Here is a 279,003-nt window from a genome sequence, read left to right as displayed (position 1 = left end):
GAGTCTAGCTGGAGCTGTGACATGAGGGGTCCCAGCGTGAGTGTGGGTGAGCCTGGGTCAGTGTGATCTTGCCGGGTGTCCTTGCCGGGTGTCCTTGCAGAGTGTCTCCTCCAGAGCTGCTCCCCAGTGCCATGTGTGACATGGAGCAGCAGCAGAGCCGCCTGTGCGACCCGAGGAACTTGGGGGGCTGACTGCAGGGTTCAGGGTGTTCATGGGCTCTGTGTGTGGAGCAGTAGGAGGGATCAGAGGTCACAGTGGCTCTTCCCTGCTGGTACCTGTCTGTACAATTAGTCTGGGCAGGCAGGTGTGTGCAGCTGTGCCCCCGGGAAGTTCTCTCCAGAGGCTGGAGGAGAATCTGGCCTGGAGCACTCTGCTTTCATGGGAGATCAGCTGTAGAAGTAGTTTCAGCCCTGGAGCCTTGCCAGTCCAAGGGTGGGGATGGCTCCATGTGAGGCAGCTGGATCAGGCACTTGCTGTGTCCCACAGACTCCAGTGTAGAGGATGGCATCTTTCCAGCTGCCCCAGGTCTGAGCTCTCAGAGCTGGGTTGGAATTTTCTGTGGATGGGAAGTTGCTCTCCTTGAGCTTGGACATCAGTGTCCAGGCCTGCAGGAAGGGCTTTAGGAGCATGTCTGTAATCATGGCAGGAGTGTGGCTCATGGGCATGTGTCCAGTGTCTTCCAGGCATGGGCGGGGCTGTGGAACGCACGTGCCATGGAAAACTCTCCATCAGCTTGTTGCCTACTGTCTGACTGTTGGCCTGTGTGATGGTACATGATCAAAGCTGGGCTGAGCAATTTCAGTCCTTGGATTGGGCATAACAGCCAGGGGAGGCCTGGGCCTGTTAGCTAATGGTCCTGCTGACCACAGCAGGGCCAAGGCATTGAGCACAGAGGGGAGTTTGGTCAGCGACCTCTAAAAGTGGACCCCTGGCTGGGCAGAAGGCAGAAGGGCAGCTATTCTCTCCTCTCTGGGAGAGGTGTCTGTTACCTGAGGGCTTACTGGGCACAGGGAGCTCGCCTGACCTACCTCAAGAGCCTTGCTGATGTTCCCGGGGTTGCCTTTTGCATTGTGGTGTTCTGCAGAACCAAGATACGAGTCCGGTGAGTCCCACAGTGCTGCCAGGTCCTTCCCAGCTTTGCTTTCAGGAAAGACTCATGGCTTTGTGGTGAAGTGATGAGGGTGGGGTGGGACAGGGTACCCTGTGCCAGTGATGGTAATTAACACCTTGGCTCCACACTGTCCTCAGGCTGACCAGAGCCACTGTGGCACTTCACTGTGTCAGGGAAAGGGCTTATCCTGGGAGGCACTGGGCTGGTGCCGTCCTGTAATTCCCTGAATGATTCACGAGCACATGAAGCCTTTTCCTGCTGCTGAGGCACTGGGGAAGCCTTGGTCAGCAGGATTGCTGTGTCCTCCAGGATGAGCTGCTGACAGACAAGTTGGCACTGGACTGAGCCACCCTGGGTTGTGAGCTTCCATCCCCTTATGTGCTGACATGGGAGGCTCTCTGGAAACCCGACTGGCTGTTGAAGGAAGCAGAAGCAAGCACCTGAGTGTGGCTGGTCATGGCACTGGGGGCAGGTGCAGGGCAGTGGTGTGGGCAAGCACTGTCTCCTCTCCTGGCACTAGAGACAGGAGTGTGATAGTTTAACAGTTATATTCCCAATGTTGGTAATTGTCGTTCCACCGAAGTCTCTAATTTTGCCGTTTCCATGGAAATAGAATGATCTTGTGATTAAGATATGAGGCTGAGGTGGCAGCTCTCTGGTCCTTTGGAGCTGCAGGCCCTTGTTTGCTCCCAGGATTGTGTCTCTCTGCAAGAGGAGACACGCACCTGCCCTAACACAGCATTCTGGGTTCCTGCCTTCAGAAAGGTGTCTAGAAGCCCTGCCTTGCCCCAAGAATCCTAGCAGAACCTCCTCAGGTGCACCAAGTGATGGTATTGCTTGTTCTGTGTCAGCTGAGTGGGTTGTCCTCTGTGGAAGCTGTGGGATCTGGAAGGGGGGGAGTTGGCTAATGTGGTGTCAGGGGTGGAGGTGACATCATCACCTGAGTCTGCTCCCCTAGGCTTCTCATCATCGGTCTCAGGCTGAAGTAGGAGTGATAAGTAGGTTGGGTGACTTGGGCACTAGAAGTGCTGATTTCTCTCCATGCTGTGGGAGGGCCGAGGGTGCTGGATCAGATCTGGAACTGTAAACCGCAGATGGCTGGAGTTCAGCTTGAGAGGAGGAGGAGGAAGAGTTGCAGTAGGACCCACTTTAATTTTGGCACCCTCCTGCACAGGGTGGTGGTTCTGAGGGAACATGGGGCTGATGGGGCTCAGCAGGGCCTCTCTCTGCAGAGCTGCCCGTGGAAACTGGACTCTGCAGAGCAGATCCATTCTTGGGAGGCTGGACCTCTCCTAGGTCCCCAAGCTCTCTTATCTGGCTGAGTGGCCTTGGCATTTCTCCTGCTTCCCTGTCTCAGGTAATGCCTTGGTGGGAAATCCTGCAGTCACCATTGTCATAGAACCCAGAATGGTCTGCATTGGAAAGAACCTTCAAGCTCATCTAGTCCCACCCTCTGCCATGACCAGGGACACCTTCCACTAGACCAGGTTGCTCCAAGCCTTATCCAGCCTGGCCTTGGACACTTCCAGGGATGGGGTAGCCACAGCTTCTCTGGGAAATATTTACATAGAGTTGTTGAGAATAACCCCAAGATCTCATCTGAGAAATGCCGGGACTGGAGATGCAGGAAACACTTGCTGGGCCCCAAGCAGAGCCCACTGTGGTTTGGCAGATGAATATCTAGAGTGCTGGGCTCCAAGCCTGGAGCTGGGAGGTTGATCAACTCTTCAATCCTTCACTCAAAGCTGGAAAAATGTACAGCTTTGGCCAAGCTGCTGTGTTTTTCCCCTGCCTCCTTTTGGGAAGTGTCTGAATTGCTTTTGCTGAAACTTCTATAAATACCATCCTGATGCAGTGAGCGAGCATGGAAAATGTCAGTGAGAATGTGGGTTTGGCAGCCCTGGGCCTCGCCACTGCGGGGACAGGGTGACAGCCCCAACCACGGCGCTGCCGGCAGCTTGGTGTGCACACAGGGGCGCAGGGAGAGGGGGGCTAGGGAGCCCCAACCTTGTGCTGCTGCCACAGGGGCTCCAGGGCCTCCCTTGCCCCTGCCTGGCCTGTGCTGCTGCCCCACAGTGCCTGGGCTGGGCTGTGCCCTTTGTGCTCCCAGCACAGAGCCATTCCTGAGCCCAAAGCTGTCTCATGTTTCTGTAGCCTCACGTGGAGCTTTGTCCTTGGATTTGACCAGTCGTCCTCTGAGTGCGTGTTTGCTGAGCATTGCTGCAGCCCTGATGAGACATTTCACAGTGATGCTTTATGTGAAAAGATCTCCTGTTTTGGACCTGCCTAATTGGATGTGATGTGCCCAAGTTTCTGCTTTGGAAGAAACAGTGAACAAATTGTTCCCTAGTGGCCTCCTTCTTTCTTCTTCTGGCATGGAAAACTTCACTCGCCCTCTGCCATCTTCCTTTTCAGACTCCCTGTACTGTAGGTGTTCTATCCTGTCAGTCATGTCCTGCCCCTCTTGGTACCTTTTTAAGTTCCCTTCCATTTATTTTTGAGACTCAGGTCAGAAGCACTGGGAAGGGTGACGACGGTGGGTCAGGATGAGAGCAATGGGATAGTCCCTGTCTTGTTCTCCATTCTTTACCTAATAAAGGCTGGTACCCTCTGTAGTCTTTGATTACTGCTGAGCAGCAAACTGATGTTCAGAGGATCATGGAACCATGGAATGGTTTGGATTCAGAGGGACCTTAAAGCCCATCTAGTTCCACCCCGCTGCCTTCCACTAGACCAGGTTGCTCCAAGCCCTGTCCAGCCTGGCCTTGAACACTTCCAGGGATTCAGGGGCAGCCACAGCTTCCCTGGGAACTGTTTTCATATAGTTGTTGAGAATAACTCCAGGATTTCATCTAAGTGGTGAGAACTTGCAGCTTCTTTTTACAGATGTACCATCAGAATTGCTTGTTTCTGATGATTCCACTTCTCATTGGTCACCTGCTGCTCTGGCAGCTGGACCTCCCTGGTAGCCCTCCTACTACAGTGGCTGCACGTGCTCCCTGGTAGCCCTCCCTCTTTGGTGGCCACATGTCCTCCCTGGTAGCCCTTCCTCTAGCCTCGATGGCTCAGTGTCATTGATTCCCACCTTCTCCGCAGCATAGCACAGAGCCAGCTGCATCTAAAGAGCCCAGTGGAGGTGTGAACCCCACGGCCTTGTCCGGGACTTCCTCCAGGCAATACACAGGTGCCCTGAATGTGTTGTGGATTTTGAGGTGAGCAGCAGTGCAGTGAATGTTGGAGTTACCAGGACTGGTGTCGTGGTGTTACCAGTGGTACCAGTCTGGTGCCAGCCCTGGGCATCCCTGAGGATGTTCCCAGCAGTGTTTCCTCTCCATCAAGGTCATCTCTTGGGACCCAGCCCAGCCCTTTCTTTGATACTGGATTGCCTGCAGATGGGGGAGGAGGGCAGAATATTCCCTGTCTCTCACAGCCCCCGTAATGCCCTGCAAATCTGGGGCAGCAATGCTGTTCCTGGGCAAGGTGGTTGGGTGATACTCACCCATTGCCATTCAGTTTTGGAGGTTGGTGTGACTAAAGCAAAAAAACCAATAAAATAATGAGCCACAGGACTTGGGAGAGAGAACACAAATAGCAAATGCAGTAATTCCAAAGAATGTCATGTTTGTGCCCAAATCACCCAAAGCCCCATTAATGAGGGAGGCTGTGCCAGCAGCCAGCCTGGCACATGGAGCGGGTGGCGCATCCAAACAGCAGGACTGGCACAGAATTGATCCTAAACAGAGGAAGAGTTGGTGTTGTGGAACACAGACTGAGAGTGGAAGTGAGCAAAAGAGATGGGACATGAGAGGCCATCGGCATCCAGCTGGTCAGTGCCTATCAGGAATTGGGAGGTTTATTTGGAACAGGGTTGTTTTTAGCTGTGATGTTTGTCTGTACTGTCTGAAACATGGGGTGTGGGGAGCCATGTAATATGAGCATCTCCATCCCTGCTTGGGGAGATGGAATCCTTTCCCTGGAATGGTTGTTCAGGCCTGAACAGCAGCTGCCAAAGTCAGGTGCTTTCAGATTCCCAGCTTTGGGCAGCTGGCACCCAGAGCCCTGAGAGCTGGCTGCAGAGCTCCCTGGGAGCTGGCTGTGAGAAGATGAGTGAGGCTGGAGTGGGCTGTTGCTGTGCCAGCCTTCAGCAGGATCCGGGGATGACTCAGGTATTTAGGATACAGTTAGGCTGATATCAATCCCTGGGAAAGCAGTGGAGTGCCTGACATAATCCGAATTAGTGGAGAATTAAAGAAGGGAAGTGGGTGCTGAGTGACGTAGTTTGATGGGATCTACTTTCCATGACACTGAGAACAGCACCTGAGCAGTGGGATTAGTGAAAGGTGTTAGTGATTAAATAATTCCTTGAGGCTTCTTTATGGTATTTGGGTTAGTCCACAGTGACCTCAGGAAGGAGCTGGAAGAGTCAATGGTCAACATGAGATGTGTGAAGTGGAGTAAGAACTGGAGCCCTCAGTGTGTAGTTGTGAATACAAACTGGGCTAAGGCAGGTTTGGGGGGGATTGCTGGGGATCCATTCTCTCCTGTTACCATTTAGTGTCTGTATTGGATCCTGGAAAAATTGTCAAGAATGGTTTTCCCTACCAAATCCAACGTAGTGAGAGGCACTCAAAGCCGTCCCCTTCTTCCCTGACCACACAGGAAGTTGGTGTTGCTGCCGGGGGGTGTTGAGGTCTCCCTTGTTGCTGTCTGTGGTCAGGTCAGGCAGGAGCCCCACTGTGACTCAGGCAGGCAGCCAGGGCCTGTCAGACCCTGCCAGGACTTGGCTTTGGTGGGGAGACACGAGGTGAGGGTCATGGAAGCCGAGGGTGTGAGGTGGGCAGAACAGTGCAGGGACTGGTCCCTCCTGGGGCCCTGGGGTGAGACATGGCACCCATTCCTACTTGGGAGGATGAGCCTGTGCAGGCTGAGGTGTTTCTGGCTGCAGCAGGGGAGCCTCAGGGGATGGTGGCAACAGAGAGCCAGGTGCAAGACCTGCACCTTCCGTCCCACCTTCCGGCTGCGGCTTGCGGCTTTCGGTTTCTGGGTTTTTTTGCTGTCTGTGGTTGGTGGTTGACCTCTGTGCAGAGACCTCGGGGAGGAACCTGAAACGCCTGGGTTAGACAGAGGTAGGGTCCCTGGGCCCCTGGGGTCTGATGGACATGGATGGTATGAGGAGGCTGTTCCCAGCTGGGGCTGCTCCAGGGGTTAGAGCTGGGACCCTTGTGTCAAAGTGGGAGCAGGAGCAGGGGGCAAACCCTCGGCCGGCCTGGAGCAGGGGCTTTGGCTCTGCTTCCCTCTGGCTGGCGCTGCCTGTGGCTCTCCCCAGGGCCCGGGGCAGCACCTGGGGTATGAGTGGGTTCATAGAAATGAATAGTCTCACCTACAATCTTGTGAAGGTGAGTTTCGTGTGCTGGGTGACATCTACATTCTTTAACATCTCAAGGGTGATACTTCCTTCCCTAAATTCATTGCTTGTGAGCATTGAAGTTCCACCATGGGGTCTGGGGCCTGTCCACTGGGAGGGAGCTGGTTTGGCTTTCCTGGAGAAGATTGTTGGGGGCTGGAGCACTGCAGTCCCCCTGCTCCAGGTGGGATACAGGGGTATCCCTAACACCATTCTTGCAACTGGCTCTTGTTTGAGGCAAAACAATCTCTGCCTGGGTGTGCAGATGCTGTTAGTCACCATGCTCACCTCAGAGGATGACGAGGTTGGAGCAGCAGTAACATGGCTTTTGTTAGGGTGCTCAGGCCCACGTGAGCATCCCATGTTGTTGTCAGCCTCGGTAGCTTTTAAGCTTGTGTTTTGAAAATACTTCCTGTGCCTGCTCAGTTGTTCCTGAGCAGTTGCCTTTGGGAACAGGGAGGAAGGACAGGATCTTTCTGTGGCTTTAATTGTTTTGCGTGTTTCCCAGGGAAGGACAGCTTTGGGAAGCACTGTTGGGAACATCTTTTTGGTATTCTGGGCTTCTTCCCTTTCTGTAGGGCTCAGTGCCTCTCCAGTCCTGCCTTTTGGTGGGGTCTGCTCTTCCCAAAATTCTTGTGTTGTTGGTGCCTGTGATGCTGTGTGTGTAGAGCCAGAGGGTGTGAGGACAGGTGGTTTGTCCACTTAACGCAGACCTGGCTTGGAGGCCCAGGCTCCATCTGGTGCTGGGGTGGGTGGGGGCTTTGCTTTTGGGTGCAGAAATGTCCTGTATCCACTGGTCATGTGAATGTCACTGCAGTGTGGTCACGTCTGAAGGAGCTCAATGGTCACAGCTAATGGACAGTTCTGTGACCTTCCTTTGCAGGCTGCTGTGGGGTCTCTGCCTTTCTGTCAAAGCAAGAGGAATTTTCCAGCCTCCTCTATCTCCTGCCATGTTCTCCTCCTGTCCTCCATGTGGATTTTCATGTCCTCTGAGTCCCATTACTGTACCATTCACTTCTTAGTTTCACCCCATTGCTATTTTTCCTGTAATTTCCTCTTTCCTTTGATGCTTTTGGAATAAACTGGAGAATTTTCACTGTTTAAGTGATGGTTATGGGAGAGATTTTAAAGTGAGGAGGTCTCCTTTAGTCCTCTAACCAAATTTTCACATGGGCATTTGTCTTTGGATTTCAAAATCCCAAAGAGATTTCACAATGTCTGGCCTAATGCTGATGCTACTCATATCTGCATCACCAGTGAGGAGCTTGGGAATTGGGAACATCCTGGTGCCTGGAGACAGCCCTGTTCCATGGGAACATCTCTGTACCTGGAAACAGCCCAAGTGCCTGGGGACAGCCCAGTGCATGGCTGGCAGCATGGCAGGGCTGCTCATGCCCCGGAGTGCAGGAACCGGACTACCTGCAGATTTAGTCAGGACACTTGTATGGGATTTTGTATGGATGTCTCTGTGCACAGAAGTGCCCGGAGATGGCTTAAGGAGCAGAAGTGATTGCTGCTGCCTTGATCTTGTATTACACCCTGTAGCTAAAATCCCAAAGCGTTATCTTCCAGGGCTTTCCTGAGGCACCAGGGTCTGAACCAGCTTAGGAAGCATCATCCATGCATCTGTCATCCCTACATCTGTCATCCCTGCATCTGTCTTGTAGTGTGTGGGTGCAGGATCTGTGGCATGGCCACCCCCATAGGGTCCATGGCAGGCTGCCCTCTTTGAAGGGCAGGAACTTGGACAGCAATTTGGTGCTCAGCTCCTCTCCTTGGTGGACAAGAGCGTGGCTGTGTCCTGTTTGGGTGACGTGGGCATGACCTCACATGTGCGGGAGGGAGGCATTTGCTTCAGTGCTGCATCCCAGGGCGGGGAGAAGGTGGCAATTTCCTCATCAGCAGTGCAGGGTTTGCGGCAGGACCTGAGCTGGGGGTGTGCAGTGTGGGAGGAGGGAGGGAGCTGGTGCTGGAGTCGGGCTCTCCTGTGACTGTTACTTACTTCCCGGCTGGTGTTAACTCTCTGCTGGCTGGGCCTGTTCCTCCTCTCCATGGAAACTGTAGGGAACTGTAGGGAACAACCTGCTCTGAGGCACCTTCCACGGCAAGAAGCCTTGCAAAGTCAGTCAGCCTGTCAGGTGTCAAACGCAGGGCTCTGTGCTGTGAAAGGGGCACGGGGACAGGGCAGGGCAGGGCACGAGGGTCCAGCTGGCAGTGAAGGTCTGTGCCACTGGTCTGACACTGGAGCAGTGCCTCATCTCTCTGTCCTGAGACCCTGGGGATGTGCATGGCCCGTGGGGCAAGTGGGTATTTGTCAGTGGAGAGCAGGAGGATATTGTCTCTTGGGCTCAGGGTGGTTGGGGTGACCAGAAGGGGCTGTTGGGATGCTTGGGATGACCAAAAAAGGTTACTGCAGTGGAGCTATGTGGTGTGCAGTGGTGCTGTGGGGGATGCTGAGCCTGTGGCAGGATTCAGTATGAACATGTCACTCTGCTCAGGGTCGGGGATGCCTCCGTCTCCTTCTCCCTCCTCCCGTTTGGGCTGAAGATGGCTCTGGCTCTGTTCCAGCCCTGTGGGGCCAGCAGGCAGGGCCTGGCCCCCACCACCGCCTGCAGGTGACGGTGCTGCTGACGCGCCGGCAGCGTGGGCTGTGACGTGGGGCTGTGGGGGCTGGGGCAATGCACCCCATGGCCAGGCCGCCGAGCCTGCGCCCCCGGATGCTCTGCTTTGGCAGAGCCTCATCAGTATTCCTGGTGCATGGCTGAGCCGGCTGGTGCTGGTCTGCGGAGCCCGGCAGCTCCAGCACAGTCCTGACACAGTGCTCAGGGTTCTCCTGCAGCTGTGGAGGGGGCTTGGCTGCTCCCCTGGCACTGCACAGAGCCTTCCTGCTTCGCTGTTCCAGCTGGGCAGCATGTGCTGCGGCCGTGGGTGCCCTGCAGCCTGGCCCAGGTGTGGTGTTGTCACCTGTCCTGACCTTGTCCCTGGCAGTGGTGCTTAGCCTAGTCCCCTGCCCGCAGTCCCACCGCCCGCACGGTCTGTGCAGGGCTGTCTGCCTCGGGCACTTGCAGCCCTGGTAGCACACAGGGCCTTGGGCCGGCTGGTGTCTTCATGTGCTCCTGGTCTGCTGCTGTACTCTGCCCTCTGTGTGGGCACGGGGGCATTAGGGCCATCCATGCTAGGAACCTCATCCCTCCCCCAGCTGCCGAGGCAATGCTGGTCCCTCATCCATGCTGGATGTGTGGGGCTGCAGGGGATTCAGGCTCCTCCACAGAGTGACAGCACCTTTGAACCCAGGAGGGATGGTGAGTGCAGGTGTCCCATCCTCCCAGCTGGGCCTCTTCCTGGCAACAAAATCACCCTATCTGCAGGTCTCTGGAGCAGCAATACTATTTGGGTCTGAGGGAGCACAGGGATACCAGTGCTGATGGGTCTGGAGGAGCAGTGATACCAGTGTCATGGGGTCTGGGGAGCACAGTGGAGCATTTGACCATGGTTTAGACTCCTCCTCCTTTTTGGAGCTCCACCCTGAATATCACACCAGGGCCAGCCAGCACTGGAAAGTTCCCTGGCCCTTGGACTTTTTCCATGCAGCTGTTGTTAAGCCTCTCATGGATTATATTAATTTCAGCCAGATGTTCATGACCATAATGTTTGTACCAAGCATGTGACTCACAGAAGTGCTGGTAAGGGACCAACTTGCTTCTATCCCATGGCACCTGCTCTGGGTCAGATTGCCAAAGCCTGATGTCTCTGTTACTTCCCAGCTCTCAGAGATGCTTCCAGAGCCCTGCATAACCCTGGGGACTCCGGCCAAGCTGCTGCAGGAGCAGGTGAGCTGTCACCTGTCATCTGCATTAGACATGGACACGGCTCCAGTCCAACCCAGTATGGTTGTGGTGTGAACTGCCAGAGAAGAGACACATTAAAGATGTGTAGGGAGTTTCAGTGATGGCTGTCCTCAAACTCTGGTGGTTTCTGGTCTCATTCTCAGATCGGTTCCTCCACTGGTGGAGGGCTGAGGCAGCTGGAGCCCCTGTGTTGCTGAGACCTGTGGGGTTTGAGCCTGTCCTGGGGTGCAGGTTCCCTACCTGTGTGCAGGTGCCCTGCAGATCTCAACCGTAGGACTTGAATCTGAGACTCCATTTTAGCCTATTTTAGATTTAGATTAGTCTTTTGTTCTCTCTGTAGGAATAACATCAAGGGGATCATATCAATGTACATATCAGTGCACACAGTGTATGGAGACCTTTGCCATGAAACAGCCTAATTAGGTAAAAAAATCAATGTTATGCTGTTACCGTGGTATACACCAGTATCTTACTGGGAGGCAGTAGGACAGATGTTGTACCTGTATTTCTTCTTGGGCTGCTGGAGGTCCCAGCTGAGTCTTGTGCCCAGGTTCTGGCTCTGTGTTTAAAAAAGGTGGAGACAAACTGCAGAGAATTGAGGGAATGCTTTAAAAACACAAAAGGCTTAAAAAATATGAGCCCTGGTGTGACAGGGAGGAGGACGTTGTCAGCTGAGGGGAACTGTCCATGCTTCTCAGTAGATTTAAGCGGACTTTGGATGAGGTCACAGGAGGAGGAAGAGCTGGATTAGGTGTGGAGGGGGCTTGAGGAGGTCGTAGTGCTGGAGGGGCATTGGGGAGGTTGCAGGGATGGGTCAGACAGACCCTGTTGGGGGGATCCAGCATGTTTGGTCCTGCCTCAGTGGGCAGCACATGGTGTAGCATCTCTCCAGCAGACAGGCCGTGATTCAGCGACACCTCACAGCCAGAACCTGCCAGAATATTTTAAAAAGCTGAGACTCATGTGGAAGGGGAACCATCTGGTGCTGTCGGAGTATGTGTTAAACCCAGGGTTTGGAAAGAGACGGATATAGACGGTCCTGGCTCCCTACAGGAAGAACTTTCCATCCATGGGAGCTGTGCCAGGTGTGGTGGAAAGGAGCTTGTGAGGGTCTTGACCTGGTTCCCTGCCAGAGGGTACCTGTGCCTGAGGTACCCCTTACAGGTTGGCTCTGACAGCCTGGTCCCTGCAGCCAGCCCTGTCTGGTGTTCAGCACTTTGGAAGACATTCCCTTGTAATTGCTTCCTGCAGAATTCCTCGTCCTCGCTGCAGTGCGGCTGCTCCGGGAGACGGGATGGCAGATGCTGTGCATGCGGGTCAGATCCAGTCTGGCAGTTTGCGTGTTCCTGTGACCTTGGCACAGATGGCAGAGCTGCAGCTCTGGTGGGTTGTCAGGTGCCTTCTGCTCAGTCCCGGGCACAGGTGCCCACTGGCTTGAGGGAGGGGAGAGGGACGAGTCCATCGTCTGCCCACGGAGCATGGCCGTGGGCTGAGGAGTGGCGGCTCTGAGCTGTTGCTCTGTGCATTTGGCATTGGGTACCAGGGAGGGGAACTGCTGGGGTAGGGCTGGTGCTGACAGGTGTGAACACCCGAGGGAAGAGCAGGATGTGAAGCGCCAGGAGAGGCTCTGTGTGGGGGCTCTATTCCTGTATGCCATGATGGGTGTCTGTGGTACTGACAGGGATGGGAGGGGAGGTGGATAGTGGAACCTGTGGGCTTAGGAGAGGAGGGAGAAGGGAAGGGGCTTGGCTGACGTACTGGCTGTGCTGTGGGGAGGGGAAGAGCTCTAGGTGGGGTTTGGCTGTGTCTGAGGCCAGGGTGCATCCAGAAAACTGGAGAGGTAGGATGAGTCCTGCTGTGGAGGAGGATGAGGGATCAAAGAGAAAGCAAAGTCCAACAAGGTGATGGGATTTTGGAAGAGTCAAGGCAGTGGAGTCAAAGACCTCTGTATAAGGAGGGGGAAAGGGAGGTGCTGATGTTAAGGTGTTCCTTGGAGAGGCCTGGAGAAGCAGAAGACCTGGACTGGATCAGCAGACAGGGCTTTCAGAAAGGTAAAAATAGTTTAAGGGGGAGTCAGGCATCTTTTTTTTCCTCTCCAGAGGGAGCACAGATCATGCTTGCACTGTGAAGGAGAAAAGCCAGGGATAGAGAAAAGGTGTTAGGAGAAAGGAGAAGGAGGAGGAGGAGAAGAAGGAAGGGGAGAAGGAGGAGGAGGTAGAGGAGGAGGAGGAGAAAAAGGAGGAGGGTCCTGGGGTGATGCTGGAGGTTGGGACTGTAGGCAGCAATGGGGAGTGCTGGGGAAGAGATGAAGGAGGTACCACAGTCAGGACTCCAACTGCCTGGAAGGAGGGTCGGAGCTTAGTGATGGTGGGTTTGGTCAAAGAAAATGACTTTGCCCTGGAACGAGACAGGAGTGAAGCTCTGGCTGCGGTGGTCACACTTATCCTGGTGCCCTGTGCTTCGGGCCCGGGGGAGATGTGGGGGTCTGTGCTCCAGGTTGTGGGTGCTCCGGGCTGCCCGGACTCCTGGGGGTCCCTGGTGAGGATTCTCAGGTGTCCTTGAGCATAGGGCGGCTGTTGGGCATGACGCAGCTGCTGAGGGGTTCGCCAGCCCGGCACAGGTTTGGGAAGGATGAGAAGGCAGGAGGTAGCAGCTGGATCTGGGTGCAGGGCCGGTGCGGTCGGGGCTGGGGGTCCGGGCGCCCTGAGCGGGGAGTCCTGACAGGAGAGGGGAAGCTCCGGGCCGGCTTAGGGACGTGTGGCGGCACTGCGGCCGGGGAGGGCAGCGGAGGACGCGGGGATGCCGCGAGGAGCGGCTCGGGCCGGGGCCGCCGAAGGGGCGCCTCTGCATGTTTGCAGGTACCGGAGTCACGGTGCCGCCCCCGGAGCCGGTCCCGCCGAGGTCCCGGGGCCACGCTCGGAGCTGCTAGCGCTGCCGGTCCCGCCGGCATGCCGGTTCCGCTCCCGGCGTCGCTCCCGGCCTCCGTCCCGCCGGGATCCCGGTGTCGCTGCCAATGTCACGGTGCGGCGAACGGGGGCGCAGCGCCCCCTGGCGGACATGGCCGGCCCCGCGCCGCACCGCGGTCTTCACTGCCGGCCCTGCCCGGCGGTCGGTACCTGGCGGGGTCCGGGCCGGTTCTGCTCCCGGTGAACGCCCCGGCGGCGTTCGGGCCGGTTCCAGTCCCGGTGAACGCCCCGGCGGGGCTTGGGCCCGTTCTGATCCCGGCGCTCGGCGCCGCCCCGGCGGGGTCCGGGCCGGTTCTGGTCCCGGTGAGCGCCGCGGCGGGGTCGAGGGGCCGAGCAGCGCCGCCGCTCCTTGGTGCGGGCTTCGCCCCGAGCACTGAGCGCGGCCGGGCGGTAACAGGGACCGGCCCTGCCCTGCCCCGGGGCCGCAGCCCCGCGCCGCTCCGGGACGGCGCCGCAGCCGCTGTCCGTCCCCCGGGCTCGGTGCCGTCGGTACCCGCGGAGGGCGCGGCGGGCGGGGCAGCCCCGGCCCCCGCCCCATCCCCATCGCGGCCCCGGCCCGTTCCGGGGCGGGCCGGCCCAGCCCCGCGCTGGCGGCGCCGAGCGCGGCCCGGACATGCGGGAGCGTCGTGGGAGCCCCGCGCCGGCGGCGGAGAGCGGCGGGCGCGGGGCCATGGGGCAGCCCCGCCGCTGACGATGGCCGAGGGCTGGCGCTGGGCCGGGCCGGGCCGGAGCGCCCCGCGGCCGAGCCCCCGCCGCGCCGTCAGCGTCTGCGAGTCGCTGGACTTGCAGGGCGTCCCCGCCGTCCAGGCCGCACTCGGCGCCGCGCAGCAGCAGCGCCGGCGGCCCAAGAGCTTCTGCGCGGCGGGGAACGGGCTGCCCGGGGCGCTGCTGCCGCCGCCGCCCCCCGCCCGCGCCCGCGGCCGCCTCCTGGAGCTGCTCCGGCTGCGCTCGCCCCGCAGGCAGAGCCCCGAGGGGGAGGGCGACGGCCCCGATGAGGCTCAGCGCCCGCGACCCAGCAGCATGACCTTCCTGCCCGCCGCCCAGCCGTCGCACCCCGCCGAGAGCCCCGGCTTCCTCCGGGGGGGCTCCCTGTGGGGCAGCCGCCGCTGGAACCTCTTTGGGAGCAGCGGCTGGAGCGGCTCCAGCCCCAGGAAGAACTTCAGCTCCCTGCGGAAAAGCTTCAGTTTCCGCCTGCGCCGGGGCCACGAGCTGCGGCGGTCAGAGTCTGGGGGGCTCCTGCGCCCCACGCGCCTCCGCACCAAGAGCGAGGGTGATGCCAGCTCCCTGCACACCTGCCCCAGCAAGCGGGACCTGCTCTACCCGGAGCTGACCAGGGTCGGGGGCCGGCTGCACACCGACCCCGTGCAGACAGGAGGACTCTGGAAAATCCTCACAAGCCGCTTTCGAAGGCGAGAACGTGGCAGCACCAGCAGCGTGTGCCCCAAGGATCCCCATGGCGGTGTTGAGCCTGTTCTCCTAGGTGGGGGTGTTCTGCGGGCTCTGGGTAAGTAAGCACAGGAGCAGTGCTGGGCTGGCGAGAGCCCCTTGTGCCTGCGGGGCCTGCAGGGATGGGTGGCTGTGGCCTGTCCCAGCTGAGGTCCTGGGCTGTGCACTGGCACCTGGTCCTGTCCTGGTGCTTTGCAGGGTTTGCACTGGGCTGCAGCGAGGTCCCTTGAGTGTTCACAGGGTCGTGTCATACACCGGTGCTCTGGGCACTGCCACAGTTAATGGTGCCGGAGCAGCTGTGGTGTGGCTGCTTAGGAGGACGTGCTGTGGAGTCTGGTTCCCTTGCTGGCCACACACCTGGGAGTCAAGCACATGTATCACATGTCCTGCTTGCTCTGCTGGCGTCTCAGCAAGGATGGAGTGGGATGAGCCTCTCTGCTCTTGCCCCACAACATTCACAGAATGGGGAAAGAAGTTGATGGACTCACAGGCAAGTAGGACTGTTTGGCAGGTTGCCAGAGCGAAAGGTGGAGCAGCGCAGGGGGTTGGGGAGCACAGAAATGTGCCTGCACCCCCCTGTTGTGAGCGGCTCCCTGGTACCAGGTGGTGTTTGGGCAAGCTCAGCCAGGGCTAGCCCTGCCAAGGTCCCCCACTGGGGCCAAGCGGAGGCCACGTGTTTGGGAGCACAGGGACCCTCACCGGGTGTGGGGCAGGCATGGCATTACCAGTGATGGGACAGGGGGACAGGACCCCCGTGGAGTTGGGCATTCAGTGGGCACTGGCAGCTGAAGCAGCTCTCGGGTGATCGACACTCTGATGTTGGTGGGGAGTTCTCTGGCACCGGGGCTGTGTGGGGCCTCAGCTGGGGCTGTGCTGGTTGTGCCTCTGTGCCCAGTCCTCTTCCCCACCCTGTGGAAGGAGCTGCGGGCGAGTCCTGTGGCCTGGCAGGGCCGGGAGGCGACAGCAGCATCCACAGCTTTTTAAGGCATGGAACGCATGGAACTGGGGGCTGGGCCAGGCCCTTCTGCCTGCTCCCGGGGGGCCTCGCTGGGTTCCATTGCTCTGCTCTGCATCTGGGTGTTGTGCAGGCAGTTCTCTGCTTGGCTCACATGCCAGAGGGATGTCTTAGGGCTGGCAGGCTCCCCAGGGAGCCCACATGATCCCGAGGAACCTGGTTGCTCCCGACGTAGTGACTGTCCAGGGCAGCGTCGAGCCCAAATGTTCCCCGGGAGGGCTGGGCCACAGGGATCAGCACGGGAGCAACTCTGCAGCTGGCCAGGGAGCTCAAGGGGCTCCATCCTCTAGCCCCCCTGTCCCTCAGGCTTGCTGTGTTCCAGGGAAGGGTTCTGGAGGCTCTGGTGCATGTGGGGGCTGTCCGTCTGCCACGAGGCAAAGGGCTGGGATGCTGCTGTGCTCTGGGGGTTCCGGTGCTGGCAGGGCAGGTGCTGGTGCCTGTGTGCTGGTGCCGGCAGGGTGGCGGGAGGTTCCCAGGAGAGGGGAGGCTGTGCTCATGGCTGGGGAATGTGGGTGTATGCGGGCAGGGAGGGCTGGGCCCTGCCCCTGCAGCGGGGGACCTGTTCCTGCTTGCTGCTTCCAGTGGGAGCTGCGCCAGCCGCAGCCGACCTGGCGGCCGCATTCCCAGAGAAACAGCTGGGGTTGAGCACTCGGTTGGTGTCCTTGCCTCTCACCTGGCTCCTCCATGAGACAGGTAGGAGCTCCCTTTGGATCCATCTTTGCAGAACCTGTGGAGGCTTCCATGGGAGTCGCGTGGCAGGCTTGGGGTCCTTGCAGTGGTGACCAGCCAGCTCGTGCAGGACCATTGCTTGTTGCAGGGATTAGTGTTTGCCACCGTGGCTCGTGCTGGAGGCAGAGGCTCAGCGACAATGTCCCCAGGCTGCCACTTGTACTGTGGCTCCTTGCAGAGCTCCTGGCCCTGCCAAACTCACATGGGGTTTAGTTGCACTGAGAACACCGTTCATTACCTGCTTGGTACCTGCACAGCCCCTGAACCCACCAGATCTGTGTCCTCCTGGGGACAGCAAGCTGTGAAGAGGTAGTGGTGAAGTCTGCACGTCAAAGAAGCTGCTGCTTGTCCTCTCTTGTGCCCTGTCTCCTTGTCCGTCTGCTTGGAATGTTGGTCCATGGCTTGCTCCAGTGGGAGCTGTGGGCCTCTGAGCCAGGGCTGGAGTGGCACAGCCTTAATGCTGCTCCGATGGGGCTGCTCAGGAGGTCTTTACCCCATCCCTGTTCCAGTCTTGCAGGCCGTTGGTGTTCCAAACACCCTCTTGATGTCTCACAAACTTTGATGCTCTGTGTGGGCGCTGCCCTACTTGCCCTGGGAAAGCTGCTGGTGCAGCCCCAACTTGCCCTCCTGGGGGGTGCAGCTGCAGTTATCAGCACTTGGAAAAGCTGGATGTAGGAGTCCCGGCAGAGAGCCAAGCCAACACTCTCCCTGTTTCCAGAACCTGGAGTGATTTGTTTACAGCACGCTGTGATACTCACCCAACACCACGCTCTGCATCCAGACATACCCACAAGAGGCAGGGGGATGCTCCAACCGCTGCTCCTAGCCCTGGAGGGGTTTGGCTGGGACTGAGCACACAGAGACAGGATGGGGGATTTCAGGGTTTGTTACCCAGAGGAGGCTGATCCTTATGTAATGGGCAAGGGAGGGCAACAGCCCTTGGGACTAGAGAGCAAAGTCAACACAGAGTCCGGCCAGCTTGGACTGGTGGTCATGGTCCGTGCTTCAGAGCATTTCTAGGTATCCAGGTGTGGGCTGGTGCCATTCCAAAGAGGCTCTCTAATAGGCATGGTCTTGGGAAAATTAGACTGTTTTGGAATTGGAGTTGTCTCTGTGCATGGAGGGACTGTGTGATGGGTGCAGCATCTCTGACGGCTCAGGAAGCATTCCTCACCTGAGGGAACAGCATGGAGCTCTGTCAGGGGAGGGTTAGGTTGGGTATAAGGAAAAGGTTCTTCCCCCCAGAGGGTGGTCAGGCAGCGAACAAGTTCCCCACAGAATGGTCATTGTCCCAAGGCTGCCAGAGCTCAGGGAGCATTTGGACAACACTCTCAGGCACAGGGTGGGATGGTTGGGGTGCCTGTGCAGGGCCAGGTGTGGGACTTAATAATCCTTGTGGTGGGTCTCTTCCAGCTCAGGATATTCTGTGATTCTGTGATTGCAGCCATGTCCCCTCTCCCAGAGAAATGCCTTACTTTTTGAGGTTCTTTAAGGTACCTCCCTTTACTCTTGTGTGTGGAGGACTGATGTGTAGGGCATGTGAGGAAAGGCTTCTGGGGGAAGACAGGGGCTGTTTTCTCATGGATCAGGTGAAGTTTGCATAGTGAGTTGGGTAGGTCATGATAAATATCACCTCGTGTTGGTACTTGCCTTGGGTTGAGCTGGGAATGTTAGTGAGAGGCAGAGGTGTCATGGTGGGGTTAGAGATGTCTCGGATGCTGAGGCCAGTCTGGTATCTGCACTTCAGGAAAGCTTGGGAGTTTTGGAAGGTGTCAGGAAGGGAGTTGTTGGGACAATACTCTGGAAGACTGAGTTCTCAGGATGAGGTCAGAGGGTGTGCGGTGGGTGCAGAGGTGTCTGACTGCAGTCATGGACAGCCTTAGGGAGAGGGAACTTCAACCCCTGTGCCTTCAGTGTTCACCTGCCAGTGCTTGTGGGGTTGCACAGCTAGAACTGAGGTCATGCACATTGGGAACAGGTTTTTGCTGGCGAGGTAGATCCCCATGGAGTGCTGGGATGGGAGGTTGTGAGTTACCTGTCTCTCCATGTCACTCTGTGCTGGATTTTCCCTTCCAGCAGACCCTGTCCCACCATCACAGCAGGGTTTGGTCTGGGTCTTTGACAGTGTTTGGATGGGCACTGGAGAGAAGCAGGTGCCAAGAGGTTGAAATGTCTGGATCTTCCAGAGTTTGCAATGACCTCAGAGCACAGTGACACCGGCTGCTGTCACCCATGGTGTAGCAGCGAAACAAGGGTGGCAGTTCCTAAGCATACCCTTTCCCGGAGAGACAGAATTGTCTCTTTATGTTGCTGCAGAGTGTTTAAAGCTCTGCTGAGATAATTCTTACCAAGATCATGTCCTGCAGTGGGTTCCCATGCTGGCTTAGTGCTGACTGGAACGCTGGCTGTGCCTGTGCTGGTCCTTGACCTGGAGAAATCCCTCTCCTGCCAGCACTGGCAGGGCTGAGGCTTTATCAGCCTGGCCCAGGAGGAGTGGCTGTGCCCAGGAAGGGTAGCTGTGCTCAGGCATGCTGCCTCTCCTCCCTTTGATCTGTGTGTTTGGTCAGGTGGGTCCGTTTGTGTGGCCACAGTGGTGGCCACGAGTGGCCTTGGTTTGTGTGGCCTCTGCTGTGTTCGCGCAGCCTCTGACCTGGGTTTCAAGGCTGGGTTTAGTGTCCAGGGTTGCAGTGTCCAAAGGAGTTCTGCCATGGCTTGGATAATGAGTTGGTTAATTATTAGTTGCTGTGTGGGGGGACCAGATGTGTCTGGCACTGGTGCTTCTGGAGCTCAGGGGAGATGAACCTGGTGCACATCATCCCAGGGAGGGAGTATCTTGGGTGAGGAGTTGAATTCAGCTGGCCAGCCCCTTTCTCTTCCTAGCTTCCCTGTGGGTCTGTGGCTGAACCCCCTCTGAGCTGTCTTCAGGGTACAGGGGGCCGTGGTGTCTGAGCTCTGCAATGGAGGGTGCTGATCCTGCCTCCTCAGTTCATGACACTGCTGTCCCACAGCTGGGGTCTGGTCCATAGGTCCTGAAGGTGTCCAGGATGACTGACCGACCGAGGGACATCAGCTACAGAGTGCCTCCTTTACGTCCCTGTCTGCTCTTCTGCAAGGCAGAGCTCTGCCCACCCCACCTCCCAAATATCCACCTTCTGCAGTATAGCTGCCTAGGGCAGGAAACTTCCATCAGCAGAAGCTTCTGGGGAGTAACAGAATTGGCCTGAATCTCCTTTTCTCAGGCCAGGCTGGACTGATCTCCTCTTGTGTGGTTGTGTCATGGAGCCAAGGACACTGTTGGGCTGTACTGAAGCTCTTGGTGTGACAGTGGTTTCCCGAGCCCACTGCTTCTGCTTTGGAGGTTGGGTACACCTGGGGAAGGTGCTGATCCGCAGCACAGACATTCTGGTCCCCTCTGTGTGATTAAATAACAAAGAGAAGATGCAGGAAGAGTGGCCAGGTGTATTTTCATCTGGAATTGTAAGTGGTGCAGCCAGTCCAGCAGTGAAACTGATCCAGCAAATCGTGGCTCCCTGATGCTATGTGAGCCCCAGTGCTCAGTGGGAGGTCAGTCCCTGGAGGTGTCTCCTGGTGGAGGCAATCCCTGCTGAACACACTGACACCAGGGCCCAGGTGCTGTGGGGAAGGTGCTCTGCTCACCTGCCTGCTGGGATTTCAGGTGGTGCCTCAGCCTCAGTCAGGTTGCCGGTGGCTCGTTGTGTGCTTCCACATGGTTACAGCTTCAGCCAGGAGAGGATGGGGATCTTGTGCTTGTTCCAGTGGGGAGCAGTGCCTTAGAGCTGGGCACCCCTACACCTCTCTGGCTCAGCACAGTGGGTGGGGAGGGTGTGGAGGCCTGGAGGGAAATGGGCAAGGTCTGGCAGCCCCAGAGGGAATGATGCAGTTTGAGGGGGGCTCCAAATCAGTCTCCTGCTGCTGCTGACTTGGACCTTTCCTGCTGCTCTGGTGTGTGACAGCTGCAGCGACACACGGAGTGTATAATGTCACACTGATGGGATTGGTAGCCTTGAGTGCAGGGATTTGCCACATTCTTCATTTTGACAACCAAGGATGAACATTGGTATGGACAGAGCTGACACTGCGGTCATGTCACAGCTTTTCAGCAGCGAGCTGCTTGGTTTGTAATTACTTTGGGTTGGGAAACTGCTCATGAGGTGCCCCTTGGCAGCTCTGTGGGTGCAATCTGTGCCCTCCTGCACACAGTGCTGTGGGAGCTGATGGTGGAGGAGGGAAGCAAGTGCCAGAAACCGGGCTGGGGGTGGGAGGCTCCATGCTGGTAGGCGTCTGAGACCTGGGTGGCAGAGCTGTCCCTGTGAGCACGTGTGCAGGTGGCTGCAGGACACATGGCCCAGGTGATGTGAGAGATGTCTTTGGGTCTGTGGTTGGCTCATTCACACAGCTGTGGGTCTCCCAGCTGTCGGGGTGATGTGGAAGTGTTGTGTGTGTCCCTTGTGTAGTGAGAGAAGGGTGATTGCATGTCCTGGGGCAGAGCAGGGGCTGTAAAAAGGACCAGGGGACACTTAGAGTGACAGACTGTAAATCATGCAGTTATGGCATGGACCCCAGCCTGACATGTGGAAGTGGATTGTTCTCCAAACCCTCACACCTTCCCAGACTGGCTGATAGTCGCAAAATGACAGAATCATTGTAGTTGGAAAAGGCCTCTCAGACCACTGAGTCCAGCCATTCCCTCCAGCAGTGTCAAGGCCACCACCAGCCCATGTCCCTAGTGGCACATCCACATGGCTTTTAAACCCCTTGATGAATGGTGACCCCATCACTGCTCTGGGCAGCCTGTGCCAGGGCTGGACAGCTGATTTAGGGAAGAATTTTTCCCAGTATCAAACCTAAACTTTCCCTGGTGCAACTTGAGGCCATCTCCTCTTGTCCTGTCAGGTCTTGATGGCCTAGAATACCTTGTCCAGGTGATAGGTGGGAAGCTTCCCCATGTGCTTCGGGGTGCAGGCACAGGACACATGCTTGCTGCAGACTGTGGATGTGCATGGCCTCTTTGCCTCCCAGGCACTGCCCTCTTCATCCTTAATTAATCTGTGCAGGAGGAATGTGCCTCTTGCTTGGCTAATGAGGCAGGAGAGAGGGTGGGGGCAGTGCGAGAGTGTTGTTCCAGACGCATTCAGGGGATGGTGGGATGTCCACCTGAACAAGAGGTGTGTCTGTTCACCAAGATGTTCCTCAGGTGAAGGGTTGGTTTGTGCAGGTCTGGCCCAGGGTGGCAGGGGAACACAGGGGTCTTCTGCTCCTGACACGTGTGACCTTGGCTCCAGAAGGGACCTCAGAGGGACCATGCCCCTCCAAGGTGTGCCTCTCAGTAACTTTTCCCGGTGACTGTGCAGGAATGGAGGCTCCATCTGCACCGTGTGAAGCGGTGCTGAGTGGGGACAGTGTGTGTGCAGGCAGTGTGCTGGGCTGTGCTGGGACCCGTGGGCTGTCAGTTCCAGCTGGGTCACTGAGACCAGCTGATGGCCTGGTCTGATGTTCAGGCCTGGCAGAAGCTGGAGAGGATGGATAGATGTGCTGGCTGTGCCTGGTGTTTGGGTAAGGTGTGCTAGTGGGAGTGAGGAGCTGGGTGTGATGTGTGGCTGAGCACAGTCCCATTGGCCTTGTGTTGTCAGTGTTCATCTGTGTTAAGGTTTACTCAGGAGCCTTCTCAACTAGTCAAAAATCAAAGTGTTGCAAACAAACTCTTGAACCTGGGTTAAAACCCAAGCAAGGATCTGTTGGGACAGTTGGTGCAGGAGGCAGCTGGCAGCTATTGGGGCAGCTTGTCCTGCTCATCCTTGAGCAGATCTGGAGAGAGCCCAGCCTGCCCTCTCCAGGGCTCTCTCTGCCTCTCCTTCTTCCCAAGGCCAATTGCCAAGTGTGTGTGCCTTGTACTCCACTCAGAACCCACAAAAAACCTGCTGTGTGTGTTGAAACAGTATGAGTGTGTGCTGTCTGCTCCCATCAGGGAATGCTGGGGACAGAGGAGGCCTGGATGATGCTTTATCTGCCACATTATCTGCCAAAGAGGCTGAGCGGGGCAGAAGTCCCAGATGGAGGTGACAGCTTTTTTTGGACTCAGTGATGCAGTTGGAAATACAGGTGTGCTGTTACCTTTTGGAAAGGGCTCAAGAATGTATAATTTTCCTCCTGACTGATGAATTGTTTTAATAAAAAAATTACCTCTGCCTAAAAAAGGAAAGGGCAGGTGAAAGACACCGCGGAGAAACGGTTGCTCAGGATGGCTATAAATAACCTGATGTTCCTGCAGCAGACTTGGAGATTATTTGTCTGTAGCTCCTGTAAAAGGAATGTTCCTAAATCAGCCATGGAAGGTAAACTCCAGGCAGGAGTTTTTACCAGTAGGTGCTCCTGGAGCAGCAGCAATGCTCAGGTCACCATGTTTGATTGCTGCCCATGTTTGGGTCTGGTGGATTTGCTGCTCCCCTTCTGACGGGAATCCCATCTGAGATTCCCATTCCTGTGATAGTCTGTGGCCACAGGTTTGGCAGGTTTATTACAGGCTCCTGAAGATGCAGTGCTCTCACAGGTTTCTGGTCTCCAAAAATCCTTTCTGTTTGTATGTGATAAACATGCAGGAGGTGCTGCTCCTGTGGGTCCTGCCCTGGAGCTGGTGTTGGATGGAGGCTCTGACCTCATCAAGGTGAACGAGGGGTTCAGGTTTGTCAAGAGGGGCTGCTGGATGCCTCTGGTACTCGAGGTGTCCTGCAGGGTCCTGCTCCTCCTCCAGATGCTCTGTGACAGGACAGGGGTGTTTCCTCAAGCCATGCTGGATTGCCACAGCCTCTGTAAGCCTATTGTAGCATGTTGCAAATTCCATGATATGCAATAATTAATTGTGTTTGCGTTCAGTCAGGAACGTGGCTGATATCCTGCCCCTGCCGCTGCACAGCCTGAGGCATGCAGGCTTGGAGCACTGGCATGTGCTCTCTGTTCTGGGGTCTTGTGCAGCCAGTGCTCCCCAAAAGGGTGTCTGGTCCCATGTGCTTCCCTTGTCCTCTGTGCCCCAGGGCAGGGGATGCTGAAGGGGTTTCTGTGCCCCTGTAGGGCAGAAGGGAGGGTTCCAGCCAGTGGTGCTCAGCCTCTTTGCTGCCATACTGCCCTTGGCTCAGCTGCTCCTCCCTACTTGGGGCTCTGGCTGCGTGTTGGGTCCTTGTGCACTTCTGTGTCTCTGGATGAGGTAGAAGGGAGTGAAGAGCCATAAATCTGCCTGGAGGGAGTAGCGAGAGTGTATCAGGATCCTTGCTGGGATCTTGAGGGTGACCTGATGATTTCTTCTCTCTGTCTGCAGATTCGTTTGTGAACAGCCAGGAATGGACCCTGAGTCGCTCGGTGCCTGAGCTGAAGGTGGTGAGTACTTGTGGCTTGTGCCTGGGATACCCCTGGTTCCCCGAATCCTCAAGAAAATTCCACATTTTCGTGTGGCCATGTGGAAATGCTCAGAGGCTTCAGCCTATGAAGAGAGAGAGGAGCTGGGGCTGCCGCTGTGCGAGGGAAGGACTGGGGCTTCTTGGCAGCTCATGCTGGTAGGTGTGAGCCAGAGGTTGTTGATCCAGGAGAGCACTTGGGTGTGAAGATGAAAAGGCACTGTTTAAGCAGTTCTGCCTCCCTGCTGGCCCTGGTAGAGCTGTGATGCCTGCCTGGGTGCTGCTGCTCGAGCTGGTGCAGCAGAAGTGGATGCAGATCCCACGTGGTTGTTCAGAGTGTCCCTGCCTGGGACAGGTGCTGGGGGGTGACATTCACCTCTGTTCTGCCAAACGGAGGGAATGAGGCTCCCCAGGACTGTCAGTGCAGGGTGGATTTCCCCAGGAAACACCATAGCGAGCCATCACCAGCTGCCTGTGGGCTGCGGTCTCTGTGGTCAGGATGCTGCCCCTGACCCCGTGGTCCCTGGCACAGCCCCTGCAAGTGGGACAGGGTCTGTTGCGGGCTCTGGAGTGGCCAGGAGGTGGTGCCAGGGTGGGCAGGGTGCTGCGGGTGCTTCAGCGATCTGTTCCTCCCTCTGCTCTTCCCGTGCTCTCCATGCCAGCCCTCAGCTCCCTTTGCAGGCTCCTGGTGTGTGCACCTCAGCTCTCTCTCCCTCCCTTCAGCTTTTGCAAGATTACCTTTTTTCAATATTAGTCCAAGAAACGAAAGAATAAAGTTATTCTTACAAAACATTCCAGCACCATCCTGTCACAGTGTCTCTTACCTGCAGTTAAATGAGAATCAAAACAAACTTTGAATATTCATTTGTTAGTTTACCTGTGAAATGCGTTTTTAAAAATGTTCTCACAGCTGTTTGGGTGTTGCCGCCTGATGCTGAGGCTCTGCAAGGCTGTGAAGCTGTGCTGCCAGCTAAACCATCTCAAAGCTTTTCTTCCTCAAGTAGCACAGCCCTTTTCCTAGGTTTTGCATGACCTCTGGGAATCTCTATTGCTCTGGGGTTTCATCCGGCCAATGCAGCTCTTCTAAAAGCCTGGAGACCTTTTGGAGTCCTAGTTTAGAGTGACAGAATCATTTGGGTTGGACAAGCCTTTGGAGATCATTGAGTCCAACTGCTTCCCCAGCACTGCCAAGGCCATCACTGACCGTGTCGCCAAGTGCCACATCCACACAGCTTTTAAATTCCTGCAGGGATGAGGACTCCACCCCTGCTGTGGGCAGCTGTGCCAGAGCTGGACAGCCCTTTCCAGGAAGAAAGTTTCCCAATATCCAACCTAAACCTCCCCTGGCACAGCTTGAGGCCATTCCCTCTCATCCTGTCCCTGTTCCCTGGGAGCAGAGCCCAACCCCTCTCCAACTGTCCACTCCTGTCAGGAGTTGTGCAGAGCCAGAAGGTCCCCCTGAGCTTCCTTTTCTCCAGGCTGAGCTCCTTTCCCAGCTCTCTCAGCCATTCCTGGTGCTCCAGACCCTTCCCCAGATCTGTTCTCTTCTCTGGACACACTTCAGCCCCTCAAGGTCTTTCTTGTGAGGGGCCCAGCACTGACCCCAGTGTGAAATGTTCCCAAGCTTCATTCCCCGTTTTCAAGGAGCTCTGCATCTTCTGTCTCTTCCACAGGAGCTGAGGGTCTCACTGCTCTCCCTACTTGTGTTCCCAAGCATTCAGGATACTTTCTTCAAGGTTTTTGAATAATTAGATAAATTTTAAGATACATTCAACAGTTTTCCCTCCCTCAGTTTTCTCCCAAAGCTCCCTCCCATTGCTGCAGGCTAAGAGGAGGCTGTAACTGAGCAGTTCCTGCAGAGGGACACTGATGGCTCCTTCTGGCAGGACTTGTCCCCGGGACCTGGCACTGGCCAGTGCCAGCACAGTGCTGACCATGTTCCTTCATTCTCCCAAAAATCATGGAGCAGAAGTTCCTGCAGTGCTTGCACACCTTGTCTGGCTCCAGTTTGCTGCCTCCCAGGGGCTGTGTTCCTCAGGGTTGTCAGTTCTGTGGCTGGTTTGAAACTCCAGGTGAGCTTGAGGACATGGCAGAGCAGCAGGATTTTCGTGAGATGCAGGTCAGAGTTTGGACTATGTGCAAACTAAGTGTAACTGCAGCCTCTGTCCAAGTTTAGAGCTAAATGTCAATGGAGTGTTTATCTTTGGCGTGGTATGCCGGCCTTGTTGCTGGGTAGCCTTGGGACCCTCTACATTGGCAGAGGAGCCATGGGCAACCTGGTGCTGAGCCCCTGAGCTGCCTGCCCAGAGCAGGGTTCTCCACAGTTTCTTCTGTGAGACCTTCTTTAGCACTCCCACCTGGAGTGCTGTGACCATGTCAGGGGCCCCCAGCAAAACAAAAGACACCTGTTGGAGTGACTCCAGAGGAGACCATGGAGGGGATCTGAGGGCTGGAGCCCCTCTGCTCTGGAGCCAGGCTGGGAGAGCTGGGAATATTCACCTGAAGAGAAGGTTCCAGGGAGACCTCAGAGCCCCTTCCAGTGCCTTAAGGGGCTCCAGGAAAGCTGGAGAAGGACTTTGGACAAGGACCTGGAGTGTCAGGACAGAGGGGAATGGCTTCCCACTGCCAGAGGGCATGGTTAGATGGGATATTGGGAAAGAATTGTTCCCTGTGGGAGTGGTGAGGTCCTGGCATAGGTTGTGCAGAGAAGCTGTGGCTCCCTCACCCCTGGAAGTGTCCAAGGCCAAGTTGGATGGGGCTTGGAGCAGCCTGGTGTAGTGGAAGGTGTCCCTGCCCATGGCAAGGGGGTGGACCTAGTTGGGCTTTAAAGTCCCTCTGAACCCAAACCATTCAGTGGTTCCATAATTCTGTTATTATCCTGGTCAGACCCCAGTGGTAGGGAGGGCTCAGCCAGGGGATGGGCTGTTCCCATTGTCCATAACATGGGCACAGCATTGGTGCAGCCCCTGGCTCTAAACAGCTCAAGTGGCTCCAGAGGTGTGCAGGATCAGGCAGGGCTGCAGCCCAGCCCATGTTCCCTGTGTTGTCACCTGTCTGAACGTGCTGTCAGCATCTGTAGTTGCTGTGATGGGTGACAGATGTGGCAGTGGTTTATACCACCTGGGTGTGCCTGTGGGAGCCCATTGCTCACTGCTCCCTGCTCCTACCCCATGCTGGCTCCACTGGCACAAGAGGAACTGGCAAACAGGGTGGTGTTCTGCACACCAGTAGCATAGTCTGTGCCACCAGAATGCTGTCAGACACAGGGCTGCTGCCTCTCTGCTTCTCACTGGCAGCACACAGATGGCCTAGGGCAGGAGCCATGGCAGGACCTGGAGCAGCGGGAGCATTCAAGCGCCTGGCTGAGAGCCTCGTGGTGACTCACCTGCCAAGTTCATTCCTGTGCCTGGAAAAGTTTGCCTGTAAACTTCTGTGCTGGCAGAGGCAGCTTTAGTGTTCCCAGCCGCTCCTCACCCCACGTCTTCTGGCCCTGGTGTGGCCATGTGAGTGCGGCTGTACAGAATTACAGAGCCATTAAGGCTGGAAAAGCCCACTAAGGTCATCAAGTCCAACCATCAACAAGCACCACCACCATCTTCACACTTGTATCCTCAAGTGCCACATCCACATTTTTTGAACACTTCCAAGTGACTGGGTTCACCTTCAGCTGAAGGTGGCCCCTTTCCTTTTTGTTGAAAAATTTACCTGATATCCTGTTACCTAAACCTCCTCTGACACAATTTGAGGGTGTTTCCTCTTGTCCTGTCATTGGGTACCTGAGAGCAGAGCTCAGTCCCCGTCTGGCTGCACCCTCCTGTCAGGGAGTTGTGGAGAGCAAGAAAGTCCCCCCTGAGCCTCCTTTTCTCCAGGCTGAGTGCCCCCAGCCAATCCTCATCAGACTTGTGCTTCAGACCCTTCAGTACAGAGCTGGTCCCACAATTAAGTGGCATTAAATGGTCGGGAAGATTCTGACATTGGGCAAAGTTGGGCTCTCTGACCCATCCTGGGACACCCACCTGCATTTTGTAGCTAATCTGAGGATGTTATAGTCAGATGTGCTTCTGCCCAGTTAAATTCGGTGCTCAGTAGCTTTATGCTTCAGTTTGGTTGAGCACTGGTGCTGGGTGTTTCCCACCCAGTGTGGTTGGCACTACCGGCTCTGCTGGGAGATGCACGTAGTGCTGCCGTGGTGCTGGTGCCTCAGGCATGAGCACATGAGGGGCCTCTAGCCAACGTGTGGCTGGTCTCTGCTCCCCTTCTACTGGCAGCTGCTGTCCAGAACTGCAACACCCCAAAACTGGGGATGTGTGGGCTGGGAGAAGAGGTTTTTCTCCTTCTGAGTTGACTTGGGATGACAGGTGTTCCCTGAGGAGCAGAAGAGCTGTGGGAAGACCTGATGTCGCTCTGACAGGGCTGTCCCTGTTCGGGGGAGGATTAGAGTCCTCACTGCCCTCTGTACAGGTGGCTGCGCCCCACTTTCAGCTGCTGTCTGCCCAGCTGAGCCCAGTCAGTGTCCCCTGGCCTCTCACCGTGTACTGGGCTGAGTCACACCATCTCTGTGTCCTCTCAGGGACATCTTGGCCTCTCATCAGCGTGTACCCAGGCACTGGTGGTTTCACATCATGGGGGTGGCCTCGTGTACAGGGGCACGTGCTGGGCACACAGGTGACATGTGCATCTGTTCCAGGGCATCGTGGGGAACCTGTCCAGTGGCAAGTCGGCCCTGGTGCACCGCTATCTGACCGGCACCTACGTGCAGGAGGAGTCTCCAGAGGGTAAGGTCTGGTTTTCAGGGTGCCTGGGGGTGGGCTGGGTCCTTGCTCCTGTCTCTTGTGGTGAGGATGATCCCAGTCCCTGCACCTCCTCCACCACTGCCGTGGGGCTCTGCAGCTCACCTGGCCCTCGTTTGGGGTGTCCCCTGCCCATACCCCCCTTGCTGACTGGCAGCTTTGCTCCCCCAAGGTGGCCGGTTTAAGAAAGAGATCGTGGTGGATGGTCAGAGCTACTTGCTGCTGATCCGAGATGAAGGGGGTCCCCCTGAACTCCAGGTAGGAGACCTGTCCTTCCTATGGTCTCTTCCCACCCATCCAGTTGGAGGGACTGGGGGGAGGTGTATGTTGGCTGAGCCCAGTGGCTGCCTTGCTGGCTGCTCCGGGCCTGGGTCTCCAGCTGCTCGCCTGGGCTGTAATCCTGCCGTGTCTCTTTAGTTCGCTGCCTGGGTCGACGCAGTGGTGTTTGTCTTCAGCCTGGAGGATGAGATCAGCTTCCAGACCGTCTACAACTACTACCTGCGGCTCTGCAGCTACCGGAACACAGCAGAGGTGCCGATGGTGCTGGTGGGCACACAGGGTGAGAATTTGGCCTGGGCTTTCCCCATGCCCCCAGCCTTGGCCAGGAGTGCTGCTGCTGTGTCCTGCTGGCCCAAGAGCGTGGGGCGCCAGCCCTGTGAGCACATCAGGGGATCCTGGTCTGTGAGCCCTACATGTAGCTGAGGGAGGATGCTGAGGCCCCAGCCCAGGGCCCTGAGCAGGGAGTTCCTGCTTAGACTGTTTCATCTTCCCCACAGAGAACTGCCTCACTCCATGGAGCCACTTTCCTGTTGGAAATGGCACCATATCCTGGTGCTGCTTCCCCCAGCTCTGCCAGCACAGGCAGGAGGGAGCCTGGGGCTGAGGAGTTTTCTGTGTGACAGCAGAGAGCAGGAGCAGGACATGGATGTGGGGAAAAACTGTCCTGGCAGGACAGTTCCTGAGCACTGTGACCTGTTCCTGGCCAAGAAGAAGCTCTGGGGCCAGGAAGACTGGCAGGAACAGTGGGAGGGAGTCAAAGGAGCTCTGCTCCAGACCCTGTATTAAAAGCAGAACAAAGTTGTTAAACTTTGGATATTTAAAGATTGTGGAATGAATTTTAGGACTGAGTGATCTCAGCTCAAGGATGGGGTGGCAGCATGTGGAGGCACAGGAGCGGGACAGGTGACAGGGTCAGTGGCCATTGTTGTCCCAGACACAGAACCAGGTGAGGTCCTAGCCTTGGTACAATCACACAACCGTCTGGAGAGCCCGAGGAGGGCTTCCTCACAGTGCAGGTCCCAGTTCTCTGACCCCTCCTGAGAGGGCTTGTTTGCAGCCCTCACTTGTCCCTGGCTTGTCTCTAAGGAGTTGGATTCCTCTTTGGAAGGAAGCTTTTCCAAAACAGGCAAGCACTGGGTGGCTGTCTGGGATACAAATTGAACCTGTATTTTAGAGCTGTCCAGAAAGGCCTTGGCTGTGGCGACATCCCAGCAGAGTTGACTTTCTTATGAAAGCAGGATTTCTCCCTTGGATTCTTTAACATGTAGGGCTTGGCCATGAGCCCTAGAATGGTGGAGACTGACAAATCCATTTTACTTGGCAGCTTGGGCTGCCTGGCCTTGCTCCCCACACCTCCCAGGGTGTTCTGCCTCTGTCTACTGAAATGTCTGTGGCTGGGTGGTTTGGGAAATTGAGTCAGGTTCATTTACAGAGATTCATCCATTTTTCTACAAATGTGGGACTTCGTGATCTCAGGCATTTATAGAGCAGTACTATTGAGGTGGTTCCTCTGTGTGAAGAGAGGGAGGGAGGCCAGAAGTGTCATGGGACCTGTGGTTAGGTGGGACGGGGTTCTTGCCTTTCAACCTCCTGTCCCTTTGGTTTGCAGATGCAATCAGCGCCACCAACCCCAGGGTCATCGACGACTCCCGGGCACGGAAGCTCTCCAACGATTTGAAGCGCTGCACTTACTACGAGACCTGTGCTACCTATGGCCTGAATGTGGAGAGGGTCTTCCAGGATGGTAACTGCAGCTGTGTCAGGGTGTCCGGGCAGGACAAGGCAGCAGTGCAGTCCCATGGAGGGGTTTGTGCTGCCCTGGGCCCACAGAATCAGGCACCCACTTGTGTGCGGTGCCTCTGCTTTACACACACATCTGGTGCAGGGAGCAGGACGTGCTCTGTGTACAGGGGGTGTAAGGACCCCACGTGTGTGTCACGTGGGTGTGTGTGAGGGGCTGCAGAATGGGGCTGGGTAGCACCTTCTGCTGCTCTGCAGGGGCTGCCCTGTGGGTAGGTGCTTGTTCCCGAGAGCAGAGAGGCTGCGGGGGACAGTTGCATCCCCACAGGGCAGCACAGCAGTCTTTGAGCCTTTGAGGGCTTGTGGGGCTACAGAGAGAGGCTTTGTGGCCTTGGTATGGTGGGGAGGAGGAGTCACAGCGAGATCTGGGGGTGCTGGAGTAAGGAAACAGCACTTGAACAGCTTGATGGGACAGCTGTTCCTCATGGGAACAGTGTGTGAGAGCATTCCTGCTTCGGCTTGGAAAGGAGTCTGCACAGTGATGCTGAGTGGCACAGGGAACCTGCACCATTTCCTGGGAGTTTGCAGTCTACTTAAATAAACTGTGACCCTGCTCTAAAGGGGATTGTTTGTGCCCTCTAGTGACTGGGCAAGGGGAAAAGGCCTGAAGCTGATGGGATGAGGTGTTTCTGGAGTGCATAAGTGATTCTTACTAGTGAGCACTGGTGGGCTGTGATACAGCTGGGTTGGCATCTGGTCAATCCTGGTGCAGCTGTTTTGGGATCTTACAGAGTCCTGGCAGTCACAGACTGTGTGAGGACCTTGCCTCACACAGTAATCCAGTTTCCATCAGACCTTGTCTTTATGTGACTTCTTCCACACAAGTCGCTCACTGCAGATCTCTCCAGACCTACCCCAGGCAGGCTGGGAAGGATGTCTGCTTCCCACAGCAGGAGCAGGAAGAGCTGCTTTCAGTGCCGAGGTTGCTTGCTTGCCCGTGCTGTGTGCAGTGTGTGCTGCACCTCTGTTCCCAGGGAGTACTTCCCTGCCACTGTCCTGCATCACAGGCAGCAGCCGCTGACCTTTTTGGGGAGCAGGTCAATGTGCTGGCATGAGAGCTTGAGGGAGTGACCACCCTGCCCCTTGGTGTTCACAGAGGGCTCTTCCCACACATGCACGTGGCACTGCAGTGTGGGGGATGCTCAAAGATGGAGAAACTGGCATCTCCATCTTCACCAACTGCTCGGGGATTGTCCAAGAACTAGGTGGCCCTGGCTGTTGCACCACCACAGCTCAGGCAGGAACAGCAGAGACCTTATTCCTCAGAGCAGGACCTGAGTGTCTGGTCTGTAGCCTGGAGCTGTGTGTGGTTTAGCTGCACCATGTCTGGACCGAGCACGTTGCAGCATGTACCTGATGGTATTGAGGCTGCTGTGGCCAGGGCTGTGTCTGGGCAGTCAGGTTGCTGAAGGTCACCATGAGAAGGACACGTGGCAGGAGAGCGGGGATCGCTTCCTCCTTGCTGGTTTCTTGTGTCCTGGCAGAATTCCTCCTGGAGATGCTGCTCGCTGTGTGGGAATTGCACTCCTCCATCCATCCCAAGTCCACAGGTGTCACAGTAACTACTGTGATGAGAGAGAGGATGGGACTTTGCTATTGCCAGGAGGTGTCCCTGGCACAAGCAGGGACCGTGCCTTAGGCCAGACTGTGTCCTGCAGTGTCCACTCAGGAGTCCCTGAGGCGAGCCTGCTCTGAGGGCTGGTTGGTGTGGTCCTTTCGTGGCAGAGCCCCACTGAGTTGGGGGCTGGTATGAAACGTGCCTTCTGCCCTCTTGGCTCTGAAGAGGTCTGGTTAAAGAACTTCTCAGAATCGCCCTCACAATTCCTGTGTGCAGAAATCTGTGGTTCAGCAGATGCCACAACAGTTTGCAAGGAGCCATCACTGTGCAGGGGGGCTCAGTTCTTGGGCTTCATTTTAAGGATGCTTCTGTAGCAAGCAAAGGTCAGAGAACAGGTTGTCAAGAGCCCCTTGGCCAAGATCACCTCAGTGATGTTCCTGAAGAGAAGGAGGAATGACCCAGTCCTGGTCCTGGAGGGCACAGGAGGAACAGCAGCTGTGCTGCCCCGTGCTGTGGGTGACTTCTTGAACTTCACTTGTGCTGCAGATCCCAAGTGCATGGTCCTCCCTTTCCTCTGCCCTGAGCACTGGAGAGGGCAGGAGAGGACAGCCAGTGGCTCTATGGCCCAGGACCCATGGCTGAGGTGCTGGTGGCACTGCTGCTCTCCATCCTCCCCCTCAAACATGGGGCTGCAGGCCCACCCTCCAGCATGAACTCCCAGGGAGGTTCTGGATCCGCTGTGCAGAGGTTGTTGGGGTTTCTGTGGCCTGAGAGGAACAGCAGATGTCCCTCCTGCTCAGGTGTGACACTGTTCCTCGCCGTCAGGGTGATGGGCAGCACTGATTGCCATGTCTTCTAGGACAGTGGGGGATGGACCTGAGGGAGAGTTTGGCTGGACCATGTCAACAGAGAGGCCAAGAGTTTGTGCACAAGGGTGTGCAGGGCCTTGTGGATCTGTAAGGTGACACTGTGAGGGGTTCTCTGCAGAATCCTTGGTGGGTCACTAGGGACCTTTGCATGCTCTTCCTCCGTCCACACTCAGAGTGCTGGGTTTGCCGTGAAACCCTGAGCAATGCTCTGGTGCTGGTGCTCACAGTGACATTGGGCAGTGGGGTTGCTCAGGCTTTGTGGATGGGGCACACCTCACTGGCTGTACAGCAGAGCTGTGCATGGCAACCAGAGAAGCCAGAATAAACAAACAGTCAGCAAGGCTATTGTAAGGGATGGCAGAAATTATCCCAGAAATGTCTGACCGATGTTCAGGAAGTAGAAGAGCCTGGGCCCGGCATGCAGAAGGTGAAGGTCACCTCAAGGTGCCTCATTTCGGGGCTGGGGAGATGTTATCCCTCCAGTGTGGTCTCACTGGCCTTGTGGTTAATTCCTCATTAGTGGCAGTGGTATGGATAAGTGATGGGCAGAGCCTCTGCCAGGCTCCCTGCCTACAACAGCAGTGACTGAGGGATCTTTCTGGATATTTCCTGGCCCCTGGGGTGCCTGAGCTCACAGTGTGCCCAGCCAGCACTGGGACGGGAGAGGTTCCCACAGAGACCATTGGATGCAGCTGGTTGGAGAGAAGGAAGAAGCTGGGGAGAGCAAGAAAGCAGTAGGTGAATATGGTTTTTTTGGGTGCAGGATGGATTCCTGCTGTTTCTGGAACTAATGTTTAGCTTGGGAGTCTGGACAGGCTCCCAGCTTTGTGAGAACCCAGCGGTGGCACCATGGACTTCTGGCTGTGCCTGAGTGGGATGTGGTACCTTGGCCACGAAGGTGCCAGGACTCTGCAAGTTGGCTGTTGCTTTCCAAACAGGTTCAGTCACACCACAGGTGCAACATCTTTTCTCCTGGAAAAGGAACGTGGCTCCATTATTGCACAGGTGCATGGCATGAGGCATGCTGGGGTGGGCATGGTATGTTCCCAGTGCCTACAGTTGCATTCATCTGGAAGATTCTTCCTTTTGTGATGGTAGGGGTACCTGGCCAGTGTGCAAGAGAAAACCAGGAATGACGATGTGTTCTTCCAAATTCCCAGCAGCCCAGCTCATTTGCTGTCGTGCTTTTGGTCAAGGTGTTTATTTCTAGAAGAGGCAGGAGATTGGGAAGGTTGAAATGCAATTGTGGGTTGTTGGCACCAGGCAGTGAGGTCACAGGAACTGGGAGAGTAGTTCCTCAGGTTAATTTTCTGAACACCTAGAGTCTGTGAGGGTCACAAGGGCCCAGACTGATGGAGGTGTCATTGCCCAGGCAGTTTAGCCCACTACCTGGTTCCTGGAGGTGCTGTGAGGGGTGACTGAGAAGTGACTGACTGTGCCAGGATTCTCCTGCAGCAGCCCAGGGCTCATAGTGTCTCTGTGGTGTCCACGTGAAGTCACTGTTGTGTGTGACACCCAAGAGGGCAGGTGGGCTCTGGGGGCTCTGTGTGAGCAGTGCAGGCAGTCTGCCCTGTGCCTGTCCTGTGGCTGGGCTGTGTCGCAGTGGGATTGCCGGCTGGGTGATCTGCTGAATCCTCCCTGTGAGGGGCTGGGTGATCTGCTGAATCCTCCCTGTGAGGGGTGGTGGTGGGGGGCACACTTTGGGTCCCCAGTGTTGGTATCAGTCAGAGGAAGGGCCTGGGTCTCCCTGAATCCCTCTGGAAATCTATGGGTGGTGGAAGCTGCTTTCTGGACTCTGATCCTGTCCCTTTCTCCCTTTTCCAGTGGCTCAGAAGGTGGTGGCTCTCCGGAAGAAGCACCAGCTATCCATCGGTCCCTGCAAGTCCCTGCCCAACTCACCCAGCCACTCATCTGTCTCCGCAGCCTCCATTCCTTCTGTACACATCAACCAGGTGGGGAATGGCAATGGGGAAAGCCAGGGACCTCTTGTGCTCTCTACAGCCTCAGCTCAGTACCCAACAGTTTGGCCTTAGGCTCATACTGCTGCCCTGGGCTGGCTCCTGGAAAGAGCAGAGTGGTGTCACTCTCTAGCTTCTTCCATAGCCCAGAGAAGCTGTGGCTGCCCCGGGATCCCTGGAAATGTCTGAGGCCAGGTTGGATGGTGTTTGGAGCAACTTGGTCTAGTGGAAGGTATCCCTGCCTATGGTAGGGGATGGAATGAGATGTATTTGAAGATCCCTTCCAACCCAAAGCACTCAGTGATTTCATGATTCTGTGACAGTTTGATGCTTGCTCCGAGGTCAAGTTTTGTGTCTAAACCTTTGGGTCTGGCTCATGGTCCCCAGATTGTGTCATGCTTTGGCAAACACACAGCAAAAACTGTGAGCAGTGTGTGGGGAGCTCTTGGGCAGCCCAGGGGGTGTGTGAGAGGGTTGTGCTCTGGGTAGGCACAGCTGGGTAGGCACAGCTGCTCACGGTCCTGCTTCCCCCAGACTCGGGAAGCGGATGGTCTAGATGCACATGCATTGGAGGGCTTCTGAGGGTTGAGTTCGGTGGGGAGCTGAAGGAGCAAAATGAGGAAGGAGGTTCCCTCCCCTCTGCCAGAGAAAGGGCTCTGTGCTTTCGGTAAGGGCTGCCAAGGTCTTGGTGCTGGGAGAATGGTGATGCTGTAGGTGTTTGTTCCGTGATCTGGAGCAGAGCTGAGGCAGGAGAGACAGGTCAGAAAGCAGGACAGGCTCCATGGTGACAGGCTGGGAAAGGACTTTGGGCAGCCACCTCACTGCATTCAGGCTTTCCTACATTCTCAGTGTCCACAGAAATGCTGGACAGGTGACTGGTGAGGAAGAAGGGAGAGATCCTGGGCTCCATTGCTCCTCAGGGCACTGAAGCCAACAGATTCCATCTCTGGAGCAACCGACATATAAAATCATGGGACCTGTGACAGGGACTGCAGGAAATCTGCCTGTGGCTGAGGGACAGCACGTGCAGCTGATGGGTTGTCCAAAAGGGGGTTGGCTTTGAAACTCTGGGCGTGAAACTCCCAGCCATGGGAGGACTCCTTGTCCCCCATCAGGGGACCCTGTCCCTGCACAGACCTGAACCATATCTGCAGCCACCAGCTGGACCAGTATGTGGGGAATTTTCAAATATCCCTGTGAAGTTTATGCCTGGTTATAGAGTCTTCTAAAGCTGGATTGCAAGTAGGTGGGTGCAGGATTTTGCAGAGACCTGTGCCAGCTTCTTGGTGCTCCAGGTCACCTGGACAGCAGCAAGGTCAGGTGATGTCTGTGTGCAGGTGGATGGGCTGCTGGGGGAGGCTGCCAAGCCAGATGCTCTCAGAGCTTGCTTGTGTCCAGAAAGCTGGGGACAAGTCCGATGGGAGACATCCAAGTTGGAGAACAAGGTCCCAGGGAAATACAGATTTGATTGTATCTGCTACTTTGAGGGTTTTATTAGCAAATTGTGTACAGTACGAGCCTGGTTGGGAAGGACAGGCCACCTGTGCTGGATGGGAAGCAAGAGGCTGATTGCTGAGGTCAGCATTCCTCAGGGGAGCTGGACACTTATTTACTGTTTTCTTCCATGTCCAAAGTATGAGAAGAGTCCCGGCTGTGCCCGGCAGTGTGTTTACAGTGAAGCTGAAAACGTGTTCCCTGTGCAAGGGATGGGGTTGCCACATCCCCCAGGTCCCATAATCTGAATCCAGTCACTCATGTGAGTGTGCATGGCACCTGAAGGAGTAGCAAAAATATATGGAAGCGACCATAACATAGGAGGAAAGTAAGCACTTGGCTGATTTAGCTGAGAATTGAGTGCAGAGACAGGGCAAACCTGACCTGAAATACACAGGTGTGACAGGAAAGAGCTTCTTAAGGAAAGGCAGCACTGGAACAAAAGGGGTGGATTTAGGGCTGGCCACGGGGAAGGAAATTTTGGAAGAATTTTCTAACTGCATGTCATGAGCTTTGTGAGGTGTTTGCTCAGAGCCGTCCCTGCTTTCCTCTCCTTTCCTTCCCACAGAGCACCTCTCAGCACGGCTTGCAGACGACGTCTGTGTAGAGGTGAATGCTGGCTGCCTGCTCGGGGACAGACCTTTGCTCTCTGTACCTTGCTGTGCTCCTGGCTTGGCTGGAGGGACGTAGGGAGCTGTGGTGGGAAGCAGAGCTGTGAAGGGAAGTAACGCAGCATGCAGCTCACAGGGATTGCGGCTTGATGGCCTGGTCATAGCCTTGTCTTCCTGAGTGTCCTTCCTGTGCCCCCTCCCCAGACCTGCTCTGTGCCTGTCCAATGCCGTGTCCCTCCTGCTCCCAGCAAACCTGGGCCCCACAAGGGTGATCAAAGTCAATTTGTGTTCCTGGGGTCTTTTGTGGCCCGACCACAAAACCTCACTGTGCCAGTGACCTGTGCAGCAATCTTTGCCCTGGTGTTTGCACGTCTCTCCCCCATTACTAAAGACATTTCTCCTAAAAACAGAGTGTTAAGCAATGGTGAGTGATCCTAAAATACCATGAAGTATTTCCCCGTTCTTGCATGGGCTTGGAAGTGGGGTTCTGGAGCTGCTCCCCACCGTCCTCAGGGAAAATCCAACTGGCTTTGGGAAACAAATTCACCCACAACTGGTGGTTCTGACAGGGAGCTGGGCAGAGCAGGGCACGATGCCCAGGTTGGTACTGGGGAGCAATGCCCAGGTGTGCCCTGCTCCTGGCATGGCAATACGTAGTGGGGCAGCTCTGGGAGGGGGTGGACAGTCTTGCCCTGCCAGGAAGGGCCAAGGGAAGAGTGGCAAGGTGAGGGACCTGGGGGACCTGAGGACTGGGGGTTCTCACCACAGTTTCTCACTTGCTTTTGCAAGTCAAAGAACAGTAACTGGTGCAGGGAAAACAAGAAAAAGGCTCTCGAGGAAGGGTTTGGGAGCACAGGACTTAACATGGAGATGAAGTGGAGAGAAGCTTGAAAAAAACCACAATTAGGAGCTTTCATTTGCCTTGTGCCGCAGGTATCAGTGTGCACTGGTGAGACACACTTGGGACAGAAGGATCCCTTCCCCTTCCAGTACTGCCTGGGAGGGCAGGAGGAGTCCCTGGAACAGTGGGACTGGCATTTGGGGGCAGGAGGAGACCCTGGAACAGTAGGAGTGGCATTTAGGGGGCAGGACTATTCTCTGGAACAGCCGGATTGGCATTTGGAGGCAGGAAGAGCACCTGAAACTAGGATTGGCAGTACTGCTCTGGGCCTCGTCTGGCCCATACTGCAGGGACAGCTCTGTCCTCTGGAGCTGCCAGTGGAGAAGGCACTTTTCTTGGAATGGGAACGAGGGGTCCCTGACAAAGGGCTTCTTGTGGTAGGCAGGAGCTGGGAGCCAGCCCTGCTCCTTCTCTTGTCCTGAGCACAGCTCTTCTGGAAGTAGCTTGATGTTACTGGCTGAGCCAAACTAACTTTTTTGGAAATAGCCGCTGCTTGTCTGGTCTCCCAGCTGGACCAGTGCAGCATGGTTACTGGGAGAGGAGGAACTCCAGAGGACCCTGGTGACTTTGTTACCCATCTGTCCAGAGGAGTCTCTTCTCCTGGGACAGTGACGCAGTGGATGTATCCTGGTGGTCTTGCACAGTGGATGATCCTCTTGGGAGACAGCCAAAGGCCCTGGTTTCATTTCTGCCTTTGGGAGTTTGGGATTTTTTTCTCTTATTCTGCAGTGGTGCCTGGAGCCTGGAGGACATTGCTCCATCCGTGGGGAGGGGAAGGGAGCTGTAAGAGCAGGTCAGCCCTGGTCAGGGTTTCCCACCAGCTCTCATGAGTCACTAGACATGCTCGGCGGGTCGCTGATGCTCAGCATCAGCCTGGTTCTCTGGTATGGCAGGAGCCAGGGCCAGCCCTGGAGTCCTGCACTCCCTTGGGGACACAGATCTGTCTCTTTGGCCTTCCCAGTGGCTTGAGGGGTGTGGGTCTGCACCTGCTGGAGCCTGCCTTGGGCTCTCCTCTCTGTATCTTGCCCACACCTGTTGCTGGGTGAGCAGGTTGGATGGGTTTGGGAATCCCACTCCTCACTTGGCCTTGACTCCCCCCTTGCTCCCTCCTGGCAGCTCCTGGCCCTTGCCTGCAGGGAGGGCATGGGAGTTTCTCGGGCCAGTGGGTGCTTGCAACTGTAGAGTTGTTCTACCTGATTTCCTCACTTTTGCTGCCCTATTCTCAGTCTTTCTTCAGGGCCTCTGGGATGCCTCTGGGAGTTCCCCAGGCTGTGGGTGAGTCACTATTGTGTTTGCTGTGGGATGGCAGTTTGTCTTTCTGCCTGGGAACTGGTTCCCAGCAGCTGGCAGGATGTGACACAGGTACCCCATGCAGGATGTGACACAGGAACCTGACAGGCTGGTGGAGGGAACTGGGTGCCCCCCTGGGCCTCGGGAGCCACTGCCATCCCCGCTGTGCTGCTGGCTGCTTGGTGTCATGGCTTTGCTTCAGTGGCCTTGGTTTGCCTTCCTGCACAGGCTCTTTGGGAGCATTGGGAGGGCCTTCATACAGACTTCAGTGAGAGATCAGATGAAAGGTGGAAAATGAAAATTTGCAAGTGAAATGAAGCCCCAAGGGCAGCTCACCTGAGCTGGTAACTGCTCGCTGGCCTGCTGCAACATGCTCCAACAGAGTTCAGGAGCTGCTGCATTGGCATTGGCATTTCTCTGTGGAAGCCTGTGTCCCGTTGCCTGCTCAGCTCACGGTGCCCACATTCCATAGTCCATGTGCTCCTGTGAATTCTCCCCTCTTCCCGCAGATGCCGGGTTGGTGTTTGCTGTTTGTGCTCTTCCACTCAGAGCCCTTCCCAAACTACTTGTTCAGTCTCAGGCCTTGTTATGCCAAGAATTATTGGTCCTGAACTCCAGCTGCATTCTGCCCTTCCCGGGCTCCCTGTGGCACTGTTGATGCTCTTCCATGCCTTACACACTACCAGGAAGGATTTGTCCCACAGGTGTTTTACCAAGTTTCCAGCTCCTGCTGTGTTCTCAGATTCCAGTGGTGACTACAGGTGGTTGTTTAGGTCCATCAGCAAAGTAGCTGCCAACAGCAGACACATGGTATGTGCCCAGACCTGTCATCTTGTTAGGGTTCTCCCATATCCTGGGATTTGTCCTTTGTCCCTGGATCCCACAGAAGTGCTGGAGCTCCCTGCTCCAGTGGAGTGGCAGTGGCTCAGGATTGCCTGTCTGAGCCACTCTGTCTTTGAGGGAATTTCACCTCTGCCCCCAAATTGATGGGGCCTCATGAAACTCAAACTCAGCTTGCCTTCATAGCCTGGTGTGAGCCATCCTCCAGAACTCTTCCTGAAGTTTGGCTGTCTGTGGGACATGGGAGCATCAAAGGCCAGTGTCCTTTGTCACTTGCAGCCAGTAACCTTGGCTCCAAGACCAGGGAGACTTACAGCCTAAGGAAAGTTATTCTGGCGAGACAGAAATGACACACAAGACTGCAGGGAGTAAGTAAAATATAAACCAGGGTGTAGCAAAATTTCTTCCTTGAAGCTTTAGTGTCCATCACCTGCATCCACAGGGTTTGTTCCAGTTGCTCTGGCAGGAGCTCAGGCTCTGCAGCCTCTTCTGATCTGGGTCCTTCCTGCAGTCACACCATCATGAACATGCTGCCAAGGTCACCAGGACATGCCAAGCGTGGAGCCAGGAGCTGATCTTGGAGGGGCACGGGGCTCTGGGCAGCCACACCCAGCTCACTGTTGCATGTGGCAGGTTGTCTCTGCTGCTGCATCCTCCTCTTCCTAACACTTGGAGTATTTTGCTTTCTTTGACCTAGCTCACACATGATGAATCAGTTAAACACAGACTGTGCATGTGTGCACTCGGTGGCCCTGGCTGTCTGCAGCTCTTCCTTCATCACAGCAGCTGCAGAGCTCCTATGTGGGTGTTGGAGTTCATAGGATCTCTCTCTGTTGAAGGCTCAGAAGTCACTGGCAGGTGACATGTTGCTTCACCCCTCTGTGTCCCTGGTGGTCCCTCCCTTCCCTGGGACTCAGCAGCAGAACCTGTTGTGTAGCACAGAGTTCCTCAGCCTGCAGAGGAGCTCCCATGTGACATTCCCTTCTCTGGACAGAGCTTCCAGCCTCTTCTACTTGTGGAAAAGCACAACCAGACCAGGTTCCCACTCATTCTGTGTTTCAGGACTACAGAAACATTCCTATTTCCAGACCGGCTGGGATGGTCTGAGCCACCCACCTGCTCACAGCACAGAATTCCTGTCCTTGCTCTGCCTCCACAGGGAGGAGGCTGAAATACTGCTTGGATGGCTTTTTCTTACGTTCTCATCATGTGTCTTCTCCCATTTCTCTTGTCAAAGATGAGGGGATCCATGGCTTGGGTGAAGGTTGCATCTCTCTCTGAGACCAGGCTGTGGGTCATGGTCACTGCTCTGCCTGTGCAGCCCCTTTCACACTTCCAACATTCCTGAACTGATTGTCTCAGCATAAGGCTTTGATCCCACTGGGGATGGGGGTGGTCTCTCACAGAGCCCCTCCAGCAGATCATCACCTGTGTGGGCTCCACTCCTGCTCAGAGTGTTGGTGGGATGGAATCCCTGGGTTGTTGATGTCACCACTCTGTGAGTATGGAGCTGGGAGGAGGTAGGCTGCCCGTTTTGGGCTGCTGGAGCTCACTTGCCCTTCTAGGGGCAGCCCTTCCATGTGTTTCTGAATATACTGTTCCAGAACTGCAGAGAGCTCGGACTGCCACGTGCCATGTCATAGTGAGGTGTCCTGAGCTGCAGATCTGAAATGCTTCCATGCAGGTGGTGTTTCTGGGATGTCCATAAGCCCCTGTCCAATGGCTGCCCTCATTGCTGGCATGGGCAGAGTGGGAGTGAGCAGCCTGGTCTGGAGGAGATGTGTTGGTGATGTGGGGACATGGCTACACGGTTGGATCTTCCCTTTGCCATGAAGTCCAACGAGGTGTTAGTGAAGCCTCATGTGTTCCCAGGCATAGGTCACCTCAGCCATGGCTATAGTGGTCTGCAGGCACGGGAGGTGTGTTCCAGCCTCGGGGTCTGCTCAGATCGACCTCCAAATCAGCAGCAGGGATGGATTTCACACACAGCTTGAGCTTAGGGTGTGGCGCTCTGTGCATCAAGACACCGCATAGGTGAAGGCTGGAGTCCTGGGGACACACATCCCCGCTGGCATCATGGCTGTCCTCATGGGACAGGCAATGGATGACTGGGAGTTGGAGCTGGGCAGGCTCTGGGTTGCTCGGCAGCCTAATGTCTGACGGGCTCAGTGGAGAGGAAGGGGATGACTGCCCAAGGAGAGTGACCCCGGTCCTGCGTTCTGGGAGCAGGCAGAGGTGCCCCAGCTGTGCCCCTCTGCTGGGCACAGCTACATGGGACCTCTCTGCCCCACGCCTTGTTCCACACCTGTGTTTCGAAGGGCTTCAGCTGCATTTCTCTGGCCATTTGCTACCCTTGTCTTTGATTTCAGAGCATTTTACTGGTGAAAAAACTAGAGAAAAAGAGAGGAAAGGCTTCCCAAGCCCCTCTGTTGCGCAGGAGCAGTGCCTGGCATGGGATATTTCTCTGGGTTGCCCAGAGAGTTTGTGAGATCCCCATCCCTGGAAGTGTTCAAGGCCGGGTTGAATGGGTCTTGGAGCAACCTGGTCTAGTGGAAGTTGTCCCTGCCCATGGCAGGATGTTGGAACTAAGTGGTCTTTAAGGTCCCTTCCAACCCAAACAATTCTGTGATTTTTTGGATGTCACCCCGTCCCAGTCCTGTGCAGCACTGCCTGCCCTGGCATGAGGCCATGTGGGCAGGTGGTGTTCCTGCAGTTGTGCCCCCAGACAGCCTGTCTGTGACCTCTCTGACCATCCTTCTCCTCCTGCAGGCCACCAACGGTGGAGGAGCCTTCAGTGACTACTCCTCCTCTGTGCCCTCCACCCCAAGCATCAGCCAGCGGGAGCTGCGGATTGAGACCATCGCTGCCTCCAACACCCCCACCCCCATCCGCAAGCAGTCCAAGCGGCGCTCCAACATCTTCACGGTAAGCAGCACAGGGAGCCCAGGAGCTCTGGGGTGGGTTTTCAGCAGAGGAGAGGGGAAGGGAGGGGGTCACAGCAGCCTGACCCCATGGGCTCTCCGGCACGGCGACCTGTGCTGTGCTGGCAGGAGAGCCGGGGATGCAGGAGCGTGCATGTGTGTGGGAGGGACCTCCTGTGTATGCAGGGACCGTGGTGCTGCGAGCTGCTTCAGGCAGAGTGTGCGTGCGTGGGGGAGCATCTGGGAGCAGGACATTCCTCACACACGCACGAGTGTGCAAGGGTGCACTCGTGTGTGTAGTGCGTGAGCTCCTGCTCGTTACAGGGAGTGCAGCTGTGCGTGCACAGCACCAGTGACTCTGCTCATCTTCTCCTTGGGGCCACATCCCCTGAGCGTGGCACAGAGCGCCTGGTCACTGGGCCTCCTGTTTGGTGCCGGTGATGCTGTGCCCAGTGGTGCTGTGCAGAGCTCAGCACCTGGCATGGGGCCGCACTTGCTCCTGTTCCCAAATCCTGTGTCCGTGTGACTTGAGCAGGGCACGTGGGAGCTGCTGCGGGTGTGGAGGGAGGGGAGTCAGAGGGGAGGCAGCGAAGCTGTGGGCCCCAGGTGGAGCAGGGTACATTTGCAGCCCTCAGCTGTGCTGGTTGCCTTGCAGCCTGCCTCTCTGCACGCTCTCACACCATGCACACACCGTCCACGCAGTGTGCACAATCCTGCCCTCACACTCACACTTGCTCTGAGCACAGCCATGAGTGTCCCCTCTCTGTAAGCACACACGTGTCCAAGTCCCATGTCTAGTGTAGGTGTAGCCTCTGTTCCCTGTGTTTGTGTGCAGGCTCCGGCCTTGCTCCTCTCCCCATCTCAATGTGCTTTCCAGCCACCATTGCTCAGCACACTGTGTCTGCTGTCTGTGGAACCAGCCACCACAGAGCCCTTGTACCTGTTGCACCGTGTCACTCTTTTGACCAGTCGCTATTGCTCTGAGCCCAGACCACACAAATTCAGTGTCCTGTGCCCCATTCCTCTCACTGCACCATTGGCATCCCAGATTCCCCACTCCTTGTGCCGGGAATGTGCTCGTCTCCCTTGGCTTCTGACATCCTGGAAGCTTCTGTGCTGACCTCTGAAATACTCTGCATTCCCTGGTTGCATCCCAAGCACCCCCAGCTCTCTGTGCACGCCCCTGCCCCATGCTCACCCCACCCGTGTGCTGTGAGCGGGTGGGCTGTGCTCCCCACTCCCTCCTGCCAGCACACACTGCCCCACGCAGCAGGTTCCTGCTCCCGGTGCATGGTTGTTCCCTCACTGCCTTCCCCTCCACGTGCTCACCCGCCCTGCAGATGCCCCGTAGCCCTCGTGTTGCCGTGGCTGTGCCTCCCGCTGCACGCAGGGCTGGCGGGCGCTCATCCCTCTCTGCTGCCATTCTCTCGCTCGTGCTTGCTGCCGTGCCCCGGTGCTCGGGCGCTCGCTCTGTGCCACCACCCATCCCACTCGCCGTGCGCCGACGCGTCTGGACTCGCCGCCGGCTCATGCTCACGCTCTGGAGCCCCACGCTCGCTCACTCGGGGTGGGCACACGCTTGGGGGAGGAGGAGGGCGGCTTGCCGCGGGGCTTACGCTTGTCGCTGTGGACGTCATCGTGCGTGTAGGGCTCTCACGTGCTCACTCATGCCGGGCTCACGCTTGCTCACTGCCGCGCGCTCACCTGTGCTCGGCTGGCGCGCGCTCGCTTGCCGCGGGGCTGGGGCTCACCTCACCTGCTTGCTCGTGTGCTGGTGTACGTCCATGGCTCACGTTTGACGTCTTCACCCATCTGGTCGTGGCAGCAGCAGCAGCTCCTGACACCTCCCGCAGTGGGACAGGACCAGGAAGGGCAGGGAAGGGAGGGAAAGTGCAGGCTGTTTTCTGCCGCTAGCTTTTCCCAGGCAGGCAGTGCAGATGTAGCCAGCAGCCTTCGTCCCTATGGGGTCCCCAGGTGGCCACAGGCCTCTCTGAGGTGCAGTGCTCAGTCCAGCTCTGGGAGCCACTGCAGCCCCAGTCCCAAGCTATGCCTGGCCCCTTTGCTCCTCTCCTCCTCCTTTCCCCCTCTTCCTCCCCCTTCTCCTCCTTTGTTCTCCTCCTCCTCTTCCTCCTCCTTCTCCTTCTCACTTCCTCTCCTACTCTTCTCCTCCTCCTCTCTTCTCTTCTTCTACTCCCCTCCTCCTCCTCTCTCCTGCTCTTTCTCCTCTCCTGCTACCCTCCCACCCCGCAATGGATCACGCCCCCCAGGGAGGTCCGTGTGCCCCAGAGCTCCAGGTGGAGACAAACTCTGCGCCCACCCACACCTCGAGGCGCCCACCCACTCCCAGCCCCCAGCCCCAGCCCTGACTGCTGCTGCCGCCGGCACCCACTCCGTGGCCTGTCCGTGCTGTCCGCTGGCACCCATCACTGACAGACTCGTGTCCGTGTTCTGAGTATAACTTGCCAAACTCTTTATTCTTTCGATATTTGCAGATATGTGCCACTGTTTCCAACTTTTCATCAACAAAAAGGCCTTTCCAACTCCTTCCAAATTAGAAGATCCAGGTGGTTACACACGGCACCTCTGTACAAATTCTCTCACTTTTCATTGCCTCTCCAGGGCCGGATAAGGGATGGGCACTGGGATTGATCTAAGATTAGAGGCTCGCCCGCCCTCCAGCCAGCATGGGTCCCCCCCTCGGAGACACGCAGGAGCCTTTTAAATCCCCCCAATGTAAAGTCTAGGAAGCGCTGAGACGGCCTGCGCCTGCACTTTAAGCTGGGACATTTCTGGGCCTGCTGGATGCTGTCTAGGCACTACCCTTTCTCGGGGATGCCAGGCGGACGACCCTCCTGGGACAGGAAGACCTGCAGACCCACCGGGACTGGGCGACAGCCGCGCATGGAGCTGGATGGGCCAAAAGACGCTTTGCTGCTGCCTGCGGGAGCCGCTGCAGCGCCTGCCGCTAGCGCTCCGCTCCTTCCTCCCTCCTGCACCTCTGCAGCCTGCATGGACTCCTGCTCCTTCTCCTCTTCTCCTCGCAGCCGAGCAGCCATCTGTGTCTCTTTAGTTTTCTTCTCTTTCAATCTCTTTGTTTGGTTCTGGGCCCAAAAGCCGGTGAATCGGTGTCCCAGGCGCGCGGGGCTCGTATCCCTTTCTGATCCAAAGCACATGGGGCCCTCCTGGACTGAGGGGGTGTGTAGGACGCTCCAGAGAGACGCTGCCGCTGCCTCCTACCATTGTTGTGATTCTGAATGTATTGGTTGTGCTCCATGCCGTGTATGACTTGGTATTTCCCTCTGTCCTAAGCACTTTGAATGAGTTCTGCTCAACAGACTGTAAATTTCATATTGTATTTATCAGAGTTTGCTCTCCCCGTGGCCCTCGGGCGCTGGTGGGTCCTGCTCTCGCCGCTCTAGACGTGTGGTAGATATTTATTGTCCATGCTCTTTTGTAAGGGCTGGTATCTCTGCCCGGTGACCTGTGCTACTTTGTATGGTGCAAGTGTGTTACCAGAATAAATCTGTTGGATTAGTAGAGGTGTGAGTTCCTTCACTGCCTGAGCCTCTCCTGCTTCCATTCATGCTCCACCTGCATCCCATGCCATTTCTGTCTGTCGCCATGTCCTGTGTGCCCCACGGGAGGGGGGGCCCAGATAGCCCCGCTCTGCCAGGAAGAGGACAGCTCTGCTTGCAGTGGGGGGAGAGGAGAGCTTGCTGGGGGGCTGGGCTGGAGTGTCCCGAGTGTCCCTAGAGGGGCTGTGCGAGGGCCCGGCTGCTCTGTGCGCTGGGAGAGCTGGCCTGGGGGAGAGCGGAGTGGTCTGGTCTGGTCTGGAGCCTGCTGGGGACAGGGGACCGTGCCTTTCGGTCTCCTGTGCCCACCTCTAACGCATCTGTGTCTCTTCTCTTCCAGTCTCGGAAGGGCGCGGATCCGGAGCGCGACAAGAAGGTGCCGGAGTGTAAAGCAGACAGTATTGGCAGCGGGAGGGCCATTCCCATGAAGCAGGTTCGATGCTCCCCCTTCGCCCCGCCGCGAGAGCAGGGTCCAGGGAGTGTGGGCTGGGGCGCCGCTGCTCAGGACGCGGCACGGGACTGCTGGGGGCTGATCGGTGCCTCTCTGTCCTGGGGGGCTGCACACCCACCAGCTCCAGCAGCCAGCATGGTGCTGGGGGTGCTGGTGTGGATGCTGTGCTGCGTGTGGGTCGGGGGCACGGGGCGGGGGGGCTGTGGTGGGGGCTGCAGTGGGGGCTGCAGTGGGGAGCAGCTGCCGTGGGGGGCTGTTGGGGGCTGTGGCAGGGCGCTGGTGGGGCTGCAGCAGCGGCTGCAGAGCGGTTCCAGCAGATGGCATCCATGCCCCATGCCCACTGCAGCCCCCGCCGCAGCCTCTCTCCGCTCCTTTCCTGCTCCTCTCCTCTCCTGTTGCTTTCCACTCCTGCTGCTGGCAGGACAGGAAGGGTATTCCTCTCTTCATGGGCTACTGCAAAAAGCTCTAAGCACTGTGCCCACACTGTGATCTGTCAGTAATCTAAGGGAGGCACTGCTTCCTCCAGCAGCAGTTTGTTCTGCTCCTCCTCTTGGCTTCCAGGGAAGGTTGAACTGCCTGGAGCCAGCCCAGAGTGTTGTTTGCCCCCATGTCCATCACTGATGAGCAGGGATGCGTAATGTCCAAATGAGCCAAGTGGTGTGGATTGGCTGGATGGTGTTTCCACCAGGATTTCCTTGCATTACAGGAAAGACTGATCCATACACTGCTTGGCAGTGCCTAGTTGTGCACCTGCCTTGCAAGTTGTGCCCCCATTGTGGACCCATTTTTTTCTCGCAGTCCCTGCTGGCCTCTCTGTACCCCATGTGTCCCCCAGTCCTGCCGGGGCTGAGTTGCACTGCATGGGGCCAGTTGTGTCTCCATATTGCTGGAGTGCTGGGACGTGAGACAGGAGAGTAGGGTCTACATTCCTACCAGGTTCTGGGCTGCCTGGTACCATTCCATGCTGAGATTCCATGGGGAAGGACTCAATGAGGCCAGGCTGGCTGAGGAGTGGAGTGGTGGGTCAGAAGAGAGAGACTCTGCTCACTGCTGGAGCTGCCAAAGCTCCTGCCCTTCCCTGCCCATGGAGTTATCCTGCAGCAGGTTTATGCAGGGCTGTTTGTCCCTGGGCAGGGGGGTGTGCTGAGCGGAGGGCAGTGGTGGGAAGGCAACACTGGGAGGATCGGCTCTAGGGCCAGAGGGAGCAGCGAGAGGAGAAGCAGTGCTGGGGTGGGGCTCTGCTGCTGAGGTGCCCAAGTTTGGCACAGCCCCAGCAGGAAGAGGCAGCCCGGCTGCATGCCAAGCCATGCCCTGCTCTGTGCCACACAGAACCTGTTGGTGTGCAGTGGCTCATTGGCACGGGTTGGGTTGATTGCAGTGCGTTGTTGTTTGGCAGTGGCAGTGCCCATGTGCTCTGGTTTGGGGTCAGCCCAACCAGGGTAGCAGGGGAAGCAGTGGGTGGCTGTTCTGTGGTGAGGTAGGTGAGGCTGAGAGTAGAGCAGCTGGAGCCCTCAGTGAAACCTGACTTGGTTCCCCAGAACCTGCTGCTGCCTGCCAGAGGGCTGATCCTGGGAGGCATCCCCCCCAGCCTCTCCTTTCCTCCCCAACAGCCTTTTGTGCCTGGACCTTTGGGTTAATTTTTCCAGGACCTCCTTCCACTTGGCAGGGCAGGATGATTGCTTTACCTGCCCTGTGCTGCTGACAGGGCCTGGCCTTGCCTGGTCTGCCAGAGGCTGTCGTGGTTTAGTGGGATTAAGTCATTCTATGCTGTAGGCTGGGCCATTCTGTTCCCATGTGAAATGGGGAGAACTGGGACCAAGAGAGGGCCAGGTCTGCAGACACAACCTGTACATCCTTTCTGAGCTTTGCAAGGAGGAGGAGATGACAAACTGCTGCCTGATTCAGGACTAAGTGGAGGGACTAGTTCACGGGAGCAGCAGCTCACAAGGAGAGCCTGAAGCAGAGAGTTCCCATGGGAGATCCAGGTCCATGGTGGGTTCAGAACTGGCACCTCCTGTAGCCAGAGTTACAAGAGGTGATTTCACAGAGACCAGAGATGCTGGCAGTGTTTTTACAGGAACATACATGGGGGGAGGTGGTGTTTGACAGGTGGACAGCAGCTTGTGCCAACAGATATCCACATGTGGGTTGTGGGGAAGGGGTTGTCAGGGGGTCCAGAGTGAGGTTAGCACTGCAGTTTGGCACATTCCTGCTGTGGCCCTATGCCACAAAGGGTGATGGCTTGGTACCATCGGTGGGGAGAGGAGCAAAGACTCCCAGGAGGTGTAGCTCTGTATCACAGAGATTTGGGACAGGGTGGTTGCTCTAGTCTCTGGTATGGACCTGCTCCTTCTGGAAGATGGTGGAGGTCTCATTGCTTGCTGTCTCTGCGGGACAGTGGAAGAGTGGGGCCTTTACTTAGTTTTCCTCTTAGACCACCCAGTGGTCTTGCCCAGCCATAAGAGCAGAGAAGCTGGTGGGTTTGGGGCTGTGAGTGGCAAATGTGCAGGATCTCCTGCCCGGGTTTGTGGCCAGCATTGGACTGTTTGCTTCCCTTGGTTTGGGCATCACTGGGCTGGCGTGTTTGATGCTGGGGCTGCTGGCAGGTCCCCTTGTGAGCAGTTGGGTTCCTGTGCTTGGGAGAACAAGGCTGGTCCATATTTACGTTGCCAACCGACCACTGAAGGCAGTGAATGCTGTGGGGCAGCAGACTCCCCCATGACAGCCATGGCTGCGACCACTGTGATCCATGATCCCTTCCTGCTCTCTGTGAGCACTGAACAAGCATCGGGAAGCACTGGCAGCCCTTCTCACCATGTGGGGCCTGGGGTTTGCATGGAGCCAAGAAGCAGGAGGCTGGGCTGGGTGCTGCAGGAATGAGAAACTGTGGGGTGACTTGGCTGAGAAGGGATGTGTGTTGCTACTATAGGGTGCTTGGTTGTTACTTGTCACTGCCTTCTCCAGCACAGCACCTCTGGGTGACCTGATCTGGCTCCCTTAACACACATCTGGAAAAGATGGAGTTCCCCAGTGGGACAGGTGAGACAGTGGGTGTTGGGGACCCCCCACACCTGGGACAGCACCTACACGCCCTCCAGGCTGCAGGGCCAGCTGGTGCCTGTGCCAGGGTTGCTCTGTGCCAGGGACTTGGGACCCCTTGCCACAGTGTCCTTTTGGTGATGGTCCTGCAAGGCTGAAAGAGTTCCCTCATGGCTGGACACTTATCTCCAAGAAGTGGGTTAATTAGGCCAGGAGACGAAGCTTCCCCAGCTGTTTGTTACCAGGAATGAGCTCCTAATTGCACCTCTACCAGATCATTGTGGGAAGCCTGCATGGAGCGTGCTGGCAGCCCGGGGGTCCCCTGGCCCCTGGCCTGGCTCTGCTCAGGCCATGCACTCCAGCAGGGCCCAAGGCGGGTGACTCCTCCTCCTTGGGAGCTGGGATCATGCTGGGAGCTTAGATTACATTTAAATTGCCATTTGCATTTTCCAATCAATACGCGACTTCACAATTAAGTTTGGTGTTAAAATTCTTAGCAAAAAGTGAGTGGAAGGGAGATTTGTGGAGTAAACGAGTCCTCTGGGGGCCATTGCTGCTCCCTGCTTCATTACGCTGCATATTGCTGCTGCTGCTTTTACTGTGCACCAGCACAGCCCAGCGCAGCGCAGAGCCGTGCGCGGCCCACGGAATGCCGGGAAAGGGAAGAAGAGTGCAGAGAGGAAGAGGGTCAGGCTTCCCTGCCGTTATCTCTGGCACCTCCTTCCCTTTGTGTGTGACACGGGAAGAAACTTGTGGAAGAGTTATTTCCTGTAAGTCTTCGCACAAGGTGCAGAGGGAGGTTGAGGAGCACTCAGGTGTGCTGGCCCGGGGCTCCTGGATCCATGAGGAACCTGGCTGGGAGGCATGTGAGGAGCATGCTCAGGACCATGGGCAGACAACCTCAGCTGTGGGTTGTGCCCAGTTTTGGACTCTAGTTCCTTCTGGCTTGCAAAAAGGGGCTGTAGTGCTGGGTCCTCCTTTCTGGCTCCGAGTTTGGTTGTGTTTGTTTGTCAGGTTGTAGGTTTGAGGGTCACCTAACTGCAGCCGAACTGTTCTCTGCAGGCAGCACGTGTTTGGAGGAGGCTGGAAGTGTTGAAGTAGGTGTTTTGTAGCATCAAGGTGCATCAGGCTGAAGACACATCAAGAGGAGAGGAGAGGAGAGGAGAGGAGAGGAGAGGAGAGGAGAGGAGAGGAGAGGAGAGGAGAGGAGAGGAGAGGAGAGGAGAGGAGAAGCCCATCACTCTTTGCCGTGGCTTTTCCATAGATTTGCTTGGTGTGAGCATCCAGATATGATTCCAAGGGTCATTGCTTGTCCCCTGGCAGATCTTGGCAGAGCAGGATCTGTTGGTCAGCTGCCACATTCCATGCCATGTTCTCATCAGCACCTTCTGACTAATACTGAGTTCTTCAGCTCATTTCCTTTGAGCTCTTGAGGGCAAGGTGTCAGATCCTGGCAAGGGATCCAATCCTGATGAGGGATCTGATCCTGTCCACACACAGCTTTGCCCTCCCCACTCTGTTTTGCTCTCTTGTCCCTGCATGAGCAGGAGGAAGTTCCTTTTCCCTCTGCTTGCTGCCTGAGCACTGAGCTGGAGTGCTCATGGGGCACTTCTGCCTGTTCTGCACCATTTATTGCTGATTTCACGGTCACGTCTGGCAGCATTGTCCCCCTCTGCATGCACCAAACCCCACCACTTTGTGCTGGGCCTCTGCACTGTGCAGGCACAGCAGCCCAGTCTCCAGGCACTGGGACAGGGCCCCAAAATATGCTGAGGCTGGCAGGGCTGAGACTTTCTGCCCACATTTTTGAGGAGGGACTGGCCGGGGGCCCAGATTTTTGGTACATTAGGAACAGGCAGTCTGGGTGTCTGTCCAGACAGCACTTTCAGAGGGCCCAGGCCCAACAGTTGGTAGATCCAGCTTTTTCCCAGACTCTGTTATTCATTTCTACTTTTGTCCCCCTGTGCTGTCCTTCCCTCCCTGCCGACAGAATGCTTGATGTCCTCTCCCTGCTCCAGAGCCCTTGCCCTAGCTTCCCTCTCCCTCTCCACCTCTGTCCTTACCTGGTACATGATGAATCGCTGCCCTGAGCCTTGGTTCAGATCAATGGAGTTAGTTCTGGGTTATTCTGGTGGGAAGAGGCAGTTCAGTGCATCTGAGAGCAATTGTTTCCTGGCCTTGGGAGCATGTTGTGCCAGAGACAACAGGGTGGGTATCATGTAAAACCCTGATGAGAAAAGGGGATTACCCTAATTCTCAACTGCCCAGGACCTGCACTCCCTCCTGGGATGTGTCCCTACTCTGTTTGAGAGCTCTCAGGATCACAAGCAGGTGAGAAAATGTGCATCCCTTGGGAGAACTGTATTTGGAGTGTTTCTCAGTCGGCGCCTGCCTGTCCCCAGTTTTCCCTGCCTTACCTATCCCTCTGTGCTTTGGGTGGTGGGAGAAGGTCTAGGAGCAATCTGTGTCTCTGGTAGTGAGGTTGGCTCCTGCCCTGGGTGGGCTCTGCCCTTTGGAATGGGAAGAGTTTCTCAGAGGGAGTGGTTTGGGACACCAGAGGATGTGATGGGTCCCTCAGAGGACCTGGACATTGGCACTGACATGTGGAGACTCTTGTCCCTGAGACAGAGGGGGCTGTCTGTGGGGATTGAGGGGCTGGTGAGGAAAGGGTGCAGCACAAGAAAATGCTGTGGGAAAGTTGACCTAGAAGATGTTTTCTTGAGTCTGCTTATTGTTTCTTTTCAAAGACCAGTCTCCAAGGGTCAGTGCTGGAACAGAGCATGAGGTGCCTGGACCAAACACCATCTGAGACTCTTGGCTCTTCCCTTTTAGGGCATTCTCCTCAAACGCAGCGGCAAGTCCCTCAACAAGGAGTGGAAGAAGAAGTATGTGACACTGTGTGACAATGGGGTTCTCACCTACCACCCCAGCCTGCATGTGAGTACTGGGCTGAGTAGAGGAGCAGGGTGGGACAGAACAGTGTCCTTCATGCTGTGGCTACTGCTGCAGGTGCTCTTGCAGCAGCCATCATGGCAGAGAGGGGCTGGGGAAGGGCTTGGTAATAGAAGTTCTGGGCTCTGCCCCGTGCAGTTCAGTGTTGGCCACCTCCAAGGCAGTATTTTCAGCAGAGCTGGTTTTTACCAGGATCTGGAGGAGACTACCTCTCCTGCAGGCTCTTTGTTCAGTACTAGGCTGGTGGAAACACACACTGTGCAGGATTACACTGGGGAGCTGCAGTTCTCCCCTGTTTGCCTCCTCAGTCCACTAAAGCAGGGCCTGCTGCCACCCTGCAGCTGGGTGAGGAGCAGGCAGAGAGCTCCTTGCAGCCATATCTGATGGTGCCATTTGGGTGTGGAATAATTTTCCTGGCTGCTAGGTCTTAGGTAATGGAGACAAGGTGCCTGTGCAGAGCCTGCCGAGCTGAGCTGCAGTCGGTGCAGCTCTGATCCTTGTCGCCGCTTGGCTCAGGCACGCAGCTGCCGCCCCATCCATCTCTGTCGCCTCCCCACTGTGGGGCTAATGGCTTCTTCCCTATTCCCTCTTGAGCACAGTTTGCTGCTGTGACAGCAGCCATGGACAGACACACCTGTGACACAGGCCCAGCACCTCTGCCAGTGATGTGCTGCCACAGGACAGACAGATGGGCGGCGGCTGGGGGACACAGGGTGGTTTAGGGGGCTGCAAGAAGGTGCTGCAGCTCTTGTGAATGCTCCCAGGCCCTCGGTCTGTCCCCAGTCTCCTCAGGTGTGTTGTACTGGAGTGCCCCAAGCCTCAGAGTCCTTCTCCTCATTGCTAGCCCTGCGCCCTCACTTCAGGGTTCACCATGCTCAGTCATCCAGCTTCTTAGCCCCTGGACCCTCCTGTCCTTGAACTGGAGACCCAACCATTGCTTTTCCTTTCTCTAATTTGTTGGAGCTTTTGCTTATAGTCCTCAATCCCCATACTATGCTGTGGTCTGCAGTTCCCTAACTTCACAACCCCAGTTTTTGGTCTTTGGAGCACCAAACCAGGAGGGAGTGGCTGCTGCTGCCATCTCTGTGTGTGCTCACATGTGCGTGTGGGTTTATTGTATTTCCACTGAGGACTGTTGTTTCCCTCAGCTGTAGAGGCAGAGCAATTTCTGGGCTGTTGTTTAGCCGCTCTCAGATGCTGCTCCTGATGCACACCAGGTTTCTCTCCTTTTTCCACCATTCCTTCCTCAGGGGGTGATCGAGATTGATGCCACTCACTTTCCTTCCTGCACTTCTTCAGCATTTCATTTCATGACTGTGTTGCCCTGAGAAAAATTCTGGTTTGCTTCCAGCTGGTGCCACTAGTGATCTACAGCCTGTTGCTGAGGGTGGTATGAGTTGGGCCTCTTGTGCCCAGTTTCCACGGGGAGCTCTGAACCTTGCACCTGAGATAGGTGTTGTATCGCCTGGTGTGTTTACCTACAGCGAGGGTGGATTACACATGGGCACAGAGCGTGGGGCTGCCCAGCCTGTGTGCTGCAAGGCTGGGCTTCTGCATGCTCCCCTGTGGCATCACCTGCCTGAGAACTGGGAAAGGACCCTGGCACCCACCGGCATGGTCCATTGTGTGCTGTGGTTTGGGCAGTGTGCTGTTGGCAGAGCCACTCTTCCTCTTCTTCCCTCTGGTACCTCCCAGTCCCTTCTGTACAACCTGCTTGGAAGGGACAGATGCAGGGACAAGCAGGAAGACGAGGTAGTCCAGAGGAGGATGTCCCATTGTATCTGCTCCTCTCCATCTTCCAGAGAGAATCAGGAGGTGCTGTGGTGGATTTGTACCCTGTGGCCCAAGGCAAAGCTCCCATGACCTTTCACAGGATGATATAAGCAGAGCACATTAGGGACGGAACAAAGCTGTGCTCCTGAGGCTGGGCAGGTACTCATATCATTTCAATGTGGCAGCAGATCCCAGGCTGGCTGGCACGTGGTGAGGGGAGCTATGGGCTAGAACAAACCGTGGAGCGTCAGCTAAGGGGACATGCAGCATCCAGTAGTTCCTGCCATGGGATGGGAAGTCCCAGCTTCTTCCCTGCCTGTGCTGCCACGTGTCTGGGGGACAGCAGAATTCTGGATGCAGTAAAGGGGTCCCTGACGGCAGGCTGAGCCTTGCAGGAAGAGAGTCTTCCCTGTCCATCAGAATGTTCAATGCCCCAGAACATTTTTGTGCCCTTTTTGTGTTCCCAGTGGCTGTTCCTTGGCATGAGTCAGGGCAGTTCCTGGCTTGACTTCTCTTCCATTTCTGTTACATTCTCTCCCTGTCCTTCCTGGGATGGGTGTCAGGATCCCAGAGATCAGCAACCTTAACTTCTTTCTCCTCCAGAGTGCATCTGGCCCGGATGTGTCCCATTGGATGGAGGTCAGGGCCTGGCTCTGGCAGTGCTGATGTTACCAGCCAAAGCTTCCTGGTGGAGCTCTTCATCTGCTTTTGGGAGTTCATCACTCAGCCAATTTCTGGGTCTGGATCATGGCACCTCCAACCCAACTTGAAAGTTTCCCCAACAGGAGTGAGGCATAAACTCTGGGTTTGCAGTCATGGGTTGACGAAGCATGTGCTGGTGAGCTGGCCCTGGCCCTGGAATTGCTTCCTTGATGGAAGCAAATCTGCCTTGACCACCAGCCCAGACTCATGCCTGGGAACTGTGGGGCAGTCAATGGGTTCCTGAGGTACTATCTCTGCCTCTGCACCAGAGCAGTTGGTGGTTTCAGGGACAAGCAGGATGCCTGGAGCTGGAGGCAGGAGTGCTGGAGGCAGGCCTGATCCCTGGATTCAGCAGGGCTTTCCTTGTTGCATCTTTATTTTTACTTTCTGTGAGTGTGTTCAGTGACAGGAAAAGAACAAGTTGTGTGAAGAGGCTGATGCAGTTTCCCATCACTTCCCCAAAGCCTTGGAGAGAATTCTGCTGCCGGGAAGGCGTGTGGCTGAGCCCAGCCTTGCTGGCCATGCTGCACAGAGCCAGGGAAGCAGCTCCCATTTTGCAGCCAGTGGAGCCATTCACACAATCACCTTCTGTTAATTCTATCTGCAACATCAATTAAATTGTTTGTAGAAACTAATTGAATGTGGCTTAATCACACATCTTAATAGCTTTCCACGCTTTGAACTCGTTGTTAATTCCAGTAATAAAATGAAATGAGAGAACTGGCTGGGTAATTAGCGAGGAGGCTTGGGAAGAAATTGCTGTTTTATGGTGGGTAATAAAAGCCGAGCGCCGGTGACCGCTCTCTCCGGCAGGCAGCCGGCGACCGCTGCAGTTGTGCTGAGTGAGGGAAAATCCTCTAGCCCCTCTGAGGGTCCCTGCCCAGGGCTGTCACCAGGTCCCCACCCAGCCAGGGGCAGCTTGGTGTGCTGTTTGCTTAGGCTGGTGGTCTGAGAGTCACCCAGGATACTGGATGGTGAGTGGCAAGGTTTGAGGCCAGGCTGTCTGGCCCCTGAGAGCATGGCAGGGTGTGCTGCCCCCTGCCCGGGGTGGGCTGTGAGGGTAGGATGCCTGCATGGGGGTCAGTGGAAAGAGAGGAGTTCAAACCAAGGCATGAAGGTGCCATTGGGAGACTATGACCCTTGCAAATAGTCACCTGAGAGCACAGACCATGGCCTGTGCAGCCCCGTCACTTGCTTTTGGGTCCAGGACAGGAGGACTGTTGCTCTTAAAGTGAGTGTGTTCATGTCTTTATCTTGGATGTGGAAGCAAACAGGGAGCATCTCTGAGTTAATCTTTTTGGTGACCTCCTTGTGAACTGGAGCAAACCCAAGCTTCCTGCAGCAGCCACAGGCTCACCCTGGACAGCTGTGGCTCCCCTCCTGATGGCAGCACGGGAGCCCAGGGATGGTGTCCCCACTTCCCTGTTCCTTCTTGGAGCCCTGAGCTCCAGTGCTGGTCCCTGCTCCCTCGGGATCTGACCGGCATCAGGGCACAGCAGTTCTCCTCTGTAACGTTGGTTGGGTCTCTCCCTTCTGAGAGTGCTAGCCTGAGGAGGAGCTGGTCCCATCAAGAGGGCTGGGGAAGAACCATGGTGCCCCATGGAGCCAGGAGGGGAGCGAGGCACAGGAATGGACACAGTGCTTGAGAGAGATTGGAGATCTGCACCTTCATTCTGACTGACAGCTGAGATGCTACTGGGAGACAGGGCAGAGTGAGAGTTACAGTCTGCACGGGGGATTTTGGTTGTATAACAAATTGTCTACGGAAGGACATTTTGGAAGCACCAAGTTTTGAATAATAGGAAGCTCTGCAGGTGAATGAGCAAGGGAGTTACCTGAGTTCTGTTGGTTTGGTTTTCTCTTACCCCAGCTGTTACCTGAGAGGGAATTTCTGGGTATCCCATTGCCTTTACTGTACTCATATCATATCATATCATATCATCATATCATATCATATCATATCATATCATCATATCATATCATATCATATCATATCATATCATATCATATCCTATCATCATAATATCTTTAGCTGTTACAATTGAGTGCTGAGATTAAACAAACAATAGGGAGGAGGAACTGCTGGCCACCTGTGTGGCCTTTGGCTCCATCTGATCTCTGATCCCCAGCCATGCTTTCCCAAACAGGCTTGTCCTAGACTCCCACAAGGCTTAGTGCTGGTTCTGGGGATGGTGGAGCTGAGTGTGTGTGGCTGAGGCAGGGCTGATCCTCAAGCATTCTGCCTCTCTGCTTCAGGACTACATGCAGAATGTCCATGGGAAGGAGATTGACCTGCTGAGAACTACGGTGAAGGTCCCAGGCAAGAGGCTCCCCAGGGCCACGACGGCAGCAGCGCCTGGCGCCAGCCCCAAAGCCAATGGGCTGGCCAAGGAGAGGAGCAGCTCACAGCTGGCAGGAGGCACAGGTAAGAGCTGCTGTGGGTGGCACAGAGCCAATGGCCATCCCTCCCACTGCCTCAGCAGTGCTTTGCTTTGCTGAGCTGAGAACAGAACCCCTTCTGAAGTGTCTTGCTTTCACCACCTTCGGGAGTCCCTTTGGCGGGCATTGGCATTTCTGTGCAGGTCCCGGGTAAGCTGCTGTCAGGATTTTGTGCTGGTTGGTGTGCAGGACAGAAGAATGTCAAAGGGTTTCACTGGCAGTGTGAACCCCTGGGGAATTTCCTCATCTTGAGGAGAGTGTTGAGGCTGGTGAGCTGCTATGTGCAGTGGAAGGTGCTGCTCCCTGAACCAAAGGAAATCCCAACCAGGGATGGCTCTTGGTCCCTGTCTTCTGTTTCTTTCTGGTTTTGGGGCCCTATTTCCTCCTCACTTTCCCCTGGAGAAATGGTGAAGATATGGTTTGGGATCATCACTCTGTGTGCCCATTGAAGAGGGGCAGTTGCCCCAGAGTGTGGTGAGGTGAGGCCAGGAGACTCTCTGACCTCTCACAGAGTTTCTGTCACACTCCTCTCACAGAGTCCCTGCCATGCTCCTCCTTGCTGCTCCTACCATGGGAGGTTCTCATCCTGCCTGGGGGAACTGTTGAACTTGAGGTCTTCCTGTCCATGTTTCCCAGAGCCTTTTGTGTGTCTTTGGGGCTGGTGTCCTTGGCCAGGGTGGGCAGTTTCCACCTGCCTTCTTCCCATCTAGCTGTTGGCACAGTCCGGTGCACAGGGTATGGAACCACTGTATTTGGGATGCTGAGGGAGTGCTGGTGGTGCTGCTGATCACAGAAATCCTTCAGAATCAAGTACTGCTGCTGAGGGTGAGCTTGGGTTACACATCCCCATCTTGTTCCTTCCTGCTCTGTGCCACAGCTCTGCCCTGTGGCCAGGGTGCTGTTGGCACAGTGCTTCAGAGCATCCCGGGTCTGAGGTGAGGTGGGATGCAGCTGGGGTGAGTGTCAGGAGCTGGTGGGGTCCTTGGCATCACACACACACACACACAGAGGGAATGGGGCACAGTAACATCTCTGCTCACATGGTGCCAAGAAGGACATAATGAGTCCTCCCAAACCCAAACTGCTGTTTCTGGTCAAGTCAGAAGTCGTCTGTGGATAAACTGTTCTGACCAGGGATGTGCAGCTCTGCCTGTTCTTGCCATGGCTCTCCACTGTACACTGACACTCTTTCAGCACCACCATGCACACTCAGCATGCCCCAGCATGGGGACAGTTCCTGGTTCTGGACAGGGTCACTTCTCTGCCTGCATGTCAGAGGTGCCTTGTGTGAGCCCTGAGTTAGCAGAGGAATTGGAGCTGGGGGAAGGATTCAAACCACAGAAGAGCTTATGCTGATGTCAAACCAACTGCTCATGTAACCCCATATCCTACTTCAGCAGTCCTCTGAGTCCTGTTGGGCTCACAGGAGCAGGTTGGGATGTGCCAGGATTGCTGATCACTGCTGCTGGAAAACCAGTGCCAAGGAGTGAGTGTGGCATGAGACTCTTCAGTCTGGGCAGCAGAACTGGAGCAGACATAGTGCAGGGGGGCTGCAGTTGGACCAGTTTACATGGGAGAGGAGATGCAGTTTCCTAGCAGGGAGGAAGTTAATGTTGGAATAATTTATCTGGAGAGCAGTTGGACTTAGACCTGCCTGAAACCTTTAGAATGACACCAGTTTTCTTTTCACGAGATGTACTTTAGTCCAGCCTGTGGGTGTTGCTGTGTGTGTGTGCAGGGGGTCAGACCCCATGGTATGATGGTTGTTCCCCTGTCAGCTCTGTGGATTTGGGATCCCCTGTTGGCTGTCTGCCCTCAGCCCCTTGAGCAGAGAAGTGCTGTGGGCTGCCCAGAGTGAGTGTGTCCATGAGGGGCTCAGCACTAGGACAGCAGCTTTAAGCACGTGTTGTGTGTCCTGCCCTGGCTTAGCCTGTGTCTGCAGTGTCAGAAAGGTTTTTCTCCTGGTACACAATCAGTAAAGGCTTTTCTGAGGAATTTTTTCATCTTGCTCTGATGTTTCCAAGCCCAATAGCAGTGGATGCAGTCACCAAGTGCACTAAGGGGACACAAATCCTCTGAGGTGATGTGCTTGTATCCCTGTGCAATGCCCAGGGCTGCATTTGGGGTTGATGGAGAGTCTGCCTGGCTTCAAATTAGCAGTGACCTCACAGTTTGGCCGCCTTTGGGACTGTGGGTGAGACTGCTACTGGATCCACTGGGCATCTCTCATCTGACATGTTTTAGGGACTGGAGAGGAAGCACCTCAAAGTTTGCAGTTCTTTGCCAGTTGCAAGTTAATCTTTGAACTTTGGAGACGTGAGGGATTTGCTGTCTTGCGCCAGCAGCCTATGGGCAAAACCAGGTGGCCTGTGGTTAGAGTTCAGAGCAAGTGTCTGTGGTTCCTCTGTGACCTGAGCTCTGCAAAGGTGAGTGTGCTGGCTGATGTCCCCCACACACAGTCCTTATCTGGGGTGAGGAAAGACCAAGGACATAGAGGGGAGAAGAAGAAAAAAAAGTCTCGTGTTGCCCTGTATATGGATGAAATACATGGATGCAGTGCTCTGATGAGGATTCAGAATAACTCCAAAGCAGGTATAGACAGCTTCAAGCTAAATACAGTAGGAATGAGGAAGGAACTTGTGCTTGTGAAACCCATGGGGACTCTGAGCTCAGTCATGATTGTGCCCCAGTATTTAAACCATTAAAGGAGGTGACTTTACTGTAGTTAAACTTGGGTTTATTTTAGATTGGATGAGTTCCCATTGTCCAGAGGAGGCCATGGAAATGCTTCAAGGGCTGGAGCCCCTCTCCTATGGAGATAGGCTGAGAGAGCTGGAGGAGTTAATCTGGAGAAGAGAAGGCTTTGGGGAAGACCTTAGAGCCCTTCCAGTTCCTAAAGCTGGAGAGGGACTTTGGACAAGGGCCTGGAGTGACAGGACAAGGGGGAATGATGTTATACTGAGGGAGGGGAGGTTTAGATTGGATATTAGGAAGTTCTTCCATGCTAGGGTGGTGAGGCCCTGGCACAGGGTGCCCAGAGAAGCTGTGGCTGCCACTGGATCCCTAGAAGTGTTCAAGGCCAGGTTGGACACTGGGGCTTGGAGCAACCTGGTCTGGTAGAAGGCATCCCTGCCAATGGCAGGGGATTGAACTACAGTGATTGGGCTGGAGAGGGCAGGAAGAGGGTGAGCAGATCTCCTCCCAGAGCTCACAGGTACTATGGCCTGAGGGCAGGTATTCACTTGAGGTGTGGCACTGCTGGGTCAGGTGTTTCCTTCAAATCTCTGCTGCTCCTCTTCCCACTGGAATGTCGCTGCTCTTGCCCTTTTCCTCACAGCCCCCAGGTGCATCCTTGCTATGGTTCATCAGCCTCACCTACCCTTGTGCTGTGCAGCATTGCATGTTTCTGGCTCGAGGAATGAGGGCAGCTTGTATCAAAATGTAGAAGGGATGAAAAGGGACTTCAGTGAGGGAGGACAGATGGTGGCACAACAGACAGTGTGTCAGTCAGCAAAAGAGCCTAACCTCAGCCCAGCTGAGCCCTGGGTTCTTGCTTCACAGAGGTCTGTAGGGACCTGCTGGACAGTGTTAGCTAAGGGGAGATGGGCAGGGAGCTACAGGAGCCATGGTCTGTGACACCTGTGCAGATTTGTGCGTGGCACATACCACAGGCATGTACTGAGCACACGAGCTGGCACTGCATCGCAGCTTAGTGATGTCAGAGGATGCCAAAGAGGGCTGAACACTAGCAAGCCTGCCTTAGAGTGGGAAGTGAAGTGAAGGAAGTCTGCAGCAATGCTGAGATGGTTGTGGTTGCAGGCAGTGATTGGAGGTGTTTGCAGCAGCAGCTGGAGATGGGACTGCAGGAAGCAAATGTGGGGGAGCCAGAGCACAGTGTGAAGGGAGCAGGCTGAAGGAGAAAGTTCTGCTCCACTCTGGGGGGCTCGTGGGGGATTCTCCAGCTTGCTGAGGACCATAGGATGTTCTGCTGAGTGGTGCAGGAGAGCAGACAGCAGCATCCTCAGCACAGGGGAGAGCGAGCAGGACGGGCCAGTCAGACTCAGCACGGGTGTGAGCTCAGGCTCTGGAGGGTTTTAGGTGGGGGCTGAGGCTGGTCAGTTCCCTTCAGCCTGAGGAGCAGACCGCATGGTCTGACACGTGCTGGGGCCAGTGTGAGTCCTCCTGCTTCTGTAGCATCACTCCTGCAGTCCAGGGAGAGCGTTTCCCAGAGTGTGTGGTGGTGAGAGGCACTGCTTGGGATGCAGGGCTTGGCTGATGCTCAGGTTTGCTCTATAGTGACGAGGGTGCAGCTGTCCCTGGGCCGAGTTCTGTGTGCTGGCACCATGCTTGGCTCCAGAGCTCAGGCCAGGGAGCCCTGGGTGCCCAGAGTGGCAGCGTGCCTGTCCCTGGGCTCTGTGCTGGCAGGGAGCTGCCTCAGCTGCTCCAAACGCCGGGATGGCAGGGGATGGGCTGGGTCTGCAGGCAGCTCGGGGTCTTTGCTGGGTTCGTGCTGACGCCTGCCAGCTCTGCCGCGGCTTCCGGAGCCGATGGCCGGCAGCGTTTGCAGCAGGCAGGAGGGAGCAGAGCGCGGTGCCGGTGCTGGTGCTGGTGCTGGGGGAGCACCGTGGGGATAGGGCCCCCCCTGCCAGCCCTGCCCCCCGATGCTCTGCCTCTGCAGAGTGAGGGATTGGCTCCCCCAGGCCGGGGTTGCTGAGCCTGCTGTGATCATGTCACGTCGGGCTCCGTCGATGTTAACATCTCATTATCTTTGTTACTGTAATTACATTATCCGCTGCTTTATGCAGAATTATTCTCCGAGGACTAATTGATGGATCCATGTTTAATTCATTAATCATTAGCATCAAATTCGACAATTACAGTGCACACTGATTGTGGAATTTCAAATGTAATGAGGGAAGAATTAACAAAGAAAAGGGAAAACCTGTTTCCCTGGCACACCGCTGCTCACCGTGGGGGACAATGACATTGAGGGAAGAAGAGCAGTGAGAGCAGGGTGGTGCAGGTCATGGCAGACAGGAGGCTGGTGGATCATCTCCTGCCTTTCTCTTGGTTGTGGCTGCACAGCAGATTCTTCAGGTCAGAGAAGGGTCATTAACTTCCTGTGAAAGAATGGAAGTCTGTGGACTCAGGAGGGAGAGCTCAGCTTTCACTTCTGAAACAAAGTTGTTTTTCCTTGCCCTGGGCCCACTGCCTGTGGTGCCGGAGCAGCTCCTGTCACCCTGCTCTGGCGTGTGTCCAGGAAGATCCCAAGTTACACATGTGCTCCACACTTTGCAGGGAAATGGATTTGTTGTCCCTGGGATTTGCCCGTAGTCCCATGGCTGCTCTGCTCTGTGCACAGTGTGGCTCCTGCTCTTAAATCCGTGGCTGCCACGTGTCATTCTGGTGTGCTTTGCTTGGAGGCAGGATCCTGTGCCACTGTGCTCTTTATTGTGGTCCCTATGAACTGGGCAGCAGAATGAAAGCCACAGCAGAGCCCCCAGTGCCTCCCCCTCAGCCTAAGGGGCTGCTTGGGACCAGGCTGGGGCCACAGCTGGTTCAGTGCCAGCTGTGGGGACATGCTGTCCCTCCCTCCAGCTGCAATTCCAGCTCACTCACTTGGCTTTCTGTAGAGTCTGACTGCAAAAGTCCAACATTAGTCAATGCTGTTCAGCCAAGAGCCAGGGCAGGGGGTGGAATTGGATGATCTTGGAGGTCACTTCTGACCCAAACCAGCCTGGGATTCTGTAACTCGGCCATGGGGATGCTGAGCTGAAAGGAAGAGGGTGAGGGTCTATCTATTCCTCTGTGTGGGACCTCTACCCTTCCCAATAAAATATTAAAGGGTTTTTTGTAGTCTGAAGATGAAGCTGAGATGAGAGATTTACTAAAATTTATCTGTAATTAATATTTTGCATCATGAATCATGTATAAAATACTGCAAATTCATATGTATATTATAAATATTATACATTCGCCATTGCAGTCATACAGTAACCTCTTACAAATGTTATCTATGTGTCTGAAGGTGGAGGATGAATCCAAATGTGAGGCTTGAGCTGTTGGTTTAAAGTTTTGCATTAAGTGGGAGCTAGAAATTGTCAGGACTCCATGGGAAGAGGAGGAGTGTGGTGGCAGCCAGGTGGGAAGACACAAGGCAGGACAGGACCAGCAATCCTTGGTGCCTGGTCCTAGTGCTGGACAGAAGGCTGGTGGGTCAATATTCTGCTGGGTCAGCTCAAGGTTTTATTCGCTAGGATATGCTATAGTTAGAATGAATTTCATATTTCCAAGCTGTTATCTCTTTCTAAAGAGGGAATACTGAGGCAAAGAGAAGATGAAGCCAAAAGTGTCAAAAGCATCTGCTAACTCTGTGCCCCTCAGTTTGGAGCCCAAGAATTGCTTTTTCTTACCAGCAAAGACCCCGAACAGGCAGCGCCAGAGCTGTGCAGGCAGGGAGAAGTTCATGGAAGGGATCAGAGCATGAAGAGAGCTGCCAGTGCTTCCTTCCTCCCCACCCCAGCTCTCCCTGCCCTCCCCAGTGGAAAAGCAGAGATTGATTTTCTCCAACCCAACAGTATAATCACTAACCCTAATTAGAGATAATTACTAGGAGCTGATATACTTATTCCTTACCAGATCACTAAGGAGCCGTGCAGTGCAGGGCTGAGCAGGGAAAAGGCCTTGGAAAAGGGAGGAGGAGAGGAGCAGGGAAAGAGAAGCACAAAGCAGCATAATGCCATGGTGATCAGAGGCCTGCCCAGGGCTGGCCAAGGTGTCCAGGGCAGCCAGGTAGGCACAGGGCAGCCAGGTGGGTATGGGGCAGGTAGCCAGGGCTGGGGGCTGCAGCTGTAGTTCTCAGCATCCTGCATTCTGGAACATCTGGCTCAGGGTGCCTTGCATGGGGCACCTGGAAAAGCTACAAGGGTGTAATTAGTGGCCACCTGTGAAAATCTCCATGTAAATAACTTGCCTGGTGCTGCCAGGGAGGGCTGGGCTAGGGGAATGGCCAATGTTCTCCAAAGTGGACTGAGAGCTTTCTCCAACAAACCCAAGCTTTCTCACCCCTACAGGCCAGGCTTGTGCTGGAGGAGGGGGAGGGGCTGGGGAGCAACTTGTTACAGGCCACAAAGTCCTACTCTTTGCTGTCACACAGCCCCAGCTCATCTCTGAACGCAGACAGCAGCTACAGTAGGGAGTCCATCTGGACCTGCCTCTGCCATCAGCACACAGGGCCTTTGCCTGGGATCTGCACTCTGCTGCTGGACAGGGAGGTGTCCCAGCGGAATGTGGGAAAACTCATCACTAGCAGGCAAGAGACAGAGCCATTCTCTTCTCCAAACAGAGCAGGGCTTGCTCCATCCCCTTGAGTTTGTGCACCCCAGAAGGTTGTGCTGCTGTACGCCAGGCAGCCTCTGTGGACAAAGCAGGCAGGGGTGGATAATGCATTGTTTGAGTGAATGGCTCTAGAAACCAGAGTTATGTGGGAAAATACAACAATTCCAGCATCCCCCAATGGCCCTTTCCCAGTTGCACCTGGGAGCTGGGAGCAGGGGCTGTTCTCCATCGGTCACTGCAGTGCTGGTCCAGATTCATACTCAGCCAGCCCAGAAAGTTCTGGCTCTGCGTCCTTCCCTCCTGCAGTTCTGTCTCAGACCCAGGTCATTGGTCCACCTGTGCATGCAGAAGGAGATCCATGTTGGTGCTGCCTGTTGCAAGCATCTGTCTCCCACCACCACCACAGGGATCTCACAGGGACTGCTGTATGGGATCTGTTCTGGGTTGTGTTTAAGACAGCATTACTTGTACATTTTGTGCAGCTTGTGATTCCAGGTTTCTGCAGGGGCTGTAAGTGACACCTCTGTTCACAGTAACAGACCAGGAGAGTGATCTGGAACACAGACCATGTCTCCTTCAACCACTCCTGCTGCTCATTCCCAGCGCCTCAGTTTTCTTAGGTGATTCTTTCTAACGTGATGGAGAGTAAATGACATTAAATGCGGGAAAGTCACTGAAGGACTTGATAAAGTTGCACTAAATCTTCTGTGGACTTTCTGAATTCTGGTTCCAAAGAGCAGAGCAGCCACCAAAGAGGACAGTGGTGTAACCCCCATTTCAGCCAATCACCAAACTAAATTCAGTAGTGCCTTAGGTGCAGGTAACCTGTGTGTGTTGTGCTGGTGTTCAGGCAGAATAAAGTTCAGATCAGAAATAGAGTGTTAAACACACACATGCACAGACACATGCACACAAAAATGTGAGCCAATTTCACTAGGCTGGAAGCAATTATGTGCCAGATCTTTTGGGAGAAGGAACTTAGACAGGAAACAAAAAAAAGTGAAGCATAATTAGGAGTTTTTAAAGAATATATTACTGGATAGCAGAAAGTTAAAAGGAAGGTTGTACCACTTAAAAATATGACAGTCTTGGTCGAGAGGAGATGTGAACTATTGACTCTGTGTCCCAATAGTGAAAGGGGCAGGGGCAGGCAGAGGGAGCTGCATGGTGCTGCTGTAGCTTGTGCAGCTGTATCTGTGTGTGTATAAAAAGTGATAAAAGTAGCGGTAACGTGATAAAGTAATGGATAAGTGCTGAGCAGGAGTTGGAAGCTGCAGCTGGTTGGAGGCTGGTGGCACTGGTGTGGTCTGGCACAGCCAGCTGGAGCTGCAGTGGAGCCTCCTGCTGCCATTCAGACCCATGCCAGCATTCCCAGCCCAACATCCGCCACGAGTGATTAATTGTGAGCAGCCCTCGAAGTGACCTTCCTGGCTTTATGGGAAGTATTCCAGCTCCTGGTGTTCCCAGACTCACTGTGGCTGCAGCCACACAAAGAGTTGTGTCACCATTTGCTCTGGGCTCCTGGCTCATGGGGGAGCTGGGGCCTTATGCTGTCCCAGATCATGGTCCATGCCCACTGAGCTAGGGAGGAAGTTAAATAACATTGGGCAAACAATGGTGGTGAGGAATTTAGGAACCAAAGTCACTGATGAAGTCAGAGCACCAGCACAGCACAGCTGCTGGGGACACCCCCCCATCTCCTTCTCTGTGGGAACAGAGGTGTCCCAGCTGATGGGGACACCAGCACTGCCCACCACATGGAGAGCCTCCCATTTTGGGGACATCTGTCCAAGTCTGTCACTTCACTTCTGCTATCTTCTCCCAGAGGAAAACCTGTCTTTGATTGCTCTCACAGCTGCTTTACTTGGCAAAAACTCAATTCCTATGTCTCTGTTCCTGCTCCAGGTGCTGAGCACAGGGCAGCTCCCATGTCCTCCCTGGTGCCCTTGCTGTCTTGGTTTCTGCAGCCTGGTGTGGATGTGCAGTGTGGTCTCACTCACCACCATTCCATGTCTAAGACTCATCTTTGCCTAGTGCTGGGTGAGCAGCTGCTTAATGGCTCCTTCATCCACAGTGTCTTTGTCACCCTGTGACAATTGTTCAGCCTGAGAGTCATGAGAACAGTCACTGCTCATATATCTCATCAAGTCCCTAATCCCCAACTTTTACAGCTTCCATGGAGTCTCCACATAACATACAAATAAAAGTGATGGATCTAGTAGTGGGAGCTCATTTCCCAGCTCACCTTCCACCTTGGCTGGCACAGGAGCCTGCACTGCCATGGCTGCACAAGGGAATGGAGAACGGGAGCCAGAGGAGTTACAGACAGTGAAAGGATTTTTTTCTAGTTTATTAGGAACTAATGAATCCTAACCCCAGCATTCCTTTATTCCTGTATGGGAATAATAGAATGGTTAATAAGGAAAAAAAGCAAAGTGTTCAGAAAACACTTGTATTGGTGTTTGGGAAGAGGCAAGATGATGTATCTCAGCACAGAATGATGAATTCTTCACACTACAGCTGTAATTAGGCGGCGAATTAAACAGCAGGTAGGAGATGTGGACATGTTGGAATCAGCAAGGTTGAATTATTTAATTTGGGAATTGTAGAAGATGTGGTCAAAGTCTTTTTCATGTGTGGATGGTAACAGTCAGTTTTGGGATAGAGAGGACTTCCACAGGGCTCAGATTAATGGATTCATGTGTACACGGGGTGAGAGGGAAAATGATGGACAGGGAGGGCTGTAAAAACCAGGAACTGCTCTTGGAATCACTTTGTAGGAATATTCGACAAGCTCAGTATATTTAGCTTGTTGGAGAAAAGGTTAAGAGGTAATTTCAACACCATCTGTAAAAAGCTGTATAGGAACAGAAATTTGGTGAGAGAGCTCTTTATCAGGTAAAACATACCGGGATCCAGTGACAGTGGCAGAAGGAAGACAACTCAGGCCAAAAATAAGGTGCAGATTTCATCAGTGAAGGCAATTAACCACTGGAACCACTTAGCCAGCATCACTGTGATCTCTCTGGCACCAGCAATATTCAAGTCAGAATCAGATTTTCTGACAGATCTGTCATTGTTCAGGCAAGAGTGACAGGGACAGACCTGTGATGTGACTGTGCTGCATAGCAAAGATCAGGTGGTCCGAGGGCTCCTTTGGCCACTCCCTGGCTCCAGGTCTGCCATTGCTCTTCCACAAATCTGCCTCTTCCTTGCAGAGCTCCCCTTCCTTGGCCATGGAGCTGCTTGGCGGGTAAACATGGGGTGCCTCAGCCAGCACCGTGGGCTCTGTGTGTGCACTTGGTGCAGGCAGAGCTCAGGCTGGAGACAGAGTAGCTGCAGCTGCCTGCAGTTCCCAGGCTGGCCATGTGCTCTCGGTGCAGGATTTTGGGGGGCAGCATCATGGAGGTACCTATTCCCAGGTTTCTCCAGTCTGTTGGGTCCTGTAATGCTATACATGGGTTGGTCGCCCTCTAAACCAGAGGTGAGTTGGTGTGTTGGCTGGAGAATCATTGGCTTATTTTGTGTGTCCTGGAGATTTGGCTGGGAGATGGGAAGTGTCATGGCCAGCCCTCCCCATCCTGCTGCCACAGCCAGCCTAGGCTCTCAGTTGTCCCAGAGACATTGGCAGCATGCAGTTTTTTGTCCTGATGGTTTGTACCCACCACAGGTCAGCTTTGCTAGGAGCTGGGGTGTCATGTCGTTGCTTAGCATGTGCAGATGTCCAAAACCATGCTCTGCAAGGGCAGTGCTGAGAGAGGAGGGAGATTCCCAGTGTCAGAGCATCTGCGAGGCCCAGTGCAAAGCAATGGCTCCTGCTGTGTGCAAGCTGGCAGATCCTGATGGCCCTGCTACAGAGCTGGGCTGGGAAACCGCGGTCACCCGCAGTTCAGATCAGTGATTCCTCACAGACACTCGCTGTCAGCAGAGCTGGGAAGAACACCTGTCCATCTGTCAGCCCAGAACGTGCCCCACTGTGCCTGGGAACTATATGGGTGCTCAGTGTGGTGGCCAGTTCCGAAGGAGAATGCAGAGGTTGATGTCTTTCAAATGACACGTGTCCACCCTGGGGTTCCTGGTTGAAAGGACCCAGGCCATATGTTTTGGACTCAGGGGAATTGTTCAGGAGGAAAGACCCAACATTTTCCAGGTCACAGCATGCAGTGCTTTGGTTAGAAACCCAACCTCCAGAGACTTCTGACTCTGGACCAGCTCTGGGGCACAGGTGGCTCTGGGAGCAGCAGCCACAGGACTTCCCAGGATGGTCACCTTTCTGCCATGGCAGCTGCCAGCTAGTTGACAAGGGGGGTGAGTTCTGTCCTCCCCAGCAGGGTTTTCACAGGCAGGCAGCTCTATCAGGCTCCTTGGCTCTCACCTTCCCCTGGTTGGTTTTTGGGAGTGGGGGAGTTCTGCACTAGCTGGAGTTGTGTTCCAGTCCAGCTCAGGGTCCTGAGTAGCCATAGCTTTTGGGGAGGCTTTGAGATGTGTTTGGCTGCAGGCTGCAGCCAGGCACTGGGGAGTCAGTACCCTAAGGTGACTCACAATAATCCTGGTTTTTATTTGGAATAGATGATGTGTTGGCAACAAGTGGTTGAGGGGCAGCAGTGACTGATGACTCCTTGGGACACTGTTTGACAGTCAGTCAATAGCATTAACCTGCACTGTGCTGTTGGCCTCCGCAGTACCAGAGAAAACAGGGTTTGCTGCATGCCAAGGTGTCCTCACCCATCCTGGAGCACCTCCATCACCACCTTATGCCATGCTCTGACAGTCCCTCTGCACTGTGGTACAGCAGCAGCATCCCTCTGCCTGTGGAGGAGCAGGGCCTGGCATTCCAGAGGAAAGACCTGTCCAGTACTTGGCCATTAACCCAGGGGCACCCCAAGAGTGCTTTTGTGCTGGTGCCTCTTTAAAATACAGCACAGCCCATTCCCTGTGCCAAAGTTGGTTTCCTCCACACTTAAAGGGCCTGGTAGCAGCATCCAGCATAATGTTACCAGGAAGTTTCACCAGACCCTGTGCATTACTTTGCCAAATTGCTCTTGAAAATATTAAAGAGATCCTAAAAAGATCCTCAAGTGACTCTGCAAATTATCTCCTTCCCAACTGATGGTGCCCTTTTGACTAACTTACCTTTATCCTGTTCCTGGGGCAGCCACACCTTAAATAAGAATTTCCAGTTTTCTCTGATCCAGGTGTTCCACTGAAGCATCCGGCCTGCCACATGTCATGCCTGAGAAAAGGCCATTCTGGTTTTAGGTAGTTTTCCATCCACTGCCACATGATCAGTTGGGCTCTACTGAAAAGGCATCACAGAGCCATGTGAGTCTCTTTTGGGGGGTTTGAGGAGACAGTGACTGGGAGAGAGACTTGGGGAACTATCAGCAGGCTAGGGGTTCAGTTCCTGGAGGTGTTGGCTCAGAGGCAGGTAGTATTTACATATGACCTGTCACTTTCCCAATTTACAGGGAACAAATCCAGCAGCTGCAAGCGTGTAACTTCCAAAGGGGTGCAATTCCTGAGAGCTCTGGCCTTGCTGGTACCACCCAGCAGCTCCCTCAGACAAGCCAGAGCTGCACAGTGAGCTGTGAGCTGAGTAAGTGGCTGGGCTGTGATGGGGTTCCCCCACAGCCGAGTGGCTCTAGGCAGCTGGAGTGAGGTGCAGGGAGCTTGGAGGGGCTGCAGAGGCTGATGGAAGCTGTTCCTTCTCTCACAATGAAACACTGAGCATTCGTGGCAGCCTGTGCTGCTCCTTGGAGGAGTGATGAAGGGGCATGTCCTGGTGGGCTGGGGCTCCTGGTGTGGCTGGTTGGGGGTGCAGGGGGCAGATCTACACTCCCTAGGGCCTTGCAGGACTTCCTCCTCTCACAGGCCCTCTGTTTCTGCTCTCCCTTCTTCACGTTCCTCTGCTCTGGCTGTGGCCGTAGCCATGGACTGGGGACTTTGGGGCTTGGGGCTGGCAGACACTGTCTGAGCTCTGAGCATCCCATCCCGTCCCATCCAGCAGCACCATTCCCAGGACCAAGCTCATCCCAGTCCCGGGAGAGCAGCGTTGTCCCTGCTTCAGCAGCAGCAGGCTCCCTCCCACGAGGAGGCAGAGAGGAGATGGATGCAGCAGTCAGGAGCGGAGCGCCAGCTAATTACCCTTCCGAGTGTGTCTTGTAAATTAAGGGCTAATTAGAGGCAAAGTCAGTGTCATGGTTTTACACGTGTTTCTGTGGTGCTGAACAAGGGGAGGGAGGGGGAACATGCAGCAGCCAGGCTTCAGGCAGGCGATGTGGGGGGGCACTGCAAGGTCCTGGCAACTTGGGGTCAGGGTCCTGGAAGCACAGGGTGCAGGGCACCAGGGTCCTGGCAGTTTGTGGTGCAGGGTCCTGGCAGCTCGGGGCACAGGGCGCTGTGTCCCAGCAAGCCCTCCATCAGCACTGCTGGCAGGTGGGATCTGCAGGCGAGGCTCACAGTGATCCCTGCACGCTGCAGGGAAAGGGGATTTTTGGTCCAGGGTGAGTATGGGGAAGAGGAGGGTGAGAGGTACCTGCCATGCTGGTAGTGAAGGAGTGGTGATGGTGATGGTGATGGTGATGGTGATGGTGATGGTGATGGTGATGGTGATGGTGATGGTGATGATGGTGATGGTGGGGGCAGGAATGCCTGATGCAGGGCTGGTGGCCACGTCGCCCCTCTGTTCAGCACTTGCCTTTGGAGGGGGTATTTGGGCTCTTGAACTGTCCTGTCAGGCACACAAGCAGCCCTGGCTATGCTTGGTCACATCTGAATAGTTTCCCTTGTGTTTTCATGGAAGCAGCAAGGACAGAAACATACATTTGTGTACAAACTCTGAGGCTTCATGTGAGATTTTGTGGGGCTCTGCTCTCTGTAGAGGGTGGCCCAGCACAAGGATAGGTTGCCCAGGGAGGTTGTGTCATCTCCTTCCTTGTAAACACTCCAAACCCATCAGAAACAGTCCAGAGCCACTGGCTCTGAGGGGCCCTGCTTGAGCCAGGGCTAGACAGGATGTTGCCAGAGCTCCCTCCCACTTCAGTCACGCCAGGATCCATGAGAGCCAAGTGAAGCTGGTTTCACAGAGGAAGACACAGGTGAGCTGTCCTGGCTGTAGCAGGTCCCGCTGGGGATCTGCTTCCACATGTGTCCATTTGCTTCTGTGGAAGGCTCCCACTTGTCCCAGTCCCTTAGGACCAACGGCTCGGTGCTCGCAGCCCAGCTTTGTCATGGCTGCAGAGGAGTCTGTTCAACAGGGCTGGAGCTATAGGTGTGTGGAGTCTGGAGCTGTTCTGTGGCCCTGCCCTGGGCCATGGCCAGGTGGGCTGCAGTGAGAGTCCCAGCTCAGTGTCTGTGCCTCGGGGCATGGAAGGAGATGTAGCACTGGAGTAGGGAAGGAGCCCCTTTGCTCCCAGAGCACTTACTCTGCAGTGGCTGGAGCTGAATGGCCTGAGGGGAGTATGAGAGAGGGCTGGTGGTGGGCAGGTGCAATGGAATCCCTCGGGCCAGTGTCCTCCTCCATGGCAGATTGACTGCAAACTGAACAGGAGGGTGTGTGCTCCCTGTTCAGAACCATTTTGTTTGCTGTTCTGGTCATTTTGGGTATTCCTGTAATCCAGAAACGCTTGACCCATTTTGCATCACTGAGTGATCTTGTCCTCTGTAACAGCCTCTAGCCCCAAAACACTCCTTTTTCGGGGTTCATGTTCCTGGGCTCAGCCACAGTGATTTTGAGCTAATGGGAAAAGGAACTTCCACCTGCCATCCCCACCTTGCAGACGTCTGTTCCCCTCCTTGTTCCTTTGACACCCTCCATGAGATTTCACACTCTCTTGCAGTGCCCCCAGCACAGCTGGATTTCCTTCTAGGGACACACAAGAAAGTGACGTTGAAAGATGAGAGTGGGTATGCTGGTTGTGGGTTGGGTTTGGGTTTGCCCAGGTGCCACAGGTTGTAGTGAAAATCGTGACTGTGAACTCCAGCTGTGGGGAAGCTGTGTGCCAGAATCTCCAGCTGTGCACCCTGGGGTGCTCCACTGAAACCCACTAAGCTGGGGGTCCCTCTGGGAAGTGAGATGTGCTGGGCTCTTCTGTCAGCACCTTTGGGGTAATGCACCAGCACCCCTTGGGAGAGGAGAGCCAGAGAGAGCCTGTCCTCATGTGGAGCCACCCAGGAAATGTGGCACCAGGTACAGGACAGCTCTGCCTTCTCGCACTGTGCTTGCAGGCAGCAGTCGGTGTGTGCTCAGCTCGTGTTTCTTGCAGGTGCTCCCCACTCGACCAGCAGCACCTCCCTGCACTCCGAGCGCTCCATCAGTGGCATCAACCTCGTGGGCTTCAGCTCCAAGCCAGACGGCATGTACCAGCGCTCCTACTCTGTCTCCAGTGCAGACCAGTGGAACGAGGCTGTGGCTATCCCCGGCAGCTGCCCCAACCCCTGTGAGTAGCCCTGCTGGCCCTTCTTCCCCCAGCCGCAGCAGGTGGGGGGGTTCATTTTGGCAATGGGGCAGTTCTGAGCTCTGCCCTATGGTTGTGAGCCCAGGGTTTGCTCCTGAGTGTTGAACACAGCCTCTGGGCCTCGTTGGGGCTATCCCTCTTAGTGAGGGTCAGCTGGCAGTGTCCCAGTCAGGGGAGAAGCTGTCCTGCCAGGCATGGAGAAGCTCCAGCGAAGGCACACTGCTCTGCAGCAGGATGGCTCCAAGCCCTGTGCTCTGACCTTGTCCTAAGCTCACCATGCTGTGGTACCACTCCTTTACCCCATCACTGTACCTTGTCGGCACCCCCATCTCCCAGATTTTGGGGCAGTTGAAGGAATAGGAGTGATTCTTGTCTCTGGAGCACACACTGAGCACGGCCCGCCCCCTCCCCCCACGCTCACTCGCTCTCTGTGATGTTTCAGGACAGTTGAGTGAATTAAAATAATTCATACATTTCCCAACGTAGCCACTTTGCCGAATTGGAAAATAAATGCTTTTGTGCTGCATTCATCACTCCTTCGTTCCTGGCTCTGCCGCCGCACTAAAAAAGCAGTTAAATGCACATCAAGAGTGGAGGAGCCATTTCCATGCCTGCTCGCCCCTTGTAGTTCTCATTAGCGCGGCAGCCGCCCCCCCGCCCGCTCCCAGGGGCTTTCGCAGTTTAAAGGAGCCTCTTTATGATCATTACCGGAGTCCGACTGTGCGGGCGCCATTTGCAGCTGAGGAGGCTCCTCATTTGTAACTGTGAAAAACTATCAATTTCAGCGCGCCTGATGCAGCGGCTCCATCATTGGCCCCATCAGCTCCCTGCTGGAAGCGAATTAATCAGACTGTTACTGCTGATGGGGCAGTGCGGGCGAGGGGAGCGGAAGGGCGCAGTGCTGAGCGGGGATGTGCCGGCAGCCCCCTCGCCTCGGACACGGGGGCAGCGCGGCAGCCCGGCCGGCGGAAGCACACTGCGAGTGGGCACTGGACAGGGCTGTGCCTGCTTGTCCCCGTGCCGGGAGAGGGTCCCCACCGCGGGTGGCACCTTGCCCAGCCCGCAGGAGCCGTGAGCGCAGGCAGCGGGAGCCTCCGTGCCCCGGTGTGCTCAGCAGCAGGTCTGGTGCCCTCATGCAGCACTGCACAGGGCACACGGTACCTTGGCACAGATGGGTTTTGTGGCACGGTCCCTCTGGAGAGCAGCTCCCTGCCCCAGTGCCCTCCTGCCCCAGGAGGTGTCAAGGAAGGTCTCATCCTTCTTTCCTTCCAGCTGGTGAGGCCATGCTGTGCATTGCTCTGCCCTGCCCTTGCCTGGGTTTCATAGGAGAGCAAGCCAGCTCATGCTTCCCATCCTTCTGCGCCCTGCTCCTCTGCCCCATGTTCCTCTGGCCCCCATCCCTCTGCTCCCTGTCCTTCTTCTCCTGTCCATGGAGGAGCTGTCCGTGCTCACAGCACCTGGACCAATCTGCCTCTTCTATGCACAGTAACTGAAGACTGTTAGACAGTCTGCAAGGTCTGTTGCAGCAGGAAAAGGAATAATGTTTTTAAACTAAAAGTGGGTAGGTTTAGACTAGATATAAGGAAGAGGTTTTTACTGAAAGGGCGGTGAGGCACAGGTTGCCATGAGCATCTGCGTTTGGCCCATCCATGGAAGAGCTCAAGGCCAGGTTGGATGGGGCTTGGAGCAGCCTGGTCTAGTGGAAAGTGTCCCTGCCCATGGCAGGGGGTGTAACTGGATGAGCTTTGGTCCCTTCCAACTCAAGCCATTCTCTGATTCTCTGCTTCTGCTCCTCCCAGTGATGTAGAGGGGTGAGATGCCAGCTCAGTGCTCACTGTGTGTTCTGAGTGCTGGTGGCTGTTCATCCACTCTCAGGTCCCACCACACTGTGCTGGACCACAAGCCCTGTGTTAGTGCTCCAAACTCATCACAGGGCTAGCTGTGCTGGAGGGCCTGCAGCACACCATGGGCCACCAGCCTGGGCGTCCCAGACATTTCCCAGGGCTGCATCCCTGCTCTGTATCCCCCACAGCCACAGCTGACACAAGTGCATTCTCAGTGTCATGAGGGAGGGGGCATTTGGTGGGTGGGCAGCACTTTTCCTCATGGCAGGGTGTGCTGAGCTGGGCAGCACAGCCACCCATCCCATGACTCTTCCATGTGCTCTCCAGGGCACAGCCAGAGCAGACAGCTTGTCCCCAGGATGCTGGGGTGGCAGCATACAGTGATGTAAATGTGCTCCAGCACATTCTGTATCTGTCCCTTATGCAGGAGCTCTGTGCCCCACCTGTGGGGTGCCAGGGCCACCCCTAAAGCTGGCTGGTTTGGAGAGGTGCCCAGGTGTGCCTGTGAAAGGTTCCCTTGGTGAGATGGGGCTCTGGAAGTCCTTGGGTGGGTCAGAGGGGCTCAGTTGTACTGCTGGGGAAGGAGAGAGTGAGCAATGCCTGATCTTGCTGAGGGAGTGTGTTCCATGTGCTGCCCCCACCCCATTGCCATCTTGTCCCCATCCCTTGGATGCCCTGGAAGTCCCCAGCTCTGGTGTTGGCTGCTGGGCAGTAAGAACAGGGACATGGATGATGATCCCTCGGGAGTTGCTGGACTCACAGCAGGCCACAGGAGTGTTGCTGGGAGTGTAGAAGTACACAACCCTTCTTGCTGAGCCTGGAGTGGGGCAGAGTGATGGCAGAGCAGGATTCAGCCCAGGGCGCATCTTGGTGAGCAGGTGAGCAGCAGAGAGAGGATGGAGGCACCACGTATAGCCACCAACAAGAAAGTTCAGGTCCCCTGTGACATAAGGCTGGGAGCTGAAGGTGCTTCACACCTGCTCTAAGCATGGTCCTGTAGCAGGATCAGTAATTCATATTTGTAAAACGAGTCTGATTTTAGTAGATTTATCTCTTTTGATTGTCAAGGGTGAGCTATTTCCCCATGGATAAATAGCAGTAGAAACACCCTACTGATGTATGTCAGTGCAGGAGGAACTGGAGTTGGGACAGTTCCAACGCTGAAACCTCTCCTAGCTGTGTGAGGGAGACACCAGCTGCACCTCGATCCCTGCCTGGGGCAGCTCCTGGCTTGTGCCCCTCTGTGTCCCTCTCCACCCCACTGTTGGTGTTTGCCGAGACAGACCAAGCCCCAGGGAGCCAGTCTGACTGAACCAGGATGAACCAGGGAGGCAGAGGATGGGCTGGGGTGGGAGAAAGCCTTGGCAGGTCCCCGCTGTCCCACTGCTGGAGCTGCTGCCCCCGTGCAATGCTTTCTTAATTCCAGGTGCCACAGAACATGGAAATGGGAGGTTAGGACTTGATGGGAGACACAGGACTGTGGCAGAGAGGATGGCAAGGTGCCTGGGGCAGAGGTCCTGGCCATGGAGCTGCCATCCATGCCCTGGGGGTGGGTGGACACTGGAGAGGCAGGAGTGGATTTAGGAGAGGGTTAACAGTGCAGCGAGGGCTCCTGCGCCTCGTTGCCTTCCCCGGAGTCTGCATTTTTATGCTGATTGGAAGCCTGCGCTGTGTGTGCTGCTGAAATTGAATGTCAGGCTTTTGATTTTGTTGCTGGTCTCTAATGAAATTTGACATTTAATGGTGAGTGCAGCGGCAGCGTGTGTGTGTGTGATCGGAGCTTGATTAGCGCACTCTAATTGACAGTAATTAGGCAGCTCCCTGATTGTTTCTAATTCTGCTATTAATTGTAAGGAACAGTATGATTGAGGATAAATTTGGTGCGTTGCTGCTGGGGATGCAGCTTCTTCAGCTCCGTATCGGAAGCCTATTGAGCCCATCATGCTCAGGTTCCTGAGTGTGGCAACCCCAGTCACCTCGTCTGACAGAGCAGCGCTGGGAGGGCAATGCTTCTGCAGATCCTGGGGCCTGGATCTGCCCCAGGGAGGCCAAGATCACCTTCTGGGCCTGTCCCTGTCCCAGGATCACCTTCTGGGTCTGTCCCTTTCTGAAACACCTGCACAACTCTGTGAGGGAACTGCTTCCCCAGGAACAGGCACTCGGGAGTGGGACATGGGGCTGCTCCAGAGGTGCTGCTGTGTGTCCTGGCTGTGTAATGCCAGCACTGCCTCTGTGTGATCATTCTGCATGGACCCCGGTGCAGAGCAGGTCCAGCCTGACTGTCCAAGGAACTGCCAGCCCTGAGCTGTAGTGGGTGTTGGAGCAGCCCTGTGCTATGGAGCTGAGCAGGTTCTGCCCTGTCTCATAGGGTCGTGCGGGTTGAGCCAGGAAAATACCAGGGCTGGCTCCAGAACACTTGGATGTCTCTGGAAAGAGGAGACTGTCACTGTCCCCCTGTACATGATTTGCCTTATCTTTGTCCCCAGCTAACGGTACTGCTGACTCACTCAGCTCCAGCCCAAACATTTCCAGTGCCGCCAGCCCAAAGCTGGAGCCGCCTCCGTCACCCCATGCCAACAGGAAAAAGCATCGCAGGAAAAAGAGCACAGGGACAACTCGGCTCGACGGCCCCAGCACGGCAGCAGAAGGTAGGAAGGCTCTGCCTGGGGGGCAGCTCTGCTGGCTCAGAGTGCCAAACACCCAGGGGTCCTGCGGTGCTCGGTGGGTACCTGGGGCTTGGAGAGCTTCTCATGCAGGGCTCTGTGGTGACCTGGGCTCAGAGCACTCCTTGTCTGAGCAGCTTGTGCTGAGGCAGGAAGGAGCAACCAGCCTCTGTGATCAGCCCTTCCCTCCATTTCTCACATGCAGTGTAGGATCATCATGCCTATGCCTGCACAGACAGTCAGTGGTAATTAAAATTACCAACTGTAATAGCAGAACTGAGAGCACACCACATGGTTAAAGCATGCTTTCACTTTCCACCACAAGGACCTACTTCTGTTGACTTGTAAATTGGCCAAACTTGCATAATTTAAAAGACCTGTGCTGGGCACTTGTCTCAAGCCGAGGGTCTTTTTGGAAAAACTTGTCTACTTCAGGGGAGCAGCTGAAGGCATGTGCATTGCTTTCCCAATGCTCAGAGGACTGATGGTTTTTGTGTTGAGAAATTCTGGTGCCTGGTTGCTGAAGAGGGACCCAAAGCTTGACAGGGAGGCCTCAAGGCATGGAAAAACATTCTGCTGGGAAAAGACACCAAATTTGTCCAGGTAGAGATGAGCCTGGGAGCCATCTTCTCCAAAGCCTGCATCTGTGGTTAGCCACTGGAAAAAGTGAGATTTGACTTCACTCTTGGTCATCCCTGTCCCGCAGCACTCAATAGGTTCTATAGTGAGCCAAAGGAAAGATGTAATTCAGAGGGGAGGAGGGTTCAGTACAAGTGTTTGAAGCTAACAATTGCTGCAAAACAAACCAGAAAAAATTAGTCTGTACCTGAAGATGCTACAGCTGTCCTGCCACCTTGCTCTAAATCACATGTCTGCCTGCAGTCCAGCAGCCCAGGTGTCCCATGGCAGAACAGCTCTTCTCAAGTTCTTGTTGGAATCATTGCATTGATGGTGTGCAAAGTTGGGCAGCTCTGTTGTTCCTTTTTTGCTGTTGTAGTTATGTGTATCTGAAATGCACCAAGTCTAAGACAGGCTTCCCTTCTGGTGGTTGATTCAGGAACCTTAAACATCGTTTGAGTCTGTGATACGCACCTGGTGTCTCATGGATAGGAAGAGGCATTGCTTGTAGTTGCACTTTCTTCTTATCACACTTCTGTGTGTATGGTGCCTTCTCAGACCCATTGTTGCCCTTCCCAAACTGGTTTGCAGTTCTCAGCCCAGAGCTTGGCAAAAGTGCTTGGCTCATTCTTTGTATGAATAGTGGGATAGTGAAGGATGGAATGATTTTGCACCCCCACATGTGAGACTGAGAAAGCATGTGCTGAAGTACCGTGTCCTATCCTGTAAGTAAAATTCTAAGAAAGGGTTGTAAAGAAGGTCCCAAAGATGACAATGTGATGATTGGGTTTGTAATGTGGACATGAGGGCTCTCAGCTGGCCACAACGAAGACTCAGAAGCACAGGACTGATGTGTCAGTGCTTGCAGAGGAAGTCTGGTCCTGCGGCTGCTCAGTGCAGCTGACTGAGTGTGAGAGGTGCAGATGCTGGGACCTCATGTTACACAGAATGAAGTGCAATTTCGTAGTGGAAAAGGTTATAGAATGTGGGAGCACCTTTATGAAGCAGTAACATGGACTAGCCACTGCCCAAAGTCTTAAAGTTGATTAGTTCCTTTTCAACAACACGTGTGCTTGGCAGAATTCCCCGCTTTCTGCTCCCAGATGCACGGACTGGAGGACCATCACCCTTCTCCTTGGGTGTCCAGTACAGGAGTCTTTGAGTTATCCCAGCTTTTCCATCATTTCATAGAGATATTTTTTCAGACACATGCTCACTCTTGCTGTCCTTCCTGGTTTGCAGCATGCCTGGAAGGTGGAGTGATGGGGGTAGAGCTGCCTGGGCAAGCATGAGGGCATCAGACTATTTTTGTTGTTTCCTGCACTGGTCCTTGGCCATGGTGGTGAGCTGGGCAGAGGTCTCTCTTACCTTAAGTGGTACCCAGGCCCTGACTCGGGTTGATATGGTTAATTTAAAGCCCTATCAGGTGTTGAAGCAATGTAACTATTTCCTGCAATGTGCCGTCCTTGGCATTTATCACCAAGAACTTCATTTGCCAACAAAGTGTCAGTTACCAAACTTCATCTGTCACTGCACAGACCTCACACACTGTGGATCCTCCTGCTGCCAGAGCCTCTGGCAGCAGCACTGGGAGCAGGAGGAATGCCTGCTCTGTGATCCACTGTGCTGCTCAGTGCTGCAGTCAGGCAGAGGTGACTGAAACAGCTGCAGACCTGCGCTGGGGCACGGTGGTGCCATGGGCTGCTGCATGGTGGGTTTCTGGCTTTTGGTCAGCTGTTGACAAACTGACCTTGCATTTATTTCTCTAAGTAATCTACTCTGTTAGAAAATTGATCCGATTGCAAAACTGGAGTTCCAGAGGCTGGGTCAAGTGTGTCGTGCTCCCAGCTTGCCCTGCATCAGCAGGACCTGTTGCTGTGGGCAGCGTCAGTGCCAGCAGAGCCATGCTCTGAGTCCATGGGACCAGCCTCTGCTGCTGCACTTAGAGCTTCCTAGCTTGGTCCTGCTGTAGCCAGTTCCAGCAGCAATGAGCTGTATGCCCTATTTTGGTGTGAGGGGGACATCCTGGTCAAGAGAGGATCCTTGTGCATCCCTGTGCTCAGTGTGAATTACAGAGCTGAGTCACACACTGCTTTTCACGTAGCTGATCCCCTGCCTGCCACATGCCTGCTGCACGTCTCCTGCCCATGGTACCTTTGTGGGTGACTTGTTTGGTCTCTCTCCTGCTCCTAGCTCCGGGACTGCTCCAAGAGCTGATACAGCTCTGGATGCTGCAGCAGCTCATCACCAGGACCAGGACCAGGGCAGAGGCAGAGGCAGAGGCAGAGGCAGAGGCAGAGGCAGAGGCAGAGGCAGAGGCAGAGGAGCGAGTGACTCTGGGACTGATGTTCAGGTGGCCAGCCATGGGTTACTGTCCTGCATGAGAAGCGGAGACTGGCAACAAGTACAAGAAGGTTCTGAGCCTCTGTTTGAGGTCCCATCCCAATGTCTGAATGGTCAGCAGTCAGTTCCAGCTGTGAACCCTGGGCTGAGCATTGCCACACACTGTGGACGTGGCTGATGGTTTATGTCATGGACTGGTGTCCATAAGTAGGACTGATTCCCTCTTGAATCGTTTTTGGCTGCTTTTGAACAGTTACAGCATTTTTTTTCAGAGCAGGGTAATCTGAGTTTTATGTTTTCACATAGCATGGTGAAAGGGTGAAATCTCTGTGCCAGGAGTGGGGCTGCCGGGCCCTGTGGCAGAGCTGCCATCCCTTGTGGCTGAGCTCCTGTTCCCTCGTGGTGCTCATCCCTCTGTGGAGGGTTCAGTGTCTTGGCAGGAGCATGGGGACAGCCCAGTGAGGAGCCATACTCATTAGCTCATGTCAGTGTGGCTGTGCTGGTGTGGGGAGCACTATGGAGGGACCCCTCCAAAACTTCCTCCCTACCATGCAGGCCAGGCAGGGTGTCGAGCTCAGCCTCTGCCACAGCATCCCTCCAGACCCGAGTGGCCCGGGGGCATGTGAGTGAGCAGGTTTGGGTAGTGCCCAGGCTGCCTGCACCTGCCTGCACCCGCCCCACGCCCGTGAGCTAGGCACGAGCAGCTCAGGTTAGCATCCTGGGAAAGTTGGTGAGGTCTGGGGATAAATTGCCATCAGTTTATCTCATTTAGGAGGTAATCAGAGCCAGGGACGTGCAGAGCAATTGAATCTTAGTTGTTCTGAAGTATCATAAATCAAACGAGCTGTTGCTTTTTTACATGGGCTCATGTTAAAGAGAGCGCAGTGTCAGGCTGCCAGGGAGCATCGGCAAACTATGGCAGGCGTGGGATTGGGCTGCCGGAGATGTCACCAAACTGGGAAGTGCAGCTCAGGCTGTCAGGGAGCACCCATAGGCTGGCAAACATGTCAGGCTGTCAGGGGATGGAGATGCTCATCCCCATGGTGGAGTTGCAGTGTCAGCGTGCAAGGACCATCAGGAAAATCTGCTCTGATCAGAGCCCAGCAGAGCTCTGTGGTCAGGAGTGCCCCATCCTGCCACGGAGCAGCTCACAGCCCCCCTACAGCTACACTCATCCTTGCCTGGACCCTCAGCCCCTGTCCAGGCTGCCAGGAGGGCCAAAGAGCCGCCAGACACGCCTGAGGGCAGCAGCACCTTTGCGACGCTCCCTGATCCAGTCTCCCCATGGCTGCCAGAGCTCCGGGGATAATGAACTTCTCATGTGCTTAAAGAGTGATGCAGGGTGCATGGCGAGAAGCTGACAGCCCCTTAATGTGCTTCTCAGTGGCGGCCAAACGACGCGGTTTTGTCTTTGTTTTTTAGTTTTAAAACCCACAGGAAATTGATGGCCAGTAAAGAGTTGTGTTGGGGCGATGTGCGTGATTAATGCCAACTGTCAGGGGCTGTCGAGGCCCATCGTGGCAAGGCAGGAGTGCGAGGCTGAGCCGCGCTCACCAGATTGCTGGGGATTCCAGCTGCTATTGCTCAGCTCCCGCCTGCCCCACACAGCTTGTGTCACCCGCGCGCTTCCTGCCGCCAAGCCTCTTAATTCAGTGCTAACAAGTCACTCCAGCTCATTACAAACCCTGCAACTCCCTGCTCTGTCCTGGCGGGAGGGAGGCAGCCTGTGCTGGGCATCTCTGTAGTTCAGCCAGTCCCCCATCTCCATCAGCTCCCACCCCCTCAGTCTGTGGTTCCTGGGGGACCTTATGCAGCTACATGTTGCCCCTCTGAGGGACCCTCATGTGCACACCCCTGACCCTGCCACAAGCCTCTGCTCACACCATGAAGCCTGCACCGTTGCGCCCTCCCCCCTGTGGCCCCTCTCCTGGTGCCTGCACACATCCCCTTGGCCCTTCTGTCACCCCCCAGGCCCCACCCCACTGTGCACACGATGCACCCCACATTGCATCCTCCCCGCCCTGTACACAGAAATTACACTGTTTGACCCTTACACAACCGCCCTGCACATCCCCTTGTGCCTGTGGTGTCCCTTGGGAGCACCTGCTCCTCCTGATGCACTGTGTCCCTCTCCACATGTACAGCACACATTTGGGACCCCTCTGTTATACAGCTCAGGTGCCCATCCATGCTTGAGCCCCCTGCTGCTGCCACCCCCCGGCCCCCTTGCCTCCCCGCTGGTGACATGCCAGCTCAGCCCGGGGCACTGTGGAATCTGGGGGCGCTGGGACAGCAGGCACTGGGGGGTCTCCACAGCGCTGTTCCTGCTGCGCTCTCCTGGCGGCTGTCCCTGCGGAGGGCCTGTCCCCGTCGCACTAATACAGGTTGGGAATATTGGGTTTAATGATCTGCAAAATGAGGAGGCAGCGAGCTGACATTTACGAATGGTGCTGCATCCTTCTCTTCCCAGACGCCTGCTAATTTGTTGATATCCCAAACACCTCATAATGATGTGGTACAGTGGCAGCTTGCAAACAAGCATCCCGAGGCCAGGGGCTGCTGGCTGCCCTGCTCCAGGACCCTCCTCACAGGCTTGGCAGCCAGAGAGCAGAGCTGTGGGCCAGGGACTCCCTGCACGTCTGACAGGACCTGGCCCTGGTTCCTGCTGTGTGCCCCACATGCTGGAGGTGTCCCCCCACCTCCTCCCTGTGTGACAGGTCCTCTGGAGACACTTCTGCTACACCATCAAAAAGGGGGAGAAGGGATGGGAGTGGGAGAAGGACATAATGGAGGGAGAGGCTGGATGTGACTGGGAGATGGTGAAGAGTGGAGGTGACAGAGGAGACTTCTGCTTCAACAGTGGGGCTCTGTGCCAGCTCTGCTTCCTGTTTTGCTGATGTTGAGTAGAATCCTGCTCCTCTCTGCTGGACCTGCTGGGATGCAGGGAAGGTGTCCTACACTATCCTGCACCTGTCTGCTCAGGAAGGAGGCAGCTGGGAAGGAGGGCTCTCTGTGCCTGGTGTGATGGCATGGAGATGCTCCTGCCATCCCCTGTGCTGAACTTCCCCTTCTCAGCCCCCGGGGGAAGGAAGTGCTGCCCTGGCCCTTTGGGCTGGCATGGGGGAGCTCTGTCCAGTGCCCTTTGTAGAGAGGGAATTGCTGTGCCATGTCCAAGTGGTGGGAGCACGGTCCTGCCCTGGTAGGGTGGGTACCACAGGGACCAGAGGGGTATTGCTCCATCCTCTGTGTCCTCACAGAGCAGCTTTGTATCCTGGTGCTTGCAGGACAGGGGAACAACCACTCCATACTGCTGCTTGTGCTCTGAGAGTGCTGCCCCAGCCTGTGTGGGGGCACCTCAGGTAGGGGTGAGGGATGGAGCCAGCCTGTCCCACTGCAGCTCCTTGGGGGAACACGCTGTCTGGGGTAACTACTGCACCCCACGGAGAAGCAGGGTGTCTGTGGGAAAGGAGCTGGGAAGTACTGCTCCCATGACTCCATGTCAGTGTTCCCACAGGAGGGTCTCTGGGCTGGGCACCAATGCGGGGTGAAGCCAGAGCCCTTTGCAGAGCAGGACCAAGCCCTGCCCCAGCTCTGTCCTGAAGCTGAGGTGTATTTAGCCCCTCAATGTACCCCTTCTGCTCAGAGCTGTGCTTCCCCTCACTCAGAGCACAGAGAGGGGCTTTGGCACAAGCTGTGAAGGCAACACTCTGTGTCACTGCTGCTCCCCTTCCTCTCTGGCATCCCACAGGTGTCAGTGGGACATACCATTCCACTGGGCACCTCAACCCCAGGGCTGCCTTGAGCAGCAGTTGGAAGCTCCCTTGCATCTCAGTGGGCTCTTCCTTACCCTCCTCCTGTCCCTTTGGTCTGGCTCCCAGCTGGACACACAGGATGTCTCCATTTCCCCATTCTTGGCAGCCCCCTGGTGATGCTCTGCTGTGCTGAGGATGCTTCTCCCAAGGCTGGTGTGTTGGCAGAGGGAGGGTGGCTGCCTTGGGGCTGCTCGTCTCACTGTGGTCCCTGCTGGAGTTGTCTCAGCTGCCGGTGGCTCTGGGTGCCATGTGGCCTTGCTTTCCCCGCCATGCCCTCCCTAACTCTGCTCCTGCTCAGAGCCCCCGTTGCTGGGCGGTGTTGGAAGGGGGGTCGTGGGGTTAACACCCATTAGCAGAGCCGACTCATACCGAACTCTGCTCAGCAACTCTTCACGGAGCTCAGTCTTTAAAACATCATCAAAAAATCATCAAGAGAGAGGCAGCACGTTCATTTCCACTGCCCACTAATTCTAATGGAGCTGGTATAATGGGCTCCCACCAGCACACCGGGGCAGCCGCAGGGCTGGGGGGCCAGGCTCTGCCATCTGGCCCCCGGATAGCTGCTAACTCCAAGGCAGCTGGGAAGGGCTCCTCACTCCTGTAGGAGTGCCTTCCTCTGAGGTCTGAGCCCTGTCAAGTAGGACCTGGCAAGCTCTGGGACTTTTCTGGCCTCTGAGAAGGAGCCTGTGCCCATGTGAGGGGCAGGGGAGGGAGTTCTGCCAGCTCTGCTTGAGGAGACGTAGTCTAAACCCTTCTGCTTATGCCATCTGCTTGGTGCTGCCCTTTCATCCAGCCAGAAATGGCCCTGCCACATTGGAAACCTGTACCTCTCCCCAGAAGAAGCTGAGAATACCCAGCACTTTCCCTGAAACAACTTGAGTCTGATCTGACTTGTATGGGTGCCCTGCTGAGCTCAGGAACTGGTCCCAGGCCATCCCAGAAGGTGGGTCTGCACGGTGTTCAAAGCTGCTCCAAGTCCTTGATTCCCTTCCCAGCTCTGCTGATCCTCACACGTGACTCCAGGGGTGTGATCCCGCTTTCCTGTGGTAGTCAAGCTAAGCTGAGGCCTCCTGAGATCCAAGACCCAGCCCCATAGTGCCATCCTGCACTATGAGGTGGGAAGTTTGCCTTAGTGCAGCACCTGCCCCAGCATGGTGCCTCGAGCTGCAGTGAACCCCACGCCAAAGTCCTGGGCAGGCAGGGCAGGCATTTGATTCCCAGGGAAGCATACAGGTGCAGGAAGGCTGGGGCTGGGATTCCTGCCTGCCTGTTTGGTCGGGAGATGCTGGGCAAACAAAAAACAGGAGCAAGGAGGATGGAACCATGTGAGCCCACAGCAGGAATCTTCACTGTGTCCCGTGGACTGTGATGTCCTGCTTCCTGCTGTGCAGGGAGGACTTTAGGTGCATCCAGTACTTCCCAAGTCCAGGCAGCTAGCTTGGGCTCTGCAGCGCAGTGACAGCAGCCACAGGTGGCTCAGACCAAGGACCTGTTCTCGTGTCAGAGTCCCCCAGGAGCGCTGTCTGCAGACGCTCCCTCCACCACTGGGCAGCCTCTGCCCCGGGGAGCTGCTGCTCACTCCTTCCTGGCTGGTAGTGCTTGGCCCTGGGCAGCCACCAGTCCTGCAGCTGGGGGGCTGGTCGTGGCCCCCCTGCAATCTGGAGGCTCCCAGCCCATGCCTGGCTCTGGCAGCACTCACAGAGGCTGGTGCCAGCAAGCCAAGGAGGCAATGCCTGGTAGCCTGGCTGTTGGCTGGTTATTTCTTCTCCCAGTATTCACAAGTTACCAGCTGTGTATTTTCCAAGAATCTTATTCTTGAGTTGGAATTTGGTGTCTGTGGGGTTTCTCCTGCAGCTCAGAGCTGGAGGAAAGGGCAAAGTGCTGGATGAGTGGGATGTCCCAGTTATGCCCAGGCATCACAGACAGGGGAGTCCAGCAGTGTGGCTAACTGCCTGTAGTCTGTCATCTTCCTGAGGGCTCAGTCTCTCATTCCAGCAGGAGAGAAGCAGTTGCAGACATCATTCGTCAGAGGAGGAATCCCAGGCTGATTTAGGGTGAAGTGAGTGAAAGAGCCTCCCCTCCTATCTGGGAAGGGGAAGCCAGGACAAGCCCTCCTGCTGGAGTCATGTATCCTCCCCAGGCTCCATGGTGTGGAGACTGAGCCTCGTGTTCCTGCACTAGTGCACAAGGCTGATCTCCAAGCCTGGTACTCATCAGTGCAGGTGCTGACTGCAAGCCTGGCAGGAAGGGCTGTGCCCCCCGCCACGGCAAACGGACCTGGCTTTCCTAAGGAGACTTCCCAAGGCTGCACCATGTTCTGGGGATGTTCGTGGACATAGCCTGGCTCAGATGGGCCCATGTGGCCCAGCAGTCGCCAAGGGTGGCTGTGCCCTTGGTGGGACTTGTCCTAGGGTCTCTGCAGCCATTCAGTGGGGGCTGCAGCAGCTCTTCAGTCCCAGCGTTTCTGCTGCTTCCCTCAGCAGTGAGGGACTTCTGTGCTGCAGAGAAGCCAGGGAGAGGAGGGAACCCCCCAGACCCCTCCAGACTGCCCTGCTCACCTCTACGTCATCCCTGGTGTGCACAGACCCTTCAAGGCTTGAGGCCAGAGCAGCTCTGCCTTGATGTGGACCGGAGGCCCCTCGGCCTCCGTGCTGTCTCTGGAGCTGAGCAGTTGACTCCCTGCTTTTAATAGAGAGCTGGGAAGGCACATTATGGAGATGAGGGTGTTATTTGCATAACGCTAATTAGGTAATTACAAATCATTTTGCTATGAGCTGAAGCGTGTGCTGTGACATAACGTTTATTAGTCATTCCATTCAGGCCCCGCTTAGTTAAGTCATTTACTGCACTAACTACTGAAGTTGGCAATAAAAGGTAAATGCTGGTGCTGGGTGTGAGGCTGAGACACGACACCCCATGAGCTGTGCCCGTGGGGGGCTGTGTGAGGTAGAGTCAGGCTGGCAGGCGTTAGCTGGGCAGAACACATTTTAAGCCTTGGTGAAGAGCTGCCTCTGAGCCCACTGCACAGGCCCTTGTCACATCAGCTCACTCCTTGTGCAGGGCCTGTCACTCCAAAGCCACTCATGGGTGGGTGCTGAGCGCTGGTGCTGGGGCTGTCTGCAGGCACCACCTCAGCAGAGGAGCCAATTTCACTGTTCTAGCAGTTGGCAGCTTTCTCTGAGGGTGGGACACAGGGCAGGGAGGGTGGGCACAAGCCAGTGGAGCTGTGTGGGGCAGAGGGAGGAAGGACTGGAGCAGAGCTGATTCCTCTCTGCAGGCACTTTCCTGTCCCAGCCTCCTGGGCTCTGCTGCTGCCATGTGGGGATGGCGGTGGCCCACAGGGATCTGTCCCGTGGCAGACCCCCTCCTTCCCAGCCCTGTGTCATGGCACACCTTTGTCTTCCAGAGCCAGATGAGCCATTTGAGTTCATTATCGTGTCACTGACGGGCCAGACGTGGCTCTTTGAAGCCTCAACATCAGAGGAGCGGGAGCTCTGGGTGCAGGCCATTGAGAGCCAGATCCTGGCCAGCCTGCAGGGCTGTGAGAGCAGCAAAAACAAGGTAAGAGGCCTTGGCCAACTTCTGTTCTCTCTTCTCTGGCATCTGCTTTTCCACATTCCACACTTTCCTGTCTGTCCACGCTGAATCCTGTCTTGGTCCCTCTGCTCCCAGTGACAGTTCAGTCCCATCCCCAGGACTGTGCAGTCCCCCCCAGGTTTCCTGTCACCTCTTCCCAGCCTGGGTTTGGGCCCATGGATTACTCTGCATCCCACGTGGGTGGATTCCACACTGTTCATTCCCTCCCTGGACAGCTCTGCCCTTTCTTCCACTCTGGCCCACTGTCCCTTGCTCCTCCGGTGCACATCTGGCCACTCCAGACCCAGTTGTCAGAGTCCCCAGAGTGCTGGACAGCCTCGTGGAGCGTGGTGTGGCACGCTAGGAGGGTGCAGGACGCATGGTGGGGTGGCTGGCCTGCAGTGAAGGGGATCTTGTGGGGCTCTTTGCAGGCTCGGCTGGGCAGCCAGGGCGACGCGCAGGCCATGCAGGCCGTCCGCACCGCACGGGGGAACAGCTTCTGCGTGGACTGTGATGCACCGAGTAAGGAATGACACACTGGGTGGGGGGCTCACCCGGGGCGGTGGGGAGTGCTCCAGCCACCCTCTTTCAGCCCAGGGAGGCCTGCTCTGTGTGGCTGTCCTGTCCTCTCCTGCAGTGGACCTGCTCCTCAGGATTGAGCTACAGACCCACCTGCCACACTGGCCTGTGACCCCTCACAGGCCAGCCTGGGGTCCTGGTCTGTCTGTGCCCACCTGTCCCAGGGACACTGAACTGGGAAGGGTTCTGGTGGGCAGGTGCCTGCAAATACGAGTCTGAACCACAGGAGACGGGCTGGTGAGTCTTGGCAGGTATTAACTCTCCCCCACTGATCCTGCTGCCCTCAGATCCGGACTGGGCCAGTCTGAACCTGGGTGCTCTCATGTGCATCGAGTGCTCCGGGATCCATCGCAACCTGGGCACCCACCTGTCCCGTGTGCGCTCCCTGGACCTGGATGACTGGCCTAGTGAGCTTCTTATGGTCATGACGGCCATCGGCAACGCGCTGGCAAACGCTGTCTGGGAGGGAATGGTGGAGGGGTACCCCAAACCCACGCCTGAAAGCAGTCGGTAAGGCAGGTGGTGAACCCCAGAGATACATCTTGGGTACCACATCAGAAGGGCTGGGGACACTGCAGGGGCCTGGGAGCAGCCATTGAGGCAGGCAGGACTCCTCAGGATGCTCCAGGGCTGGGGGTCCTGCCTGCCCACGAGGCACTGGCCACACTCTCCTGCCGTCCCGTCCCGGCGGGGCAGCGGGGCTCCACGGCGGCCACAGCCGTGCGGTGACTGCGAGAGCTGAGGCTGCTGCAAAGCCGAAGGGGTTAACAGAGATGGCTTGGCAGCGTCGCGCAGGTCTCCAGGGTCTGTCCCTTTCAGGCCCTTGTCTGTCCCTATCAGAGGCACTCTCCTGTCAGTCATCCCAACAAGAGCCCATTCTGCAGCTTATCAGCGGCTGAGCGCAGGTCAGGGGGCGGCAGAAGTGAGCATGCTCGGTGCGGGGCATTGATGGCCGCCCGCCAGATGCAGATGGATAGAATGGCAGCAGATAGCGGTGGGACAGCGCACATCGATCCGCCGGCCCCGCCGCCCCGCGGGATGGACGCGGACACAGCCTTTGTTCGCACCAGGCGAGACGGCGGCAGCGATAAGGTGCCTCCTGTGGCACTGGGCTGGCGTGTGCAGCAATAACCTTTTTCTGCCACTGGCCGTGGCCCACGCACAGGCACGGGACAGGGACGGTCCCTGTGCTGCCACAGCATGGGCACACAGCGTTGGGGTGCAAAGGGCTCCAGCGTGGAGGTGCATAGAGACACGTGTGGGGTCTGGGTGCGATATGCTGCTGCTGTACAGGCATGGATGTAAGCACACGCTGTCCACAAGGAGCTGTAAGGAGGTGCAGTGAGTGAAGCAGGTGTCAGGTAGGTGTCCAGAGTGAGGGGACAGAGCCCCAGTGGCAGCTGTGGGCACAGGGACACAGCAGGGGCTATGCAGAACATACCTGGGTGTGACAGACGTTCACTGCTCGCGTGAGTATGTTCACGTGGCAGTGCCAATACTCACGTCCTTTTGTGCATGGGGCCCAGACAGGTTGTCTCAACTGTGACAGTGACAATGTCTTGTCTGGCAGGGAGGAGAAGGAGCGCTGGATTCGGGCTAAGTATGAGCAGAAGCTCTTTCTGGCCCCACTGCCCCAGTCTGACATCCCGCTGGGGCAGCAGCTGCTGCGGGCCGTGGTGGAGGACGACCTGCGCCTCGTGGTGACGCTCCTGGCCCACGGCACCAAGGAGGAGGTGAACGAGACCTACGGAGATGGAGACGGGCGCACGGCGCTGCATCTCTCTTGCGCGATGGCCAATGTAGTCTTCACGCAGCTGCTCATCTGGGTAAGACAGAACCTGCAGCCTCCACCACAGTGCTGCTGGTGCTCTGGTGCTTCCCCACCTTCCTGCTCCCGGGGCACAAGGCACCCTTTATCCCTCCGGTTTCCTTGGGTTCCCCCACATGCCCACTGGCACTGACCTGCCCACCCTGTTGGCTGCGTCTCCCTGCCCATCCGCCCAGCTCCCTCTTCCTGTCTACCCCAGAGCCCTTTTCCTTCCTGCCACTCCCGTGCCTGTGGGCACACGTTACCCAGGTACCGCTGACCAGCTGCTTCTCTGCCGTGCAGTACGGAGTGGATGTGAAGAGCCGGGATGCTCGGGGCCTGACTCCGCTGGCCTACGCCCGGCGAGCCGGCAGCCAGGAGTGCATCGACATCCTGCTGCAGCACGGCTGCCCCAGCGACAGCGCTGCCACGCTGACCCCCAGCCTGCCCCGCCGCAACGCCAACGCCAACAACAACGCCTGCGCCGCGGCGCCGGTTGAGCTCAGCACCAGTCCCAGCACAGTCTAGCCCTGGACGGGCTCTCCGGTCTGCCCTCCAGCCCTGCCGGGGACCAGGGCCGCAGGAGTGAGTCTGAGAGCAGCTCAGGCAGGACCCCGCGGTGCTTGCCCCCACTGGAACCCCCGTTGAGCCAAGGGGAGGCTGGCAGCCAGCCAGGAGCCAGCATCCTGCTCCTCTGCGCTGGTTCCAGCCACCTCTTGCCGTGCAGCTGTGCACACCCGGTGCTGTCAGCTTGTGGAGGGGCTCCCGCATAATCACGGGGGTGGCTCCACTGCACCCCATTCTCCTGACCGGTACATGGATGGGGAGGCACTTTGTCCTGCCCCTCCCCACCCCCATCTGTAGATAAAGCAGGGGCTGGGGGCAATTCAGGTGTGCAGCCCCCCCTGCACGTCAGTACCAGGGAGGCTGATGGCTGCACCCACTCCCTCAGGCAGGTCAATTTGGGCACTTCCCTCCTGCTCTCCCTCCGTGATGGCCTCACCACACCGCCCAGCAGTGATGAGGTGGGGGGCAGCAGGAGGTGCGTATTTCTCCACTGCACCCCCGTGCTCATCTGCTTCTGGCCGGTGCAGGAGGGATGCACTCACTGGCACCACTCCCCACGTGCTGATGCAAGGGTGGCATCTTCCCAACACAGCCCCTGGACAAAGGCCTCTCCAGCCTCCCTGGTGACCTGGAGGGAGAAGAGGATGGTCACCTCGGGATCCCCAGCTGTGTCTGTGTGTCTGTAGAGTCACTGTCCTTCCAGGTTAAAGCTTCAAGCTCCAAGCCATACACAGTGTCTCCATCAGAGCCTCCCGCTGGCTCCCGCTGCTGCCCAGGTGGGGCTGGTCTCCAGCTGAGCAAGAGGAGAGGAGAGGAGTATCTCTCTTTGGATTGGGGCCAAGCCTGCAGCTGAGTGCTGAAACCCCAAGGCTTTGGACACTGCTATGGAATGTCTCTGTCACTTGTGTATAAAATGTACATTGGAAATATTTATATGGACACTCTGTATATACGGTTTCTTTTCCATGAGTTGCCCTGTGTGTGTTATCTGCAGCCAAGGAGATAAAGGCCAATAAAGCAACCCACCTCCTGCCAGGCTAGCGTCTCAGTGTGCTGCTTTGGGGCCTCCGACGCAGCCCTGGTTTGCAGCTGGGTCTGGTGATTCTCCAGCCCACACTGGCAAACGTTCAGCCTCTTCTCCTCCAGCTCGTGCTCTGAAAACAGCAGTCCTGTGCCAAACCGGGCCCCTGGGACATGGCAGAGTGCTGAGGTGTGGAGGGGAGATGTGCCAGCCCTGGGCACTGAGGGACAATGCCAGAACATGACCCCAGAGCAATGCACAGCTCTGGCACGATGGGAGATGGGCACGGCAGAGGGGTGCTGGAGAGGGAACATGCAGGGCAGGAGTGCTGGGCCAGCTGGTGCTGTGCACAGGACAGCGTGTGTGAAGCTGGCACAGGGGAAGGCAGAGATGGGCAGGGGACGATGGGCTGCCATGGCGAGCGAGGAGTCTGCTGTGGCTACAGAAGACTGGGGGTCATCAAGTGCCAAGGCACAGCATCCCCCTGAGCAGTGAAGGGAGCTGTGTGTCAGCTCTGCCAGCCCTGACCTCGCATGCTTCTCACAGCTGTGGGCAGAGCAGGGCCCCAGTGCCGGCAGTTCCGGGCTGGCTGCACCCCTGGTCACACCACAAGCAGCAGTTCAGGGTTCCAGTGTCTCTGAGCTGTGCCAGGGTCCAGGCTCTGCTGCACTGGGACTGGGCACAGGCCTTGGTCCCCAAACCTGTGTGTCAGTCCTGCAAGGAGGAGAGGTGCCAGGACACCCCGACCTGCCACAGGTACCCTCAGCTGTCCCTGCCAAACCCCTGCTGCCTCCTCCTCATGCCTCTCCAGTGGCAGAGGGCTGTCTCGCTGGGGGCTGCAGAGGGCTGCTGGGGGCTGCTGGGGGCTGCAGCCCCCTCCACCAGCCCCTCCACTCCGTGGTGTGTGCCAGCTGTGTGTGCCCATGTCATCAACCTCGTCCTGGTCCCGGTCCCAGTTCCAGTCCGGCCCCTGCACCCATGTCATCCCTCATTCCTGTCCCCTCACGGTGCTCGTGGGTGCCCCCACACCGGCCCTGGCCCCAGCTCGGTGCTGGGTTTGGTTAATTTCCTGGCGACTGCATTAGCAGGAATGGAAGCCGAGGGACGGCAGCTCCTCTGGGGCCCATTAATCATCCCCCTCAGACAAGCTGCCTTGATTACAAGTGGCAAGAAATTCATTAGGGCTGCGGCTCTGACAACTTTTATCTGCGCGGCTGGATCTGACTCATTAGGCAGCCAAATTAAAGCCATGATGGGCCCTGATGAAATTCACTGCTTGTTTATCTTGTGCGATCTGATACATCTGCCCATACATCATCTCCTGCGTGGGATCCCGCCCTACCCAGCCCTGGCGCCTCCCTTCCCATCCCAGCCCTGCCCCAAGCCCTCCGGTGCCCAGCCTGGACCCAGCTGTGACCCCAGAAGACCCCTCACCTGTCCCCACACTCTGTCTGTGGCATTGGAGCTGGGGTCAGGGCTGTGACCGTGCCACCAGGAGCCGTGCTGGGACAGCTCTGGAATCAAAATCATGCAATACCCTGAACTGGAAGGGACTCACAAAGATCGTCAACATCCAGGGTCTGGGGCCACAGAGCCCTGAGCAGCTCCTCATGTCCCATGCAGTGCCCGTGGGGGTGCAGCCCACCCAGAGCCCTGGCCAGGTGCTGCTGGCAGTGGTGCTGCTGTGGGCACACAGCCCTGTGGAGACAGGCCTCGTGCCCTGCTGCTGCCCATGTATTGCAAACAGGTGCTGGTGACAACGGGATTGCCCCTTTGCTGGCACCCTGGGGCAGGGAATGCCATCAGATTCACGGGTTCTGACACAGTCCTAAGGAGCCAAGAGAAAAGCCACTGGCAGTAGGCCAGACCCCGCTAGCAGCAGCACCCGTGCCCTGTCCTGCCTTGCCCCAGCCCAGCATTATTCCAGTGTTGGAGCACATCTGGGTACCAAGGTGACCAATGTGGTTTCACATGGCCCCGGGCCAGGACAGGCTGAGGCAGGAGCTCCATATCTGTGTTCAGGGGAAGAGGTGTGTCTCCACGTTCAGGGCTGGAGCTCTGTGTCCATGTTTTGGGGCAGCAGTCAGGTCTCTGTGTTCAGGCTGATGCCAGGGAGGGCACAAGCCAACCCTCTGCTCTGCTCTACACCACAGGGCCGTGCCAGGGCAGCAGTGCAGTGGGACTGTCCCTGTGTTATGTGGCCCCAAGTAGTAGCAGTGGCCACTGCAGCTCCACGGCAGCACCATGAAGACCTTGTCCCAGGCAGCTGGCAGCACTCACACCATGGAGCTGAGGCTGGAGCAAGAGGGAGGGAGGTGGGTGCCACAGGACTGGAGCCAGGGATGCAGACTCAGGGCATGAGTAAATCCATGGTATGCAGCCTCAGGCTGGAAATCAGCCATGCCACAGGTTTGCAGCACTGCCCAGAGAGCATGGGCACAGCCAGAACAAGCCCCACAGGGTACAACTTACAAACAAAACCCCACGGGCCGTTTTGCAGCCCAGGTGAGTGGGCACAGCCTCCTGAGGATCTGTAGGTGGGCAGCAGCAGGGGCAGCACTGCCCAGCCCTGAGGCAGCTGGGATCACATGCTGGGCACATGCAGAGGTGCTTCACAAGAGATGGCCAGAGCAGAGATTCTGCCACAGGGCTGCACCTTCGTGTGTCCAGTCAGCCTTGCCTCTGGGAGAAAAGGCACAGGTGTGACAGTGTCCCAGCTCCCCTGGCCTGTGCTCACTCAGGTACAGCACTGACACCCTCCAGGCAGCACCTGCACCCTGTGCCCATTCATGGGTGTCACACCTGGGGGTGGCTGCAGACACCCACAGCACAGGGACTCACAAAGCCCTGGGGGAAGTTCCAGCCTGGCTGGTGGGGACACTGTACAAGCTGGCACACACAGGCTGCAAAGGAGTTGGGGAGTGGTCAGAGGGAGCTCATGACCCTTCCCAGGTGCCAACCACTGGGACATTGTTTCTCTCTTGCCTGTTGTTTCTCTGCTGCACCTAAGCAAGTCCTGGAGCCCCTGGCTAATGAATGGCACCTGCACCATATTGTGGGCCATCACATCTTCATACAAGCCCCTCGTCAGGGAATGCTGAGAACCAGCTTTGTTGTGCTGAATGAATAAACACTCTGTGGGATGCAATCCTTGCTTGTCTTTTCCAGACAAGATCTACCATCCAGGTCAACAAGGGGATGGGTTCTGGTAGGGAGAATTCCCTTGTAAGTGCTGAAATTGCCTTCCTTAGGGCAAAATAAGTCTTGTTCATATGAATGTGTGTGTATATATATGTGTGTGTGTATAAACATATTTATATAAATAAACACAAGTCCATGTATATACACACATCTCTGTGTGTCTGCACCTGTACCTACCTTTTACTCTGTGTGTGCACATGTGTGCACCTGTGTGTGTGTGGTTGTGTGTGTACACATGCACATACATACTACCAGTGTGTGTGTTTGGATTCCTTCCCCCACCAGTTCCTACTCCAGGACACAGGAGAACAGCCAGAAGCTGCTAGATGGGAAATTCCAAATAGATGCAAAGGGAAAAACATACCAGGAATGTGGTTGGACACTGGTGCAGGAGCCCGAAGAGGAAGGATTGCCCACCCTTGGAGATACTGGAAGTCAGATGGACAAGTTCTTCATCATCTTGAATGGGACAAGCTTTGAGCAAGTGGTGCAGCAGAAACCTCCCAAAGCCCCATCTACCTTCATGGCTCAATTGCCCTGGCTCTGTCTTTGCTGCCCAGATTTTCATTGTAGCTCCTCTTGTCCTGCCAACCCCAGTCTGACACAGCACCCAGAGCTCCAGCTCATGGGGGTCCCCACAGCTCTCCCATCTGGGGAGGGGCCACAGCTGCTTGGTGCAGTGTGGGCAGTGCCATGCACAGTGCTCAGAGTGCAGTGTGGGCAGTGAGCTCAGAGTGCAGTGTGGGCAGTGCTGTGCACAGTGCTCAGTGTGCAGTGTGGGCAGTGAGGTCAGTGTGCAATATGGGCAGTGCTGTGCACACTGCTCACTGGGCAGTGCTTTGCTCTCTGCTGTGCAGGAGGCACCAGAGCCATCACAATGCTCAGGGTTCAAGGGGAGCTCTGCGCTGCTCTGCTCTGTGCCAGGAGCACTGCTGCTCTGCAGCTCTCTCCAGCAGTGCTGGTGACAGCATGAGTCTGTCATCTCGAGCAGCATTACACAGATCTGCACCTCTGCAGCACTTGTGGGGATTTTAACAGGGCTCTTTGTAGGGTTGCAGTATGTACAGGCTCTAGGACTGGTTTAATACAACAAGAAAAAGACAAAACCAAAATAACTTCCATGTAGCTGAAGGCTGTGGATGTTGAATCCACCTCAGTGGCAGTCAATGGATGAGCATGCAGTGGAGTGGGAGTGCTCTGCGCACAGATTTTGGGTGGGCAGTGGCCTGTAAGGTGGGGGAAGTGGCAATAAACCAGTGCTGTCACTAGGGCAAGACATATCAAACCAGTGTCAGCTAGAAATGCCCAGTGGGAATAAGGGAGTTCTTGGACCTTAAAGTAAAACTTGACTCCTTTTAATGTCACTGCCCGAACCCTGGAGCTGTGGACACTTTCTGGAGTGCTGTGGTTGATGTGCACTGCTGTGCTGTGATCGGCTGCAGTGGCACAGACCCCTCATGTGGACACATTTGTAGTGGCAGAGCCCTGCTTGTGTCTACAGAATGTCTTTACCCTGCCCTCTGCCCTCCCAGCCCTGGCCAGAGGCTGTACCAGTTCATGAGCAAGAGCCACTGCAGCTGCTGCCAATGGCTGTGTCCCCTCTGCAGCCATGGAGCACAGCTAAGGTCAGTCCCTGTCTCAGACCAACACCCACCTGAGGAGGGAGAAGTGGTGCAGGTGCAGGCAGCTCTACACCAGCCTATTGATAAGGGAGCTGGCAGTTTTCCTGAGAGCAGGGCAGTGGGGAGGGCTGCCAAAGGACTTCTATTCCCCAATCCAGAGTGAATTGCCAGCAGGTCTTGCTACCTGAACAGGCCAAATCCATGGTGGGGATTCTGTGAGCAATACCAGGCCAGGTGGTTCCCGAGGATACTTTCTTGTTTCCAGATCAGTGCAGGGACAGAGGCAGGTGTCCTGCAGTGGAAGCCAGCTGTGCTGACAAACCAGATCCTGAAAGGATCCTGCAGAACTGTCTCAGAACCTGCAGCAAACATTTCTGTGGAAAGAGACACCCACCAAGGACATCTAGAAACACAGCTTTGTCCAAATGGTTGCTCTGCTCTGAGCTGTGTCTGCTGGCTGCACAAGCCAACAGGAGCCACCAGCCGATGGGCAGGGACAGCCACACCCCAGCGCTCTGAAGCACCAGGGCTCTGCAGGAGGACTCAGCTGTACGGGCTGAGCATGGGCCCCACACTCCAGGTGACCAGAATGTACCAGCCAAAGAGGGAAGGGACATGGGGAGGGAGCACTGCTCCCCAGGCAGCACAGAGATGGCCAAGCCCTTGCTGTGGCCTCAGGGAGGGCACCCAGGAAGGTCGAGTCAGCTCTGGCTGTCAGGGATGTTTCCTGCCCTCCCAAGCTGTGTCTCCCAGGGAAGGTGACAACAGCTGGCTGGATCTTTTGTTACCCAAACTCTTTATCAAACCTCTGAGCAATTGGCACCCCAGCGAAACCTTGGAGAGCCTTCCCCCTGTCCAGGAACCTCTGATGGTATTGCAGTGGGTGTTGCTGCCAAAGCACAGGCATAGGAGCTCCCTTGCCCCTTGAACTCACTGACGTTTGTCAAACCACAGCAGAGGTTCCCCAGGCTGGACACTCAGGGAGCCACATGGTCCTTGTGCTGCTGACTCGGCATGCAGCTGTGCTCTGTGCAAAACTGGGTCTTCATGGGGCTTGGGCTCAGTATCTGAGCTGGCAGGCTGTGGAAGCAGCATCTCCTGCGATAGTTCTCAGTAGCAGAGAATCCCACCCCGGGATGGATGTGCGAGCCCCTTTCGTTGTTGCTCCTGTCCCAGGGCCTCAGCACCAGGGAACCAGCAGTCACGGGCCAGGGCAGAGGCCGCAGCCGTGCTGGGAGCCTGCAGCAGCACACACATTCCCCCAGCCCGGAGCTGCGGAGGCGGTCCCCACCGAGTCCTGGCCCCGGCGGGAGGGCGGACCTGGGGATGCTCCCGGGCTCTTCCCGGCCCCTCCTCTCCTCTCTCCCGCCTGCGTCTCGGCACCGGCACAGCAGCGGGTGCAACGGAGCCCGCAATGCCACCTCTGCTCCTCGCACAGCCTCCGGCTCCGCGGGACGCGGTACCGGCACCGGCCTAGGGGCGGGTGAGCCCCGGAGCCTCCCCTTCTTCCCATCCGCTCGCCCTCCCCGGCCGCCCCTCGGGGTGCCCCTGCCCGCGCCCGTGCTCCTGTCCCTGTCCCTGTTTCCACTCCTCTCCCTTCCCCGTTCCCCTTCTCTGCCCGCGCCGGGCCGGGGCCGCGGGACCCTGTCCCTGCGGCCAGGAAGAACCTGGTCTTTCTCCATAGAAAATAATTTATTGAAATCACAGCTATACATGGGCGGGCGGCAGCGCGGGCCCGGCCCGGTCCGGCCCGGCTCAGCCCGGCCCTGCGGGCGGCCAGGGCGCGGGGGCCAGGCGGCCGCACTCCCCGTGGCACGGACAGACGGACACGCTGCCGTATGTACAGAGTTTACACGGAATAAATAAGGGACATGTACACAGGAGTGGGAGCGGGCGCCCGGGCCCCCTCCCCCGCCGCCGCCCGCCCCAGGGTCCGGGAGCCCCGCCGGGCTCAGGGCCGGGAGCCCTGCTCGATCTGCTGGTGCTGGCTGCGCACGGCGAAGCGGTTGACGTGCACCGGGATGGGCACCACGATCTTGGGGTTGCGGACGGGCTCTCCCGAGCGGTTGCTGACATTGCCAGCCTTGATGCGTTTCCACTTGGCGCGGCGGTTCTGGAACCAGATCTTCACCTGCACCTCGCTCAGCTTCAGGGCGTGTGCGATCTGCGAGCGCTCCGTCAGGCTCAGGTACTTCTTGCAGTGGAATTCCTTCTCCAGCTCCAGCAGCTGCTCGCTGGTGAAGGCCGTGCGGCGCCGGCGGCTCTTCCCGGCCCCGGAGCCCGGCGGGGGCTGCTCGGCGGCGGGGCCGCCCTTGCCCTTGCCCTTGGCTCCCAGCGCGGTGCCAGCAGCCGCCCCGTCCAGGAAGGGTTCCTCCTCGCTTTCGCCCGCCGAGCTCTCCTCCTCCCGCTCGCTGCACGGCGTCGCCGCCGACTTCACCTCCAGCTTCTCCTCGTCGGAGCTGTACGCCTTCCCGTCTGCGGGGCACACAGCGTCAGTGTCCGCCGGCGCGGCCCGCCACCTCCACCCCGCCCCGCCGCCCCCATCCCGCCCCGCCCGGGGTCCCTCAGCTCCCGGAGCCCCGCAGCAGCGGTGCAAGCTCTCCCCGCTTCCCTCGGCGGGCGGCTGCAGCTCCTCCCGCAGTCTCAGACTCCGCCACTGCCGAGTTCCGCAGCCCCGGGGCGGGCGAAGCAGCGGCCCCGGTCCCAGCAGCAGCAGTTCTGCACCGAGTCCTGCTGCCGGCAGCGCCAGCCGCTCCAGCCGCGGACCCCAGAGCCCTGCTCTCCGCAGCCTGCCCCGACAGGGCCGGCGGCCACCCTGGGGCCTGACCCCCTCAGCGGTTGCCCCATCCCCATCCCAGCCATAGCAGCATCACGGTCTCAGTCTGGGAGAGCACATCACATCACAACTCTTACAGGGCTTGTCCGAATCTTTGGGCTGGAAAAAATGCCCATACCTTGTCCCTCAGCTCAGCCCTCCCTGTCCTTTCCCAGTGCACCAGAGCATCGATGCCGTTCAGAAAGCACTCAGCCAAGATCTGAATAACTGTCCTGGAAAGAGCAGGCAGAGCCAGCTCCAGCCCATCAAACCTCTCTGCAGGGCTCTACAGGACATGGGGTGACCCACTTCTGGCTCTCTCTCCCTAATCCAAGGATGCACCACAGCAGACTGTGCAGCCAGGGAACAAGGTGCTGTGGCTCAGCTACCCCCAGCAGTGGGCAGAGGGGCAGGACAGGGCCTGTAAACATCACACAACAGACAAGCACCTCATCCCAGGCCACCAGACAGAATGCAGTGCTTGGATCACCCCAGACACCTCTGTTAAGCTGCTTGTGAGGATACTGATAGTATACTGGGGCATGAATTTCTTCCTTGCAAGATTCTTGCATCCCAAACTGCTGCCTGAATGATAAAACAGCCGTGAAGCAAGGGAGGACATGGTGGGAGATAGAGGGGAGGAAAGAGGTCTGGAAGATGGTCACTACCATAGCAGAAAGGCTCAAAGTGAGAAGATGCTCTCAGCCATAGACAGGGTTCATGAAGGGAGGACCCACAGCTGTGCACAAGCAGTTGAAGAAGCTTTTCTAGAGAGACCAGAAAATTCTTCAGGACTGACCCAGGAGCAGTAATCGCTGCTGGAAGGAGCTGTCCTGAAGCTCAATATAATCCAATATGCAGAAGGAGAAGCAGCAGCTCTCCGAACCTCTAAGGGGTGTCCAGGTAGTGGCACATGCAACCTGGGCCATAGGATCTCTGGCCACCTCACCTCATCTCAGTGGGAAAGGCAAAACAGCCCTCAGAAGCCTGACAGTGCAGGGTTCAAATACACAAACAGCAACTGCAAGCTCAGAAGACATTCCCGGTAGTCTGGTGACTGTGGAGCCCCCACATCCTTTGTGAGTCCTGCAGCAAGGCTGTGACTTCCTGAGAGCAGGTGGGTGGCTTTGGAGATCTGGAATCTTCCCCCTGCTCCTCCTGCTTTCTGCAGTGGGAAAGAACACCTTCGTCTCTACCCTGCTGCAGAAAAACTTGGAGGGATTTCTTTCTTCCTGAGGGTTGGGGGCAGGGGAAGATATTTCCCATGTGCATAGAGGGTAAAGACCCAGATAATTTGTGCTCATGGGGCTGAGGTTTAGTAGCAGGTGGCAAGGAGCACTTTGGCTGCCATTGCACAGCCTCATGCAAGCACTTTGCTGAAGAAAAGAAGACCTTTCACTTCTGTGTACCATCTCTCTCTGGTGGAGCACGGGGCCAGGCACAGTAACAGAGTTCTTAAGAGGAATTATCCAGGGGTTCTTTAGGTCCTGCCCTGGCACTGCAATGCCCCAGGGATGGAGGATGGCATTCCAGCAGCCACACTAGCAAATAGTGCTAGTAGGGCAGTTTTCTCCTGTCAGCCCAGGCTGTGCCCCAGGAGACTGCAAGATGGCTTAGCAACATGACAGTTTGTAAAACAGGTGCTATCTCAGAATACTCTCTTCTGAACCAGACCCCAAATTTTAAATGGTCTCTGGCACTCTCACATTTGTGTCTTACAAAAGGGCTGGGTTTTCAGGAAGGGACTCAGAACTATTTGATGACAGAGTCTAAATCAGATGTTTTCACAAAGAAAATTGGTATATTGGTCTGTTAGTCACGTACTAACCAGCAAGGAAGGAATGAAGGCAGGGGATCCCACCCAAGTGGTGGGTGTATACTGAGACTTTCAAGGCCTTTGAACATGAAGTGAAGCTGTCATGAAGAAAAGCATTGTGACTGAAAAATCAACGAGAAGTATTAGATGAAGAATGAGGTTGACCCACTGGTTTGCTTTTCACAAAGTCATGACTGTTCATTGACCTTGTCAAAGACATTGAAGAGAGTCCAAAGGAGGTCACAAAAATTCTCTGAGGGCTGGAGCACCTCTGCTGTGAGGACAGGCTAAGAGAGTAGGGGTTGTTGAGTCTGGAGAAGAGAAGGCTCCAATGAAACCTTATTGCAGCCTTTCAGTACTTAAAGAGGGCTTATAAGAAAGAAAAAGAGAGACTTTTACAGAGCCTCTTGCAATAGGACAAGGGATGATGGTTTTAAACTAAAAGAGTGTCGATTTAGGTTAGCTATAAGAAAGAATTATTCACAGTGAGCGTGGTGAAACACTGGAACAGGTTGCCCAGGTAGGCAGTGGATACCACATCCCCAGCAGCACTCAAAGCCAGGTCAAACAGGGCTCTGAGCAACCTGATCTAGTTGAAGATGTCGCAGCCTGTGGCAGAGGGGTTGGACTAGGTGGCCTTTAAAGGTTCTTGCCAACCCAACCCATTCTGTGATTCTATGATTATGGATGGGGAAAACATGGTGAAAGAGGCTTGAGTGTCACAGGTGACAAAGCTATTCAAGCAGGATTCAGAAGACCTGGATCAGGAATGGGTGTTGTGATGAGCCCTGTGCTGGTAAGCCCACAAGGGAACAACAGAAACTTCACCCTGTCCCCAGCTGAATGTGCAGTCACTACATCAAACCAAGAAAGCATCTCAGACTGCTGCCTGAATCTCAGAGGAGATCTGTATAGCAGGAAGAAACCTGCTCTCACAAGAGCTATGGAGAGCTAGGGATGTTAAGCCCCCTTACCCCAGGGGTCATATCTTTGTTGCAGCTGTAGAAATAAACCAGACTTCAAGCTTTGCTGTTTCTCACCACAAGTTTCCCTACATGCCTCTCCCTGCTCAAGAAGGGTGGCAACAGTTGGAAGCGAGTTTCAAACCCAGTGGATGCAGAGAGAAGCCCTAAAATAGTGCATTGATCCCTTTGGCTGATCCAGGAAGCAACTGATCCTGTGTCCATAGACACCTGCACGATGGAGATACTAACAGAGCCTAGGGACAGAAGAAGTCACTCCAGGGTGTAAGTCACTTATGGTCAGCGAAACAACCAAAAAGAGGCATTTATTCTTCACAAGGTTCTCCTACAGGTAAAAAATTGGTGGAATATCTTGCCATCTTGGGATGCCAAGGTTACCTCTCCTTTCTCGTGGACTCTAGGGGAGATTAAATAAGGCCACAAAAAACAAATTGGTCTAAGTTTACAATATACAGAAACAACACTTGGCACAGGAAGTCCCTGATGGGCAGACAGTTGGATGTGAGGGAAGTATTTTAGAACTGAGCATTACACAGGTTGTGCTTTCTTGATCTTCCCTGGACAATTGCTTTTGGTCAGGGCCATGGACTGGATGTGAGTGCAAACTGCATTATAGATAGTTCTTGGTTACTCCTTTTGACATGAATCATCTTTCTATTCTTTAATACTGGAAAAAGCCCACAGCAACCCTCCTGAGTTTCCCCTAAGATGGTTGTAAAACAAACCCCACTGTCCATCTCCAGTTTTGTCTGGTACAGTCAAGAGCAACATTAGGTAAAGGACAAAATGGGCACATTTGGCCTGACAAATCCTCTTGGACCTGGGCAAAGCAGCCCACAGAACTGAGTCCACATGGGCATATACCTGTGCATAAGGACAAGCATCCTTCATGACTCCAGAGCAAGCTCAGTGCTCAGAAGCAGCAGGGGATGAACAGCAGTAGCAAGACATCTTCCATCATATGATCCAGTTGCATCAAGAAAAGTCTTAGAGGAAGTATTTCTTGAATTCAGAAGTCGCCATGGTCTGGGACAGTTCATCTGAGTCTTTTGGGAGGAGGGAACATATGGGGCTCAATTATGGAGAGGGAGATCAAGCACAATGCAGTTCCTCTGTTCACAAACTGGAAAGATGAGGTCGTATAGACAGGTGGCTTTGGCTAGGGCAGTGCTGTCCTCGAGAAGACTTTCACAAATAAAGTAAGATCACATTATGCTTTTGACTCAGCACAGATGCTGGGGAGCACCAGAGGAGCACCCAACAACCCAATAACCCACAAAGGCAAGGGGGAGGCAGAATGCCCCCATTGTCCTGCTTGGGGTGTGAGGTCTAAGGAGTACCTGAGTGAGTGAAATACTCTTCTGAGGGACGAACAAGGCAGAGCAAGGAAGAGACCTGGGCTTACCCATGAGAGACTAAAGAGAGGATGGAGAACAAACAGCCGAGCGCTGCAAGAAGCAGCAGAGACTTCTCAGCACGCATCCGTGCCAAGAAGCCTGTGAGACAAAGGTGGATCTCAGGAGTGGCCAGGGGAGACAGCTCAAGAGAGGCCACGCCAGAGAAGCAGCAGCTGACTCGTCTGGCTCTTGCCGCAGGGTCCCCTCACGCCCCGTGCTGCAGGACCCGAAGGAGAAGAGGTGAGTGTTGGACCTGGCTGAGAAATACGGAGCAACAAGTCTCCGAGGCCGGTGCCGGCACGCTCGGGGAGCGGTCGCAGCACACAAAGGGGAGGACTCCGACGGGAGCCGTTCCCGGCCGCACCGGGGATCCCGGGAGTGGCGCTGCCGCCTGCCCGCGCCGTCGGGCTGAGCCTGTGCCGAAGACGGCGGGCGAGGCGGCCAGGATGGAAGAGAGCGGGGCTGCGGGCGGCCGCCTCGGAGCGGGACCTGCTCCACCATCTCCCCCCCGGGGCGGGCTCGGGGGAACTTTAGAAAGGCGGTAGTCGCAGCAGGGCGACGCCGGAAGGCACCCACCCGGGACGCGGCATCGTGCTGGGGACAAGGTGCAGCCCAGCGCCGCACCAAGCGGGACCGGTGCGGGGACCAGGACCAAGATCGGAGCAGGAGGGGAGGGCTGCGGACCGAGCCGTGGGGCGCTCCTCCACCGTCCGCCTCACTCGCCCCGGAACGAGTGCCAGGACCTCGGAGAGCTCCGTGCCGCTGGTCCGGCTGCGGCTCCGGGCCGCGGCGCTCCAGTTCCCCATGAGCGGCATCTCTCCCGCCCCTCCTGCCCCGCGGCCGGGCCGAGGCAAGAGAAGTTTGTCTCCCATCCGCGAAAGCTGCGGGCGCTGCGGAGCGGGTCTGGGACGGAGGGCAATCGGTCCGCTCCTCCCGGCTCGGCCCGACGGGACGGGCCGGGAGTGCAGCCGAGAGCAGGTCCCACCGCCGCGACCCGTGGAGACCCCGCCGTCCTGCCCGCCGAGCCCCGGCACCTCCGCTCCGCGGTTCCCGTCCTGGCGAGCTCCGGCCCTCGAGACCTCCTGGCCCCAGGCGCCGCTGGGACGGCGAAGAGACGGGCAGGTCTCCCCGGGACTGCGGGGTCCGGGTGACGCGGGGCGGCTGCTGTCCGCCGGGCGGGGCGGGCCCGCGCCGCTCTTACCTGCGAGGCCGGGGAAGGGGTCCGGGAAGTGCAGCGGCGGCTCGGCCGGCCCCTTGTCGCGGCCCGGGGGCAGCTCCTCCGCCTCCAGGCCGTCGGCGCCGCGCCGGCAGCCGGCGTCGGGGGTGGCGCGCGGCGGGGGCAGCTCCTGCGGCGGGTAGAAGCCGTCGGGGGGCTCGGAGAAGCTGGGCAGGGCGGTGGTGAGAGCCACCATGGAGGGCACGGCCTGGCCCAGGCTGGCGCAGAATGTGTTGGTGAGGCGGCCGGCGAAGGAAGCGAGCGGGGCCAGCGGCGGCAGCCCCGACTGCAGCGGGGCGTGGGACAGCGCCTGCGGTAGCACCAGCGGCCGGTACGGCATGAACATGGGGTACCCGGTGTAGAGCAGGTGCCCGGAGCGCGGCGGCGGCGTCCCGATGAGCGAGTCGATGGAGAAGGCGGTCCCCTGGCCGCCGGGTCTCTGCATGGCGAGCGGGCGCCTCCGGCTCAGCCGGCACCAACTTTCCGGCGAGCTCGGGTCGCCGCCAACTCGCCGCGATCCCGCCGCCGCCGGGCCCCGCCGCCGCCGCCGCGGCCCCGGCCCGCGCCCTCCGCCTCCCGTGGGCTCCGGCGCCCGGCGAGAGCTGCCGCCCGCCCGCCCGCTCGCTGGCTCGGCGCGGCGGAGTGGAGACGCGCTCGGAGCCGCCCGCCCGCCCCGCCGCGGGGGGGCCGGGCCGGGCCGCCGAGGGGAGGGGGAAGGAGGGAAGGGGAGGCGGGCGGGGGTGTCGCCCTCTGCTCTCATCCATCTTCCGCACATCACGGTCGAGTTCCTCCTTCAGCGCCCGCTCCGGCGGGGCAAGGCGTCCCGCTCCCCCGGCGCGGCCGGCCCCTGGGAAGGCACCTCCCCCTCCCGCCTCATCAGCTGTTATTAATGGTGATTGATGATTAGCAATTACGGGGGCAGCACAAGGGTGCTTTTGTGGGGACGGGACGGGGCCGCGCCGCTCGGCACAGCCCTCTCCGGGCCCACGGACGGGGCGAGCCGGCTCCACTCCGCCCCGGCACCGCCGGCTCCCGCCACGGGACCCGAGTCAGCCCTCTCGGCGGCTCCTGACGGCCGAGCCCGCGGGGAGTGGCCCGGGGACGGCGGCGAAGGGCGGGCTCCGGCCTCCCGACGGACCGGCCCTGGCCAGGCGCCGGCCGCCTCTCTCCGGGGCCGTGCCGTGCCATGCCCGCAAAGCGCCCGCCGCCCAACAGGGCGAGGGGTGGGCGACAGCCGGACAAGGTCGGGACTGCCCGTTTCCCGGCCCTGGAGCCGGTGGGCTCGGACCGAGGTCTCCGTGAGACCGGCGGGCTTGGGCGCCGCGGGGCCGGGAAGAGCGCCGGGCCGCCCGCAGCCGCACTCGGGTCAGATGGGAGCGGGGGAAGGGGTGGGGGGCCTGAAACGCCCCTTCTTGCTGCTCCCGCGCGGCCCCGACACCGCTCAGCCCCCCGCGCTCCGCGTGTCACTCGCGTCCCCCGGGTGACGGCCGATGGCCCTGGTGCGCATAGCTCCATCTGCAGAGAGAGCGAGACCCGTGTGAGTCGAAAGCTCCGGAGCTGCCGTGGGAACTGCGCGGCTCCGCTATGCTCTCTGTGTCCGGGGGAACATCGCCTGCCCCTTGTGGGGAGTCCCCAGGCTAAAACAGAGAGCTTACTTTCTCCCCCCAGCTCGGCATCTGGGTTGTTCTCTGTCCATAGGGAGCTGCTCACCAGACCTGCAATAGGTGAGCTGAAGCCCTGCTACAGAAGAGTATCGGAATTTCTGTGTGAAGTGCTTGGAAGCCAAGAAATGCTAGAGCTGAAGTCGTCTCTGCTCACTCCGACTGTATTTTCAGTGGCACGGTGACACACCAGACCTCTAGCTGTCACCTAGGGGTATTCCTCCTCTCAAGTCCCCTGTGTGCTCCTGCCTGCATCCTTCCTTTGACCAGGGATGCAGTACCTCTGGCTGCTTAGCTACCCAGGCTCCCTGGTGGCATCGATATTTGTGTAAACACATGGATTTCTCCACCATCACCTTCTGCTCTGTCCCCGAGGAGGTCTGGAACACCACTTTGAAGTGTGTGTTTTCTGTGGTATATAACAGCCCAGCAATGGAGCTGGACACTTGGATCCCGTGTGGAGTATGTAAGTGAGGCAAAGTGAGCCCACTGGGCTGAAAGTGGGATACTCTGCCTTCCTCCACTAAACAGGCACAATCAGAATCCCTGGGGCCCAAATATGACATTACAGAGCCTGTCTTTCTTTCCTGTCTTTTGTGCCTTTCTCTGTGGCACATCCTTGGGGTCCCAAGGAAATATCCTTCCTCAGCAAGAACTGCCCTACCCCAGGCAGGGAAATGGGTGTGGCAAAATAATCATCCAGGCTCAAATACTGAATCATAAAATTGAGGCTTGGCATAGGGGATCCCTGTCACCACTGTGATGCAGACACCTCCCACCCTTGGATCACTGAGAGAGTGAGAGATGCCCATCTTTGCAGGTCATTGGCCAGTCGTGGCTCCTAGTCCAGAACAAAGGCCCAGATTCTGTGCTGGGAAAGAAAATGGCAGTGACAAGCATGTGGATGAATCCCACCACAGAGACCAGTTTTGACACAGTAAGGGACATGGCTCCAGATGTGCTGGTCAGCAACCATGTTCTGTCTGTCCTTGCCCCAGCTCTCCTGTCTCATCCACCAGATGTCTGTCATAAAGGAACCTTCAGGTGGAGTCATCTTTATGTGCATAGTTTGGGTCCGTTCCCTGCTGTGAAAGCACCTTAGACCATGGAGAAAGGGAAAGCATAGCCATGTGTTACTGGATCTCAAGACTGCACTCAAAAGGGCCCAGATCCAGGCTGTGCAAGCAGCTTTCTGACTCCTGAGCAAATGCAATTGGATCACTTGTTTGATTAATCTTTTCTATGTATGTTCGATCTATCTTCATCTATGTAACCTTCAACCCACACCTCACACCCACAGATAGGTTAGCAAGATATTTGAGAGCAACAGGAAACTGCTCTCTTTAGAGACCTTTCTAGGTAACTGAGTCAGCTGGGGTGAGCTGTGGCTTCCAGAGGGATGATGGAGGTCTGTGCCCACAGCAACAGATCCTGCCTGAAGACAATAGCACAAGCTCAATAGTGACCTCTGCACATCAACAGCTTGCACCCTGCAAGTCCGTACTAATATCTCCAAGATTAAGGTTCTGCTTACCTGATCATACACTTGCATTGCCTGCAGCCCCCATCTCCCTTCAAACCTTGAGTCTCTGTTCCATGCTGGGAGCAGCAAGGAAAGGCTGCTTCCAGAGGGGTGGGAAGCCAGGCAGGAAGGGTTACAGCGAGGCAGGGGCTTCACTGGCCAGGGTGCATTCCCACAGGACTTGAGGAAGGTGAGCAGAGCAGATCTGATGATGGATGGCAGCATCACCTGAGTTGGCCTTGGCCCTGGAGGGCCAAAAGTCCTGGTGGGGGGAATGTACTCAGGGCCCCAACAAATTACTCCACTCTGGTTTACTTTGTCTCATGAGACTTTGTAGTAAAGGTAGAAACTCATGTGCCAAATAGAAAAGCAAAGATTTGGAGAAGGGTAGGTTGAAGGACTGCAGAAAAAAGAAAAGGTTGTCAAAAAATAAAGCAAAGATTGTGCTGCTATACTCTAGTGTGTACATAAAATTGGACAGAGCTCCCACATTCACCATCCTCACAGTGTAGGACAACTTAGAATGAGGATCCAGGCTGCACGACCACCCACTGGACTTCCACGGGCTTTCCCAATTTCAGCTGTGTAACCCTTCCACAGCTTCTTGCTGCCTAGTGAAATGCAGTTTCCATGGCTTCCACTTGAGGCTCAGACCTCTGCTGCTCAGATGCTCCCTGGGCATCTTTCCCTCTCCACATACCTTCTCTGCAGGAAGCCCCTGCAATCCAGTGTAAAGAGCTTCATCCTTCCTGCTCGAGGAGCCAGTATGTTCCCTTAACGTGCTTGAAGATAAGACTGTCCAGCCTGCCAGGTACAGCAGAAATATTAATTGTGTGTGCGATTTGTAATGCCCCTGGTCTCATTGCACCCTCAGCTATTGACAGAGACCTCTCAGGACCTTGCTAGGTACATTACCAGACACTGAGTTAAAAAAGAGTCTCAGGAGGAGACCTGCTCTCTCCTGTTTGGGGGTCACGGGGTCACGGCTCATGTTTTTCAGTCCCAGCACGTGGTCCTGAGTCTCACCCAAGTGCTGAATTCAGGTCCAGTCTCTGCAAGCAACACCTTCAGCAATCACAGACCAGCCTGGCCCATCTCCTCCACCTTGCCACTGCCTGAGCTGGCCCTCCATCCTCAGTCTGCCTTTGCTCTCCACCTCTCTTCTATGTTTTTTGCATTAGAATTGCTCAAGCTTCTTCCTCCTCCTCCTCCTCCTCCTCTTCTCTAGTCCTTGCTGCAGACATGTGATCGTGGACAAGTCCGTTTGCCTGCTTTTCTGGAGTCCTGCTTTTCTGGAGGAAAGACTGGAAAGTGTCCTGCTCAACACTTGACACTTGGGACGAAGTGTCTGTGCTGAAGATGGTACATGACCTCTCTGGTCAGCACAGAGGATCCTGGGAGAAAACCATCAGCCTCTAAAAATGTCCTTGTTTGGAACACGCAAAGTGGGATCCTCAGAGGCTGTTCATTAAGGAAAATTTGATCCCATGCTACTGGGCAGAAAAAGAGCCTTCCAGGCCAGTTCTCCTCTCTGAGGTGGAGAGTCTGGAGTGTATTCCTGATGCACCAGCTGTCAGCCAAGTACAGGCCAATTAATTTTTGCTGTATCTGTAACGGGTAAAGTTCTGAGACAGCCACACAGCACAACAACCACAACTGCAACAGTTAAAGTGTAATGACTGACTGGGAAATAAAAGCAGGTCTTCCTAATGGAAACTGCTATGCAGTCTTAACTTTATGCCTCTACCTGCTCCACTTACTATCTCTGCACGGAATCTAGCACAACAGGACTAAATCTAGTCACAGCCTCTAGGCATTCCTGCAATATAGCTGCTAAACATATTAAAAGCAAGAGTAACACTGTAAAATTATTTGCTCAAAGTTTGGGAAGCCTAGAGAACAGGCTGGCTGTGGCTGTGATGATGTTTGACCAAAGCTGGGCTCCTGCCAGGCACAGATTCTGCCACTGGATGTGCCCATGGCATTGTCCATCAGGCTCTGCAGCTACACACTGCCTGGGGTGGGCAAGAGCTCATGTGCAAGGGACACCCAGGAGGTCCCAGCTGGCCTCTGCCAACATGGTCCCACAGGCTTTCCCCGACTGCAGAGCTGCCCCATGTACTTCTGTCTTCAGCTTCTGACAGCAAAACCCATCTGCAGAAACTGAAGAAATGCCCATTCATGCCTGGGGAATGTATTTCACATCTAGACATGGCAGAGCCATAGCTAGAGCAATAAGAATCCAGTAGCCTCGTTAACAGTAGCAAGAGCATTCCCAGGTGCATGGGTTTGCTGTTGACAAGATCTCAGACCAGACATTTTTGTTTCTGTAGTCCTGGACAAGGTTTACATATTCCTTTCACGTATTTCTTTGAGGATTTTTCTGCTTTGGAGAGCCAAGCCCTCCCTCACTCCTGTGTTTGGATCCTACTCAGGGAGAGCAAGGTTAGCCAAATTCTTAAGATAATTTACAGGGTTTCTAAGGCACAGGGCTGGTACCTCTTGTATGTTTAGCTTGGAAGCAGCTCTCTCCAAGTGCACTGCTCTGCCCCAGAAGTTACATGAGCATGGCACTCTAGACCCTGTCATTCAGAAGACATCCATCACCTGCAGGTCACTATATAGGCATATATTTCATGGCTCTGTGAGAGAACCCAAGAGCCCATAAGCAAAGCTGGTGTTTCTCAGAGTGCAGGACGCAGGATTCAGAGCAGAATGGGTTATGCACCTCGATCCACAATACAGGCTGGCACACGAGCATCATTTCTGTAGCTGGGAGCACAGTCCAGTCAAAGGCACCACTGAAAACTCCCTGACTCCATAGTCTTTGTGCCCTCCCTTCAGATCTTTATCAACACTGATGAGATCCCCTGGAGCCTTCTCTTCTCCAGGCCGAGCAGTTGCAGCTCCCTTAGCCTTTCCTTGTAGGAGAGGTGCTCAAGTAATTTTTCCATGTTAAGGTATTGTTATTTTGTCACTGCTCAGGTTTCTCCAGCTCCAGGTCCTTGAGGCAGCTTTTATTGTCTTCTGACCATTCTTGATATCTTCTGCTACCACTATAAAGTTATATCAAGCCTGCTTTTGTTGATAACTTTGTTGGTGATTCTTTCAGCGACATGAGCCACCCACCCATTGCAAGCAGCTGCTGGTGACACAGGTGACATATGGCACTGAGCCAGGGAATGGAGTGGGGCTGAGAGCCCAAAAAGCACCAGTGAGCAAAAGAGGTCTGCCACCCCAGGCATGGCACTGCAGGAGCATTGGCATCTGCTGCAGCACCTCTGGATGGAAACAGAAGTGCAGGAAGTATTTGGAGTCGTGCTCCTCACAAAGAAAGACCAGAAGCCCTCAGCACTGGGAGAGTTGCTGACAGGCCAAGCAAGCCCAGAAGAGCTCTGCTCAGGGGGATATGTTGCTGTGGGGGTCACAGCTTGGGGTGGACACTGGGGTTCCTACTGCCCTGAGTCAGGGCACCTTGTGCCTCCTCAGAGGGGAATCACAACCAGCTTTGTCAGCCAGCCCCTGCTGTGCTTGTGTGCTGGGGAGAGGATGGGGTTTGCCTTTGTGGGTCACATCTAGCCCTGGCATCCTTTGGAACTCCTGACCACTGTCCATCCCTATCAGTGAAACATGCTTGGTGCTGCTAAAGAGCTGAGATGTCAAAGCTAAAGCTTGTGAGAGAAATGGTATAAGAGAAAATATTTAAATATCATAATAAAAGCAGTATCACCATTTATTTCAGCATGTTTTTCTCAGAAACCACTGCAAGCAGCACATTCAGAGCAAAGAAGCTGATAGAACCAGTACAAACCAGTAGGGTCAAAATGAAGGAAACTCAGGGGAAGTCAGAGCTGTCAATGAGGTGTCAATGGAGTTAGCAGTGCTGGGAAGAGAAACTGGAACTCATTATCCTAGGACCAAACACAGTGATGACAGCAGCTTGTGGCAGCCCAGTGCAGGGGAGTGGTTCATGGATCTGTAATTAATCAGCCTGAGCTCTTTGGGGCTGGGCTGAGCACCATGCAGAGGAACCCTGGTCTGGGCTAGGGCAGATCCCCATGTGATTTAAAAAACCCCTGAGATAAGAAATCTAGATCCACCATGATAAACTGCTGTAAGATGCAATTAACTAGAAGATTAATTGTCCTTGCTATTAAAAATGTCTCACTTCTAATATGTGTTTGCCCAGCTTCAATTTCCAGCCACTGGATGTGGTGTTACCTCCAAGTGCCACTCAGAAGACCTGGCAGTGCTGAATGAGCCCTGCAGGAATTGAACAAGGAGCAGAGCAGTGTCAGCAGTGTGTCAGCAGCCAGGGAAGGGGCCCTGGGCACTCTGCAGGAGGGAGGATGGGCACCCACACCCCCTCAGGTGTGTCCAACCTCCAGCCCTCTGCAGCTCCCACTGCCACGAGCCACTGCAGCATCACCCACTCGTGGTGCTCCTCTAAACCCCTTCAATTTCTCAAACTTTCTGAAACATCAATCCTAGAGCAGCAAAGAACCCAGAGACCTGCAGGCACTCGGCGCCTGCCCCAGGTGTCTGTGCAACACACATTCTGCATACTGGAAACCAATAACTTGGTAAATATTTCTGCTTGTCCTTTGAAACAACTATGTGCAATATTCATATTTTACAGTGGTAATGAAATACTTTCTATTCCATCAGTAATTAAGGAAGATGCTAAACTGTGTAAGTAACAATTTTTATAATGTGCAGGAGAAGAGCTTACATCCAAGAGTATTTAATTGGCTAATGAGTTCACTGAACCATTTATTTTTTTCTTTACAACAAATCATGGCACACTGGGGAACTTAAGATTACTAGGGGGAAAAATACCAATGTCTTGTCAGTATTTAAACGTGTTCACATGGATATCCAAGAAACTACAGAGCAGTTAGTTCAACATACCTCCCAAGTAATCACAGACAAATATTCAAAGAATGTCTTGGGTAAGTTAGTAAAAACTAGAACCAAACTTAATGTAATTTGAAAAAGGTACTTTCAAATTATTTTATGTAGCTTTTCCATAAGCCTACAAGTTTGATAGAGCTAATGAGAGAGATGGGACATGCTTAGAGTCCTGTAAGTCATTTGACTTAATTCTGCATGGCATTCTAATAAGAAAAAATAGCTGCATGCTGAAGTTAGTGTGCTCAGTATTAAGAGAGCCAAAAGAACTTGATGACTGAGAAGACATCTTACACAGACATTTGACAGGTGAATTTCTAGCTCTGTTCTCTTCACATATCAATGCTATATGCTATTTGAAATCAGGGAGAAATAAAAAAACAACTGCTGATAAAATTATTGGAATGGATAAAAATGAATTGTTGGGATGGTAAAAGTAACAGGTGGCACTTGCTCAAGACAACCTGATCTGCGTTGCTGGAAACATCAGGTTCATGAACAAACATGGTTTGTTACATTGAAGTGTAAGGTCCAACATATAGGAAAGAAGAATGGGGCTTCACTTTAAATCAGGGATGGCATCACAGATACTAACAAGTCTGAAAAACATTAGAGGTTGCAACATCTGCCATCTGAGCACAGACCACACTGACTGGAGGACATCACTGCTCAGGCCTCCTCCTGGGCTGGACAAATGGTCAAATCATGTCAAATATGAATCCAAGGTTCCTGAGCATTTGTGTGGATCTTAAATGCACAACAGAACAACCCTTACACAATCCCATTTTGAGCTGTGCACAGCTGTCCTCCCTCCATCTCCAAGGGATGCACTACAACCAGTAATGGCCCAGGGAAAACCTGTATGTGGAGTAAGGGCTGGGTGACAGCTTCCACACAGGAATGTCATGGCTGAATAGAATTCCAGCCCAAATAAGGAGAGAAACAGCAGAGGTCTGTATAGTTTTAAATAATATGATGAAGAAAAAGAGAAAATTGTTGCCCATATATTCTTACATGGCATCAAATGAAACATGACAGTGACAGCAGAAAGATAAATAGAGGGAGGTGATAAACACACTGTGCAATTCTTCTCTCCTTGCCACAAGGGCATCAGAATGCTCAAAAATAAACAGGTCCAAAAGTGCTGGTCAAATTTATAGCAGAAAAAAAACCCACATCTCTCCACAACCAAAAAATACAAGGATGCCTTTTTGACTCAAAACTACCTAAGAAGCAGGTTACAACTCAGGGTGGGGACAGACATGCTGGGGAAGAGTTTTTCTGTACTTGCTTTGCCTGTAAAACTGGCATTACTGTTAACATTACTGTTAACTCCCATTATGGCCTCTCATGCTCTTAACTGAGGAACAGGAAATATCGAGTGAGAGTCAAGCAGGTGCTTGAGGCTGGGAAGCCTGCAGAGAGTGCTGGTTGTCTGTCAGAAGAGGATACCAGGGATGGGCAGGGCTTTGCCTGCACAGGGAGGGTCAAAGCAGGATCCAGTGGCTGCAGCTGGGATGGAAACTTCTGTCTAGAGCTGGGATGACATTTTCTCAGAGCATGTCACTCAAATAGCTGCACTGAGAATGCAGTGATGGACTCACACCTCTCCAGCCACTCCTAAGGGTGCATCTTGCCGTGACTGCTCTGCTGACAAGCCAGGTAGATGCTGAAGCAGAAGAGGCAGCCTGTGCCCCAAAGACATTCCCAGCAAAACCAGGACACAGAAGTGACCAGCAGCTGCCTGTGCCTGCAGCACCTGGTAAAAACACAGAACCACATACCCCTGTGCAACAACACCCAGTGCTTGCTGTTCTCAGTGGATACCACAACCCTCCTGCTCAGGGTGGGTAAACTTCCCTGGCAAAATTGTCCCAGCAAGTATAACCAATGCTGCATTAGGAATTTCCCCTTCAGAAACCTGAGAAAATAGCAGAGCTCGTTAAATTGCCAGAATGTGCTCTGAACATTAAACCTTTTGAAATCTGTTCTTGTAAATGTTTTTGAAAATCAATCGCTAATCAATTAGCTTAACTGAGTTGAACTCAGGGCATTTGCATTCAGCCTGCATCTTAACTTGAACCTTTCTGATTGTTTCCGTTTGTAAAAGAGTTGGAATTCCCAGAAGCTTTTCTGGTGGGTTGGTTTGATTTGGTTTACTTTTTTCCCCACTTTGCTTTGGTCACTCTGTAAAAGGTTGTCCCCTTTTCCTCCCAGCCTCACATTCCTTGAGGACTCTTACTCAGCGGTATCCTTATGCATAATGAGTTTGTGCCCTTTCAGTTTTGGTGGGAGCACAGCCAAAATTCAGTCTCTGAAGGGATGGCCCAGGGGATGAGCCCAGGGATGGCCTGCCCCTCTCAGCCACCCACCTGACCTCAGTGCTCCCATGCACACTAGGATGCTCTGTTTACAAATCTGCTGGCTCTGAGAGGAGCCCTGGAAATGTACCTGCAGCCCCACCATGGGTCCTTTGCTGCAGCAGGTGCTGTCTGGGCCACAGCACCTTCATTCAGGCAGGACTAGGGTGTGCCAGAACTCCATGAATCCAAGGTTCCTGAGCATTTGTGTGGATCTCAAATGCACAACAGAACAACCCTTACACACTCACAGCACTACCCCATTTTTTTGAGTGCTGTGCACAGCTGTCTTCCCTCCATCTCCAAGGGATGCACTGCAACCAGTAAAGGCCCAGGCAAAACCTGTATGTGGTCCTGCATTTGCAGAAACCAGACCCTGTGGGTTCAACTCTTCCCACTGGAAGAGCTGGAGCTGCCCTCATCACTGAGCCCAGAACTGACAAAAGCAACCAGCAAGACCCAGGAAACAGCTATAGGACTAGCAGTTGCAAGTAACAGTGACAAAATAAAGCAAAGCATTAAATTCAACCTTCTTTCTTGAGCCAGAAGCAGTAATGGGCTTTGCTTACATCAGATCTTTAAAGGATGGATAATGATTCCCTTTCTTTACACCTGTGTCTTAAAGTTGCAGGATCAAGCATTTCCCTTTACCTTGCCAAGAGTGTGGTGCAGCCCAGGTGCAGTGTGTGAACCCACACAGTGCTCCATGGGTGCTGGCTGGGACTGGCTGCTCTCTGCCCAGGGGACCAGTACTCTCAGGGCACATTCCTCCTCACCCAGCAGTGAGGTCCTCAGTGCTACACAAGCACTGCCATCCTGCCCCAAGCTCCTGAGCCAGGAAACCCAGGCATTGTACCTTCATGGAAGGTGTTTGATTGGAACACCCACCACATTTCCCTCTGAGAAGCAGGTGGGTGCACAGGTCTGAGTGCATCTGCCACCACCCACGGCATGTCAGACAGGTGAGCTCTGTCAGGACAGTCTTCAAGGAAATGTCATGCTTGGGTAGGTATAAAGACCAGGATTTATTCCAAACATCTTTAGGTACAGACTGTAAACAACTTGACTAAAGACAGGATCACAGCAAACATCCAGGGCTCCAGAGTTGCCTATTTACAGGCTGGAGTATTTGGATTTGGGATAGCAAAACTGATATCCTACTACTAAGCCTGTGATCCATGCAGTGTCTTTGCTCCTTGTACCACAAAATACCCCAATCACCATACCCATTTTTTAGTCTGGAATCTGTCCTGATTTGTATGGACAAACAGAATGCTCCAGAGCAGGTGCATGACGCAGAGCACAAGGCTGGCTGGGACTCAGACACAGCAACAGGAGCAGGGTGAGGGGAAGAGGGTAGCTGGGAAGGCACAGCCTGCATTGGCAGGATGGAACATACACACAGAAAGGCACAGCAGGACTGGAACCACAACCCCTAGTAGAGAACATCCTCGAAGCCGAGCAGCACGTACTGGTGCAGGGCACTTGGCAGCTGTAGCTGGGACAGGACCAGAAGCAGCCTGCCCTCCAGGAGGGTCCTGAGGGTGCAGCGAGCCAGGTGCTGCAAGGAGCGAGGTCCGTGCTCCAGGGAGAAAAGTGACTGGTAGAAACATGGGTATTTCTACAGAGAGAAGAAAGGACCAGAGGCAGACAAAGCTGAAGGTATCACCCTGGGACCAGAGGTAGAACCAGACATCCATTTGCCCCACTATGGAGCATCCTCCCTGTCCCCAACAGCACTATCCCTGTGTCCTGCAGCCCCACACCTCCAGCCCCAGCTCTGCCCAACCCCCTCCAGGCCCAGCTGCTCCAGCAACCCATCAGAACCTGGACATGTGTTCTTCAGCCAGCAGTAGGCATTTGTTCCCTCACCTGTACAACCTCTACTGGAACTGCTTCCACCCAGTCCTCAGAGACACACACACGGGTGTAGCTGTTCACCAGGGCCTCGATGACACGTGGGCAGGTGTGGCAGTGCCGCAGCACCTGGCCAGGAAGAGAGCAGGTGATCACTGTCATTGGACAAGGTCCTGCAAGCCCCACTGTCACCTCCTAAAATACTGATCAAACCCAGATGTGGTAAATCTGGTGAACTCCTGTCCTTCCCTCATGCTGACCCAGAAGAGAAAAACCACTGCAGGCATGAAGCACCAGAGCCTCCCTCCTTGCAAAGAGGAGCCATCACCCAACATGCATAGCATGGCTGTTTTCAGCACAACCAGGTCCCCACAGCTTCTCCTCAGACACAGGGACCATCGTACACAGCTGGGATTATGATCTCCATCAGCTTCATTGCTGCAAGTAGCTTATAAACACCAACACTGTGCTTTATACCAGGCTCCTTTCCTCACATTTTGGTTGTTAGAGCATGAACCATTCTGGGCCAGAGACTGGTACCCATTTTGTGATCAGCCAGAGCATGGCTCACTGTGCCTCCTCTGAGGGCTGCACCAGGGTCTCAGGGATGCAGGATTGTGCCTGTTTGGTGCAGGGCTGCAGAGACATCTGTACCCACATCTCAAGCAGTGCTGTGCCCATGTCAGGGGCTGCACAGAGCCCCAGAAGTCTTCACATCTATTTGTACAACACATCTCTGGTGTGCTCCACATTCACCTAGGTGCAGGTGAAACACCAACCGTGCACCTAGCAACAGTGCAGCCTTTGGAGCACGCCCCACCCGGGCAAAGCCACACAGAGGCAGATTTCCCTGGCTCCGGGCTGCCACTCCCCATGGCCCAGGCCAGCAGTAGCTGTCAGAGTCTATTCTGGCTGTACCAGTGATCCTCATTATCTGGCGTTAATAGGAGATTAATTAGTGTTAATTGTTGATTTTCCTGTATTTTCCCAAAGGGGAGAGCAATCTGCTGATCTCCGGGCTGGGTAATTATTGCACTGCTCAGGAATTAAGACACGAAATTAACCCTTTGTCTGCTGGTGTCTTGGAGAGACAGCAGGAGCTGGAGGGTGTGCCCCTGAGAAGAAACACCTCCAGAGGAAAAGGGCCAACATTTCCAGAGCAAGTGATTATGGAAACTGGGTGAGTACTGTCCATGCAGCTTAGCAGACAGAAGAAGGAGAATTCTACAGGAAAACCCACCCCAGGAGAAAACACTGGCGATTCCCATACCAATAATACCAGTTCTCCCTTCCCAGGCCCTGGGCAGAGCAGGGCAGGACAGCAAGCAGGCTGCCATGGAACGAGCCCTGCTGTGACAGGAGGGCCCTCACTTACAACGGGACCCTGATGCTGTCCACAGCCTTCCCCTCCCAGCAGGCTCCCGGCACCCCCGGAGCCCCTCACCTTGAGGAGGGAGCCTGGCCAGATGCGGACGGCTCCGTGGTTGAGCAGGGCTCGCACCACCAGCTCGGGGCGATGCTCTAGCTTGTAGGCAGCTACTTGCAGGATGTTGTGCAGGGCCGTGTTGCCGCCATAGTTCATGACATTGACATTGGCCCCCCGGGCCAGCAGTAACTCTGTGATTTGAGCGTTGGCATTCTTGCAGGCCAGGTGCAGCGGGTGCTGCCGGTCCCGATCCGCGGCGTTGACACTGGCACCACTCTCCACCAGCAGCTGGCAGACCCGGTAGTAGCGCTCCATGTCCTGGGGCTGATGGCGCTGAGCACAGGCAGCATTCAGTGGCGTTTGCCCCTCCTTGTTCTTTGCCTCCAGCTCAGCCCCGTGCTGCAGAAGCAGCTGGACGTGTTCTGCCAGGCCGTGCCGTGATGCCACATGCAGCGCTGTGTCATTCTCCTCCTCTGTCCGACTGTTCGCACTGGCACCATGCTGCAGCAGCTGCCGGACACACCTGTGTGGGCCGAGGTGACTTGGTGACCATTTCTCATCTCCACCTACCGTCCTACCTCCCAGCCCCATCTGTACCATCCCACAGCTTGTCCCCAGAATCCAAACTTTGCCCAAGAGTCCAAAAATCCCTGCTCCCAATGCCCTAGAGCAGTGGTTTTAAGCTAGGGTGACTGGTGAGCAGAGATACTGTCACCCTAATTTGGGCTGAGTCTGCACAGATCTCTTGAAGTGCTGGCACACCTGATCCTGCTCAGAAACACCCTGAACATTACAGTGTGACCATTTGCTCCTCGGTGCTGGTGGGCAGGCCAGACAGCAGCACCTGGCTCAGCTGCATCGGCTGAGCACACGAGCTTGCAGTCACCTCTTTGAGCTCAGAGGTGATCTTGGCCCAGGAGCAGGCACCAAGGCCACCCCTGTTCTGCACCCACCAACCCACTGTCAGGGGTGAGGAGGGATCCCTCCCACCCGGGATTAGGCTCGAGGGAAGGGAGGCTGGCTGTGCCCCCCGAGCAGAACTCACTCGATGGAGTCTGAGCTCTTGCAGAGGTGCAGGGGCCTGTAGCCATCCTCAGAGACAGCCTCGGGATCGGCTCCGGAGCTGAGCAGCAGGCGCACACAGTCGGCGCTGGCAGCCGCACAAGCCTCATGCAGGGCTGTCTTGCCCCCCGGAGCAAAGTCGACGGCAGCGCCGCGGAGCAGCAGGAACCGCAGGCAGTCCGTGTAGCCTCGGCTGGCCGTGATGTGCAGCGGCGTGGTGAGCTCCTGCTTATAGCTCAGCGACCACAGTCCTGCAGGGGAGGAGAGGTCAGGGAGCCACATCCAGCCACAGTGCACAAAGAGCCACCCTTTTCCTTGAAGTACCCGATGTGCATCCCCCCTTAGAGGCTTGTGTTTCTCCTCAAGGGACTTCAGGTCCTTCTGCTGCAAGGTCCCTGTGGACCTTAGACTGGCCTGCCAAAGGCAGAGATCAGTGGAAGGCTCTCAGACCACAGAGCTGTGCAGACAGGGAGCTACAGGGAGCAGAAGCCCTGGGCAGAGGCTGTTCTGGGCAGCATGCCCTTCACCTGTGGTTCAGGGGGGCATGTGGGGTTTTTGTTGTCAAGAGTGCAGCAAAGGGTCTGGGGCACCAGCAGGGCTGATGGCAGAAGGTGGCTGGGCTAAAACACCACGTGTGAAGCACCACAAACACAAGCAACTGGGCTGTAAAACAGAGAGGTGTCAGAGCCAGCTGCCACACACACAGGGGACTCAGACAAGCCCTGAGCAGGGTGCAGACAACAAGCTACAGCAGAGATGGACATCCAGGACCTAGGAGAGATCAAGGGGCTGAAATGTGCCAGCTCTCACAGATGCTGACCTAGCACCAACCATCGCTGAGCCGGTGCAGTCTGCTGGCTAACAGCCTGCAGAAACTACAGGAAAAATCTCCTTAAACTGTGCTTCTTGCTGCCCACCCAGACTGAGCTGGAGGACATCCCATACTGCACGGCATGCTGCACACTACATCCTTTCAGCTCCTTCGTGCAGAAGCAGTATGTGGTCATCTGTGTTTTCCAGGGCCAGGTTCAAACTGAACCATCTCAAAGACCTAATGCATGTTGTGACAATTTCCCAATTGCCTGCCACAACCCGCAGTGGGACCTGGCAGCCCAGCGCAAGCTGCACATGGAGCAGCTCCCAAGCACTTAGACAACCCCTGGGGGGGAGCCAGGTTTCCTGGACACACCCCATATTCTCAGAAATATGAACCCCCTTCCACAAGGAGCACAGGAGAACCTGACCACATCCCCACACTCTCATTCCCATTCCCACTCCTCTGTAACCCAAGCAGAAGCTGAAGCACACAACCCCAGCAGCAGCTCTGCCCCCCAGCACACAGCACAGGCTGAGCCCCACTGCTCCCACATACTCAGCCAGCGGGAGTTGAAGCGATAGTTCTTCCACTCTTCCAGGTCGCTGGTGTCAAACACAGCACTGGGGCTCAGGTTGTTGTGAGGATCTCTGAGGATCTCTGCTACAGTTCCCTGATCCCCAACCAGCAGGGCCTGCCAGAACACCTGGGCAGGGCCATCCGCCTGCTGTGTGCGGATGGGCTCGTGGCTCTCATGCCTTCCGCCTGCAGCGCTGCCCATAGCGAACAGCCAGAGAGCAGGACAGTCCCTGCTGCTGTGCCCCAGCCTGACTGACACACGGCCCCACCAGCACCCCGTGCTTAAGCCCAGAGTCTGCCTGCCAGCCCAGGGTGCTCCACAGGGAGGGGGAACATGTCACAGCCCTCTCTTTGGCCCAGTCTGGGCACAGCTCAAGTCTCAGCTGTTCTATTCTAGGAAACCTCGTGATCAAATGCCGGGGCCAAGAGGCAGATAAAGGCTCTGTGCTCAGGCAGCAGTACCTCTGCAATGCCCTACTGTGAAGGGGAAACCCTGAGGCAGGGCAGGAGAGCTTGAAGGGTAGAAATGTGGACGGGACACCAGTAAGACATCAGAGAGGGAAATGGTTTCTTGCCAACTCAGTGTATTGCTGCCCAGACCACAACAGCAGGACCCCAGCAGCTCCACACACATCTCCATGCCTTTGCTCACCCCTCGGCTCCATGCATGTCTCCAGCACTGCACATCTACTCACCAGCTGCACCTGAACCATTAACACTAGGGAGGTTTTTAAACAAGCTACAGGACAGCTCTTTTTAATTAAAACCAAAGGAGTGGTAGAAATAGGTATAAAGATGGGGAAAATTTGAGGTAATTATTCTTTACACCACCCCCCACCTCATTTTTCTTGATATCCAGCCTTGCACAGAGCTCCTGCATAGTTCTAGTGCTCTCTTTCAGTCCTCAGACACTCCGCTGACTCAGAATTGCTCACTGCAGTCCTGCCACCTGAGATGGTGTTTTCCTCTGACCCCACTTGGCTGTGTGTGGCCAGCCTGCCTGCCTCAGTCACAGAAGAGCACACGCTGCTCACGTGGCATTAGCACTGTGTGCATATTGTTCACAGCATGCCATCCAGAGAATACAAACTGCATGGAAGGCTGGTGGGGTTCAGTTGAATTTTGTGTCATGGAACTGCTCAGATCGTGCAGCTAAACAAGTCAAGTGACCCCAACAGACCACCAAGCAACAATTACCAGGGGACCAGAGCAGAGTGTAAGACAGGGAAATTTACCCTTCTCAGTAATGAAAAGAAATGAGCAAAAGTTCTTTCCAGTTTGCTCTGTCTGTGCAGACTTCACCTTGTTTAACTAAAATGTAGCCTGTGAAAGGGTAAAGAAAGGGAAGCCCCTGGCAGATGTTCTCACCTGATGGGACCCTCTATTTGCCAAAGGGTATAAGCAGGTGTCCCATGGGTTCCCACTCACACACCAAAGAGGCAGAAAGCTGTGTAAATGTCAGTGACACCAAACAGTTTACACTTCCTCTGGGCACCTTAAAATACCAGCCAGGGTGATTTGGGAAAGGCAAGGTCACTAGAACCTGCTTTTAAAGTCACCGAGTCAGTTTTAAGAACCTGTCCCTACACAGTCAGTGAGATACAAAGACAAGCCTTGGGTAGCATGAAGGTTTGTTTTGGTTTTTGTTCTGCATCCTTATCTGATAAATTTGGCAGCACATTTTTGCTCTGTGCTTGGTGAATGATCTCTTTTCATGTCTTGAAACTTTGGTGATAAGAGAAATTTCTGTGTGATGTTGTTTTACATTGTCTGTTCCATTTTCTCTGGGGCACAAACCTTTGCAAGCAGAGAGACTAGCTGTTCCAGTGTCTGCCAGCCTAGCATAAAACAGGAGTCACAACATCCAATTTATATTTTACTGACAAATGGTCTGAGTTACACTAAGGGTAATACCTTTAGTGATTTCATTCCTAAGTAGACTGTAACAGTTTAAAACCTGGGTTGTACAAATCTTAGAACTCAGTAAATAATTTTCACCACTCACAAGAAGCAGCACGCCCATCTGCAAGCCCATACACTCTATTTGTCTCTTGCTGGAGTAGATCCCCACAAAATGCTGTCATCTGACTAAGCACCAGGACACTTGGCTCCTCCAGGAAAGTGTCCTTCAACAACAGCTCTTCCATTCTGGTATGGGTGGCTTTTGCCACCAGCCTTCTGTAGAGGATGGTGGTACACTTAAGGCCCTTCCACACTTGACACTCTTAAATTCTGGGAGTCTGCCTGCACCATATCAGCAGTTGACAGCAGCAAGGATAAGGGCACATCCAGGCTGCTCAGCACACCTCTCCCTTGAGCACACCAGCTGCAGTGCTTACTGAGAAGCTCATAGGTGACATTGATGAGAAGGTAAGTAAAAGAGACCAGAGAGTGCGGAAGCATGTGTGCTAGCCACAAGATGTGCTTGGACAAGGTACAGTGAGATGTACAGATGGAAGGAAACACCAAGGATGATCAGCTCCTAACTCCTGTCACTCAGGAAGTCTCGCTTCATCTTTCTGGTAGACTAGGTTCCTGCTGCCCTTGTCAAATCCATCTCATGGGACAGAACAGCTTTCTGCTGCCTTTTCACCCATGCACTCTCCCCACCTCACATGCATTTCACATCTATCCCAGAAATCTCTAACAGGACAGTCCTGACGATGTACTTCTCCAGCAACTCTTCCAAGGGCCCTATTCTCACCAATTCCCAGTAGCTCTGCCCCAGTCATCTTGAACAAGCCTGCTACTATTTGTTATACCCTCTTAGAAACCTCCTTCCTCACTCAAAAGCTGTTCTTCCCAAGTCCTTCTTCCATCACTAGGGATTCATTTCAACATTTTTCTCAGGTGCCTGAGCCCTGTCTTTGGCCCCCATCCTGGGCACTTTCTATCCCCCCCATGTCCCATCCCTGCATACCCACCACGCTTTGTGCTAGTCCAGCGCAGATTGTCGCCCCTGGTCTCAATGATGAGATTGATGGCTGCACCCTTGGTGAAGAACTTCTGCACCATGTCCAGGTCTCCAGTGAAGAGTGCATTCTGAACCAGCAGATCCCGGCACTCCAGTGGCTGCAGGCGGCTGTGCTGGTATCCCCAGCCATCTGGGTTCAGGCTGTGCTCATTGTGGTGGGATTGGGACCTCACATTGTGAGAATACTTCCACTGATCAGGCTGCAGCAAACGTGGTGTGGCAGAGCGGAGAGGGAAGGTGCAGTCCATCACAGGTAACAAACCTGAGAAGTCTCAGCCACACAGTAAACAAGCTACTGCAGCAAAGAGCCTCTTGCTCAAGGGTTTGTCCTTTGCAGATTGTTCCTGGGTTCCAGCTCCCCTGCATCTGGCTGGACTCAGGCACAGGCCTGAATCACCCAGTATAAATAGCCTGGCTTGGCAGCTCCTCATCACCACCTCCCCTTCTTCCAAGAGCTCATTTTCAGCTGCTAGGTGCAATCACCAGCAGAGATTAGGCACAGGAGAGGGGCAGCAGGCAGCCTGGAAACACTCTCCATGTGCTTGTTTGCTCTGCAAAGAGCCCCTGGTCCATACAGCACTTGTCCTGAGAAAGAGGCAGAGCAGCCTGGGGGCAACCATGGCAGGGGGGTAGGTGGGTGAGGGGGAGGTTGCAAAAGGCCTGGATCAGACTCAGGGTCAGGAGTCATAAGAGACTGAGTAGAGGGCCCTTCCCCATGGGTAGCTCCACAAGCTAGACCACAGGAGCACACAGGGACCCCCAAGTCCCACGCACTGCTCTCAGAATCAGCTCCTTCCCTGTGGCAGCAAGGCACGCTGCAGAAGGGCAGAGAGGTGAGCCCTGAGAAAAGCAGCTTGTACAACACAGATTATCCTGTCACACTGGTTCCAGACTGTGATGGAGCTCTTTGTGGTGTGGCTGGAGGTGCTGATCAAACAGGGAGCCAGACTTTGCTTGTGTTCCTTTTGCAGCTGTTTCTAGAGCAGAAAAAACAATTATGTAAGAACCTGGAAGCTGAAGAGAGTCCATGAACCAGTCCCAGGACTGGGATCATGCCAAATATCCCCATTGTCACGGCACAGATGCTCTGTGCACTGGTGCTGCACTGGGAACATATTGTTTCCTGAAGGATGCAGTGGCTCTATCTCCAGCTCCACCCTGGAATCCACATTCAAGCTTCACAGAGTCTCCTCCAGCCAGGTGAGGGGCTCAGTGCAATTTGGAGAACTTTGAGTACAGGAAGTCTGGATTCTCTGAGACATGAGGAAAAGGAGAAACTAAGAACACCTAGTTTCTCTCCAGTCTGTCTTTCCATCTCGTGCTGCTCCTACCACTGGAACCAATGCCATCACTCTCCCCCAGCTATGGGCTTGGGAACAGAGTCCCAGACAAGCCCCTCATCAGGGTTCAGCACTATTCATGTCCCCAGGACCATCCAGGAATGCTCTGACTGAGGGTGTCCCTTGCCCCATCACCCCTGCATGCAGGCCAAGGGCAGGCAGTGCCTTCACACAGCATTTCACAGACCAGGAGCTGTGTGCTCCTGAGTGCACCAGCTACCCTAGACATTTTCTCCCCTTCCCATGGCTAGCAACAAACAAACCCCCCAAACCACCTCAAGCAAACCAAGTCAAATCCACAAAAAAACCCCAAACAAAAAAAACAAAGCAACCCCCCCACAAACAAACAAAAAATCAAACCAACAAGAAAACCCCAAAACAAAAAACTACAAAACAAACAGAAACCCGAAAAAACACCCCAAACAACCCCGCCAAAACAACAACAAAAACCAAACAAAAAAACCTAAACAAAACAAAACCCCCAACAACAACAACAACAAAAAAAACCAAAACCCCAAACCTACAAAATACAGCCAGCCACCTTCAGGATCTCCAAGCCCAGCACCCACAGCTGGCAAGTAGGAAAGTCCACAGGCACATTGAGGACACTGAGGGCCCCCAGCTGCAGGCAGAGAAAAGGATGCCAGAGCCATCCATTTCCTATCCAGAAAAACAGCCAGCCAAGTCATTGAGCCAGAGACAGAAAAGTCAGAACCCAACATATCCTTAAGTATACCTGGGGCTTTCATCCTCACCCCTTGAATGTTTGATCACAAAGTAGCACTGAGGCAAACCATGGCTGGGACCCTGGCTAGAAAGGCCTCAACATGATCAGGAAGAGGAGGATAAGGACTGAATAGTGCTCATGTCACCAAGGCCAATAGGAGAAGGATAAAGTGGTACCAGAGCCTTGTCTTCCCACATAGAATTTCTATCTTACATGGCTTAAGAGGACAGCAGAGGGTGCCCACACAGAAGACAGAGAAGACAGGAATAAAAAAAGCAGCAAGGCCACTTTCCCAAGCAGCCAGTAAGCAGCACTCACAGAGCCACTGCTGAAGCTGCTGCTCCATCAGCTCCTCACACCTAGTCCCTCCAGCTCATGCATCTCCCATGAACATTCAGAAGCACAGGCTTGTCCTCAGCTTCAGACCCAGCCTAGGATAGCTGACACAACTCCTCCAAGAATGCCCAGAGCACAGCAGCTGAAAGCCTCGGGGCCTCAGGGTGTGGAACCTGCAGCAACACAAGTCCAAGGGCTGGTCAGAAAGTTGGTCAGAAGGCCAGGACACCTGAACAACAGTCCCATCACCAAACATGCCCCACATTTCTTTTCCCATGGACAGCACCTAACTGCTATGACTTGGCTATCTCATGCTCCATAGGACACCAGGTCTGCCTGGTCAAATAAATGTCTCCATAGGGCCAAGCACTGCAGCCATGGTGGGGGAGATGCATTCAGAGCCTCAGAATGAGGTTGTGTGGGGAGGGAGCAGCATGCATGGAAACGAGCCTGTAACGAGTTTGTAATATGCATGTGTGGCACGGCCTGCGCAGCGTCATCACAATGGCATAGGCACTTTCCCGCCTCATTGCCTCCCAAATGGATTTTAAATATCATTCCGAGGACACAATTATTTAAAACGCTGAACTAAACACTCACTAATGGGAAAACGGCGTGTGGCCTGCAGCAGCCATTCCTCATGGGGCCACTCTGCCCATGTCATCCTCTTCTCCAGCTCCACACACTGCATGGGGCCCATGGAGCATCCTCTTCCTTGGAGGCCAAACAGGGCACCACTGGCACCTGTCTTGAGCCCATGCTGATGCACTTTGCCCGTGTGAGAACACACCTTTGTCCCCATCCCAGTGTCCTGCAGCCCCAGAGCAGCTGCCACACCAGGGGCACTGTGAGTCCCAGGGCTCCGCATCAGCAGCACCTCACCACACAGCAGATCTTTCTGTCTCTTCCCAGTTTGGCAGTGGATAATACAGGGCTACACAGGGAAAGGACATGAAAACAAGGATGCCTTCTGACTCCCTTGATATGGCCCTGGAAATTGCAGTCACAACAGACTTTTTCACTTAGTTCTGAATACCTCCCACATCCCCAAGCACAATCCCGAGCAGGAGAGATGAAGAAAGCAGCATCATTGTTAGATACATCCAAGCATCTAGAGCACACAGAGCATGAAAAGAGAGAAAAAACCCAAGGAAGCAAACCATTTGTAGCAACCCTTGCTGGGGACAACATACATGGAGACACAGCTCCAAGGATGCCGTGGACATTCGGTCCCATGACAGCACTGGCAGCATCAGGGATGACAGAGCTTCAAACAGTGTACCTGCTGATGGGGGAGTGCCTGCCTGACCTTTGGCCATCACCCATCTCCTTTCCTCCTGCAGGGATTCTATGGCCACCACAAGCTACCAGTGCCCAAAGGCAACAGCCTACCTCAGACCAAACAGAGAAGGGAAGAGACACAGACCAGCACCATCCTCACACACTAGCTGTTGAGCACAGAGAGGATGAAAGTCCCTTGCTGGAACCCTGGCTGTATATCAGAGGTTCATATTTTAACAGCTTTGGCATCACCAGGGCTATCCATCACCAGCTCATTTTCCTCTGAGTGCTGAACTGTTCCTCTGCTATTTGGAACAGAGTCTAATGATGCACTGGAGCAGCCACCTGGCAAGATGGCTGCCAAGGGACACAACATGGCAAGAAGAATACACACAGGTCTGCACACTGCTGCCAGCCTCCACTGCCCAAAAAGATCCCTCCCCTCAAACCTGCTCCACTCAGACCACAGGGATGCTATGCCTCATGGTCCTACACCTTGAGAGAAAGAGCACACGCTCTTAAGCCATTGCTCTCTTGCAGAAAGCAAAACAGAACACAGGCATTGGTGATATTTTCATGAATGCTCATTTTCAGAGGTTGAAAAATGGAAAAGGAGAGGAGAGGATTAGTTGCTTCTAGCCCATAGACATGCATAGCTTAGTAAGAACATAGACATGTGGCCAGGGACATCCAACATGACAGTGCTGCAACATTGCAGCACTAAAAACTTGCTGTGAGACTTGCAAAGACACAGGCAGACCTGGACAAAGACAGACTCACATGGAATAGGGAAGACCTAAGACACTTTAGAAGAGAGCCTGCACAGGCTCCAAGTTAAATTTTGCAAGGGTATGGAGGCACAAGCCCAGTCTGAAAGTGGCTGAGCTGAGGAATGGTCCTCAGCAAACCTGATGAGCTAATCACAGAGTGATCTTTTTGGAAAAGATAACCATGTATGACATCCTGTGCAAGCATCCCAGGTCAGCTCAGTGGGAACTAACTTTGAGGAAACAAGCAGCAGGATCCCTGCACAGCAAGAAATGAACAGTGCTGGTTTTACTTGGCCTGGTTTTTGGTAGCAGGGGGGCCACAAACAAGGCTCCTGTGAGAAGCTGCTAGAAACTTCCCCCATGTCCAGCAAAGCCAATCTCTGATGGCTCTGAAGATGGACATGCTGCTGGCCAAGCCTGGGCCAACTAGAGATAGTGACAACACCTCTGTGATGACATATTTAAGAAGAAATCAAAGTGCACCCACAGGTTTATTTCCTAGTCAGAGAAGAGGAGGAGGTTAGAACATGCAAGGGAACAACATGGACACACTAAGGTCAATGGAGAAGGAGGGGCAGGAGGTGTCCCAGGCACCAGAGCCACTATTCCTCTGCAAGCTGTGGTGAAGACCATGGTGGAGCAGGTTGTCCCCCTGCAGCCCGTGGAGGAGGTGTCCACGTTTGGAGCAGGTGGATGCCTGGAGGATGCTGTGATCCAGTAGGAGTCCCATGGAGAGAGGGAGCCCTGCTTCCAGGCTGGAACAGCCTGGCCTTGGAGAACTGCACCCTGTGGATGAGTGACCCATGCTGCAGCAGTTTTGAGAGAACTGCTGCTCGTGAGATGGACCCATGTCAGAGAAGTTCACAGAGACCTATGTCCCGTGGCAGGGACTCCACAGCACAACGGGAAGGACTCCTCTCCCTGAGCAGCAGCAGATCTCAGTGATGAGCTGACCAAACCCCCCACACCCTGTTCCCTGCTCTGTTGGTGGGAAGGAGGGAGGGCTTGTGGAAAGAAAGGGTGTCTTCAAGGGCTTATTTAGCTTCTCATTATCCTCCTCTGTCTCTGTTCATAGTAAATTCACCTTGTAACTTTGAGCTGAGCCTGTTTTGCCCTTGGAGCATTTCCTCCTGATTCCTAACTCATGCCCACTTGGTTAATTTTTCTTTTTGCTCCTCTGCCCTGCTGGGGCAGGGGAGAGCAAGTGAGTGGCTGCTGTGGGTGTCTGGCATCTGCCCAGGGTCAAACCATGACATGAACCCACTGCCATATGGGAAATGTGAAAGGGACAATGTGGGCAAAGCTCAGGGCAGAACTCTCATTCCACAAGCAACCTCCTGCTTCTGCCCCTCAGTCTTAGCACATCTGCACTACCTGTCACATATCTTGCCTCGATCCATAATTGAGGAAATGCAGGGATCTAGTAAGAGTAATGTGAGGCCAATCACCAATTCCATTCAAGTCTTTGTTGGGGATGGGGAAAAAACGGGGGTGTGACACGAAGCAGGATGCAAAAGTGGAGTACTGGAGAATCAAGCACCCATGCCAATAAATCGTTACTCCTCTGGGGCTCACTCGGTGCTCGATGCTCTATCAGACACCTCCAGGAGACAGCCACCTCACCACAAATCAGCACCTTACCCACACAGCCAGCCAGGTATCCGCCAAGAGAGCCGAGGTACCAGAGAAGGAAGTTGCAGGGTCCACAGGCAGCCTGCTCCGAGCTGAGAAGCGCGGGGCTCCTGCCCGTGCCGCAGCGATGGATCTGAGATCAGGCAGTCAGAGAGACCCATCTCCAGGGCAGGAGGAGAACTGCAGCTCCGGGTTGCTCCTCAGCATCCCCCATCCCGCAGGAGAGCGTGCCTGCGCATCCCACAGCTGGGAGAGCTGCTGGAAGGGGGAGTAAGCTGTAGTGATCAATTAAGGAATGTTTCTCCATTGCCTCCTCGAAGATAAAGGTTTGAAAGTTAAAGTTTTGAACTGCCTCCAACAAAAGCTTCAGACACTGCCTTAATTTAGCAAATGAGGCACCCTCTTTGAGGGTCATTAAAAGAGCTTGTAGTTCATACATCAGGCAACCAAGTAATAAACTTTTGATACATTAGGCAAACTTCACCAGATACCAAAACACCAGCCAAGGAACTTTTAGTGAGCAAAGATGTTCTCCACAGACCTGCTGCTGCTACGACATGTGATGTTGCTGCTTTCAACACACTCTATAAGCACATCCCCAGTTTGCCACAGGGGCTGCAAAAATCTACAAAATATCCAAGTCTTTGCTGTCCTTCACTGTCCTGGCTGCTCCTAGGAGGCTGTTCATGCCTCAGCTCTCAGAGGGATTCCACTGGGGAAAGACTCATCACACCCAACACAGATCTCCCCCATTGCACTCTATAGGCCATCTGTGGCCCCATGGTGGTGGTAACCCCTTTCCTGTGCTTTTCATGATTATTCTTGGCATTTTTCTTTTTTTTTTTTTGGTTTGTTTTGGGGTTGTTTGTTTGTTATTTTAATACAAAGGAGAAAAGCAGAATTTAATTATCACTTTGGGTCCCAACAACCTCGTTTGTGTTTTAATCTCACTTTCAGGTATGTCTAGAACCTAATTCCTTTCCACAATTATGGATCAAGGCAAAACTTGCCTCTCCTCCCCTTAAGCAGATCAGAACACAACCACATATATATGGCCTGCCGAGCAATAGAACAGATTCAGCAAGGAGATGAGCTGCTCACCTGCTTGATGCAAATGGAGCCTGCTCAGCATCCCCTCTTTGGCTGGACTCTCCCAGGCCTGCCTCCAATCCATGCATGCAGCTGGACATCCCCACAGCTGCTCTGCCTCCAGCACCAGCCACAGAGCCTCTCCCCACAGCACAGCCACCACAAGGGTTAGAGGGAGGAAAAAAGTGCAGCCTACACCTCTGCTCAAGTCCCATTCTGGTTTGCAGGCCAGACACGATGAAAAGATGGCTCTTCAGTGCAGTCCTACAATCAAAAGGAAACAGAACACACAGCACAGCCCCTTCCCTCCCTCAGCCAGCCCCACTCTGTAGCAGCAGGGATGGAGCTGAAGGCAAGATGCTCAGTGCTGCTGCCTCCTATACTGCCCGTAGAAGCATCATGTACATCTTGTCTGACCCACACCACGAAGCCAGGCTGACCCCTGTCAGAGATCAGCACCTGTCACAGCTCTACAGCTCATGAGACTCAGCACCACCTCAAAAGCTTATGAAATCCAGGACTGCCCCATTTACCATCACCTTGGAACTTCACACAGCTCTGGTTCCTCCTGGTGCAGCCTGATGCTGACTGTGAAAATAAGACATTAGAACCAGACATCCATTCCAATGTGAAGCTGGCCAAAGGCATTGGAACAGGTTGTCCAGAGAAGTTATGGATGCCACAAGCATTCGAGAGCAGGTTGAACACTGAGGCTTGGAGCAACCTGCTCTAGTGGAAGGTGTCCCTGCCCCTGGCAGGGAGGTGGAACTGGATGGGCTTTGTCCCTTACAACCTAAACTACTCTGTCATCTCCACCAAGAACATGGACCACACCTTTCCTTCACTCTACCACAGACCCTGAGGCAACACCTCTGTGCAGGAACCCAGGAAAGCCCCACTCATCCCAAGGAGGTGCTGTGCTTACAGGGCAGCCAAGGCACCCACCACAGAGTGCTGGCTCTGGACACAGCACTCAGACCTGTGGGTTGCCCAGGCTCCATGTGGACAGACAGAAGCTGCTCCTGCTCCCTTCTGGGCCCTTGATCACTCCTGTAGGAAGCGCCTGGTGATACAAGGAAAGGCAGCAAGCACCAGTCATTAACATGATGGCCCAAAGCAGAACACAGGACACTCCCAGCCCAGTTTAGAGCCCTGCAAGACAAAGTTTTCTTTAAAGCCACTGAAAGCAAATAGAGATGATGGGCACATGTCTAGAAAGAAAACAGTTTGTTTTTCCTGTCAGTCAAGCTTGGTTTGCTTTGGTTCTGCCTCTCTCAGAAAAGGAAGACATTTTCACCAGAAAAAACAAATAAAAACAACAAAACCCAAACCAAACAAGAGCAATAAAACAAGGAAAAACTCACACTTTTCCCCACAGCCCACCAGAAAAAAAAAAACAAAACAAAAAAACCCCACAAAACAAACAAAGAACACCACATTTGAAAATAGTTCATGAATATTAGAAAAAACCCTTTACCCACTGCTAACTTCCTCCTACTGATGCAGGGAGATTTAGCATCTACTTGACAAGTGTGAACTGGTAACTCAGGCAGAGAGACCCACCACAGTAAGGAAGCCGTTGAAGAACATCAGGAAAGTAAAAGGCAGCAGAAGTTTTTAGCAGTCAGGAATCCAAAAGCCGTAATAAGGAGTTTGGAGAACTGCAGAGAACCCCACTATGCTTCCATGACCCCAGCTTTCCCCAGGCACACCCTGTGGTCCCTGCTCCTGTTGTATGTGGCTGCTTGCAAACAGCATCTGTTCTTCCAGCCCTGCCAAACAATCCCCATGGCCACAGTTTAAACTTCCTCACAATTTGTGATGCAAAGATTAAAGACATGACTTGCATTTCCATGCATTTTTTATTTGCAAGCAGACAACAGGTTTTGCTTTTTCAGTTGAATAAGACCAAATCCCAACGCCTGCAGGAGAAGAAGCAGGGCCCGAGCCGGTCTCCCTGGGGCCCAGTTGGTCACTTGCTGTTGGTGTACTTGGTGACAGCCTTGGTGCCCTCGGAGACGGCGTGCTTGGCCAGCTCCCCGGGCAGCAGGAGCCTGGCGGCGGTCTGCACCTCGCGGCTGGTGATGGTGGCACGCTGGCTGTACTGCGCCAGCAGCGACGCCTCCGCCGCCAGCTGCTCAAACATGTCATTGACAAACGAGTTCATAATGCTCATGGCCTTGGAGGAGATGGCAAGGTCTGGGTGCACCTGCCAGATGGTAACCAAACACCATCTCACTCACCCATCACCCTTGAAGGAGTGTGGCCCCCATTCCTCATCCCAGACAGGGCACTCTAACCCCAAAAGGACCTGCAGTTGCCACCCTGAGGGTTTCAAATTATGGGCCACTTGCTTTAAACTCAGAAGGCTCCCATAATGCCACAGGAGTGTTGGGATTGCACTAGAAGCCTCCTCACAATCCCCATGGAAAACAGACCTGTGAGGGGTGGAAATAGTCCAGTCTCCAAGTCCTGTCAACAGCCTCATGCTGACAACTGTGGCCTAGAAAACCCACGGCCACTTCCAAAAATGCTCTCATCTCCCCATCAAAAAACCACCAGAGGCACCTTTTCACACGGTCAGCAGCAGCTGTTTCTACTGTACTGACTTCTATGCAATTACTTCTTCAGGCAGAGCTGTGCCCCAGAGCTCATTCTCTCTAGGGAACCCTTTCTGCTCTAGATCAATTTCTACTACCCCTAGAATCAACCCCCTCAACTTCTAAGCTTCAACTAGAGCTCTCCTGTACCCACTCACACTTTTCCCCCCATCTTTCTAGAAACCCAGATTTTTCTTCCTTACCCTTTATAATGTTGACATACAACAGGCAGAAGTTACTTTATGTACAAAGCCACTTCTAGCAGAAAAGAAACATTTACTCACCTGCTTCAGTACTTTGTAAATATAGACCGAAAAAGCTTCCTTTCTCTTAGGCTTCCTCTTAGATCTTTTATCCCTAGAGGCGGCAGCATGACCATGTTTCTTCAAAGGTTCTGAGCTCATCTTAGCCTCCAAAGCAAGCAGCAATTGCTGTGGGGCTGGTTATATACCACAGGCAGCAGAGCCTAATCAGTTGCAGCCCCCAAGGTGCAGGACAAGTGCACACCTGTGGCTGATGATTCCACTTTGCACTAAATGAAGAGCAGCTGGCCTGAGAGGAACTTGGAAGTGACAGATTCAGCTAAACTTTCAGACCTGAGAAGTTTGAGTGTAACCTGGGAAAAGAGGGGGCAAGAGCAGAAGCATCTAATTTATGTGGGACAGAATTACCAGAGAAGAGCCATTAGCAGGTCCAAAAGGGGGTTGGTGACAAGAAGGATCTTGCTGCTGTGCAAGGGTGTGAATTGAAGTACTCAAGGTACTCCAGAATCAAATGGAATCACATCTATGCTATGGAACAGGTAAGGCCATCAGGGGGAACTCAGTAACTGCAGGAAGCATTGGTCCAGAGATGAAATGACAGCATTGTAGACTCCGTACCAGCCGTATTTCCCCTGCTACCTAGTCTGCTCTTGGGATCCCACCTGCTGCACATAACAGGGCCTGGAATGCCAGGAGGGAGGTAGTGGAGGGCTGACACCCCAAGTATGGATTTGATCTGCCTTGGAAACCAGTGATTACACTAGTGAGGGTAAATGCGACACAGGAATTAGGCTTAGCCAGGGAAAACATGCAGCAACACAGCAGCGAAGTGAACAAAACAGTTCTCTGTGCTTTGGAGAGAAAAGGAAGCCTTTCAGCAAACACTAGCACAGCCATTTCATAGGAGAGTGATGCCAATGTTCTTGTTTGGTGGGGGAACACAGTGGGGTCTCTGTGCTGCCATGTAGAGTGTCCTGCTCAGGTACACACATCATACTGGAACATCCCAAGCAAATCACATCTTCCAAAGAGTGAGCTTGGGACACCTACTCAACAGTCTGTGATTCTGCTACTGCTTGTGCAGCCCACAGTGTTTCATTGAATTGTTTTATTCTCAGCCTTTCCTCATGGGGAGGCACCTGATCACCTTCCCCTAGTGCAAATAACTCTCACAGTGGCAAGTGGGGTTGGTGCTGCAGACAGGTTCTTGCTGCCAGAAACTGAAACATTAGTGATCAGGCAGGACAGGCTGGAATGGTCAGGTCAGTGCATTTGTGAAGGAGAATGGGCTTGTGAAGATATGTGGCAGTGGGATCCTCTTGAAACAGGAGCCAGGAATGAGGAGCAGGAGACATCACCACCCGTGTTTGGCAAGAGGCCGTGTATTGCCAAGAAGCAGCACAGGGCTCCCCCTGCGAGGGACATTCTCTACCCTCCCTGCAACGGGAGCCGAGTCACCTCGGTCTCAGGTCAGCACACAGCCACTCTCTTGTGCTGAACGAGCTGGGGGCTGTTGTGTCCTTCCCCAGCTGCCACCGTGTTTGTGATGCATTGCTACACAGTGATAAACACACAGCTGCTTTTTCTGAAAGAAAACATTTAGTTGGAAGGGAGCCTGTTGGTGGAGGCAATTGGTCACTCAGCATTAGGCACAGGGAGCCTTTACACAGCAAGGGTAGAGGCTCATCCACTGAGCAGTATACTCAGATTTGAACCCCCAGCTTTGGAGAATTACCATCTGCTTCCCTAGCTGCATGCGCTAGAGGCTGCACACGCTGCTGTGTGCTGGGCTTGACTCATCTTGGTGCTGTTTGTGTGGTGTATGGATCTACTTGCAGCACACACACAAGGGAATCCCACATGCCTGCATCTGCCACTTGTGGCCGTGGCTTTGTTAGAGCCAACCTCACTTTTGGATTGCAGGCAAGAGTGACTGTGCAGGCACTGGGTCACTTCTTTTACAGAAATGACCATCTTAGCACCTAAGGAGCAATTATTGTAATTTATCTGTAGGTTTGCTTTCCTGCAAAACCAGAAAATTCCCAGCTGAAACAGCTTGAAGTGCCACTGCCCCAGCTTGTGGCTGTCTCTGAGATCAGTGCTACAGGATGTGTCTGCCACAGCTGCTTCAGTGCAGCCCAAAAAACTGTCACCACAGAATGAATCAAGGTTAAATCAAGGCTGATAAAGTATGTTTATGGATTCCATTTTACAAGTTCCTGGCCTACTATGACCTCTAGTGCAGCTACAGCTGCTTTTACTTTAAACATCTATCTGTGGTCCTTGCTTATACATCAGAGACATGCCTGCATCCAAGCAGTTCCTCTCTCTTCACAACAGCAGACAGGTAACAGTGCTTCTCTGGGTGCCATGAGCTACAACAAGGCTCTCACTACTGCCCATCATGCTGGTTGTTATCTCAGTGTCCCCAAGCCACTCTCAGGATTTACCATTCCCAAAGAACTCCGTGTAAAATTGTATCCTGCATTTATTACCTCCAGATCTGAAATGGAGTGAAATTAATTGTTGGCAAATCTTTGGTACAGAAAAGCAGCACAGGACAAACAGCTCTAGCCTCAGTCGGGACTCTTTGGCCTCATTATTCTCAGAGCTACTTTACAACCCTTTCCAAATCTCCAACACTTCCTACAGCCTCGAGAGCAGAACAAACAGACATGCATTAATCTATTACTGTTCAGCTTTTGTGACCCATCAGCCTTTTAAGTAATCCCTTCCTTGTGGGTTTTCACTCCCTCGCTCTACCTGGTAACTTCCAAGTCCTCCACTCTGAGATATTCATCCAAGTGACTTTTTACTGCCATCTAGACCGTTCTGCAGAACCAACTTGGAAGCACTGACACTAATTGGCATCATTTCCCAGAAAACATATTTTTCTACTCTCAGATCATTGCTAAAGCCAGTGAAAAACCTGAACGTTCTACTTATCTACTGGAAGCAGCTCCCATGGTGACATTTGTCATACCAATGACATACAGCACTTCCACAGCAGTAACTTGGATGGGCCCTTTGAGATAGAAAAATAAGGAAATACTCTGCTCAAAAAGTCAAAGCCATTCAGTCAGCACCAAAGAATGCACTGCAAGGGAGCACAACTCCTTTGTTTGTCCTGTCCTTCCATTCGCCCAGCAACATGTGCTGCTGGATGAGCTGCTGGGCTACACGAACCTTTCATGTGACTAGTGCTGCCATTCTCAGTGTCAGCAGTAATTAAAACAATGACTCAAGATCAAAAAAAGCTATTTGGCTTGATTTGCTACTTTTCTCTTTAGTATCCTTTAATAATAATTTTTAAAATTTATTTTATTCAAGCTTCTGTGGCTCAGGGTGAGGTTTGAACACCAACTTTTCCAAAAATCTGTTATTAAGGACAAAAATAGAAGCTAAATTTCAGTTGATTACTCTTTAGTTAAACCTGCAAGGAACAAGGAATGAATTAATAGTCCAAAATTCCTACATTACTGAGTCTCATTATTAGACAATTCAAGGCGAAGCAAAAAGCCACACGTGAGCCACTGTGTTGTTGAGAACACACACTGGTGTTCCATAGATTTATGTTCTGTCTTGTACGTTGATCTTCAGAACACTGTCAAGTTGTGTCTGTTATCATCTACAACAGAAGCATCCCTGGCTTGTTGTGACTTGCTGGAAACCCAGCATTCAGTCTGTCTGAGCAGAGGTGTCCCAGGTCTTGGGACCCAGCTCACTGCGCAGTGCCTTCAGAGCTCAGCACTCACCCCTTCATGTCTCTTTTAAGTTCTGGCCACAGCTCTGGTTGTACTGAGGAACTGAACATTCAGCAGAAGGGCTGATCCTCACTCAATGCTCAGCACTTGCTGACTCACCCAGCATACCCCAAACACCACAGCTCACAAAACAAGACAAGATTGTTCTTCTCTCTTTATTGACTGAGGGACTCTCGGGCAGATCTGTTAATTACACTGTTAAATAATAGTTAAAAACAAGCCAAGGCCAGAGGAGTTTGAAGTGTCTAAACTGAAGCAGAAATTGGGAAGGAAGAGGCAGGAGAAGCTGGGCTGGGGTGTCCACTTGTGTATCATGGCAGCTTGGACACCCCAATGGCCACTGCTGTGACCCCAAGCCATTAGATTCCAAGGCCTGGCTCAGATGGGACATTGTCTAAATAAGGAAACAGTTGCCCAAACGTAGCCATATCAGGAGAGAACAGCTCTGTCCAGACACAGAGGTGCAAGGCAAGTCGACGGGAAGCAGTATTGCAGCAATCCTAGAACACAGCCAGAGGGAGCAGCAGTCCCACTCCTGCCGGCGGGCAGACGAGTCGTGTGGCCACCGCCAGCCGTATGGAGAACAGGGGCTGGGGGCTCCTCAGCTCACACATTGTGGGTCCTTTTGGTGAGCTGTGGGTCCTCATCCACCAGCTTTGACTTGAGATGCTCCTTGTAGGCAAGGATGTCCCCTTGCCACTTGGTGATTGTCTGCTTCTCACAGACCCAGATCTCCTGTGCGACCTGAGAGCAAACAACAAGGAGGAAGAGGAGGCAGAGGAGGAGAGGTTTGCAGTACCTTACAGTACAGAATTTTATAATCTTACCAAAATTATACAGTTAACTAAAAACTACTCCTTGAAGTCTGCCAAGAAAAGTTTGATAACTTTCACATTTCAACTACCAAGAAAAATATCTACAGAGAAACATCTTCCCTGGCATTATCCACATAATTTATACAAGACTTTAGAACTGAAAATCCTAGGACTCCTCTGTATTTCTGATTTTGTTCATGGACTAAGATGAAAAGCCTTTCTTGCTAAATTGGGAATTGAAATTGAAACAACTGAACTACATGGATCTAAAACACTGAAAAATAAAATCAGACCTGAACTTGCAGCCAAAGCTATAGCTGACAGATCAGTACTTGACATTTGTGGTGGTTTTTATTTTAAGTACCTAATGTTTTTCTGGGGTAGCTCAGTAATTGTTTAACATGAATACAGTAAGGGAATCTTGTCCAGTGGTTTTTTTTGACTCACTCATCTTTTTGGGATGAGTAAGAGCCAGTCAGCTGAAAATACCCTGTTTTAATTACTAAAAAGTTAGAAAGGTGCTCTGACAAAACTCACAACAGTCCTTACCTGTTGGATGAGTCTGAAGTCATGGCTGACAAGCATCATTCCTCCTTCAAACTCATTGATAGCATCTGCCAGTGCATCTATGGTTTCTATGTCCAGGTGGTTGGTGGGCTCATCCAGGAAGAGCATGTGAGGGTTCTGCCAGGCCAGCCAGGCAAAGCACACACGGCACTTCTGCCCATCAGAGAGGTTCCTGATGGGGCTCACCTGCCCAACACACACATGGCTTGCAGCTCTGCAGTGACCTGACAGCCTGCTACCCTGACTCAAACCACTTGTGTCTCACCTTGGGCTCCCAGCAGCTCCACGATACAAGAGGACGAATGTTCAGTCAGCCTTGTACCTACGCTAAGCTTCTACCACCCACAGAAGAAGGGAATTCCAGGGGCTACTGAAGGACTGCACGCAGCAAAGCCCAGCTTGTGCTGAAGGTGTGTAAGGACTGTTAACTGGTCTGACTGGTATTCACTGACACAAGAATCAAACTCCTCTCAACTTCTGCAGTGACAAATGGGCAAGAACAATGTAAAAATCAATGCTGAACTGCAGCAATGTGGACAACTGTCACACACATGATGTGTCACATACAGGAGCATGTCATGCTTAGACTTCGAGCACCACTGGTGAGCCCACCCTCTTGTCTGAACCAAGTGGACCCCACAAACAGCTGAGAATCTTCTAACACTTTTGCCTGGTATTCATCTCAGAAATGAGAGAGAAGCAAAATAGTTCAAGTTACAATTAAAATGTGCTCATGTCTAGCACTATACCAGAACTTGCCTTCTTTTCACCCAGAAGAGGGGTCACCCCTTCCAACACACACATTGCTGTGATCCAAATAAAGTTCCCATGAGCCATTTTTCACTTTCTCCAATTTCAATGGTAGAGATGGAAAAAGCATTTTGATGCTGCAGTGTGCCACTGCACACTGTCAGATATCAGTAGAGCAACAGAAAATACAGCACCTCTATTCCTCTAATGAACAAAAAGCAAACCTCAATAGCTCATACTCACCTGCTGCTTTCCTGTCAGACCATATCTGCCAATGATTTTCCTCATCTCCTCCTTTTCCTTAATCTCTGGGTAGCATTTCAGCATGTACTCCAGGGGTGAGAGGTCTAAGTCCAACTGCTCTTGCAAGTGCTGACCGAGAAGAAAGGACAGGTTCAGGCTGGGCAGGCCAACCACTTCATGGCCCTAAGCACTCCCCCACTTGCACCCCTCTCGTACCAGGTGAGCAGCAGAACACAAAAGCCAATAATTCCACCCACAGGATAGCTTCTGTGATGAACTATTAGGGAATAATTTCCATTTCAGGAGCAGGAGTGCTGCTTCAGAATAGGAGGCCTGTCCCCCCCGACAAACACAAGGCAACCAACTCTGCCATAGCAGGTGGAAGACTGAACAGGAAGGGCCACAGCCTCTTTGGAGGGTAAGAACATGAGCTGAAGACCATTCCATGGAACAGTTCCTTCCCCCATCTCGACACAAAAAGGCAGCAGCAGGAGAGGCCTTAGAAGCAGAACTAGAGGGGCAAGGTTCCTCATTCCTGACAGCATTTTCCTCAGAATTCCCTGACTCTGGGGGCTGCTGTAGGAAGTACCTGATGGTATCTACCGATCTTCACATGCGAGTGCTTGCGAATCATCCCATCTGTGGGCAGCAGCTAGAAGGGGAAGATAAAATCATTTCACCAGGAAATCTCTCCTCTTGCAGTATGGCAGAAATATAGAATCCAGCCATCTCCACTCTGGCACAGGAGAGACAGCCTGAACTGGTAATATGAGAGAAAAAAACCTATATTGCAACAAGACCATAGGATTTCTGTGGCCTGACTGGGGTCCTTTAGCAAGTAAGTGCAGCTTTTGTTGAAAGCTATCCCAAAAGTAAAGGTCCAGAGCAGGGTAGACAATGTACGGAGCAAACCTCTCCTGTGAGCAGTTTCAGCAGTGTTGACTTTCCGGCTCCATTGGGTCCAACAAGAGCTACACGAGTATCCAGGTCAATCCCAAACTCCAGGTTATTATAGATCCATGGCTGCAAATCACAAAAACCATGAAACATTATGCCTTTTTAGTACTCTCCAGAACCTCCCCACTGTACTTGTAATGCTCTGTCCCCAGCAGGCCCAGCATTAGCACAGCCAAGAACTTTGCTCCACTAGTCATATGCTGCAGCCTCATCAGGAAGCTCAGCCAAAAGCCTCCCACTCCCAAACAAGGCAGGAATACAAGTGATCTCTGTATGCAATACTCCCATACTCACCCCATCCTTAGTGTATCTGAAGCTGACATTCTGCACCATGATGACAGGCGGGGGAATTTTCCCACAGGGCGGAAAGTAGAATGACAAAGTCTGTTAACACAGAATATCCACCCGTGAGACCCCGGAACACGAGACAGCCTGGTCATTCTGGTATAACCATGCCTCACTCCTAACATCAGCTGTAACATGCACCAGACCATGACTTTTTACAAAGCAACTCCCTCAGATTTATTCTGATGACCTGCTTGCAAGATCATCTGCTGGCTAATGAATCCCTATTTCTTTCGCTTTGAAGCAAATGTGGGTTTGTACTTTTTAAAAAAGTAGAAGCCGCACTGAGCACCCTCTCCTATCTCCTACGAGCCCTAGGCATTCCTTTCTGATTTCTGTATCTGCAATACAGCCTTATTGATATGACAACTCCACTTCCCTCCCCTAGAAAATTCCTCCTCCTCACTCTTCAGCATTACTTCATGCTGAGTACAGGGATCCTTGGCATCAGGAAGGGTATCTCTTTCTTGCTACCAGCTCTGTCAGTCACTCCTGCTGTCTGCTAAAGACCCTTCTACTCCTATAGTCCATGTTTCAAATACAGATCTCCAGATGCGATCCCATGTTTGATCCTACCTTATCATTCACAACTCTCTCTGTCAAGCCAGAAGCCATCATTTTTTGCAGGGTCTTCTCCTTGCTCTGAGCTTGCCTGGCCAGCTTCGCACTTCCATGGCCAAATCGTGCAATGTAATTCTGCAACAAAATAATTAGCCAAAAGCCACAATGTCAAGGTTGATGTGGTACAGGGATACCCACCTAAAAGGGTAGGGGTTCATGCAGCTAGGTACCTTCATATGGGCAATCTGATCTTGCTCCCAGTGGAATCGCTTCATTTGATTTTCTTCTAGCTCCAAGCGAGTCTTTACATACTGATCATAATTTCCCTGGAAAGAGAGGATAGAACATCACACGTGCCCAGAGAACAGCTTCTGTTTCTCTTGGTCACATGGGGCACTGTTTACTCACCGTGTAGTACTTGAGTTTGCGGTTGTGCATGTGGATGATGTTGGTGCAGACACCATTCAGGAAGTCCTGGGAGTGGGATATCAGCACAAGGATCCGCTTGAACCTGTGGCACCATGTAAGTTATTAGAGACTAAACTAGGAAAAAAAATCCTGTTTGTTGGCTCTATGGTGACAAAGGCTTTATATGCATTAGATTTCTCTTGCTTACAATCTGATTAAGAACAAAAAGGTCACACCCTGGGAGATGCTCTGGGAAATCAGCAGTAAAGCAGCTACAACCAACTGCAGTGAGTAAATCCTGCCAACAGTTTTCACTGTAGTAAAATACCCTGCACCATTGGATAGTCTTTGCCTGTTGCCACAAAAAGTGCAAAGCTGGCTGCCTATGTGGCAGGTGACTTGTGCCACTGATGCAGCTGACTCCACTGACATCACATTTCTAAGAAGTTTCAACCTCTGCTGCTTACATTCCCTCAGTATAAACTCCCCTCCGTTAGGCACACTGCATCTGGCTCCGCTCCAAATCTGTACAATGAGGGGTTAAAGCCTCCCCAAAAGAGGTTCAAAGTTCTTTTCTAAAGCCTCTGACTTCCAAAGCAAGGATGCAAAAGGTTCAACTGACAAAGCTGATGGACAAACCTTGCAAAGGCAAAGCCCTTCTCACAATACAGTTCTTTTAATGCACACCCTAGATAACCTGAGCTTACTTACTATTCCTAGGCTTTGTACCTTACACCTTAACATTTTACATTTGTTATGGAAACTAGTCACCTCACACACTAGCAAAAGATGAAACCAACATACTCAGATACTACAGTTCTGTGAAAACAGAGAAATGGTGGGCAGAAAGATGAGCTGAGAGCCAGGTCTGGAAAGCTCACTCTACTGGTACAGTACACGATGCTGGTGCACAGGCTGCCAAGGCCTGCTCCTGGGTTTCAAGGAAGCACTTTTAACCTGGGAGTACAAACCAGCATTTCTGATTTCTTCAGTGCCAGGGAGACAGAAGATTGTCTAGGATTCTTTACCCTTGCATCAAGATTCTCATGTAGCAGCAAGCGGAAGGTGTCGCTGGTACTGCAACACAGTCATGAACTCACAAGAGCTATACAGTTACTCCTGCACAACTTGCTTACATGCTGACAAGATGTCCATGCTCACATGCTGACAAGCAGAAAAGCACAACCCACAGAAGCAGCAAACTCCGCCATGCTTACGTTTTCAGCTCTTCCTCCAACCACACACAGGCATCCAGGTCAAGGTGGTTTGTGGGCTCATCAAGCAGCAGCATGAAAGGCCGAATGAAGAGTGCTCTGCAAGGACAGGGGAGATGACAGCACAGGGTAAGTGCAGGTAACCCAAAGCCTCTCAACTCTGCCCTGAGTTCTCAGAACCATTTCTGTGGCTCTGCAGAGTCAGGAGCAGGCAGGCTTTCCCACAAGAGGCGGGAAGCACTATTCCACCCACCTGGCAAGAGCCACCCTCATTCGCCAGCCACCACTAAAGTCCTTCAGCTTCTTCCTCTGCATGGCTGGTGTGAACCCCAAGCCGTGAAGGATACGTGAGGCCCGTGCTTCTGCCTTGTCAGCATCCAGCTCCTCCAGACGTTCATACAACTCCAAGAGTTTTTCACATTCCGCTGAAAGAGAGCCTGCCAGTCAGCACCTCTGCCTATGAAGGGCTCTGAGCTGCACTGCTTCACAACTGGGAAACAAACCCTCTGCTTTCCCCCTATTTAGCCCCCTCCACATCCAAGCCTGAGACATATCTTAAGATGCTGCATGGAATAAGTCGTCCAGAGAAGTGCCATCTGTGCCCGTTAGTACAGGGCAGCTGGGGGAAATAGGTACCACAACATGTGAAAGCTCCGCAAAGGAACCCAAATTTTCTTTGGTAGGGAAGGAAATGGAGGAAATGTTCCTTGGGACTCCGAGAAGCCTTACCATCTTCATGAGCTAAACGTTCAGCCTCTCGCTCCAGCATGGCCCTCTCTGTATCCACCTCCATCACACACTGCAGAGGGGTCTTGTCACTGGGAGGCATCTCTCGGGTCAGGTGATAAATGTCAATGTGCTCTGGGATGGGCACTTCTCGCTTCCCAATAGCTGACAAAAGCATGGATTTCCCTGTGTGCATATAATCACAATTAATTGCTGGATTCAGTGAGATACAATGTCACAGTGAAACAGATGAGAAACACTCAGATCCAAGTGATTCTTTCCCTTTCCTACCTCAGAAAGTCCTGGGGAATTTTTTTCCCCAATAGGCCAGAAGAACTGAAGGCACAACAGAGCCCAGTGCCTCACAAGGACAGGCTGCCCTCCTAGCTAAGGCTCACCACTGCAAGGACAGGACTGAGATATGAAGAAGCTTTTTGGAAACCACTGCACTTCAGCCCTTGCCCAGATCTAGGGAACTTTATCTTTGTTGTACTTTCTGCTGTCTAACCAGGATGCCAGTTGTTATCAGGATCCCAGATTCCAAAAACTTCTACTATAGAGGTAAGTAATACACTCATTCATAAACACCCTGGGTTTTCCTGAAAGTTAAACCAGATGGTCACTCCTACTTGCACCTCTTCAATCACACCCATATTCTGCATCTCTCAATGTAGTGTCACCTTCTCCAAGAACTGTACAGTTGTTTTCCCAGTAAGGCCAAACCACACACTTTCTACTTCTCCATACAGTACAAGTTCTTTGACCAATACCATCAGCATTGGGTTTAATGGCACTACTAAGCAAATTGGGCAAACAGGAATCAGGCAGATTAACAGATCCCAGACATCTCACCCAACTCTTGACAGAAACAAGATCAAAAGCACAGTTCAAATCTAAAATGCAATCTCAGACTTCTATCAGCAATCCCACAAATTCCCTGTCCTGGGTGGAGAGATGGGAGAACAGAAACTTCTGTGTCTCAGCCACGTCTGTCTAACAGCCCTCCTTCTGGTTTCCAGCATTTCCCACCTGCACCTGCCCAGCTTCTCAGCAGCGTGACACTTTTACCAAGCTCCAGGGAGCCATGTCACTTCCCCCACAGCTTACCAATCCCATTGAGTCCAATCAGGCCATAGCGTCTCCCAGAGTTCAGCTCCAGTTTGGTGTCACTCAGCAGCTCCTGGCCATGGAAGGTCAGTGAGAGGTTGATGATATGCACATCAGTGCTGTTGGGGTGGGAGGCCAGCACTCCTGTCACGGCTCGGGCAGCAGCTTTCTTTAACTCAAAGTCCTCCAGCTCCTTTGTAAGAGCATCCACCTCTATATGTAGAGAAGACCAGAAGTGTTACTGATTTACAAACACAAGGAAAGCCATAAGCCCCTGTACCAAAAGGCACAGCATCACAAAAACAACTTGCAGGTCCCCATTTCTACAGAATAGCTGAGGAGACCCACATGCTATGACACTCAGCTTTTCAGCTTAGCAGGTGGATATATATGGTCTAGCACCAACTTCCACCAGCTAAATATCTAAATATCATCTACATAAAACAGGACCATCAGAACTAAGTGGGCAGCCAGAGCAGCAAGGCAGTTTTCTGAATGTGATGGGACTAACCCCACCCTGCAGGAAGAACTAGGGTAAGAAGAGAACTTACAAAGTATTGCCCGCAAGCTTAAAGAAAGGGTTGGCAAGAAAAAGAATTGACTAGAAAATAAATGAAGGGAAAGGTGAGAATAGAGAAGAAGCAGCAGCATTGGAACAGTCCCTACTAATTTTCTGAGAAGTTACTATGTCCACCTGCATGTCCCCCTCTTCCTTTCCTCCTACAGTACAAGCATATCATAGAATCACAGAATCCTAGAATGGTTTGGGTTACATCTTCTAGAGCATCCAATTCCAAGCCCTCTGCCATGGTCAGGGACGCCTTCCACTAGACCAAGTTGCTCCAAGCCCTGTCCAATCTGGCCTTGGACACTTCTAGAAATGGGGCAGCCACAGCTTCTCAGGACAGCCTGTGCCCAGAGCCTCACCACCCTCTTTCCTGTCATGCTGACCTTCTGTCATGCTGACCTTCTGTCACAGGCCAGCTTTACTCCTCAGTGAGAGATGCTGCCCTTTGAAGCAGCCAATGGCACTGGGGATCTTGGCAGGCAGACCCAATTTCAGATTGTGCCAGTGCAGAATGGCACCCTGCTTGTCAGCATCCAGCACTCCTGGCAAAATCACTCACTCGGTAAAATCACTATTAACACTATGGCAAATGTGCCTTAGCCAAGGAGCAAAAATATGTCACTGGCACTGATACAGGACCTCTTTGGGCAGTGCCACAGAGCAGTGACACCAAGGAACGAAAGAGGTGAGCAAAAATGGGCAAGGGAGTTTTACCCCCTGACGTGTAAATAGCTCAATAAGAAACATGCAAGTATTGACCCCTGCAAAATCACATGATCTCCTGAGCCGGAAGGGACCCCCAAGGATCATCGAACCCAACCCCTGGCCCTGTAGAGACACCCCACCAATCCCACCCTGTGCCTGAGTGCAGTCCCAAGGCTCCTGGAGCTCTGGCAGCCCCAGGCTGTGCCCATTCCCTGGGGAGCCTGTTCAGCGCCAGCACCCTGTGCAAGAACCTTTCCGATCCCCAGCCGGACCCCCGGCAGCCTCCGCCGCTCCGCCCACCCACAGGGCCGCACCAATAGGGAGGCGGAATGCAAATGAGCCGCGGCAGAGCCCGGCGATTGGCCAGCTCCGGCCGGAGTCCCCCCGCGGCGGCAGCCCCGCAGCCCGCCAGCCGCAGCGCACCGCGCGCTCGGCACCCCGGCCGCGGACGGACCGGCCGGACCCTGCGGCTCCGCGCCGCGCACCGACCGCCTCCTGGCACAGCGCACCGCGGGCTGAGCCTGGAAGAACCTTGTGGGCTGCCAGGTGAGGCGAAGGAAGGCCCAAAAATAGACCCTCCCTCTGTAAGCGTTACCTGCCTATTCCCTTTAGGATGAACTGTGGCAAAGTCTCTCTCGTTAACAGGCACAAAACCTCTTCTAGAGGCAGGCTCTTAGTTTCTGCAAACCAGCTACGTCTCAGAGAAACAGGTGAGCAGAGAGTCAGAGCAATAGCAGTAAGAAAAGAATGAATTCAGACGCTACAGTGGTTTCTGCAGCAGCAAAGAAAACTCCAAACAAAACAAAAACCAAAAAAAACCCAAACACGTCTGTGCATCAAGCAGTAGAAGATCGGGACAGTGTCTGAGAGAGGCAAAACACCATCAGCCCGCTCCATCTTCACATTGCCATGCCTCAAGCGAGGGCCACGGGCATCCTTCACACGTACGGCCCACGCGGAGCCCCGAGGGGCTGCGGCTGTCCTCCCGCCTCAGGGCGGAGCGGTCCCGACGGCAGCTGCTGCAGCAGCCCGGTTCCGCGCAGCCCGTACCCGACGCGTTTCATCGGAAGAATACCAATGTCGCGGTTCAGCCACCCGGGACACAGTCATGCGCGCACGGTCCCGCCGGGAACGGCCCCGGCCGGGGTCCCCGCCCTGAGACACGCGCGGCAGACACGGGACTGGCCACCCTCTCACCTGGCAGCGCCGTCCCGTTGGCCTCCGGGGGCCGGACTTCCTGCGGCTCCGTCCCGGCATCGCCGTTCTCGTCGGGAACCCGGCGCGGCCGCTGCCGGGCCTTGGCCGCCTCCTTCTTCTTGGCTGCCTTCTTCTTGGCCAGGTCGGAGGGCATGGCGCGGGTGGGAGCTACGCCGGAGGGGGCGACAGGCGCCGTTAGGCCGCGCCGACCCGGCCCGCCCCGGGTCGCCCCGCCTCTGTTCCCCGCCCCAGCGACCCCGCGGGCCGTCCGCCCCGGCCCGCAGCACAGGGCGCCGCCGGCTCCTGCCGAGAGTTCCCGCCCGCCCGCCGGGCTGCCCGCGCCGCGCTGCCCGTCCCGGCCCGATCCCCCTCCCGGCTCCCCAGGCCCGCCCGTACCGGCCGCTCGCGCTTTCCTTCTGTCGCAACAGCCCTGCCGCGACCGCGTGCGCGCGCCCCGCCCCTTCGGCGCGCTGGCCAATCGCAGCGCTGACCGTCACTGCGCCGGGCGGCGCGCGGCCCTGGGGAGCGCAGTCCGCACGGCCGCCGCGCCTCCCGGCATGCTGCGCGCCGGTCCGGCACCGCCCCCGGAGGTACCATAGAGGCGCCGGCGTCCCTGGCCAGAGCGGTCGCCAGGCACCATCGAGAGGAGGGCGGAAGCGGAAGCGCGCGGGGCGATGCGGCAGGTGAGGTGGCAGCGGCGGAGCGCGGCCGGGCCAGAGCCGCCGTTCCCTTCGCCCCCAGCCCGGAGCTCCGGCCTGCCCTCCGCCCTGTCACCGGCCTGCGGGCGGCAGAGCCCGGGAGTCGCCGTCCGGCAGGACCGCCGCCGTCCGAGTGCCCCGCGCCCGCCATGTCCTGCGGCCGCCCGGTGAGCTCGGCCCGGCCGTAGCTGCCGCGATGCGCCTGGGCGCGGTGCTGAGCGCGCTGCGGCCCGCCCTGCCTCTCCTGCTCGGGCTGTCCCTGGGCTGCAGCCTGAGCCTCCTGCGCGCCTCCTGGAGCCACAGCGCGGCTGAGGAACGTTGCCTGGCACCGGGCCGTCCCGCGCCGCCCGTGCCCGGGGCTCCGCCCGAGGCAGCGGAGGGCAGGCCGGGCCCGGGCCACGAGGACTTCAGGCCCCGGATTGTGCCGTACTACAGGGACCCGAACAAGCCTTACAAAAAAGTGCTCAGGTAAGTTATGTTTTTTTTGGCCTGGCTTTCCTTCAAGCAAAATATTCTCGTGTGAAGTTCTAAATTTCCGTGTGAGCGAACAGGTGCGAGGTAGAAGTTGCTGTTTGAAATAATTTGTGTGGTGACAGCGTGGTGCACCAAGGCAACGAACAAGATTGTTACGTTAAGGGGTGCGAGGGACGTGTTCAGGAAGTTAACCTGAATGGAAAAAAAAGACAGCAAAATTGCCCAAGAAGACTGAGAATATTTCTTCTCAGTACACGGAGGGTGATTCTGCCCCACTCAGGTGAGACCCCAGCTGCAGTGCTGCATTCAGCCCTGCAGTCCCCAGCACAGCAAGGAGATCAACTTATTAGAGTGAGTCCAGAGGAGGCCACCGAGATGATTAGAGAGATGGAGGAAAGACTGAGAGAATTTGAATTGTTCAGTTTGGAGAAAAAAAGCTTCACAGTGATGTAGTTGCAGCCTTACAGTACCTGAAAGAGAACAGCCAAGAAAGAAAGAGAGAGACTGTTTTTGAGGACATGGAGTGACAGGACAAGGGGGAATGACTTCAAACTGAAAGGGGGTAGGTTTGGATTAGATATTAGAAAGAAATTCTTTCCTGTGAGGATGGCAAGGCACTGGTACAGGTTATCCAGAGAGGCTGTGGCTGCCCTTGGATCCCTGCAAGTGATCCAGGCTGGATGTGGCTTGGAGCGACATGATCTAGTGGAAGGTGTCTCTGCCCATGGCAGGGTGTTGGAACTAGATGATGTTAAAGGGTCCCTTCTGCCCCAGACCATTCTGGGATTCTTTTGTTACTCATGTTTAACAGAACATGTTAAATTATTCTTCAAAACTTTTTTTTTAACTGGTCTACTCTGCATTAGAAAAATTTTGATCAATTAATAGTAGTGTATGTTAAGGAAATTTTCCTGCCTGACCATCCAGGAGCCACTCTGGCATCGCACTGGCACTGCCCTAGGCTGTCACTGCTGGGACTGAGAGTCCTTTCCAGCTACAGCTCTGGTGACCCAGCAGGTGCCTTGCTCAGCTCCTCCCACACATCACGCTCATACTGTCAGACACATTCTCTTGGCCCCAGGTTTCCTGCAGCAGAGTTCCTTTGGTTTCTATAAGTATTTCAGTTGTGGTGCAGCAACTTCATAACAGCTCAGGATGGTGCCTCTGCAGAGGGACCCTAAACAAAGGGACCCCTGGACTTTTGCACTCTCACAGTTTCTGCATGCTCTCTTCATATGCTTCCTCATGTACCTCTTGGTCCAATGGTGGTTTTTGGTCTGGAGTACTCTCATTGTTCACTGGGTCCTGCAGGGCTTTGTGCTCTTTATAAGGCCAAAGGCCACCACCCATTGCTGGCTCATGGCCCGGGGCTTCAGTGATCTCCCAGCACCCAGGGCCCCATGTGCAGCTGGTGCAGCCCAGCACACCTCAGCCACCAGCACTAGGGACTCGTCAACAGTCCTGCCTGTGTTTTTATTGAGTATACCTGCTAAGCTGCAAGTGGTTAGCTCTGTGGTATTTTAATTGCATTGGCACAGTTTTCTAGCTCAGATAGATAATGTGAGGTTGTAGCTGCCTTGAAGGAAGCAAGTGTTTTTACAAAATGGGATTTTCACTAGTTAGTCTTCTCTTAAAGCTCTATGATTAGGCTTGACTGTTTCACCCTGGGTAGATTCCAGCAGTTAAAGACTTATCCCAAGTTACTATAATTCTTTGAATTTTTTCTCCTCTAGCTGTTTGTCATGTAGGTATGTACTTCTTTTACAGAACTCGCTACATCCAGACAGAATTGGGATTCCATGAGAGACTCTTTGTGGCTGTGCTGACCTCCAAGGCCACGCTGAACACATTGGCAGTGGCAGTGAACAAGACAGTGGCCCACCACTTCCCACGCCTGCTGTACTTCACCGGGCTGCGCAGTGCCAAAGTGCCTCATGGCATGGTGCTGGTGGCCCACGGCGACGAGCGGCCCATTTGGCTCATGTATGAGACCATGAACTATATCCATCAACATTTTGGTTCTGACTATGACTGGTTCTACATCATGCAGGATGACACCTATGCCCAGGCTGAACAGGTCAAGGCTCTGGTGACACACCTGAGTATTAACCAAGATGTGTACCTGGGGCGAGCAGAGGAGTTCATCGGGGGAGATGAGCAGGCCCGTTACTGTCACGGGGGCTTTGGCTACCTGCTGTCCCGTAGCCTGTTGCTTAAGCTCCATCCACACCTGGATAGCTGTCGCAATGAGATCCTCAGTGTGCGCCCAGATGAGTGGCTGGGCCGTTGCATCATTGATTTCCTTGGCATCACTTGTGTTTCCCAGCTCCAGGTACTACCTCCCTGCTCAGGTTTTGTCTTTGCTGAGCCTGACAGAGCCCATGCTCTTACTCATTTTCTACTCTGTTTTTATGAGCTGCTGCTGTGAGTTGCAGAGGAAGAAAGGGCTGTGTGCTATGGCCCTTGTGGGGCAGGGGGCAGAATCACAGCTGGGATGTTGATGGAGAGAGCACCCACAGGATTTAATTTTTCAGCCTACTAGCAGGGGCTGACTCACAGGGTTTTGAAGGTAGGATAAAGGGTGTTTTGGTACCAGGAAGCAAGTGGGCATGCAGTGCAGGGTGGGAGGGACAACTTACCCTTTTTTTTTTCTGTGTACTACAGTCAGTAAGGAAAGAGGGGCAGATGTGTGTTTGGGGTGAGGAAAAGCTGCTCTGTGAACTCGAGTGCCACACCAGCTTTTCTGGCTTTTGTCTGCTTCAGGGCCAGCATTATCACACTTATGAACTGGCCAAGAATACTGAACCGGAGAAAGAGGAAGAAGAGGAGTTCCAAGCAGCTCTTGCAGTGCACCCTGTTTCTGACATGACCCTGATGTACCGGCTACACAAGCAGTTCAGCAGGATCCAGCTGGATAGAGTCTATCAGGAGATCCAGGACCTCCAGGTATGTGGTGAGGGATATCTACAAAAACTCCTTGACCAGATTTCCTTCATTTTCATTGCACTGGAGGAAGATCATTGCTTCTGTTTGTGGGTAACTGTCAGTCAGACACAGGCTACAGTCCCTTGTCTCAGAAACAGCACTTGTGATACCACGTTACCCAAAACTGCTGGTGTGACACTACCCATGTACAGTTGTAGGTGGTGAGGTGGGCCTGGGGAGGAGCTGGCCTGGACCCCTTTAAGAACATGGTGAGGACCAGTTTGTACTTTTTCTTTGCACAGATGCAGATCAGGAACCTGACAGCACTGACACCTGCAGGTGAGGCAGGTGTGACCTGGCCTGTGGGCATTAACGCCCCATTCCTTCCAAAGTCCCGATTTGAGGTGATCAGCTGGGACTACTTCACCGAACAGCACCTCTTCTCCTGTCCAGATGGCTCCCCAAAGTGTGAGCTCTCTGGAGCCAGTAAGGCAGATGTCAGTGAAATCATCGAGTCTGCAGTTGAGCAGCTGAACCATCGCTATCAGCCCCTGCTCCGCTTCAGCAAGCGGCAGCTGCTCAATGGCTACCGGCGCTTCGACCCCACGCGGGGCATGGAGTACACGCTGGACCTGCTCCTGGAAGCTGCCACCCAGAAAGGTCACAGTCATGTTCTGGCCAAGCGAGTGAGCTTGGTGCGGCCCTTAAGTAAGGTGGAAATTATTCCCATGCCATATGTCACAGAGGCCACACGGGTGCAACTGGTGCTTCCCTTGACAGTGCAGGACCTGGATTTTGTGGCAAACTTCCTGGATATGTTTGCTATGAACACACTGGACACGCATGATAATGCCTTGCTGACTTTGCTTTTTATCTACCATCCCTATGATGCCCAGCGAGTTGGCCAGGTGGATGTTTTTGCTGGAGTCAAAGCCATGGTAGGAGAGCTAGAGAAACGCTATGCAGAAGTTAAAATCCCGTGGATTAGTGTTAAAACAGAGGTGCCATCACAAGTGAAGCTCATGGATATAGTCTCAAAGAAGCACCCTGTGGATACACTGTTCTTCTTGGCTAGTGTCTGGACAGAAATCAACATGGAGTTTCTGAACCGCTGCCGCATGAATACCATCAGCAATTGGCAGGTCTTTTTCCCTGTGCATTTCCAGGAGTTCAACCCCGCACTGGTGTACCGTGGTGAGCAGACAGCATCTTCTAACACTGACTTCCTGAGAGATGGGCATTTTGACAGACATTCCTTTGCTGAGGCCTGCTTTTACAATTCTGACTATATGACAGCACGTACCAAGCTCGCAGCCGATATCCTGGACCGAGATGAGGTGCTGGAGAGCATGGAGGTATTTGATGTCTTCCTCCACTATTCTGGCCTGCACCTGTTCAGGGCTGTGGAGCCGGGGCTGGTGCAGAAATACACACTGAGAAGCTGCAATCCCCGGCTCAGTGAGGAGCTGTACCACCGCTGTGTGCTCAGTAACTTGGAAGGACTTGCATCCCGCTCACATTTAGCCATGGCCCTCTTTGAGCAGGAGCAGGCCAACAGCACTTGAGAGATGAGAAACATCAAGAGCTTCTCAGCACCTTAACACTTGGCACTTTCCATCCCCTTCCCAGTCTTGCCATGGGTGAAGGGTGTGTGAGGTCAAGGGAGAAGGAAGACTTTCCCAGACCCAATCTGAGGCACGTGGGCTATGGAGTGAGGCTGTTTCAGTGGAAGGGGGTTGGTTGTTTTTGGTGGTTTTTTTTAAAATAAATTTAATTTTCTTTCCAGGCAGACTAACGTGGTCACTTGTAAACTTTGCAGCCTCTGAGGATCAGTTTGTGCTTTTTCTTTGCACAGATGCAGATCAGGATCCTCCCTGGGATGAAGGAGGTAAACAAGTGGTAGAGTCGACCTTACTTAAAGATATGCAGTTCTGCTGAGCAGTGCAGGGAGAGAGTATGTGCACTTGGACAAAGTTACCTTGACTGTGCTATGCTCAGGGCTGTTGTTGCACGCTCCTGTGTGTTTGTGCATTCACTTTTCAAGAGGCATAAACACAGCTTGTCTGGTTTAGCTGGACAAAGCTATTCAACCACTTTCACTTTGCTGGTTTTGTCTCTTCCATAGCTGAGGAGTGGTGTTCGGTTAAATATCTTGGGGGTGGAGATTCCTTAGTCCCTCCTGGCAGCATGTTCTGGTGGATAGTAACTTTTACAGTTTAAAACTTTTCTCCTGTTTAAATGAAATTTCTTGCATTTCAGTTTGTGCCCATTGCTTCTCACAGCATCACTGGACACCACTGAGCAGCAGCTGTTTGCATCTTCCTTACACTCTCCCATTACTGACACACACAGAGATGAGACTGTGCTGAGCCTGTTCTCCAGATGAAATAGTCTCAGCTCTTCCAGTCTTTCGTTAGGACAAACGCTCCCATTACGTAACATTTCCACATGCATTTGCTGGACTAACTTCAGTATGTCCATGTCTGTCTTGTACTGGGAAGCCCAGACTAGACACAGCACTCTAGGCATGTCTGACTTGAGCTGTGGAGACAGATTATTGTCCTTGACCTGCTGGTCACAGTTCTCCTGCTGCAGTCCAGAATGCTTTTGGTCACCTTTGCTCCAAGAGAGTGCTGCTGGCTTTTGTTTAGCTTGGTATCCATCAGGACCCCACTAATACTTTTACTTTTTCAGCTTTCCAGCATCATCTTTCCAGCCAACATCCCAGAAATTAAAGCCCAAAATCCTCATGTGAACTTGTGTGATGAGCCAGCAAGTGTGACTGACCCTGTTCATCGCTGCAGGGACATTGCTGAAGAAGAGAGGTTGTGTTTGCTGCACTCATCTCATGAGGTGTACAAGGTGAAGGTCTGGTGTTTGCATCACAAGAGACCCTGAAAAATTAGAAAAGCTTAAAGGAAGTATGTGAAGTCAGAAACATTGGTTTAAATTGGATAGAAATCTCAGATTTGCTTATTTAACAAGTAAGGCATGTCTCAGTTACATTTACATGGGAAGAAAATCGGTATCTGTGTGCCTTGTGGGGATGTTTGTTGCTAAGCATACATACACAGAATGAGGACAAGGACAGCTACCTGGGAAACCATTTATTATTATGAGGGTTATTTTGCATAGGGAGGTCCCGATCCATTATGATCCAAGTAGGAAAGAGACTTGGACTGTGTAGGGTGCAATTTAAGATGTGATGTGTTGGAGCTAATACCATAGAATAGCGTACATCCTCTCATATCCTTTAGGTGTGGGGAACCCCAAGTGGGCCTCTGATTCACACCCAGCATGCCCTGCAGACCCCACCTGGAGTTTCAGTTCTCCCTTTTTGGCCATTAGAGCCATTTTAAGAGTGCAAGAAAACAACTCTGTTCATTGTTCTTGCTGTCAGACAGAAAAGATGTTTACATGAGAATTTCTTGCCTCACTGTTAGACAAAGGCCAGGCCACATGAATGGCAGAATGGCTGGGTGTGACCAAGATCTGATGAGCTGGCTGAGTCTGTCTGGTGGGCAAGGGATTTGTGCAGCAAACCTGAGCCTGACTGTTCCCTGTGAGCAGCACAGGCCTGTGCACCCTTGGGTTAACATCATCTCCTTGGGACGTAGCAACTGCCAGGTGGGATCACATGCCATGGCAGAGATGGACAGAGCGAGAACTCAGATGCTGCTCACCTTGGGGATGATGTGCTTATCTTGAATACAAAGATGAAAGATAACATCCTGGTGTCAGAGAGGATGCAGAGCTTGTAATTGCAGGTTTCAGTATCGTGTAATATGCAAGGAGAATTCACTGGATTACTGTTCTCCATAACACATCTGGAAGCACTGTCAGTGGACACTGGGTGCTGTAAGAAGCTACACAGGCAAAGCAAGCAGTAGATCTACTGCACAGGGACACGGTGGGTGCCATGCCACCGAGGTGAGCATTAACCTGGGAGAGATACAGGAGTTGGCTGTCAGGAGTTGCTGTGACTGGGAGCTGTAGGTGATGTGACCAGGGGTGTCTGGGGTGTAAAACAAATTGCTAAAGGAAAGGGTTTGAAATTACATAGGGCAAGCAAGAATCATTAATGAGTCCTCATTAGAGAAGAAAGAGAATCACGGGAAACAGAATAGTAAGATTTGATGGATGTAACCCAAAAGCCAGGAATGTTGTTGCCAACTTGTTGGGAAGTCCCTGCCTGTGTCAGGGCGTGTCAGATGATAATGCAACCGTCCACAGAATTTAAAATTCTTAAGACCATCTTGTACCTTGGGAGAAACCTGAGGGAAACTGGAAGCTGATTCTTCTATTTTTTAAAATCCAGCTCTGTGGGAAAGTAAAGGAAATACTGCCAGCAAACTGCCCAATCATAAGCTGGGGATTCTCATTTTTACCTGAGAGATGGTTTTCCAGCCAGTGTTGTTTGACACTTGATTATTTGGAAGCAAATATAAGATCTCTACAAATAAAATTGGCAGATTATGTAAAAAATGCAAAAAAGTCGTGAAGAGAAGATAGTAGTGGAGAAGAGTGTGTAGCAGAGTAAGGCTCTTCACATAGGTTATTGTCTTAAAACAGTCAAATGCAAACTTACGTGCTTGGGAAGATGGTGTATCACTCCTCCAGAAGGACTGCATGTGACCAAAAAGGTACGTCTGTACAGAAATTGACTGTATTAAAGTGCAAGTAGCTTCATTTTTCTTGGACCCACTATTTTAAACACTAAAATCCAGGTGCTGTCCCAGCCCTGTTTAAGACATGATATAACAGATCTTCACAGGTAGACCATGTGGGGGAAACAAGCTCTTGACGTGAGACAGCAAGAGGGCCCTGGTAGCACAGCACGCAGCCTATTTTTTAAGGCTTATAGGGAACAGAGAAAACAAAAACAATGTTTGAGATTCACAGAACTTACCTGAAGATTGTGAAAAGTGTTTTACAATGTGAGATGCAGAACTCTTGTAGTGATAGGACAAGGGGTAATGGCTTTAAACTGGGTTTAATGGTGTTAAACTGAAAGGGGGTAGATGCAGACTAGATGAGAGACCATTTTTAAAATAAGGTTGGTAAAGCACTGGCACAGGTTGCCCAAAGAAGGGTGGCTGCCTCATTCTGGAAAGTCTCCAAAGCCAGGTTGAATGTGATTTGGAGTGACCTTATTGACCTTACTATGAGTTGGAGATGTCCCTGTCCATGGCTGGGTGGGCCTAGATAGCCTTTGAAAGTCCCTCCCAACCCAAACCTTTCTACAATTCTATGAACTCTTAGAAGGTTGTAAGCCATGTGATTAGAGTGTGTGAGTACATGTACTAAGTGAAAACAGTGGATAATAAAGCAGTTTTTAGTTGTCTGGGGTAAGGCACAACAGCAACATAAAAATGAACAGCTTTAAACTGCAACAGATTAATTCCAAAGGAAACCAGGCACGTGCTTTCAGTGCTGAAAGTGACTAGCTAGTGAAATTACAGTAAAGTGGTAACTTTTCCAGTGTGCTACAATTTACTTGGTTTGTGTAACAGTGATCATTGAAGGCAAGTGGGAAATTAGTTGTCAGTTATAAGTGGGCAGAATAAGTCTTTCATGGCCTTAAATGTCATGACTGTCACTATATAGTGGAAGAAATTTTCAAAAGAGAAATCTATCAAAGGCTGTTAAACACAAAGCCAAAATCTCTGGCACACCAGGTGTCTGAATTACAAATCTGTAAAGAGAAAGGAGAGCTTCCAGGGAGGGAGCACTCTTTGTCTACCCTCTATGATTTTTTTTCTCTAGGCAGACAGTGTTGGCCGCTGTCAGGGAGAGGGTGAATGAGTCAGGCGTGCTTACAATTTGACTATGTGCCACCATTTTTGTTTCTTGTGCTAAAAAAGATTAGATCTTTTTCAAGGATGCACTTTAGTTCAGCCAGAAATGATGAACTATGTGAGGATCATGATACTGAGTTTGTGTACTACAGCACAGTCATCAACTGGCCAGGAAGACAAATTACCATGATTGTCATGTTTGACCTTGTAGCCCTGCAGAAATGCACACCCTTATTTGGTGTCTGTGCTTAGCCCAACATACATCCTGTATGTGTACTTTCGTGTATACTTCACTTTCTTTGGGGTCCATACCATTGGATATTTTTCTTCCTTGTCTTCAGTTGTGAAGGTAATTTCCTCCATTGCATGTTTTACACTGGCTGACATACCCTGTTGGAATAATCTGTTCATCCTAGAGAAAGATGTACAGTGTATGTTACAAACACAAGAAGTTTCTGCCCCAGCTGCATTTTTAACTTCAAGAAACAGGTGAAAACAGACTCTCTACCTTTTCACCTGTGACAGAGCTGTTACTCTATCCCAGATTAACAAGTATACTTTAAAAAAAACCCAAAGCCAAATGTTGTGAACTCAGATATTGTATCTGATCACGGTGTCCATCAGTCTTCTCCAAGACTGGAATATAAATGATGTGCCTCTGCCATGCAAGCTGGATGAGTAGCCCAGCTCCTTTGGGGGATCTGCCCAGGGTGGTCTCCCCCCTCCTCCCTGGGGCACACCAGTTCAGGTCTGTCTGGGCAGGTTCTGTACTCAGTCACAGCTCACAAGCTGCTTCACCCCAAAGTTCTGCAGAGCCAATTCCCAGCACACAGGAGCATGCAGCCCAGGTACTTGCAGATGGTCTAGGCTGTTTCACAGAAGTTCTGGAGTTGCTGTTGGTTAGATGAGATGGGAGGACAGGATACTCTCAGTAACAGGTGCACATTTCCCCAGCTACAGTAAGGTATTCTTGCTCAGCAGACTCCTCCATTCTTAACTCCAGCACAAAGAGTTCTTCTCATAGGAGCTTGCTGTCTTCTGTTCGTCTTTGAGAATTGTCTTGTCTTGTACAGAAATATTCTGTACAGCATTGCAGAGCATGTGCAGGCTGACAGCTTGGTCTCAAGCCAGGAGTCATGGCCTGAACCGCTATAGCAGATGCAGTCATGCCCTACTGTCCCAGGACTCACAATTCCCTAGACCTGTACTTCAGCCAAGGCAGTCACCTTCTCCCATTCCCATTCTGAACTCTTTCCTGGATGTATTAAACACTTATCTTCTCAGCATGCATGCTGAGCCATTACTCATGGATTCTCAAAGGAGGCAATTTTCTGGTGACAGGTACCACAGAAACTCATTTTGCATTTGCAACAGTGTTTTGCTGGTACAAATAACTGTAGAAAAAAGCTTCAAAATGTGACACAAATACAGTGAAAAAGCCAAAAGCATGTGTGTTTGAGAGAGAGCAGATGTCGTAGGTGCCTGGCATCTGGCCAGGGTCAAACCACGACAATATGTATAGTTCCTCTTTAAAAACACCCCGTGAGACTTAAATCCACCTTGTGATGTTTACAATATTTTACTTTATCTTTTAGACTGACACTGTTTTTGAGCACATGAAGCTGGCAGGTTTGCTTGGCTCCTTGCAGATGGAGCTCAATCATTTCACTGCTTCCTCACAGCTCCTTGGAGCATCACTCCAAAGTATTCACTGTCAGCACTCATTCTGTCCAAACTTTCCTCCTCATCCCCATGGACTGCAGGGCTTTGGCAAGTCACACTGAGGGTTCCTTCTAATTGCTCTGCCAAAGTGGACATCGCAGAGATCTCCCACCGGGTGTTTATGAAGCAATCTTCCAGTTACAACTGACACGGCACCACAGACCTGTAGCCTGCCAAGCCCAGTATTCTCATCCTCGCCCTTCTGGGAGTCACGAGCTCCTTAGCACAAGGAAAAGCGTGCGGATAGTGGATCGCAGCTCTGGGCCGGTTCCGACTTTGAAAGATTGGACGTGCCTCAGAGCTCCGCCGACCTGTTTGCTCTCTCATCCTGTTACTACCGTACCCATCGCCACTGGAATCCTCCCTGCCTCCCGGTGAACCCCGATCCCGTCGCTGCCGGTGCGAGCCCTGCTCGGTACTGCTCGGAAGCGCTCCCGACCTTGCTGCGAGCGGACGGTGCTCGGCAGCAGCCAGGTACGGGCAGCGCGGGCCGGGCTGGCACCGGGCGGGCACCGGGCTGGGCGGGGGCTCTGCGTCGGGCCCGGCGAGCCGGCGGGGGGGATGCAGAGCGGGGACGGCAGGCGGCGCTGTGGAGCGCGCGGAGGCTGCGGCGGCGGGGCGGGAGCGCTGCGAGAGCGGCGGGGCTGCGGCGGCGGGGGCGGCAGGGGGCGGCGGTGAGTGCGGGGCGGGAGCGGCGGGTTCGGGGCACTGCGGTAGTGAGGGGGCTCTGGCGGTGGTGCGGGGCGCCGGTGGGGAGAGAAGCGGGTAGCTGTGGCGGCGGAAGCGGGGGCGGCGGGGCTGAGGACCGAGGCGGCGACGGCGGACCCGAGGCCGGTCCGTTCCTTTCTGGAGCTCTCTCGAGGCGGCAGAGCCGGACCGGCCCGTGGGGCTGGGAGGGTGTGGGCGCCGCACCCGCGTGTCCCCGGGTGGAGCTCCGCGCCGCACCGCCCCCGCGGGGCTGGGAGCGGGGCAGGGGCCGCGGCTGCACCGCCCTCCCACCGCGGCAGCGCGGCCGGGGTCGGGCTTTGCCGGGGCCGGGCTCTCCCGGGGCCGGACCCTCTCCCCCGGCGCGGCGGGCGAGGCGCACTTTACAGACGGTCCCTGGCCGCTCTCCGCAGCGCCGCGCAGGCGCTCCGCGCGCCGACAGCCCCGGCGGGAGGGGAGCATGGACGGGACGGTGAGCTCCGCTCGGCCCCCCGCCCCGGCCGCCCAACGGTACGGCCCTGCCCCGGGCATCTGCGAGACGCCCACGCCGGCGGTACCCCTGGGCCGGGCACGGGCAACGCCGCTGCTGCTCCCGCCCCGGCGCTGCCCGCAGGGCTCGACCCGCCGGGAGACCGGTGCAGTCCGGCCGGACCCCCGCGCCGCCGGTACCGCCCGGTACCCTCCTTCCTCCGCCGCCGCCGCCGCTCCCCCGCGGGGCTGCGGCTGGAACACCCTGGCGGCTGTCGCGCCGCGCTCTCCGATGTTCCCCGCGGACTCGGCTTTACGAGCTGCAGCGCCCGCCTGGCCCCCACCGGGTGTCCCAGCGCGGGCCCCGCGTCTTCCGCCGAGCCCCGGTGGCTTTACTGCCTTGCAGGAACTCGGCTCGCTCGGAGAGGCAGGCAGAAAGGGGGAGCCCAGTGCTCATCTACCGCTCCCGAATGTGGGCTGCAGGCCCCCTCTGGAGGGTCTCCTTTAGCAGGGATTCACGTTACCGAGGGAGACACCATCACTCATCTGGAATTGCCCATCCTGCCCTGACAATGGTCCATGTTTTCTCTGGAGAGGAGGGTCCTCTTCTTAACATCCTGTCCCTTCAGATACCCCAGTGCTGCCTTGCGTCTAACCGACTGCTGTCTCTGGTGCTCCAGGAACAACCAGCCTTTACACAGGAGATGGCAGCTTTTGAGAGAATTTGTCTCGCTGCCTTTAAGAGGTCCCTCAGTTCTGTCTTCAGAGGGAGATATATGGTCCCAGATACTCTCTCAGGACTAACAGATATGTGTCTGTAGGAGACCGATGCTCTTCGTAGCCTTCGGGAAGATCTTCTGACTTCCTGCATATACAAGCCATCTCACTGTGGCACCAGGAGTTTGCTGCTGGAGATTGCTGCTCCTTCCCTCCTGCCTGTTCCCTGACGCCTGAACTCTTCTCTGTTTCCTCCATGGCCTGTGAAGGATCCCTGTGTGCAAGTTGCTGCTGAGAAAAACGGAGGTAGAATTGAAATGGGGGACTGAGCAGCAAGCAAGGTCATTCACCAGTTAACATGATCTGGGAGAGTGTGCATTGTCCTTGCCTGTCTGCACTGCCCGTCGCGGAGAGACTGACTTCATCCTACTGCTCATCCAAGGAAGTCCTGCAGCTTCGGAAAATAACCAGTTCCTTGGTGTTGTCCAGGGAGCAACCAACAATCTTCTGTTTTTCATGGGGACGCTTCCAGTGAAACCAGTCCATCTTCCCTTGTTAAATCCCCTGACCTCTCTGTGAGAAGGAACTTGCATCTTGGCCTTGCCACTAAGGCAGGGTGAGGACACTCAACCTTTGCTCTCCTCGTTTTCCTCAGTGCCGCAGTAATGTTCCTTTCTGTACCTCATGCACTCTCCCTTCTCACTTGCACTGCCTCCACTGCGGTGTTTGCCTCAGCCTCTGCTTGCCTGGTCTCCGTTCTTCCTTGACTACAGCTCTGTTTCAGCAGAATTCACCATAATCTTCTTTTTGCCCTTTGTTCTCCCCTTCTTCTGACTTGACTAGATCCAGAGCCTTGGTCCTGTCCTTGGTGGAGTTACCCACTCATGCTGCCTGGCACTGCCCGGGCTGGCACTGCAGTGCTCATACTTCCCTTTCTTGCTTGTCCATTCTTTGAACATTTGTTTCTATCTGCATGTCTAGGTGGGAGCTTCTGCTTGAGAATGCTGTGTGTGCTGGTGCTCACACCTGTTCTGCTGTGATGCTGCTTTTCTTCATCAGCTGTAGTACAGAGCTGTCAGGAGCATCAGGGCCTTGTATGTGCAGGTGCAGCTGGCTCAGCTCTTCCCAAGGAACAGATCCCTTTTCCTTCTTCGCCTGGTTCATCTTCTTTGGGACCTGTCATGAGCATGCAGACACTGAAGCTGCCTGTCCATGCCCTAAATCTATGGGATCATTAGTTATTCCAGTCTGCCACACTCTCACTACTGGGACAGCTAATGGTGTCTGCTGAAATGCTGGAGTGTTCTGGTGGGAGTTGATTTTGAGCTCTTTAAGGAGTTGATTTTTTTTTAAGGATGAAAGCAAGCTGGCTTGATTAATGTTCCTGAACTGGCCTGCCTTCCCAAGGTTGAGATCATCTGTGTGAGAAGATACCCTTGCTTCTCAGGACAGGCAAATTGCAGGGATCCACTCCAATCCTACCCACCCTGTGGTTCTTATCAGAGCCTGCTCAATATGTTGACAGGTTATGGGCAAGCGGTGACCTTCGTATTCTTTCCATTCTCCACAAATACAAGCTGGGTCCTGTGGGGAAATTGAAGAGCCCACATGGATGGGCCAGTGCCTGGACAAAACTACTGTCCTGGCAGCCTGGACATGCACCTGTGTGTAGAGTGTCCAAAGAAGTCCAGAAAATCTATGTCAGGTGCATCTTGCCTTTCCTGCTCTTCTCCCCTCTCTTTTTTTCCCCCAAGTTGTGCTGCTTATGAAGTGTCACATGGGTTGGTGCTGTTCTAGGAAATGTTATTTTTATTGTGTATTACTTCCCTCTCACGCAGTATGTACTTTCTCTTTTCAGAGCTGGATCCATATGCATCCTCAGCCTGCTGTCTTAGAGCTGATCCTGCTTTAGGTCAATGACAACATCTCCTGCTAACTCATCATGACATAATATCTGGTCTCCTGCTCCATCCACAGGATAAGTTTCTTGCTTCCTCTTGGTCTACACAGATGTGACTCCAGGTGCTCAGCTGCCTTGTCTGGTACAGGTAGGTTGTAGCTCTTTGAAAAGTGACCTGTTTAGTCAGGAAGGATGTGTCTGTGCTTTGTATTGGCATGAAAAATGTTTGCCTTTGGGCATATGGGAAACATTATGTTGTGAAATAAATCTTAAGCTGCCAGCTTGCTGCTGCTAACCTAAACTGGTCCTTTGAATAGCCAATTACTCCTGTGATAGTTCGTGTTAGTGCTGTCAGGAAGGTGCCGATCTGGCAGAGTGGACTGCCTCAGAGGAAGTGACGCTGGAGGATGCAGTTGCTAAGAGGAACAGGAGGAGGAGTAGCAGGTATTCTTTGTGGTAATTCATTACTCCATTTGCCACAAGTAAATGTAATTAGTTCTTGTCAGGCGGTTATTGATTTGTGGTGTTTTATGCTTCTCAGTGCAGGTTTAAATTAGCTCTTCCCAGCTAGGAAGACTTCTTCAGTGCCTGCTGTTGTTGGATGCTCATTGATTATCTCCATGATAAGGTGCTCAAATATGCCACTCATATCTTCATTTTCTACCATTAGTTCTATTCTTCTTCTTGCTTCCACTGTGAATATACACCTGTAGCTATCTGTCTTTTCCCAGCCAGTACACATGGGACTGGAAATACGCATGCCTGTAAAGGACTTGTGTTTTTCCCACTGCTGGACTGGTGACTTCTCACCTTTCACAGACTGCACAGGTCACCTCACTGGTAATGTAAATTGTGTGGTAGAAGAAATGCATACTATTTTGCTTTGGGAATAAATAGCCTAGGTTATAACAATTCTCACTGGGATTGGAAGAGCTTATGTATGAAAACTCCTTTAGTTTTTTTGATGAAGATAAGATATTAAATAAGATGTTAACATTAACTGAAGGTTAATGTTAACCTTCAGTTCTGTTTATCACTCAGCACTCTCTCCTTGTCCAGTGGTTTCCAAGCAGAGTGCTTGAGCTAACACCTAGAATTTGGTGGTCTCTCCTTAAATTGAACTGCATTTCAGCAGCTTATCCTTTCTGGAAAGATGCAGCTGGAGGAATTGAATGGTTTTTAATTTAAACTGTAAAGAATTATGAGTTTGGGTTATACCAGGGGAGTTATCCAGGTTTTACATTTTTATAGAAATGTTCTGAGCGCATGGAAACAAGCAGATATCTACAACTTACGTGCCTTTTCATCTAGCTCACAAGGTTGTGCTGTGTTCTCCATAGCACTTTCATAATGCAGACACGGGCTAATAGGTCTTGTTCAGAGGTTATCAACTGAGGTGCGTTTGATTTTTGTGAATTGACAGCCTGAGATGCCCTTGTCAAATGTTTCCAATATTCATTGAGTAAACATGAAGGTGACACTGACACTGTTGTTTCTGTACCTGGATGTGTTTGAGAGCACTGGCAGCTCTGTGCTGGACAAGGACCCCCTGGATTTTGTGGAGAGCTGTTTTGGTCTTCCTTCCATTTTTTTAAAAAACTCTGCATTCATAGGTTCCAGTGTTTGAGAGACAAACTTCATATAGTTTCATTTCTGGCCTCTAACAGTCCTGTAGCCTTCTCTGTTCTGTACTGGCAGAGAGATGGTGTCTGTGTCTGTTTGTGGCCAGAGCCCAAAGTGAATGATAGAAACATTTCTCTGAACAGAATTGGCACTATTGATTGAAGGCTTTCGCTAGACTGAAGAATTTGCCTGCCTCAAGAATGTCAGTGTAAGATTCTATTCAACATTGTATCTTTTACCTTTGACTCCCAAATTTGGCGCACTTATTCTCTGCTTGTGAATGAATTAAAAAAATTATTTGTTTAAAGGTAGTTCAGCTCCTTTTGAGATCCTAAACTGCAGAGATGAAAACACAATTTACCAGTTATATATTTTTATATTTACAGGCACAGCTATTGCACTGAAGTGGGAAATCATGTAAACTTAACTTTTCAGTATGTGGCCTTTGATTTGCAAATGTGCTTTTGATGAGCACCTCTCCTATGGAGAAAGGCTGAGAAAGCTGGGACTTCAGTCTGGAGAAAAGAAGGTTGTATGGAAGTGTCTGAAGGAGCTACAGGGAACCTGAAGAGGGATTCTTTGTTAGTAACTGTAGTTATAGGAAAAGGAGTCACGGATACAAATTGAAGGAATGGAAATTTAGGTTAGATTTTAGGAAGAAATTTTTTACTATGACGGTAGTTAGATTCTGGAACAGGTTGCCCAGGGAGGTTGTGGATGCCTCGACCCTGGTAGTGCTCAGAGCTGGGTTGGATAAGGCCTTGAGTGATCTGGTCTAGTGTAAGGTGTCCCTGCCCGTGGCAGAGGGGCTTGGGACTAGATGACCTTTAAGTCCATTCTAACCCCTTAACATGTTATGACTCTATGATGCAAAAGAAATTTGATTTCACTTGGTGAAATTGCAAGGCCCAACGAAGTATAATACTGAGCTGGCATCTGTTGAAAGGCATTTTTCTTAGAGCCCAAGAACTGTTGATTCCAATGTTCAAAAACTCAGGTGAGGAATGTGGGAAACCAGCATGGCCAAGTAAGGACTTCCTTCCTGGTCAAACTGAAACACAGCATGGAAATGCAGAGGCAGTGGGAACAGGAACACACATCCTTGAAAGAACATAAGTATACTAGGATTTTAGGGATGTGATCAGGAAAGCTAAGGTGCAGCTGCAACTAAGTTTAGCATGAGATATCTTCATATCCCTTGCTAAACTTAGTTGCAGCTGCACCTTAGCTTTCCTGATAATAATAAGGACTGCCTTCCACAGATACGCTGGTTAGACAAGGAAGGCAAAAGAAATTGTATCCCCCAATAAATGAGATGGAGAATTAGTGACGACCGAAATGGAGAAGGCTGAGGTACTCAACAACTTTTTCCCTTCTCAGTTTTCACTTGTAATTGCTCTTCCCAAATCTCTGGAGTCCCTGAATCTTAAGGTAGGGACTGGGGAAATGAAGACCTGCCCACTGTAGGAGTAGATCAGGACCTGGACCATCTGAGGAACATAGACATACACAAGCCCATGGGACCTGATGAAACACGTGCCAGGGTTCTCAGGGAACTGGCTGATGGTGAATCCTGTCTCTCCTTGGTAATCTGTATTCATCAAAGAACATCCCATGACTGGAGAAGCTGAAGCCCTGGCATCAACATCAGCCATGAAGCCAGGTGTTGATCTCCATTGATCATATTTGTTTACAGATTAATGGATCTTATGGCTAAAAGAGACTTTTGGATCATGTGACACCCGTGTTTTACTGAGCACTAATTGATTTCCATTGGTCCTTACTGTAAGCCATATACTTTCCACAAAGACAAGCTGCTTAACCATTGGATATTTAAATGCAATATGCTGCTTGTAGACCTTCTGTCAGTGGAGGGTTTAAGAACTTGGACAAAATCTGTTAAGAAGGGTTTTGGCAGATCAGGGCTAACTTCGGGGAAGGAAGGATTTGAAGCTCTAAAAGCCATGCCAGCCCCTCTGCTTGTTCTCTTAATACTTAGCATTCTTGTATGAATGAAAGTCTCTAGTCCAACGGTATCTGTATGTGGTTTGTAAGTAGTTCTTGTGCCAGTTCTGGGCTTGGTAGTCCAGACCTGTCTTAGTAAGGAAGTGAACCAGTGTGGACTGCTAAGAACAGCATGCCTAGATCTCCCTGGGATGTGCAGAGATGAGCTAGGGACAAAGGCAGTGTGCCCTGAGACAGGGCACCTGAGAGACATCTGCTGTCATAACCTTGCTGTGGACTGTCTGGTACTTTTAGTCTCCACCTTCCTCTGAAGTAAATGATGGTGTGTGTCTTGTGGACATTTGACACATACAGATTTTGCCAAGTGTCTTACAAGGTCAAGAAAACTGGATGCTCCTTATCTAGTTACTGCTTTTTACATCTTCAATGTCTCTTGGCGAGTCCTGTGTCAGTTAGTGCCCCAGGCTGGCTATTTTGCGTGAAAAAGATTTGTTTCATTTTGAACTTAGTCCTCCATTTTTGTTGGTGGTCCTCTAGTTCTTCTGTTACAAGATTATTTTCTCATTTAATCACAGTGCCAATTTTCATTTCCCCCCTCCTCTGCAATATAAACAAGCACTCTGCTTCAGTTCCTCTCCATAAGAGGGTTGTTTTTGTACCTAGTCTTTCCCTATCTGTATGGTTATAATTCTGTATGCTTTTAGAGATGTGACCAGCACTGGCTGCAGTGTGATAAAATAACAGTACTGACTGGTACCTTGTTCTGTAATGTCTTCTGTCAGGCTCTTCATAACTCCTTCAGATTTTATTTTCTGAATGAATGCTTCTGTCAAGTGCTGCAGCCATCCTCATCTGTTAATATCTTAAACAATGTAGATTGTACACGAAGTTACAATTAGTGGAGTCCTGTTTATAGTTTGAAGAGTTGGTGTGTAAGTGTGCCATTGCAGGTAAGGAGTCAGCGTGTCTTCTGTAGAGACAAACAGTGCCCCATGGATTTGTTGTGTTCCTATTCTATTCTCCGTTGTGTCCCCGTTTTATTAGGATTAGAATTATTTGATAGGTCGTGTAAATAAAAGGGGGCCTGTCAGCATATTGATCTTCAGTGTTTTGAAAATGGCTCTTGGTAAGGTTTCTAAAGAATATGAAAGCTAATAAGGGAAATATATAGTCAATAAAGAAAACTCCTCATAAGCAGTAAGAAAAAGCAGTGGCTCATGCAATAGTTGAGGTTGGAAGGGACCTCTGGAGGTCATCAAGCAGAGCTGGTTGCCCAGGACCATGTCCAGACAGCCTTTGAATGTCTCCAAGGTGGGAGACTCCACAGCCTGTCTGAGCAGCCTGTCACCCTCACTATAAAATACCATTTGTTGATGTGCCAAAGGAACCTCTTGTGTTTCAGTTTGTGCCTGTGGCATCAGTTCCTGTCACTGGGCACCAAGGAAAAAGCCTGGATCCATACCCTTTGCATGCTCCCACCAGGTGTTTTTATACGTTAATGAGCTCCTCTCTGAGCCTTCTTTTCTCCAGACTGAGCAGTACCAGCACTCCTGGCCTTTCCTCACAAGTGAGATGCTCCAGTCTCTTGGTCATCTTCATGGCTCTTCTCTGCACTCCTCAGTACGCCCATGTCTCTCTTGCACTGGGCAGAGCAGGCCAGCTATGGCCTCATGGTGCCACACTGAGGGGAAGGATCCCTGCTGGATGTCACTGTGCCCAGTGCAGCCTGGCTGCACTGCCCTTGTTGCTGCCTCGTGTTCCACTGGGGGTCTTTGTCTGACAAACTGCTCCTGGGCTGAGTGGCCCCCAGCACATCCTGATGCCTGGGGTTGTTCTTCCCCAGGGGCAGGAATTTGCACTTCCTGTTGAATTTTGCCAGGAAGTGTAAGGGTATGTGCAAGGTGAGAATACACCTCTTCTTCATTAAGTTCAGGCAGTCAAGGAAGTTTTCCATGCAAAGGGGATAGTAAGTAAATGGGGAAAGTGCTGCAGAAATACAGAGGCACAAGGCTGTTAGTCAGGGGATAATGATGACAAAGCCCAAGAGCAGATTTCCACTGACTGATGAGCCTTTAGGAACCTACAGGCATAGCTTTCAAGAGGTATAAGCTGAATTAGAGGAATTCCTGGGACCTGGAGGTGCTGAAGGTTGTGGCTGTAGAAGGATGAATAAATGTTAAATTTCTATGCCTTTTTGGTTCCCCATTGGTGCTCAGTGTATGATGAATGATTTACAAATATCTAAATAATGAAGCAACAGAATTAGCCGATAATGTGACATTATTTGGCACAGTAGAACCTAAACACCTCTCTTAGGACTGGGGAAGAGTGTTTCCAAACTGGATGATAACATGGCAGAATAAATTCCAGATTGATAAATTTAAATGTAAAGTTCATAACAAAAATAAACCTACCAATGTAGCCACATTGTTGCTAAAATTATCTTTTCTGGCTCAGGAAAGAAATCTTGGCATCTTTATAGAGAGTTCTCTGCAAACACGAGCTTAACCGTAGTGATTAAAATGGAAAATTTGATGTTAGATTTTACAATAAATGAATTAACAGCTGAAGTTACTGTTGTAATATTGTATAAATCCATGGCTCTCGTATGTTCTGGAGAGAGAATGGAGCTCTGTATCCCTTAAGATACACAGAATAGTAGAACTAGAATAATTCTAGGAAAAGTGATAAAGATAGTGAGAGGTGGAGAGATTTCCATCAGAGGAGGCATGTGAAAATTATTTAGAGAAACTATATATGAAGGTAAAAGTGCTAGAGATCTTCAGCCACCCCTGAGGAAAGGCAAAGCACAAATGGATTTAGGATTTATAGAACATACAGGCATGTGATGGAATTATGAGGCAATGGGCTTAAAACAGGCGCAAAATATTGTGGATGTTGGGGTTTTTTTCAGCTGAACGTAAGCCCAGAAGTACCCAGGTGGGCAGGAGGCCAAGGGCACCTGACTTGTACTAGCACTGGTATGGGCACAGCCCCAGTGCAGTGCCTGTCCCCTGTGCTGGCACTTCTAAGCCACCTCCAGCCCCGGGGGCAGTTCTGGGCCTCTCATGACAAGAAGGATATTGAGGGGCTGCAGTGTGTCCAGGGCAGGGAACAGAGCTGGGGAAGGGTCAGGAGCACCAGGAGAGGCTGAGAGAGCTGTGTGAGCTCAGCCTGGAGAAAAGGAGGCTCAGGGGGAACTTTCTGGCTCTGCACAACTCCCTGACAAGGAGGGGTCAGCCAGGGGGTGGTCGGGCTCTGCTCCCAGGGAACTAACAACATGCCAAGAGGAAATGGCCTCATATTGCAGGAAATACTTCTGTACTGAAAGGGGTTTGAAGCCCAGGCACAGGCTTCTCAAGGAAGTAGTAGGGTCACCATTCCTGGAGGGATTTAAAAGACATGTAGACATGACACCTGGGGACATGGCTTAGTGGTGGACTTGGCAGTGCTGGGCTTTTGTTGGATTTGATAATCGTGAAGGTCTTTTCCAATGTAAATAATTCTGTAATTCTCTTCTGTGATTAGTAACTGGACTGTGTTCCCCTTCGCTCTTTGGGGCACTGCACTGCATTCACTCTGTAAATTGAGGCATAAGGGTGGAGAAAGAGTCCCTCTGCTGCCAGAAATGCCAAGCGTCCAGGCTTCCCCATTATGAGGCATGCTGATATTTTGAGCCCAGTCTCTAGCTATCTCTCCTTCCCCACATCAGGTATATGGAGCAGCCCCTGTTTCACTTGACATTCCCTCCCCAAATTGCAAATCCTAAGTATCAGTGCAGTCTTTTCAGAAGGATGGTGAAAAGGCTTGCATGAGGGAGGAGAGAACGTGAAAAGGGATTGGGTGGCACCAGCAGTACAGTGGGCACTGCGTTCTGCAGCCCAGGGAATACCTTGCAGGTCCCACCTTGCAGGTCCCACCTGCGCTGAGGTCCCCTGCTGCAGGAGCTCTCCCTGCTGAAGTGGCCCAGGCGGCCGCAGAGCGGCAGTACGGAACTGCCAGGCCAGGGAACTGCTGACCCTGGCTGTGTGCAGCTGCTCCTGCATCGACTGCACAGCTGGGAGCACAGCTGGAATCTGCTGCATGCTGCCGTCCAGCACTGCCGCCCGGAGGCCTTCAGTGTACAGAGCCTGCTGGTTTTACAGACATGTCCTGCTTAAAACCAGTGGCGAAGACGGAGAGGTGGACGCTGGCGCTTTCCAGCTAGCTTTTCTGGAAGTGCAGGTCTAGACCACAGGAAACCCACGGAGGGGAAGGAATCAGTTTTATTGCACATTATATCAGTGAGAGTGAATTGAAAGAGCAACAGAACAACAGGAGAAAGGACAGGCATACAGCGGTGTGTAGGTTGGCAATGTCATTTTAAATGCTGGTATCAAAACCAGATATTAGGGATAATCTGATGTATTATAGCAAAATGCTTAAAACATATTCTGAAAATAGGAATGGGAGAATGATTGATGTGCTTAACTGGGGGAGGTGATTATGACTGTATAAAACTCCTTATGATCTTAAAGATAACTGAAATGCTTTAGGCACAGTCTCCAAAAGCAGCGGCTGTCTCCTTGGCAACAGGAAGGCATCTATCTGTTCCCATGGCAATGGACTGGAGGGGTGCTCAAGGAGGGCTTGTGCAGAGCTCGTCAGCGCAGGCTCCCAGCTCTTTGTTGCTCCTCCCTGGAGCAGAGGCTGTCGGCACATTCAGGTGCTCTGATCCTGCAGCTGACAAGAAGTGAGCTGGAATAGTATGGTACTGTTCCTGCTCCCTGGGTGAAACAGATTAATTGTGCAGTGTTGTTTTATCTGGGAATTTCCTTCCTCAGTCCCTGATTGCCAGCATTAAAGACTTCCTCATAGCTCTGCATAAGGAAAGCAGGATTTTTGCTATCCAGAGAGGCATCAGAGAGTGTTTGATGTTGATTCTTTCAAAGGAGTGGACAGAAAAATCTGAAAAACAGGAAACAAAGTATATGCAGGGAGCCTGCATCTCAGCAGTCCTTTTTGGTGTCTAAAAGGAAAACTTTGCAGAGGCACTGACAGGCCTACCTGCACTAGATCCACCACATAAGAACTACTAATACAGTAAACAAATTATATATAATAGGCACCACTTCTTCTAAACCCACTGTGATACACTGTCTAAGGGAGCCAACTCATTTTTAGCACTAGAAGTAGGATCTAAGCGTGGTTTGATGTTTTTATCTTTTTTAAATATGAGGCATGGGATGTAGGAACACTAATGGAACAGTGATCATTTCTAAGTGATGAACTGGGAAAACTATTTTAGAAGCAGCATTTTAAATGCATTTCTGTGTATTATGTGTAGTGTTCTATGTGTTATATTACTAAGTAGTATTACTAAGCAGTGTTTAAGTTTTTTCATCAACAGCCTGCTTTTCATTCCAGTAGCTTCTTCCTAGTCCTGGATTAAGGGATAGTAAAATAGAAATGCATTACTTACCTTCATTATCATACTGTTTTGCCCCCTAATACCTACCTTCTAAGTCAAAAAGCACTTACAATTGCTGCTTCTGGACTGGCATATATGCTTCCAGGTAAAGGCACTCCAGGTGTTTTGTCCTTGCCTTGTTTCTGCTCCAGGCTGTGGTTCCTCATATGAATTCACTGCATGTCGATTGGGCAAGTTGATTGAGTTACTTGTCATGTTTAAGTCTTTCCTGAGTAGAATCATAAAATCATAGAATGGCTGAGGTTAAAAGGGACCTCTCAAGATCGTGACCCATCTCAGAGCTGGATCAGCTTGAGCAATTTTCTGAGTACCAAGTTCAGTGAACTTTTGAATATCTGAAATGAACTTGCTCTCTGGTCGACCTTTTTTAAGTAAAAACCTGTGTCCCTGTTGTGTATGTTCATCTGGTTCAACCATTCCCTGATCTTGTCTTCCTTCACTGAGGGCAAGTCTTCCTCACTCCAGACCTCCTTACTGGTCTTAGGAGCCTGAAATTCCTGACAGTAAATCTTGCCAGTAAAGAAAGATGCAAAGAAGGCATTCAGTACTTCAACCTTTTCTGTGTTCATTCTCAGCAAATCCCCTCCCCAGTAAGCCCACATTCTCTGCTGTCTTTTACTGCTGAGATATTTGTAAAAACCTTTCTGTCTGCCCTTCATGTTCCTCACCAGATTCAACTCCAGGTGGGCTTTTGTTATCCTAACTGTATCCTGCATGCTTGGACACTGTCTCTGTATTCCTTCTGGGTCACCTGTCCCTGCTTCTACCTCTTGTAATGCTTCAGCTCTATCAGGAGCTCCTTGTTCATGTATGCAGGCCTCCTGCTGCTTTTGATTCATTTCCTGCCTGTGGGATAAACCAGTCTTGAATGTGCAGGAGGGGATCTTTAGAAATCAACCAGATCTCCTGGAACTCTCTTTTTTCCAAGGCTGTAACTCACCGAATTCTTCCAAGGACATCTCTGAACAGGCTTTTTTACTGCTCTTTTGCAGTCTAGGGCTGTGATCCTGTTTTCTACCCTGATCCATCCTCTCATGTTCCTGAAATATCATCTCATGGTCTAGCCAAGGCTATTTCGACCTTCACATTCCAGACCAGTTCTTCCACGTCCAGCAGAGCACCTCTCCTTGTCTGCTTCTCAGTTGCCTGTGTTAGGAGTTTGTCTTCAGTGTGACCCAAAAGCCTCAAGGATTGCTTGTGCCCTGCTCTGTTACACCGTCAGCAGATACTGGGGTGGTTGAATTCTTCCATGAAGACCAGAGACTGTGGACATGGGGATTTTTCCTGCTGTCTGTGGTCTCACTACTTCTTCCTCAGCAGGCAGTCTGCAGCAGACACCTATCATGGCACTACTTGTTGGTCTGCCTGATAACTCTGATCCTAACTCTGGTCTGTGAGCTCTTAGCTGATTCTCTGTCCATCCCAAGATGGAACTCTTCCAAGTGTGTGTTCCAGCCACACACTTAGCTGAAGGGCAGCTTCTCTTCCTCCTCCTCAGCCCCCAGCCTGCCCTTCCTGAAGAGTCTGTCTCCAGCCATCACAGCACTCCTGTCCTGTGAGTTGTCAGTTACCTTGGATTCAGTGCATGTTCAGGATTAAAAGGGAACAGAGAGAGAGTCACTAACAGCGTGGATGATCGGAAGCTTTCCGTGAAGAGGTAAAGGTGGGGTGTCGGTCTGGGAGCAGATACAGTACCATTGCTATAGGAATCAGGAGAATATGTCATAGCTTCATCAGTCTGAAGAGAGGGGCCTTCTGTCCTCCAACAACAGGCAAATGGCAGAAAGAACATTTCACATATTCCTGCTTTCTCAGATGCTTTGCTGCAGGGAGACTGCAACAGGATCAGAAACAGAAATATTAACTATTGAAGTTATATGTGGTTCATTCTTCAGCAGCTGCCAGACAGAACAGTAATTTTATGTGGGTGTTCTTCAGGGCTTTGTCTGGTTTGAAATGTCAGAGACCTGTTGTTTCTGCAAGCAGGCAAGAGGGTTCACAGCACTGGTCTTTTGATAGACAAATGGAGTTGAAGTATAAGGGAGGATCAATGCTAAGCCTTAAAATAAGGGCATAACAGGAGAGTGATGTCACTCTGCAACTGATTTTTGATTAAATAATATCTCATGAGTAATTGTAATTGTTGACTCCTTGCAGCACTGTGGAAGAGACAAGGCATCCTGAAGTTGCATGGGAAAGTGGATGCAGGGCAGGGTAAAATCAGCAAATGCATAGGGCTGATGGGATGCAGAGGGATGCAGAATTTGGCCCTTTTACGCTTGTATTTGGCATATAGACAGTTACAGAGCAAATTTTTGCCTGTGAAATTCCAAGAGGATTTAATCAGAGTGAAAAAAGAAAGTATTTGCCAAGTTCAGAACACACAGAATTGTGGTTTTATGATGTGCCACAGCAGGAGCTTGAACTGGGGTGAGAAAGGATTGACTTGAATAGAAGGAGGTGGAGAAACTGTAAAAAAAATTAGCTGTCAAAACAGAATCAGCCAAGTGGAAGAGTTGCTAAAGATCAGATGCAGTGGGAAAGGAATCAGTTATGTGATAGACAAAAGAAGCTTTTATGAAGAACAGAAATATGACAAGCTTTTTTTGTGTGTTGGAATATATGTATTTCTTATTACTGGAATATTAGTGATTAACTTTCCATTACATAAATTTCTCCCTAATTTTTTAGGTTTAACACTTTTTTAGATTAGGTGAATACCCTACTGGAGATTAATATCCAAGATCTTAATTTAAAGGACTAAAAGAAATACTGTTTTAATTTTCATGGTCTCTCAGACCTATAACTAACAATTTAGAAAGCCTTTCTCTCTATAACCTTAGCAGAAATATGTATTACTATTTGGTATCATATTTATAATTAACATTTGGTGCTGCTGTATCATATGTATATATACACCAGCTTGACTGTAGCATCAGAACACTAGGGAATCTCTTTGAAGAAGGAAGCATAGTTATTTCCCAAGAGAGAATAACGTAGTCAAAAGCCCCCACAAGTGCATTGTTTCTATGGTTTCAAGTTGCAGGCTGGGTATAAATTGATCAGAAAACAGGTGCCAAGGATGGGGTGCCTAGGGTAGGAATTTGGTGGCTATTCCAAACAAGTGGAGCCAGACAGCTGACATGCCTGTCGGGATGAGTAGTGTTCTGTATTCCACTGCGCTCCTTCTATTTCCATCTGTTAACTTCATCTGCAAACTGTAAAGGTCAGAGACTACATTGTTCTTAGCTGTACCTCCTCATACTCTCAGGCACCAGAAACGACTGAGTCCCAAGAATGGGAGGAATTGTGACACGTGACAGAGAATGTGACACAGAGTACAAAACACAGCTCTTCTCCCTCTGACAGTTCATGGCCATGCACAAACACACCCTTCTCCTGCGAGTTCTCTGATGTAAGCTGTTTGTTTTGAAAAGCACTGAATGCCATAACGATTCAACTTACGTTTCTTCTGCCTGTGTTTCTTCTGCACACTTTGAAGCTGATTGAACAAGTAACTTGTGCCACCACTTGTGTGCCTTGTCAGACGTGCTTTTTCCTGGGATCACACGCAGTGCATTGCTGTGCACACTGTGTGACCCCATTGCCAAGGGCAGGTTGTGGCTCTGAGCTGGGAGCTGCTAGCCTGCTGTGCCTGTGCTCTGGTGAGGGGAGGAGCAAACAAACCACTGTGTTGTGCTGAAGCCAGACAGTTTCTACTTCTGCAATACTCAGTTGCTCAGAATGAGCCTCAGTCGAAAGCCCATTGTCCAGTTGGAGCCCAAGTGCTGTAATGGTCTCTCTGTGCCATGAGCTGCTGTGCCCATGCTGTGATTTCACACATGTACTGGGTGAATCGAGCTGAAAGGATCAGGAAACCACCCTACCTGCTGCACACACGTAGCACAGTTCTTCCACCTCAGGATTTATCTTCTAGCACCTTGATTTTTTTCCAGCTTAAACCTCCTGTCTACCATTTTAGGCCGAGTTGAGTTTTTTATCCTCTCTCCTGACTGGCTGTGAAACTTTTCCAAAATCTTCTTGTGTGAAGATTTAATCTACATACATTTTGCTTCCCTCTTTTAGATCTTTGAAGGTAGTAAAAAAATCTGTATGTAACACCAACCTTGGAGTCCATAGTAGTCACTTTCCTTCCACTCGTTTTTATTACTTGTTTATAACTTTTCAGTAATGTTACATACAAATTACATACAAATTATGTTCCTATTAAGAATTTCAGGCATATGATAATGTTTTACTACATTGCCTCTAAGTCACATTTGCCATTTCCCACTAGCTTCCATTTTCCAAAGCCATTGTTTGCTGTAATGATGTACCATTTGAGATTGTTTGACTCTTTTTGGGTAATCTGTTTGTAATTTTTGTAATTATTCCACCAAATAAAATAATTTTAAAAGACGTTTGGCCTTGTCTGGCAATGCAGGTTTTTTATGATCACTACTATTACTTGCTCTCAGTTCCATCATGTTCTAAGGCCACTGTGATTGTATTCCCCTGTTAATTGTTCTTCCAGTTCTGTTGAAGTGGGAGCTGGATTTATGGACAGTCCATGCCAAGATTGCTCTGTTTTCCTTCTTTGGTTCTGTGCTTTCTCCAGCCTCCTAGTGCTTAATTCTTAGGCAGTTTTGCATATTAATACGTCCTTCAGTCCATATTTACTTACTATTGATTTGCTTAAACTATAGATATTTTCCAAATGATTTTCAGTGAGAATAGGACATAATTCTTTGCATCGCCAGTATTAATAAAAATGGACTTTAAATTTGTTTTTCCTGACAAACAAACAGGAAATTCTGTAGGTTTGCTGACAATACAGAAGGGCAAGAGTACTCTAGGCTTCATCCTAACTTCATCCTAAGTCCATGCAAGGCTCAAGAATGATTTTTGAAAGAGAAAATAACTGAGCATGAGAAGGATATGCATGGTGTGAAAAAGAAGCCTAAATTTGCTAGTCTACTCTTTCTCAGATAAGTAATTTTCTATACAAATGAATCAATGTCTTACTTGTCTAGACTTGAGTGGAGCCTTTGATATGGTGTGATCTGAAAATTTGGCTGGGACTCAGAAAGCTGGTAATAGCAGGACTGCAAAGTAGGTAAGGAGCTCAGTAAAGAAGACACAAAAGGCATTGCAGTTTCTTTAGGATTTGTCTTGGGATTGGTGTCATTTAATATTTCCACTAATGCCCATGGCACAAAAATAGACAATGTAAAAATTAAATTTGCTGATGATGCAAAGAAGTATTGTTGAAGCAGAAGAGAACAGGTGATATGGAAAGAACTGCTTGGCTGTGAACTACACCAACAGAAACCAGCTGGTTGGTATCTGGTGACAATGCAGTGCACAGCCGTGCACTTGGGGTCTTGTCACAGCAGTAGGCACTGTATGCCAGAGGCTGATCTAATGACAGTGCTTAAGGAGAAACAGCCTCGTTCAAGAGAATGTGGAGCTGTCACTGTCAGGATGTTGTGGAAGGCAGCTGTGAGCCTAGCAAGATTTGATAGATTTCTGCAGGTGAGAAAAGTCTTAAAGGCATGCGAGGATGTGGTCTGGACACTGGAGGTACAGTTCTGCCTGCCCTTACTCTAGCCAGGTTAACTGGGACTGACAGGAAAAAGATGAAATTATGAGAAATGGGCACAGAGTTTTAAGAATTCAAGTAACAGTTTCACTTGTTTAGTTTGACAAAAGGAGGAGTGAACATGGGTGTGACCGGAATGTAGAAATGCTTCAAAGCACAAACATTAGACACAAAGGACCATTAAGGACAATGTTGGTAAGAGTAAATGAAAATAGCCACATATACAAAACCCCAGAACTCAGATTTTTGGCAGCTGTCCCCTGGGAACACCAAGATTCAAAAGTGCCACGCAATAAATATATCTGAAAGGATTATATATTACATCGTTGCTGTTGATGATACATAGAATCAGAGAAGTCTAGAATGGTTTGAATTGGAAGGGACTTCTCAGCAGACCAGGTTGCTCCAAGCCCCATCCAACCTGGCCTGGAACCCTTTCAGGGATGGGGCAGCCACAGCTTCTGTGGGCAGCCTGTGCCAGGGCCTCCCCAGCCTCACTGCGAAGAACCAGTGGTTCCCTCAGCTATGTTCTCTCAGTGAGTGACAGCAGGTGAATCTTCAAGATGCTCTTACCAAACGCATCCCAAAGGCATCATTCTAACCACCAAATATCATGAGGATACTTACACTTTTTGGTCTAGGGGGCAGTTGGTTTCAGGCTAGTTGTTGATAGGTCTTTTTCTCTGCTCCCCCAGGATCACCCACCAAGAATTCCTCTATTTCCTTCACTTCTGAAAAATTCAAATCTGTTTTCTCTACTGTTCTCCTTCCAGGACCAGTGTCTTACTATTAACCTCTCACACTTTGCAGCTCTGCTCTGGCCCTTGGCTGGAAGATGAGGATTGTGGCTGCTGGTTGCAGTGCTCTGGTTATTTGCTCAGATATTCGAAGCTGTGTGCAGCTGTTGCTGCACACTTGGTGTAAAGGGGGTTGGTGAGGATTGAGAAGATGGAAAAGTGGAGGTAAAGGCATAGTAAAACTAGACAGCTTACCATGAGGTCAAACAGAATTGTGCAGAATTGACTAAAATATTAGTATGGTTGATGAAATTATAATTATGATGACTTATTATTTTGTATCCTATAATATATATTTAATATATCCTATATATCTGAAAATGTATATACACAAATATATTATGTATATATTTTATATATTTCTCCATCTTTTAGCATCCATGCTGCTGCCTTTGATTACTTTTTAAAAAATCAGGAAATAAGTTTCTCTCTCTACCTCTGCACAGTAATGTTTGGAACCTTCAGAGACAAAAACACTTATTCTTTGCCTTCTTTTTTTTTTTTTTTTGCCTTTATTTCAAGTCTTCTTTCTTTATGCATGCTGCAAATTGCTTGTGATACTTTATTGCAGATAGATTTTAGAAACAGTTCGTAGAAAGGCCTAACAGAGAAAGGAGGGTCTGTGGGACAGTTATGCAAGATTGTGGTTGAAGATATGGGAGTCAAGTAGAGAGCAAAAGGTACATAAAAGCTTTATGATATATATAAATATAAAAGCTGTATGATACTTGGGAAGCCCCAAAGGACAACTGGTAGCACTTGGCATATGCAGACCCCTCATTGGTATGTTGCCATAACAATCAGGTGTGTACTTCCTCCTGCAATAAAAAATTTAAGGGACCCTTTTTGTTTGGTTTAAATTTCCTTGCATGAGATGTGTGAAATCTGTCAGGGAAAATTATTCTGGATGAAAAAAAAGAAGTCTTATCTTTGTGTTACAAAAATTCATACAGTTTCTGTAGGGAAATAAGGCAAAGGCAACCTCTGGAAATCAGCTGGTCCTTTGTCCTACCCCAAGTCAGAATCTACACCACCTACATCACTCTGGATAGATGCTTGTCTAACCTGTTCTTGACAGACCTTTGGTGATTTGGATTCCCATCCTTGCTGGACAAACTATCCCAGAACATCTCTATGGTCACTGCTGTGCTCCTCCTTTATCTCTAACATAAATCCTCTGGGAGAAATTCCAATCCATAATTTCCAGTACTCTGTATGGGGAACAGCTCTTCCCTGTATTTGCAGCAGCCTTTTGGATACCTGACAGCTGTTGTTTGCTCTTTATCTTTTTGGGCCTTACAGTTCTTGTCTCACTTGCTGTTCTTCCCTTAACCATCCTGGTTTCCTGGTTTTTCCCATGTTTCCTCTGATGTACAGTCCCAGACTGCAAAGGTTGGTCTGGATGAGACACTGACAATTCATACCACAACAGAATTGTTTTGGAAGAGTTCCTCAGCAATTCTGGCAATATTTAGTTTTGCAGCCTTAAGGAAATGTTGAGCTGGAACAGCTTGTTCCCTGGAGAGCTCAAGGGATGGGGGGAAGGAGGAGAGACAAAATGAGAAGAATCTAGAGTATTGTTGTCACTGCCTATGCTGCCACCAAGGGGATAAAAGCAGTGGGGCAGCATTCCTGCAGTTCCTGATCTTCTGGGGGTTTATCTGCTTATTTTGTGTCAGTGTAGTACTGTTAACTCACATTCAGCTTATGATCTATCATATCCCCAGATATTTTTTTCTGAAAAAACCTCTTTTCAGCCCGTTGTTCCCCATCTTCTGTTTAGGTAGTTGTTGATATCTATCCTGATGTGGAACCTTGCACTGTTTCTTATTAACTAGTGGTTTGAAAAGTCAGGACGTATCTCCAGTTCCTCAGGATTTTGATTTTAATCATCTCTTGTAGCAAACTTGTAACCTCTCCAAACCATATGTTGCTAAAATTGAAATTGAATAAGCATGTTCTCTAATAATTATCCATATTGTTAAGGAGAATACTGAATAATTCTGAACTCAAGAACAAGTGGACATTTCTTTAGATTAGGCAGAGCCTCAGTCTTGGGGTATTTTATGGCTCCAGCATGTCTTCTATGCCGTATTGAATCAATTCCAAAACTGTTGCGAATACTTTAAGTTTCAGTGAACAGTGCTGCTGACTTTAGTGAAACTTGGATGAGGGAAACCATACCTGCTTAAGGCAATCAGCACCTTCATGTACTTCTACAACCACCTACAGATCAAAGAATAGCAAGTAGCAGCAAACATGTCTCCCTCGAACAACGATTTGGTTCATCTCTTTTCTAATCTGACCATCTTAGTTTAACAGCCTGAAAAACCTGAATAACAGCACAGAAGTTAAACCAAACCCCACACACACCACTCCAGGTGGGCTTCTGGAGCCCCAGGAAGTACCAAGGAAGGAGGTCAGCTTTTCCCTGAAACAAAATGGTCAGGGAATGCTTAAAGTGAGCAGTGGGAGCATGGATGAGGCCCCAGTGTGTGCTCAGCCTTCAAGAACCAGAGGAGGAACATAATCCTTGCAGAGAACATAAGCCTATGGCATCATGCAGGCCAGAGATGATTGGGAGCTGCCAGGGTACTTGCAGCAGCTGGGGACGACTTGGGTTGAATCAGGCACTCCTTTAAAGACATTGACAATTATTTTCTACACTTTTATGGGGAAAAAAATGGTCGGGAAAATAGAAAACCAAAGCATTTAAAATAAAATTATATGCTGTTTCTCTTAATATGGGAAATGACATTTTGCATGGTAACCTTCACCCTTTTGTGCAAATGCCTTGCACAGTAGTTTTCCTGGACACTATTGTGAAGGGTTGAAGAATCACAGGAAATGGGTTTCATTCTCAGCTAGGTGATGTTGGGCAAGTCACTTCCATCCATTTGTACCTTATGTTGCATTTGCAGAACATAAGAGCTGCTTTTACTGATTTATTTTCTAAAGTACTTGGAGAACTACAATCATACGAAGTAAGAGCTGAGTTTTTATTATTACAGGATTTTAAAACATTTTTTCCCACATTTACTTAGTCGATGGCTAAAGTGAGTCTGCTATTCCTTAATTTTCAAGCGGCTGGCAGTGGAATTTGATGTTCAAGGAAATCTGGTTTTGGATGTATGTTAAGAACATCCAGGCGGGTTACACTATATATTGGATGGTGTTCAGCTTAAATTAGTAGCACTTCCTAGCAGCTGTCTGCTGCTGCAGCAGGTACTCAGGGGCTAAGGATGGACACGCGGGCAGCTGCAGCGGCTTCTGTCTGCGGCTGAGGGGAAAACCCTGCAATCCGCAGCCGAGCGCATGCTCCGCCGGGGGGACAAAGGGCCGGGGCGCAGCGCTGCCGCCAGTGCCGCGAACAGCCCGGCCCGCTGTGTCCCCCGTCTGTCCCGCTGTGTCCCCCGCGGCCTGCGCCGCAGCCCGGGCAGCGCTCGCTGGGGGCGGTGCGGGCCGTGGCGCGCCAGGGGTTAAAGCGCTGCCGCCCGCGCGTCCCCGCCAGCCCGCGCTGACCTTCACGGGGCCGCGCCGAGCATGCGCGCGCCGCGCCCGGGGCCGCGGGGCCGAGCTCCGCCCGGCGCGGTTCTGCCCGCCCGGCCCGGCCCGGCCCGGCCCGGCCCCGGGCTGGGGCATCGGCGTGGGCTGGGGCATCGGCCCGGCCTGGGGCGTCGGCCCGCGCCGGTCCCTCACGCCCGCGGCATGGCCGGGACCGTGACAGGCGCACGCCCTGCCCGTGCCGGGCGCGCCGTTGCCATTCGGTGCCGATGGTGCTGGCGGCGGAGCGCGGGGGGACGTGAGGGGGGACCGCGCGCCGCGCCGCAGCCCGGAGTCGCCGCCGCCCCTTCCCGCGCCGGCCCGCCGGGCTGTCACGACGGCTGCTGGAGGAGCCGCTGCGGCTCGGCCTCGGTGCCGTTTGGCGCGGTGAGGGCCGCACGACTCCCCGCCAGGACCGGAGCAGCCGCACGGGCCGGGGCTGGTAACCCCACCCGGGACTGCCGGCACCTCCGGCCAGTAGGGCACCAATAGCTAGTGCAGATTGTGAGGAAAACACACGGTGTCTGCCGGGAGCAGGGAAGGGGCTCTCATGATGGAAGCCAACATTTCTGGTGTGAGTCTGGGGTCTAAAAACATGGCAGATGCCAGCTGGATGCTGCCTTGCCAACCATGCTGGCACGTAGAATACAGTTGTCTAGGTGAGAAAAAGTCCTCCGGATCAAGTTAACCTGACATTGTCATGTCCACCAGACACGCAGCAGTTGGTTCCAGATTGTACATGCTTTTAGTTCAGCTAGAACGTTCCAGCATAGAACAAGACAAGGCCATGTTGCTTTGCTTGGCGTGTTCCTTCTGAAGGGCTGAGAGGGGGAACTGATAACAACGCTCACCGTCCCTAAGTTTTTGTGATTCCTATGGCTATTGGCACACACTAGCACTTAGATTGGGGTGGCCCTAAAAATCAGTGGAGGTCATTGCCTTCATGCCCATGTGCAGAAGGCTATGTGATCTCCATGGCTTGCCTTTCACTGCTACTCAATGCTGTGTCTCTTTTGTGCTTGTTTTTATCACTGGTTGAGGGCAGAATATTTTTTATTTGTTTCTGATCTGATTCTGTTCTGTTTGCAGTCTTGCCAGAAAATTCACAGCCACTAGACAAGAATTTCAAGCTGAGGAATAGAGTAAACCTCTCCTGTAACCTGGCAACATTGCGCCTATTGCTGTGTTAAGGGCGACCAGGGAACATGGGCCCCTGTGAGCCGCGGGCGCATGGAGCTGTCGGAAGCAGATCAGTGCCCCAGGCCATCACTGCGGGTCGGCCATCATGGAGGAGCCACACTCTGCTGCGGAATGGCCGCCGTGCTGCCGGCGCCAGCTCGCCCCAGGGCCGCAGAGGGGGGTCTGCTGCTCGCTGCTCTCTTCCCCCTTCCCCCGTGGGCTTCATATTCCCAGTAGTGTCCTGGGATGTCACACACTGTTGTGCGGGGCTTTGTGTGACAAGCAGTGAGCTGCTCATGTCTCACAGCAGCTGTGTTGTTAAAAATTTGTCTGCGTCTGTCAGTCACCTGGGGTCTCTAGTGGATCCATCACAGTGTATTCCAAGAGTGGTCACTGGAGAAAGGCGTGGGAGTGGGAGTGTTGAAAGTGAGCCGTGGGAGCTGTGCTGCCATGCTGCCCCACACCCCCCTTCCTCCGCTGATCTCACACTCTTTCTTTCCCCTTGCTTCCCCGTGTTGTCCCTCCCTGTTCCCAGCTCTGGCCTCCCGCTGCTTCTCTCTCTTGTCCAGAGGGGTTAGTTCTCGTCTCTCATGCTGGAAATGCTGCCAGCGAATGTTTCTGTATGCTGCCTGCCAGGTCCCTGGGGAAAGGGTCTGGAAATGCAGTGCGGGAGGAGCAGTAGGAGCAAGGGAAAACCGCTGCTTGCCTGCTGCATTTTCTAATAGGAAAACATGTGTGAGGTGCTCAGCTCTGTGTCACTGCTGAAGTTACCCCCTTCCCCTTGCCCCAGAATTTCCCATCCCGGATGCAGAGGAGGAGAGGCTGCAGCACCACCACGGAAAAATGAGACGTGTTTTTCAATTTGCCTCCTGCTTATCTCTGCTGTTTGGACAGAGAGGTTTAAAAAGCTGGATTTTCTGTCCCTGCAGAGTAAACAGACAGAGCCCGGCAGCACAAACTATTTCTGGCTTATCAGTGGAGGAATGCAGCAGCTGAGGCTGAGTGCGAGTGGGCCGTCAGGAAAGCCCTGAAGGGGCCCCCTCCCCACTCCGCGCTATTAGAAGTGTGAGAGCCCAGCAGGACTCAGAGGGGAGAGTTGGAGAAAAAGGCAGAAAAGGGAAAGAAAGAGGAAGAGAGAGAGTGAGAGAGGCTGAGCAGACCCTGATGGCTACAGATGAAGTTACAGGAGGGGCTCGCAAAGCTACGAAAAGCAAACTTTTTGAGTTTCTTGTCCATGGGGTGGTGAGTCGGGAAAGTTAGTGAGCTGGCTGGCTCTGAATAGAGGGATGAGTGGAAACTGGAGGCTCTGTGCTGGGCTGGATCGGCGCCTGCAGTGTGCTCCTGGGGCGCTGGTAGCTGCCTCACCAGGAGAACACTGGGGTCTGTGGAGCCCCCAGCCAATGCACTGATTCATTGATAATATAGGCTTGTGTTTGGGGGGATGTGTGCTGTGCTTTTTGCTGTGATTCTCCCTGAATGGTGAATAGCATGCTTTTCAGCCTGATTGTGGTGCAGAATCTGCACTGGATCTAACCCAAATGGGCTTGTAGGACACTTTGTTCTGTAACCAAACTTGTGTTTTGAAAAACAATTCTGATGAGAGCCTGATGGAACATATTGTGGTGCTGCCTCTGGTTGTCTCCAGTCTTGGCTCGTATGTATCCTCTGGCTACTTAACAGGTGACTTTCAGGGGCTTGAAGAGATTAGCTCTGCAGATCTGTAACAGTCTATGGAAACTCATCCACAAGAGAATTTCAGGGTGCCATGCTTAATTAAAGCAATCCTTCAGGTCTTTAAAAATGTTCAGCTTTTGTTTAAGAATCAGGTCTTCAATCTCCATTTAAGGGGAAATGCTTACCCTGTTTTGCTGCCACTGGAAATGTTCTTTAAATGACTCTAGTGTCTGAGAGCAGTCACCATTTATAACATTTGGATTTCTAGCATTGATAAACATTTAAGGGGAATAAGGCTGGTAAAGAGCCCCAAGGAATGTGATATTGTTTGGATACTGATAGTCCCAAGTGCTTCTTTCTTGAGGATTCTGGCATCTCCTGTGACACCTTTTTGAAGACATCAGGTGGGGGCTCTTGTGGAAAGATCACAGAAACCTGTGTGGCTCATGGCAGACTATTGAGTTGTCTCCGTGATTCAGGCTTACTTACAAGATGTGTAGGATCTTGTGTGTGTCCTGTAGATCCTGCATGTGGTGGGACTGGCAAGGCTAAGGACTTTGAGATGGCATTTTGCATTGGTGAGAGCTGTGAAGAGATGATGTGGTGCCAGTGCACAGGAGCAGGCTGGGTGAAATGGGCGACTCTTCTGGTGTGACAGAGAGTGGGTGTGCAGGTGGTAGCAGTGCTTTTGTTGTGGACATGTGAGTTCATCAAGGTGGTCTGGATCATGATGGCTGTATCTGAGCAGAGCCAGAGGCATGTTGGGAGGGTGGCAGATGGGATGATTTTGCCTTTTCTAAAGTTTCTTTTGGCATTTGCGCACCAGTGATCTTCCTTGAGTATCAAGAAGAGTGGCAAAAATAATTATGTGAATTTGCTTATTCCATGTCTAGCTGGCCTTCTTGTTAAAGCAGCATGCAGGCCCCTTAAGCCTGGGAAATTTTTAATTTATACCGGAATGAATATAGCAGAACTAATTTCCATTACTTATTTGGATGCCAGAAAAGTCTGCCTTTTCTGCCCTGGGAGTTTTGTTGCTAGTGGCATCTTACTTGAATATATGCATTAGGCTGGAATATATGTATATGTTTGTCATCTTCCTGCTCCTTGTTGTCGAGGCTGGGGCTTCTTGGCTGTTGTTCTGGTGCCTGAACACCTCTCCTTTCCTTCATTATCATCTCCCTTAGTTCTGCTTTGCTGCCTGGTTTGTTCCCTTTAGTTTTTTCCTTGTCTGAGGTTCATTTTGATCAAAACATGGGTTGGGGTAGTCACTCTTCTGTTGCTTAACAAAAGGTGAAAAAAAGTTGTAGCTTCATTTTATCTCTCCAGGCCCTGTATCCTACCAAATAAGAGAACGTGCCATGCCAGCCATTACTTTGAGTTTACATAGTACTGGCTCCTGTGTTTTATTACTACCCAAAGTGTGTCAACATCTGAATTAATTCCTTGAAAAAGCAAGTGGCATAGCTAACTTTAGTGGAATTTCATGGAGTCGGATTCTGCTCTAATTTCAGGGACCAATCTCTTCTTCAAATGACTAATTTTTTTTTCAATCTATGATACCATTATTTAATTTGGTTATTGAAAATTATTTTCTTTTCCCTCCCTAAAAATGGGGAGAAGCAAATAGAGGTAGCATGTTGTGAGAAATACTTTTTTACTTTGTTGACACTTAAATGAGCAGGATAATTCTGCAGTATTTCCTAAGGGCGGTTAGCTTTTGGATTCACTTAATCTTTCTGGAAACATATGTTCCTTTGCTAAGGTCACTTTGCCCTTTGCTCTTGTGCACCTGATCTTGCTTTTGTGCTTTTCCATGTTGCAAGCTTAGATGATGTCTTGTTCCTCGTTTTGTCCCAGGCAGATAGGATCCCCTTGAAAGGTGCAATCTCTTAAAGGTTAAAACTCTCAAGTGGGATGCTTCATTCTCCTCCTGCTTGAGACCTTGATAGTTTGTTACACCTCTGGTTGGCAGTTGGGCTTTTAAAAAGGTTAGATTTCTTTCAGTTATTTATTTTTACTATTCTTTTGCTCCTGTTCTGTTTCATCAGCGTCTTGCACATTGTTTTTGTGGGAAGAATTTTTTTTCCTCCAAAGGCTTCATCCTGTACTTTGTCCTTTTTTTGTTGTTGTTGTTCCTCTCTTTTTCTGCATTTTTGTGGATAAATATGGCTCTAATCACCACATTTATGTTGATTTGTCTTTTTATCAATGCATTTTCTGCTGTCCAGTAGTATATTTCAGGCAGTCTTTGACATCTCTTTGGGTGTCCAGCTGTTGCCTTATATTTTGTTGATCAAGTTACTAATCTTGCTGCAGGTCATTCCTTTTCTCAGTTTCCTCTATCTTCTACTCTCTACCACAGGCGTCATTGCTGGCTGGATCCCTTAGATCCTGCCTTTGTCTCCCTCCCCTGCTTTTCCTTTGTTTCTTTCTTTCTGTTTTTCCTCTGTCTTACTCAAACATATATCTGCCTGTTTAGTCTTGAGAAGGTCCATGGTGCAGGTCTTGTCAAAGCTCTTGTCCAGACATCTGTCCTCTTGTGGCTCGATCACAGGAATCTTCACTTGGTGCCTTGTGCTGGCGACCTTGGCTGTGTCATCTGCACACAAGAACCTGCTGAGAGGTTCATTTTCTTCTCCTGTTGTTCTGACCTTTTAAATCTGCCTCTGTGTCCTTTTCCTGTTCCCACTTTATCTTCTTTCCAAAACCAATCTTCTTGCCTTTTGTACCAGATACCCCTGTAAAGGTCTATGTGCCTTTCTTAACTCTCTAGTCATAGCTCTATTTACAATGTACTTGCTGTCAGTTCAAATCACCTTCTTTTACCCATAGTGATCTTGGTCTTTGTCCTCTTTGCTATGCCTGGGAAGCTCTCTGTAGCAGTGTAAGTCCTTATCCATATTTATTTTCTGCTAATACATGTTATTTCATAGTTCCTGCTAATCTCTACAGTTTAATATTAGTTACACTTCAAGATTGCTAATTCATACAGACCTGTGTGTCACTGATGTGCCTCCTTTGCTTATCCTCAGTCCTCTTTTTGTTTGCCTGTCTACCTCTCAAATCTGGTCATAGGATTTTATGGTAAATACATGAACTGTCCTCTATGAAATGACATTTACAACAGTGAAAGAAGAGTCTCAGAGCATGCTAGCATGTAAACAAGTATTTAAAATATTAATAAATAACTTGTCAGTGTTAGAATGAACTAAGTGGCAGGTCTGATGGGTATGAAGGGTCTATAATAGATTTATCAGTGATTTGGAAGAGGGGATGGGCAATGAATTTCATAAACAAGTTTTGCATCTCCTGATACATTGCTGGATTTAAATGAAATGTCACTATTCAGGAGAAAGGCTTGCATATCCTGTGAGCTGCCTAGTGTCTTGCTAATAAATAGAGTAAACTGTTAGCCTGATTGGGAAGTGGTGCAGGGAATAACACAGAAGCAATTGCAAATCCATGGCATATACTTATAAGAATGTTCTTTTGATTTGGGTGATCTGTATCACTAACAATCCAAAAGACTGGGAACCCGGAGTTCAGTAGTAGTGGGAGACCTCTGAAGGCTTCATCATTAAGGGGATGGGGGTATTTTTGGTTTTATTTATAATATCTAAGTATAGAGACTGATTATGTAAGTTGTAAAATCTCTGTCATTGAAGGCTCTTAGGTACTGGTTAAAGAGGTGAACATCTATCAAAGATGATGGAGATACTGATGATACTTCTTTGAGAAGAGGAAGAACTGCATGACCTCGAGGACTCATATTTCAATACATTATAAAAATTATGGGGGTTTTATTAGAACGGGAAGAACTAAAGATATTTTCCCAAAATTGAGTGGTGATATGTTTTAAGTGAATGAAAGTGACTGTTTCTCCCAGCCAGTCACAGGGTTGTGGAGATCAGTACTGGCAATTGTGAGGCAAAGAGACTATGGCCAGGTTTGAAAAAAGTAGAGCTTTGCTAATGAAAAGCATCCTACTGATTTTTATTTTGTCATGGATATAGATACTGTCTTGTCAGAGCATAAGCCAGCTAACACTGGAATGGCTGGAAAAGAGCCTCATGAACTGTTGATTTTGGATAGTTTGTTCCACTTCTCTGCCACAGGGCTCCTTGCATGGCTCTCTCTGCGAGGGCATCCTCAGGGAACAGGGCTTGGAATGGAGGCTCTGGTTTGTGCATATCCCCTGCTCTGGTGAACAGGGAGGTATTTGGGGTGAGTAGGGCAGCCTGGAGAAATCAAGGGACCTTACGGCAAGGAATTTGATTGGGAAGGTACTTGGCTTGTACAACATTCCATGTAAACAAGCTGCTGGTAGAGACTGAAGGTTTGTCCTTTTCTAGCCGTATTCTAGCTAATTTCAGACTGTCAGATAGAGAAAGGTTCATACATAATTAAGAAAATAAAATCGTATTAATGGTAGTCAAGGCTTTAATAGAGATCAGTGTGATTTTGTGCAATATGGATAGGCTTGTTAAACAAATTTGAGTTGCTGGTTTAGAAAACTTGGATTTGGTGATGAATGTAGGTGTGTGGATAAAATTGATCTGTGAGATGTTTGAATTGCTCTTCTCTTTCTAAAAAAACTCAAAAAACTATAGGGATATAAAAATAGTCAGACTGGATCATCTAGTTCAGTGTCTCAGATTGCATGGGGCAGCAGAAGGCAGCATGAAAGTACAGGAGCAAGGCAAAACCTTAGTGATGGTTCATATGAATACTCTGTGATTTGGAGCTTGGGAGCTTTCTGACCCGAAGCTACCCTCTGTGTAGTGCCTCCGTGTGGATTTTATTTGTGGAGGTTGGTCCAATGATGTCTTCCTGAGCCCTTATAAACTTCTAGCATTCAGTGTTTAGTGTCAGGAATTTTTTCAGCTTATCTTGCGTAAGTAATTATCTGATCCTGCCGACTGTTGTTTGGTGGTTGTAAGGGAAGAGACAATGAGCTCTTGACTTAGCCTTTTCTCTCTCCAAGGGAGTCATGGTGCTGCAGAGCTCTGTTGTTCCTCTCCCTCCCAAAGCCATCCTTTTCAAAAAGCCAAGAGGCACATTCTGGTAGTTCTTCGCACAAAATCCCTTCCATACATTAGATCACAGCAGCGGTCATTGAAGCTGGTGGAACTCGAAGCTGGTCTGTGAGGTTAGTTTGTTTCAATTCCAAAGACTTTTTTTTTTTGTTGTTGTTATTTTGGTTGCATCCAAGTGCTCCACTTGAGCTTGGGGGCAGATTATTCTGAGCTGTGAAAAGACACACGTGAAATAGAGCTGAACTTTGTCTTGTGTACAATTCACAGTTATGTAACTGAGGTGTTTTCTAAGTTAAAGGCTTTTGGACTGTTGTGAACATTATATTAAAATGGATGGTACCTGGAACTTGGACCTACAGGCTGAGAGCTTTTGGGAAATGGAGGAAAGTGAATATGGCAGGAAGCAAGAATTATACTGCTGCTGTTTCCGTTTACTAAGCCTCTAAAAGATTCCCAGATATTAAGAAAGGTAACTTCTCAAATAACATCTATAATTGTCAGGAGGAGAGAAGCCTTGTACAAGTTTTATTTGTGGTACTTCTAAGAGTCCATTTTGAAACAACACATCCAGTTGGGAAACCATTTGTGCAATCAGAAACTTTTTGCCATCAGACAATATCAGTCTAGTCTCAATTTCTTAGGGGTTTCAGGTACTTCTGGTTACTCATTCTTAGTTCTAGACAGCGTCAGATATCTCCCCTTGCTTATGTTTATGCCCTATAGAAATCATAGGATGGTTTGGATTGGAAAGGACTCTCAAGATTGTCTTGTCCCACCCCTCTGCCATAGGCAGGGATGCCTTCCACTAGATGGTATTGCTCCAAGCTCCCCCCAGACTGCTTTGAACACTTCCAGGGATGGGGCAGCCGCAGCTTCTCCGGACAACCTGGGCCTCACCACCCTCATAGTAAATTTTCTTCTAATCTTAACCTGCTGTCTGTCAGTGTGAAGCCCTTCTCTCTTGTTCTGTCACTCCAGGCCCTTGTAAATAGTCTCTCTCCATCTTTCTTGTAGACTCCTTTTTAGTTGAGAAATATGCTGTTTGTATACTTGGTGGTAGTGGTTATTCTCAAAATCTGTCAGTGTCTGTGTTAACAAGAAGCTGGTGGCTGTTCCCCACGAGCCCTAAGAGCCTCCTGTGTGCTGCTGAGGTGGATGGAGTCTGTTGAGACAGGAGATTGCTGTCGGTGCAGCTCAGCACTCAGCTGCAATGCAGCAGCTCCCGTTGCTCTGTTCAGTCTCTTTCTGAGGCCTCTTGTGGATGTTTTTGCTTTTCCTTTCTTGATACTTTTTTTTACTTTCACCTGTCAGTTCTCCAGGTTGTTTTCCTCTTACTGGTATGTCCAGACAGGAAACCTCCTTTTTTCTGCTTCTGTGTTTTGACTGCTATGATGTACATCCCCTGAGAAAAGACTGCAGTAGAAGAATGTAGAAAAGCACTGCTCTAGTGTTGTCTCGTTACTGCTGTCAGACAGAAGTTCACTTAAGGATGACAAAGAGGACAGAGGCAGAGCTCTGATGTGACAGGAAGTTCAGGCAAGGAGGAAGCAGACAAGCCAAATGTGGCCCCTGAAGCTGGTCAGTGGAAGGCAGTGAAGGGATAGTGGCAGCAGGTGACAGGGAGGTGGTGTCCTGCTGCACTGACAGTATGCTCAGGTTTGAACAGCTGTAGCCAGAGCAGTGATGGGCCATGCACATGAATGCAGGCAATCAGCAGAGCTCTTGGGGACCAGAACACGTGCATGAAATATTGGTTGTGTGCCTTTATGCACTGCACTGTCTTTGCCTTGCTGCTCTGCAGGCACCTCTGCTCTGCTCTCTGCTTCACCTTCTCAGAGCTGATTTGGCATCCTTCACATGGGGACAGGCTGGGGTCTTCCTCATTTCCTATGGCACATAGTGGTTTTGCCCTCTGTCCAGTGAGGTGTTTGTGCAAAATAATACATGTAAATGGAATCAATGGAAGTAAAATGGAGATAGGACTGTGGGTACGAACAGAGATGGGTCAGGGATGGGGGTCTCAGGTACATGATTTTCCAGGAAGGAGGATGTGTCAGTGCTGTTTTGCACTGCATCCTTTCCCATGGATGCTTCTTGTGTAAGACCAATTCCATCTGGCTGAGGAAGAGGGCGAGATCCTAACCTGTAGACAGATGGCACCTTCAAGATCTCTTTCAAAAGCCATAATGGTATTGGAATACTCTTTAGTATGAAGACTTCTTTTTTTAAATGTCACTATTGTGAAAAATTTGATGTATTGTCCATCACTGTCTTGTCTCGCACATGCTTGAGAGCAAAATAAGCTTTTAGATAAGATGAAGTACTGCTTGTATGTTCTTCTTTTATAAAAGTTTAGATAGATAAAGAATTTCTCTATCTTGGGAGTCTGGTGGGCTTGCAGCAGGAAGGCAGTTGCACAGTTGCATAGTGAGTAATATTTATCTATGAGTGATATCAGAGGTAGGAATGTGAGAACACAGGCTAAGGAATGAGGCAGTGAAGGGATGAGATCGAATGTGCTTTTGCTAGAGCTGTCTCTCTTTTCTCATGTTTGCCTTTTCTCTATGTTTCTCTATTTTAGTGTTTAACAAAGGAAACTGAAGGAAGTTCAAAAACATCAGACCAGGACTGAGGGTAGACTTAGCTTGCTGACGTTGTTTTTCAAGCCCTAAGGTGTCCTGTAGAGCAGCACCAAAATGGGCCTTCAGTTTTATCCATGAGTCTTCATGAGATGGCTGTGCTCAGGATCTGGGCTCTTCTGAATGACTGTCAGATGTCCCTGTCTGACTGACAGGCAGCAGCTGGCCTAGTGGTCTGCCCTTTGCTGGAAGAAGGCCACAATGTGTGGCTTGACAGATGACAAACCTTAAATGCAGATTCAAGAGAGAAGCATTTTCTGGGCCATTTCTTTCTGCTGACTCTGCCTGGGTCAGAGGGTGGGGGCACATACATGGGAACAGAGAGCAGTGTTCCCTTCCAGCTGTCCTTGGGGCTCCAGGCTCATGGCAGAACACATGTGAAGCTTTGCACAAAGCTGCAGTTTTCTCTGTCTACTGCCTGCTGCTCTTTCCATGGCCATACCTGCCACTGGTTTCTTATGTCGACACCTGTTGAATTCACTTGCTTGGATTCCTGTCTGGTCACTCTCCTACCTCCTGCCTTGCTTCTCTGTCCATACCAGTTATAGCCCATGTTGGTTCTTTGCTGATTATCTGTTCCTCTCCTTTCTCCATTTTCCTTTATACATAGAAGCACAAGGAGTATCTAAGACTTGTGATGATCAGCGAGCGCGCTGAGCTGGTGCTCTGGGAGCTACAGGGGATTTGGATGATTAATTTGGAGATGCAGGTCCAAATTACATTTAGAATTATGTTTTATTATAGTATATAATTATATATTTAGAAATAATAAAAATTATGAGATAAAGATGAAATAAACTTTTAAAAATAATTATATATGTTGACTGTGCACAAACTATTTTCTTCCCACTCCCAGTGGACTGGCTTGCATACCCTCAGGGTGCACACATCTCACTTTGGTGTCCAGCAGTGTATTTCTTCCAAGTACTTTCTCAGTCTGCAACTAATGAGCCAAGTATGTCTTCCAAACTGCCTTTGGAAGAGAGTTCCACAGGCTGGCATCCATGGTGTGACAAACTCACCCCTTCAGTGGTCTGTGAGCCTGACCCCTCTGCTGATGGCTAGGGTTCACTGTTCTGGCAGGGGAAGTGAACAGTCAATACCCAACTGCCCTCCCCAGGCCACGCCTGATTCTGCAGAGCTCTGGCAAATTCCCCTTTAGATCACTTTAGATCACCTCTTTCCAGATGAAAAGTCACAATATATTTACTGCCATGGTTCCATATGTTAAGAATTTCTGTGCTATTTGTTGGCCTTGTTTCAACTCTGCTCTGCCATCACTGAGCTGCAGGAGCCAGAGCTGCACACAAGCCTTCACTTGTGGTTGCCCCACGGCCAGTGGCACACCAATACCCTCTGTTACCTCCACTCTTATTTCTTTAATGGCTTTTTTTTGACCTCTAGTAACCAGTGAACTGTTTTTTTTCTGGAAGTGTCTGTTTAAACAAGATCTTGCTTCTGCTGGACAGCAATCAGCTTATGGCTCATTGCTTTGTCTGTGGTTCTGGGATTGTTTTTTCTCCTTTTGTAATTCACTTCAATATGTATTGAAATACATTTGCATCTTCCTTTTAAGTATTCATTCTGTCTCATAAAGTCCTTCTGCAGGTCTTGAAGCTGGCCTTCATCCTTGCCAGTGTGAATTGCTTAGCATTACCAACAAACTTTTTCACTTCCTTGCTTTTTTTCCTGTCTTTTTTTGGTTCTTTTTTTTCCCCAGGATGTTTTAAATATGCTGAAAATGAGAAGTCCCAGCAGAATTTCACATGTGCCTTCCTTTTATTTTCAGAACCAATTACTTTTGCCTCATTTCTATCCTTTAACCAATTGTTTATCCATAATGGATGTCATTGCCTCTTGGTTTCCTTACAGGACTTTGTAGAGGGACTTGACTTTCAAAGGACTTTTGTTATATGGTTATTCTTATTCTCATCCTGGTTCAAATGCCTAGAGAGTGTGTGTATCTGTATTTTTCCGTATGCGTGGACATATACATATTGATAATTCTCAGTATGAGACTAAACTCACCTCTCTGTTTTGAATTGCATTTTAGAGATGGTAATTATTTTACTGGTGGTTTCTGTAAACTTTCGGGATTCAGAATTTGGTTTACTGTGTGTCTTGTGCAGCATTAAACTTGTGATTTGACCTGAAGTGTCTCTTGAGAGAATGCAGAAGTCAACATAAATGCCAGGGCTTTAGAATGCTTACAGGGGCTGCTGACAAACTACCACATCCTTTTTTTTTTTTTTTTTTTTTTTTTTTTTTTTTTTTTTTTAAAGTCTTGATTAGAGACATGACTTTTTCTTAAAGGATTCATGTTGCGTTATGAACTTACATTGCTCTCTGGTGTAGGTGAAGTGGAAGGCTCAGAATGGAAAATGTTTCTGCTGGTGTTTTGTCTGTGCTGGTTTGTGTCTCCCAGCTGATCAGAGCCGCCTGCTCAGCAGTGCAGCGCATGCGGTGAGAGCAGCGTGTGAGCTGCACCAGTTTGGGCTGCATGTCACTGCCATGGCGTGTTCTCTTCAGGCTGAAGGTAGAGCTTCCAGAGCTGGTCTGGATATGCTACTGACCACTGAGTGTTTTCCCAAGCCTAGTACTTTTCCTTCCTGTTTGCTGTCTAGTTTATCTCTGAATGCCTCTTCATGACATCCAAGATACACTAGTCACAGAGCTCACATGCTTTGTGTTGCTGCTTAGTGTTTGCCAGGATGGTCAAAACAGAGAATCTGTTGGGGCCAGTGTTGCATGATTTACAAATGTCTTGGCAGCTGGAGAAACAGGAACCAAAGTGGCTTTTCTTTCTATTTCACTTTTTCTCCAGCGCCCTGGGATGCCATCAGGAGCTCGAATGCCCCATCAGGGGGCTCCCATGGGTCCTCCTGGCCCCCCATATGTTGGAAGCCCCTCTGTGCGACCTGGGATGCCCCAAAGTGTGATGGAAACAACAAGAAAACGCACTGCACCACAGCAGGTCCAACAGCAGCAGGTGCAGCAGCAGGTGCAGCAGCAGCAGCAAGCCACTCAGAACCGAGCTAGGAGGTGAGTGCTCTGGGAAGAAAACACAGGAGGACAATTTGAGGAAGCAAAGATGATGCCTGTTTAGCAGTAGGTAAGAGCTTTAAGATCAAATGAGACAGAGTAGAAGATACATGTATTGTCAGTTTTTTAAGCAAGAAAAACATTGGTAGGTTTTTTTGTTTGGTTTTTTGGGGTTTTTTTTGTTGTTGTTGTTTTCTTTTGTTTTGGTGGGTTTTTTTTTTTTTGTTGTTTTTGGGTTTTTTTTGTTGTTGTGAGTAGTCTTGAACAAACCAAGCTTTAATAATGTCTGGTTTTGCAGTTACACTGCTTTTACTTCACAGGTTTGTCACGCCATAAATCTGTCGACTATGTTTAGCCTTTAGAATTAATGAACAGTCCTCTTCTAATATAATACAATTATTATATTATTTGTTGCCTGTTCTGTATAGTTGCTCTGATTTCTGACTGGCTAACAAAGTAGTTTGTAAATCACACAAGTGGAAAAAACTTTGGTTTGTTATGCTAATACTTGTACTATGGTACCTCAGAAGAGTGGTCATAAAACTTGCAGTTGTCCCAAGTGTTTTTACACATAAGGTTATTAAATATGCACAGGAAGTAATTTCATAAAATTAGAGGGATTTCTATAAGGAACCTTCTTTTTGAAATATGCCCACCTTTTACATGGCTGAATGTATTCTCAAATAAGTTAACTAATTTCTTTTTGCAATGTATTAGACCTCATCAGTCTTGTGATCCATCAGTGTGATACACACACACATAGGGTGCAGTCATCTGTGCACGCTACTTTTTGCAAAATCATTATAGATGTATATACAGCTTCTGGCAGTGTTCTGGTGGAGTCATGGAATCCAGGTGTAGGTAAAACATGACTCTCTAAGCTCAGTTCTTCAGGAGCGCTGCTCTGTCCAGGTTATATAACTTGGATCAGCAAGCCAGGACTTGGGAATGCTTGTATCTGGAATGCATCTGGAAAGGACACCAATCCTGAGAGTATTAGTACATTACAATTGGAAAAGGTTGAACACAGAAGGAATGTGTGTGAGTGCAGCACGTGAGCACAAGCAGTGCATGTGCGACTTGGAGGCCTTGCCCAGCACCAGTCAAAATGCACATTCCATAGCACTTCCCAGGAGGTTCTCCAGGAAACTGCATAAAATAATGCCCAACCTTCAAGTACTAGGGTGGATATAACCTGAAAAATTGCCCCTGTGGGATAATTAAGATAAACTTGAGTCACTAAGTAGTTTCCAGGGAGCATTAAAGGATACTATTTTCTAACAGCTGATGGCCTAACTCACAGAAGAAAGTTCCCTTCCCCTGTTCTTAACTTCAGTGTTTCTAGTTTGGGACCCATCGGTGATCTCTACTGCCTTGAGCCCAGTTCACACCAGTGTTCCCTGGGTACTCAGAGAATTTTTCTGTTTCTTCTGCCATGCCTACCCTTCAGATAATGTGTTGAATGTTTTCCCTTTTTTCATTTCCATCTCCCTGTCATTTCTCATTCTGTTTTTTCAGGCACACTTTTCTGACACCTTGGGTCCAATTCTGGGTGTGAATGAGTTCCATGTTTTCTAGCACAAATGGGCCAAGAAGGTTGCACTTGCCTTTCTTGGCAGGTTTGGTAGAGACAAAAACCTAATTTCTGTAATAGACTGTTGAAGAACTGGTTGAGACCCAAATTGTTTGGGGATGTTGCTTTATTTGTTTTTTGCTTTTTATCTGCAAGCCTGTGGGGTTGTTGCAGGTACCTGCATATCCCACTCCCTTTGGGAGGCTGGGGCTTGCTCAGCCTTTACTTCCATAGTCTGTGAAGTGTTTCAGTGTAGATTTGATTTTGTGAGCTGTGGAAGGTGTTGGAGTTTCACACCATGCAACATTCCATTGCTATTATTCCTACACTTTTTAAAAGGGACATTGTTCACCTATTAAGTTGGGTGTGACTGAATTTTCTGTCTGCTGCACCTCCAGGCACAAAGAGTTCCTCAGCCTTGGCTTATGTGGGGATAGAGAAAAGTCTAAGAATCTGGTATTTCAGCCCTGGCTTATTATTAACAAACGTAGGAAGAGATTATGCCACACCAATGTGCATGGAAACAGCTTTTATGTGGACACAGCTGATGACAGACTTCCAGTATGAAGACAGTAAGGAGGGGTGTCCTTGTGACATGGCAGAATGGCAGCAGGTGGTTTGCTTTCTCCCATTTGTCTGTCACAGATGGAGTGATTCATCTCCTGCTTAAGATAAAAGCATCACAAAATAAAGATATGAAGAATAGGACCTGAATTCCCTCTTGGCCCTGTTAGAGAAAGCTGGGTGACAGGTTTGGTGGGCACAAACAGTTCTTAGAATCTGAAGAGTTCAAAAGACAATGTATTTGACAGTCTTCCTGACAGTACCCTTTCTCAGGCACATACACATTTGTGTTTATGTACATGAGTACAAGTGTGTTTTTAGAAGGATAGCTATAGAAATGCGCCTATGTATGGGTATGGACACAGTGTGTATACACACTGCAGGTACACATACATCTTCCCATGTGTGTTGTTATAAAGATGAAGAAATGTGGAAATGTAAGGCCTTTTACTTTTGTTCATCACTCATGCAAATGTGTTACAGTAAAACAAGTGTATGTACATAAGGAAGGAAGGGTGTGCGTATGTGTGTGTTTTCATAAATCATATTAAATACACACTTATATATATGTGTTCCTCAGCACTTGATTTTGAATAAATGCATGTTGTCTGTTTGAACAAGTTCATGTGCCATTTGCAGCCACTCAGCCACTCAGATGTGCACACACAGAGGTGTGTGTCGCACGTGAGACTGTCCTGCTGCACGCTTGTCTGTACCTAGAAGCAGTGTGTGCACATGCACTTGCATACATTGCTGCCCTGCACCAGAAGATGCTGTGATCAAAGAACTTACAGAGTTCTTTCCAGGATGCATAACAGACAGCCCTGATTCGTTCTTACCTAAGTGACTCCCTAGTCTGCTGAGAGAAGGGGTATGAGGTCCTGGGCATGGGTGAGACCCTTTTGCTGAAGCATGCACAGCTGTGCACCAGCATGTGGAGATGTCAGGATAATTTAGCAGGTGGCCTCGTTACTCCTAGATCTGTCACCATGGTAACGTGTTTTTTTCTTTAAAAAATGTACAGTGCCAAGAGGAGGAAGATGGCTGACAAAATTCTCCCTCAGAGGGTGAGTCGCTTTCATTTCCTATTCCCTTCACAATCAGTTCAGCATCTTAGTGTAAATAGAAGAATTTTAGAAAATTCTTTCACTTTTTGTTTAAAAATCTAATTAAAAAGTAAGTAGGCAGTGGGTGAAAGTGTGGAGAGGCAGGCTGGGGCTGGGCTGGGGGCTGGGAGCATGGAGCAGCCCGGCCTGCAGGGCCTGGCGCCTGGGTTAGCCGAGCCAGCACTGCCGCTTGCTGGAGGGACTGTGGCGCTGGGCTGCCTAGCGACAGCTCGGCACTCGCGCCCTCGGGGCTCCACTGTGCTTTGAATCCATTTTTGAGCTTGGCCAAGACCTGGGCCAGAGTGTGCCTGTACCTGAGGGGGTGGGCTTGAACTCAGGTCTCTGGCCCAGTAGAGCTGCCAAGTTGTGATTTTTGTGGTTGTGTCACTGTAGGACTGAAGTGAACCCATGTAAACAATGAAGTCCTGGGGGTCTGTATTGTCTGGAGAGTTACTAGTTCTTTTATCCCTGGGGATATGTCTAGCTTTTGGTGTCTGCCTGTTTGATCCTCAATGCTTACATCTTCTACTCCCTTTCTAAACACTTATTTCTCTCTGCTCTTCTCTCTCAAAATTCCCAGGCTTTTCCTTTCTTTTACACTCTTCAGTAGAGTTCCCTGAGGACCTACTTGGTCCCAAAAGGCTTCAAAACACACACCTTTGTCACATCCTAGTCTCAGGTGCTTTGACTGCTGGTGCTTTTCTGGGCTTGGAATCTCTTGGACTGGTGTGTCCTTTACTTCCACATCCTTTTCAAGTTTTCAAGCTCCACTGCTAGTGCGAGCCCAGACTTGCTGGCAGGCTCTATAAAGTCTCTTCTGCGACATTTCACAGGTGCCTACTACCAGCTATCCAAAGAGGTGGGCCCACTTTGGTATTCCTGATGTCATGCTATCACTTCTTCCCTTGTCATTCCTGCCACCTTCTGAAAGCAGAGCCTCTCATATATAAGCCATTGGGTTTATCATGTCTTGAAAGGCTTAAGCGACCATTAAACCCAGACCATTGAACTACTTCCAGCCTCCCTGGTAATTGTGTTGAAGCCTCATTCCTGCTCTGCTGGTGGTCTGTACTTTTTTATAATGAAAGCTAGGTTTCTTGTACTGTCAGTTTTGTCTGTCCCACACAAACTGTTTTCACAGGCAGTGATACATGCTGTATAGTGAGGCTATTGCTGGAATCATATGTCCATTTCAAGGCACTTTTAGTTTTGTTCGTTTGGTTTGGTTGGTTGTGGGAGATTTTTTACTTTTGGTTTTTATTTTGCCTGTTGCATTTATATGATTAAAAGGTCTTTTTTTGCCAACAGACCACTGACTCTGTTTACCAAGTCCATGATAATTCTTTAATAGGTAGAGCCTTATTATAGGTGTGTCAAAAATCTCTACAGATGGTTTCAGAACCATGCTATCACCAAATATTCTTGCTTTTTGGTATCTTTATTACTTCCAGCCAATAGCTTTAACTGATGGAGTAATAAGGCAATTGCTAGAGGTCTTTTTGCAGTGGGGTTTTTATCAGTGCAGCTGCAGTGCTGGTATCAATGATGTGACCTCTGTGTGGGTTACAGTACTCTATTAGGCTGCAGTCAGTGTGTCAGAAATCCCTTACACCATCTGTGGGATGAAGAAATGCTGTGCACATCATTCTCCTGTCTAGTGGAGGATTTGCACTAGTGGCTGTGGAATGCATGTGAAACACAGGGTAGAACTTGTAGCTTTTTGGAGCTACCTCTGGAGTGTTTTCCAGTCAGTCAGCATCTGTTACCCACAGACTTTTTGCAGATTCTTGCTTATGTTTTCTGGGAACTTTGAAGGGGAGAGGAGAAGATATTAAATACATTTTTCTCTTGAAAACGGTCTTATGTAGTAGTGGAAAAGGAGGTGGGTTCTCGGTATTCCTAACTATGATAATGACTCAGGCAGTTTACACAGGTAACCTCTTGTTGGGTTTCCAGGCTCTCTGGTCAATAGTGCCTGTGCCATAGTGCTGGAGCATAGTGCTGGTTGGGTAGGATCAGTTAGCCACTCCATGTCAGCTATTTGAGAAAGACTTAATTTTGCAGGAATATAATTGTATGAAAAACTCAACCCAGCAAACTATTTCACACAGGAAGATTGGATTTGGGAACTGCATGGGATCTCTGGAAACATCCAGTCTGATTCCCTCTGTCATGGAAGCCATGGCACAACTGCCACCTCAGGACTAGTTAGGTGCCTTACTTGTGACATACTTTTGATCTGGCATCTTAGGGCTTTTTTTTTTTTTTTTGCTAGGCTCTGCTTTTAGTTTGCCAAGTAAGAGAGGCTCCCCTCTTGAAATCCTCTTAGTAATTTGTTTGATCTATTCCAGGTTAAATTAATCTCTTTCAAACCTTTTAAAATCTACTTCTCAAGAAACCAGAACTATACGAAGTATTACAGATTACCAGTATCACCAGAGCTTGAATGCCACTCCTGCTTTTTTGTCTCTGCTGGAAATAGCACTGCAAATTTGGATTGGTGGGGTTTTTTTTGTTTGGTTTTTTTTTTAAATTGCCTGTCCACAATTATACAGCCTCTGGTCAATCTGTGATTGACTAATACAAGTATTTTTGGTTTTTGTTATATGCAACTGATGAATTCCCATAGTAGAGCAAGATTTAGACTCTGGCATGATCCTGTGCTTTGTAATACTACATTTCATCCCATCTCCATTATGCAGTTCTGAGCTTTTTTACATTCACTGTACTATCCTCTGTCTTGCAATGACTGCGACACCCAAATTTTTCATTACTAAGTTTTCTTAGCATACTTCTCCTTATTGTACAAGAACTAGTAACAAATGGTCCACGAGGTACTTCCTGCTTAATACTTTTTTCCCATGACAGGTCTTGTTCCAGTCCCCATTTTTCGGTCATAAGGAGTGGTTCCCTTTATCACTGTATGTCAAATGCTTTACTTAAATGCAAGTTGATTATACTGACTGCATATCTTTTGTCTAAAATGCAATTTTAATGAACACAAGGACTTGGTTGGCTCAGGTTGACATACTGGAACATAACAAGGCTTAGTATTTTTTGTAATGTATTTGACATTAACTCCAGTTTTGTCCAGCAGGCTCTTTTCCCATTTTCCTCACTTCTGGATCTTTCTCTTGTTCACCCTTGGCTGTTGCTGAAACCCTCATTCAGTTTTGGAGAAGTTCACAGGCATCTTCACTCATAGGTGGGGACCTAAATCTCTGAAGCTGATGTTGCCTTTGTGACCCAGGGCTAGCAGTTGTGCCTCAATTTCGACCTCAGGCCACAAACTGTCTGTAGGGACATGTGAGTGCACCTCAGTTTGTACCTCTTTCTCCAGGCTTTGCCTCCTCATTACTTCTGGTCATTCTTACTTTCTCTTAGTATAGAGTCATTATATTTTTTCCCAGGGACTGTGAATGTGATCCACCATTCTGTTTCTTTGGCTTCCTTGCCTACCCATTCTGGTGCAAGAATCTCAGCTGAGAACCATTCTTGCCCTATAGCTGTGCCTATCTCTGCTCTTCCTTGTTTAACTTGCTGAGTGGAGGGTAACTTTGAAACAGCAAACTGCCTCTCCTTCAGTGGCATGCTTGTCTCTTAGTATTGGCTGTTCTTCTCGCTCAGCCCCAAGTTCCTGAGGACTTTTTGTCTAGCTGTGCTGACAGGTTTTTGTACACCTGTCCTCTCCTTTTCATTCTCTCTACTTCATTTTCCTTTACACAAATATTTATTCAATTTCTGCTGCTGATGTTCACTGACCACCATGTGGAATTCTCTGCACAGATCCCATGCCATAATAGCTGTCCTGTTGTGGTTTGGTCACTGCATGGCTGTTGTCCACCCCTTTCTCCATCTGAGCCAACCAGAGGTGAGGAACACCTGGATCTGCCGTTCACTTGTAAGAAAGAAGTGGTTACGGGTGTGATAATCAGTGGTAGCCTTGGATATAGCAACTGTGAAATAAAGAAATTCAAGATCTTGCAGGGAATGAGGAAGGAGGGTAGACGAGTACAAGCCCTGGGCTTCAGACAAGCAGAGTTTGGCTTATTCAGGGAACTGGTAAGTGTGATTCCTTGAGAAGCAGCTCTGAAGGGCAAAGTGGCTCAGGGAAGCTGGGAGGTCTCTAAGGACCTCTAAGAGCAGCCTGTTTTACATGCAGGAAAATGAGCAGATTTATGAGGAGCCCAGAAGAGGGAACTCACATTAGCAATCCCAACACCAAAAGGCAATGTACAAGAGGTGAAGCCGGGACAGGCTACAGGAGGAGTTTAAAAATGTTGCCTGGGCATACAGGGAATGGTATCAGCAAAGTCAAAGCTCAGCTGTAGTTGAGATCTTCAAGGGACATCAAGGACAAGAAAAGCTTCTACTATTGCACTCGTAATAAAGGCTGACCAAGGAAAATGTGTGCCCCATGCTGAGTGGGATGGGTGATCCAGTGATGACAGAGACAGTAAGTCTGAAACACTCAAATCCTTCTTTGTTCTAGTCTGCACTAACGATGCCTGCCATGCCCTGTGATCTGTGAACATATCCAAGAGGAGTAGCTGACAGCAGATGGGGATTGGGCCAGGGATTAGTTGGGGAAACTTGACCCATACAACTCCATGATACCTAACAGGCTGCATCTGAGGGAGCTGAGGGAACTGGCCAATGTCCTTTCAAGGCCACTCTCTCATGCACAGTAGTCTTGTATCCAGGTTGGGACATTTTGGTCTAAATGGGCTGACAACCATCTGCTGAGAGGCTGAGAGGCTGAGAGGCTGAGAGGCTGAGAGGGTGGGCAATGGTTGCACTTGGCTGTGAAAACACTGACATCAGAGCACTACAGGGAGGTGTCCTGGCAGCTCTTCAGTCCAGTATATTTGCCACTGGAGAAGGCAGTGCAGTGCTTGCTTATAAAATCTACAGATGACACCAGTCACCAGGTGCGGAAACTAGTTGATATGCTTGTGGACAGGGTGGAGGAATGAACTGGGAAGAACTTTATGAAATTCAACTAAGTCAAATGTTCTTCCTTGGAAAAGAGGGGGCTGCCTGGCTGGGAAGCAGCACTGCTGGAAAGTCCCTGCAAGCACTGGTGGACACTGAGCTGAGTGTGAGCAGGAGCTATGCCTTGTCAGCAAAGATGACTGACAGTATCCAGGGCTGCGTGGCCAGGAACACAGCTAAGAGACTGGGGGACTTGATTACCCATCTTTGCCCAGTACTCATTAGCTCACAGCTAGAGCACTGTGTCCAGTTTTGGGATTCTGAATTGAAGAAAAATATTGGCAAAATGGACTGAGGTCAGTGTTGATTGAATGACTGGATCAGCACGTGAGGAAAGACTGAGACAACTGGCCGTGTTGAGCCTGAAGGAGGGCTCTGAGGGGACGTGGCAACAGCAATGGCTTGCCAGCTCCTGAGAGAGGAGGGCCAAGAACATGGAGCATGGCAGGATAATGAGAGCCAGCGAGCATAAGCTGAAACAGGAGAGAAGCTGAATATATGTAAGGAGAAGCTTTTACAACAGGGCAGTCAAGCATTTGAACTGAAAGAGGTCACAGGATCTCCACCCTTGGAAGTTTTCAAACCCCAGCGTAATGTCACTGTTGACCCTACTTTGAGCAGGAGGTTGGACTAGAGACTTCCCACCATGCCTTCAAGCTGAAAGGCATGCTTTCCTTTCTAGCCTGTGATCAGCTGCTAGAGCATTTCTAGCAGAAGTTTGTCCAAATGTTGTATTCTTACGCCATCTGACTCCCTGCTCTAGAGTTGATTCTTTTCCATGCTGATTGACTTCCTGGTCACCACTCCAGTTGTTTCTTTGGACTGTTCAGTCTCAGAGCTTTGTCTGGGTCATAGATGCTGCTCAGCCACTCTACATAAAGAAGCTATTGAATTGCTTTTATTAGAACTTCAAGAGTAACTCCTTCCAATCCTAATTCATAAATGTGTCTTATCACCTTCTTTTATGTAATTAAACATTCACATGAACAATTAGAGTTTAGGCACTTAAGTATATTACTGTTCTCTGCCCATATTAGTCTGTGCTGTGCTTATCATTTGTGGCTGGTGATAAACTTGCTGAACTGTTGCTTATAGTGTTGCAGAATCTTTGCATTCTTGAATGGTATCTGCATGTGGCTGTGAAGTTGAGAATGGCACAGTCATTGATTGCTTTTACCATTTTACTGGACTGTGTTACTGGCCCTGTGGTAGTCAGTCAGAAATCCTCCTTGAACCACTCTCTCTTAGGGGTTGCAAGGTGACACAGTTATGATTTATAAGGAGTGTCAGCCCTTAGCTCTCTTTCTTTGACCGCCATAGAAGCCTCAATGGTAGAGATACTTCTGTCATTAAGATACAGGCTAAAGTTTCGTGGTGGAGAAACTATCCAATAGCTGCCAAGTCAGTCTTCAGTCACTACCACTTAAGATGTAAAAATTCTGGTTCTCAACAATACCTGTGAAATATGTGAGTTGTGTGCATCTGCCATAGGTAGTAAAAAAATGGTCAGGCTTGGTGGAGTAAGAGATCTTAGATTTTGTTACCTCTCTCAAAGATGGGAATTCTAGGGTAGCCTAGTTCTAAAGAAGCTGCCACATCTCTATTAATTAGTAATATTTCTTTAAAAAAGCAGATTGCTGAGACTGTTTTCTTTACCCTGCTTAGGCAGTGAATAATACAGCTCCAATTGTTCCTGCCTGAAACATATCCAATTTTAGTTATTGGGATTTTTTCTGGGACCTTGGAGGTGCACAGCAATAGGACCTCTAAAAGTTGTGCAGGCGAGCTGTTGCACAAAACAGGTTCAAAATAAATCAACTTGCTCAGGACCTTGTCCAGACAGGTTCTGAATACCTCCAGCCAAGGATGGACACTCCAGAGCGTTTTTCGGCAGTGTGTTCCAACGTTTTAATACCATCATGTGTTTTGTTTGTTTTGTCAGAGGTTTTTTTTACAAACCAATTCCTTATATGGAGTGAATTGCCCATGCTGCAGTGAGTTTCTGTTGCTTCTCACCCTAATCCTCATGCCACCTCTAAGGGCAGGCTGTCCCTGTCTGTGCTTCACCAGTCCATATGGCAGTCGCAGTCACCCAGGCAATCTCCTTTTCCTTTTCGTTCTCCAGGCTGCAGAAGCTCTTGCAGCTTCTCTCGGCAGGTCTGTGCTGCAGCCCCACCATCCTACTGAGCCTCTGTGGGCCTTGCTCCAGCGTGTCACATCTTTGTGCTCCTGTGCCCACCAGTCCACATCCGGTTCCGCCAGCGTGGCGTAGCAAGGAAGAGCCTCTTACCTGGGCTTGATGGGAACACGTGCACTAGAACAGCCCCTTTTGCAGCTGACCTTTCTGTGGCTGCCTTACCCCACAGACTCCTTCTGTACTTGTCTATCTGCCAAGGCCCCCAAGTCCTCTCCTGCCAACCTGTCTTCTGCCCAGCCAATGCCCACCTGTGCCCCTGCACGGCGTCATTCCATCCCAGGAGCAGAACTTTTCCTGTGCCAAACTTGAGCATGTTGAAATGCTATCCTGTTTCTGCATCCTGTCAGGGTCCCTGTGAACAGCCCCGCTGCCCTGAGTGACTTGGGCTCAGGGCCCTGGGAGGCCTGAGGACAGGACTTAAGCAGGAGCAGTGGAGCCAAAGACAGCATGGAGAGCCACAGCCTTCTCTGTGGCTTTTGGCATGAGTGGCAGACCCAGACCCAGACCTGGGTTTTCCTTAGCTTTCCTTCTGCTGCTGATCTTCTTGCAGAAGGCTTCCTCATTGCCTTCCCTAGCCTGCTGGCTGCTGTCATTGTCTTCCAAGCTGTTGTACTGACAGCCATAGAAGCTATCCAGTGATGCTGTTTGTATCCAAGAATTTGTAGTGCTGCAGCTGTTCCTTGTTTTCTGATTCTGTCTCACAAGCCTCACATGTCTGTTTACAGGCAGATGTGGTGAGGTCTCCCCATTGTGCTGCTTCTGCAAGGAACTTGTGAGAGCCTCTCCCATCATGCCATTCCTTCCACACTGTCCTCACTGCCTCTACTTGCAAGTTTTCCATTTTTTTGTCACTACTAATAAAAAAAACTTGTGGAAATCACAGATGAAAGTGCATAATTTAGTAATAATTGCTTTTTACTAATTTTTAAAAGTTTGAAACATTTGAATTTTCGTAGTAGAAAAATAAACAACTCTAGCCTCTAGAAAGACACTGTCTTACTAATGTTAATACTAATCTCTTCCAGTTATCCATGTAATTCTAACATAAAGTGTAACCATATATGCTTCAAAACCTTGGCTAGTGAGATGCTGCTTCTGCTAGATGCTTTCTGGAGTTTCTTCAAGTAGATAAAGGCTGGAATGGAGAATTTAAGTATCGAAATACTCTTTTCACATTTGTAGTTAGAACTTTTGTAGAAGAGGAGTGTAGGCTTGCATGGAGCTATGAACTTTTCAATTAGGGCAAACCGTGCAAGAAGAAGGAATTAGGCAGGCTGCACAGATCCTTATCACAAAAACACTATCATGCCTCCAGAAGATTATTCTGTTGGTAGGGTGAGAAAGCAAAAGACTGTAAGTGCTGCCAAAACTGGCCTGAGTGAGCCTTTGATCTAGCCCAGCATCCCATCTTTGCTGTGACCATAACACATCCCAGAAAAGCACACAAACACAGAAAATGCAATTCTTCGCTCAAATGCACTCCCAACCTGTGGCCATTTGCAGTTCAAGGAATTAGATACAGTTTTGTCTTTGGCTGATTTTAAAGTGTTAGTGCTTTTTAACATCTTAAAATTTTTAACATCCAGTTTGGTTATTGAAATGGTATAGGAAATACCCTTTCATTTTCATGTGATAAAAGATGTAAAATGTGGAATACAAATATTTATTGAAGGTTTCTGCTGTTTCTACAAACTTACTAGAACTTTCGTTAGATCCTGGGTGTAGTACCTGTTGATTCAGCTGGAAAGGTTGTATCACATGTGTGGTACAGGCTGTATCTTGAGGCCTCTCCCTGCTTCACCACGTGCCCATGGGATTCATGACCTGACTCTGATGGAACTTGGCATTAGAGGTCTGAAACTACTTACTCGGTCCAGAATTTTTAATTGACTTCCGCACACCAAAATTTCCTCAGGCAAGGAACTGAGAAATTTTTTTCATCTGTGCAGAGCAGGAGAAAACCATTGGGGTATTTTGTTGGGTCCAAAGATTTGCACTCATTGCCCTTACTCTCTAAGCTGTGTGTCAGTTCTTTGATGTTCCCAGGGTAATGCTTGCTCTTTGTGCTTCGCTCTTAAAAATATTCGTGTTTCTTTTATTATTCTGCTAATACTAACACTTTGAGAAAGCATATAAGTGGTTAAAAATATTATGGTTCAGCTAAAGCTGAACAGAGTTTTTGGCTCTGTGGTTTCTGCTTTTCTAAAGTAACAGTCTTGCTGTAAGTAGAGCAGGTATTCTACCATCTCAAAACAGAGTAGGTTGAAAGAGACATTTATTTGATTCTTAATCCGTCTAAATACAGCAGGGAGAAATTGTTCATCTTCAGAGCAGAAAATTATTAAGACAGGGATGACAAAAACATGTAAAACATATGGAAAAGGTGCCTAGGGAATGCCTGCCCCCTGCTGCTCCAGCAGTGCAGGAGAATGGTGTCAGATGAAGCTCACTGGTGGGAAGGTTCCAAATGAGCAAAAGGAGGTACTTCCTCACACATTGCCTGGTGACGTTCTGGAGTGCTGTGCCTCAGGCTATTGTGGATACGAAAAGGCATCAACTCTCAGACTTTGCCACAGACACAATACTAGGAGAGCCAGCTGTTGCCATGACCTCATGCAATAGTTCTTGCAGAAAACAGGGAACAGGTGTATGCCTGGAGTCTCTCACAGAGGTGTTTGTGTCTTACACCAGATTTAACCTGTAATTTTAACGGGAACTAATTCTGATTCTAAAGCAAAACAGGAATACCAACTTGCTTTTAATTCCTATGGAAATATAACAGTTGAATATTTTAGTTAAATAGGTGAAAGCTAGAGTGAATATTACAGAAATAGTCAAAGTTGTCTGGTAGATCTATTTTAATTACTTACAGTACCTTTTTCTATGGTTTGCCTGCATGAGTTATTCCAAATTAAGAGCCAACATTTTCATTTTAGAGTATACTTAACCATTTCTAAACTCAGTTCATTATGTCTTCCTTCCAACCTACTTCATATCCCCTCCTCTGCTAACTTCCATGTAAAAGAAAATAAAAAGGGGGGCTGTCCATAGAAGTAATGTAGTTTAGCTAATGTATTAAAATACCAATAAAAGTTGGCAGGATCATAAGTTGACACCTGATAGTTGGTCATGTTGAAACTTTGATGTGAAGGTCAATTTCACCTCAGCCAGGAAGATATGCAGGCAAAGGCCAGCATCCTATATGGCAGTTTTTACTTACAATGGGTAACACTTATTTTTGAAGCAACAACATGAATACCCCCTACTCTTTTAGTCTGGAGAGATGGCAGTACTTTGGATTGCCAAGAGCAGTGCCTCCCTGGCTGCTGGTAGTTAAGCCTCACTTGAAGAAAACAGCCACAATTCAGGCCTTGTGGATTCAGCTGGGGTCTTCCAGAATCCACTAGCTTCAGTTCTGTGCTCCCTCTTTTCAGTCTATGCTTGTCCCATGCCACTGAGACCTGCCTCTCTGTCTGGGAGCTGCTGTCAGAGGGAGAACTCCTCTGGGCATGTCTGTCCAAGGGCTGGGAGTGTGTCAGTATTGCTGTTCTGGAACATGGCAGATTCATGCTTCCAGTGCTTGGATATTACTTGCTTCCTTCTCAGATCCGGGAGCTGGTTCCTGAGTCGCAGGCCTACATGGATCTCTTGGCCTTTGAACGCAAACTAGACCAGACCATTATGCGGAAGCGCGTGGATATTCAGGAAGCGTTGAAGAGGCCAATGAAGGTACGTTCTGAAAAATTTGTAGATTGTGTCAGGGGAGGAGAATAATTCTTGTAGTAAATGGTGGAAATGCCTTTCCAGTAAAAGTCCCATTAACAGAAGTGCTTTGGAATGGGTCAGACAAAGCTCCTAGGAGCAAACAGCTGGGAATCAGCATGCATAGAAAAGCGGTAGAGAAAATTCTGTGCCTATTACCAGCTTTAGTTCCTAAAAGTCTTTAATAAGGGGAATAATAGCTTAGGGATAAATAATCACTGGTTTGGGAACTTTGTGTTAAAATTCTAAAAAATGAGAAAGTATGAGATCAGAGTGGTGTGTTGAAGAGATGTATTACATTTCCAAATCAAATTTGGTCAGAAGTGGAACTTGCGGAATAACAGAACATACAATGGGAAGAATTACTTACAGAAAAATTGTTAAAGATCCTGCAAAAACGTACACATATTCTGTAAAGGGATTATTTGTGGAAGAAGAAAATGGATCACATCAAGTCCAGCACTTCACTCTTCCTAAAATCCCATTGAAATGGTCTTTTTCCAAGTTTCCTGAGTCTGTTTGTTGGAATCATGGAAGAGTTTAGGTAGGAGGAAACTGGAAGTTACCTAGTTGAATCTTCTGCAAAAAACAGGGCTGTCAAGGCCTTGTTGAATTTTGAAAATCTGTAAAGATGGAGATTTCACAGCCTTGTCAGGCAGTCTCTTACAATTTTTGTCCACTCCTGTTGTGAAGAACTTCTTTTCATGTCTCGTTTAAATTCTTGTGACTGTATTGGGTAGCTAGTACTCATTCATTTAGTAATTCCCATAGAATGAAGGGGTTTGTAGCTGTATGTGTTCTGTGAAGTAGAGCTATCATTCTTGTCTGTACCGGAGTGATGGGAGTCTGACCAACAAAGATCACTATTCCATTGTGTTTGCCATCTAATAAGATGTGGAAGGCTTTTACCTCTTGATGTTTTTCCAGCTGATATATGTGAAACAAAAAACAAACAAACAAACAAAAAACAACAACAACAAAACCCCCAACAAAACAAAAAAAAAGAAGAAACAATTAGGTTTCATTAATATACCTAGATAGATAGGAAACTGAATTGTGGATGGCCTAAATCACGAGTTTATTGTTAAAACATGTTGTACATAGTAGATTGGAGTCTCAGAAAGAATAATTGGTCTTACCTTCTTCATATGGGTCAAACAGCATTCTTTTAAATTAGCTAGGAACCTGGCCATGTTTAAAAGTGATTGAAGACTTTGGCTTGCATTCATAAATCAGCAGGAAGTTGTTTGTTCTGTGGCAAACTCTTTAATGAGGGAATTAACAAGTACACAAGGTCCCAGCTTTAACTGTGCAATGGAGATACTCAGTGTCTGGGATAGGGAATAGTATAGGAGGTACAACACTCTACAGAAACTGTAGACAGAACATTCTGTTTCCATCTAGAGCCCAGCAAACATTTTAAATATCAGTTACTCAGTTAACATCTAGAGAATGATCAAACAGATGTTTTTCAAATTCATGTATAGGTAGTCCTAGCATATAGGTAGCAGACCTGTCAAAATGGAGCTAAACCTAGGTAAATTTGGGTTTTTCATAATGTTAAGTATTTTCATTTTATTACAGTTGCAGAATTGGTAACAGCAATAGAAGTTATCTCTGCATTTCCGTCTCTTATCAAAGCTCTTGCAATTTCAAAATATTTGCCTTAAAACAGTGATTCTCAAACTGGGATTGCAATCTTGGGGAAAACATTAATTTGTCTGAGGTATGTGAAATTATATAGGGAATATGCAGGATTGCTCAGAATTATCAGCTGTAATTGTAGTTACAGTATTAGTCACAGGGATTGAGCTGTAGGTAGAAACAGTCAAAGGGAACCATAGATTTATGGTCTAGTGTTGCTCAGGCTGGCTTTTTTTCTGTCTGAAGGCTAAATGTTCTGGGGAAATTTTATGGGGAAGTGTTTGAAGCATTTTTTTCCTTAGGATAGAGCAGCAAATATGTTTGGCTTGTTGATCGTACTTGAATCTCCCGAGAACAGTTGTACTGTTGAGCCAGGTGACAGCTGTGGGATGGCTCAAGAGGTGAGGAGACCTGGGGGTTGTGGGGCTGTTGAAGGGGGAAATGGCCTCCCCCAGCTGTCAGCTCCTCTGACCCACTGTCAGCAGCCACCTTCAGCTGCCAGCTTGCCTAGTTTAGATCCTGCCTTGGCACTTTTCTGCTGCTTGGGCAGCGCTGTGCTCTCTCCTCTTCTTCAGCTGGTCCTGCATTCTTGGATTGCATCTGTCCTGAGAGTCTCAGATTTCCTTGTCTGCAGAGCAGCATTGGCAAGAGTCCTTCTACTGACTTCGTGGAAGACCCACATTGGTTAGAATTCCAGAAAGAACTTTTAGGAGGTAGTCAGGCAGACAGGGCTGTTAGATACAGCAAAGTCAATGGCTGGAAGGAAACAGAAACCGTACGCTCAACTCCAGGCCAGTAGATGTCATTAAAGAAGAATGAATTACTGAAAATCTATGCAGCTCTATGGCCGCGGTGGACTTCGGGAGTGGGATTTATTTGGGTAAATATGGACATATCCTTTGCATTAATTTATATGTGAGCTAGTCACTCTCAGCTCCCTTCATAATTGAGAGATGAAGTTGGTGCAGGCAGTGGTGGTCGGGGCATGGTTCTCCTCATACAGAAGTGATTGTTTAAAAGAATATAGATTAAAAACACCCTTAAAAATGCCTATTTCTCTCCACTGTGTAAGCCTGAGACAGACAGTTGTGGGCATAAACATCATTTTAAGACTGAGACGATTTTCATCGCAAAGCTTGAACCAGGGTCTCCTGACTGAAAGAGGGATGTGATTCATCTCACGAGCAAAGCTCCTACTCCAGGTCCTGGCACCACAGACAGTACTTTGGTCTCCCCCGAACCAGAGCCTGTCATCCAGGGACTGTCACTCTTTTGCAGTGAGCTGGTGTGGGACATGCAGTTTACCAGACTTGTGTATAGTTGCAGTTTCCAAACAAAATTATCTGCTCCCAGGTTCTCAATCTTTAGGTTAAAAACAAGTAGTAACATCAGAATACCATCATAATGTCACTCTCTCTTGTTTTGTGAATTGAGATTCTTTCCCTACTTTCAGGTGTTAAGGTGACTGAGGAATTGACATCGGATTGTTGCCAGAAAGCAATTTGTATTTTTACTGAAACACCTGTCTTGTGGCATAATTTTATGTGTTCTGCTTTTTGCATTGTGAGATGGAAAAGGCAAGCACCTAATCTCCTTCTTTAATCAGTCAATGTTTTAAACATGTTTTTCAGGTTCTTTAATGTTCTCTTTTCTCAGATAAAAAATTCATTTCTCCCAATCACTGTAGAAGAAAAATTTTCAGTGCACCTGGCTTCTTCTTACCTGTCATTATATGACCCTTCATTCTCTCCTGAGAAAGTACAGTGTACAACTACCAAATAAGCTGCTACAGCTGATTTTGTAGACTATTGTGCATACTAATGTCCATTTTATTCCTCTGTAGCATTCATTTCACCTCTTTTTGAATTTTGTTGTTGTTGTTTATGCTTTTTTAGAACTCTCTACAAACGTTTTTCGTGTGTCGGTACAATTTTGAACTCACTAATTATTGTCTTGTTCCTTTTATTCATGATACTTGTGTAGTCTACCAAGCCACTGATTTTTTTTGCTTTGGGTTGGCCATTTTAAAGTTCTTGTCCATTTTTTTTTCAGGAGTTACTTACTAATTTTGTTTCCTCTACAAGTTTTGACAAATCTTGCTACTGCTCTGAGTTACAGATGCCTCTGTATTCCAGTTCTGATACAGGCACTCTCTGAGTCTTTTATAATGGTCAGACAGTGGTCATTGTTTTTTCTGTCTCCTGATTTTTAGTCTCCATGCTACCACTGTTCATTTTGCTTCCTAAAAAGTTTTTTTTCTGTGAGACCAGGAAACAGTTACTCTATATGCAAAGGCAGAAACACAGATTTTAATCTTTTCTGTGCTTTCTGCTTGAGGTTTTTATGCTGTGTTGAGGTTCACAGAAATTCACTGTTAAGATATACTTAGAGAGGTCTTAACACAACACTGCTTGTAAGAATGGCTGACAGATTTTCTTGAGTCAGTGAGCAATAGACTATCTGCTAATAACTTTGTTCTTTTCTTTGAAATGCTGAGCACAACCTCCGTGGAAGCATCCTGGAGGTTTTGTGTCTAGCGTGAGAGTTCAGTGAAGGAAACTTCAACTTCAGCAGTTGGTGGAGATTTGTCTGGGGGATAGCACACAGATCCTGGGATCATCAGTTCCTTACTTCCTGATTTGATTTGTTAGGGATTCAATACTAATGGAAACTTTAAAAAAAAAAAAAGGTAACACTGTAAACCAGGGGAAGTTTTCTGAAGGATTTGACAGATTTCCAGCATTTCACCAATTTACTTGAACTTAAAGCAGTATTGATTTGTGTGAAGTGACATTGGAGAACTTGGAGAAAGAGCAAGGTGTAGCTGTGCTGCTCCACCATTCCTGTCAACCTCCCATTCAGATCTATTTGATTTCACGTGAAGTCTCCCAGCAGCTGTGCTGAGACCTTTGCAGGGCTTCATTACTGACATGACCACTCATCTGTCCCATATGATTTTTTTTTTCCTTTTCATTTTCTCAAGGAGAAATTGTAAGTGAAAGACAATGGTTTTAGGGGAAAGCTTTTCATTTTGATATGACTGCTATTTAAAGTTCCTTTTGCTGAAGCCAAGTCAAAGACCTGTATCTTACTCTTGGGGAACGAGGAGATCAAGCACTTACTGGTTTTCAGACAAGAGATTATTTGATTGGCAATGTTGATCAAGTCTCTGTGAAGTTCCCCCTTCTTAGCTTTACCTTTGTGGGTGGTAAAGTTCCGGTGTGTCGGAAGAGATGAAGTGTCATGCTTTCCCTTTGTCCTAGAGGTATAAGTCATCTCTTCAGTTTTTGCCCCCAGCTCCTGGGAATCCTTTGGTTGGTTGCTCACCTGTTCTCTGAGAATCTACCATACAGAGAGGAGAACAGATTTGAGGTCTGTGTGATAAAGTGCATGGCTAAAAATTTGCAGAATTGATTGAGGGGCAGTGGCTTCTTGCCACTGCTTTATTTAAGCTGCACAGCAATCAAGTTGCACATAACTTTTATCGTTTCTGCTTGGATGAGACGGAGTTCCTCAACTGGAGATGGAAGACTACGTCATTCTGAGAGCCTTCAGGATATGAACTTGACATTATTGTGGAATACAGGGGTACTGAAAGGGAACCAAATACAGTGATTTTGGGTGTGTGTCATCAGCCAAAGAGACTTTACCGTCTGCATAGTGACTCTAAAACCCCATCCAGCTCCATGTTAGTGTTTTTCTTCCTTGAGTTCAGTTTTGACTGCCTATCTCATCTCTGAACTGGCATCTTACAAGACTGGACATCCTTATGACAGCAGTGTAGCTGTGCATGCTGGAGCTGTTACTCACCGGATAGATCCCTTCAGGTAGGATTCAGACTATACTCTTGGGTCTCTGGCAGGGTCTTGCTTCACAGGCTTGATGTTAGTTTGGATCAGCTGCCAGGAGAATAGTCATGGTAGGAGAGAAGGAGCTTGAGGGTCCAATGTAACTGTTCCTGTCTGTAGAGCCATGGTTCTGAAATTTTGCTAGGGATTTCTAAATTTATTTTCTTTAAATGCTACTGCACAAAGTATGCATTACCACTGTTGGTGATAAGTGTATGTAGGGCAAATTCAAGTGCTGTTGTCTAGTTCCTGGACCTGGGAGAGGAGACAGTCAGCCTCCCAAAATGTCTGGGAGCAGAACCATTCCCAGGGAGCTCTTACAAGGAGCCAGGGGTGCTGGCAACACTGGACATGTAAAGAAGAGGTGGTGGTAATTCTGGAAAGGGCAGGGAAAAAAAGGAAAATGGAGCAGCAGCAGGGAAACATGAGAAGAAATGGAGGAGCGGCAGGAAACAAACAAGATGTGGACGTGATGGCAGCAGCTTCAGAAGGGTAGTTGAGGCTTGGATGTGTCTGGGTCAGTACAGTGCTGTACAGAGCATATTGGGCTGTTGAAGCAGTGGTCATGGACAGATGCCTCTTTCACAATTGTTTATATTGCTTGCCAGAACATCTCTGGCAGGTCTGGCTGACTCTTCAGGTCATGCCTAAACCCTGGAAGTCACAGAATTGCTGGAATAAGAGCAAACCTGAAGAAATGAACGATTTTCAAGGAATGTGAGCAGAGAAAATTTGCTTTACGTATTTTTTTTTAAACTTTATGTTAGCCAGCAGATGTCGTTTTCCCTTTTTTATGTTCCCTTATTCTATTTGGTGTTCTAATAAAGATTTTGATTAGACTTAAAGCCCATTTGGTGTTGGAGTATTCTCGCAGCTGTGTAGTTGCCCTACCTGACTGATTTCTTGAGGAGTCAGAAGCAAGGATCTTTCTGTGGTTGCATTTAAGAGGTTTTCAGTGCCTTAATAGTGTTGCGAATTTTCAGTTGCGAAATTTCAGCGAATTTTCTTTTGGGCCAAAATCTGAAGAGAGCCCCCAGGGTGCAAGTTGCACATTTTGTTGTCAGAGAGAATGTCTCTGCCCAGCAGAGGCTGGAGGCACAGCATGCCACAGTACAGACAGGTTGTCAGTACTGTCTTTGTCATGTTGGAGTCTAAGGCTAAATGGTTTTTGATGGAAAAGCAAGATACATAAGAAGTCAGATAAAAGATAATTTTAGAGATAGCCATTACATGGCATTTTTAGTCACAGTTATTCTAGGTTCCTTTCTGATGTGGAAGTCAGATCATTTAAAGACGTCACAGTCAGGAAAGAATTAAATCCAAGAAAGAGAATTGGTTGTGTAAAACCAGACACTGTAAATTGAAGAGAGAGATGCAGGGGAAACAACCAAATGATTTGCAGACTTAGACTTTGGCAGAGCAGGGAAAGTATAGGGAAGCCAGCAGGAGACCAGTTCTGAAACATAAGCTGCATCCAGCTTGTGCATGACTTGAAAGAGGAGTGCTAAGGGGCTATCAAAGGGAAAGAATGAAAGCATGGAGAATCTCAATACTTCACAGTTGAGTTGGGTGCTGTTACTGGCTTGGTTTTAGGTGGACTGGACAAGAGAGAAAGGGAGACATCTAAAATACTCAGATTTGAATGAGGATGTTATTGCAGAGGATGATCTCAGTGATGAAGTGTCAGACTTCTGAGGAAACAGATGCAGTTCCTATCTGGATATGGGGAGATATGAGGAGAGAAGGAGTTTCCGGGATAAATGTGAGAATGAAGATACTGTCTTTGGAAATAGAAAGAAGAAGAAATGGAATCAGTTATACGAGCCTGAAATCTCAGGAGAGTATCTACGAGGAACTATTAAGTAAAAGCCTGCTTGTGTGTGTCGGTATGATTCTGCAAGTAATCCAGGTGGGGATAAAATTTAGGGATGGTGCATAAAACGTGCAGGGTAATTAGAAGAGTTGTGAATTTAGAAATGTGAAGTCCTTCACATGTCTGCCACACCATATAGAGATTTTGGGTCATTAAAATAATTGTATTATGAAAGAGCACTTTGGCAACAGAAATCCTGTGGGAAAGGATGGAGAAAGAACATGGATTCACAGGAATATTTTCTGCCTATCTGCCTATTCTTACCTGTGTAAACCTGTCATTTTCTGGACCGATGGCACTTTGGAAAATCCTGTTCCCTGTCAGAGCCTACTATTGACACTTCATTTCTATCAAACCTTTCTGTCACCGTCTTCTCCAGATTTGGCAAAATGTACTAATTTTCCTGTTCCTCTTCAGCCATACATCTCTGCCTTCCCCATTCTTCTGTGACAGATTATGCTCTATAGCCTGCTGTATGTAACTTCCTTCTCTCCTCTGTGTAAATGTGAAAGCTTTACAAGACTGCTCTTTATTTTTTGTTGTGCCTGCATTAACTTGACGACTGTAGCCTTTTTTTCATTGTATTATACATAGGTATTGGAGATTAGAGTCCCAAAGTAATTTTTGGTAGTAATCTTTTCTGGAATCCGTGCATCAGACTCAAAGGCTGTGTTTTCCACATCGTGCACGGAAGGAAGGGTGCTGAGAAATGACACAGCCACGAGCCACTGCAGTGATTGGGAAACCTCGCGCGCTCTGTAAAAATGACAATTGTATCTCTGACAGACTTGAGCACCTTGGGTCAGGAATGAAGCAGGGTGCCCTCCTGCACTCAGCTCTCCTAGCAAGGTGGAGCTGCAGCATGTTTGATGGGAGTGAAGGCAGGTGGGGCGAACGGGAGCGTAAGGCAGCCGGTGTGTGTGTGTCGGTGTGTTCAGGTGTGTCTGCAGGAGATTATTACCAGGTACTGCATGATGGTAGAATGCAGATGGGCAGAGATGTGCCTGGCAGGTAGTTTGCAGCGTGAGCTGTATTTTTGACTGCCATTTATAAATCTGAACTGATGCAACGACGAAAAATACTTACGTTGCAATAGACTTGTAGCTGAGTTTTAGCAATCTAGCTAGGCTGAAGCCAGCAAGGACATAATATCTTGCTTTTCTTATAGTGATTTCTCTAATATCTAATCCAGAAATACAAGATGTATCACCACTCAGGCTTGGCAATCTCCTGTCTTCCTCCATTTACAGTGAATTTCAGCATATATAGCCAAGAATTTTTGAAAGGAATTTTTAGATTCAGCTCTTCAGTGTATTTTCTTACGTGTAACAGAATCTTAAATTCTAATATAACTGGGTGCAACTGTACAGAACATGGAGATTCTCTACTAAGTGCATCATTACTTCAGATCTTGAACTTAAACTGGATATGTACTTTCCCCTTCTCTGTGTTTATAACAGCAAAAGCGGAAACTGAGACTTTACATCTCCAACACGTTTAATCCTGCGAAATCAGATGCTGACGACTCTGATGGCAGCATTGCTTCGTGGGAGCTGCGTGTGGAGGGAAAGCTCCTGGATGATGTATGACTGATCTCTTCCCTAAAGATTCTTTATTGGAACAAAATAGCTCTTCAAGTATTAGCATTTTTAAATAAAATATTATCTGCATTAAATACGAAGAAATAAATGGGAATCATATAGCCTATATTCTGTGGAGAGTCAGATTAGGTAATCATAGACCTTCCAGTTTTTAATGTACACAGTATAAGCTGTGTAGTAAAGAACGAATAGTGATAATTACATGGAAGGACAAAATGTAAAATGAAATAATTTTACTTAGTGTAGGACTTGGTCTGATAAATCAGACCATGGTGAATTAGCATTCATCAAAAAGCTCCAGGCTCTTAAAATGAAAGCTGTAGAGGCCTTAGGATCAGAGAATGGTTTGGGTTGGAAGGGACCTTCAAGACCATCTCGTTCCATCCCACTGCCATGGACAGGGGCACGTTCCACTTGCCTGGGTTGCTCAAAGCCCCACCCAACCTGGCCTGGAACCCTTTCAGGGATAGGATAGCCACAGCTTCTATGGCTTTCAGGGATAGGGTAGCCACAGCTTCTGTGGGCAGCCTGTGCCAGGGCCTCACCACCCCTCTGAGTAAAAAATGTCTTTCTTATGACCAGTCCAAAACTACTGTCTTTCATTTTAAAACCATTGCTCCTCACTGTGTCACTAGAGATCTTGGTTAAAAGTCTCCCTCAATCTTTCTTACAAGCCCCCTTTAAATACTCCCTGGAGGCTGCTTTTCTCTGGGCTGAACAACTCCAGCTCTCTTAGCCTGTCCTCACAGGAGGGGTGCTCCAGTCCTCAGATGATTTTCACGGCTGTTCTCTTTCTCGTGGGTGCCACATTCACCTTACAAGCCAGTCCTTTCCAGCAACATTAAGGGTCAAGGAAATCTTCCCTAAAGTATGCACTGTTCCACCACTGTTGAGGTTTTTGCATCTTACCCTGTGTTCATCAGAGGGAGAACTCAGTTAGATTGATCACACTTGTGGCTTACAGGGGATTTAATGTTCAAGACAGAGAGACTGAGAAGGAAATCTAGGACACAAGCTTATATGTGCAGCCTTATACATGTCTGGTTCTTCTGTTTGTACAGCTCAGCAAACAGAAACGGAAGTTTTCATCTTTTTTTAAGAGTTTGGTTATTGAACTGGACAAAGATCTTTATGGACCTGACAATCATCTTGTGGAGGTGAGAAGGTTGTGCACCCTTTGCATACAAACCAGTTACTGGCACAGATAAGCACCCAGTGCCTGTTGCCTCCTTTGTTTAAGGGACCTTGCATTCATTATCTAATTTATGGCATTTTCAAAGTTTTCAAAATTACATTCTTCTTAAGAATGTTTGCTAAAGAAATCTACTCTAAAAACATAGATGTATTAGTGATGTTGTGCACATCTTAGAACAGAATGTATGAAAAGACGGAAAAATTGTGGACATTTTTCCTAACAAGTAAAGCATGCTAGCAGCAGAGCAGATTCTTCACTAAAGCTGAATTGAAATGACTGGGGGTGTGAAGGGGTGTTGTGGTTTGATTTTGTTGCTGTCGGGTCTCTTTTCTAAATTGCCAGATGTTCAGAAAGCTTATACTTGTCTGATCCTGGCATGGTGTACTGTGCAAGTTGCACCTCCATGGACATCAGTGAAAAAATGACCAACCATTTTGCTTTTCCCTTTGTCAGTGGCACAGAACTCCCACAACCCAGGAAACAGATGGCTTCCAGGTGAAGAGACCTGGGGATGTCAGCGTGCGATGCACATTACTCCTCATGTTGGACTACCAGGTCAGTGCACTGCTTTCAGCATGGAAAACACAGCCATTGGCACCTAGTGCAACAGAGCAAATTCATCTTGTCACATACATCAAAACCCAGTATACTTGGACTTGCAATGTCACGTGGTCCGTTGAAGTTAGGAATGATAGCAAACTGACATTATTTAAAATTTAAAGGGGACAAATCAAATGAGTTTCTAATATAGTCTCACAAAAAATTGGTCTTGACATTATGGTAATCAGTATTTTTATTGCTCACCTGCAGAAAAAAAATGCATTTCCTTCTCCAGCTTCTTAGAGAATAGTCAGATAAGTTGCACACAAGTTATGCGTGTGGCTCTTTAAAAAATTTCAAAGGAGTGGCTTTTGCTAGTGGTACCTAAAACCAGCTGTGTAGCTGTGGCAGCCTTAGCTTGGTAAAAATGATGGACACTGCAGTTCTGGAGCTACTAATCTGACTGAAACCGTCCCCGGAAGAAATGTTGCTGCGTTAAGGAAACTGTTAATGCACTGCTGCAAGTGGATGGGATCCCCCTTTCCTATGACAGTTCAGGCTCAGATGCATTTTGATGGTACAACTTTAAGAACTTGTTCTCTGCCACCTTCTTTCCCCTCCACGCAAATAGCATCTATTCAGGATAAAAGCACTCCGTTAGCAGAGAGAAAATTTATTAATTTTAGGGAGCATATGGACTAACTGAAATACTGATATAGGCAGTGAGAATTTTTATTGTTAAGACAATAGAATGCTGTTTGTTATGCTCACCGTTATTATAAATTTATGCTTTAAAATAGATGTTCTTTGATGCTTAAATTTTGATTTGTTATAAAGCTAGCTTTGGGTGACCTGGCACCCATCAGAGTAATCCTTGCCTAATAATGTGGCAAACACTAAACTTGAGTAAGAGTACACACTTTAAGAAGCATCAAATTGCAAATTATCCAAGGAATTTATATTACTAGAGATGCAGAACAGGGAAGTTGAATTGTATCATGGAGGTCAGGAAAAAATATATTCCATTGACTGGTTGTGGTTGGGTAAATGTTCTGGCATGCACCAGAATGATGGGAACATGCCTGAAAAAAACAGAGTTCCAAGGCCGTGTGTTGATGTGAGGCTGCATTTATTAGCAACTGTGGAAGCATCAGCCTGCCTTCCATCTCTCTCTATGGGGTTAAATTCCAGTAGTTCAGAGGAAGGGCTGTTCTTTTCCTTCTCCCATTCCAAATTGTCAGATTTTGCATCAGTGTTGAAAAGAAAAATTCTTCCTCAGTCTTTGTGCAAGTTTTTATTATTTCAAGCACATGCTACAGGACGTCCCTGTGCCTGGCAGTGTCCCTCTTCCAGAGCACCAGTGGTGGGACACAAAAATACCAAGTAGTATGCTTCTCCTGAGGAACCCAAGAGTCCCTCAAGAATTAAAACTGAAACTTGACACATGTGTATCTGTCTGCTCTCCCCTTTATTGCCACCTCCTTTGCCTTCTGTTCAGCCTCCCCAGTTCAAGCTGGACCCACGGTTGGCCCGTCTGCTGGGCATTCACACGCAGACACGCTCAGCCATCATCCAGGCTCTCTGGCAGTACATCAAAACAAACAAGCTGCAAGACTCCCACGATAAGGAGTACATTAACTGCGACAAGTACTTCCAGCAGGTAACTCTTTTTTGGACATAGTAGCTCTTTAGAAGCAGACTGTAACATGCAGCCACAAATTTGGGATGAATGAAAATGACTGGTTTTTATCTTCCCTTAACAATTTGCAGTATCCTCAGTACTGAATGGCTTTTGGAATCCACCACAACTAATATCATTAACACCCTCCCCATGTGCCAGTGTTGTCAAAACCCCCTACATCTGGTGGTTCAGCCCTACCACAAAAGTTGTGGCCTTTCCAGGAAGGAGGTCTTCTGCATTGATTTAGTTTCTCCCCCCATTGTATCATTTTGTACTAAGAAACATGAAATAATCTACTGATTCTGATTGTCAAATCATATGTAGACCTGTTTTCTTCCTTTCTCTTTTCCTGTTTATGAAGGAAGAAGGCATGGAAGATATAATAAGAAAAGCTATTTTTTCTTAAATCTACTTCAGATAATAAAATACCCTCAGTGATTTGCGTGATATTTTGAAAGTAGCATGTTGAGAGTTTTTGTCTTTCACAATGACCTCTAGAATTAACCAGGAAACTCAAAAGCATCTCCACCCTTTCTGTAAATATGATTATAGTTTTTGCCTAAAGGTAGTGTTAACCGAGCTGTCACTGTCTTACACAGCTTAGTTTTTCTCTAGCTTCAGGCTCACCTGAGTTATTTGGAAAGTAATTGAAAATAGGGTTTGTGACATACTTTTGTGTAAGGAAAGTACTGGTAATAACAATGAATGAATAATGTTTTAGTGAGCAATGAAAGTAAATGTTCCAGTGAAACCTGTGTCCTAGTTTTCTTTTTTAAGTTTTTATTTTCTGTTATTAATGTGCCCCACAACAGTTCAAAGTAGCCAGTGATTGAAGTGAACTTTAAGGCAGCTTTGCACATTTGAAAATACAAAATGCAACAAAATAATTGTGAGATTCATGGGTATTTCTAGGAATATAGAACCATAGTGCTCAGGATTATATAGTCACTCTCTTGTTTGTTTGGGTTTTGGTTTTTTGAGAATTACAGCGTACAGTCTTTTTCACTTATAGTAAAAATTCCGTATTAAAACCACGTGAGAATTTTTGGCAAAATGACAACGCTGTTTGTTCTCTTCACGAGATGATTTGACTTCCATTCTTTATTTACCTATAGCTAATTTAGACTGAGTTTTGTTTCTGCCAGCCCAAAGAGGAAATGGAAAAAGGGAGGTGAAAAACATTTGAAAAACCATGAGCAGAATGAAAAAGGTAAATAAGGAGTAATTCCATATATTTTGGTCAATAATTGCGGTCCATCAACTAAAACTGGCAGGTAGCAAACTGAAAACAAACAAACTCAATCATATTTAAATGTCAGAACTCAATGCAATAAAGCCTTACAAATGCTAGAAGTGTATATAGGTTCCAAAAGTGACAAACCAATGGACAAAAAATCTTGGGCTGTTTCAAATGCAAAGCTGTGGAGGTTGGGAGAGGTTTTGTTGGGAAGAACCAGTGTATGTTTCTCCTGTTCTTACAATGTTTCCTTTTGTATCCACTTTCAGCCACTACCAGGGCTGGGATAGTGTTGCAGATTTGCAGCAGATCCTTTGTATGACCCTGTACAGATGTACATATATTACTTTTAGTAAGAAGGAGGGCCTTCTCAATATTATTTATTTTGATTTTCAATTTAAGAACTTTGCTAGAATAAGCAATTGTTGAAGCCATCTTCTCCTTGCGTATCTCATTAGAGACTTATTTGGTCTTAGGTCTCCTTTGTCTTAGAACTCTGCAGGAATGCCATGAGACCTGATAATTGTCTTCCTATCCTCAGCAGATGAGTCAAATGAGAAAGTTGGGAAGTAGATGATTGCTTTTCTAGAGGACTGAACCTCACACTCTGCCAAGAGCTGGCTAATCTGGAATAGATTTGTAAGAATGCAGTGCTTGCACAGATTTAAATCATAAATGGGATTATTTTGAGTGTTTCTGTTTTCCTTAGGTCTCTGGAAAAATTGTCCTAATTAGCTCTTCTTGCTTTCAAAACTGATGCTACTACTTAGGAATCTGGATCCACTTACAATAAATGAAATATTTCACTATGAGTTTTTTAGTTTTTCACTCTAGTATGCTAAGATTGAGAGATGGAGGGCAAAGGAATTGGGTTAGTAATGCCTTCCAGTCTGATAATTTCTGTAGATTATATAGTTTTAGCCACATAAGCCCTGGGAAAAAAAGCGTTGTCCTAGCTGGAAGTGTGGCTATCACTCAGGGGAGCAGTAGATAACACACCAGTGTCGCTGGCATTCCGTGTGAGATACTGGTCTTCTCATTTGCTATGCCAGCTCTTCTGAATCCTGTGCTGCTGTGTTGTGTTATATCTAAGGGCACAAGACAGTACAGACTAGAAAATGTTCTCTAAAAGAGTGACCTGACACACCAGGATCACTGTAGCCAGAGAGGCTTTCAGAGCCAGGGGTTACAAGTTTAGACCACTAACTCCAGTTAGGCAGGAATGTGAGAAGCTTTAGGAAAGTTCCACCTAGCCTTAGTTTCCAGCCTCACATCCTCCTTTCAATAATGTGTTTCCTTGATCCCTTTTCCCTTCTTAAAGCTCCTGTCACCTGGGCATCCATGTTAGGAGTTTGACAAGAGTGTTGAGCCAGTGGTGACAGCAGATTGGATGGAGCTTGGTGTGGAGAGATTTTGGGTGGGAATTCCACAGTCTACTCTATCAAGTCTCAGAATTCAGAACTCAAGTAAGGAGTGAGCTGCCGACTCAGTAGCTTTTGTTACTTCCTTGTTCTTCAGAAACTAGCTGGCTGAATTCCTGGATGCAGGCAAGTCCAACAAATCAGACAGATTTTAGAGTTGATGAAGACGGATCATTTTCTGTTTAAAAACACTGTTTACATCAGCAGGGAGATTCGAAATCCACCATGTTACAAGCAAAAGCAAGAAAAAAGATTCAAAGGTATTTCAAAAGCCTGAGCTGGCTCCTGGGTATTTCTGCTGCCAAATTCACTCGCTTGAGAAAACTGTGGATTTCAAAAGTTACCCTATCTGAGGGACCACAGCATCTGACTTTGTATATCTGTTCTACAACCTGATAGTCCTTTCATTTCAACCCTGCCTGCACCCTTTGTCTCTGGAGCTGCAAAGCTTGTTTCTGTTTATAGATACCATGAATAGCGTATCTCTTCTATCAGGTGAAAATAGAATCATTTGCATAGGCCTGAACGTTTTTACAAATTGCCTCCACATAAGGGCACATTTTAAGGCATATGTTAATATATAGAAAGTTTGTGTTTTGTTAAGGTCAGTTTCAATAGAATATCTTTAGAGAAAAGTCTGTTTACCTGTTCAGACTAAAAATCCCAGTAGGAAAAAAAGGCTGTAATAATCATATTTCTGAAAACTCCAGGTGTAAAGATTCATGGGAATGCGCTACAGTTGCTCACAGAAAATTTCCAAACTCTACAGGTTTTAACCCTTTTTTTCCCCCCCTGAATTTAGTAGAAATTCATGTGTGATTTTCGGGGTTGTCCTGTGCAGAGTCAGGAGTTGAACTCAATGATCCTTGTGAATTCCTTCCAACCCAGAATATTCTATGAGTCTATGATTCTATTTAGCTTCTGGACTAAAGAGAAGGTAACCATGAACTGTTGTTTGGAAAGGGTTGGATCCCTTCCAAGAGGCTTGTTCAGGTTTTGGTTAAAAATAAATAAAATCACATTGACTTTGTTTTTCCTTAATCATTAAAAAACCCACAAATTGCCAATGGTTTTAAAATCCAGAAATGTTTTAGATTGTATTTTTCTTTAGCACAAATTATCACAGGAAACATTCCTTGGGGGTAAAAGGCAAACTGGTTTTATGTTTTCTCTGGTAAAAAAAGAAAATAGTTTTCTTTACTATGTGCTGTTGCAAACCCTCAGTAAGAGAGGGAGTGTTTGCTTCTCTCCCGTCATTGACACAGTCGATCCTTATGTCCCATTGAAGTGTCCTGTGCACTCCAGCAGTTAAACCTAAACTGGGACACCTGAAATTGTCATGACCTGATGGATATGTCCGCAAGCCCAGATGTAAGTACAACAGCAATTTACGGGCACAGAAGTGACCAAAAATTTATGTTGTGCAAGGAACCTGAATTACAGCTTTCAAAATCACCTTCCTTAATTGCCTCAGCTCTTTGTGAGCTGCAGATTTATTACTTTCTCATGTAACCGCCAAGTGGGCTTTGGACAAACAACATTTGTTGTTTATTGTGTTCCAGATCTTTGACTGTCCACGACTAAAGTTTTCTGAAATTCCTCAGAGACTCACTAACCTCCTGCTGCCGCCAGATCCCATAGTGATAAACCACATCATCAGGTAAGCTGGTTGGTCAGCTCAGCACTGTCATGTGCAAAACACTCACTAGAAAAAGTACAGAAACAGCTGCAGTAGCTGTAGGGACCAGAATCCAGTTTTTATAACTTCCAGGTGAGTACCTTGGACTTTGTTGTGTGTTTGTTCTATGTGTCATTCTAGTTTGTATAATTATAAATTATTTTCACTTAGCACTGCACCATTTTTCTGGGAGTATGAAAAACCTACTAGAATACCATTGAGAGAGTTGGTCAGGCTTTTTTTCTAAGGAGAGAGGAATGAGAGTTTGAACCCACAAAAAGAGATAAAAAAGAAATTGAAATAAGATATTGTACCTCATGGGCAATCATTCTAATCACTGATATATTATGTAAAATGTACAATAGCGTTACAATTTCAAAGGCAGGGCCAGTCCATGCATGCTTTGTTGGGTTTGGGTCAGCTCTTTGGCTGTTAGTCTTATCCTGAGAATGCCAAGGAGTCAGACTCTGTCTCCGGAGATTTACAATAAAGAATGCCTGGATTTGGAGGAGGTCATTGAGACCAAGATACTGAGCTCTTGCATCCTTGTCAAAACATATGTCTGTGGCATAGCAGATGAAATACAACTTTCAGCTCTCTAAGGTACTTCTAGCATGTGCCATATTTAAGTGACAACTGTGTTCATGGAGGAGGGGGATAAAAAGACTTCTGAGCATTGCAACTTTACTGTTCAGATATTTCAATTCTTTCCAAGTTTCTTTGTGTTCTTGGTCAATATTCTGATTCTGGGTGTTTAAACATTGTTACTTAAGCACCGTGATTTGATGTCCCAGAGAATATTGACAGCAAATGTTTCTGAATTTGCTTAAAATTGTGCTCTGTATTTTAAATTTGTGACATATGTGATAAGAATTTTAAATATTACATAGGCTATGAGAATAAAATTTGCTTTTTGATTCATTTAAATATGTCAAACAGACTAATGAAAAAGCAGCTTGATTGGTGCCCCTGCAGATTGGGAGTTGTGTGTGTACTGTCATTGAACACAACTCAGTGACATGTCTGACAGATCACAGAAAAGTTGAGGTCCTCAGAGATATATAGTCGTTTTGCTTAGAGAAGAATGACAAGGAACTGATGATTGTGTTTCCAGAGGCTGAGAGATGGCAAAAAGGTTCTGGAGGAAGTGATTTTTGTCAGGTACCACCTAAAGAACAGGACTTTGTGTCTACTAGCATTCTCTGATACGCTGTGTGCACCACACAGCACCTGACAACCACTAATGGCACTGATATAACAGCGTGGAAAAAGGAAGAAATAATTTCTTGAGAACAGGCAGTACTTTTGCATTGAAGTCTTTACAATCTCTAAAATAAATCTGGACGTCTGGCACTGAATTTAAAGAAAGTAAGCAATTTTAGACTCATGAAGTCACATAATGATTTACAGTAGAAGGGATGGCTGATGGTCATTGAGAACTCCCCCTTCCAAACTCAAATCAGGTTCAAAGTCTATCTAGGATACTTAGGAGCCTGGTCCAACCAAGCTTAAAATAGGGTCTCACAAATGTTCTGCCCTGCCTCCCTACAATCAGTTTTTCAGAGTGAATGTAGTCAGTCACAGAAACAATATGCCAACTGCTTGTCCTGGTTTAATCCAATCATCAGCACGGACTCCCCATCCACTCATTCCCTCTCCAGCAGGGCAGGGGGGAGCATTGAAAAGGTAAAAGGGAGAGAATTCATGAGTTGAGAGAAAGAAGATATGACTGATGATGATGATGATGATGATGAAGATGAACAAAATCCAACAAGACAAGTGATACAGATGAAAAGTATTGCTCACCATCAATTGACTGATGCCCAGTGAGACCCCGAGCAGTGAACACCTGCCCCAGTTTACTGCTCAGCAAGATGCCACACGCTTTGGAATATCCCTTTGGTCAGCTGTCCCAGCTGTGTCCCCTCCCAGCTCTTTGTACACCCTCAGCCTTCTTGCTGGCCGATGGCGTGAGGAGCTGGAAAGGTCTTGATAGGCTGTAAGCAACGATCAGCAATAACAAAAACATCTCTGTGTGACCAACTGTTCCTAGCACAAACTTATAACACAGCCCCATACCAGCTATTATGGGGAAAATTAACTCTATCCCAGCCAAAACCAGCACACTATTACTAGGGAATTTTTCATCACTAGTGATTGTAAGTATACGGGTTCTTAATTCAGATTAATCCCCAGGCCTGTCTTTTACAGGAAGATCAAGTAGATCTCAATATTCATTCTAGTTTTAGTGGATACACACAGAGACAAAAAAGTGAAGTATTCTAAACTCATTGTAGAAATTATAATAGAACCACTCTCTGGGCACCAACAAGCTCCCTTTTTGAAAAAAAAAGGAAGAAAAAATGCAATGGGGTTGAAGTGGATATAAAGTAGAGATGAACAAAAGGTCTCTGATCTTGGCAAATATTTTAAATACTAGGTAGACTCAAACATATAGAATACAATTAAAAATACAGATTTTGTAATGGTTTCTGATCGCCACGATACTTAATGCATCAAATTTAAAACTGGTAGAAGTCAAATCTTCTTACATGAGCTCAAGCTAGAACTGGAGATTTTCTTGAGTTGCAATCCTAATTTCATCTGACACACCTGAAATCAGAGGTAAAAAAACCCACCTCTGTGGGATTTCCATTTCTGCAAAGAAGCAAGACATCTTCCACACTATTAACAGGACATAAGCAGCCTGCAAAGAATATCTCTCCAGTATTCTTCTAGTACAAACAGGTTATGTCTGGATTCCTCCTGTTTGACTACCATCATGATTTTTTTACAAACCAATTCCTTATATGGAGTGAATTGCCCATGCTGCAGTGAGTTTCTGTTGCCTCTCACCCTAATCTCATGCCACCTCCAAGGGCAGGCTGTCCCTGTCTGTGCTTCACCAGTCCATATGGCAGTCGCAGTCACCCAGGCAATCTCCTTTTCCTTTTCGTTCTCCAGGCTGCAGAAGCTCTTGCAGCTTCTCCCGGCAGGTCTGTGCTGCAGCCCCACCATCCTACTGAGCCTCTGTGGGCCTTGCTCCAGCGTGTCACATCTTTGTGCTCCTGTGCCCACCAGTCCACATCCGGTTCCGCCAGCGTGGCGTAGCAAGGAAGAGCCTCTTACCTGGGCTTGATGGGAACACGTGCACTAGAACAGCCCCTTTTGCAGCTGACCTTTCTGTGGCTGCCTTACCCCACAGACTCCTTCTGTACTTGTCTATCTGCCAAGGCCCCCAAGTCCTCTCCTGCCAACCTGTCTTCTGCCCAGCCAATGCCCACCTGTGCCCCTGCACGGCGTCATTCCATCCCAGGAGCAGAACTTTTCCTGTGCCAAACTTGAGCATGTTGAAATGCTATCCTGTTTCTGCATCCTGTCAGGGTCCCTGTGAACAGCCCCGCTGCCCTGAGTGACTTAGGCTCAGGGCCCTGGGAGGCCTGAGGACAGGACTTAAGCAGGAGCAGTGGAGCCAAAGACAGCATGGAGAGCCACAGCCTTCTCTGTGGCTTTTGGCATGAGTGGCAGACCCAGACCCAGACCTGGGTTTTCCTTAGCTTTCCTTCTGCTGCTGATCTTCTTGCAGAAGGCCACAGCATCGCAGATTCTCAGAACGTCTGAGGTATGAAGGAACCTCTGGAGATCATCTGGTCAAATGCCCTCCCCTGCTTAAGCAGAGCCACCTGTAGCAGGTTGTCCAGAGCCATGTCCGGATGGCTTTTGAGTGTCTCCACCACGGGAGGCTCTGGGCTGGGGGAAAGGCAGATGGGCTTTGAAGGTCTTACTGCAACTTGTGCTATTGCTTGGTCACCCTTATAGTAAAAACATGTTTCTTGGTGTTCAGATGGAGCCACCTGTGTTTCAGTTTGCACCAACTGCCTCTTGTCCTGTCACTGGGTACCACTGAAAAGATCCTGGCTCTATCTTCTTTAAACCCTCCCTTCAAGTTTTGGTAAGTTCCCTCCGCACCAGCCTTCTGTTTTCTAGGCTGAATAGTCCCAGACCTCTCAGCCTTTCCTCAACTGTGAGGTGCTCCAATACCTTAATCATCATCATGGATCTTTGCAAAATTCTCTCCAGTAGCTCCATATGTCTCTTGCCATGGGAAGCCCCGTGTGTGTAGAGAATAGAGAACGATCACCTCCCTCCACCAGCTTACAACACTCTTAATACAAATCCATCCCCGGAAGTGCTTCTGCTCCCCCAGGTCTGTCAAGGTCACTTAGATTCTGAGCTAATTTTTTTGCTACCTACTGCAGATGCACACAACCCACACAGTTCACAGGTAGTGTTGAGAAGCCAACATTTTTATATTGCAAGTGACAGTGACTGAAGTCTGATTTACCAAGTATTGCACTGAAGACTGTTTTCTTGTTAAGAAACTTTAGTCTAACAATGAAGTAAATGTTAAGTCTAAATGCTGGCAAATTAAATATAAATTTAGGACAGGACAAGCCAAAGAATGATACTCAGATTTAGTGTAAGAGGTCTCAGGAGGATGTTAGAAATTAAATTTGATGGTCTGGGCAAAAGCACCAGCTCAAAAGTCTGTGAAATCTGACCAATAAAAGATGAGAGAATATACTAGAATATGAAAATATATAAAGATGCACTGTTCTTAAACTTTTCTCACGGCATCTGCAACAGGCTTTACTGAAGAGTGTATTTCTGGGCTGAATGGATATTAATTCTGATTCATTATGGCAGTTCTCATGATCTTGTGTTATACTCTCCATAGTGTTGACCCCAACGATCAGAAGAAGACGGCTTGTTATGACATAGATGTAGAAGTTGAAGACCCATTAAAGGGCCAGATGAGTAGTTTTCTTCTCTCAACAGCTAACCAACAGGAGATTACAGCATTGGACAACAAGGTATTAGCCCAAGAGTAAAGTATCCCATGGTACATGTTCTCATTGTATAGCTTCACGTGGGTTTGGTGTCATGCGACAAACACAGTAATGTTGTGAGACAAGGACTTCTTAAGGGCATGTGCTTTCTAGGGTTGAATCACCTAAATGTAGTGGGAATACATAGGGGTGAGTGGCATTCCCACTTAGGATCTGATCCCGGGCCTGACACCGTTGTCAAGGTGACAGAGTTTCACAGGTAGCGTACTGAGTCCCCTGACACTTGAGAACCACCTGACCTCTATGACTGTAACTTTTTATTGAGAGGTCATGATATGTTGCTAAATTGCTAAGCCAAACCTAGGAGAATTTCATACTCAGGTGTGGGTTTTGTATTCATAACTGCAGAGCAGCTCTCTACGTTAGGTGGAAATATGGAGCATGCATGGCAGGAAGATCATTTGGAGCAGTTTGGCAGTTTTAAGTGTTACTGGAAGAGGATCATGTGCACTGCATTTCATAATATTTGTCTTAAGGCAGTGGAGGGCTTTGCAGGCTGTTTTAGGGGTTCATTTCCTAGGGCTGTTAGCCAATTCTGGCACGTCAATGGCTGATTCGGCTCAGTAAGGGATAAACAAAAGTGCCTTCTCAGAGCAAGGCCCAGCTTCTCTTTGTTTACTCCTAATAGAAACAAATGTGTTAAGCTGCGGTCTTCATGCAGTTTTAAGGGGGTTCTGGGCACCAGCAATGCCATGGTTTCTGGTAACTGTTCCAGCATCTTTTCTGTCATGGCTCTTGAGGAAGGTCCTTTTCAGCAGGGCAGCCGCTCAGTCACTTGGTTCCCAGCCTATATAAGCTGGCAAGCAGCATGCATAGGGTTATTCTGTTTCAAGTCCAACTCACCTGTGCCACCTCTTTTTTCAATATTTGCTACAGCACAGGGCAAGCTGTGATCAGTGAAGTTACTGAAGTCACTGCTGGGTGAATGGGCATGGGCTGCTCCTGTTTCCCTTTGTGCATTGCATAGCTGTGATGCCATGGAGTCCCCTCCTGGGAATTTGGCACCTGCCAACAGAGTTCACTCCGCACAACTGCAGCATTTCCCCAGGAATGGAATAATTTTAAGTTGACAGCAGCTCTCTTCTCTTAACATACCACGTAGTACCTACACTAGTGGCCTTGATGGCATAGCCAGCTCAGGGGAGGATTATTTTCTCCCACATCCTTGGTCACCTTAGCTGTTTTGGCAAAATAAATGAATACATGAAACTGAACAAGATAGATGTACTGTGTCAAACTAGAATGTTAGAGGAATAGTGTTCCAAAAGTTTGTTTCTGTGTGTCTGCGTGCAAACGATTAATGAACTGTCCTTCTCCTGTTTGTACTTGATGATATTACCCCTTATATGACCTTGAATTCTCTCCAGTCTTCATTCTTCCCTGCTAGTTAATGCTCATTTCTTTCATAATATTTCTGAAGATACATTTTCTATAAGTCTTCCATACTCGTGATTTCTCATTGTTCTCGCTCTTCTTTTTGTAGCTATTGTGGCTTTTACATGCTTTCTCTTAAGAAAAGGTCTAGAAGTCATGGCTGTTCATTTGACATGGATGTCATCTGGGAAATGCTAGGATTTTTAAGGATTACAGTAAGCTATTGAAGATACAATCATGATGGTAACCAGTGGAATAACTGCTTTCTTACACTGAGCACTGTTTAACTGTGTATTTATGTAGCACCTTTCCTCAAAGATCCCGGTCTTGGCAGACAGGGTGATTCTAGATGGGAAATTATGACATTGTACTGTGACCTGGCTTAGCTCTGCATGCTGTGCAGGAGTTCAGGGCAGGAAGTGAAGGAGAATCCTGTACATACTTGTATTGCAGAAGTACAAGTGAAACCAAAAGATAGTGGCAGAATTGCAGTTAGGTTGCTTCTTTTTGAATTGGAAAACCCCTAGGAATCTGCACAAGTCTGCGGTGTAAAATTATCACCTTTGTACCTTACCAGGAATGCAAAGATAGTAACAGAGCTGACCTGAGGGTCAGTGGAGTATGGGAGAAATTAAAGAATATCTGCTTTGTTTTTTCTGTCAGATTCATGAGACAATTGAGTCCATAAATCAGCTAAAAATACAACGTGATTTCATGCTGAGTTTCTCCAAGGATCCCAAAGGATACATCCAAGACCTTCTCCGGTCCCAAAGTAGGGATCTTAAGGTGAGCAAAGGTTTGGAAAAGAATGAATAGTGGAACCATAATGGAATAATTTTATCTAAACGTACATAGAGTGGATAGCCAAGGATGGATCATTGGTGGAAGACAGACATTGAGCGGACTACCGTAATCCAGAGTAGACAGTATGCAGGAAAGACAGATTAGGCTGTATTCCAGCTGCCGTGGAGCAGTGGTGCTTCATGCCAGTGCTAGGTCAGTTTGTGGCCAGACAGTAAGATCGAAATGCAGGGGTTTGCTGATGTATTCTGTAAAATCAAAGCTGTGTAAAACTCAGCAGGAGCATCCCACACTACAAGAACACGATTGTGTTTTGTTGGTTCATCATTGAACTTTATCTGCTGTCCTTGAACTTATCTTTAAGATAGGCAAGGAATGGAATATAAAGAAGCTCAGTTGTTTGCTAGCAAAAATGAATAATTTGTTCTTCATAAAGTTTCACATTTTCTGTCTTTCACTGAGATGCCTCAAAATCAGTTGTATTAATTAATCCATGAAATTATTTTAATAAAATCATTGTTTATTTCTTACATAAATGCCTAGTTTAAGTCAATAGTCTTCCAAAAATCTACTGCTAGGATTATGGTTATTATTATTTATATTGTATTCAAAGAGGACAGACATCTGAAGAATGTTTAAATAAAGCAGACTTTGACTTGAGGAACTTATAACCAAGGGTGTTGTGGAGCTTCTCTAACTATATAGATGGAGTAGTTATTCAGAGTTTTCCCTGACTGACAACTACTCCCATAAGAGCCTTTTCTATAGTGTTCTGCCCTGCTGGCATCAGAGTTGTGATTCCATGTCACTGCTTTGCTAAATATATCAATAACTATATTTACCTGTGATTCTGTGATGCAGGAGACATAGTCATTAGAATTCTATTTTTTTATGGAATTGTTCCAACCCCCAGCTGCCCTGTCCCTGGAGGCAGATTGGACAGGGCTTGGAGCAACCTGTTTTATTGGAAAGCGTCCCTGCCCACGGCAAGGGGTGGAACTGGATGAGCTTAAAGGTTCCCTCCAATGCAAACCATTTGATTATTTTGTGATCCTGTTTTCCCAGTAAGCACACATTGTCCATTTGCTTTGAGCTTTGAGAACAGTTCTGAACATTTTTATGTGTAATGTAGATAAATTTTCACGCTGGGTAAATCTGAAAGTTTCTATATTTGGTAGAAGAGCTATGGTGAAAAATGTTTTTTTGTCACAGGTGATGACAGATGTGGTTGGAAACCCAGAGGAAGAACGCAGAGCCGAATTTTATCACGAGCCATGGTCTCAAGAAGCTGTGAGCAGATATTTCTACTGCAAGGTATGAAAGAAATACCTGCAGTGTTGACTTACTAACACATCTCCTGTCAGTGAGTAATTGAATCTGCTGAACTGTAGTGTGTCTTTTTCTTTCAGATCCAGCAGCGCCGACAGGAATTGGAACAATCTCTGGGAGTGCGTAACACATAAGTACTGCTCCCAAGATTCCATTGGCACCATGACCACCAAACCAGTGGACTTTTCAGTGTCACTTAGCTCACTGTTACACATGGACCTGCTTCCTGACCGAATGAGAATGTACCATCAGCACACCAATCGGAACACCAGCTTTAGAGTGACCCTTGAAAATCTTGCCCATGATGGGTGTCTCAAACCATTCCAAGGCAGAGAAAGCACCATACAAGCATCAGTGTAAAAGATGTCTAAAGGTTCACTCATCAACGCACACTGTTAAGTTTTAGTGGAAAGTTAGACACTGAATCCTAAATCAGCAAATCCTAATGGGCTATGCTTAGTCATGGGTGGCACTGAATGGGGGAGGTTGAAATAGGTGTTCTAGGAGACTACAGATTTAGAGAAATAAATGCAGTTCTTACCCTATGGTACCCAAGAGTCTCAAATAGTAAATTCTCTGGAATTAGACTAGATAAAATAGTCTTTCTTATAAATGTGGAATGCTTTATACTCCTGAATACTGTTTTTATTCCAGCCAGACCAATTCAAGAAGCTATCTCACCATCAGAAAGAACAAACTAGGAGGATTTTCCTGCTGGAATGCAGAGTCCATCTGGAAGAAAGACATATAGTCAGGACATCTCCTCTGCAGATGCAAACCATTTCTCTACCCTTTGTCCCGGCTGTGAAAGGTAGATTGAATCACTTATCACTAGATGGCTATGATCCATGTACTGTACAGAGACAAAGAGAATCATCCCTGGGATAAGAGCTTCTTATACATCCTTAATATCTGTGGTATTAGCAACATATGAGGCATTCTGAGAAAATGAAAATAATGTGATGGTGCTGTGCTGATGCCTGCCTTTAACACAGCCGATATTAACAGTAAGCACGTATGTAAAATACCGGATTACTTAAGTGTTTCTCCATGTGCCTGTAGGGTTTATCACTGGAAAGAACTTCCTAATTCTTGGTGCAGAATCCAAGGAGCTTAATTTCATGTAACATGGTAGTTTTTTTTCTTTACTTCAGGATGTTAACAGAGTCTCTGCATTGGTCTCACACTTTGATCACAGGTGAGCTCCCCCTTCCTATGAATCATTTAGCTCTCCCATTCATGATATGTGGTGGTTATGTTGAATGCTGTTGAATCATAAAGCACTATCAGCCTTAAACAGCACAGAGAACATATCCCTGGGAAATCATCTTCTTTGTAAATGTACAACAAATTCAGACTACGGGAATTGATTGGACAATTACTTGGGAGCAGGGACATCTTCCTTAAATCCTTCCCCTCCTCATTTTTTGTAGTGCACAGATGAGATGTAATTAAAGGCCCAACATGATTTCTAGTCCAAAAAGCAGCTGCCAAGGTATATTTGATGTGGCACTCAGAATCCTTTTCACCTCCTTTCTTTCACTTCTTTTGAAAAAGAATCAAATTCACATGTGATACAGAAGGCAGGCAGCTCTTCTGAATAGATGCATTTTTTTCTCTAGTATTGTGTTTTCTGCTGTCTTTGCCAATTTCTGTCTTAGTTTAACTTAAAAGTCGTTTCTGTTCAGTCACAGAAGAGATAGTCTTCTCTTGACCCTTCTATTTAATATCTTTGTTTTCACATTAATAGTGTCATGGCTTTTACTCTGTCCATTGCATTCTGAGACGTCCATCTTGGAAAATTTACTTTTTATTGCATTTACGTGGTGATGGCAAAACTCCGCGCAAAACCTGTCGGTGTGAGAAAAAGTAAGGCAGTACCTCATTGCCTGAGGAATGCCTTTTACTGGGAATGGTTTCATTAGGAATTTGTCCCTTCTGTGTAAAAACCTCTTTTCACAGTAAAATGTGAAATCCTGCAGTCTTAAACTGGTTGTACTGAGTGCTGTGAGGCTGCCACAGTGATTGAGTTGAACTGTGACTTAATTTAGGACTCCACTAATTGGACTAGAAAGCAAGCATTATGAGGAGAAAACAGTGGGGTCATCTGCTACTGTGCTTCCATCTTTGTTATGTTGCAGTGTCCCTTGTGTGCATGCTGCCCAGCATGTAAAACTCTTGTCTGTATGTGGCAAACAGAGCAGCTACATCCAGGGGGTATGTTCCGTCTGCAGAAATGCAGAGAAAGATACACAAGGGTGTGAGAAGGGTACAGGACGGAGATAGATGCCTGCCAGAATGTCTGCCAGGGAATTCTGGGGTTTGAGAGCCTTCCTGCTGAAGTGTCAAATATTTGAGAGAAATACCAGTCCTTTACCACAGCTGGCAACATACTGGAGTCCAGCCTGGTTTTATAGGCTCTGTAGAATTAATTGGATGGATCTGGTTCCAGGGCTCTTTCAGAGCAAATTAACAAAACTAACATGGTGCCTAGTGTTCACAACTGCATCACTGAAAGCTGAAGCTGTGTTAAGCAGCAATGTTATGCTGAAATGTGTGCATGCATGAATCAGCCAGTGGAGACAGCAGTGCAGAATCTAAAATCTTACATCTCACTGTCTATAAAAACACACTGGTCACCAACAGTGAGTCTTAGGAAGAGCTGTCAGGTGTCTTTTCTTTGGTTAAGCTGGGGTTTGGGATTTTGATGCCTTTGTCCTGTAGTCAGGAGCAGTCAGTTGGGCCTTTTACTGAAGACACACAGAGAAAAAAATTGTCCTTTGTTCCATGGGTACAGCTAAGAGCGTGCTTGTTTGCAAAACAAAGAGAAATTTTATTTGAAGATAAATAACGGAGCAATACTGGAAGCAACTAGAACAAGTGTTGCTTGAGCATACGAAAATGAAAGGTAGTGACATTAAAAAGGCAGGCAATTACAATAGACTGTGAATGAGGAATTAATTTCAAGTTCGGGATGGTTGTCTTTTTGTGTGCATTAAAGATGTCCAGAAGATGTTTGAGAGTCTTCAGTTGCCACAGTACAATACAAATGTATGCATACTGCAAAAAAACCACTCTGTGCATAGAAGTACTTAATGTATAGATGATCATACAGATTGTTAGGAAATAGAGCATCAAACTAGGAAAGGGTTCAACAGAATTCTGTAGTACTAGTAGGAGGAAAATGTAGCTTGGAGCAGAAGTGTTGACATGGCAGGTTAGAAGGAGTATTTTTAGTCATTTGGGTTGTTTGCCATGAGGCAAGAATCAGATCAAATATTTCTTAGAGATTGAAGGAGAAACAAATGTTCTGTTATGGAATAAAGAGAAGAATACTACAGTGGGAAAGGAAATTAAAAAAATGGAGCAGAGTGCCACTAAAGCACCAGTAAGACACAGCACAATGTAACGTGCAGACTACTCTTGGAAAATAGCACAGCCCATGCGAATCAGTGCATTCTGGGTCATGTGTGTATGTGTACATGGAGAAAGCACCTGGGAGAGACAGTGTCACTTGGTGTGTATCTTGGGAAATGGGGGTGAAGAACAGAACCAAAAGTTCTGCAAACAACTTTGAGACAGACTGTCAAAACATTTTCATTGTTACCGGCAGGGATTCAGTGATTTGACACAACAGGGTTGGTAGCTGCAGTGCAGACATCGTCTCAGCTGCCAGGTTTTTTACACCACATTGTTTAGAACTTATCCTGTGGAAGCCAAGGGAAAATATCAGTGTACAAATCAATGTTGGTACATATCCTTGGGCTCGTAATTTTGCCAGTATGCTTATCAGATATTTGGGGGTTGTTGGTCTGGTTTGGTGTGGAGAACCTTTTTATTGTTATGCAAAGAGATGTGGAGGAAAAGAAGGCTCTTTTTTCCTAAAGAAAGTGGTCTCCTTTCTGTAACTGCTCTGTTGTTTAATAGGATGTATCTGTTCTGCCAGATCCTGTATTATAAGCATCTTTTCCAAACTCATTGAAGAGAGGAAGTCCATTTAAAAAATACAACTGTGGGTTTATGAGAGTGAGCAAAAACGTGTATAAAGAAAGGGGGGAAGGGAGAGAGAGCCTCCCTCTACTCTGTAGCCACCATATCCATTGTATGATGCTGAGTGATTAGTAGAAAAGCTTTTAACAATAAACACTTTGTTTCTTTGTATCTCTTGTACTAACCTTACGTGTCTTAACAGAGATGGATACGTTGGTTTCTTTCTGCTCCTGATAACTATTTCTAGTATTTGGTTTTCTCTTTAATTGAGAATACACACACACACACACACACACACACACACACATCAGCAATGGGACTTGACAAAGATGAGAACTGTTTCTCTTCAGATCCTTCTTACGTGAATTCCTTTTTTCACTGGATTCCACCTTCAGCCATTTCTATACTCAATAAGTGAGAAATCCTTACAATTGGAGAGATGTGGCTCTCCTGGACAGCCTAGGGCTAGAGCTTGTCACTGTTGAGCCGCTAGCAGAGAAGAGGACCCAGTTCTCAGTGTAGCAAGAAAAGGCGTTTATTATTTTGATTTCCACATATATATACACTTTTCAGAGGTCACCCAGATTGGTCAGTCAGAACCCTCCCCCTAGGCCTAACTGGCCAGGCCTGAACTGTCCAAGTCTCGAAACACTGTTCGAAAAACATCCAGACTTTATCTTTGTTTATAAAACACAGCAAAATGTTCTCACGAGAAGGACCTGTGCTAGCCACAAGAGCTTGGATGCTGAGAGGTGGTGTAGGAATTAGACAGTCACCATCTCCACTGTGGTAGCAATTAGGAGGATGCCACTTCAAAAGCACTTGTCCCTAGGTTCTGCTTAAATCAAAAAATCAAATGGAGTTTCTTCCACTATGTGTAATATGTTATTGTAGTTCCAGTTCAGGCCAGGAGCCTCTGAAGAGGAGACACCCCCTTCACCTGTCAATTGTCACTGCATTTTGTAGTCTCTGTAGATCGCTTGATATCCTGATGGTTCAGTTCATCCAGTCCTGTTCATGGAGAGCTCTGGCTGCACTTGGACTCCCAGAGCCTCCTCTGAGCTGCCGCCAAGACACGAGGGTGGAAATCTCTCCTTCCTGTGGAAAAGAACCACTGTTCCCAGCCAGGTGCCCACGGCCAAATGTGGGATTCCATCTCCTAAAATTGTGAACATTGCAAGATTTTTCCCAGAGAAAAGCTGCCAGGAAGTAGGGCTGTGTCTGGCCTTGGACTCCCAGGGCCACCTTCCAAACTGCCTGCTAGGCTCCAGCACGGAAATATTTCCTACCTGTTGAAAGGAGACACCAGTTAAAGCCAAGTTCTGTTTTGGGATGAGTGAGCAGCAGGAAGAGGGAGAGAGAACACACTGCTGATCCATCAGGGAAACCTTTCCAGGTAAGAGATGTCAGAGTCCTGTTTCAAAGAATAAATATACTGCCTGTTTCAAATGTCAAATAAGAAAAACAGATCTGTGACATAATCCCACTAAATTTTAAACAAATGAGCAGTGAAGCTGCTGACATTTAAACTGAAGTGCTTTCAGCAGGCCTTGAGAAGGATCCCATCAGACTGCAGTGTATTTGGATAACCTAATACCACAAGTGTGCTGACCAGAGATGTGTGAAATGCACCAAGGAAAGCAAAGTGTCGCTCAGGTGTTTTGGTCACAGCAACACGAGTTCAACCACACAGAACACTTCCAGCAGAAGCATGGCTTGGGCTGCTTGCACATTGACACGGAATGATTACACAACCACTACCTCCAAACTCTTCCTTTGAGCCTCTTCCTTGCTTCCCTCTGACCTGGCTGACTGGAGCAGCACATGGAACAGATACTGACAAGCACCCACCATCTGAGCCGTGCAGCATTTCCTACTCAGGCTGAGCTAAACCCTCTGAACCATCTCGCAGTGTGTCACGTAGGGCACAGGGGAGGAAGGGGAATGCAGTCATCCTTCCCTCAGCAAAATGAGACATGTGCTTCCCTTAAGATGGCCTTTAAAGGATCAATAAAGCTGTATTTGTTTTTCTTAGGCCATTTGAAAGCCTAATTTCTGTACATGGACATTTCAGGAGGTGCAATTCAGTACAGCTCTCAGAAGTGAGCCACATGAATCAGGTTTAATGCTAAAGTGAATTTCAGTAGGCTGTGCATATGTTAAGCATTCTACATACAGGAAATAACTGTGTTCAGGTCTAAGGCTAAACACCTTACTTAGTGTCCAGTATTAAGTCAAAAATTTGGAGAAGTGTTTTGAGATCAGCTGAGCCAAATTTGTAATCTAAGAAGTGGTAGCACCATCATCCAACCCCCCTAAGTTTTTAACAGTTTAAAGTCATGTTGGATTGAAATGGATACAGGCTTGATGTGCCAATTTTTCTATCTATTCATCCAGGTTTTAAAAACATGGGAAATGTTCTGCGAGGTAAAGTACTTCATGAACTTTTTATTTCTACCCAGACCTGGAAGTTTGTACAGTTCCAGACTGGCATCTTCTGGCTGGATTCTGTGACATGATGACCAAGATGGAGAAGTAGCACTTTACAAGTCCTTCCTGAGCACTGGCAATTGCAGTCCTTTAAAGATGTATTAAAAAGAACAGATAGCAGTTGGGAAGAGCAAGTAGAAAAAGAGTAAAAAACAACATCTGCAATTTTTTTGTTGTCCATTTATGATTTTATCTTCCAGCCAGTAAGAAAAGTATCAGGATGTAAGGAATGTAGGGAATGAAAGGGAAAAAAAATAGAAGGGGGATGAAAGAAAAATGCCAGTGGTAAATATTCTGTGGGAAACTATGCCCATGTATGAGAGAGAGAAAGAAGAAGCAGTTTCCTGAATAAAGTTACAGAAAACAATTCTCAGTGCCTACTTCTAGTCGCATGTGCACGTTTGCTATGATGTAACAGAGCAATTGTAATTCCCAGGAGCCTGCTTTGCAAATTAACCGTGCCCTATTAGAACCTCAGAGGAGAGAGGCTTCCAAACTTCCTTCAGGCGCAGCTTGCTCTGCTTGGTAACAAGAAGGCAGAGACCAGGGCAAGAACTTTGACGTGGTTTTTTTGTTGGTTTGTTTTGGTTTGGTTTTTTTTAGGGCAGGAGATGTATGCAGGTGCCTGCAGTGTATCTCAGAAGTGGCCTTTTTGAGCCTAACTCTAATGAATAAATAATTTGTCATCTCTTGTTTGCACAGTTGCTGAAGCATGTTCCATAATTGCTAAGCACCTTTTGCACGGGTCTTCAAAACATTTTCTGTCTTGCAGCAAACCTGTTTGCTGCCTCTCCGAGTGGACCTTTTGTGCCAATGCACAAATAAATTTGCAATGCAATATACCTGGCTCCAACTATGCCTCATTTCATTATTAAAGATATCAAGGAATACGGTGGAGGGAGGTTAAAAATACAGGTGCAATGAGAAGCTAAAACTCCCAAGGCTCTCCAAAATCACAGAAAACTAGATAAATAAAAATGAAGAGATAACATTCAACAATATAGTACTTGTAGTTATGCAACACAGAGAATTAGCCTGTGCCTAGGTGATCGTGCCTGTAAAAGAGGGTTGTGCATGAGCAAAGAAATAAGGTGGTGTTGGAAGGAATTCTAAGCAAGCGGAGTGGACATGAAAATAGACCTGCCTAATGAATTGTAATAAAATGCGTGAAGTTCTCTCTGAAGTGCTAATGGTAAGAAAAAGGGACAGGGCTTTTCTCTTTTGTGCTTGAAATTAGAAGCGTCTCCATTAGCGAGAGGAAAACAGAGCAGCTGAGTGTTTAAATGGCACATAGAGATGTGTCACAGAATGTGAAGCGTGGCACGTTTGTAGCAATGTAGCCGTGCAAAGAGATGGACTGAGGGAGCAGCCACAGGTGCGGAGTGCAACAGGAGCCACTGCTGTCCGTTTGCAGCTCCCGCAAGGAGAGCGAGGGGGGAGCGGATGCAGCTCGCAGCAGAGGGAGCATCCTTTAGTGTAAGGCGCCCCTCGCTGCCCCCTCACCCCGCCCTGTCCCTGACGTCATCCCGCTCTTGCCCCGCCCCCTGCCCGCCCCGTCCCTGACGTCACTCGCCCGACCACAGCCACGCCCCTCGGCGCCCATTTGCTCCGCCCACAGCCACGCCCCCACACCACCTATCACCACGGCAACGATGGAAGCTTTTTCGGCACGTTCTCAGCACTTTATTTAGAGTTTCTTCGTCATTTTTACAGCTGTCTTGAGACACAATTTCGGAAGGGCTTTTCAGGGGATTTTTACATGTTTTGAAACCTTTTCTTACCATCATATATATAATTTCTTCAAAGGCTTTTTGGGTTCTTTTCCACTTTTTGCTATTATTTTTTTGGGGTTCTTCACAAGTATCTGAACAGCTTTTCCTCAGCAATGTACAGCTTTCCCCGGCTGTATGTTACCCTTATACCCTAAAACCCTAAAACGTGTATAGCATTACAACTGCTCTAAATAAATGAATGTATCTTTTCCCTTTCCTCTGCTCTTTTGCCCCCCGAGCCAGTTTTCTACCCGAGTGCTCTCTACCCAACTTTTCTACCCCCGAGTTTTTTTCACCCGTTTTTTTTTTTCATTGCACTATAAGTAAAAAAAAAAAATGCTCTATGGGTGTAATAGAATAATGTTTGGGGGTTTTTTTTGTTGCATTCTGTAATTTTCAAAGCAAAAGGAATGAGGATCTGCTTTAATCAAAGCCTGATAGAAGTAGGTAGATGATGGAAATCACCAGTTTTTCTTTTCGTTTTACCTTGCTCCCATTGCTGTTGGTGATGAAAAGCTGAGCTTTTCCCTCTGCACAGCTCACCTGCAGGGTGCTTTTCTATTGCCTTCTACACTGGGAATTGCACACCCTTTGCACTTTTTTTACCTGCACAACGGCCTTCCTATCTACTCCCTTTTTACCCGCAATAGCAGCTTCCTATCTACGCCACTTTTTACCCGCAATACCGGCTTCCCATCTACTCCATTTTTTACCTGCATCACCGGCATCCTATCTCTTCCACTTTTTTACCCGCAATAGCAGCTTCCTGTCTACCCAACTTTTTTACCCGCTTCATTTCTACCCAACTTTTCTACTAGCTTCATATTTACCCGCTTTTCTGCCCGCTTCATTTCTATCTGATTTTATTTTACCCACTCCATATCTTACCGACTTTTTTACCCGCTTCATATCTACCCAACTTTTTTGGGTGGGCACCACCCACCGCGATGCCCACCGCGGCCCCGGGGATGTTCACGGCCCCCGGTGGGAGGCAGGCACGGGCTCGGGGCGTCTCGGGGTGCCTTGGGTCGGGAGGGAGCTAAAAGATCTCCCGGTTCCGCCCCTTCCTCCATCCCGGATTGCTCCAAGCCCCGTCCAGCCAGCCTTGGACACTTCCAGGGATCCGGGGGCAGCCACAGCTTCTGTGGGCAGCCCGTGCCAGGGCCTCAGCACCCTCAGCAGCACCACGGGAAAACCTGAAAGGACAAGGGCTGCATGGGGAGTAGGGCTCTCCAAAATATTGATCACAGCATCACAGCAGGGCTTGGGTTGGAAGGGACTGGAAAGCTCATCTCATTCCACCCCATTCCTTGAAGCTCTCTGGTGGGGCTTCTGCTAAAACAAATAGAGTAGTAGATGGCAAGTCATTAAAATTTAATTTATTTGCTCTCTGCGGTTGCAATTTCATTGTCCTTGTTTTCCAGTCGTGAAAAATGCATTTTTTGATAAGAGGCAAGAAACTCCAGCGAATTGCCCTGGGGCTGAGCCCTTGGGAAGGAATGATCTCCAGCCTGCTCAACAAAGGCAGCCCCTGCAGCCAGGGAATCGGGGTGCCCACGCTGCCAGCTATTCAGCTCTTACATGACTGGAGCAGTTGCTCTCCCCAAACCCACCGAATTCATAAATGAGTATTTTCCAGCCCCTAAAGACAGCCCAAACCCTCCAGCTGCAGGGCGCCTATGCACCTGAGCAATAACCCCAACCACACTAAGATAACGTTGCTATCTTTTATATTACTGTTTATATTGATATTACTTTTGTATTTCTCTTCTATAATGCTGTTTTCCCGTGTTTCCCTGAGGTGAATGGGTAACTGCCTTCCACACATTTAGACAGCTCCTTTTCCACACATTTATTTCTACAGAGCAGCAGCTGTACTTGCAGCAAACACAGCCCAGGACAGAGCAGAGTATCCCCTTCCCCGTCCCCCATTCCTTTTGAATCCCTCTCTGTCTGCTGCCCATCCCAGTTTTTTTTTTTCTTCTCCATCCTGCACCCTGTTGTTCCTTTCCTTCCTCCATCCTCTCTGCTCCCCGTCCCTGTTTCTGGGCCACGCCGCTGCCGTGCCGTGGGGCAGCCAGCAGCCTGTGCCGCAGGAGCTGGGGGGGACTGGAGCCGTTCTGGGGGCTGCGCCTGCTTTCTGACTGCAGCAGAGCCCCTTGCTGGGGGGATGGACTGATTGGATAAATGGCTTTATTAAAGCAACACGCCGCTGTCCGGGGCAGCTCGACTCGTTTTGTGCCTTCTGTGGGGGTGAGGAGAAAAGGCTGGGGGAGAGGGTGGAGTCTCGGGGGCTCTGATGTCATTTGGGATCCCCAATGTCCCTGGCAGAGCCCTGATGGAGTGGAGGAGCAGGTGAGTGGGGAAGGACGGGGCTCCTGGTGGGTGCCCTGTCCCAAAAAGGCCAGGAAGTTCACAGGGAGGGACGGAGGGAGTGTAGCATACTAAAACCTGTCGAGTTTTCAGTCTTTACATCTATGGACTGATAGCATTAAATTATATGTCAGTTCATTTAGAGATAAACCCTCTCTATCTGCTGTGTTATATACAGGAACACAAGAAACTCTGAGTCGAGGTGTGTAGGGTTTGAAAAGAGTGACAGCATTTTTATACACGAACGAAACGATCGAGTGCCTGAACGCGTAAGGTGATCTGTGCGAAAGGAAATCGAACGCGCTCGCTGCCAGCTCTGTTGTGTCTGAACGAAACCCCGAGCTCTGCGGCAGTGCTGCCACCTGGTGACAGCAAGCGGCACTGCCGCCCCCGCCGCAGCGCCCGGAGCCTCCGTGCTGTCCCTGCTGTGTCCCGCCGGGTGACACGAGACAGCGGCGACCCCCGGGCGGGGCTGCCGAGCGTGGGAAGGGCAAGGAGCGGGAGCGAGCGGGGCGACGTCTGTAGAGGGAGGGGAGCGGCGAAGGAGAGTTAGGAGTGCGAACGGACACGGCCGTGGCAGAGCGGGAGCGGCTGGCGTGCGGGGCGGTGACTGAGAAGGGTGGCGGCGGGGCGGGGGCGGCCCGGCGGGTTGTGCCGGTTGTGCCGGGCAGCAGAGGCGCGCTCGCACCGCGGGCGCGGGCGGGGGGCACGGGGCGAGCAGAGTCGGGACAGAGCTGGCCTGAGCTGGCCACTCTCGAGATGGCGGCACCGGGAGACACCAGGAGACTCGAGGGTCCCTCAAGTAGCGGGTCGGGGTTGAGCCACACTCAAAACGGCGGGCGCGAGTGGACCCGACAGGGGCGTCCGCGGCCACGCCTGCCGCCGCCCGAGCGCTTCCCGCCCGTCCCCGGCGCCGCTGACCCCACCACCCGCGTTGTCACAACGGGAAAAGCTGCGGGAAATCGCGCCGAAAGCGCGGCTCGGGCCGGGTTCGGGTTCGGGTTCGGGTTCGGGTTCGGGTTCGGGTTCGGGCGGTCGAATAGACACACGGGGACCTTAAAGGGCACCGAACAGAAGATGGGGGCTCGGCGCAGGAGGGTTCTTTGACCTTCTCAAGAGGGCGGCCCGGGAAGGACCCCGGTCTGTCTAGTCTATGGCCTGAACCCGACGCCGACGCCGACGCCGACCCAGCGCTTTCCGCGCGATTTTCCGTGGCGTTTCCCGCTGTGGGGACGCGGGCTGTGCGGTCGGCGGCGCCGGGGGCGGACGGGATCCGCGCTGGCGGCGGCAGGCAGCCACGGGGACGCCTCTCGCCCTCGCACCGGCCCTCGCTCCCCTCCGCTCCCTGGCCGGACCCCGCGCCACCGCCCCGCGCTGCCGCCCGCGCCGGGGAACGGCGGAAAACCACAAAATCCTCGAGGAATGGCAGCCGCCGGAGCTGCCGGGGCCAGCGCGCTGCCCGAAGGGCGGGATCTGCCCGGAGCCGGCAGCACCCGGCAGGACGGAGCTGCTCCGCTCGGCAGGTGAGAGGCGGCGCGGCCGGAGCTGCGGGCAGCATTGCCAGGCCGGGCGAGCAGGGAGAATTTCAGCTGCCAGCAGCTCTCTGCGAGTGCCGCATGCAGTCCGGGCTGAGCCAGCAGGACGTGTGGGTGCTGCTGCTGTCCCCGGGAGGAGGCTGCTGCAATGGCAGCCCGCGGCAGCCGCGTGTGTCTGGGTGTGGAAGCGGCGCTAATGCTGGCAGCCGCGTGTGAGCTGGGAAATGAGCATCGGCAGGCGGGAAATAAGCCGCAGAAATGGGTTCGAATGGGACGGATTTCTGCCGAGCGTCTAAAGATCGCTTTTTGTTTTGATGTAGGGATCCAACACCGAAGTGATTCTCAAGGTGTTGGCATTTCTTTTAGCGTAGTTTTGGTGCGGTGCTGTCTCAGTGCCTTTCTTGCAGCTGCCGCTGGCTGAACAGATGCCCCTGTGTGCTCCTGGTTTGTTCAGTGCTTCTCACAGCTCGTACAGCAGTGTTTCCCAGAGGGGCGTTTCTGCCTGCAGAGACAGTTCCGGTGCCATTGGAGTACCCTTGTGAGAGGCGACAGGTTGGCAGTGACAGGCTTGGGATCCTCTTGCTGCGGCACACACGTTCCTTCCTCCCGGGCGGGCTCTTGGCTTCGATTCCTCGGCTGGAAGGGCCTTAGCTGTGCAGGGAAGAGAACATCTAAGGGGAAAGCAAAGGCGGGGATGTCCTGGTTTCAGAAAGAGAATTCGGAAAGATCCCATGGCTTGGGGATTTTCTAGGAAAATGGTCTTATTAAATTCGTCAGAAATGTATGTTGCTAGACACTCAATTTCTGACAGGAAGCATCATTTTAATGTTGCCTTTTCCGGGTTTTTTCCAGGTGCTGCGGAGGACGAGCATCTGCGTGCTCAGACGGTGAGCCAGGCGCTGTCCTGTCCCCAGCTGTCCCCAGCATGTTGCTAATGCAGAGGAACCTGCTCTGCTTTCAGGCTGGCTGTGCTCTGGTCACTGCAGTCCTCAGCACCCGAGACACACAGAGCCCTGGCCAAAGGAGCCAGTGTCACTGAAATAGAAATGAAGTGTGCCAGACTTGCTGTGGACAGGAAGTGCTTGCTTAAATTAGAAAGTGGTGAGTCAATTTTGGAAACATAATCACTTAATTCTGCCTCTAAGGAAAGGGATTTTCTTCACCCCTGTTTACAGATCGTTACATACAAATGCACATAACTTTATGAAGGAAAACGGGAAGTCAAGAGCAACACCCGGTGCTAAATTAGATTTTATTTTTCTTGTGGCCATTTATTTTGTGTTAAGCCTGCCTTTCCCAGTGTGCTTTGGGGTCTTAGCTATTTGGGAATCGTTTCAGCTGACTTTTTGTAGTGAAAAGGTGAAGGTGGGGACGAGTGACCAGCACCGTGGGGAGGGCTGTGGGTGTGCCTGAGTCGAGACCAAATGGTCAGGGCTTATGTTCTCCTGGTTTGAGGCCAGGTTTGGCAACAGCACAACGTTCCAGGGCCGGATCAGTGCCCCAGGGAAGGGCTGCACAGCTGCCCTGAGCCCCAGCCTCTGCGTCAGCAGCGATGGGCAGCTGGAGCTCGCCTATTTCCAGATTCACATCCCTTTGTGTGTCACTCCTGCTCATTTCTGGGCACTGAAAGCTCATTTCAGCTGTTCAGAGACAGCACTAACTGGTCCACGGATTTAAGGAAGCAGCCAGACTCTGGGAACGTGTGTTGGCGTTGTAGCCTTGTCCAACGAGGGGGCACAGGGGGACAGGAGGCGGACGGGGAGTTGTCACAGGGCCTGTGCTCGTGGGTTGCAGGGAACACCTACAGTGAGGAGGGAATGGGAATGGGGCTGCCTTAGATTGCCTAGAGAGGTCATGACTCCCCATCCCTGGAAATGTCCAAGGCCTGGCTGGACAGGACTTGGAACATCTTGGGCTTGTGTAAGGTGTCCCTGTCCATGGCAGGAGGGTGGAATGGGATGAGCTTTAATGTCCTTTCCTTCAAGCCAAAGCATTGCAGGGTTCTAAAGCTTTATTCCCGTGCTCCAGCCTCCAAGCCTTGAGGCTGGCTTCTCCTGTGCTGTGTGCCACGTCTGCTCTGCCAGCGAGGGCATGGGAACAGGGACAGCCCTCGGAGAAAAGCTGTGAGGGTCTTTTTTGCTTCTCTGGGCAGCCTGTGCCAGGGCCTCAGCACCCTCACAGAACACTATTCCCTCCTAATATCCAGCTGAAACTCTTTTCCTTCAAAACGAGGTGAATCTGCAAACTTCTTTGCTAAATTATTATTTCTGTTCTGTGAAAAAAGAAGCAAAACAATCCAAAAATTCTAACGCATGTCCTTTTTTGTCCTTTTTCCTCCCTCCCTCCCAGCAATGTGGCATAAATGCCAATGATGTAAAGAAGCTGGAAGAAGCTGGATTTCACACAGTGGAGGCCGTGGCTTCTGCACCAGAGAAGGAGCTGCCGAACATTAAAGGCGTCAGTGAAACCACTGTGAGGATGAATCCGTCAGTGAATCCCGGTAAGGATGTTGTGGAACTTTAAGTCAAGATATTCCATAGGTTTATTTGTGCTGGCTGAAAGCGCTGCTTCGGTGAATTTGGAACAAAATTCTCCAAAAGGCAGTAAAGGTGCTTAGAGGTGTGACATGACTTGCGATGGGAAAAGGCAAAATGCACCAGGACAGGACTGAACAGAAGGGGAGGATATTTCCACAAAACACAGAAAAGGGATGTTGGAGCTTTTTCTTGGAGCAGAATTTCAGTTCTGTTCAGAGGTGCCAGCTCGTGCAAGGTCTGTGAAATGTGAATGGAATGATACAGGCACCTCTTCACAAGGCAGGAAATATTAATTGCTGGGAGGGAGGTTAACAAACGGCCTGAACTCTTCTGGCACTGCTCACTTGGGTTTTCCCTCAGGCTGAGGCAGCCAAACTCATTGCCATGGGTTTCACCACAACCTCAGAATTCCACCAGTGACAGTCGGAGATCATCCAGATCCCCACTGGCTCCAAAGAGCTGGATGAGCTGCTTCAAGGCCAGCATTTGATTATTTCTCTTTGATTATCTCTCAATGACCTCAGTCACTGAGGTGGAGTTTTCCCACGAGTGTGAGCCTTGCACGGAACCAAGTAAGGCAGGTCCTGGTTGGATGAAAGAGCTCTAGGACTGCGCTTGAATAATTGCTTTTATTTTAAAAGCTCCAGAAATAGTTTTTAATCCTTTTAGGCACAGTGCAGGACACAGAGCCGTCCATTTTTGGATGTTTCTGGTTTATTTAAGTTGGTGACATGTTTAGGGAAAACAGAACCGCATATCATCATCTCCCTGTTCCTCTGATAATCCAAAAGTGAAAGCAAGGAATTTCAGCTCTTCAGCATCTTCAGAAACACACCTGGACTTCTTATCCACAACGTGAACAAGCCTCAGGATGGCAAGCAGTTTTCCCTCTTAGTGTTGAAACTTTCAGCCAAATTCACTGTTCAGCTGAGTCTCTATAGATGTAATATTTTATATGTGGGATGGATGGATAGATTAGATAGATAGATAGATAGATAGATAGATATAGATAGATATCTGTTTGTAACGCGTGACCTTTGAGTTTTTATTAATAATTATTATTGTCGTTTCCCTTCAGGAGAAATAGAAACAGGGTCCATAACGGAGTTACTCGGGGAATTCCTTACTGGGAAGCTGCAGCTGTGTCACAGCCTGTCAGGTGGGCGCTTCACCTCCTTGCAATCCAATATTGAGACACCACAGCCTTGGGATATTTGCTAATTTGGGCACTTTGTTTGACTTCCTAAGTGTTTATTACTGTCTAGATGTTGCCACTGCCTAAAATATTAGAGGCTTGGACCTAATTTGATCATTTAGTTGACTCCCTAAACTTAACAGCTCAAAGCTGAGCACCTGTCATCTTGTGTAGAATCACGGAATCCCGGAATAGTGGGAAGGGACCTTAAAGCTCATCGAGTTTCACGGGCGGGGACACCTCGCGCTATCCCAGGTTGCTCCAAGCTCCATCCAGCCTGGCCTTGGGCACTGCCAGGGATCCAGGGGCAGCCACAGCTTCTCTGGGCAACCTGTGCCAGGGCCTCACTACCCTCACAGGGAAGAACTTCTTCCTAAAATCCCATCTGTCCCTGCCCTGTGTCAGTGGGAAGCCACTCCTGCTTGTCCTGGCGCTCCAGGTTGACAGGTACTACGAAAGGAAGGCGTCAGAGATGGGGACCAGGAATCTTTCGTCTCGCTTTTCCCAGCTGAATGGGACTTGAATCACAATAACTTGGGGTATTATTTGTTACATGACCTCGGTGAGGGCATGTGGCAATATCTGCTGTATTTATGGATACTTTATTCCCTCTTCACTCCTTTCCTTCTCCTTTAGCTCCCCGTGGACCGCGGCGGCGGCGAGGGAAAAGCCACATCCAAGGACACGGAGGGGACCTTCCGTCCAGAGCGGCTCCTGGCCGTGGCTGAAAGGTCTGTGAATGGAAGATGGTTTTAAATCCCTCCAGGATGGGGCCTCCCCTACCACCCTGGGCAGCTGTGTCAGGGCTGGACAGCCTTTCCACTAGGAGGCTTCCCAGTATCCATCTTAAACCTCCCCTGGTATCGCGTGAGGCTGTTTCCTCTAGTCCGTTGAAAATCGTTCCAACCGTTCCGTTCTCTTTTCATCACCGCGTGTGGCGTTTTTCATGTCTGTTTTTATCACTGCCAGGGATGTGAGTTTTTCTTCCAGTCTTTTGGCAAAGCTCTTGGCTAGCTCCATGAGCTCCGAGGTTCATCCCTTTGTTTCCCTGATTTTGCAGGAATGGCCTCCTGCCAGCGACACCCTGGACAAGGTGGCTTCTGCCGGGGCTTCAAGAGTGACCAGCAGCCGCAGCTGCTGTTCCAGGCCTCAGGCATGACGGCTGAGTCAGGGAAAGAAGCCCAGCCTGTGCTTCCCTCCTGAGCCCCCAGTCGGCAGGGAAAGGAGCGTCTCGGGCAGTTCGTCCAGCTGTGTGGAATGCTCGGTGGATTAGGATGATTTCCTGGGAGCGGCCTGTCCCTCCTGACCTGTTTCCTTCCCTCTCCCCGCCAGGCTGTGCCTGCGGCAAGGCCGAGGGGAGACCAGGATCTGTAAAATCTCTGACTCTCCGTGTCTTGCCGAGGCTGAAGCCGTGTTTGCTGTCAGTGCCGACGGAGCGGGAGATGCCAGAGGCCGAGAGCTCCTTTCCTTCCACCGAATCGCAGACTCTGTGTCCGTAAGAGGCTCCTTTTGAGGTGGCACCTTCGGGATGCTCCCCAAGGCAGCGGGCCGAGGAAGCCGTGCTGTGTCAGCCTGGGAGCCATCGGGACGACACGGAGCACAGCCAGAGCTGTTGGGAAGAGATCTCCCTCTGGGCTGCAGTCACAGATGAGGGCAGTGTGGTTCCTCGGCAGCGTTCCCAGAGGACCGTACCCTGCGTCTTCTCCTGGATCCCGCTGTGGGCGCGGTGAAGGAAAATTGCGGTGGCCACAGTTGGGAAGTTGGTCACCTGGAAGCAAAGTTGAAGGCTTTGCCTGCTAAGAGAGGTGGGGATTTCTAAACCAAAGCAGAGTGGTATTCCACACGAGGGATTTGGGATTGGTGATGCTCCCAATCCATAATCGTTCTGTTCATTTTCTTTTGGATGCTGCAACATGCTGGGCTGGAGCAGCTGCTCCTTTACATTTCCCTTGGAATTTACTTCCCTTGAGTTTTCTGTATTTTATTAATTCTCAGCAGAAATCTGCTTTTAATGAGAAGGCCCGTGAAGATACCGATGGCGTTCCACACACCTGGGGTTCCTGGGTGTGTGTACAGAGCAAAGATTGTTTGGGCTGGCAGAAAGCCACTCCGATCTCCCAGGGATCTCAATCTGGATTTGTCTTTTCTCCCACTTCTCCTCGGTTTGGGGGTGCAGTGCAGCCCTGCATTGTGTATGTCCTAGAAGAGCTTCTGGTGTTAAAAAATGTATTTGATATTCTGCAATATTTCTCTGGAACTCGATTAAAAAGAATAAAACCAAATCAATGTGGTTTTAATGGATCCATTTACCGTGGTTAATTAAAGCAACTCATTGAGAAGGGGGTTGAGCACTCCTCGGTTGGAGCCGGCAGCTCTTCGTTGTTGTGTCTTCATTCTTTTAATTTCTTTGAATTGTTTCTTAAGCAATTACTGCAATTGAGATACACAGTGAGGAGAACAGCATTCCTGCCATGCTGGATTGGGAAACCCAAGGTCCCATTCCCCCGGTGCTGCAGGGACGGGCGGGGTTTGGGGGGTCCCGGGGCCGCAGCCCGAGCAGGAGCGGCAGCCGCTGGGCTCGGTCCCAGCACCCGTCCCGGAGAGGCTCCTCCCGCCCGCGGCGATCCCGGGCCCCATGCCAGCCCCAGTCGCGCCCCGGTGCCTCGGCCCCGGGACCCCCGGCGCAACACGGGCAGGACCCGAACCCCGCAGCCCCGGTGCCGGTGCAGGGAGCGGCCCCGATGCGGCCCAGGTGAGCGGCGCGGGGCCGCGGGCGATGGTGCTGTCCCGTGCCGGGCAGGGCGGGGCCGGGGCTGTGCCGGGCAGGGCCGGGGCTGTGCCAGGCGGGGCCGGGGCGGTGACAGACGGGGCCGGGGCGGTGACAGACGGGGCCGGGGCGGTGACAGACGGGGCCGGGGCTGTGCCGGGCGGGGCCGGGGCGGTGACAGACGGGGCCGGGGCGGTGACAGGCGGGGCCGGGGCGGTGACAGGCGGGGCCGGGGCGGTGACAGACGGGGCCGGGGCTGTGCCAGGCGGAGCCGGGGCGGTGACAGACGGGGCTGTGCCGGGCGGTGACAGACGGGGCCGGGGCGGTGACAGGCGGTGCCGGGGCGGTGACAGACGGGGCTGTGCCGGGCGGTGACAGGCGGTTGCCGGGGCGGTGACAGACGGGGCCGGGGCTGTGCCGGGCGGGGCCGGGGCGGTGACAGACGGGGCCGGGGCGGTGACAGACGGGGCCGTGCCGGGCGGTGACAGGCGGTGCCGGGGCGGTGCCAGGCGGGGCTGTGCCGGGCGGTGACAGGCGGTGCCGGGGCGGTGACAGACGGGTCCGGGGCTGTGCCGGGCGGGGCCGGGGCGGTGACAGACGGGGCTGTGCCGGGCGGTGACAGACGCGGCCGGGGCGGTGACAGACGGGGCCGGGGCGGTGACAGGCGGTGCCGGGGCGGTGACAGACGGGGCCGGGGCGGTGACAGACGGGGCCGGGGCGGTGACAGGCGGGGCCGGGGCAGTGCCAGGCGGGGCCGGGGCAGTGCCAGGCGGGGCTGTGCCAGGCGGGGCTGTGCCAGGCGGGGCCGGGGCAGTGCCAGGCGGGGCTGTGCCAGGCGGGGCGGTGACAGGCGGGGCCGGGGCGGTGACAGGCGGGGCCGGGGCGGTGACAGACGGGGCCGGGGCTGTGCCAGGCGGGGCCGGGGCGGTGACAGACGGGGCTGTGCCGGGCGGTGACAGGCGGGGCCGGGGCGGTGACAGGCGGGGCCGGGGCGGTGACAGGCGGGGCCGGGCGGCACGGGGGGCGCGGCTTCAGGGGCTTCAGGGCCCGGACCAGGCTCAGGTGTGCGGGGTCGCAGTGCGGCTGCGCGGGGCGGGGCCCGGACCTGGCTCAGGTGTGCGGGTCTCCGGTGCGGCTGCGCGGGGCGGGGCCGAGGTGATTTAAACCCCAGGCATCGCCTCAGCCGCCATTTGCTCACCGAGAGCAAGGTGCGGGCAGGAGCTCCCTGTCCGCGCTCCCCGCTTCTGCCTCCCCCTCTGCCCCCCTCTTCTTCCTCTTCTACCTATTCCCCTTCTTCCTCCCTCTTCCCTCTCTCCTCAAACCTTCCCTTCTTTCTCCAAACACGAACCCCCACCCCTCCTTCCTCTTCTACCTATTCCCCTTCTTCCTCCCTCTTCCTCCCTCTTCCCTTCTCTCTCCCCTTCCCTTCTTTGCCCAAACACGACCCCCCCCACCCCTCCGTCCTCTTCTCCCTATTCCCCTTCTTCCTCCCCTTCCCTCTCCCCTCAAACCTTCTCTTCTTTCCCCAAACACGACCGCCCCCACCCCTCCGTCCTCTCCTGTCCCTACTCCTCTACCCCTTTTACTCTCCCTCCTCTGTCCACCCGTCCTTCTTCCCCGACCCGACCTTTCTGGTCCCTTCCCGTTTCACTCCGCACCCTGACCCCTCTCCCTACCCATCCTAATCTTCTGCTATTCCTCCTCATTCCCCGTCCTCCCCTCTCCTTCTCTCCCCACCTGCCTTCGTCCTTGTCCCACCCTGACCACCCTCTCTGCCCCCTATTCCCTTCCTCCATCCCCCTCTCTCCATCTTTTCCTTCGCAGCCGCGGGGCTGGGGGCGCCGGGGAATAATAAAGCCCAGAGGGCCGGAGCCCGGCGCCCCCCTCCCTCCCTGGAACCCCCACACGGGGCCGGGCCCGCTCGGCGGGTCCCCCCATGCAGTTCACAAGCACCGCCCGACACCGCCGGGGCTCCGGCTTCCCCCACATCACACTGGGGCTCCCCGGGAGGGTCGGGGCTGGGGGTTAGGGGGGGCCCCCTCCTTAGGAGGGGGTCCCGGGGGGGCGGGGGGGTGGGGGGAGGGAGGGGCCCCTCCGGAGGAGGGGGCCCGGGGGGTGGGCCCCCTCCGGGGAGGGGGTCCCGGGGGGTTGGGGTGGGCCCCCTCCGGAGGGAGGGGTCCGGGGGGGCGGGAGGGGGGGGACTTCCCCCCCCTCCAGTCCCCGCCCCCTCCTCCGGACCTCCTCCTCCGGAGGGGACCCACCCCGGCCCCCTCCCCGGGACCCCCTCCCCCGGACCGGGGCCCGGGGGCAGAGGGGGGAGTGCGTTCGTTTGACTGGCGATCTCTAGAGATGTGTATTCACGGAACAGAGTGACGTGACCCCTCCTCCTCCCCCAGGGCCCCCTCCGGGGGAGGGGGGTCCCCGGGGAGGGGGCCGGGGTGAGCCCCCTCCGGAGGAGGGGGTCCGGGGGAGGAGGCGGGGCCTGGAGGGGGGGGAAGTTCCCCCCCTCCTCCCGCCCCCCCCCTCCCCCGGACCCCCTCCTCGGAGGGCCACCCCAACCCCCCGGGGCCCCCTCCCCCGGAGGGAGGCCCTCCCCTCCCCAGGACCCCCTCCTCCGGAGGGCCCCCTCTCTCCGCCCCCCGGGACCCCCTCCTAAGGAGGGGGCCCCCCCTAACCCCCAGCCCCGACCCTCCCGGGGAGCCCCAGTGTGAGGTGGGGGAAGCCGGAGCCCCGGCGGTGTCGGGCGGTGCTTGTGAACTGCATGGGGGGACCCGCCGAGCGGGCCCGGCCCCGTGTGGGGGTTCCAGGGAGGGAGGGGGGCGCCGGGCTCCGGCCCTCTGGGCTTTATTATTCCCCGGCGCCCCCAGCCCCGCGGCTGCGGGGGAAAGAGAGAGGGGGGATGGAGGACGGGAATAGGGGAGCAGCGGGGTTGTCGGGGTGGGTGGGGGGCTCGGAGTGTGCGGGGGGAGTGGGCAGAGGGAGGTGTGGGGGGAGAAGGAAGGACGGGGAGGATCGAAGGCAGGTGGGGGAGAAGGAGGGGGAAGGTGGCATGGAGAAGGGGCACGGGGAGCCGCAGTGCGGGGAGGGGGAAGGAAGGGTGGAGGTAGGAGAGGGATAATTGCGGGCAGGTGAGGGGAAGGGGGGGAAGGGGAGCAGGGACAGGGGGCAGCCGGGGTGTGGGGGGAAGGAATGGTGGAAGGAGGAGAGGGAGGATGGAAGCGTAGGGTAGCGCTGGGCTGTGTAGGGGGATAGGGATGGGGGGCCGGGGGAGACGGCCCGGGGGGAGGGAGGGGAGGGCTAGGGGGGAGAGGGAGGGGGGGGGTTGGGGGGGGGAGGGAGTAGGGGGTAGGGGAGGGGAGGAAAGGGGGGAGAAACGAGAGGTATAGGAGAAGAGAAGTATAGAAGAAGGGAAGTATTAGAAGAAAAGAGGCACAGAAGAAAAGAGATATAGAGCCCGGCCCGGCAGCAACCTCCCCCGCCGAGCGCCGAGGGGCAAATGGCGACTGACCCACTTCCCGGGGTTTAAATCGTCTCGGCCCCGCCCCGCGCAGGCGCTCTGGGGCCCCGCGCACCTGTGCCGGCCCCACCTTCCACACCTGTGCCGGCCCCACCTTCCACACCTGTGCCGGCCTCACCTTCCACACCTGTGCCGGCCCCGCCCCGCCCCGCCCCGCCCCGCCCCGCCCCGCCCATAAATCCCGGCGCATTCACGCCTGCTCCGTTTCGTGCGGAGGATGCTCATCTCGGGATACAGCGAGATCGTCGCTCCGGGAGCTGCGCAGGACCTGAGGTGCTAAGGTGGGATCCGGGACTGGGATCGGGATCGGGACCCGGGGATTCGGGTCCTGTCGGTGTCTGCTGGGTGCACCACCTCTCCCCGGGCGGGCGGGGTGCGGGTCCCGGGGCTGAAGGACCGGGGCAGGACTGGGGCCGTGGTCGGGACCAGAATCGCCCCCGGGATCGCCGCGGGCAGCAGGAGCCGCTCCGGGAAAGGCTCTGGGGCCGACCTCGGCGCTGCCGCTCCTGCTCCGGCTGCAGCCCCACCGGGGCTACGGGCACGGTCCCGCTGGGGCCGCGGGGAGCCGGGGCTCTGCCGGTAGCCGTGCACGGGAGAACGGCGGCGATTTCATCCTGCAGACGCTGTATTGGTGCTGGATCCAGCCGCGGCAGGGGCACTCTCTCCATGCAGACCCTGGGATCTCCCAGACGCCGGGAGCTGTGGCTGAGTTCGGCGCTGCTGCTCCAGCTGTGGCTGGGGCTCCAGGTACTGTTCGGCTCTGGCCTTTCCTCCAATACCTGCCAGGTGAGGCTTGATGCTCCCCCTCCCCTTTCCTTGCAGCTCACACTCTGCAATGGCAAAACCTGCTTTGAAAATGCAGCTGAAGTTTTTCTTCTTCATTTCTAGGTCACAGGATATTCTGAGGTTGAGAGGGATCCTCAAATCCACCTCTCAAATGGCTGGCCCATTTGGGGCTTGAACTCACCACCTTGGCTCTGTCAGCACTCAACTCCAGCCACCTGAGCCAATCTCAGGAGCATGGGGATGACTTCTTGGAATGCAAATGGTTGGTGCCAGCAAGGTAATTCCTATGGAAACACAGCTCCTTCTTCTGCGCTAATGCTGCTTTACACGCCAGCCCTGGCATGGCTCTAGGGCAGACCTGGCTAGCACCTGACATGACAGCACAAAACTTTTCCAATAACCTTGATTTCCTGCCCCTTCCAGGATTTACCCAGCAGCTGTCAAGGTGGTCATGCAATGTGCCTTTACAGGGAGAAATAAGCAAGACGAGTCCTGAGGGTTCACTTGGTCCATTGGCAGAAGTGCTTCTGGAGAGTGTCAGAGCTGGTCCCACCTGCAGAGGGGAGTTTCCTGCAGGTGAGTGTTTCAGCCCTAAATGACAGCAGCTGCTGAGGCTGGGGCTGCTTTTCAGACCCAGAGCTAGACAGAGCCCTCGGGAACTCCTGCTCACTGCCAGGAATGTTCCTCGGTGTTTCGTCCTCGTGTCCTAGCTGGCTGGGAATGCAGGGCGGGAGAAGGTCGGGAGCCACAGAAGGGGGACCAGCACCTCTTGTCCTTCATATTTCCAGGGGAGGAGCTGTGCCTGCAGGGTCCTGCCTGTGGCACGCAGCATGCGGAACACACGTCCCGGGGTTGGGCGCTGGGATGCCCGGGCAGCGCTCTGACGGACACGGATAAAGGGCTGCCTGCGGCTCCTCGGCCATGGGCTGCTCTGAACAGGTACCTGGAGATGCTTCACCCCAGGCAGACCCCACTGACACCCCCAAAATACCCCAAGGAACAGCTGGCACCTGGGAATTTGGCACGCTGTGTTTGCAGAGGGGCTCAGGCAGCAATTCCAGGAGTTCCTACACCCCTGTCAGGTATGTCCCACCCACCCCCAATGCCTTCCCTTCCAGCCTGGGGACCCATAAACAGTAAATTCTGTGGAATACAAACCTGTCCTTGTCCCAGTCCCACTGAGTTTCCTTGGAACCTCTGCTGGCTCCAGACTCGGCTGGCATTAAAGCAGCAGCTCTGCATGGAAATATCCACGCTCCATGGGGCACTGGGAGGTTATTCCAGCAGGAATTCAGCAGGGAATTCAGGGCTAAGGATATAATTCACATAAACAATCAAAGCTGATCCTGAAACACAAATCTGGGCACCACACAGAGAACAATCTTTGTGCTGCCCTGTCAGCTAAAGCCCCTAGATTGGGAAATTTTGGGAGTCAAATGTGTGGAATTACACAAATGACAACAACTGGCATCACCCAGAGGGACAATCCAAGTCCCAAACAATTCCTCCACAATCTACTGTGGAGGAAACCTTGCATCTGCCAGGACCTCTGACTCCGCTTTTCCTACCAGCTCCTGAGCAGTGTCAGAGTCACCATGAAGGCTTTAAAATCCAAATAAGCACCAAACCTCAAACAGTGAATAATCCAAGTAAAGAAATACATTGTTGTCAACGAAAGCTCAACACTCTTTTAAAAATTCTATGCCAACATGGCAAAGTGATTCCCAGGAATCTCATTAATGCTCTTGGTTTCATTTTTATGTATTTTAAATCCCTCATTTGGCAGCTTAGAAAACTTATCCTGGAATTTAGAGGTCAAGCAGGGTTGGCTTTGGATTTGCCTTCACCTCAGAAATTCCCTCAGAAATGCCACCTCACTCCCCTTGATGTCTCCTCACATTTTCTTCTTCCGTTACAGAAAGAGTTCTTGTGTCCCTCTCAGTTAGCCCAGGTTTTCAGCTACATGAATGACATCACCTGTGCCCACTGCTCACCATTCACCCAGCCACAATCAAGACCAAAGGTTAGGTTGGCTTTAAGAACTTGAAATAATGTGGAAGCAATTTACATCACCTTTTTCTTCTTGTTTTTTTTCTCTTTCAGGTGCTGGACTTGCCTCTGTGGATATGTGCTGAGCTCTCGCTGCAGGGAACTGTCAGGCCTTAGTGGCTGTGAGCTCCTGTTTTTCTCACTGGGGAATTAGAAAAAAATTTAGAATAATTAGAAAAATCCAGCTAAAAATGTCACCTCTGTCCCCCCTAAATTATCCCTCCTGGTTTTTCCCAGCTAGGAGCTGCAAGCAATTCAGGCAGGGGGAATGACATCGGGGAACTGTGAGCTGTAAACTTAAAGGCAGAAAGAGAAGATCTACCAGCAGAGGGCAGGAAAGGGGAAAGGTTTCAGAAGACTTCTCTGCGGTCTAATTAATAATTATTTCCAATTTCCACCACAGCTCATGGCTAGTTACACTTTTTACACCCTCAGCAATGCCTTCATACAATCAAGGGGATCTTGCCTTGAGCTCACCAGATCCAGAGGATCGAAGGACCTCCCCAAAACCCCTTCAGAGCACATGCTGAGGCTCCTCCTGGTCCCTTGAATCTGTGGAGCATCAAAAGCATCGCCCCTTCCAGGTCACTAAAAATTGCCACCAAAACCTTCAGAGTAAAGGAAATCCTCCAACACCTTCTTTGCAGGCTTTGCAAGTCAGGGATTACTTGATTCTGGCCAGGGGGTGCAGCAAGTCCTTCCAGCCACACAGGCAGTCAGGTCACACAGCTGTCCTGGGCTAGAATTGCTCCAAATTAAATCAGTCCCTGTCCCTCAGACACTGCTCTGTCCTGTCCATGGGATCCATAACAAAATAAAAAGGCACACCTCTAGGAAGGAAATACTTAAACACACCATTTATTTATCCAAATACTTTCCCCAAACAATGCACTACCTATACAGACAAAAAAAAAAGGTAAAATAATGAAGGCCAATTAATTCTTACGCAAGGAATGTTGATTATTGTGACACACTTCCAGGCAAAAAACCATTTCTGCCGCTCTAACAAATGCGCTGTCTAGAGTACAAAGCTACCCAAACACACTCAGGCCATTTCAAAAACCACTTTGCATTCTGTTAAGTTTGTTAAAGAGCTATCACTTGTAATCACCAAAAACTGCTCAGGTTCACTACTTCAGGGATGGCTGCGGCGCGCAGCGAGCTGAGTGGTCCCCAGATCTAAACACCTCCCTCTCCACACACGATACAAACACCTATTGTTTGGCTACTACGATTTTTCAGAAGCTTGTCACATGTAGCCAAAGCTGGAAATCCTCACTCAGGATTTCCATATCACATCTGGATTTGTCATGAAGCATATGCACGCACGTATGTCCATGTGTGCAATGTGTCAGTCAGAAATCATGTAAGCCAGCAACTTGCTCCTCACTGTACCACTCAGAAATACACCAAAAAGCCAGAAAAAACCTCAATCAAACAACAAACCACAAAACAGAGAGCTCAGTGAAGCAGCATCTGAATATTCTGCCCAGTGATGGACAGAAAGAAGGAGAAAAGCTGTTCTCCCAGTTCTGGACCAAGCAGTTAGAAGCAGCCAATATTGTCCTCAGCTGCAGCTGTGGCAGCTTCTCTCCTTCCTTCAGCCTTGCCCTGACTTCTGAGGGACCAGAGACACCACACAACCCAAAACTATCAACACCCACAGCCACTACTGCTATGGCCACCTTCATGTTCCATCTGTGGCCAAACAAATCCCAGGATGTTTTTGCTTTCCTGACAGACTTGGCAAATTTAATTCCCATTTATCGAAGCGACAGACACCTTGCATGGCCCTGGGGTCAGAGCCCCTCTTCTCTGAGAGAAGATTTGAGGGGAGAATCCAATGGCAAATTGAAATCTCAGAAATACAATCAAAGCCTGCTTGTGGCAGTTTTCTTTTTGCTTTCAGGACAAAAGAAAGGCCTTTAGACCATTTGCATCCATGTGAAAAGCCCACACTGAGGACATGGCTCTAAAGATGTTGCACTTCATGTTACAGACATAGAATTGCTTTGGGATTTGGCATTTCCTGCACCCACACAAAGACATTAAAATAATTAAGTGCAGAATCCTGAAGCTCAATTATTCCTATTCTATTTCGGTGGTGTCACTTGACATACTAAAATCCATAGCAATACTTTAAAAAATGAAAAACAAGTTTTCTCCCCCATAATACTCCATTTTCTGGTTTAGGGGTCCTCTTAAGAACAAGTTAAAGAAAGGAATAAGAAAAGCCCAAGACAACCATCAGCTAGTGTACCAACCCCTGTCTTCCATAGATTTTCTACACAGAATAGATTTTCATTCCACCTGATGTCTATTCTACGAAAAGAAATTGTTACGTGTAAAAGTTCATGCAGTAGGGGCAGGGGTTTCTGAGCCCACACCTCGCAGGTAAAGCATCAGAGGAGGAGTGGCACAGAAGGATCCCAAAGTGTCCAAAAGAGGTACAAGCAGACTGTGTTTGGTAGGAATATTTGAAACCAAACTGCTCTGCAGCTGCCCCAAGCCTGGAGTTCACAGAAAAAAACGAGCTCCCCTCCTGCTTCCTTGTCTGCCTTCTCTGATCAAAGGGAGAAGCGCATCATGCAAATGACAAGAGATAAGGTGCGAACACCTCTCCAGTGCCCCCAGGGTGCTTGGCACCCGGGCTCGTTCCCTCCTCTGGCTGATGGAACTCAAACCCAGCTGTTGTGGCATTTAAGGAGCAAAGCCCAGCTTTGCTGTTCCAGTCAGGTTGAACAAACCACTCAAAACCGCGTGTTTTACACCCAAACGGGACCCATTTCAGAGGTAAAACCTCCCACGCCGCATTCCCGAGCATTCCCAAGGCATTCTGACACGAAGGTAAAACTTCCCACAAAAAGGACTATTTACCTTGTAACAATAGCCTCCATAAAAGTTGCCACATAAAAGCCCAGGCAGTTGTGACATCCACAGTAACACATTCCACACAAAGTATCGGATCCCTCGCTACAAGATCCACGGGACAACATCTGCACAAAGGGCATTTACCTTGTAACAACATCCTCGGTAAAACTTCCCACAAGGGCTTAACAAAGCTTTATGGACATTGCCCTCAGAGTGGCTCGACAAAACGTCCATCAGGCTGGATCTTTAAATAAACACAGCTGGCGCCTATGCCAGCAATAGACGTTGTTACGTTATTTCCCCGAACGTTTCTGTTTTCTTACATCGTCATGCTACAAGGGTTTAAACAAGATTTAACACAAGCTCTGCAACCTGCCATGCTCCAGGCCCTAAGGAAGAGCTGGATATCCTCACATTCATCCAAGCTGAGGCAGTATTCCCATTTCCCAGACTCTCTGTTCAGCTTCCAGGACTCACGTCAGGAAATCAATGGCTGTTCCCACGTACAAATTCCCAAGGTAGCACTGTTCCTCTCCCCCCTCCTCCTTTACCCGTTTTATGGCAATAGCCCTGCCTGGGACTCAAAAGGAGCCTCCCAGGTGCCTCCTGAGACAGAAATCGTTCCAGGTGGGTCAGGAAATAAACATAAATAAACTCGTCCCTTGGGGGATAAGAAATTGTCTTCCTCCCCATTTTCCCTATTCTCTCCTGTTTCTTATTCCTAAGGCAAAACACACAGATCAGGTGGGCTCAGGGGGGGAATGTTAAGTCCAAAACAAAGCAAAACTTCTTTTCCCCTCGGTTTCCATCAGGACTGTTCAGTTTTCCCCACTGACCCTCGGCCGTAGCCGCAGGAGCAGCTTCTCTCTGCGCCCCATGGCAGTGGGGACAGGGACACCCAGCCCGCTGCTTCCCGGGAAACGCAGCTCAGCCCATCCCATAACACCTTGTCATGGCAGCATAGCAGCTGGGAACGCGGTACGAGATATGTTCCATGAAACTCGATCCCAGAGAGCCTCAAGGCCCGGGACAAACTCGTCCCCCACAGCACTTGGGTCCCAGCTATCGCTGCCAAAAGGACGCGCGTCCCCCGCGGGTCCCACCCGACCCAGGTGACGCCCGCGCCGCGCTCTCGCCCCTCCGCTCACCTGCGGCCACCGTTCGCTCCTTCCCAGCGCTGCCGCCCGAGCCAAGCGGATTTTCGCCATCGCTGGCTCAGGACAGCTCGTTCCTGGCTCGGCTGCCCCGGCACGGCAGGAGCAGGGCGGCAGCAGGACGGCGAGCTCCGTGCTGCGCCCCGCGGGAAGTGGGCAGAGCAGAGCCGCAGCCTCCGGTGCCGCGCCTGAGCCGGGGCTCCGCCCTGCCGGACCGCCTGCGCCGCCGCCGTGCCGCCCCTTCCGAGGGCAGCAGCTGTGTAGGGCTGGGACAATGACACAAAAATGTAAAGAAACTCTGAGCCATGCTGTGATCAGACCCCGTAGGGGTGGTTTATTGGAAGTGCCAGATAGGAATAACAGGAATCGCTGCATTCCCTGGCCCTTAGCTTGGTCCCACCTGCCCACACCACTGCCCTTGGGAAGTGCTGCTCTTCCCAGCTGGAAAGCCAAAAACACTTTTCCCTTTGTCTCTTAAAACTCTCCTCTGAAAATCTCCATTCTGCCTTGTTTCTCCTCCAACAGTGTCCTTTCTCCTGCCGTCTCTCCAGTTCCTCCTCGAGCGTGCGGCTCTGCTGCTCCCTGGCTCTTTGGTAACTAATATAATTGATGCTGAGCCTGGCTGGGCCAGCCAGAGTGGCCAGAGGGCTCAGTCCCCAGCTGGCCAAGCTAACGCCATGGCACGCTGCAGCTGCTCGTACGACACGAACATCACCACATTCCAGGAGTCCAGCCGCAGGAAGGACGGGACGAAGCTGTGCATGGAAAAGTAGTGCTGAAGGGGACATGATGGGGACATCCCCATCCCCAGATTCCCATCCCCATCCCCAGAGCCCAGCATGTGGTTTGGCATATTTCGGGTCCAGTCCCGCAGGTCCGCGGGGTCATCACAGGTTTGGGGGTGCCCAGTGGGTGTCCCCGACTCACCCCTTGTAGAGGCCAGCAGGCAGCTCAGGACATTGTGGTACTGCCCGGGGCTGGCGTTCATGTAGCGTGTCTTGACCACATCCACCGGTGATGCCACCACTGTGGCACAGAAACCGGCACCAAAGGCAGCCACGAAGTGGCACGGGAGGTTGTCTAAGCGGGGGGGGGGAAGAGCTGGGGGTTAGGTGCTGCGGGAACAGGGATGGCACCTGGGCACATCCCCCCGTGCCATCCTCACCTGTCATGAGCTGTGCCCGCAGCAGCGCTTCCTTGAGGAGGTCGTAGGTGACGAGCTCCCCGCAGCTGATGATGACGTTGCGGGCGATGTTGGGCAGCGTCCCTGGGCAGAGGGCGGTGGCAGTGGGAATGCTGGTCCAGTCCTGGAGCACTCTGGGCAGCTGCCCCAGCCCTGCTGTCCCCATCCCTCTTCCCCATTTCTATTCCCGCCCCACCCCTTTCCCACGCCTATCCCTGCTCGCTCCTACCTCTCCAGAGCCCGCGGATGCCCTCCTCCCTGGCGACGGTGCGATAGGCATCCACGGTGCCGCTGTAGCGACGGGCACCGCCCGACAGTGCCCTGCTGGCCTGGAACCGGACCTTGACTACGTCGGTGGGCTGGGCACAGGCCACGGCCACAGCCCCCGTGGTGCAGCCAGCCAGGAGTCGTGCAGCCAGGCTTGTGTCTGGATGGGGCAGATATTGAGACTCTTGTGCCTGCAGGGACCCCCCACCAGTGAGTGGCCTGTGGTCCTTCACAGAGGGTCATCTCGGGGTTGTGCCCACCAGGGTGAGTTTCTCCCTCTGGGAGAGGGCTGTACATCGGGAAGGGGTGCACAGGGGTGTCTGGGCTTTGTGGACACTCACGCTCAGCACCCTTAGGGGTGTAGAACTCCTTCACAGAATCATACAGCCCGATGCTGATGGAGCTGAAGCCCATCTGGCGCTGTGGCCCGGCCACCAGCCCGCTGTAGAGGCTGCGGGCTCCCTCCATCCTCACCATGGTGTTCAGTGTCCCCAGAACACCCCGGTACTCCCCAGAGTTGGTGGTCTTGGGGATCTTCACCTCACCTTGTATCTGTGGGGTGCCAACCATGTCACGCCACCTTCTGCTCTCCCCAAGCGCCACCAATAGAGCTGGCATGGGGAAGCCCACCTTGTGTCACAGGGTGCTGCCTCTGCCCACAGGGTTTTGGGGTGTGGGGGATCGTAGCTGCAGCTGCACTTTGGCCGTGTCCAGAGGGAAGGTGAACAGGTCAGCGATGCAGCCGGCCATCCCCGCACTGACGAACTTCATGGTGGCCGTCGGGGGAACCTCAGGGGGCTTCAGACCCACCATGCTGGCAGAGGAACTGGAAGGAGAGAAGGGGTTTGTGGAGGAGCCGGGATGGTGCATCAGGACAGAGTTTCACGTGGGTGTCCTATTCGGTGGCAGAAGCGATGATGTGCCATGGTGGCTCTTGATGGCTTTGGACAACCCCAAAATTCTCAGCCTTCCCTGTCTCCTTGCTTCTCTCCCGGGGAAACTGAGGCACAGGGCTTGTTCAGCATGGGATTCACCAGTGCCCGCCATTCCTTATCCCACCACAGCCATAACAGAGGTACTGGGTGAGATTATCTCCCCCCGAGTGACCTTCCCTGAGCCGTGTCCCTCCGTGGCCTCACCGTAAGGACCTCGGCACAGTGTCTCAGCTGCTGCCTTGCACAGGCAGTGCCCTGAGCCCTTTCCCTGGCCCCACCCTTATATAGCACCCAGCGAAACAGTGTTTGACAGCAAAACAGTGTTCCCCCGGTGGCATTTGAGCTGATGGAACTGGGTCACCTGGCACCCGGCACGAGGTGGCTGTTTCAGCCCTCTGTCCCCCGCCCAGGGCTCAGGCAAGGGGAGGGGGGTCCTGCCCACACCTCCTGCACTGGACTGGGGAGGAATGTCGGTTTTCACCCCAAAACCACTCTGGGAAGGATGAGATGCAGAAAACCTTCACCCCAAGGCTTTACAAGCGAGTGCTCTGGCGGCAGTGCAGCGCCCAGCTCTGTGCAGGGCAGGTCGGATCCCTTTGCCCAGCAGACCACGGGGCCACAATCCATCCCGGAGAGCTGCCGAGCTGCCAGCGGGATTGGCTCTGCCCGGGGGAACGTGTTCCCCAGGCTCACGTGGAGCAGAGCTGGGGAGCACCATGGGGTGAAATCCACCACCAAAGCCGTGACGCCCTCCGGAGCGTGGCAGAGCCCTGGGGCTGCCGGGAGGGACTGCGAGAGACTTGTTTACCTCACGCCCGAGACAAACTCAGGGGTCAGTGCTGTCACCTCCTCTGTCACAGCCATCCCAGCCCAGCTAGGATCCTACCTGAGTATTTTGGGGCTGCTACCAGGAGAAAGCAGCCTGCACGTCACTGCTGTCCTTCCAGGGGACACGGGGTGCCTCTGCCTTCCATCCCCACCCAGCAAGGGCAGGGAGAAGAGCCACAGTCACAGGGCAAGTTGTGCCAGCAGTGACTTACGCACTCAGGCTGTCCCCTGGGAAAAACAACACTGCAGAAGTGGGAGAAAAAAGGGATGCTGATCCTTTGGCTGCTGAAATCCTGAATTCCATGCACGGTTGGAAAAGCAGCTCAGAATGGAAGCCACTCGTCCCACATGGGCTGTGCTGCACAGTGATACAGAATTCCTCAGCAAAGCAGTGACCTTTCCACGTGCTCCCGGACATCTCAGCTCCCAGCAGCACTTCTCACACTTGGAAGCTCATGTGGGACAGATTCCTGTCTCCTGTTGAGGAAAGGTTCCCGCCCTGGCACAGGGACACTTCGCACAGGCTGACGAGAAACCAGGGGAATTTTATTGAAACAAGCACTGAAGGGAGCAGTACAAAAACAACTGAGCTCTGCTGGCATCAAAGTCTGTTCTCTGAAAGGTGTACAAAAATAATATAAACGTCTCCTCTTTCTAGTCACCTCCTTTTGCACACACACCAGATTTTACAGTGCCCTTGGCCTGCGTTCACACAAGCACTTTGGGCACCTGTAGAAACAGAGAATTGTGCTGCCCACCAACCTTTTTGGAAAGCGCCATTTTACAGGAAAAAATCCTAAAACTGGACTACCTGGAGAGCAGATAACAGCTTGTGGATTACCAACAGGGGTGCTACTCACTGGGGACCTGCCCCTGCAAAATGCAGCTCCCTGGGTGACCATAGGCTTTAAGCCCTTCTAAATAGGGGACTTTAATTAATGGACCAATCAGGCAAACTAAAACCAGAGCCTGAAAGCTGTGGCTTCCACCTCCCCTCTGCTGGAGGACTCAGCCTTTGCCATGGCTTAGGAAGCTCTGCTGTGGATTGTCTCTTGCCAGCACTATTCCTTCTTGGAGATCTGAGCAGAAAAGATCCTGGCAATCCTTTTGGCTTCTTCTTCCGAGAGGTCAGGGATGGGCCTGGGGAGATCTGGCCTTCTGTAGGGAATGCCTTTGGGCACTGCTGCACTCCTGCTCTGTGGAGAGAAGGGACAAGGTGTGAGAGCTCTGCCCTGAGCTTGGTTTCAGCTCATGGCAAAGTACAGCAGCAGGTGACAAGCTGTATGCACAGAAAAAGAACCCAATGAGAAAGAGAAAGATCCAAAGCCAGGAATGGGGCTCTGGTGTGTGAATTCTCAACTTGTGGGCATCCACCCTCAGCCAAGGTCTCCCTTTATGAAGCCAAAGCAATGACAGTGGTGTAGACACTTCCAGGGACCTCACCTGAAAGCCTTTTGGCTTTCAATTATTATTTTACTTTATAATTTGCGGAACCCCTGAGACCAAATATCCTCACAGTGGAGAGGAAATGCTCTGTCACAACAAAACTGAGCCAGCTGACAGGACAAGGCAGGGATTTGGTTTAAACCAACAGAGGAGTGATTTAGATTAGATATTAGGAAGAAATTCTTCCTCATGAGGGTGGTGAGGCCCTGGCACAAGCTGCCCAGAGAAGCTGTGGCTGCCCCTGGATCCCTGCAAATGTCCAAGGCCAGGCTGGACAGGGCTTGGAGCAACCTGGGGTAGTGGAAGGTGTCCCTGCCCATGGCAGGGGGTTGGAATGAGATGAGCTTTAAGGTCAGTTCCCACCTTAAAATTTTTGGAAAAAAAAGCTTTGGAAGTGATTGACTGGAGAGCAGCTGGCACAGCTGCTGCAGGTGCTTTCAGAGTACTTCCTTTGCAAGAAAGACCTAATGCCTCAAAAGCAAGTGGCTCAGCTATCATCTTGAAAACACTTCTAACCCTTTTAAATGCATTATCTTTTCCTTTAAGAGGTGATCTTGATCACTGGGAGTCTCAAAAATGCTTTGCACAAGGGCAACAGTCTCTGCCAAAGACAGTTCAGGTAATTACATCTATTAGCAACTGCAGAGCTCCCTGGGAACAGTCAAATTCAGGCTGCATGGAGCTCTGAGCAACCTGACCTGCTGGAAGCTGGCCCTGCTCATTGCAGGGAGGTTTTTGTGAGTCTCAACCCAAAGTATTCCATTATTCTATGAATATTTCTTTTCCTGTGCTAAACTTAAGGAGACTTCTGCACCAGCATTCAGTCCTTGTAATCACACCTGCTGTCCTTACCCGACTTGGTGCTCTGATGATAGACAGAGAACACAATGCTGGCAGACTGCAAGAGCTCCCCCAGAGAAGAGGCTTCTCCACTGCTTTTCTGAACGATGACATGACAAAGAAAGTCCATGTGTTGCTCAAACTCTGGGCAGAAAGTACAGGGCACAACTCTTGTGCCGTGTGTCTGTGCCTGGGGCAGGAAGGGCAGCAGCACACACACATAAGTGTTCACTCCCACCCCTGAGAAGTACTGCACAGAGGGCTTCTTCTGGGCCACAGCTCTTCATTTCACATGTGAAAAAAGAGAAAGAAGGAAGAGAATGAATCTCACGTGTGAGGAATCTAGCAACCAACATGATAAAGTAAAGCTGAAAAGGTGGGACTAACAGTGAATGAAGTCAAAATGGATGTGGGTTCTGGCTGCATAGCATTTTCATATTTTCTTTCCACCTGAACGTACTAGGAACAGATATGAAATGGTGAGAGGAACTCACAAGGTCCCTCACAGGTGGCTGTGCTTTTATCTGAGAAAGTACTCAGCACTTTCAAGAATATACTGTACTGTTGAATAACTTCCCATAGAACCTGCTCCAGAAAGAAGCCAAAGGCCAAACCAAATTATTTTTACAGATCAGGACTGACCAGCAAAAGCAGGTGAAATTAACAAATGGAATAATTTACAAGTAAACCAGACCCAGGTATTACTCAGGTCATACACATGACGGATGAAGAGTCATTCCATTCCCTTGACTTATACCATGCAATTGGAGCAGAAGCCTTATGGTGGAAAGGGACATGCTTCATTTCCTAGTTAGTTTATGGAGGTTTTCACAGCGAAATGCAAGAAAAGAACCTCAGCTAGCTTTCAAGTAGCACCAGCAATACCAGGATCCAATGCCCAAATAGGTACCATCTTATATCAGCCAATTTTTATATGAGACTTTGGTGCAGAAAAATGTGGAAATGCATGAAAACATGACCTTCCAGTCTCGATCCATCTGCAGAACAGATGCTACCACCCTGTACTGCAATTTCAGGGACAATAACTGCTGATGGTCTTTATAAAGTTATTTTCACTTTGGAGCATAACCCCCTTTGAATCTCGTTCTCTGCAGATGGAAAGCTGGCCAGTAAAAATTTGTTCTAATCTCATGACTCAGCCTGCTGCCTCTAGATAAAGCTGTTTTAAGTGAAAAATGCTCCTTTTTAAATTAGGCTTTACCTGGCTGCTGCTTGCAAACCAGCTGCCCTGTGTATTTGTACAGAAAGTGAAACAGATTGAGCAGTTATTCCTGCTGCTGCTTTCATGCATCGTTGGTATCTCACACTCACATCGAGCAAACCTGGATTAAAAGAAAGAAAGGATGGAAAGAAACAGTCAGCTATTCCTGCAGGTACAGCCAACATCATCAATATTTAGCTACGCATCTTAAACCACAACTGACTACACGGGCTCAGTGTCTCCCTCCTGTGGTGAAACCCACGAACTGCACCCTGCTGCCAACTAGGGGGTGACTCATGGTCTCCATCATGTGGTGAAACCCACGAACTGCACCCTGCTGCCAACTAGGGGGGTGACTCTTTGTCTCCATCATGTGGTGAAACCTAGGAACTGCACCATACCAACATTATGGGATTAGCTCATGAGAAGCCTGACTGCAGGCTGAGGCTTACTAGCAGCAAAGCAGTTAAATATACAGAGAGAGCTTTTGAAAACTTTTCTGGAGTTTGAGGATTGCCCGTGTTTAATCACTGATTTTTCACTCATTATGGTGATAGTGAAAGCTGGGAGGAAAACCACTCCTGGCTGGTTTCAGTTGCCAACACAAATACATAATTTTTTTTCCCTTGAAAGCAAATAAAAGCCCATTTCTAGGCTAATTTTAGCCTATTTTAAAAGCCTATTTTAGCCAAATTTGACACAGAATCAGAGAATTGGTTTGGCTGCAAAAGGCCAATAAAATCATGGAGTCCCAACCATTCCTCCAGCACTGCCAAGGCCACCACTACCCCCTGTCCCCAGGTGCCACATCCACATAGCTGTTAAATCCTGCCAGGGATGGGGACTCTACCATGGCCTGTGCCAGGACTGGACAGCCCTTTGGGGGAAGAAATTTCCCTAATATCCTCCCTGGCACAACTTGAGGCCATTTCCTTTGTCCTTTGCTAACACACCATCCAACACTGATGTGCTGCTCTGAGGTTTCACCAGCTGAGCCGCATTTTACCCCATGAAGTGAAAGCCCACAAGCTTCCTCACCTGAAGAGCGCAGATTAAATTCCTCTGAGGAATCAGTCCGGGAACCAAGGGAAGAGTGAAAGTTTGTATCCCTACTTCTTCACGATGCTGCATAGTCACCATGGCACAGAGCCGTGACAAAGGCAAGGCCCCTTTGGCAACCAGCTGGTCTCTGACATTTGGGTAATAATACCTGGTAAGACACAAAAAAACAGCCTTAGCATTTCCCTCACAACTGCACAGAAGTCAACTTTAATTTGAGTGTCTTTATACCCTAATTAGTGTCCCCAGCTAAGGGAGAAACTCAAGTAAATGTATTTCATTTATTTCATTTCATAAATGATATGAAATTTCATAAATTAAATGTATTTCATTTATTTCATAAATGTGTCAAGCATTTAAACACTACTTTTAGATTGTTATGCCGATTAAAAGATGGAAGAAAGCAAACTAAGCACTTTCTAAGTAAATTATAAAAAGAAAGGATTCATTAGGACTCTCGGTGGGGAAAAAGACTCACGTCTTAAGTGCAGATACTCATCACCAAATGCTGATGAGCTTACTTTTTTTTTTCTGCTACTATAAAATGATATTACGGAATAGCCATCCCAGAGCTGCAGATTTTTCAGGATCACATCTATCTCTACCTGTATTGCTGTGCTATCTACAAAGAATAGGATAGTGTTCTGTACCTGCACCAGACTTCAAACTGGATTCCTCCTCCTGCTGCTCCTGGTGCCATAAATGCACTGACCAGGAGCCTCTGGACTGGGACATCAGCAGGAACCAACAGGGAATGATGATGCTCATCATTAAAGATGGGATCAGGGACCCACAGAGTGGTAGCTGTTCGAAATGACTTTAAAGTGATGCCTGTGAATTGAGCAGACTTGGTTAAAAATAGTTGCAATTGTGGCTTTCAACCTTTTTCGGCTTGCAATCCTTCAGGAGGCAGGACCCATAGACAGGAAACAAAATCCTCTAGGAGAAAGCTCTTCTGAGCTTCAGTTCAAAGCTTTTACAAGCAATCCATGCAGCCCCACGACCCTGTGAGCCACAGGCTGGGAACTTCTGCTAAAAAGACACTACAAAAATCCCACAGGACTTACTGTGGAACAATGGACTGTCATTTTTCAGTGGGAATAGATGTTAGTGCTTCAAAACACTCAACACTGTGTTCTTTCCTACCATTGCAAATATTTAAATACTCTTTTATAATCTGACAAATGGTGTGTTTAGATTGGATATTGGGAAGAAATTCTTCCCCATGAGGGTGGCTCTGGCACAGATTGCCCAGAGAAGCTGTGGCTGCCCCATCTCTGGAAGTGTCCAGGGCCAGGTTGGATGAGGCTAGGAGCAACCTGGGATAGGGGAAGGTGTCCCTGGGGGACAGGCAGGGTGGCACTCGATAGGCTTTAAGGTCCCTTCCCACCCAAACCATTCTATGTCAATCCTAGTGATCTAAACTAAGCAACTCTTCTGTTGGTGTATCCATGAAAATCACAGAATTGTTGAGGTTGGAAAATCCCTCTAAGGTCACCAAGCCCAACTGTTAACCCAGCACTGCCAAGGCCACCAGTAATTCATGTACCCAAGTGCCATATCCAAACACTTTCTGAACATTTACAGGGATGGTGACTCCACCATTGGCCTGGGTAGCTGTGTCAGAGCTTGATAACTCTTTTGATGAAGATATTTTCCTTAATATCCAACTGTGACGTAGCCTAAGCCAAATTTTCCAAAGAAAACAAGCATTGGCTGCATGAAAGCTCAGGAAAAAAAGCCCCATCTTACTTAGGCAGAGAGAACATGACTAAACAATATTTAATTAAAGAAGCAATGCTCTAAATAAGGGAAAATGATGAAACAAACTTACCATCATGCAATCCAGGTCCTTGCAGTGCACCACAACCAGGCTCCTGAACTGGGAAATAGTACTGGATGTAGCAGTCAGCCTCTCCCCACACCGTGGACTGTAAGGGTGTGAGTCCCTTCACACTCTCCACATGGATCTCAAACACATGCTCCATCAGCTCTCCCCCTTTTGGGCCTACCTGCTAACAAAAAAAGGGAAGCCACACGGAAAGGATGACTTTAGGAGACTGGGAACATTTCAACAAGCTGCCCAGGGAAGTGGAGGTTTTTAAAAGCCATGTGGGTGTAACATTTGGTGACATGGTTTAATGGTGGCTTTGGCAGAGCTGGGTTAGTGGCTGGACTCGACGAGCATAGAGGTCTTTTCCAACCTAAACAATGACATGTGATCAGGAGCTAAGAAGCATGAGATGGGGGGCAGAACAATTACCTGCCATTTTCCTCCTAAAAGTTTACAGAAACATAGAAAGCCTGAAAGAAATTTTTGTTGTTGTTGCAAAGCATATAAAAAGCATAAAAGTTCCCACCTATCCAACTTAAAGGTAGTGGCAAAACCTCTCCAATAAGACTGTGAGAATTGAGATTTTCTGTATTTTTCCTGGGTTTTTTTTTTTTTTTTACTGGACTTGTGAAGATAGAAGCAGTGGATATGCAAGGCAATTGAAAGGGCAATAATGTCAGGACTGGTGAGAAAAAGCTGGTAAAAAAAGAGTATAAACAATATAACTCTGTGCAGAATATGTAGAATATGACAAAATTTGCTACAGCATCAAGAGATGGAGGATCACTCACCTGTTAATGAACCCACTGGTAAAACCCTTTCCACATGTCCTTAACAGCGAGACTCAAGATTTACTGAACAATAAATACCATTGCGGGTTTTGTAGGAGGATGGTCCAGAGAGTGGGGAGGACGTTGTGTGACAGGAGGTACCATTCCTTCTTCAGTTTTCAGCCTTTGCAGTGCCACTATTTGAGCAGCTGATCCCATTGCCAGGATGACCCTCAGGCTCCCGTTTGTGCTGCCGGTGGAAACATCAACCACAGGCATGTGGCCATCCACAGACACCACGGGGTACTGAGCCTGCAGGAGCAGCTGGGAAACCCTGGGATCTCTGCAAAACAAAAACAAAACAAACACAAAAGCCTCAGCGTCAGAATGAGCATCTGAGTAGGAACACGAGCACACAGAACTCATTTTAGACAGGGTTTTCAATGCTGATAAAAAACCATCTATCTCCATTCCTCTGAAATTTGTCTCAATTACATCCAGTCTTCACAGAGCAGAGATCCATGAGCTGCTGAGTACAAGAGGCCATTTTCAGCAATGACAAAGGACACCTTCCCAAAACCTAACAGGGCCTTAGCTGTGAGCCACCCTAGAGATCTGTGAGTGAGGGGAAGAATGGGAACAAGACTCCCATTAACACCCTGTAGCCACGCTACACTTTTAGGAGGCAGTTATGTGCCTTTGGGGATGGAAGAAAAGAAGGAACAGTGACAACCTCCCAGAAAGATCTAAAAATCTCCAATAATACACTGGAGTTATTCAAGGCCAGGTTGGATGGAGCTTGGAGCAATCTGGTTTAGTGGAAGGTGTCCCTGCCCAGTGCAGGGGGTGGGACTGGAAGGGCTTTAAGGTTCCTCCCAAGCCAAACCGTTCGGTGATTCTAAGACATACACAAGTAAATTACAGTGGATTACTAAAAAATTATACAAATGACACAGTAATAACTAACAAAGCAGTGGCCATTCAGTTCCAGCACTGTCTGATTTCCACTTGTCATTAGGTCTGACCAAAATAAAAGGAATTAATCCTTTGCATTAGGAAGAATCTCCTCTGTCCAGTATTTCCACTAATTTAAACTGTTTTAAGCAGGTATATTACTTAACTGAACAAGAAGCCAATAGATTAAAACTAAAAAGAACAAAGAACTCCAGAGAATCCCAATAGATAAGAACACAAAACATGAAGGTTTTGGAGGTTATTTGACATCTGGGCTGTGCAAACTGACAGCATCCCTATGGGATCTCTGCAGAACTTAATTAGGAGCAAACCCAATCAGTCACAGTCTTGGAAAATCACCGACGGAAAGCCACACTTCATTTTCCTGTGTAGTCACTTTGATTTCTTCTGGTTTTAGTCTGTCACAGGACCACAAGTTAAGCAGCCACCAACCCTGATGCAGCACAGTGACTTCATTTCTCACACTCCATCTGTACTTCTGGACAAGGACAGTGTAACTCACACGCTGCTCACTGCGGGAAAGAGCTATAGGAAGCTTGGCAGGGCAAAAATGCCTTTTGCTATAAAGTGTAACTAAGAACCCTCCCACACAACCCCACACGCCATCCCTGACTTCTTTCTCTGAGTTAGGATATTGCCCAACCCAAAATATGTGGGGAAAAGAAAAAGTTTACTTGAACGAGATGTAAAACTGATGCAGAGGGAGTTTCACTAATCCCAGCAATTTGTCACAGCCAGGGCTTCCCAGCTTGTTCCACGCTTCAATAATCATCACATTGTTCTTCAGCCGCTCCAAGTGTCTGGAAGTCAATGCAAAAGGCATCACCTGAAAGTGTTAAAGCAGAATTAGTACACAGAATACACTGGAAAATATTGGCTAAGTACAGAGCATTCTGGTAAGTCTACTTTATTCCAGTCTACAGAATTGTGCTTTTTAGAGACAGAAGTTCAAAAGTCAATGTGCATTGGACAGAGGCAAGCAGAAACGTTTCTCCACGTATACAAGTAACTTGACTATGCAATGTGTTTGTCAGTGAGGAATACCATGCTTCAATCAGTGTGAAATGGAGAATGGGAGACTTGCCTGAGAAAAATTAAAGGCAGGCTGCGTTGTGCCCCAGACGACAGTGGATCTCGTTGCCTCCTCAATGCTGAGCAGTTTGCAGTTTAAATACACATTACAAGAAGTGGGGAGCCCAGAGCCTTCAGCAGTAAAATCCTTTCCATCAGGCACCATCAACAGCACATGCAGCAACAACCCATCCTCCTCGGCTGGGGCTCTGTGTGCCACCCCATCCCGGGCTGTGGGGGCTGGCACGGTGTGTGGTGGCTGTGCTGTGTCCCTGCTGCCTGCTCCTGGCTCCTGGCAGTCCTCAGGGCTTCTTGTGGTGCACACAGTGCTTTCTGCATTCCCACTTGTCCTGCTGGGCTCCTGCAGTTTCAGCTGGGGATGTCTCTTGGCATGAGCTGGGGCCGTGGCTGACCTGGCAGCGGTGCAGGCAGAGTCTTTGCTCTTGGCCACAAGCTCCAGGGACACCTGCAGGACAAGGCAGAACAGGCTGGTCAGATGTGCCTCATCCAAAACCAAGGGCTGCAACAGAAACTCAGGGAAAACAGCACACCTTTGGCTCGAGAACTCACCCTAAGGCATACGCCGGTTACCAGCCACAGCTTTTGCTGTAAAATAAACTACATGTGACTCAATGAAATAAAGTCCAGAACGGAGTGCAAAACCCCACAATTACAGATGAATCATTGAATGGTCTGGGTTGGAAGGGACCTTCAAGCTCACCCCATTCTTAACCCTTCACCTGCTCAGAACTGTCAAATCTCTCAAACTGTTAATGCTTCTCAATCAGAAGCTGCAAACCGGTAAAAACTTTGGCTGGAGAAAGTAATTCCTGAAGTGACAAGGACAAGGAACACAAGGCCTCCTTGGCAGGAGAGACCTCAGCTCATGTCACATGTGAAGCAGAAGCCAAAGCTCCAAGCCCTGAATACGTGCCACTCAAATTTGCCTGTAGAGTGGTTTCTGTATTCAAGTCCTAGCTTATTGACAACATCCCTAGACATGCAGGAGTTTCAAAATATTTCTCCAAACCCCTAAGGAATAAAAAAGATTCATGTTATTTTATACTAGTCTTGCAAAGCTTTGTATCTGAGAAATGGCAAATTAAACAAAGAGAGAAAAGAGGAGTTAAAAATAAGAGTGTGCAGCCAAAGTGTGTAACAACTCAAGTTTGAGCTGGTAAAACACATACCTGTAATGGTCCAACTTGCGTGTGATCTCCTTCTTTACCCACAGGTATTTCCCAGCTAACACTGAGCAG

The 279,003-nt window shown here is 51.0% G+C and overlaps 10 protein-coding genes and 2 long non-coding RNA genes across 29 annotated transcripts in view; 4 read left to right on the top strand and 8 right to left on the bottom strand.

The window, feature by feature from the left end:
* The window catches only part of AGAP3 (ArfGAP with GTPase domain, ankyrin repeat and PH domain 3), a 107,995-nt gene extending 15,193 nt beyond the window's left edge, over positions 1–92,802 (top strand). The window contains exons 1-19 of one of the 4 annotated variants that reach the window (XR_014849627.1): positions 13,932–14,833; positions 23,850–23,908; positions 28,613–28,700; positions 28,888–28,973; positions 29,133–29,274; positions 30,604–30,738; positions 35,046–35,173; positions 43,085–43,240; positions 47,149–47,241; positions 53,131–53,235; positions 57,982–58,150; positions 73,767–73,940; positions 78,289–78,450; positions 88,645–88,799; positions 89,246–89,336; positions 89,681–89,903; positions 90,964–91,219; positions 91,504–91,785; positions 92,471–92,802. Coding sequence is in view for 3 of the 4 variants with exons in the window: in XM_085049959.1 (XP_084906085.1) it covers positions 14,023–14,833; positions 23,850–23,908; positions 28,613–28,700; positions 28,888–28,973; positions 29,133–29,274; positions 30,604–30,738; positions 35,046–35,173; positions 43,085–43,240; positions 47,149–47,241; positions 53,131–53,235; positions 57,982–58,150; positions 73,767–73,940; positions 78,289–78,450; positions 88,645–88,799; positions 89,246–89,336; positions 89,681–89,903; positions 90,964–91,219; positions 91,504–91,728 (3,258 nt within the window). In the remaining variant the exon portion in view is untranslated. Of the gene's footprint in view, positions 1–13,931; positions 14,834–16,281; positions 16,484–23,849; positions 23,909–28,612; positions 28,701–28,887; positions 28,974–29,132; positions 29,275–30,603; positions 30,739–35,045; positions 35,174–43,084; positions 43,241–47,148; positions 47,242–53,130; positions 53,236–57,981; positions 58,151–73,766; positions 73,941–78,288; positions 78,451–88,644; positions 88,800–89,245; positions 89,337–89,680; positions 89,904–90,963; positions 91,220–91,503 lie in introns of those variants that run through there. The other 3 variants (XM_085049959.1, XM_085049960.1, XM_085049961.1) reach the window with 3 other exon arrangements.
* LOC146440622 (uncharacterized) lies at positions 10,950–13,840 on the bottom strand. Its single transcript, XR_014849628.1, has 2 exons — positions 12,804–13,840; positions 10,950–11,792 (listed from the first exon to the last, which is right to left on the bottom strand). It is a non-coding gene; the product is annotated as an uncharacterized LOC146440622 (long non-coding RNA).
* A 6,492-nt stretch (positions 92,803–99,294) lies between the features above and the next one.
* Positions 99,295–106,408, bottom strand: GBX1 (gastrulation brain homeobox 1). Its single transcript, XM_085049957.1, has 2 exons — positions 105,824–106,408; positions 99,295–100,086 (listed from the first exon to the last, which is right to left on the bottom strand). Exons 1-2 carry the CDS (start codon positions 106,281–106,283, stop codon positions 99,563–99,565), a joined length of 984 nt encoding a protein of 327 aa, XP_084906083.1. The 5' UTR covers positions 106,284–106,408; the 3' UTR covers positions 99,295–99,562.
* Positions 106,409–112,736: 6,328 nt separating this feature from the next.
* ASB10 (ankyrin repeat and SOCS box containing 10) lies at positions 112,737–125,510 on the bottom strand. 3 transcript variants are annotated; one of them, XM_085049956.1, is made up of 5 exons: positions 124,951–125,510; positions 120,621–120,888; positions 119,594–120,098; positions 118,165–118,278; positions 112,737–117,913 (listed from the first exon to the last, which is right to left on the bottom strand). In XM_085049956.1, the coding sequence occupies exons 1-5, from the start codon at positions 125,132–125,134 to the stop codon at positions 117,728–117,730; spliced, it is 1,257 nt and encodes a 418-aa protein (XP_084906082.1). In that variant the 5' UTR covers positions 125,135–125,510; the 3' UTR covers positions 112,737–117,727. The 3 variants fall into 3 exon arrangements, with proteins under 3 accessions (XP_084906082.1, XP_084906079.1, XP_084906080.1); XM_085049953.1 differs by having other exon boundaries at positions 124,955–125,506; XM_085049954.1 differs by lacking the exon at positions 124,951–125,510 and adding an exon at positions 122,010–122,381.
* Positions 125,511–133,629: 8,119 nt separating this feature from the next.
* Positions 133,630–135,214, bottom strand: H2BK1 (H2B.K variant histone 1). Its single transcript, XM_085049958.1, has 2 exons — positions 135,064–135,214; positions 133,630–134,388 (listed from the first exon to the last, which is right to left on the bottom strand). The coding sequence occupies exons 1-2, from the start codon at positions 135,181–135,183 to the stop codon at positions 134,152–134,154; spliced, it is 357 nt and encodes a 118-aa protein (XP_084906084.1). The 5' UTR covers positions 135,184–135,214; the 3' UTR covers positions 133,630–134,151.
* Positions 135,215–138,947: 3,733 nt separating this feature from the next.
* On the bottom strand, positions 138,948–149,505 carry ABCF2 (ATP binding cassette subfamily F member 2). Its single transcript, XM_085049941.1, has 15 exons — positions 149,366–149,505; positions 148,970–149,137; positions 146,500–146,712; positions 145,396–145,578; positions 144,920–145,091; positions 144,670–144,765; positions 143,453–143,555; positions 143,275–143,370; positions 143,060–143,179; positions 142,433–142,522; positions 142,094–142,204; positions 141,771–141,833; positions 141,182–141,310; positions 140,171–140,374; positions 138,948–139,550 (listed from the first exon to the last, which is right to left on the bottom strand). The coding sequence occupies exons 2-15, from the start codon at positions 149,121–149,123 to the stop codon at positions 139,413–139,415; spliced, it is 1,872 nt and encodes a 623-aa protein (XP_084906067.1). The 5' UTR covers positions 149,124–149,137; positions 149,366–149,505; the 3' UTR covers positions 138,948–139,412.
* Positions 149,506–149,637: 132 nt separating this feature from the next.
* On the top strand, positions 149,638–154,855 carry CHPF2 (chondroitin polymerizing factor 2). Its single transcript, XM_085049940.1, has 4 exons — positions 149,638–150,135; positions 151,909–152,473; positions 152,905–153,087; positions 153,369–154,855. The coding sequence occupies exons 1-4, from the start codon at positions 149,864–149,866 to the stop codon at positions 154,629–154,631; spliced, it is 2,283 nt and encodes a 760-aa protein (XP_084906066.1). The 5' UTR covers positions 149,638–149,863; the 3' UTR covers positions 154,632–154,855.
* Positions 154,856–154,984: 129 nt separating this feature from the next.
* SMARCD3 (SWI/SNF related BAF chromatin remodeling complex subunit D3) lies at positions 154,985–240,439 on the top strand. 12 transcript variants are annotated; one of them, XM_085049945.1, is made up of 17 exons: positions 154,985–157,709; positions 160,460–161,060; positions 162,243–163,092; positions 164,335–164,524; positions 196,732–196,949; positions 200,111–200,153; positions 210,991–211,113; positions 219,972–220,094; positions 221,174–221,269; positions 221,761–221,862; positions 223,346–223,507; positions 227,749–227,846; positions 231,709–231,816; positions 232,603–232,738; positions 234,812–234,934; positions 236,162–236,263; positions 236,359–240,439. In XM_085049945.1, the coding sequence occupies exons 5-17, from the start codon at positions 196,741–196,743 to the stop codon at positions 236,410–236,412; spliced, it is 1,479 nt and encodes a 492-aa protein (XP_084906071.1). In that variant the 5' UTR covers positions 154,985–157,709; positions 160,460–161,060; positions 162,243–163,092; positions 164,335–164,524; positions 196,732–196,740; the 3' UTR covers positions 236,413–240,439. The 12 variants fall into 12 exon arrangements, 10 of the variants coding, with proteins under 10 accessions (XP_084906071.1, XP_084906074.1, XP_084906075.1 ...); XM_085049948.1 differs by lacking the exons at positions 154,985–157,709; positions 160,460–161,060; positions 162,243–163,092 and adding an exon at positions 161,214–161,260; XM_085049949.1 differs by lacking the exons at positions 154,985–157,709; positions 160,460–161,060; positions 162,243–163,092 and adding an exon at positions 161,611–161,763.
* A 7,626-nt stretch (positions 240,440–248,065) lies between these two features.
* On the top strand, positions 248,066–254,467 carry LOC146440614 (uncharacterized; the record flags this gene model as incomplete). The annotated part of the gene is made up of 6 exons (XM_085049939.1): positions 248,066–248,426; positions 249,291–249,325; positions 250,788–250,938; positions 252,054–252,134; positions 252,807–252,901; positions 253,231–254,467. Coding segments are annotated over 5 exons (720 nt in total), but the record flags the coding sequence as incomplete, so codon positions are not given.
* Positions 254,468–257,665: 3,198 nt separating this feature from the next.
* Positions 257,666–265,815, bottom strand: LOC146440613 (uncharacterized). Its single transcript, XM_085053923.1, has 6 exons — positions 265,796–265,815; positions 265,725–265,755; positions 265,309–265,622; positions 261,314–261,431; positions 258,582–259,284; positions 257,666–258,533 (listed from the first exon to the last, which is right to left on the bottom strand). Exons 1-5 carry the CDS (start codon positions 265,813–265,815, stop codon positions 258,676–258,678), a joined length of 1,092 nt encoding a protein of 363 aa, XP_084910049.1. The 3' UTR covers positions 257,666–258,533; positions 258,582–258,675.
* LOC146440612 (putative mitochondrial transporter UCP3) lies at positions 265,624–268,961 on the bottom strand. 2 transcript variants are annotated; one of them, XM_085049938.1, is made up of 7 exons: positions 268,740–268,961; positions 267,425–267,590; positions 267,106–267,316; positions 266,727–266,924; positions 266,480–266,581; positions 266,220–266,394; positions 265,624–266,069 (listed from the first exon to the last, which is right to left on the bottom strand). In XM_085049938.1, the coding sequence occupies exons 1-7, from the start codon at positions 268,943–268,945 to the stop codon at positions 265,964–265,966; spliced, it is 1,164 nt and encodes a 387-aa protein (XP_084906064.1). In that variant the 5' UTR covers positions 268,946–268,961; the 3' UTR covers positions 265,624–265,963. The 2 variants fall into 2 exon arrangements, with proteins under 2 accessions (XP_084906064.1, XP_084906062.1); XM_085049936.1 differs by lacking the exons at positions 267,425–267,590; positions 268,740–268,961 and having other exon boundaries at positions 266,242–266,394; positions 266,727–267,371.
* Positions 268,962–273,135: 4,174 nt separating this feature from the next.
* LOC146440611 (uncharacterized) lies at positions 273,136–278,209 on the bottom strand. The gene is made up of 5 exons (XR_014849624.1): positions 277,758–278,209; positions 277,348–277,499; positions 275,798–276,041; positions 273,745–275,109; positions 273,136–273,245 (listed from the first exon to the last, which is right to left on the bottom strand). It is a non-coding gene; the product is annotated as an uncharacterized LOC146440611 (long non-coding RNA).
* Positions 278,210–279,003: the final 794 nt, after the last annotated feature.

Source organism: Lichenostomus cassidix, chromosome 2, assembly GCF_008360975.1.
Source record: "Lichenostomus cassidix isolate B80296 chromosome 2, HeHo_3.0, whole genome shotgun sequence".
Taxonomy (NCBI): Eukaryota; Metazoa; Chordata; class Aves; order Passeriformes; family Meliphagidae; genus Lichenostomus; species Lichenostomus cassidix.
This window is presented reverse-complemented; position numbering and strand designations above follow the sequence as displayed.

Coding starts and splice junctions, on each gene's coding strand:
- H2BK1 (XM_085049958.1), bottom strand. CDS start 135,183: ATGAGCTCAGAACCTTTGAAGAAACATGGTCATGCTGCCGCCTCTAGG. Junction 134,389..135,063: donor TTTACAAAGTACTGAAGCAG/GTGAGTAAATGT, acceptor ACCATCTGGCAG/GTGCACCCAGACCTTGCCAT.
- ASB10 (XM_085049953.1), bottom strand. CDS start 125,252: ATGGACTGCACCTTCCCTCTCCGCTCTGCCACACCACGTTTGCTGCAG. Junction 120,889..124,954: donor CTGGACTAGCACAAAGCGTG/GTGGGTATGCAG, acceptor CCTCCCCTGCAG/GACTGTGGTCGCTGAGCTAT. Junction 117,914..118,164: donor TTCCAGTAGAGGTTGTACAG/GTGAGGGAACAA, acceptor TTCTCTCTGTAG/AAATACCCATGTTTCTACCA.
- GBX1 (XM_085049957.1), bottom strand. CDS start 106,283: ATGCAGAGACCCGGCGGCCAGGGGACCGCCTTCTCCATCGACTCGCTC. Junction 100,087..105,823: donor CCCCTTCCCCGGCCTCGCAG/GTAAGAGCGGCG, acceptor TGTGCCCCGCAG/ACGGGAAGGCGTACAGCTCC.
- CHPF2 (XM_085049940.1), top strand. CDS start 149,864: ATGCGCCTGGGCGCGGTGCTGAGCGCGCTGCGGCCCGCCCTGCCTCTC. Junction 152,474..152,904: donor CTTGTGTTTCCCAGCTCCAG/GTACTACCTCCC, acceptor TGTCTGCTTCAG/GGCCAGCATTATCACACTTA. Junction 153,088..153,368: donor AGGAGATCCAGGACCTCCAG/GTATGTGGTGAG, acceptor TTCTTTGCACAG/ATGCAGATCAGGAACCTGAC.
- ABCF2 (XM_085049941.1), bottom strand. CDS start 149,123: ATGCCCTCCGACCTGGCCAAGAAGAAGGCAGCCAAGAAGAAGGAGGCG. Junction 145,092..145,395: donor ACGTTTAGCTCATGAAGATG/GTAAGGCTTCTC, acceptor GCTCTCTTTCAG/CGGAATGTGAAAAACTCTTG. Junction 144,766..144,919: donor ATGAGGGTGGCTCTTGCCAG/GTGGGTGGAATA, acceptor CTGTCCTTGCAG/AGCACTCTTCATTCGGCCTT.
- SMARCD3 (XM_085049942.1), top strand. CDS start 185,720: ATGGCTACAGATGAAGTTACAGGAGGGGCTCGCAAAGCTACGAAAAGC. Junction 196,950..200,110: donor ACTCAGAACCGAGCTAGGAG/GTGAGTGCTCTG, acceptor AAAAATGTACAG/TGCCAAGAGGAGGAAGATGG. Junction 234,935..236,161: donor CCCAAAGTAGGGATCTTAAG/GTGAGCAAAGGT, acceptor TTTTTGTCACAG/GTGATGACAGATGTGGTTGG.
- LOC146440612 (XM_085049938.1), bottom strand. CDS start 268,945: ATGTCCGGGAGCACGTGGAAAGGTCACTGCTTTGCTGAGGAATTCTGT. Junction 267,591..268,739: donor CCAGGGGACAGCCTGAGTGC/GTAAGTCACTGC, acceptor CTCTCCTTCCAG/TTCCTCTGCCAGCATGGTGG. Junction 266,925..267,105: donor CACCCCTAAGGGTGCTGAGC/GTGAGTGTCCAC, acceptor TGCCCCATCCAG/ACACAAGCCTGGCTGCACGA.
- LOC146440613 (XM_085053923.1), bottom strand. CDS start 265,815: ATGGAGATTTTCAGAGGAGA. Junction 265,623..265,724: donor AGCACTTCCCAAGGGCAGTG/GTGTGGGCAGGT, acceptor GTCTGATCACAG/CATGGCTCAGAGTTTCTTTA. Junction 259,285..261,313: donor AAAAAAACAAGAAGAAAAAG/GTGATGTAAATT, acceptor TTGCCATTGCAG/AGTGTGAGCTGCAAGGAAAG.